The following is a 288,358-nucleotide window of genomic DNA, read 5'->3' on the forward strand; positions in this document are numbered from 1 at the left end:
TTTTGGCCTCTAGCTCAGCCGGCACCTAGGGAAACCTACCAAACCTGTGCATTTCTGAAAACTAGAGATCTAGGGGAATCTAAGGAGAGGTGACTTGCGGGGCTCGGACCAGGTTCTGTTACCCAGAATCCTTTGCAAACCTCAAAATTTTGCTAAAAAAACACATGTTCCTCACATTTCTGTGGCAGAAAGTTCTGGAATCTGAGAGGAGCCACAAATTTCCTTCCACCCAGCGTTCCCCGAAGTCTCCCGATAAAAATGATACCTCACTTGTGTGGGTACGCCTAGCGCCCGCGACAGGAAACACCCCAAAGCGCAACGTGGACATATCCAAATTTTTGGAAGAAAACAGAGGTGTTTTTTGCGAAGTGCCTACCTGTAGATTTTGGCCTCTAGCTCAGCCGGCACCTATGGAAACCTACCAAACCTGTGCATTTCTGAAAACTAGAGACCTAGTGGAATCTAAGGAGGGGTGACTTGTGGGGCTCGGACCAGGTTCTGTTACCCAGAATCCTTTGCAAACCTCAAAATTTGGCTAAAAAAACACATGTTCCTCACATTTCTGTGGCAGAAAGTTCTGGAATCTGAGAGGAGCCACAAATTTCCTTCCACCCAGCATTCCCCCAAGTCTCCCGATAAAATGATACCTCACTTGTGTGGGTACGCCTAGCGCCCGCGACAGGAAACACCCCAAAGTGCAACGTGGACATATCCAAATTTTTGGAAGAAAACAGAGGTGTTTTTTGCGAAGTGCCTACCTGTAGATTTTGGCCTCTAGCTCAGCCGGCACCTAGGGAAACCTACCAAACCTGTGCATTTCTGAAAACTAGAGACCTAGGGGAATCCAAGATGGGGTGACTTGCGGGGCTCGGACCAGGTTCTGTTACCCAGAATCCTTTGCAAACCTCAAAATTTGGCTAAAAAAAACACATGTTCCTCACATTTCTGTGGCAGAAAGTTCTGGAATCTGAGATGAGACACAAATTTCCTTCCACCCAGCGTTCCCCCCAAGTCTCCCGATAAAATGATACCTCACTTGTGTGGGTAGGCCTAGCGCCCCGCGACAGGAGATGCCCCAAAGCGCAACGTGGACACATCCAAATTTTTGGAAGAAAACAGAGGTGTTTTTTGCGAAGTGCCTACCTGTAGATTTTGGCCTCTAGCTCAGCCGGCACCTAGGGAAACCTACCAAACCTGTGCATTTCTGAAAACTAGAGACCTAGGGGAATCCAAGATGGGGTGACTTGCGGGGCTCTGACCAGGTTCTGTTACCCAGAATCCTTTGCAAACCTCAAAATTTGGCTAAAAAAACACATGTTCCTCACATTTCTGTGGCAGAAAGTTCTGGAATCTGAGAGGAGCCACAAATTTCCTTCCACCCAGCGTTCCCCCAAGTGTCCCGATAAAAATGATACCTCACTTGTGTGGGTAGGCCTAGCGCCCGCAACAGGAAATGCCCCAAAGCGCAATGTGGACACATCCAAATTTTTGGAAGAAAACAGAGGTGTTTTTTGCGAAGTGCCTACCTGTAGATTTTGGCCTCGAGCTCAGCCGGCACCTAGGGAAACCTACCAAACCTGTGCATTTCTGAATACTAGAGACCTAGGGGAATCTAAGGAGGGGTGACTTGCGGGGCTCGGACCAGGTTCTGTTACCCAGAATCCTTTGCAAACCTCAAAATTTGGCAAAAAAAAACACATATTCCTCACATTTCTGTGGCAGAAAGTTCTGGAATCTGAGATGAGCCACAAATTTCCTTCCACCCAGTGTTTCCCCAAGTGTCCTCATAAAAATGATACCTCACTTGTGTTGGTAGGCCTAGCGCCCGCGACAGGAGCGCCCCAAAGCGCAACGTGGACACATCCAAATTTTTGGAAGAAAACAGAGGTGTTTTTTGCGAAGTGCCTACCTGTAGATTTTGGCCTCTAGCTCAGCCGGCACCTAGGGAAACCTACCAAACCTGTGCATTTCTGAAAACTAGAGACCTAGGGGAATCTAAGAAGGGGTGACTTGCGGGTCTCGGACCAGGTTCTGTTACCCAGAATCCTTTGCAAACCTCAAAATTTGGCTAAAAAAACACATGTTCCTCACATTTCTGTGGCAGAAAGTTCTGGAATAAGAGAGGAGCCACAAATTTCCTTCCACCCAGCGTTCCCCGAAGTCTCCCGATAAAAATGATACCTCACTTGTGTGGGTACGCCTAGCGCCCACGACAAGAAGCGCCCCAAAGCGCAACGTGGACACATCCGAATTTTTGGAAGAAAACAGAGGTGTTTTTTGCGAAGTGCCTACCTGTAGATTTTGGCCTCTAGCTCAGCCGGCACCTAGGGAAACCTACCAAACCTGTGCATTTCTGAAAACTAGAGACCTAGGGGAATCCAAGATGGGGTGACTTGCGGGGCTCTGACCAGGTTCTGTTACCCAGAATCCTTTGCAAACCTCAAAATGTGGCTAAAAAAACACATGTTCCTCACATTTCTGTGGCAGAAAGTTCTGGAATCTGAGAGGAGCCACAAATTTCCTTCCACCCAGCGTTCCCCCAAGTGTCCCGATAAAAATGATACCTCACTTGTGTGGGTAGGCCTAGCGCCCGCAACAGGAAATGCCCCAAAGCGCAATGTGGACACATCCAAATTTTTGGAAGAAAACAGAGGTGTTTTTTGCGAAGTGCCTACCTGTAGATTTTGGCCTCGAGCTCAGCCGGCACCTAGGGAAACCTACCAAACCTGTGCATTTCTGAATACTAGAGACCTAGGGGAATCTAAGGAGGGGTGACTTGCGGGGCTCGGACCAGGTTCTGTTACCCAGAATCCTTTGCAAACCTCAAAATTTGGCAAAAAAAACACATATTCCTCACATTTCTGTGGCAGAAAGTTCTGGAATCTGAGATGAGCCACAAATTTCCTTCCACCCAGTGTTTCCCCAAGTGTCCTCATAAAAATGATACCTCACTTGTGTTGGTAGGCCTAGCGCCCGCGACAGGAGCGCCCCAAAGCGCAACGTGGACACATCCAAATTTTTGGAAGAAAACAGAGGTGTTTTTTGCGAAGTGCCTACCTGTAGATTTTGGCCTCTAGCTCAGCCGGCACCTAGGGAAACCTACCAAACCTGTGCATTTCTGAAAACTAGAGACCTAGGGGAATCTAAGAAGGGGTGACTTGCGGGTCTCGGACCAGGTTCTGTTACCCAGAATCCTTTGCAAACCTCAAAATTTGGCTAAAAAAACACATGTTCCTCACATTTCTGTGGCAGAAAGTTCTGGAATAAGAGAGGAGCCACAAATTTCCTTCCACCCAGCGTTCCCCGAAGTCTCCCGATAAAAATGATACCTCACTTGTGTGGGTACGCCTAGCGCCCACGACAAGAAGCGCCCCAAAGCGCAACGTGGAAACATCCAAATTTTTGGAAGAAAACAGAGGTGTTTTTTGCGAAGTGCCTACCTGTAGATTTTGGCCTCTAGCTCAGCCGGCACCTAGGGAAACCTACCAAACCTGTGCATTTCTGAAAACTAGAGATCTAGGGGAATCTAAGGAGAGGTGACTTGCGGGGCTCGGACCAGGTTCTGTTACCCAGAATCCTTTGCAAACCTCAAAATTTTGCTAAAAAAACACATGTTCCTCACATTTCTGTGGCAGAAAGTTCTGGAATCTGAGAGGAGCCACAAATTTCCTTCCACCCAGCGTTCCCCGAAGTCTCCCGATAAAAATGATACCTCACTTGTGTGGGTAGGCCTAGCTCCCGCGACAGAAAACACCCCAAAGCGCAACGTGGACACATCCACATTTTTGGAAGAAAACAGAGGTGTTTTTTGCGAAGTGCCTACCTGTAGATTTTGGCCTCTAACTCAGCCGGCACCTAGGGAAACCTACCAAACCTGTGTATTTCTGAAAACTAGAGACCTAGGGGAATCTAACGAGGGGTGAGTTGCGGGGCTCGGACCAGGTTCTGTTACCCAGAATCCTTTGCAAACCTCAAAATTTGGCTAAAAAAACACATGTTCCTCACATTTCTGTGGCAGAAAGTTCTGGAATCTGAGATGAGACACAAATTTCCTTCCACCCAGCGTTCCCCCAAGTCTCCCGATAAAAATGATACCTCACTTGTGTGGGTAGGCCTAGCGCCCGCGACAGGAGACGCCCCAAAGCGCAACGTGGACACATCCAAATTTTTGGAAGAAAACAGAGGTGTTTTTTGCGAAGTGCCTACCTGTAGATTTTGGCCTCTAGCTCAGCCGGCACCTAGGGAAACCAACCAAACCTGTGCATTTCTGAAAACTAGAGACCTAGGGGAATCGAAGGAGGGGTGACTTGTGGGGCTCGGACCAGGTTCTGTTACCCAGAATCCTTTGCAAACCTCAAAATTTGGCTAAAAAAACAGATGTTCCTCACATTTCTGTGGCAGACAGTTCTGGAATCTGAGAGGAGCCACAAATTTCCTTCCACCCAGCATTCCCCCAAGTCTCCCGATAAAAATGATACCTCACTTGTGTGGGTAGGCGTAGCGCCCGCGACAGGAAACACCCCAAAGCGCAACGTGAACATATCCACATTTTTGGAAGAAAACAGAGGTGTTTTTTGCGAAGTGCCTACCTGTAGATTTTGGCCTCTAGCTCAGCCGGCACCTAGGGAAACCTACCAAACCTGTGCATTTCTGAAAACTAGAGTCCTAGGGGAATCTAAGGCGGGGTGACTTGAGGGGCTCGGACCAGGTTCTGTTACCCAGAATCCTTTGCAAACCTCAAAATTTGGCTAAAAAAACACATGTTCCTCACATTTCTGTGGCAGAAAGTTCTGGAATCTGAGAGGAGCCACAAATTTCCTTCCACCCAGCATTCCCCCAAGTCTCCCGATAAAAATGATACCTCACTTGTGTGGGTACGCCTAGCGCCCACGACAGGAAGCACCCCAAAGCGCAACGTGGACACATCCAAATTTTTGGAAGAAAACAGAGGTGTTTTTTGCGAAGTGCCTACCTGTAGATTTTGGCCTCTAGCTCAGCCGGCACCTAGGGAAACCTACCAAACCTGTGCATTTCTGAAAACTAGAGACCTAGGGGAATCTAAGGAGGGGTGACTTGTGGGGCTCGGACCAGGTTCTGTTACCCAGAATCCTTTGCAAACCTCAAAATTTGGCTAAAAAAACACATGTTCCTCACATTTCTGTGGCAGACAGTTCTGGAATCTGAGAGGAGCCACAAATTTCCTTCCACCCAGCATTCCCCCAAGTCTCCCGATAAAAATGATACCTCACTTGTGTGGGTAGGCCTAGCGCCCGCGACAGAAAATACCCCAAAGCGCAACGTGGACACATCCAAATTTTTGGAAGAAAACAGAGGTGTTTTTTGCGAAGTGCCTACCTGTAGATTTTGGCCTCTAGCTCAGCCGGCACCTAGGGAAACCTACCAAACCTGTGCATTTCTGAAAACTAGAGACCTAGGGGAATCTAAGGAGGTGTGATTTGTGGGGCTCGGACCAGGTTCTGTTACCCAGAATCCTTTGCAAACCTCAAAATTTGGCTAAAAAAACACATGTTCCTCACATTTCTGTGGCAGACAGTTCTGGAATCTGAGAGGAGCCACAAATTTCCTTCCACCCAGCATTCCCCAAGTCTCCCGATAAAAATTATACCTCACTTGTGTGGGTAGGCCTAGCGCCCGCGACAGCAGACGCCCCAAAGCGCAACGTGGACACATCCAAATTTTTGGAAGAAAACAGAGGTGTTTTTTGCGAAGTGCCTACCTGTAGATTTTGGCCTCTAGCTCAGCCGGCACCTAGGGAAACCTACCAAACCTGTGCATTTCTGAAAACTAGAGACCTAGGGGAATCTAAGAAGGGGTGACTTGCGGGGCTCGGACCAGGTTCTGTTACCCAGAATCCTTTGCAAACCTCAAAATTTGGCTAAAAAAACACATGTTCCTCACATTTCTGTGGCAGAAAGTTCTGGAATCTGAGAGGCGCCACAAATTTCCTTCCACCCAGCGTTCCCCCAAGTCTCCTAATAAAAATGATACCTCACTTGTGTGGGTAGGCCTAGCGCCCGCGACAGGAAACGCCCCAAAGCGAAACGTGGACACATCCAAATTTTTGGAAGAAAACAGGTGTTTTTTGCTAAGTGTCTACCTGTAGATTTTGGCCTCTAGCTCAGCCGGCACCTAGGGAAACCTACCAAACCTGTGCATTTCTGAAAACTAGAGACCTAGGGGAATCTAAGGAGGGGTGACTTGTGGGGCTCGGACCAGGTTCTGTTACCCAGAATCCTTTGCAAACCTCAAAATTTGGCTAAAAAAACACATGGTCCTCACATTTCTGTGGCAGACAGTTCTGGAATCTGAGAGGAGCCACAAATTTCCTTCCACCCAGCATTCCCCCAAGTCTCCCGATAAAAATGATACCTCACTTGTGTGGGTAGGCCTAGCGCCCGCGACAGAAAATACCCCAAAGCGCAACGTGGACACATCCAAATTTTTGGAAGAAAACAGAGGTGTTTTTTGCGAAGTGCCTACCTGTAGATTTTGGCCTCTAGCTCAGCCGGCACCTAGGGAAACCTACCAAACCTGTGCATTTCTGAAAACTAGAGACCTAGGGGAATCTAAGGAGGGGTGATTTGTGGGGCTCGGACCAGGTTCTGTTACCCAGAATCCTTTGCAAACCTCAAAATTTGGCTAAAAAAACACATGTTCCTCACATTTCTGTGGCAGACAGTTCTGGAATCTGAGAGGAGCCACAAATTTCCTTCCACCCAGCATTCCCCAAGTCTCCCGATAAAAATTATACCTCACTTGTGTGGGTAGGCCTAGCGCCCGCGACAGCAGACGCCCCAAAGCGCAACGTGGACACATCCACATTTTTGGAAGAAAACAGAGGTGTTTTTTGCGAAGTGCCTACCTGTAGATTTTGGCCTCTAGCTCAGCCGGCACCTAGGGAAACCTACCAAACCTGTGCATTTCTGAAAACTAGAGATCTAGGGGAATCTAAGGAGAGGTGACTTGCGGGGCTCGGACCAGGTTCTGTTACCCAGAATCCTTTGCAAACCTCAAAATTTTGCTAAAAAAACACATGTTCCTCACATTTCTGTGGCAGAAAGTTCTGGAATCTGAGAGGAGCCACAAATTTCCTTCCACCCAGCGTTCCCCGAAGTCTCCCGATAAAAATGATACCTCACTTGTGTGGGTACGCCTAGCGCCCGCGACAGGAAACACCCCAAAGCGCAACGTGGACATATCCAAATTTTTGGAAGAAAACAGAGGTGTTTTTTGCGAAGTGCCTACCTGTAGATTTTGGCCTCTAGCTCAGCCGGCACCTATGGAAACCTACCAAACCTGTGCATTTCTGAAAACTAGAGACCTAGGGGAATCCAAGATGGGGTGACTTGCAGGGCTCTGACCAGGTTCTGTTACCCAGAATCCTTTGCAAACCTCAAAATTTGGCTAAAAAAACACATGTTCCTCACATTTCTGTGGCAGAAAGTTCTGGAATCTGAGAGGAGCCACAAATTTCCTTCCACCCAGCGTTCCCCCAAGTGTCCCGATAAAAATGATACCTCACTTGTGTGGGTAGGCCTAGCGCCCGCAACAGGAAATGCCCCAAAGCGCAATGTGGACACATCCAAATTTTTGGAAGAAAACAGAGGTGTTTTTTGCGAAGTGCCTACCTGTAGATTTTGGCCTCGAGCTCAGCCGGCACCTAGGGAAACCTACCAAACCTGTGCATTTCTGAATACTAGAGACCTAGGGGAATCTAAGGAGGGGTGACTTGCGGGGCTCGGACCAGGTTCTGTTACCCAGAATCCTTTGCAAACCTCAAAATTTGGCAAAAAAAACACATATTCCTCACATTTCTGTGGCAGAAAGTTCTTGAATCTGAGATGAGCCACAAATTTCCTTCCACCCAGTGTTTCCCCAAGTGTCCTCATAAAAATGATACCTCACTTGTGTTGGTAGGCCTAGCGCCCGCGACAGGAGCGCCCCAAAGCGCAACGTGGACACATCCAAATTTTTGGAAGAAAACAGAGGTGTTTTTTGCGAAGTGCCTACCTGTAGATTTTGGCCTCTAGCTCAGCCGGTACCTAGGGAAACCTACCAAACCTGTGCATTTCTGAAAACTAGAGACCTAGGGGAATCTAAGAAGGGGTGACTTGCGGGTCTCGGACCAGGTTCTGTTACCCAGAATCCTTTGCAAACCTCAAAATTTGGCTAAAAAAACACATGTTCCTCACATTTCTGTGGCAGAAAGTTCTGGAATAAGAGAGGAGCCACAAATTTCCTTCCACCCAGCGTTCCCCGAAGTCTCCCGATAAAAATGATACCTCACTTGTGTGGGTACGCCTAGCGCCCACGACAAGAAGCGCCCCAAAGCGCAACGTGGACACATCCAAATTTTTGGAAGAAAACAGAGGTGTTTTTTGCGAAGTGCCTACCTGTAGATTTTGGCCTCTAGCTCAGCCGGCACCTAGGGAAACCTACCAAACCTGTGCATTTCTGAAAACTAGAGATCTAGGGGAATCTAAGGAGAGGTGACTTGCGTGGCTCGGACCAGGTTCTGTTACCCAGAATCCTTTGCAAACCTCAAAATTTTGCTAAAAAAACACATGTTCCTCACATTTCTGTGGCAGAAAGTTCTGGAATCTGAGAGGAGCCACAAATTTCCTTCCACCCAGCGTTCCCCGAAGTCTCCCGATAAAAATGATACCTCACTTGTGTGGGTACGCCTAGCGCCCGCGACAGAAAACACCCCAAAGCGCAACGTGGACACATCCACATTTTTGGAAGAAAACAGAGGTGTTTTTTGCGAAGTGCCTACCTGTAGATTTTGGCCTCTAACTCAGCCGGCACCTAGGGAAACCTACCAAACCTGTGTATTTCTGAAAACTAGAGACCTAGGGGAATCTAACGAGGGGTGAGTTGCGGGGCTCGGACCAGGTTCTGTTACCCAGAATCCTTTGCAAACCTCAAAATTTGGCTAAAAAAACACATGTTCCTCACATTTCTGTGGCAGAAAGTTCTGGAATCTGAGATGAGACACAAATTTCCTTCCACCCAGCGTTCCCCCAAGTCTCCCGATAAAAATGATACCTCACTTGTGTGGGTAGGCCTAGCGCCCGCGACAGGAGACGCCCCAAAGCGCAACGTGGACACATCCAAATTTTTGGAAGAAAACAGAGGTGTTTTTTGCGAAGTGCCTACCTGTAGATTTTGGCCTCTAGCTCAGCCGGCACCTAGGGAAACCAACCAAACCTGTGCATTTCTGAAAACTAGAGACCTAGGGGAATCGAAGGAGGGGTGACTTGTGGGGCTCGGACCTGGTTCTGTTACCCAGAATCCTTTGCAAACCTCAAAATTTGGCTAAAAAAACAGATGTTCCTCACATTTCTGTGGCAGACAGTTCTGGAATCTGAGAGGAGCCACAAATTTCCTTCCACCCAGCATTCCCCCAAGTCTCCCGATAAAAATGATACCTCACTTGTGTGGGTAGGCCTAGCGCCCGCGACAGGAAACACCCCAAAGCGCAATGTGGACATATCCACATTTTTGGAAGAAAACAGAGGTGTTTTTTGCGAAGTGCCTACCTGTAGATTTTGGCCTCTAGCTCAGCCGGCACCTAGGGAAACCTACCAAACCTGTGCATTTCTGAAAACTAGAGACATAGGGGAATCTAAGGCGGGGTGACTTGAGGGGCTCGGACCAGGTTCTGTTACCCAGAATCCTTTGCAAACCTCAAAATTTGGCTAAAAAAACACATGTTCCTCACATTTCTGTGGCAGAAAGTTCTGGAATCTGAGAGGAGCCACAAATTTCCTTCCACCCAGCATTCCCCCAAGTCTCCCGATAAAAATGATACCTCACTTGTGTGGGTATGCCTAGCGCCCACGACAGGAAGCACCCCAAAGCGCAACGTGGACACATCCAAATTTTTGGAAGAAAACAGAGGTGTTTTTTGCGAAGTGCCTACCTGTAGATTTTGGCCTCTAGCTCAGCCGGCACCTAGGGAAACCTACCAAACCTGTGCATTTCTGAAAACTAGAGACCTAGGGGAATCTAAGGAGGGGTGACTTGTGGGGCTCGGACCAGGTTCTGTTACCCAGAATCCTTTGCAAACCTCAAAATTTGGCTAAAAAAACACATGTTCCTCACATTTCTGTGGCAGACAGTTCTGGAATCTGAGAGGAGCCACAAATTTCCTTCCACCCAGCATTCCCCCAAGTCTCCCGATAAAAATGATACCTCACTTGTGTGGGTAGGCCTAGCGCCCGCGACAGAAAATACCCCAAAGCGCAACGTGGACACATCCAAATTTTTGGAAGAAAACAGAGGTGTTTTTTGCGAAGTGCCTACCTGTAGATTTTGGCCTCTAGCTCAGCCGGCACCTAGGGAAACCTACCAAACCTGTGCATTTCTGAAAACTAGAGACCTAGGGGAATCTAAGGAGGTGTGATTTGTGGGGCTCGGACCAGGTTCTGTTACCCAGAATCCTTTGCAAACCTCAAAATTTGGCTAAAAAAACACATGTTCCTCACATTTCTGTGGCAGACAGTTCTGGAATCTGAGAGGAGACACAAATTTCCTTCCACCCAGCATTCCCCAAGTCTCCCGATAAAAATTATACCTCACTTGTGTGGGTAGGCCTAGCGCCCGCGACAGCAGACGCCCCAAAGCGCAACGTGGACACATCCAAATTATTGGAAGAAAACAGAGGTGTTTTTTGCGAAGTGCCTACCTGTAGATTTTGGCCTCTAGCTCAGCCGGCACCTAGGGAAACCTACCAAACCTGTGCATTTCTGAAAACTAGAGACCTAGGGGAATCTAAGGAGGTGTGATTTGTGGGGCTCGGACCAGGTTCTGTTACCCAGAATCCTTTGCAAACCTCAAAATTTGGCTAAAAAAACACATATTCCTCACATTTCTGTGGCAGAAAGTTCTTGAATCTGAGATGAGCCACAAATTTCCTTCCACCCAGTGTTTCCCCAAGTGTCCTCATAAAAATGATACCTCACTTGTGTTGGTAGGCCTAGCGCCCGCGACAGGAGTGCCCCAAAGCGCAACGTGGACACATCCAAATTTTTGGAAGAAAACAGAGGTGTTTTTTGCGAAGTGCCTACCTGTAGATTTTGGCTTCTAGCTCAGCCGGCACCTAGGGAAACCTACCAAACCTGTGCATTTCTGAAAACTAGAGACCTAGGGGAATCTAAGAAGGGGTGACTTGCGGGTCTCGGACCAGGTTCTGTTACCCAGAATCCTTTGCAAACCTCAAAATTTGGCTAAAAAAACACATGTTCCTCACATTTCTGTGGCAGAAAGTTCTGGAATAAGAGAGGAGCCACAAATTTCCTTCCACCCAGCGTTCCCCGAAGTCTCCCGATAAAAATGATACCTCACTTGTGTGGGTACGCCTAGCGCCCACGACAAGAAGCGCCCCAAAGCGCAACGTGGACACATCCAAATTTTTGGAAGAAAACAGAGGTGTTTTTTGCGAAGTGCCTACCTGTAGATTTTGGCCTCTAGCTCAGCCGGCACCTAGGGAAACCTACCAAACCTGTGCATTTCTGAAAACTAGAGATCTAGGGGAATCTAAGGAGAGGTGACTTGCGTGGCTCGGACCAGGTTCTGTTACCCAGAATCCTTTGCAAACCTCAAAATTTTGCTAAAAAAACACATGTTCCTCACATTTCTGTGGCAGAAAGTTCTGGAATCTGAGAGGAGCCACAAATTTCCTTCCACCCAGCGTTCCCCGAAGTCTCCCGATAAAAATGATACCTCACTTGTGTGGGTACGCCTAGCGCCCGCGACAGAAAACACCCCAAAGCGCAACGTGGACACATCCACATTTTTGGAAGAAAACAGAGGTGTTTTTTGCGAAGTGCCTACCTGTAGATTTTGGCCTCTAACTCAGCCGGCACCTAGGGAAACCTACCAAACCTGTGTATTTCTGAAAACTAGAGACCTAGGGGAATCTAACGAGGGGTGAGTTGCGGGGCTCGGACCAGGTTCTGTTACCCAGAATCCTTTGCAAACCTCAAAATTTGGCTAAAAAAACACATGTTCCTCACATTTCTGTGGCAGAAAGTTCTGGAATCTGAGATGAGACACAAATTTCCTTCCACCCAGCGTTCCCCCAAGTCTCCCGATAAAAATGATACCTCACTTGTGTGGGTAGGCCTAGCGCCCGCGACAGGAGACGCCCCAAAGCGCAACGTGGACACATCCAAATTTTTGGAAGAAAACAGAGGTGTTTTTTGCGAAGTGCCTACCTGTAGATTTTGGCCTCTAGCTCAGCCGGCACCTAGGGAAACCAACCAAACCTGTGCATTTCTGAAAACTAGAGACCTAGGGGAATCGAAGGAGGGGTGACTTGTGGGGCTCGGACCAGGTTCTGTTACCCAGAATCCTTTGCAAACCTCAAAATTTGGCTAAAAAAACAGATGTTCCTCACATTTCTGTGGCAGACAGTTCTGGAATCTGAGAGGAGCCACAAATTTCCTTCCACCCAGCATTCCCCCAAGTCTCCCGATAAAAATGATACCTCACTTGTGTGGGTAGGCCTAGCGCCCGCGACAGGAAACACCCCAAAGCGCAACGTGGACATATCCACATTTTTGGAAGAAAACAGAGGTGTTTTTTGCGAAGTGCCTACCTGTAGATTTTGGCCTCTAGCTCAGCCGGCACCTAGGGAAACCTACCAAACCTGTGCATTTCTGAAAACTAGAGACCTAGGGGAATCTAAGGCGGGGTGACTTGAGGGGCTCGGACCAGGTTCTGTTACCCAGAATCCTTTGCAAACCTCAAAATTTGGCTAAAAAAACACATGTTCCTCACATTTCTGTGGCAGAAAGTTCTGGAATCTGAGAGGAGCCACAAATTTCCTTCCACCCAGCATTCCCCCAAGTCTCCCGATAAAAATGATACCTCACTTGTGTGGGTACGCCTAGCGCCCACGACAGGAAGCACCCCAAAGCGCAACGTGGACACATCCAAATTTTTGGAAGAAAACAGAGGTGTTTTTTGCGAAGTGCCTACCTGTAGATTTTGGCCTCTAGCTCAGCCGGCACCTAGGGAAACCTACCAAACCTGTGCATTTCTGAAAACTAGAGACCTAGGGGAATCTAAGGAGGGGTGACTTGTGGGGCTCGGACCAGGTTCTGTTACCCAGAATCCTTTGCAAACCTCAAAATTTGGCTAAAAAAACACATGTTCCTCACATTTCTGTGGCAGACAGTTCTGGAATCTGAGAGGAGCCACAAATTTCCTTCCACCCAGCATTCCCCCAAGTCTCCCGATAAAAATGATACCTCACTTGTGTGGGTAGGCCTAGCGCCCGCGACAGAAAATACCCCAAAGCGCAACGTGGACACATCCAAATTTTTGGAAGAAAACAGAGGTGTTTTTTGCGAAGTGCCTACCTGTAGATTTTGGCCTCTAGCTCAGCCGGCACCTAGGGAAACCTACCAAACCTGTGCATTTCTGAAAACTAGAGACCTAGGGGAATCTAAGGAGGTGTGATTTGTGGGGCTCGGACCAGGTTCTGTTACCCAGAATCCTTTGCAAACCTCAAAATTTGGCTAAAAAAACACATGTTCCTCACATTTCTGTGGCAGACAGTTCTGGAATCTGAGAGGAGACACAAATTTCCTTCCACCCAGCATTCCCCAAGTCTCCCGATAAAAATTATACCTCACTTGTGTGGGTAGGCCTAGCGCCCGCGACAGCAGACGCCCCAAAGCGCAACGTGGACACATCCAAATTTTTGGAAGAAAACAGAGGTGTTTTTTGCGAAGTGCCTACCTGTAGATTTTGGCCTCTAGCTCAGCCGGCACCTAGGGAAACCTACCAAACCTGTGCATTTCTGAAAACTAGAGACCTAGGGGAATCTAAGAAGGGGTGACTTGCGGGGCTCGGACCAGGTTCTGTTACCCAGAATCCTTTGCAAACCTCAAAATTTGGCTAAAAAAACACATGTTCCTCACATTTCTGTGGCAGAAAGTTCTGGAATAAGAGAGGAGCCACAAATTTCCTTCCACCCAGCGTTCCCCGAAGTCTCCCGATAAAAATGATACCTCACTTGTGTGGGTACGCCTAGCGCCCGCGACAGGAAACGCCCCAAAGCGCAACGTGGACACATCCAAATTTTTGGAAGAAAACAGGTGTTTTTTGCTAAGTGCCTACCTGTAGATTTTGGCCTCTAGCTCAGCCGGCACCTAGGGAAACCTACCAAACCTGTGCATTTCTGAAAACTAGAGACCTAGGGGAATCTAAGGAGGGGTGACTTGTGGGGCTCGGACCAGGTTCTGTTACCCAGAATCCTTTGCAAACCTCAAAATTTGGCTAAAAAAACACATGTTCCTCACATTTCTGTGGCAGACAGTTCTGGAATCTGAGAGGAGCCACAAATTTCCTTCCACCCAGCATTCCCCCAAGTCTCCCGATAAAAATGATACCTCACTTGTGTGGGTAGGCCTAGCGCCCGCGACAGAAAATACCCCAAAGCGCAACGTGGACACATCCAAATTTTTGGAAGAAAACAGAGGTGTTTTTTGCGAAGTGCCTACCTGTAGATTTTGGCCTCTAGCTCAGCCGGCACCTAGGGAAAACTACCAAACCTGTGCATTTCTGAAAACTAGAGACCTAGGGGAATCTAAGGAAGGGTGATTTGTGGGGCTCGGACCAGGTTCTGTTACCCAGAATCCTTTGCAAACCTCAAAATTTGGCTAAAAAAACACATGTTCCTCACATTTCTGTGGCAGACAGTTCTGGAATCTGAGAGGAGCCACAAATTTCCTTCCACCCAGCATTCCCCAAGTCTCCCGATAAAAATAATACCTCACTTGTGTGGGTAGGCCTAGCGCCCGCGACAGCAGACGCCCCAAAGCGCAACGTGGACACATCCAAATTTTTGGAAGAAAACAGAGGTGTTTTTTGCGAAGTGCCTACCTGTAGATTTTGGCCTCTAGCTCAGCCGGCACCTAGGGAAACCTACCAAACCTGTGCATTTCTGAAAACTAGAGACCTAGGGGAATCTAAGGCGGGGTGACTTGAGGGGCTCGGACCAGGTTCTGTTACCCAGAATCCTTTGCAAACCTCAAAATTTGGCTAAAAAAACACATGTTCCTCACATTTCTGTGGCAGAAAGTTCTGGAATCTGAGAGGAGCCACAAATTTCCTTCCACCCAGCATTCCCCCAAGTCTCCCGATAAAAATGATACCTCACTTGTGTGGGTAGGCCTAGCGCCCGCGACAGGAAACGCCCCAAAGCGCAACGTGGACACATCCAAATTTTTGGAAGAAAACAGAGGTGTTTTTTGCGAAGTGCCTACCTGTAGATATTGGCCTCTAGCTCAGCCGGCACCTAGGGAAACCTACCAAACCTGTGCATTTCTGAAAACTAGAGACCTAGGGGAATCTAAGAAGGGGTGACTTGCGGGGCTCGGACCAGGTTCTGTTACCCAGAATCCTTTGCAAACCTCAAAATTTGGCTAAAAAAACACATGTTCCTCACATTTCTGTGGCAGAAAGTTCTGGAATAAGAGAGGAGCAACAAATTTCCTTCCACCCAGCGTTCCCCGAAGTCTCGCGATAAAAATGATACCTCACTTGTGTGGGTACGCCTAGCGCCCACGACAGGAAGCACCCCAAAGCGCAACGTGGACACATCCAAATTTTTGGAAGAAAACAGAGGTGGTTTTTGCTAAGTGCCTACCTGTAGATTTTGGCCTCTAGCTCAGCCGGCACCTAGGGAAACCTACCAAACCTGTGCATTTCTGAAAACTAGAGACCTAGGGGAATCCAAGATGGGGTGACTTGCGGGGCTCGGACCAGGTTCTGTTACCCAGAATCCTTTGCAAACCTCAAAATTTGGCTAAAAAAACACATGTTCCTCACATTTCTGTGGCAGAAAGTTCTGGAATCTGAGAGGCGCCACAAATTTCCTTCCACCCAGCGTTCCCCCAAGTCTCCTAATAAAAATGATACCTCACTTGTGTGGGTAGGCCTAGCGCCCGCGACAGGAAACGCCCCAAAGCGCAACGTGGACACATCCAAATTTTTGGAAGAAAACAGGTGTTTTTTGCTAAGTGCCTACCTTTAGATTTTGGCCTCTAGCTCAGCCGGCACCTAGGGAAACCTACCAAACCTGTGCATTTCTGAATACTAGAGACCTAGGGGAATCTAAGGAGGGGTGACTTGCGGGGCTCGGACCAGGTTCTGTTACCCAGAATCCTTTGCAAACCTCAAAATTTGGCAAAAAAAACACATATTCCTCACATTTCTGTGGCAGAAAGTTCTGGAATCTGAGATGAGCCACAAATTCCCTTCCACCCAGTGTTTCCCCAAGTGTCCTCATAAAAATGATACCTCACTTGTGTTGGTAGGCCTAGCGCCCGCGACAGGAGCGCCCCAAAGCGCAACGTGGACACATCCAAATTTTTGGAAGAAAACAGAGGTGTTTTTTGCGAAGTGCCTACCTGTAGATTTTGGCCTCTAGCTCAGCCGGCACCTAGGGAAACCTACCAAACCTGTGCATTTCTGAAAACTAGAGACCTAGGGGAATCTAAGAAGGGGTGACTTGCGGGTCTCGGACCAGGTTCTGTTACCCAGAATCCTTTGCAAACCTCAAAATTTGGCTAAAAAAACACATGTTCCTCACATTTCTGTGGCAGAAAGTTCTGGAATAAGAGAGGAGCCACAAATTTCCTTCCACCCAGCGTTCCCCGAAGTCTCCCGATAAAAATGATACCTCACTTGTGTGGGTACGCCTAGCGCCCACGACAAGAAGCGCCCCAAAGCGCAACGTGGACACATCCAAATTTTTGGAAGAAAACAGAGGTGTTTTTTGCGAAGTGCCTACCTGTAGATTTTGGCCTCTAGCTCAGCCGGCACCTAGGGAAACCTACCAAACCTGTGCATTTCTGAAAACTAGAGATCTAGGGGAATCTAAGGAGAGGTGACTTGCGTGGCTCGGACCAGGTTCTGTTACCCAGAATCCTTTGCAAACCTCAAAATTTTGCTAAAAAAACACATGTTCCTCACATTTCTGTGGCAGAAAGTTCTGGAATCTGAGAGGAGCCACAAATTTCCTTCCACCCAGCGTTCCCCGAAGTCTCCCAATAAAAATGATACCTCACTTGTGTGGGTACGCCTAGCGCCCGCGACAGAAAACACCCCAAAGCGCAACGTGGACACATCCACATTTTTGGAAGAAAACAGAGGTGTTTTTTGCGAAGTGCCTACCTGTAGATTTTGGCCTCTAACTCAGCCGGCACCTAGGGAAACCTACCAAACCTGTGTATTTCTGAAAACTAGAGACCTAGGGGAATCTAACGAGGGGTGAGTTGCGGGGCTCGGACCAGGTTCTGTTACCCAGAATCCTTTGCAAACCTCAAAATTTGGCTAAAAAAACACATGTTCCTCACATTTCTGTGGCAGAAAGTTCTGGAATCTGAGATGAGACACAAATTTCCTTCCACCCAGCGTTCCCCCAAGTCTCCCGATAAAAATGATACCTCACTTGTGTGGGTAGGCCTAGCGCCCGCGACAGGAGACGCCCCAAAGCGCAACGTGGACACATCCAAATTTTTGGAAGAAAACAGAGGTGTTTTTTGCGAAGTGCCTACCTGTAGATTTTGGCCTCTAGCTCAGCCGGCACCTAGGGAAACCAACCAAACCTGTGCATTTCTGAAAACTAGAGACCTAGGGGAATCGAAGGAGGGGTGACTTGTGGGGCTCGGACCAGGTTCTGTTACCCAGAATCCTTTGCAAACCTCAAAATTTGGCTAAAAAAACAGATGTTCCTCACATTTCTGTGGCAGACAGTTCTGGAATCTGAGAGGAGCCACAAATTTCCTTCCACCCAGCATTCCCCCAAGTCTCCCGATAAAAATGATACCTCACTTGTGTGGGTAGGCCTAGCGCCCGCGACAGGAAACACCCCAAAGCGCAACGTGGACATATCCACATTTTTGGAAGAAAACAGAGGTGTTTTTTGCGAAGTGCCTACCTGTAGATTTTGGCCTCTAGCTCAGCCGGCACCTAGGGAAACCTACCAAACCTGTGCATTTCTGAAAACTAGAGACCTAGGGGAATCTAAGGCGGGGTGACTTGAGGGGCTCGGACCAGGTTCTGTTACCCAGAATCCTTTGCAAACCTCAAAATTTGGCTAAAAAAACACATGTTCCTCACATTTCTGTGGCAGAAAGTTCTGGAATCTGAGAGGAGCCACAAATTTCCTTCCACCCAGCATTCCCCCAAGTCTCCCGATAAAAATGATACCTCACTTGTGTGGGTACGCCTAGCGCCCACGACAGGAAGCACCCCAAAGCGCAACGTGGACACATCCAAATTTTTGGAAGAAAACAGAGGTGTTTTTTGCGAAGTGCCTACCTGTAGATTTTGGCCTCTAGCTCAGCCGGCACCTAGGGAAACCTACCAAACCTGTGCATTTCTGAAAACTAGAGACCTAGGGGAATCTAAGGAGGGGTGACTTGTGGGGCTCGGACCAGGTTCTGTTACCCAGAATCCTTTGCAAACCTCAAAATTTGGCTAAAAAAACACATGTTCCTCACATTTCTGTGGCAGACAGTTCTGGAATCTGAGAGGAGCCACAAATTTCCTTCCACCCAGCATTCCCCCAAGTCTCCTGATAAAAATGATACCTCACTTGTGTGGGTAGGCCTAGCGCCCGCGACAGAAAATACCCCAAAGCGCAACGTGGACACATCCAAATTTTTGGAAGAAAACAGAGGTGTTTTTTGCGAAGTGCCTACCTGTAGATTTTGGCCTCTAGCTCAGCCGGCACCTAGGGAAACCTACCAAACCTGTGCATTTCTGAAAACTAGAGACCTAGGGGAATCTAAGGAGGTGTGATTTGTGGGGCTCGGACCAGGTTCTGTTACCCAGAATCCTTTGCAAACCTCAAAATTTGGCTAAAAAAACACATGTTCCTCACATTTCTGTGGCAGACAGTTCTGGAATCTGAGAGGAGACACAAATTTCCTTCCACCCAGCATTCCCCAAGTCTCCCGATAAAAATTATACCTCACTTGTGTGGGTAGGCCTAGCGCCCGCGACAGCAGACGCCCCAAAGCGCAACGTGGACACATCCAAATTTTTGGAAGAAAACAGAGGTGTTTTTTGCGAAGTGCCTACCTGTAGATTTTGGCCTCTAGCTCAGCCGGCACCTAGGGAAACCTACCAAACCTGTGCATTTCTGAAAACTAGAGACCTAGGGGAATCTAAGAAGGGGTGACTTGCGGGGCTCGGACCAGGTTCTGTTACCCAGAATCCTTTGCAAACCTCAAAATTTGGCTAAAAAAACACATGTTCCTCACATTTCTGTGGCAGAAAGTTCTGGAATAAGAGAGGAGCCACAAATTTCCTTCCACCCAGCGTTCCCCGAAGTCTCCCGATAAAAATGATACCTCACTTGTGTGGGTACGCCTAGCGCCCGCGACAGGAAACGCCCCAAAGCGCAACGTGGACACATCCAAATTTTTGGAAGAAAACAGGTGTTTTTTGCTAAGTGCCTACCTGTAGATTTTGGCCTCTAGCTCAGCCGGCACCTAGGGAAACCTACCAAACCTGTGCATTTCTGAAAACTAGAGACCTAGGGGAATCTAAGGAGGGGTGACTTGTGGGGCTCGGACCAGGTTCTGTTACCCAGAATCCTTTGCAAACCTCAAAATTTGGCTAAAAAAACACATGTTCCTCACATTTCTGTGGCAGACAGTTCTGGAATCTGAGAGGAGCCACAAATTTCCTTCCACCCAGCATTCCCCCAAGTCTCCCGATAAAAATGATACCTCACTTGTGTGGGTAGGCCTAGCGCCCGCGACAGAAAATACCCCAAAGCGCAACGTGGACACATCCAAATTTTTGGAAGAAAACAGAGGTGTTTTTTGCGAAGTGCCTACCTGTAGATTTTGGCCTCTAGCTCAGCCGGCACCTAGGGAAAACTACCAAACCTGTGCATTTCTGAAAACTAGAGACCTAGGGGAATCTAAGGAAGGGTGATTTGTGGGGCTCGGACCAGGTTCTGTTACCCAGAATCCTTTGCAAACCTCAAAATTTGGCTAAAAAAACACATGTTCCTCACATTTCTGTGGCAGACAGTTCTGGAATCTGAGAGGAGCCACAAATTTCCTTCCACCCAGCATTCCCCAAGTCTCCCGATAAAAATTATACCTCACTTGTGTGGGTAGGCCTAGCGCCCGCGACAGCAGACGCCCCAAAGCGCAACGTGGACACATCCAAATTTTTGGAAGAAAACAGAGGTGTTTTTTGCGAAGTGCCTACCTGTAGATTTTGGCCTCTAGCTCAGCCGACACCTAGGGAAACCTACCAAACCTGTGCATTTCTGAAAACTAGAGACCTAGGGGAATCTAAGGCGGGGTGACTTGAGGGGCTCGGACCAGGTTCTGTTACCCAGAATCCTTTGCAAACCTCAAAATTTGGCTAAAAAAACACATGTTCCTCACATTTCTGTGGCAGAAAGTTCTGGAATCTGAGAGGAGCCACAAATTTCCTTCCACCCAGCATTCCCCCAAGTCTCCCGATAAAAATGATACCTCACTTGTGTGGGTACCCCTATCGCCCACGACAGGAAGCACCCCAAAGCGCAACGTGGACACATCCAAATTTTTGGAAGAAAACAGAGGTGTTTTTTGCGAAGTGCCTACCTGTAGATTTTGGCCTCTAGCTCAGCCGGCACCTAGGGAAACCTACCAATCCTGTGCATTTCTGAAAACTAGAGACCTAGGGGAATCCAAGATGGGTTGACTTGCGGGGCTCGGACCAGGTTCTGTTACCCAGAATCCTTTGCACACCTCAAAATTTGGCTAAAAAACACATGTTCCTCACATTTCTGTGGCAGAAAGTTCTGGAATCTGAGAGGAGCCACAAATTTCCTTCCACCCATCGTTCCCCCAAGTCTCCTAATAAAAATGATACCTCACTTGTGTGGGTAGGCCTAGCGCCCGCGACAGGAAACGCCCCAAAGCGCAACGTGGATACATCCACATTTTTGGAAGAAAACAGAGGTGTTTTTTGCGAAGTGCCTACCTGTAGATTTTGGCCTCTAGCTCAGCCGGCACCTAGGGAAACCTACCAAACCTGTGCATTTCTGAAAACTAGAGACCTAGGGGAATCTAAGAAGGGGTGACTTGCGGGGCTCGGACCAGGTTCTGTTACCCAGAATCCTTTGCAAACCTCAAAATTTGGCTAAAAAAACACATGTTCCTCACATTTCTGTGGCAGAAAGTTCTGGAATAAGAGAGGAGCAACAAATTTCCTTCCACCCAGCGTTCCCCGAAGTCTCGCGATAAAAATGATACCTCACTTGTGTGGGTACGCCTAGCGCCCACGACAGGAAGCACCCCAAAGCGCAACGTGGACACATCCACATTTTTGGAAGAAAACAGAGGTGGTTTTTGCTAAGTGCCTACCTGTAGATTTTGGCCTCTAGCTCAGCCGGCACCTAGGGAAACCTATCAAACCTGTGCATTTCTGAAAACTAGAGACCTAGGGGAATCCAAGATGGGGTGACTTGCGGGGCTCGGACCAGGTTCTGTTACCCAGAATCCTTTGCAAACCTCAAAATTTGGCTAAAAAAACACATGTTCCTCACATTTCTGTGGCAGAAAGTTCTGGAATCTGAGAGGCGCCACAAATTTCCTTCCACCCAGCGTTCCCCCAAGTCTCCTAATAAAAATGATACCTCACTTGTGTGGGTAGGCCTAGCGCCCGCGACAGGAAACGCCCCAAAGCACAACGTGGACACATCCAAATTTTTGGAAGAAAACAGGTGTTTTTTGCTAAGTGCCTACCTTTAGATTTTGGCCTCTAGCTCAGCCGGCACCTAGGGAAACCTACCAAACCTGTGCATTTCTGAAAACTAGAGACCTAGGGGAATCTAAGGAGGGGTGATTTGTGGGGCTCGGACCAGGTTCTGTTACCCAGAATCCTTTGCAAACCTCAAAATTTGGCTAAAAAAACACATGTTCCTCACATTTCTGTGGCAGACAGTTCTGGAATCTGAGAGGAGCCACAAATTTCCTTCCACCCAGCATTCCCCAAGTCTCCCGATAAAAATTATACCTCACTTGTGTGGGTAGGCCTAGCGCCCGCGACAGCAGACACCCCAAAGCGCAACGTGGACACATCCTAATTTTTGGAAGAAAACTGAGGTGTTTTTTGCGAAGTGCCTACCTGTAGATTTTGGCCTCTAGCTCAGCCGGCACCTAGGGAAACCTACCAAACCTGTGCATTTCTGAAAACTAGAGACCTAGGGGAATCTAAGGCGGGGTGACTTGAGGGGCTCGGACCAGGTTCTGTTACCCAGAATCCTTTGCAAACCTCAAAATTTGGCTAAAAAAACACATGTTCCTCACATTTCTGTGGCAGAAAGTTCTGGAATCTGAGAGGAGCCACAAATTTCCTTCCACCCAGCATTCCCCCAAGTCTCCCGATAAAAATGATACCTCACTTGTGTGGGTACGCCTATCGCCCACGACAGGAAGCACCCCAAAGCGCAACGTGGACACATCCAAATTTTTGGAAGAAAACAGAGGTGTTTTTTGCGAAGTGCCTACCTGTAGATTTTGGCCTCTAGCTCAGCCGGCACCTAGGGAAACCTACCAATCCTGTGCATTTCTGAAAACTAGAGACCTAGGGGAATCCAAGATGGGTTGACTTGCGGGGCTCGGACCAGGTTCTGTTACCCAGAATCCTTTGCACACCTCAAAATTTGGCTAAAAAACACATGTTCCTCACATTTCTGTGGCAGAAAGTTCTGGAATCTGAGAGGCGCCACAAATTTCCTTCCACCCAGCGTTCCCCCAAGTCTCCCGATAAAAATGATACCTCACTTGTGTGGGTAGGCCTAGCGCCCGCGACAGAAAATACCCCAAAGCGCAACGTGGACACATCCAAATTTTTGGAAGAAAACAGAGGTGTTTTTTGCGAAGTGCCTACCTGTAGATTTTGGCCTCTAGCTCAGCCGGCACCTAGGGAAACCAACCAAACCTGTGCATTTCTGAAAACTAGAGACCTAGGGGAATCCAAGATGGGGTGACTTGCGGGGCTCGGACCAGGTTCTGTTACCCAGAATCCTTTGCAAACCTCAAAATTTGGCTAAAAAAACACATGTTCCTCACATTTCTGTGGCAGAAAGTTCTGGAATCTGAGAGGAGCCACAAATTTCCTTCCACCCAGCATTCCCCAAGTCTCCCGATAAAAATTATACCTCACTTGTGTGAGTAGGCCTAGCGCCCGCGACAGCAGACGCCCCAAAGCGCAACGTGGACACATCCAAATTTTTGGAAGAAAACAGAGGTGTTTTTTGCGAAGTGCCTACCTGTAGATTTTGGCCTCTAGCTCAGCCGGCACCTAGGGAAACCTACCAAACCTGTGCATTTCTGAAAACTAGAGACCTAGGGGAATCTAAGAAGGGGTGACTTGCGGGGCTCGGACCAGGTTCTGTTACCCAGAATCCTTTGCAAACCTCAAAATTTGGCTAAAAAAACACATGTTCCTCACATTTCTGTGGCAGAAAGTTCTGGAATAAGAGAGGAGCCACAAATTTCCTTCCACCCAGCGGTCCCCGAAGTCTCCCGATAAAAATGATACCTCACTTGTGTGGGTACGCCTAGCGCCCACGACAGGAAGCACCCCAAAGCGCAACGTGGACACATCCAAATTTTTGGAAGAAAACAGAGGTGTTTTTTGCGAAGTGCCTACCTGTAGATTTTGGCCTCTAGCTCAGCCGGCACCTAGGGAAACCTACCAAACCTGTGCATTTCTGAAAACTAGAGACCTAGGGGAATCCAAGATGGGGTGACTTGCGGGGCTCGGACCAGGTTCTGTTACCCAGAATCCTTTGCAAACCTCAAAATTTGGCTAAAAAAACACATGTTCCTCACATTTCTGTGGCAGAAAGTTCTGGAATCTGAGAGGCGCCACAAATTTCCTTCCACCCAGCGTTCCCCCAAGTCTCCTAATAAAAATGATACCTCACTTGTGTGGGTAGGCCTAGCGCCCGCGACAGGAAACGCCCCAAAGCGCAACGTGGACACATCCAAATTTTTGGAAGAAAACAGGTGTTTTTTGCTAAGTGCCTACCTGTAGATTTTGGCCTCTAGCTCAGCCGGCACCTAGGGAAACCTACCAAACCTGTGCATTTCTGAAAACTAGAGACCTAGGGGAATCTAAGGAGGGGTGACTTGTGGGGCTCGGACCAGGTTCTGTTACCCAGAATCCTTTGCAAACCTCAAAATTTGGCTAAAAAAACACATGTTCCTCACATTTCTGTGGCAGACAGTTCTGGAATCTGAGAGGAGCCACAAATTTCCTTCCACCCAGCATTCCCCCAAGTCTCCCGATAAAAATGATACCTCACTTGTGTGGGTAGGCCTAGCGCCCGCAACAGAAAATACCCCAAAGCGCAACGTGGACACATCCAAATTTTTGGAAGAAAACAGAGGTGTTTTTTGCGAAGTGCCTACCTGTAGATTTTGGCCTCTAGCTCAGCCGGCACCTAGGGAAACCTACCAAACCTGTGCATTTCTGAAAACTAGAGACCTAGGGGAATCTAAGGAGGGGTGATTTGTGGGGCTCGGACCAGGTTCTGTTACCCAGAATCCTTTGCAAACCTCAAAATTTGGCTAAAAAAACACATGTTCCTCACATTTCTGTGGCAGACAGTTCTGGAATCTGAGAGGAGCCACAAATTTCCTTCCACCCAGCATTCCCCAAGTCTCCCGATAAAAATGATACCTCACTTGTGTGGGTAGGCCTAGCGCCCGCGACAGCAGACGCCCCAAAGCGCAACGTGGACACATCCAAATTTTTGGAAGAAAACAGAGGTGTTTTTTGCGAAGTGCCTACCTGTAGATTTTGGCCTCTAGCTCAGCCGGCACCTAGGGAAACCTACCAAACCTGTGCATTTCTGAAAACTAGAGATCTAGGGGAATCTAAGGAGAGGTGACTTGCGGGGCTCGGACCAGGTTCTGTTACCCAGAATCCTTTGCAAACCTCAAAATTTTGCTAAAAAAACACATGTTCCTCACATTTCTGTGGCAGAAAGTTCTGGAATCTGAGAGGAGCCACAAATTTCCTTCCACCCAGCGTTCCCCGAAGTCTCCCGATAAAAATGATACCTCACTTGTGTGGGTACGCCTAGCGCCCGCGACAGGAAACACCCCAAAGCGCAACGTGGACATATCCAAATTTTTGGAAGAAAACAGAGGTGTTTTTTGCGAAGTGCCTACCTGTAGATTTTGGCCTCTAGCTCAGCCGGCACCTATGGAAACCTACCAAACCTGTGCATTTCTGAAAACTAGAGACCTAGTGGAATCTAAGGAGGGGTGACTTGTGGGGCTCGGACCTGGTTCTGTTACCCAGAATCCTTTGCAAACCTCAAAATTTGGCTAAAAAAACACATGTTCCTCACATTTCTGTGGCAGAAAGTTCTGGAATCTGAGAGGAGCCACAAATTTCCTTCCACCCAGCATTCCCCCAAGTCTCCCGATAAAAATGATACCTCACTTGTGTGGGTACGCCTAGCGCCCGCGACAGGAAACACCCCAAAGTGCAACGTGGACATATCCAAATTTTTGGAAGAAAACAGAGGTGTTTTTTGCGAAGTGCCTACCTGTAGATTTTGGCCTCTAGCTCAGCCGGCACCTAGGGAAACCTACCAAACCTGTGCATTTCTGAAAACTAGAGACCTAGGGGAATCCAAGATGGGGTGACTTGCGGGGCTCGGACCAGGTTCTGTTACCCAGAATCCTTTGCAAACCTCAAAATTTGGCTAAAAAAACAAATGTTCCTCACATTTCTGTGGCAGAAAGTTCTGGAATCTGAGAGGAGCCACAAATTTCCTTCCACCCAGCGTTCCCCCAAGTCTCCTAATAAAAATGATACCTCACTTGTGTGGGTAGGCCTAGCGCCCGCGACAGGAAACGCCCCAAAGCGCAACGTGGACACATCCAAATTTTTGGAAGAAAACAGAGGTGTTTTTTGCGAAGTGCCTACCTGTAGATTTTGGCCTCTAGCTCAGCCGGCACCTAGGGAAACCTACCAAACCTGTGCATTTCTGAAAACTAGAGACCTAGGGGAATCGAAGGAGGGGTGACTTGTGGGGCTCGGACCAGGTTCTGTTACCCAGAATCCTTTGCAAACCTCAAAATTTGGCTAAAAAAACAGATGTTCCTCACATTTCTGTGGTAGACAGTTCTGGAATCTGAGAGGAGCCACAAATTTCCTTCCACCCAGCATTCCCCCAAGTCTCCCGATAAAAATGATACCTCACTTGTGTGGGTAGGCCTAGCGCCCGCGACAGGAAACACCCCAAAGCGCAACGTGGACATATCCACATTTTTGGAAGAAAACAGAGGTGTTTTTTGCGAAGTGCCTACCTGTAGATTTTGGCCTCTAGCTCAGCCGGCACCTAGGGAAACCTACCAAACCTGTGCATTTCTGAAAACTAGAGACCTAGGGGAATCTAAGGCGGGGTGACTTGAGGGGCTCGGACCAGGTTCTGTTACCCAGAATCCTTTGCAAACCTCAAAATTTGGCTAAAAAAACACATGTTCCTCACATTTCTGTGGCAGAAAGTTCTGGAATCTGAGAGGAGCCACAAATTTCCTTCCACCCAGCATTCCCCCAAGTCTCCCGATAAAAATGATACCTCACTTGTGTGGGTACGCCTAGCGCCCACGACAGGAAGCACCCCAAAGCGCAACGTGGACACATCCAAATTTTTGGAAGAAAACAGAGGTGTTTTTTGCGAAGTGCCTACCTGTAGATTTTGGCCTCTAGCTCAGCCGGCACCTAGGGAAACCTACCAAACCTGTGCATTTCTGAAAACTAGAGACCTAGGGGAATCCAAGATGGGTTGACTTGCGGGGCTCGGACCAGGTTCTGTTACCCAGAATCCTTTGCACACCTCAAAATTTGGCTAAAAAACACATGTTCCTCACATTTCTGTGGCAGAAAGTTCTGGAATCTGAGAGGAGCCACAAATTTCCTTCCACCCAGCGTTCCCCCAAGTCTCCTAATAAAAATGATACCTCACTTGTGTGGGTAGGCCTAGCGCCCGCGACAGGAAACGCCCCAAAGCGCAACGTGGATACATCCAAATTTTTGGAAGAAAACAGAGGTGTTTTTTGCGAAGTGCCTACCTGTAGATTTTGGCCTCTAGCTCAGCCGGCACCTAGGGAAACCTACCAAACCTGTGCATTTCTGAAAACTAGAGACCTAGGGGAATCTAAGGAGGGGTGACTTGTGGGGCTCGGACCAGGTTCTGTTACCCAGAATCCTTTGCAAACCTCAAAATTTGGCTAAAAAAACACATGTTCCTCACATTTCTGTGGCAGAAAGTTCTGGAATCTGAGAGGAGCCACAAATTTCCTTCCACCCAGCATTCCCCCAAGTCTCCCGATAAAAATGATACCTCACTTGTGTGGGTAGGCCTAGCGCCCGCGACAGAAAACACCCCAAAGCGCAACGTGGACACATCCACATTTTTGGAAGAAAACAGAGGTGTTTTTTGCGAAGTGCCTACCTGTAGATTTTGGCCTCTAACTCAGCCGGCACCTAGGGAAACCTACCAAACCTGTGTATTTCTGAAAACTAGAGACCTAGGGGAATCTAACGAGGGGTGAGTTGCGGGGCTCGGACCAGGTTCTGTTACCCAGAATCCTTTGCAAACCTCAAAATTTGGCTAAAAAAACACATGTTCCTCACATTTCTGTGGCAGAAAGTTCTGGAATCTGAGATGAGACACAAATTTCCTTCCACCCAGCGTTCCCCCAAGTCTCCCGATAAAAATGATACCTCACTTGTGTGGGTACGCCTAGCGCCCACGACAGGAAGCACCCCAAAGCGCAACGTGGACACATCCAAATTTTTGGAAAAAAACAGAGGTGTTTTTTGCGAAGTGCCTACCTGTAGATTTTGGCCTCTAGCTCAGCCGGCACCTAGGGAAACCTACCAAACCTGTGCATTTCTGAAAACTAGAGACCTAGGGGAATCCAAGATGGGGTGACTTGCGGGGCTCGGACCAGGTTCTGTTACCCAGAATCCTTTGCAAACCTCAAAATTTGGCTAAAAAAACACATGTTCCTCACATTTCTGTGGCAGAAAGTTCTGGAATCTGAGAGGCGCCACAAATTTCCTTCCACCCAGCGTTCCCCCAAGTCTCCTAATAAAAATGATACCTCACTTGTGTGGGTAGGCCTAGCGCCCGCGACAGGAAACGCCCCATAGCGCAACGTGGACACATCCAAATTTTTGGAAGAAAACAGGTGTTTTTTGCTAAGTGCCTACCTGTAGATTTTGGCCTCTAGCTCAGCCGGCACCTAGGGAAACCTACCAAACCTGTGCATTTCTGAAAACTAGAGACCTAGGGGAATCTAAGGAGGGGTGACTTGTGGGGCTCGGACCAGGTTCTGTTACCCAGAATCCTTTGCAAACCTCAAAATTTGGCTAAAAAAACACATGTTCCTCACATTTCTGTGGCAGACAGTTCTGGAATCTGAGAGGAGCCACAAATTTCCTTCCACCCAGCATTCCCCCAAGTCTCCCGATAAAAATGATACCTCACTTGTGTGGGTAGGCCTAGCGCCCGCGACAGAAAATACCCCAAAGCGCAACGTGGACACATCCAAATTTTTGGAAGAAAACAGAGGTGTTTTTTGCGAAGTGCCTACCTGTAGATTTTGGCCTCTAGCTCAGCCGGCACCTAGGGAAACCTACCAAACCTGTGCATTTCTGAAAACTAGAGACCTAGGGGAATCTAAGGAGGGGTGATTTGTGGGGCTCGGACCAGGTTCTGTTACCCAGAATCCTTTGCAAACCTCAAAATTTGGCTAAAAAAACACATGTTCCTCACATTTCTGTGGCAGACAGTTCTGGAATCTGAGAGGAGCCACAAATTTCCTTCCACCCAGCATTCCCCAAGTCTCCCGATAAAAATTATACCTCACTTGTGTGGGTAGGCCTAGCGCCCGCGACAGCAGACGCCCCAAAGCGCAACGTGGACACATCCAAATTTTTGGAAGAAAACAGAGGTGTTTTTTGCGAAGTGCCTACCTGTAGATTTTGGCCTCTAGCTCAGCCGGCACCTAGGGAAACCTACCAAACCTGTGCATTTCTGAAAACTAGAGATCTAGGGGAATCTAAGGAGAGGTGACTTGCGGGGCTCGGACCAGGTTCTGTTACCCAGAATCCTTTGCAAACCTCAAAATTTTGCTAAAAAAACACATGTTCCTCACATTTCTGTGGCAGAAAGTTCTGGAATCTGAGAGGAGCCACAAATTTCCTTCCACCCAGCGTTCCCCGAAGTCTCCCGATAAAAATGATACCTCACTTGTGTGGGTACGCCTAGCGCCCGCGACAGGAAACACCCCAAAGCGCAACGTGGACATATCCAAATTTTTGGAAGAAAACAGAGGTGTTTTTTGCGAAGTGCCTACCTGTAGATTTTGGCCTCTAGCTCAGCCGGCACCTATGGAAACCTACCAAACCTGTGCATTTCTGAAAACTAGAGACCTAGTGGAATCTAAGGAGGGGTGACTTGTGGGGCTCGGACCTGGTTCTGTTACCCAGAATCCTTTGCAAACCTCAAAATTTGGCTAAAAAAACACATGTTCCTCACATTTCTGTGGCAGAAAGTTCTGGAATCTGAGAGGAGCCACAAATTTCCTTCCACCCAGCATTCCCCCAAGTCTCCCGATAAAAATGATACCTCACTTGTGTGGGTACGCCTAGCGCCCGCGACAGGAAACACCCCAAAGTGCAACGTGGACATATCCAAATTTTTGGAAGAAAACAGAGGTGTTTTTTGCGAAGTGCCTACCTGTAGATTTTGGCCTCTAGCTCAGCCGGCACCTAGGGAAACCTACCAAACCTGTGCATTTCTGAAAACTAGAGACCTAGGGGAATCCAAGATGGGGTGACTTGCGGGGCTCGGACCAGGTTCTGTTACCCAGAATCCTTTGCAAACCTCAAAATTTGGCTAAAAAAACAAATGTTCCTCACATTTCTGTGGCAGAAAGTTCTGGAATCTGAGAGGAGCCACAAATTTCCTTCCACCCAGCGTTCCCCGAAGTCTCCTAATAAAAATGATACCTCACTTGTGTGGGTAGGCCTAGCGCCCGCGACAGGAAACGCCCCAAAGCGCAACGTGGACACATCCAAATTTTTTGAAGAAAACAGAGGTGTTTTTTGCGAAGTGCCTACCTGTAGATTTTGGCCTCTAGCTCAGCCGGCACCTAGGGAAACCTACCAAACCTGTGCATTTCTGAAAACTAGAGACCTAGGGGAATCGAAGGAGGGGTGACTTGTGGGGCTCGGACCAGGTTCTGTTACCCAGAATCCTTTGCAAACCTCAAAATTTGGCTAAAAAAACAGATGTTCCTCACATTTCTGTGGTAGACAGTTCTGGAATCTGAGAGGAGCCACAAATTTCCTTCCACCCAGCATTCCCCCAAGTCTCCCGATAAAAATGATACCTCACTTGTGTGGGTAGGCCTAGCGCCCGCGACAGGAAACACCCCAAAGCGCAACGTGGACATATCCACATTTTTGGAAGAAAACAGAGGTGTTTTTTGCGAAGTGCCTACCTGTAGATTTTGGCCTCTAGCTCAGCCGGCACCTAGGGAAACCTACCAAACCTGTGCATTTCTGAAAACTAGAGACCTAGGGGAATCTAAGGCGGGGTGACTTGAGGGGCTCGGACCAGGTTCTGTTACCCAGAATCCTTTGCAAACCTCAAAATTTGGCTAAAAAAACACATGTTCCTCACATTTCTGTGGCAGAAAGTTCTGGAATCTGAGAGGAGCCACAAATTTCCTTCCACCCAGCATTCCCCCAAGTCTCCCGATAAAAATGATACCTCACTTGTGTGGGTACGCCTAGCGCCCACGACAGGAAGCACCCCAAAGCGCAACGTGGACACATCCAAATTTTTGGAAGAAAACAGAGGTGTTTTTTGCGAAGTGCCTACCTGTAGATTTTGGCCTCTAGCTCAGCCGGCACCTAGGGAAACCTACCAAACCTGTGCATTTCTGAAAACTAGAGACCTAGGGGAATCCAAGATGGGTTGACTTGCGGGGCTCGGACCAGGTTCTGTTACCCAGAATCCTTTGCACACCTCAAAATTTGGCTAAAAAACACATGTTCCTCACATTTCTGTGGCAGAAAGTTCTGGAATCTGAGAGGAGCCACAAATTTCCTTCCACCCAGCGTTCCCACAAGTCTCCTAATAAAAATGATACCTCACTTGTGTGGGTAGGCCTAGCGCCCGCGACAGGAAACGCCCCAAAGCGCAACGTGGATACATCCAAATTTTTGGAAGAAAACAGAGGTGTTTTTTGCGAAGTGCCTACCTGTAGATTTTGGCCTCTAGCTCAGCCGGCACCTAGGGAAACCTACCAAACCTGTGCATTTCTGAAAACTAGAGACCTAGGGGAATCTAAGGAGGGGTGACTTGTGGGGCTCGGACCAGGTTCTGTTACCCAGAATCCTTTGCAAACCTCAAAATTTGGCTAAAAAAACACATGTTCCTCACATTTCTGTGGCAGAAAGTTCTGGAATCTGAGAGGAGCCACAAATTTCCTTCCACCCAGCATTCCCCCAAGTCTCCCGATAAAAATGATACCTCACTTGTGTGGGTAGGCCTAGCGCCCGCGACAGAAAACACCCCAAAGCGCAACGTGGACACATCCACATTTTTGGAAGAAAACAGAGGTGTTTTTTGCGAAGTGCCTACCTGTAGATTTTGGCCTCTAACTCAGCCGGCACCTAGGGAAACCTACCAAACCTGTGTATTTCTGAAAACTAGAGACCTAGGGGAATCTAACGAGGGGTGAGTTGCGGGGCTCGGACCAGGTTCTGTTACCCAGAATCCTTTGCAAACCTCAAAATTTGGCAAAAAAAACACATGTTCCTCACATTTCTGTGGCAGAAAGTTCTGGAATCTGAGATGAGACACAAATTTCCTTCCACCCAGCGTTCCCCCAAGTCTCCCGATAAAAATGATACCTCACTTGTGTGGGTACGCCTAGCGCCCGCGACAGGAAACACCCCAAAGCGCAACGTGGACATATCCAAATTTTTGGAAGAAAACAGAGGTGTTTTTTGCGAAGTGCCTACCTGTAGATTTTGGCCTCTAGCTCAGCCGGCACCTATGGAAACCTACCAAACCTGTGCATTTCTGAAAACTAGAGACCTAGTGGAATCTAAGGAGGGGTGACTTGTGGGGCTCGGACCTGGTTCTGTTACCCAGAATCCTTTGCAAACCTCAAAATTTGGCTAAAAAAACACATGTTCCTCACATTTCTGTGGCAGAAAGTTCTGGAATCTGAGAGGAGCCACAAATTTCCTTCCACCCAGCATTCCCCCAAGTCTCCCGATAAAAATGATACCTCACTTGTGTGGGTACGCCTAGCGCCCGCGACAGGAAACACCCCAAAGTGCAACGTGGACATATCCAAATTTTTGGAAGAAAACAGAGGTGTTTTTTGCGAAGTGCCTACCTGTAGATTTTGGCCTCTAGCTCAGCCGGCACCTAGGGAAACCTACCAAACCTGTGCATTTCTGAAAACTAGAGACCTAGGGGAATCCAAGATGGGGTGACTTGCGGGGCTCGGACCAGGTTCTGTTACCCAGAATCCTTTGCAAACCTCAAAATTTGGCTAAAAAAACAAATGTTCCTCACATTTCTGTGGCAGAAAGTTCTGGAATCTGAGAGGAGCCACAAATTTCCTTCCACCCAGCGTTCCCCCAAGTCTCCTAATAAAAATGATACCTCACTTGTGTGGGTAGGCCTAGCGCCCGCGACAGGAAACGCCCCAAAGCGCAACGTGGACACATCCAAATTTTTGGAAGAAAACAGAGGTGTTTTTTGCGAAGTGCCTACCTGTAGATTTTGGCCTCTAGCTCAGCCGGCACCTAGGGAAACCTACCAAACCTGTGCATTTCTGAAAACTAGAGACCTAGGGGAATCGAAGGAGGGGTGACTTGTGGGGCTCGGACCAGGTTCTGTTACCCAGAATCCTTTGCAAACCTCAAAATTTGGCTAAAAAAACAGATGTTCCTCACATTTCTGTGGTAGACAGTTCTGGAATCTGAGAGGAGCCACAAATTTCCTTCCACCCAGCATTCCCCCAAGTCTCCCGATAAAAATGATACCTCACTTGTGTGGGTAGGCCTAGCGCCCGCGACAGGAAACACCCCAAAGCGCAACGTGGACATATCCACATTTTTGGAAGAAAACAGAGGTGTTTTTTGCGAAGTGCCTACCTGTAGATTTTGGCCTCTAGCTCAGCCGGCACCTAGGGAAACCAACCAAACCTGTGCATTTCTGAAAACTAGAGACCTAGGGGAATCTAAGGCGGGGTGACTTGAGGGGCTCGGACCAGGTTCTGTTACCCAGAATCCTTTGCAAACCTCAAAATTTGGCTAAAAAAACACATGTTCCTCACATTTCTGTGGCAGAAAGTTCTGGAATCTGAGAGGAGCCACAAATTTCCTTCCACCCAGCATTCCCCCAAGTCTCCCGATAAAAATGATACCTCACTTGTGTGGGTACGCCTAGCGCCCACGACAGGAAGCACCCCAAAGCGCAACGTGGACACATCCAAATTTTTGGAAGAAAACAGAGGTGTTTTTTGCGAAGTGCCTACCTGTAGATTTTGGCCTCTAGCTCAGCCGGCACCTAGGGAAACCTACCAAACCTGTGCATTTCTGAAAACTAGAGACCTAGGGGAATCGAAGGAGGGGTGACTTGTGGGGCTCGGACCAGGTTCTGTTACCCAGAATCCTTTGCAAACCTCAAAATTTGGCTAAAAAAACAGATGTTCCTCACATTTCTGTGGTAGACAGTTCTGGAATCTGAGAGGAGCCACAAATTTCCTTCCACCCAGCATTCCCCCAAGTCTCCCGATAAAAATGATACCTCACTTGTGTGGGTAGGCCTAGCGCCCGCGACAGGAAACACCCCAAAGCGCAACGTGGACATATCCACATTTTTGGAAGAAAACAGAGGTGTTTTTTGCGAAGTGCCTACCTGTAGATTTTGGCCTCTAGCTCAGCCGGCACCTAGGGAAACCTACCAAACCTGTGCATTTCTGAAAACTAGAGACCTAGGGGAATCCAAGATGGGTTGACTTGCGGGGCTCGGACCAGGTTCTGTTACCCAGAATCCTTTGCACACCTCAAAATTTGGCTAAAAAACACATGTTCCTCACATTTCTGTGGCAGAAAGTTCTGGAATCTGAGAGGAGCCACAAATTTCCTTCCACCCAGCGTTCCCCCAAGTCTCCTAATAAAAATGATACCTCACTTGTGTGGGTAGGCCTAGCGCCCGCGACAGGAAACGCCCCAAAGCGCAACGTGGATACATCCAAATTTTTGGAAGAAAACAGAGGTGTTTTTTGCGAAGTGCCTACCTGTAGATTTTGGCCTCTAGCTCAGCCGGCACCTAGGGAAACCTACCAAACCTGTGCATTTCTGAAAACTAGAGACCTAGGGGAATCTAAGGAGGGGTGACTTGTGGGGCTCGGACCAGGTTCTGTTACCCAGAATCCTTTGCAAACCTCAAAATTTGGCTAAAAAAACACATGTTCCTCACATTTCTGTGGCAGAAAGTTCTGGAATCTGAGAGGAGCCACAAATTTCCTTCCACCCAGCATTCCCCCAAGTCTCCCGATAAAAATGATACCTCACTTGTGTGGGTAGGCCTAGCGCCCGCGACAGAAAACACCCCAAAGCGCAACGTGGACACATCCACATTTTTGGAAGAAAACAGAGGTGTTTTTTGCGAAGTGCCTACCTGTAGATTTTGGCCTCTAACTCAGCCGGCACCTAGGGAAACCTACCAAACCTGTGTATTTCTGAAAACTAGAGACCTAGGGGAATCTAACGAGGGGTGAGTTGCGGGGCTCGGACCAGGTTCTGTTACCCAGAATCCTTTGCAAACCTCAAAATTTGGCTAAAAAAACACATGTTCCTCACATTTCTGTGGCAGAAAGTTCTGGAATCTGAGATGAGACACAAATTTCCTTCCACCCAGCGTTCCCCCAAGTCTCCCGATAAAAATGATACCTCACTTGTGTGGGTACGCCTAGCGCCCACGACAGGAAGCACCCCAAAGCGCAACGTGGACACATCCAAATTTTTGGAAGAAAACAGAGGTGTTTTTTGCGAAGTGCCTACCTGTAGATTTTGGCCTCTAGCTCAGCCGGCACCTAGGGAAACCTACCAAACCTGTGCATTTCTGAAAACTAGAGACCTAGGGGAATCCAAGATGGGGTGACTTGCGGGGCTCGGACCAGGTTCTGTTACCCAGAATCCTTTGCAAACCTCAAAATTTGGCTAAAAAAACACATGTTCCTCACATTTCTGTGGCAGAAAGTTCTGGAATCTGAGAGGCGCCACAAATTTCCTTCCACCCAGCGTTCCCCCAAGTCTCCTAATAAAAATGATACCTCACTTGTGTGGGTAGGCCTAGCGCCCGCGACAGGAAACGCCCCATAGCGCAACGTGGACACATCCAAATTTTTGGAAGAAAACAGGTGTTTTTTGCTAAGTGCCTACCTGTAGATTTTGGCCTCTAGCTCAGCCGGCACCTAGGGAAACCTACCAAACCTGTGCATTTCTGAAAACTAGAGACCTAGGGGAATCTAAGGAGGGGTGACTTGTGGGGCTCGGACCAGGTTCTGTTACCCAGAATCCTTTGCAAACCTCAAAATTTGGCTAAAAAAACACATGTTCCTCACATTTCTGTGGCAGACAGTTCTGGAATCTGAGAGGAGCCACAAATTTCCTTCCACCCAGCATTCCCCCAAGTCTCCCGATAAAAATGATACCTCACTTGTGTGGGTAGGCCTAGCGCCCGCGACAGAAAATACCCCAAAGCGCAACGTGGACACATCCAAATTTTTGGAAGAAAACAGAGGTGTTTTTTGCGAAGTGCCTACCTGTAGATTTTGGCCTCTAGCTCAGCCGGCACCTAGGGAAACCTACCAAACCTGTGCATTTCTGAAAACTAGAGACCTAGGGGAATCTAAGGAGGGGTGATTTGTGGGGCTCGGACCAGGTTCTGTTACCCAGAATCCTTTGCAAACCTCAAAATTTGGCTAAAAAAACACATGTTCCTCACATTTCTGTGGCAGACAGTTCTGGAATCTGAGAGGAGCCACAAATTTCCTTCCACCCAGCATTCCCCAAGTCTCCCGATAAAAATTATACCTCACTTGTGTGGGTAGGCCTAGCGCCCGCGACAGCAGACGCCCCAAAGCGCAACGTGGACACATCCAAATTTTTGGAAGAAAACAGAGGTGTTTTTTGCGAAGTGCCTACCTGTAGATTTTGGCCTCTAGCTCAGCCGGCACCTAGGGAAACCTACCAAACCTGTGCATTTCTGAAAACTAGAGATCTAGGGGAATCTAAGGAGAGGTGACTTGCGGGGCTCGGACCAGGTTCTGTTACCCAGAATCCTTTGCAAACCTCAAAATTTTGCTAAAAAAACACATGTTCCTCACATTTCTGTGGCAGAAAGTTCTGGAATCTGAGAGGAGCCACAAATTTCCTTCCACCCAGCGTTCCCCGAAGTCTCCCGATAAAAATGATACCTCACTTGTGTGGGTACGCCTAGCGCCCGCGACAGGAAACACCCCAAAGCGCAACGTGGACATATCCAAATTTTTGGAAGAAAACAGAGGTGTTTTTTGCGAAGTGCCTACCTGTAGATTTTGGCCTCTAGCTCAGCCGGCACCTATGGAAACCTACCAAACCTGTGCATTTCTGAAAACTAGAGACCTAGTGGAATCTAAGGAGGGGTGACTTGTGGGGCTCGGACCTGGTTCTGTTACCCAGAATCCTTTGCAAACCTCAAAATTTGGCTAAAAAAACACATGTTCCTCACATTTCTGTGGCAGAAAGTTCTGGAATCTGAGAGGAGCCACAAATTTCCTTCCACCCAGCATTCCCCCAAGTCTCCCGATAAAAATGATACCTCACTTGTGTGGGTACGCCTAGCGCCCGCGACAGGAAACACCCCAAAGTGCAACGTGGACATATCCAAATTTTTGGAAGAAAACAGAGGTGTTTTTTGCGAAGTGCCTACCTGTAGATTTTGGCCTCTAGCTCAGCCGGCACCTAGGGAAACCTACCAAACCTGTGCATTTCTGAAAACTAGAGACCTAGGGGAATCCAAGATGGGGTGACTTGCGGGGCTCGGACCAGGTTCTGTTACCCAGAATCCTTTGCAAACCTCAAAATTTGGCTAAAAAAACAAATGTTCCTCACATTTCTGTGGCAGAAAGTTCTGGAATCTGAGAGGAGCCACAAATTTCCTTCCACCCAGCGTTCCCCCAAGTCTCCTAATAAAAATGATACCTCACTTGTGTGGGTAGGCCTAGCGCCCGCGACAGGAAACGCCCCAAAGCGCAACGTGGACACATCCAAATTTTTGGAAGAAAACAGAGGTGTTTTTTGCGAAGTGCCTACCTGTAGATTTTGGCCTCTAGCTCAGCCGGCACCTAGGGAAACCTACCAAACCTGTGCATTTCTGAAAACTAGAGACCTAGGGGAATCCAAGATGGGGTGACTTGCGGGGCTCGGACCAGGTTCTGTTACCCAGAATCCTTTGCAAACCTCAAAATTTGGCTAAAAAAACAAATGTTCCTCACATTTCTGTGGCAGAAAGTTCTGGAATCTGAGAGGAGCCACAAATTTCCTTCCACCCAGCGTTCCCCGAAGTCTCCTAATAAAAATGATACCTCACTTGTGTGGGTAGGCCTAGCGCCCGCGACAGGAAACGCCCCAAAGCGCAACGTGGACACATCCAAATTTTTTGAAGAAAACAGAGGTGTTTTTTGCGAAGTGCCTACCTGTAGATTTTGGCCTCTAGCTCAGCCGGCACCTAGGGAAACCTACCAAACCTGTGCATTTCTGAAAACTAGAGACCTAGGGGAATCGAAGGAGGGGTGACTTGTGGGGCTCGGACCAGGTTCTGTTACCCAGAATCCTTTGCAAACCTCAAAATTTGGCTAAAAAAACAGATGTTCCTCACATTTCTGTGGTAGACAGTTCTGGAATCTGAGAGGAGCCACAAATTTCCTTCCACCCAGCATTCCCCCAAGTCTCCCGATAAAAATGATACCTCACTTGTGTGGGTAGGCCTAGCGCCCGCGACAGGAAACACCCCAAAGCGCAACGTGGACATATCCACATTTTTGGAAGAAAACAGAGGTGTTTTTTGCGAAGTGCCTACCTGTAGATTTTGGCCTCTAGCTCAGCCGGCACCTAGGGAAACCTACCAAACCTGTGCATTTCTGAAAACTAGAGACCTAGGGGAATCTAAGGCGGGGTGACTTGAGGGGCTCGGACCAGGTTCTGTTACCCAGAATCCTTTGCAAACCTCAAAATTTGGCTAAAAAAACACATGTTCCTCACATTTCTGTGGCAGAAAGTTCTGGAATCTGAGAGGAGCCACAAATTTCCTTCCACCCAGCATTCCCCCAAGTCTCCCGATAAAAATGATACCTCACTTGTGTGGGTACGCCTAGCGCCCACGACAGGAAGCACCCCAAAGCGCAACGTGGACACATCCAAATTTTTGGAAGAAAACAGAGGTGTTTTTTGCGAAGTGCCTACCTGTAGATTTTGGCCTCTAGCTCAGCCGGCACCTAGGGAAACCTACCAAACCTGTGCATTTCTGAAAACTAGAGACCTAGGGGAATCCAAGATGGGTTGACTTGCGGGGCTCGGACCAGGTTCTGTTACCCAGAATCCTTTGCACACCTCAAAATTTGGCTAAAAAACACATGTTCCTCACATTTCTGTGGCAGAAAGTTCTGGAATCTGAGAGGAGCCACAAATTTCCTTCCACCCAGCGTTCCCACAAGTCTCCTAATAAAAATGATACCTCACTTGTGTGGGTAGGCCTAGCGCCCGCGACAGGAAACGCCCCAAAGCGCAACGTGGATACATCCAAATTTTTGGAAGAAAACAGAGGTGTTTTTTGCGAAGTGCCTACCTGTAGATTTTGGCCTCTAGCTCAGCCGGCACCTAGGGAAACCTACCAAACCTGTGCATTTCTGAAAACTAGAGACCTAGGGGAATCTAAGGAGGGGTGACTTGTGGGGCTCGGACCAGGTTCTGTTACCCAGAATCCTTTGCAAACCTCAAAATTTGGCTAAAAAAACACATGTTCCTCACATTTCTGTGGCAGAAAGTTCTGGAATCTGAGAGGAGCCACAAATTTCCTTCCACCCAGCATTCCCCCAAGTCTCCCGATAAAAATGATACCTCACTTGTGTGGGTAGGCCTAGCGCCCGCGACAGAAAACACCCCAAAGCGCAACGTGGACACATCCACATTTTTGGAAGAAAACAGAGGTGTTTTTTGCGAAGTGCCTACCTGTAGATTTTGGCCTCTAACTCAGCCGGCACCTAGGGAAACCTACCAAACCTGTGTATTTCTGAAAACTAGAGACCTAGGGGAATCTAACGAGGGGTGAGTTGCGGGGCTCGGACCAGGTTCTGTTACCCAGAATCCTTTGCAAACCTCAAAATTTGGCAAAAAAACACATGTTCCTCACATTTCTGTGGCAGAAAGTTCTGGAATCTGAGATGAGACACAAATTTCCTTCCACCCAGCGTTCCCCCAAGTCTCCCGATAAAAATGATACCTCACTTGTGTGGGTAGGCCTAGCGCCCGCGACAGGAGACGCCCCAAAGCGCAACGTGGACACATCCAAATTTTTGGAAGAAAACAGAGGTGTTTTTTGCGAAGTGCCTACCTGTAGATTTTGGCCTCTAGCTCAGCCGGCACCTAGGGAAACCAACCAAACCTGTGCATTTCTGAAAACTAGAGACCTAGGGGAATCCAAGATGGGGTGACTTGCGGGGCTCGGACCAGGTTCTGTTACCCAGAATCCTTTGCAAACCTCAAAATTTGGCTAAAAAAACACATGTTCCTCACATTTCTGTGGCAGAAAGTTCTGGAATCTGAGAGGAGCCACAAATTTCCTTCCACCCAGCGTTCCCCCAAGTCTCCTAATAAAAATGATACCTCACTTGTGTGGGTAGGCCTAGCGCCCGCGACAGGAAACGCCCCAAAGCGCAACGTGGACACATCCAAATTTTTGGAAGAAAACAGAGGTGTTTTTTGCTAAGTGCCTACCTGTAGATTTTGGCCTCTAGCTCAGCCGGCACCTAGGGAAACCTACCAAACCTGTGCATTTCTGAAAACTAGAGACCTAGGGGAATCTAAGGAGGGGTGACTTGTGGGGCTCGGACCAGGTTCTGTTACCCAGAATCCTTTGCAAACCTCAAAATTTGGCTAAAAAAACACATGTTCCTCACATTTCTGTGGCAGACAGTTCTGGAATCTGAGAGGAGCCACAAATTTCCTTCCACCCAGCATTCCCCCAAGTCTCCCGATAAAAATGATACCTCACTTGTGTGGGTAGGCCTAGCGCCCGCGACAGAAAATACCCCAAAGCGCAACGTGGACACATCCAAATTTTTGGAAGAAAACAGAGGTGTTTTTTGCGAAGTGCCTACCTGTAGATTTTGGCCTCTAGCTCAGCCGGCACCTAGGGAAACCTACCAAACCTTTGCATTTCTGAAAACTAGAGACCTAGGGGAATCTAACGAGGGGTGACTTGCGGGGCTCGGACCAGGTTCTGTTACCCAGAATCCTTTGCAAACCTCAAAATTTGGCTAAAAAAACACATGTTCCTCACATTTCTGTGGCAGAAAGTTCTGGAATCTGAGATGAGACACAAATTTCCTTCCACCCAGCGTTCCCCCAAGTCTCCTAATAAAAATGATACCTCACTTGTGTGGGTAGGCCTAGCGCCCGCGACAGGAGATGCCCCAAAGCGCAACGTGGACACATCCAAATTTTTGGAAGAAAACAGAGGTGTTTTTTGCGAAGTGCCTACCTGTAGATTTTGGCCTCTAGCTCAGCCGGCACCTAGGGAAACCTACCAAACCTGTGCATTTCTGAAAACTAGAGACCTAGGGGAATCTAAGGAGGGGTGACTTGTGGGGCTCGGACCAGGTTCTGTTACCCAGAATCCTTTGCAAACCTCAAAATTTGGCTAAAAAAACACATGTTCCTCACATTTCTGTGGCAGAAAGTTCTGGAATCTGAGAGGAGCCACAAATTTCCTTCCACCCAGCATTCCCCCAAGTCTCCCGATAAAAATGATACCTCACTTGTGTGGGTAGGCCTAGCGCCCGCGACAGAAAACACCCCAAAGCGCAACGTGGACACATCCACATTTTTGGAAGAAAACAGAGGTGTTTTTTGCGAAGTGCCTACCTGTAGATTTTGGCCTCTAACTCAGCCGGCACCTAGGGAAACCTACCAAACCTGTGTATTTCTGAAAACTAGAGACCTAGGGGAATCTAACGAGGGGTGAGTTGCGGGGCTCGGACCAGGTTCTGTTACCCAGAATCCTTTGCAAACCTCAAAATTTTGCTAAAAAAACACATGTTCCTCACATTTCTGTGGCAGAAAGTTCTGGAATCTGAGAGGAGCCACAAATTTCCTTCCACCCAGCGTTCCCCGAAGTCTCCCGATAAAAATGATACCTCACTTGTGTGGGTACGCCTAGCGCCCGCGACAGGAAACACCCCAAAGCGCAACGTGGACATATCCAAATTTTTGGAAGAAAACAGAGGTGTTTTTTGCGAAGTGCCTACCTGTAGATTTTGGCCTCTAGCTCAGCCGGCACCTATGGAAACCTACCAAACCTGTGCATTTCTGAAAACTAGAGACCTAGTGGAATCTAAGGAGGGGTGACTTGTGGGGCTCGGACCTGGTTCTGTTACCCAGAATCCTTTGCAAACCTCAAAATTTGGCTAAAAAAACACATGTTCCTCACATTTCTGTGGCAGAAAGTTCTGGAATCTGAGAGGAGCCACAAATTTCCTTCCACCCAGCATTCCCCCAAGTCTCCCGATAAAAATGATACCTCACTTGTGTGGGTACGCCTAGCGCCCGCGACAGGAAACACCCCAAAGTGCAACGTGGACATATCCAAATTTTTGGAAGAAAACAGAGGTGTTTTTTGCGAAGTGCCTACCTGTAGATTTTGGCCTCTAGCTCAGCCGGCACCTAGGGAAACCTACCAAACCTGTGCATTTCTGAAAACTAGAGACCTAGGGGAATCCAAGATGGGGTGACTTGCGGGGCTCGGACCAGGTTCTGTTACCCAGAATCCTTTGCAAACCTCAAAATTTGGCTAAAAAAACAAATGTTCCTCACATTTCTGTGGCAGAAAGTTCTGGAATCTGAGAGGAGCCACAAATTTCCTTCCACCCAGCGTTCCCCCAAGTCTCCTAATAAAAATGATACCTCACTTGTGTGGGTAGGCCTAGCGCCCGCGACAGGAAACGCCCCAAAGCGCAACGTGGACACATCCAAATTTTTGGAAGAAAACAGAGGTGTTTTTTGCGAAGTGCCTACCTGTAGATTTTGGCCTCTAGCTCAGCCGGCACCTAGGGAAACCTACCAAACCTGTGCATTTCTGAAAACTAGAGACCTAGGGGAATCGAAGGAGGGGTGACTTGTGGGGCTCGGACCAGGTTCTGTTACCCAGAATCCTTTGCAAACCTCAAAATTTGGCTAAAAAAACAGATGTTCCTCACATTTCTGTGGTAGACAGTTCTGGAATCTGAGAGGAGCCACAAATTTCCTTCCACCCAGCATTCCCCCAAGTCTCCCGATAAAAATGATACCTCACTTGTGTGGGTAGGCCTAGCGCCCGCGACAGGAAACACCCCAAAGCGCAACGTGGACATATCCACATTTTTGGAAGAAAACAGAGGTGTTTTTTGCGAAGTGCCTACCTGTAGATTTTGGCCTCTAGCTCAGCCGGCACCTAGGGAAACCTACCAAACCTGTGCATTTCTGAAAACTAGAGACCTAGGGGAATCTAAGGCGGGGTGACTTGAGGGGCTCGGACCAGGTTCTGTTACCCAGAATCCTTTGCAAACCTCAAAATTTGGCTAAAAAAACACATGTTCCTCACATTTCTGTGGCAGAAAGTTCTGGAATCTGAGAGGAGCCACAAATTTCCTTCCACCCAGCATTCCCCCAAGTCTCCCGATAAAAATGATACCTCACTTGTGTGGGTACGCCTAGCGCCCACGACAGGAAGCACCCCAAAGCGCAACGTGGACACATCCAAATTTTTGGAAGAAAACAGAGGTGTTTTTTGCGAAGTGCCTACCTGTAGATTTTGGCCTCTAGCTCAGCCGGCACCTAGGGAAACCTACCAAACCTGTGCATTTCTGAAAACTAGAGACCTAGGGGAATCCAAGATGGGTTGACTTGCGGGGCTCGGACCAGGTTCTGTTACCCAGAATCCTTTGCACACCTCAAAATTTGGCTAAAAAACACATGTTCCTCACATTTCTGTGGCAGAAAGTTCTGGAATCTGAGAGGAGCCACAAATTTCCTTCCACCCAGCGTTCCCCCAAGTCTCCTAATAAAAATGATACCTCACTTGTGTGGGTAGGCCTAGCGCCCGCGACAGGAAACGCCCCAAAGCGCAACGTGGATACATCCAAATTTTTGGAAGAAAACAGAGGTGTTTTTTGCGAAGTGCCTACCTGTAGATTTTGGCCTCTAGCTCAGCCGGCACCTAGGGAAACCTACCAAACCTGTGCATTTCTGAAAACTAGAGACCTAGGGGAATCTAAGGAGGGGTGACTTGTGGGGCTCGGACCAGGTTCTGTTACCCAGAATCCTTTGCAAACCTCAAAATTTGGCTAAAAAAACACATGTTCCTCACATTTCTGTGGCAGAAAGTTCTGGAATCTGAGAGGAGCCACAAATTTCCTTCCACCCAGCATTCCCCCAAGTCTCCCGATAAAAATGATACCTCACTTGTGTGGGTAGGCCTAGCGCCCGCGACAGAAAACACCCCAAAGCGCAACGTGGACACATCCACATTTTTGGAAGAAAACAGAGGTGTTTTTTGCGAAGTGCCTACCTGTAGATTTTGGCCTCTAACTCAGCCGGCACCTAGGGAAACCTACCAAACCTGTGTATTTCTGAAAACTAGAGACCTAGGGGAATCTAACGAGGGGTGAGTTGCGGGGCTCGGACCAGGTTCTGTTACCCAGAATCCTTTGCAAACCTCAACATTTGGCTAAAAAACACATGTTCCTCACATTTCTGTGGCAGAAAGTTCTGGAATCTGAGATGAGACACAAATTTCCTTCCACCCAGCGTTCCCCCAAGTCTCCCGATAAAAATGATACCTCACTTGTGTGGGTACGCCTAGAGCCCACGACAGGAAGCACCCCAAAGCGCAACGTGGACACATCCAAATTTTTGGAAGAAAACAGAGGTGTTTTTTGCGAAGTGCCTACCTGTAGATTTTGGCCTCTAGCTCAGCCGGCACCTAGGGAAACCTACCAAACCTGTGCATTTCTGAAAACTAGAGACCTAGGGGAATCCAAGATGGGGTGACTTGAAGGGCTCGGACCAGGTTCTGTTACCCAGAATCCTTTGCAAACCTCAAAATTTGGCTAAAAAAAACACATGTTCCTCACATTTCTGTGGCAGAAAGTTCTGGAATCTGAGAGGCGCCACAAATTTCCTTCCACCCAGCGTTCCCCCAAGTCTCCTAATAAAAATGATACCTCACTTGTGTGGGTAGGCCTAGCGCCCGCGACAGGAAACGCCCCATAGCGCAACGTGGACACATCCAAATTTTTGGAAGAAAACAGGTGTTTTTTGCTAAGTGCCTACCTGTAGATTTTGGCCTCTAGCTCAGCCGGCACCTAGGGAAACCTACCAAACCTGTGCATTTCTGAAAACTAGAGACCTAGGGGAATCTAAGGAGGGGTGACTTGTGGGGCTCGGACCAGGTTCTGTTACCCAGAATCCTTTGCAAACCTCAAAATTTGGCTAAAAAAACACATGTTCCTCACATTTCTGTGGCAGACAGTTCTGGAATCTGAGAGGAGCCACAAATTTCCTTCCACCCAGCATTCCCCCAAGTCTGCCCGATAAAAATGATACCTCACTTGTGTGGGTAGGCCTAGCGCCCGCGACAGAAAATACCCCAAAGCGCAACGTGGACACATCCAAATTTTTGGAAGAAAACAGAGGTGTTTTTTGCGAAGTGCCTACCTGTAGATTTTGGCCTCTAGCTCAGCCGGCACCTAGGGAAACCTACCAAACCTGTGCATTTCTGAAAACTAGAGACCTAGGGGAATCTAAGGAGGGGTGATTTGTGGGGCTCGGACCAGGTTCTGTTACCCAGAATCCTTTGCAAACCTCAAAATTTGGCTAAAAAAACACATGTTCCTCACATTTCTGTGGCAGACAGTTCTGGAATCTGAGAGGAGCCACAAATTTCCTTCCACCCAGCATTCCCCAAGTCTCCCGATAAAAATTATACCTCACTTGTGTGGGTAGGCCTAGCGCCCGCGACAGCAGACGCCCCAAAGCGCAACGTGGACACATCCAAATTTTTGGAAGAAAACAGAGGTGTTTTTTGCGAAGTGCCTACCTGTAGATTTTGGCCTCTAGCTCAGCCGGCACCTAGGGAAACCTACCAAACCTGTGCATTTCTGAAAACTAGAGATCTAGGGGAATCTAAGGAGAGGTGACTTGCGGGGCTCGGACCAGGTTCTGTTACCCAGAATCCTTTGCAAACCTCAAAATTTTGCTAAAAAAACACATGTTCCTCACATTTCTGTGGCAGAAAGTTCTGGAATCTGAGAGGAGCCACAAATTTCCTTCCACCCAGCGTTCCCCGAAGTCTCCCGATAAAAATGATACCTCACTTGTGTGGGTACGCCTAGCGCCCGCGACAGGAAACACCCCAAAGCGCAACGTGGACATATCCAAATTTTTGGAAGAAAACAGAGGTGTTTTTTGCGAAGTGCCTACCTGTAGATTTTGGCCTCTAGCTCAGCCGGCACCTATGGAAACCTACCAAACCTGTGCATTTCTGAAAACTAGAGACCTAGTGGAATCTAAGGAGGGGTGACTTGTGGGGCTCGGACCTGGTTCTGTTACCCAGAATCCTTTGCAAACCTCAAAATTTGGCTAAAAAAACACATGTTCCTCACATTTCTGTGGCAGAAAGTTCTGGAATCTGAGAGGAGCCACAAATTTCCTTCCACCCAGCATTCCCCCAAGTCTCCCGATAAAAATGATACCTCACTTGTGTGGGTACGCCTAGCGCCCGCGACAGGAAACACCCCAAAGTGCAACGTGGACATATCCAAATTTTTGGAAGAAAACAGAGGTGTTTTTTGCGAAGTGCCTACCTGTAGATTTTGGCCTCTAGCTCAGCCGGCACCTAGGGAAACCTACCAAACCTGTGCATTTCTGAAAACTAGAGACCTAGGGGAATCCAAGATGGGGTGACTTGCGGGGCTCGGACCAGGTTCTGTTACCCAGAATCCTTTGCAAACCTCAAAATTTGGCTAAAAAAACAAATGTTCCTCACATTTCTGTGGCAGAAAGTTCTGGAATCTGAGAGGAGCCACAAATTTCCTTCCACCCAGCGTTCCCCGAAGTCTCCTAATAAAAATGATACCTCACTTGTGTGGGTAGGCCTAGCGCCCGCGACAGGAAACGCCCCAAAGCGCAACGTGGACACATCCAAATTTTTTGAAGAAAACAGAGGTGTTTTTTGCGAAGTGCCTACCTGTAGATTTTGGCCTCTAGCTCAGCCGGCACCTAGGGAAACCTACCAAACCTGTGCATTTCTGAAAACTAGAGACCTAGGGGAATCGAAGGAGGGGTGACTTGTGGGGCTCGGACCAGGTTCTGTTACCCAGAATCCTTTGCAAACCTCAAAATTTGGCTAAAAAAACAGATGTTCCTCACATTTCTGTGGTAGACAGTTCTGGAATCTGAGAGGAGCCACAAATTTCCTTCCACCCAGCATTCCCCCAAGTCTCCCGATAAAAATGATACCTCACTTGTGTGGGTAGGCCTAGCGCCCGCGACAGGAAACACCCCAAAGCGCAACGTGGACATATCCACATTTTTGGAAGAAAACAGAGGTGTTTTTTGCGAAGTGCCTACCTGTAGATTTTGGCCTCTAGCTCAGCCGGCACCTAGGGAAACCTACCAAACCTGTGCATTTCTGAAAACTAGAGACCTAGGGGAATCTAAGGCGGGGTGACTTGAGGGGCTCGGACCAGGTTCTGTTACCCAGAATCCTTTGCAAACCTCAAAATTTGGCTAAAAAAACACATGTTCCTCACATTTCTGTGGCAGAAAGTTCTGGAATCTGAGAGGAGCCACAAATTTCCTTCCACCCAGCATTCCCCCAAGTCTCCCGATAAAAATGATACCTCACTTGTGTGGGTACGCCTAGCGCCCACGACAGGAAGCACCCCAAAGCGCAACGTGGACACATCCAAATTTTTGGAAGAAAACAGAGGTGTTTTTTGCGAAGTGCCTACCTGTAGATTTTGGCCTCTAGCTCAGCCGGCACCTAGGGAAACCTACCAAACCTGTGCATTTCTGAAAACTAGAGACCTAGGGGAATCCAAGATGGGTTGACTTGCGGGGCTCGGACCAGGTTCTGTTACCCAGAATCCTTTGCACACCTCAAAATTTGGCTAAAAAACACATGTTCCTCACATTTCTGTGGCAGAAAGTTCTGGAATCTGAGAGGAGCCACAAATTTCCTTCCACCCAGCGTTCCCACAAGTCTCCTAATAAAAATGATACCTCACTTGTGTGGGTAGGCCTAGCGCCCGCGACAGGAAACGCCCCAAAGCGCAACGTGGATACATCCAAATTTTTGGAAGAAAACAGAGGTGTTTTTTGCGAAGTGCCTACCTGTAGATTTTGGCCTCTAGCTCAGCCGGCACCTAGGGAAACCTACCAAACCTGTGCATTTCTGAAAACTAGAGACCTAGGGGAATCTAAGGAGGGGTGACTTGTGGGGCTCGGACCAGGTTCTGTTACCCAGAATCCTTTGCAAACCTCAAAATTTGGCTAAAAAAACACATGTTCCTCACATTTCTGTGGCAGAAAGTTCTGGAATCTGAGAGGAGCCACAAATTTCCTTCCACCCAGCATTCCCCCAAGTCTCCCGATAAAAATGATACCTCACTTGTGTGGGTAGGCCTAGCGCCTGCGACAGAAAACACCCCAAAGCGCAACGTGGACACATCCACATTTTTGGAAGAAAACAGAGGTGTTTTTTGCGAAGTGCCTACCTGTAGATTTTGGCCTCTAACTCAGCCGGCACCTAGGGAAACCTACCAAACCTGTGTATTTCTGAAAACTAGAGACCTAGGGGAATCTAACGAGGGGTGAGTTGCGGGGCTCGGACCAGGTTCTGTTACCCAAAATCCTTTGCAAACCTCAAAATTTGGCAAAAAAACACATGTTCCTCACATTTCTGTGGCAGAAAGTTCTGGAATCTGAGATGAGACACAAATTTCCTTCCACCCAGCGTTCCCCCAAGTCTCCCGATAAAAATGATACCTCACTTGTGTGGGTAGGCCTAGCGCCCGCGACAGGAGACGCCCCAAAGCGCAACGTGGACACATCCAAATTTTTGGAAGAAAACAGAGGTGTTTTTTGCGAAGTGCCTACCTGTAGATTTTGGCCTCTAGCTCAGCCGGCACCTAGGGAAACCAACCAAACCTGTGCATTTCTGAAAACTAGAGACCTAGTGGAATCCAAGATGGGGTGACTTGCGGGGCTCGGACCAGGTTCTGTTACCCAGAATCCTTTGCAAACCTCAAAATTTGGCTAAAAAAACACATGTTCCTCACATTTCTGTGGCAGAAAGTTCTGGAATCTGAGAGGAGCCACAAATTTCCTTCCACCCAGCGTTCCCCCAAGTCTCCTAATAAAAATGATACCTCACTTGTGTGGGTAGGCCTAGCGCCCGCGACAGGAAACGCCCCAAAGCGCAACGTGGACACATCCAAATTTTTGGAAGAAAACAGAGGTGTTTTTTGCTAAGTGCCTACCTGTAGATTTTGGCCTCTAGCTCAGCCGGCACCTAGGGAAACCTACCAAACCTGTGCATTTCTGAAAACTAGAGACCTAGGGGAATCTAAGGAGGGGTGACTTGTGGGGCTCGGACCAGGTTCTGTTACCCAGAATCCTTTGCAAACCTCAAAATTTGGCTAAAAAAACACATGTTCCTCACATTTCTGTGGCAGACAGTTCTGGAATCTGAGAGGAGCCACAAATTTCCTTCCACCCAGCATTCCCCCAAGTCTCCCGATAAAAATGATACCTCACTTGTGTGGGTAGGCCTAGCGCCCGCGACAGAAAATACCCCAAAGCGCAACGTGGACACATCCAAATTTTTGGAAGAAAACAGAGGTGTTTTTTGCGAAGTGCCTACCTGTAGATTTTGGCCTCTAGCTCAGCCGGCACCTAGGGAAACCTACCAAACCTGTGCATTTCTGAAAACTAGAGACCTAGGGGAATCTAACGAGGGGTGACTTGCGGGGCTCGGACCAGGTTCTGTTACCCAGAATCCTTTGCAAACCTCAAAATTTGGCTAAAAAAACACATGTTCCTCACATTTCTGTGGCAGAAAGTTCTGGAATCTGAGATGAGACACAAATTTCCTTCCACCCAGCGTTCCCCCAAGTCTCCTAATAAAAATGATACCTCACTTGTGTGGGTAGGCCTAGCGCCCGCGACAGGAGATGCCCCAAAGCGCAACGTGGACACATCCAAATTTTTGGAAGAAAACAGAGGTGTTTTTTGCGAAGTGCCTACCTGTAGATTTTGGCCTCTAGCTCAGCCGGCACCTAGGGAAACCTACCAAACCTGTGCATTTCTGAAAACTAGAGACCTAGGGGAATCTAAGGAGGGGTGACTTGTGGGGCTCGGACCAGGTTCTGTTACCCAGAATCCTTTGCAAACCTCAAAATTTGGCTAAAAAAACACATGTTCCTCACATTTCTGTGGCAGAAAGTTCTGGAATCTGAGAGGAGCCACAAATTTCCTTCCACCCAGCATTCCCCCAAGTCTCCCGATAAAAATGATACCTCACTTGTGTGGGTAGGCCTAGCGCCCACGACAGAAAACACCCCAAAGCGCAACGTGGACACATCCACATTTTTGGAAGAAAACAGAGGTGTTTTTTGCGAAGTGCCTACCTGTAGATTTTGGCCTCTAACTCAGCCGGCACCTAGGGAAACCTACCAAACCTGTGTATTTCTGAAAACTAGAGACCTAGGGGAATCTAACGAGGGGTGAGTTGCGGGGCTCGGACCAGGTTCTGTTACCCAGAATCCTTTGCAAACCTCAAAATTTGGCAAAAAAACACATGTTCCTCACATTTCTGTGGCAGAAAGTTCTGGAATCTGAGATGAGACACAAATTTCCTTCCACCCAGCGTTCCCCCAAGTCTCCCGATAAAAATGATACCTCACTTGTGTGGGTAGGCCTAGCGCCCGCGACAGGAGACGCCCCAAAGCGCAACGTGGACACATCCAAATTTTTGGAAGAAAACAGAGGTGTTTTTTGCGAAGTGCCTACCTGTAGATTTTGGCCTCTAGCTCAGCCGGCACCTAGGGAAACCAACCAAACCTGTGCATTTCTGAAAACTAGAGACCTAGGGGAATCCAAGATGGGGTGACTTGCGGGGCTCGGACCAGGTTCTGTTACCCAGAATCCTTTGCAAACCTCAAAATTTGGCTAAAAAAACACATGTTCCTCACATTTCTGTGGCAGAAAGTTCTGGAATCTGAGAGGAGCCACAAATTTCCTTCCACCCAGCGTTCCCCCAAGTCTCCTAATAAAAATGATACCTCACTTGTGTGGGTAGGCCTAGCGCCCGCGACAGGAAACGCCCCAAAGCGCAACGTGGACACATCCAAATTTTTGGAAGAAAACAGAGGTGTTTTTTGCTAAGTGCCTACCTGTAGATTTTGGCCTCTAGCTCAGCCGGCACCTAGGGAAACCTACCAAACCTGTGCATTTCTGAAAACTAGAGACCTAGGGGAATCTAAGGAGGGGTGACTTGTGGGGCTCGGACCAGGTTCTGTTACCCAGAATCCTTTGCAAACCTCAAAATTTGGCTAAAAAAACACATGTTCCTCACATTTCTGTGGCAGACAGTTCTGGAATCTGAGAGGAGCCACAAATTTCCTTCCACCCAGCATTCCCCCAAGTCTCCCGATAAAAATGATACCTCACTTGTGTGGGTAGGCCTAGCGCCCGCGACAGAAAATACCCCAAAGCGCAACGTGGACACATCCAAATTTTTGGAAGAAAACAGAGGTGTTTTTTGCGAAGTGCCTACCTGTAGATTTTGGCCTCTAGCTCAGCCGGCACCTAGGGAAACCTACCAAACCTGTGCATTTCTGAAAACTAGAGACCTAGGGGAATCTAACGAGGGGTGACTTGCGGGGCTCGGACCAGGTTCTGTTACCCAGAATCCTTTGCAAACCTCAAAATTTGGCTAAAAAAACACATGTTCCTCACATTTCTGTGGCAGAAAGTTCTGGAATCTGAGATGAGACACAAATTTCCTTCCACCCAGCGTTCCCCCAAGTCTCCCGATAAAAATGATACCTCACTTGTGTGGGTAGGCCTAGCGCCCGCGACAGGAGATGCCCCAAAGCGCAACGTGGACACATCCAAATTTTTGGAAGAAAACAGAGGTGTTTTTTGCGAAGTGCCTACCTGTAGATTTTGGCCTCTAGCTCAGCCGGCACCTAGGGAAACCTACCAAACCTGTGCATTTCTGAAAACTAGAGACCTAGGGGAATCCAAGATGGGGTGACTTGCGGGGCTCTGACCAGGTTCTGTTACCCAGAATCCTTTGCAAACCTCAAAATTTGGCTAAAAAAACACATGTTCCTCACATTTCTGTGGCAGAAAGTTCTGGAATCTGAGAGGAGCCACAAATTTCCTTCCACCCAGCGTTCCCCCAAGTGTCCCGATAAAAATGATACCTCACTTGTGTGGGTAGGCCTAGCGCCCGCAACAGGAAATGCCCCAAAGCGCAATGTGGACACATCCAAATTTTTGGAAGAAAACAGAGGTGTTTTTTGCGAAGTGCCTACCTGTAGATTTTGGCCTCGAGCTCAGCCGGCACCTAGGGAAACCTACCAAACCTGTGCATTTCTGAATACTAGAGACCTAGGGGAATCTAAGGAGGGGTGACTTGCGGGGCTCGGACCAGGTTCTGTTACCCAGAATCCTTTGCAAACCTCAAAATTTGGCTAAAAAAACACATGTTCCTCACATTTCTGTGGCAGAAAGTTCTGGAATCTGAGATGAGACACAAATTTCCTTCCACCCAGCGTTCCCCCAAGTCTCCCGATAAAAATGATACCTCACTTGTGTGGGTAGGCCTAGCGCCCGCGACAGGAGATGCCCCAAAGCGCAACGTGGACACATCCAAATTTTTGGAAGAAAACAGAGGTGTTTTTTGCGAAGTGCCTACCTGTAGATTTTGGCCTCTAGCTCAGCCGGCACCTAGGGAAACCTACCAAACCTGTGCATTTCTGAAAACTAGAGACCTAGGGGAATCCAAGATGGGGTGACTTGCGGGGCTCTGACCAGGTTCTGTTACCCAGAATCCTTTGCAAACCTCAAAATTTGGCTAAAAAAACACATGTTCCTCAGATTTCTGTGGCAGAAAGTTCTGGAATCTAAGAGGAGCCACAAATTTCCTTCCACCCAGCGTTCCCCCAAGTGTCCCGATAAAAATGATACCTCACTTGTGTGGGTAGGCCTAGCGCCCGCAACAGGAAATGCCCCAAAGCGCAATGTGGACACATCCAAATTTTTGGAAGAAAACAGAGGTGTTTTTTGCGAAGTGCCTACCTGTAGATTTTGGCCTCGAGCTCAGCCGGCACCTAGGGAAACCTACCAAACCTGTGCATTTCTGAATACTAGAGACCTAGGGGAATCTAAGGAGGGGTGACTTGCGGGGCTCGGACCAGGTTCTGTTACCCAGAATCCTTTGCAAACCTCAAAATTTGGCAAAAAAAACACATATTCCTCACATTTCTGTGGCAGAAAGTTCTGGAATCTGAGATGAGCCTCAAATTTCCTTCCACCCAGTGTTTCCCCAAGTGTCCTCATAAAAATGATACCTCACTTGTGTTGGTAGGCCTAGCGCCCGCGACAGGAGCGCCCCAAAGCGCAACGTGGACACATCCACATTTTTGGAAGAAAACAGAGGTGTTTTTTGCGAAGTGCCTTCCTGTAGATTTTGGCCTCTAGCTCAGCCGGCACCTAGGGAAACCTACCAAACCTGTGCATTTCTGAAAACTAGAGACCTAGGGGAATCTAAGAAGGGGTGACTTGCGGGTCTCGGACCAGGTTCTGTTACCCAGAATCCTTTGCAAACCTCAAAATTTGGCTAAAAAAACACATGTTCCTCACATTTCTGTGGCAGAAAGTTCTGGAATAAGAGAGGAGCCACAAATTTCCTTCCACCCAGCGTTCCCCGAAGTCTCCCGATAAAAATGATACCTCACTTGTGTGGGTACGCCTAGCGCCCACGACAAGAAGCGCCCCAAAGCGCAACGTGGACACATCCAAATTTTTGGAAGAAAACAGAGGTGTTTTTTGCGAAGTGCCTACCTGTAGATTTTGGCCTCTAGCTTAGCCGGCACCTAGGGAAACCTACCAAACCTGTGCATTTCTGAAAACTAGAGACCTAGGGGAATCCAAGATGGGTTGACTTGCGGGGCTCGGACCAGGTTCTGTTACCCAGAATCCTTTGCACACCTCAAAATTTGGCTAAAAAAACACATGTTCCTCACATTTCTGTGGCAGAAAGTTCTGGAATCTGAGAGGAGCCACAAATTTCCTTCCACCCAGAGTTCCCCCAAGTCTCCTAATAAAAATGATACCTCACTTGTGTGGGTAGGCCTAGCGCCCGCGACAGGAAACACCCCAAAGCGCAACGTGGACACATCCAAATTTTTGGAAGAAAACAGAGGTGTTTTTTGCAAAGTGCCTACCTGTAGATTTTGGCCTCTAGCTCAGCCGGCACCTAGGGAAACCTACCAAACCTGTGCATTTCTGAATACTAGAGACCTAGGGGAATCTAAGGAGGGGTGACTTGCGGGGCTCGAACCAGGTTCTGTTACCCAGAATCCTTTGCAAACCTCAAAATTTGGCAAAAAAAACACATATTCCTCACATTTCTGTGGCAGAAAGTTCTGGAATCTGAGATGATCCACAAATTTCCTTCCACCCAGTGTTTCCCCAAGTGTCCTCATAAAAATGATACCTCACTTGTGTTGGTAGGCCTAGCGCCCGCGACAGGAGCGCCCCAAAGCGCAACGTGGACACATCCAAATTTTTGGAAGAAAACAGAGGTGTTTTTTGCGAAGTGCCTACCTGTAGATTTTGGCCTCTAGCTCAGCCGGCACCTAGGGAAACCTACCAAACCTGTGCATTTCTGAAAACTAGAGACCTAGGGGAATCTAAGAAGGGGTGACTTGCGGGTCTCGGACCAGGTTCTGTTACCCAGAATCCTTTGCAAACCTCAAAATTTGGCTAAAAAAACACATGTTCCTCACATTTCTGTGGCAGAAAGTTCTGGAATAAGAGAGGAGCCACAAATTTCCTTCCACCCAGCGTTCCCCGAAGTCTCCCGATAAAAATGATACCTCACTTGTGTGGGTACGCCTAGCGCCCACGACAAGAAGCGCCCCAAAGCGCAACGTGGACACATCCAAATTTTTGGAAGAAAACAGAGGTGTTTTTTGCGAAGTGCCTACCTGTAGATTTTGGCCTCTAGCTCAGCCGGCACCTAGGGAAACCTACCAAACCTGTGCATTTCTGAAAACTAGAGACCTAGGGGAATCCAAGATGGGTTGACTTGCGGGGCTCGGACCAGGTTCTGTTACCCAGAATCCTTTGCACACCTCAAAATTTGGCTAAAAAAACACATGTTCCTCACATTTCTGTGGCAGAAAGTTCTGGAATCTGAGAGGAGCCACAAATTTCCTTCCACCCAGAGTTCCCCCAAGTCTCCTAATAAAAATGATACCTCACTTGTGTGGGTAGGCCTAGCGCCCGCGACAGGAAACACCCCAAAGCGCAACGTGGACACATCCAAATTTTTGGAAGAAAACAGAGGTGTTTTTTGCAAAGTGCCTACCTGTAGATTTTGGCCTCTAGCTCAGCCGGCACCTAGGGAAACCTACCAAACCTGTGCATTTCTGAAAACTAGAGACCTAGGGGAATCTAAGGAGGGGTGACTTGTGGGGCTCGGACCAGGTTCTGTTACCCAGAATCCTTTGCAAACCTCAAAATTTGGCTAAAAAAACACATGTTCCTCACATTTCTGTGGCAGACAGTTCTGGAATCTGAGAGGAGCCACAAATTTCCTTCCACCCAGCATTCCCCCAAGTCTCCCGATAAAAATGATACCTCACTTGTGTGGGTAGGCCTAGCGCCCGCGACAGAAAATACCCCAAAGCGCAACGTGGACACATCCAAATTTTTGGAAGAAAACAGAGGTGTTTTTTGCGAAGTGCCTACCTGTAGATTTTGGCCTCTAGCTCAGCCGGCACCTAGGGAAACCTACCAAACCTGTGCATTTCTGAAAACTAGAGACCTAGGGGAACCTAACGAGGGGTGACTTGTGGGGCTCGGACCAGGTTCTGTTACCCAGTATCCTTTGCAAACCTCAAAATTTGGCTAAAAAAACACATGTTCCTCACATTTCTGTGGCAGAAAGTTCTGGAATCTGAGATGAGACACAAATTTCCTTCCACCCAGCGTTCCCCCAAGTCTCCCGATAAAAATGATACCTCACTTGTGTGGGTAGGCCTAGCGCCCGCGACAGGAGACGCCCCAAAGCGCAACGTGGACACATCCAAATTTTTGGAAGAAAACAGAGGTGTTTTTTGCGAAGTGCCTACCTGTAGATTTTGGCCTCTAGCTCAGCCGGCACCTAGGGAAACCTACCAAACCTGTGCATTTCTGAAAACTAGAGACCTAGGGGAATCTAAGGAGGGGTGACTTGCGGGGCTCGGACCAGGTTCTGTTACCCAGAATCCTTTGCAAACCTCAAAATTTGGCTAAAAAAACACATGTTCCTCACATTTCTGTGGCAGAAAGTTCTGGAATCTGAGAGGAGCCACAAATTTCCTTCCACCCAGCGTTCCCCGAAGTCTCCCGATAAAAATGATACCTCACTTGTGTGGGTACGCCTAGCGCCCGCGACAGGAAACACCCCAAAGCGCAACGTGGACATATCCAAATTTTTGGAAGAAAACAGAGGTGTTTTTTGCGAAGTGCCTACCTGTAGATTTTGGCCTCTAGCTCAGCCGGCACCTATGGAAACCTACCAAACCTGTGCATTTCTGAAAACTAGAGACCTAGGGGAATCTAAGAAGGGGTGACTTGCGGGTCTCGGACCAGGTTCTGTTACCCAGAATCCTTTGCAAACCTCAAAATTTGGCTAAAAAAACACATGTTCCTCACATTTCTGTGGCAGAAAGTTCTGGAATAAGAGAGGAGCCACAAATTTCCTTCCACCCAGCGTTCCCCGAAGTCTCCCGATAAAAATGATACCTCACTTGTGTGGGTACGCCTAGCGCCCACGACAAGAAGCGCCCCAAAGCGCAACGTGGACACATCCAAATTTTTGGAAGAAAACAGAGGTGTTTTTTGCGAAGTGCCTACCTGTAGATTTTGGCCTCTAGCTCAGCCGGCACCTAGGGAAACCTACCAAACCTGTGCATTTCTGAAAACTAGAGACCTAGGGGAATCCAAGATGGGTTGACTTGCGGGGCTCGGACCAGGTTCTGTTACCCAGAATCCTTTGCACACCTCAAAATTTGGCTAAAAAAACACATGTTCCTCACATTTCTGTGGCAGAAAGTTCTGGAATCTGAGAGGAGCCACAAATTTCCTTCCACCCAGCGTTCCCCGAAGTCTCCCGATAAAAATGATACCTCACTTGTGTGGGTACGCCTAGCGCCCGCGACAGGAAACGCCCCAAAGCGCAACGTGGACACATCCAAATTTTTGGAAGAAAACAGAGGTGTTTTTTGCGAAGTGCCTACCTGTAGATTTTGGCCTCTAGCTCAGCCGGCACCTAGGGAAACCTACCAAACCTGTGCATTTCTGAAAACTAGAGACCTAGGGGAATCTAAGGAGGGGTGACTTGCGGGGCTGGGACCAGGTTCTGTTACCCAGAATCCTTTGCAAACCTCAAAATTTGGCTAAAAAAACACATGTTCCTCACATTTCTGTGGCAGAAAGTTCTGGAATCTGAGAGGAGCCACAAATTTCCTTCCACCCAGCGTTCCCCGAAGTCTCCCGATAAAAATGATACCTCACTTGTGTGGGTACGCCTAGCGCCCGCGACAGGAAACACCCCAAAGCGCAACGTGGACATATCCAAATTTTTGGAAGAAAACAGAGGTGTTTTTTGCGAAGTGCCTACCTGTAGATTTTGGCCTCTAGCTCAGCCGGCACCTATGGAAACCTACCAAACCTGTGCATTTCTGAAAACTAGAGACCTAGTGGAATCTAAGGAGGGGTGACTTGTGGGGCTCGGACCTGGTTCTGTTACCCAGAATCCTTTGCAAACCTCAAAATTTGGCTAAAAAAACACATGTTCCTCACATTTCTGTGGCAGAAAGTTCTGGAATCTGAGAGGAGCCACAAATTTCCTTCCACCCAGCATTCCCCCAAGTCTCCCGATAAAAATGATACCTCACTTGTGTGGGTACACCTAGCGCCCGCGACAGGAAACACCCCAAAGCGCAACGTGGACATATCCAAATTTTTGGAAGAAAACAGAGGTGTTTTTTGCGAAGTGCCTACCTGTAGATTTTGGCCTCTAGCTCAGCCGGCACCTAGGGAAACCTACCAAACCTGTGCATTTCTGAAAACTAGAGACCTAGGGGAATCCAAGATGGGGTGACTTGCGGGGCTCGGACCAGGTTCTGTTACCCAGAATACTTTGCAAACCTCAAAATTTGGCTAAAAAAACAAATGTTCCTCACATTTCTGTGGCAGAAAGTTCTGGAATCTGAGAGGAGCCACAAATTTCCTTCCACCCAGCGTTCCCCCAAGTCATCCGATAAAAATGATACCTCACTTGTGTGGGTAGGCCTAGCGCCCGCGACAGGAAACGCCCCAAAGGGCAACGTGGACACATCCAAATTTTTGGAAGAAAACAGAGGTGTTTTTTGCGAAGTGCCTACCTGTAGATTTTGGCCTCTAGCTCAGCCGGCACCTAGGGGAACCTACCAAACCTGTGCATTTCTGAAAACTAGAGACCTAGGGGAATCCAAGATGGGGTGACTTGCGGGGCTCGGACCAGGTTCTGTTACCCAGAATCCTTTGCACACCTCAAAATTTGGCTAAAAAAACACATGTTCCTCACATTTCTGTGGCAGAAAGTTCTGGAATCTGAGAGGAGCCACAAATTTCCTTCCACCCAGCGTTCCCCCAAGTCTCCTAATAAAAATGATACCTCACTTGTGTGGGTAGGCCTAGCGCCCGCGACAGGAAACGCCCCAAAGCGCAACGTGGACACATCAACATTTTTGGAAGAAAACAGAGGTGTTTTTTGCGAAGTGCCTACCTGTAGATTTTGGCCTCTAGCTCAGCCGGCACGTAGGGAAACCTACCAAACCTGTGTATTTCTGAAAACTAGAGACCTAGGGGAATCTAACGAAGGGTGACTTGCGGGGCTCGGACCAGGTTCTGTTACCCAGAATCCTTTGCAAACCTCAAAATTTGGCTAAAAAAACACATGTTCCTCACATTTCTGTGGCAGAAAGTTCTGGAATCTGAGAAGAGACACAAATTTCCTTCCACCCAGCGTTCCCCCAAGTCTCCCGATAAAAATGATACCTCACTTGTGTGGGTAGGCCTAGCGCCCGCGACAGGAGACGCCCCAAAGCGCAACATGGACACATCCAAATTTTTGGAAGAAAACAGAGGTGTTTTTTGCAAAGTGCCTACCTGTAGATTTTGGCCTCTAGCTCAGCCGGCACCTAGGGAAACCTACCAAACCTGTGCATTTCTGAAAACTAGAGACCTTGGGGAATCTAAGGAGGGGTGACTTGCAGGGCTCGGACCAGGTTCTGTTACCCAGAATCCTTTGCAAACCTCAAAATTTGGCTAAAAAAACACATGTTCCTCACATTTCTGTGGCAGAAAGTTCTGGAATCTGAGAGGAGCCACAAATTTCCTTCCACCCAGCGTTCCCCGAAGTCTCCCGATAAAAATTATACCTCACTTGTCTGGGTAGGCCTAGCGCCCGCGACAGAAAGCGCCCCAAAGCGCAACGTGGACACATCCAAATTTTTAGAAGAAAACAGAGGTGTTTTTTGCGAAGTGCCTACCTGTAGATTTTGGCCTCTAGCTCAGCCGGCATCTAGGGAAACCTACCAAACCTGTGCATTTCTGAAAACTAGAGACCTAGGGGAATCCAAGATGGGGTGACTTGAGGGGCTCGGACCAGGTTCTGTTACCCAGAATCCTTTGCAAACCTCAAAATTTGGCTAAAATAACACATGTTCCTCACATTTCTGTGGCAGAAAGTTCTGGAATCTGAGAGGAGCCACAAATTTCCTTCCACCCAGCGTTCCCCCAAGTCTCCCGATAAAAATGATACCTCACTTGTGTGGGTAGGCCTAGCGCCCGCGACAGGAGACGCCCCAAAGCGCAACGTGGACACATCCAAATTTTTGGAAGAAAACAGAGGTGTTTTTTGCGAAGTGCCTACCTGTAGATTTTGGCCTCTAGCTCAGCCGGCACCTAGGGAAACCTACCAAACCTGTGCATTTCTGAAAACTAGAGACCTAGGGGAATCTAAGAAGGGGTGACTTGCGGGGCTCGGACCAGGTTCTGTTACCCAGAATCCTTTGCAAACCTCAAAATTTGGCTAAAAAACATGTTCCTCACATTTCTGTGGCAGAAAGTTCTGTAATATGAGAGGAGCCACAAATTTCCTTCCACCCAGCGTTCCCCGAAGTCTCCCGATAAAAATGATACCTCACTTGTGTGGGTACGCCTAGCGCCCACGACAGGAAGCGCCCCAAAGCGCAACGTGGACACATCCACATTTTTGGAAGAAAACAGAGGTGTTTTTTGCGAAGTGCCTACCTGTAGATTTTGGCCTCTAGCTCAGCCGGCACCTAGGGAAACCTACAAAACCTGTGCATTTCTGAAAACTAGAGACCTAGGGGAATCCAAGATGGGGTGACTTGCGGGGCTCGGACCAGGTTCTGTTACCCAGAATCCTTTGCACACCTCAAAATTTGGCTAAAAAAACACATGTTCCTCACATTTCTGTGGCAGAAAGTTCTGGAATCTGAGAGGAGCCACAAATTTCCTTCCACCCAGCGTTCCCCCAAGTCTCCTAATAAAAATGATACCTCACTTGTGTGGGTAGGCCTAGCGCCCGCGACAGAAAACACCCCAAAGCGCAACGTGGACACATCCAAATTTTTGGAAGAAAACAGAGGTGTTTTTTGCGAAGTGCCTACCTGTAGATTTTGGCCTCTAGCTCAGCCGGCACCTAGGGAAACCTACCAAACCGGTGTATTTCTGAAAACTAGAGACCTAGGGAAATCTAACGAGGGGTGAGTTGCGGGGCTCGGACCAGGTTCTGTTACCCAGAATCCTTTGCAAACCTCAAAATTTGGCTAAAAAACACATATTCCTCACATTTCTGTGGCAGAAAGTTCTGGAATCTGAGATGAGACACAAATTTCCTTCCACCCAGCGTTCCCCCAAGTCTCCCGATAAAAATGATACCTCACTTGTGTGGGTAGGCCTAGCGCCCGCGACAGGAGACGCCCCAAAGCGCAACGTGGACACATCCAAATTTTTGGAAGAAAACAGAGGTGTTTTTTGCAAAGTGCCTACCTGTAGATTTTGGCCTCTAGCTCAGCCGGCACCTAGGGAAACCTACCAAACCTGTGCATTTCTGAAAACTAGAGACCTAGGGGAATCCAAGATGGGGTGACTTGCGGGCTCGGACCAGGTTCTGTTACCCAGAATCCTTTGCAAACCTCAAAATTTGGCTAAAAAAACACATGTTCCTCACATTTCTGTGGCAGAAAGTTCTGGAATCTGAGAGGAGCCACAAATTTCCTTCCACCCAGCGTTCCCCCAAGTCTCCCAATAAAAATGATACCTCACTTGTGTGGGTAGGCCTAGCGCCCGCGACAGGAAACGCCCCAAAGCGCAACGTGGACATATCCAAATTTTTGGAAGAAAACAGAGGTGTTTTTTGCAAAGTGCCTACCTGTAGATTTTGGCCTCTAGCTCAGCCGGCACCTAGGGAAACCTACCAAACCTGTGCATTTCTGAAAACTAGAGACCTACGGGAATCCAAGATGGGGTGACTTGCGGGGCTCTGACCAGGTTCTGTTACCCAGAATCCTTTGCAAACCTCAAAATTTTGCTAAAAAAACACATGTTCCTCACATTTCTGTGGCAGAAAGTTCTGGAATCTGAGAGGAGCCACAAATTTCCTTCCACCCAGCGTTCCCCCAAGTGTCCTGATAAAAATGATACCTCACTTGTGTGGGTAGGCCTAGCGCCCGCGACAGGAAATGCCCCAAAGCGCAACGTGGACACATCCAAATTTTTGGAAGAAAACGGAGGTGTTTTTTGCGAAGTGCCTACCTGTAGATTTTGGCCTCAAGCTCAGCCGGCACCTAGGGAAACCTACCAAACCTGTGCATTTCTGAATACTAGAGACCTAGGGGAATCTAAGGAGGGGTGACTTTCGGGGCTCGGACCAGGTTCTGTTACCCAGAATCCTTTGCAAACCTCAAAATTTGGCTAAAAAAACATATATTCCTCACATTTCTGTGGCAAAAAGTTCTGGAATCTGAGATGAGACACAAATTTCCTTCCACCCAGCATTCCCCGAAGTGTACCGATAAAAATGATACCTCACTTGTGTGGGTAGGCCTAGCGCCCGCGACAGGAGCGCCCCAAAGCGCAACGTGGACACATCCAAATTTTTTGAAGAAAACAGAGGTGTTTTTTGCGAAGTGCCTACCTGTAGATTTTGGCCTCTAGCTCAGCCGGCACCTAGGGAAACCTACAAAACCTGTGCATTTCTGAAAACTAGAGACCTTGGGGAATCCAAGATGGGGTGACTTGCGGGGCTGTGACCAGGTTCTGTTACCCAGAATCCTTTGCAAACCTCAAAATTTTGCTAAAAAAACACATGTTCCTCACATTTCTGTGGCAGAAAGTTCTGGAATCTGAGATGAGACACAAATTTCCTTCCACCCAGCATTCCCCCAAGTGTCCCGATAAAAATTATACCTCACTTGTGTGGGTAGGCCTAGCGCCCGCGACAGAAAATACCCCAAAGCGCAACGTGGACACATCCAAATTTTTGGAAGAAAACAGAGGTGTTTTTTGCGAAGTGCCTACCTGTAGATTTTGGCCTCTAGCTCAGCCGGCACCTAGGGAAACCTACCAAACCTGTGCATTTCTGAAAACTAGAGACCTAGGGGAACCTAACGAGGGGTGACTTGTGGGGCTCGGACCAGGTTCTGTTACCCAGAATCCTTTGCAAACCTCAAAATTTGGCTAAAAAAACACATGTTCCTCACATTTCTGTGGCAGAAAGTTCTGGAATCTGAGATGAGACACAAATTTCCTTCCACCCAGCGTTCCCCCAAGTCTCCCGATAAAAATGATACCTCACTTGTGTGGGTAGGCCTAGCGCCCGCGACAGGAGACGCCCCAAAGCGCAACGTGGACACATCCAAATTTTTGGAAGAAAACAGAGGTGTTTTTTGCGAAGTGCCTACCTGTAGATTTTGGCCTCTAGCTCAGCCGGCACCTAGGGAAACCTACCAAACCTGTGCATTTCTGAAAACTAGAGACCTAGGGGAATCTAAGGAGGGGTGACTTGCGTGGCTGGGACCAGGTTCTGTTACCCAGAATCCTTTGCAAACCTCAAAATTTGGCTAAAAAAACACATGTTCCTCACATTTCTGTGGCAGAAAGTTCTGGAATCTGAGAGGAGCCACAAATTTCCTTCCACCCAGCGTTCCCCGAAGTCTCCTGATAAAAATGATACCTCACTTGTGTGGGTACGCCTAGCGCCCGCGACAGGAAACACCCCAAAGCGCAACGTGGACATATCCAAATTTTTGGAAGAAAACAGAGGTGTTTTTTGCGAAGTGCCTACCTGTAGATTTTGGCCTCTAGCTCAGCCGGCACCTAGGGAAACCTACCAAACCTGTGCATTTCTGAAAACTAGAGACCTAGGGGAATCCAAGATGGGGTGACTTGCGGGGCTCGGACCAGGTTCTGTTACCCAGAATCCTTTGCAAACCTCAAAATGTGGCTAAAAAAACAAATGTTCCTCACATTTCTGTTGCAGAAAGTTCTGGAATCTGAGAGGAGCCACAAATTTCCTTCCACCCAGCATTCCCCCAAGTCTCCCGATAAAAATGATACCTCACTTGTGTGGGTAGGCCTAGCGCCCGCGACAGGAAGCGCCCCAAAGCGCAACGTGGACACATCCAAATTTTGGGAAGAAAACAGAGGTGTTTTTTGCGAAGTGCCTACCTGTAGATTTTGGCCTCTAGCTCAGCCGGCACCTAGGGGAACCTACCAAACCTGTGCATTTCTGAAAACTAGAGACCTAGGGGAATCCAAGATGGGGTGACATGCGGGGCTCGGACCAGGTTCTGTTACCCAGAATCCTTTGCACACCTCAAAATTTGGCTAAAAAAACACATGCTCCTCACATTTCTGTGGCAGAAAGTTCTGGAATCTGAGAGGAGCCACAAATTTCCTTCCACCCAGCGTTCCCCCAAGTCTCCTAATAAAAATGATACCTCACTTGTGTGGGTAGGCCTAGCGCCCGCGACAGGAAACGCCCCAAAGCGCAACGTGGACACATCCACATTTTTGGAAGAAAACAGAGGTGTTTTTTGCGCAGTGCCTACCTGTAGATTTTGGCCTCTAGCTCAGCCGGCACGTAGGGAAACCTACCAAACCTGTGTATTTCTGAAAACTAGAGACCTAGGGGAATCTAACGAGGGGTGACTTGCGGGGCTCGGACCAGGTTCTGTTACCCAGAATCCTTTGCAAACCTCAAAATTTGGCTAAAAAAACACATGTTCCTCACATTTCTGTGGCAGAAAGTTCTGGAATCTGAGATGAGACACAAATTTCCTTCCACCCAGCGTTCCCCCAAGTCTCCCGATAAAAATGATACCTCACTTGTGTGGGTAGGCCTAGCGCCCGCGACAGGAGACGCCCCAAAGCGCAACATGGACACATCCAAATTTTTGGAAAAAAACAGAGGTGTTTTTTGCAAAGTGCCTACCTGTAGATTTTGGCCTCTAGCTCAGCCGGCACCTAGGGAAACCTACCAAACCTGTGCATTTCTGAAAACTAGAGACCTAGGGGAATCTAAGGAGGGGTGACTTGCAGGGCTCGGACCAGGTTCTGTTACCCAGAATCCTTTGCAAACCTCAAAATTTGGCTAAAAAAACACATGTTCCTCACATTTCTGTGGCAGAAAGTTCTGGAATCTGAGAGGAGCCACAAATTTCCTTCCACCCAGCGTTCCCCGAAGTCTCCCGATAAAAATGATACCTCACTTGTGTGGGTACGCCTAGTGCCCGCGACAGGAAACACCCCAAAGCGCAACGTGGACATATCCAAATTTTTGGAAGAAAACAGAGGTGTTTTTTGCGAAGTGCCTACCTGTAGATTTTGGCCTCTAGCTCAGCCGGCACCTAGGGAAACCTACCAAACCTGTGCATTTCTGAAAACTAGAGACCTACGGGAATCCAAGATGGGGTGACTTGCGGGGCTCTGACCAGGTTCTGTTACCCAGAATCCTTTGCAAACCTCAAAATTTTGCTAAAAAAACACATGTTCCTCACATTTCTGTGGCAGAAAGTTCTGGAATCTGAGAGGAGCCACAAATTTCCTTCCACCCAGCGTTCCCCCAAGTGTCCTGATAAAAATGATACCTCACTTGTGTGGGTAGGCCTAGCGCCCGCGACAGGAAATGCCCCAAAGCGCAACGTGGACACATCCAAATTTTTGGAAGAAAACGGAGGTGTTTTTTGCGAAGTGCCTACCTGTAGATTTTGGCCTCAAGCTCAGCCGGCACCTAGGGAAACCTACCAAACCTGTGCATTTCTGAATACTAGAGACCTAGGGGAATCTAAGGAGGGGTGACTTTCGGGGCTCGGACCAGGTTCTGTTACCCAGAATCCTTTGCAAACCTCAAAATTTGGCTAAAAAAACATATATTCCTCACATTTCTGTGGCAAAAAGTTCTGGAATCTGAGATGAGACACAAATTTCCTTCCACCCAGCATTCCCCGAAGTGTACCGATAAAAATGATACCTCACTTGTGTGGGTAGGCCTAGCGCCCGCGACAGGAGCGCCCCAAAGCGCAACGTGGACACATCCAAATTTTTTGAAGAAAACAGAGGTGTTTTTTGCGAAGTGCCTACCTGTAGATTTTGGCCTCTAGCTCAGCCGGCACCTAGGGAAACCTACAAAACCTGTGCATTTCTGAAAACTAGAGACCTTGGGGAATCCAAGATGGGGTGACTTGCGGGGCTGTGACCAGGTTCTGTTACCCAGAATACTTTGCAAACCTCAAAATTTTGCTAAAAAAACACATGTTCCTCACATTTCTGTGGCAGAAAGTTCTGGAATCTGAGATGAGACACAAATTTCCTTCCACCCAGCATTCCCCCAAGTCTCCCGATAAAAATTATACCTCACTTGTGTGGGTAGGCCTAGCGCCCGCGACAGAAAATACCCCAAAGCGCAACGTGGACACATCCAAATTTTTGGAAGAAAACAGAGGTGTTTTTTGCCAAGTGCCTACCTGTAGATTTTGGCCTCTAGCTCAGCCGGCACCTAGGGAAACCTACCAAACCTGTGCATTTCTGAAAACGAGAGACCTAGGGGAACCTAACGAGGGGTGACTTGTGGGGCTCGGACCAGGTTCTGTTACCCAGAATCCTTTGCAAACCTCAAAATTTGGCTAAAAAAACACATGTTCCTCACATTTCTGTGGCAGAAAGTTCTGGAATCTGAGATGAGACACAAATTTCCTTCCACCCAGCGTTCCCCCAAGTCTCCCGATAAAAATGATACCTCACTTGTGTTGGTAGGCCTAGCGCCCGCGACAGGAGACGCCCCAAAGCGCAACGTGGACACATCCAAATTTTTGGAAGAAAACAGAGGTGTTTTTTGCGAAGTGCCTACCTGTAGATTTTGGCCTCTAGCTCAGCCGGCACCTAGGGAAACCTACCAAACCTGTGCATTTCTGAAAACTAGAGACCTAGGGGAATCTAAGGAGGGGTGACTTGCGGGGCTGGGACCAGGTTCTGTTACCCAGAATCCTTTGCAAACCTCAAAATTTGGCTAAAAAAACACATGTTCCTCACATTTCTGTGGCAGAAAGTTCTGGAATCTGAGAGGAGCCACAAATTTCCTTCCACCCAGCGTTCCCCGAAGTCTCCTGATAAAAATGATACCTCACTTGTGTGGGTACGCCTAGCGCCCGCGACAGGAAACACCCCAAAGCGCAACGTGGACATATCCAAATTTTTGGAAGAAAACAGAGGTGTTTTTTGCGAAGTGCCTACCTGTAGATTTTGGCCTCTAGCTCAGCCGGCACCTAGGGAAACCTACCAAACCTGTGCATTTCTGAAAACTAGAGACCTAGGGGAATCCAAGATGGGGTGACTTGCTGGGCTCGGACCAGGTTCTGTTACCCAGAATCCTTTGCAAACCTCAAAATGTGGCTAAAAAAACAAATGTTCCTCACATTTCTGTTGCAGAAAGTTCTGGAATCTGAGAGGAGCCACAAATTTCCTTCCACCCAGCATTCCCCCAAGTCTCCCGATAAAAATGATACCTCACTTGTGTGGGTAGGCCTAGCGCCCGCGACAGGAAGCGCCCCAAAGCGCAACGTGGACACATCCAAATTTTGGGAAGAAAACAGAGGTGTTTTTTGCGAAGTGCCTACCTGTAGATTTTGGCCTCTAGCTCAGCCGGCACCTAGGGGAACCTACCAAACCTGTGCATTTCTGAAAACTAGAGACCTAGGGGAATCCAAGATGGGGTGACATGCGGGGCTCGGACCAGGTTCTGTTACCCAGAATCCTTTGCACACCTCAAAATTTGGCTAAAAAAACACATGCTCCTCACATTTCTGTGGCAGAAAGTTCTGGAATCTGAGAGGAGCCACAAATTTCCTTCCACCCAGCGTTCCCCCAAGTCTCCTAATAAAAATGATACCTCACTTGTGTGGGTAGGCCTAGCGCCCGCGACAGGAAACGCCCCAAAGCGCAACGTGGACACATCCACATTTTTGGAAGAAAACAGAGGTGTTTTTTGCGCAGTGCCTACCTGTAGATTTTGGCCTCTAGCTCAGCCGGCACGTAGGGAAACCTACCAAACCTGTGTATTTCTGAAAACTAGAGACCTAGGGGAATCTAACGAGGGGTGACTTGCGGGGCTCGGACCAGGTTCTGTTACCCAGAATCCTTTGCAAACCTCAAAATTTGGCTAAAAAAACACATGTTCCTCACATTTCTGTGGCAGAAAGTTCTGGAATCTGAGATGAGACACAAATTTCCTTCCAGCCAGCGTTCCCCCAAGTCTCCCGATAAAAATGATACCTCACTTGTGTGGGTAGGCCTAGCGCCCGCGACAGGAGACGCCCCAAAGCGCAACATGGACACATCCAAATTTTTGGAAGAAAACAGAGGTGTTTTTTGCAAAGTGCCTACCTGTAGATTTTGGCCTCTAGCTCAGCCGGCACCTAGGGAAACCTACCAAACCTGTGCATTTCTGAAAACTAGAGACCTAGGGGAATCTAAGGAGGGGTGACTTGCAGGGCTCGGACCAGGTTCTGTTACCCAGAATCCTTTGCAAACCTCAAAATTTGGCTAAAAAAACACATGTTCCTCAAATTTCTGTGGCAGAAAGTTCTGGAATCTGAGAGGAGCCACAAATTTCCTTCCACCCAGCGTTCCCCGAAGTCTCCCGATAAAAATGATACCTCACTTGTGTGGGTACGCCTAGCGCCCGCGACAGGAAACACCCCAAAGCGCAACGTGGACATATCCAAATTTTTGGAAGAAAACAGAGGTGTTTTTTGCGAAGTGCCTACCTGTAGATTTTGGCCTCTAGCTCAGCCGGCACCTATGGAAACCTACCAAACCTGTGCATTTCTGAAAACTAGAGACCTAGTGGAATCTAAGGAGGGGTGACTTGTGGGGCTCGGACCTGGTTCTGTTACCCAGAATCCTTTGCAAACCTCAAAATTTGGCTAAAAAAACACATGTTCCTCAAATTTCTGTGGCAGAAAGTTCTGGAATCTGAGAGGAGCCACAAATTTCCTTCCACCCAGCATTCCCCCAAGTCTCCTGATAAAAATGATACCTCACTTGTGTGGGTACACCTAGCGCCCGCGACAGGAAACACCCCAAAGCGCAACGTGGACATATCCAAATTTTTGGAAGAAAACAGAGGTGTTTTTTGCGAAGTGCCTACCTGTAGATTTTGGCCTCTAGCTCAGCCGGCACCTAGGGAAACCTACCAAACCTGTGCATTTCTGAAAACTAGAGACCTAGGGAAATCCAAGATGGGGTGACTTGCGGGGCTCGGACCAGGTTCTGTTACCCAGAATCCTTTGCAAACCTCAAAATGTGGCTAAAAAAACAAATGTTCCTCACATTTCTGTTGCAGAAAGTTCTGGAATCTGAGAGGAGCCACAAATTTCCTTCCACCCAGCATTCCCCCAAGTCTCCCGATAAAAATGATACCTCACTTGTGTGGGTAGGCCTAGCGCCCGCGACAGGAAGCGCCCCAAAGCGCAACGTGGACACATCCAAATTTAGGGAAGAAAACAGAGGTGTTTTTTGCGAAGTGCCTACCTGTAGATTTTGGCCTCTAGCTCAGCCGGCACCTAGGGGAACCTACCAAACCTGTGCATTTCTGAAAACTAGAGACCTAGGGGAATCCAAGATGGGGTGACTTGCGGGGCTCGGACCAGGTTCTGTTACCCAGAATCCTTTGCACACCTCAAAATTTGGCTAAAAAAACACATGCTCCTCACATTTCTGTGGCAGAAAGTTCTGGAATCTGAGAGGAGCCACAAATTTCCTTCCACCCAGCGTTCCCCCAAGTCTCCTAATAAAAATGATACCTCACTTGTGTGGGTAGGCCTAGCGCCTGCGACAGGAGACGCCCCAAAGCGCAACATGGACACATCCAAATTTTTGGAAGAAAACAGAGGTGTTTTTTGCAAAGTGCCTACCTGTAGATTTTGACCTCTAGCTCAGCCGGCACCTAGGGAAACCTACCAAACCTTTACATTTCTGAAAACTAGAGACCTAGGGGAATCTAAGGAGGGGTGACTTGCAGGGCTCGGACCAGGTTCTGTTACCCAGAATCCTTTGCAAACCTCAAAATTTGGCTAAAAAAACACATGTTCCTCACATTTCTGTGGCAGAAAGTTCTGGAATCTGAGAGGAGCCACAAATTTCCTTCCACCCAGCGTTCCCCGAAGTCTCCCGATAAAAATGATACCTCACTTGTCTGGGTAGGCCTAGCGCCCGCGACAGAAAGCGCCCCAAAGCGCAACGTGGACACATCCAAATTTTTAGAAGAAAACAGAGGTGTTTTTTGCGAAGTGCCTACCTGTAGATTTTGGCCTCTAGCTCAGCCGGCACCTAGGGAAACCTACCAAACCTGTGCATTTCTGAAAACTAGAGACCTAGGGGAATCCAAGATGGGGTGACTTGAGGAGCTCGGACCAGGTTCTGTTACCCAGAATCCTTTGCAAACCTCAAAATTTGGCTAAAAAAACACATGTTCCTCACATTTCTGTGGCAGAAGGTTCTGGAATCTGAGAGGAGCCACAAATTTCCTTCCACCCAGCGTTCCCCCAAGTCTCCCAATAAAAATGATACCTCACTTGTGTGGGTAGGCCTAGCGCCCGTGACAGGAAACGCCCCAAAGCGCAACGTGGACACATCCAAATTTTTGGAAGAAAACAGAGGTGTTTTTTGCGAAGTGCCTACCTGTAGATTTTGGCCTCTAGCTCAGGCGGCACCTAGTGAAACCTACCAAACGTGTGCATTTCTGAAAACTAGAGACCTTGGGGAATCCAAGATGGGGTGACTTGCTGGGCTGTGACCAGGTTCTGTTACCCAGAATCCTTTGCAAACCTCAAAATTTGGCTAAAAAAACACATGTTCCTCACATTTCTGTGGCAGAAAGTTCTGGAATCTGAGAGGAGCCACAAATTTCCTTCCACCCAGCGTTCCCCCAAGTGTCCCGATAAAAATGATACCTCACTTGTGTGGGTAGGTCTAGCGCCCGCGACAGGAAATGCCCCAAAGCGCAACGTGGACACATCCAAATTTTTCGAAGAAAACAGAGGTGTTTTTTGCGAAGTGCCTACCTGTAGATTTTGGCCTCGAGCTCAGCCGGCACCTAGGGAAACCTACCAAACCTGTGCATTTCTGAATACTAGAGACCTAGGGGAATCTAAGGAGGGGTGACTTGCGGGGCTCGGACCAGGTTCTGTTACCCAGAATCCTTTGCAAACCTCAAAATTTGGCTAAAAAACACATATTCCTCACATTTCTGTGGCAGAAAGTTCTGGAATCTGAGATGAGACACAAATTTCCTTCCACCGAGCGTTCCCCCAAGTCTCCCGATAAAAATGATACCTCACTTGTGTGGGTAGGCCTAGCGCCCGCGACAGGAGACGCCCCAAAGCGCAACGTGGACACATCCAAATTTTTGGAAGAAAACAGAGGTTTTTTTTGCGAAGTGCCTACCTGTAGATTTTGGCCTCTAGCTCAGCCGGCACCTAGGGAAACCTCCCAAACCTGTGCATTTCTAAATACTAGAGACCTAGGGGAATCTAAGAAGGGGTGACTTGCGGGGCTCGGACCAGGTTCTGTTACCCAGAATCCTTTGCAAACCTCAAAATTTGGCTAAAAAACATGTTCCTCACATTTCTGTGGCAGAAAGTTCTGTAATATGAGAGGAGCCACAAATTTCCTTCCACCCAGCGTTCCCCGAAGTCTCCCGATAAAAAAGATACCTCACTTGTGTGGGTACGCCTAGCGCCCACGACAGGAAGCGCCCCAAAGCGCAACGTGGACACATCCACATTTTTGGAAGAAAACAGAGGTGTTTTTTGCGAAGTGCCTACCTGTAGATTTTGGCCTCTAGCTCAGCCGGCACCTAGGGAAACCTACAAAACCTGTGCATTTCTGAAAACTAGAGACCTAGGGGAATCCAAGATGGGGTGACTTGCGGGGCTCGGACCAGGTTCTGTTACCCAGAATCCTTTGCACACCTCAAAATTTGGCTAAAAAAACACATGTTCCTCACATTTCTGTGGCAGAAAGTTCTGGAATCTGAGAGGAGCCACAAATTTCCTTCCACCCAGCGTTCCACCAAGTCTCCTAATAAAAATGATACCTCACTTGTGTGGGTAGGCCTAGCGCCCGCGACAGAAAACACCCCAAAGCGCAACGTGGACACATCCAAATTTTTGGAAGAAAACAGAGGTGTTTTTTGCGAAGTGCCTACCTGTAGATTTTGGCCTCTAGCTCAGCCGGCACCTAGGGAAACCTACCAAACCTGTGTATTTCTGAAAATTAGAGACCTAGGGGAATCTAACGAGGGGTGAGTTGCGGGGCTCGGACCAGGTTCTGTTACCCAGAATCCTTTGCAAACCTCAAAATTTGGCTAAAAAAACACATGTTCCTCACATTTCTGTGGCAGAAAGTTCTGGAATCTGAGAGGAGCCACAAATTTCCTTCCACCCAGCGTTCCCCCAAGTCTCCCAATAAAAATGATACCTCACTTGTGTGGGTAGGCCTAGCGCCCGCGACAGGAAACGCCCCAAAGCGCAACGTGGACACATCCACATTTTTGGAAGAAAACAGAGGTGTTTTTTGCGAAGTGCCTACCTGTAGATTTTGGCCTCTAGCTCAGCCGGCACCTAGGGAAACCTACCAAACCTGTGCATTTCTGAAAACTAGAGGCCTACGGGAATCCAAGATGGGGTGACTTGCGGGGCTCTGACCAGGTTCTGTTACCCAGAATTCTTTGCAAACCTCAAAATTTTGCTAAAAAAACACATGTTCCTCACATTTCTGTGGCAGAAAGTTCTGGAATCTGAGAGGAGCCACAAATTTCCTTCCACCCAGCGTTTCCCCAAGTGTCCCGATAAAAATGATACCTCACTTGTGTGGGTAGGCCTAGCGCCCGCGACAGGAAATGCCCCAAAGCGCAACGTGGAGACATCCAAATTTTTGGAAGAAAACGGAGGTGTTTTTTGCGAAGTGCCTACCTGTAGATTTTGGCCTCAAGCTCAGCCGGCACCTAGGGAAACCTACCAAACCTGTGCATTTCTGAATACTAGAGACCTAGGGGAATCTAAGGAGGGGTGACTTGCGGGGCTCGGACCAGGTTCTGTTACCCAGAATCCTTTGCAAACCTCAAAATTTGGCTAAAAAAACACATATTCCTCACATTTGTGTGGCAGAAAGTTCTGGAATCTGAGATGAGACACAAATTTCCTTCCACCCAGCGTTCCCCGAAGTGTACCGATAAAAATGATACCTCACTTGTGTGGGTAGGCCTAGCGCCCGCGACAGGAGCGCCCCAAAGCGCAACGTGGACACATCCAAATTTTTGGAAGAAAACAGAGGTGTTTTTTGCGAAGTGCCTACCTGTAGATTTTGGCCTCTAGCTCAGCCGGCACCTAGGGAAACCTACAAAACCTGTGCATTTCTGAAAACTAGAGACCTAGGGGAATCTAAGAAGGGGTGACTTGCGGTGCTCGGACCAGGTTCTGTTACCCAGAATCCTTTGCAAACCTCAAAATTTGGCTAAAAAAACACATGTTCCTCACATTTCTGTGGCAGAAAGTTCTGGAATAAGAGAGGAGCCACAAATTTCCTTCCACCCAGCGTTCCCCGAAGTCTCCCGATAAAAATGATACCTCACTTGTGTGGGTACGCCTAGCGCCCACGACAGGAAGCGCCCCAAAGCGCAACGTGGACACATCCAAATTTTTTGAAGAAAACAGAGGTGTTTTTTGCGAAGTGCCTACCTGTAGATTTTGGCCTCTAGCTCAGCCGGCACCTAGGGAAACCTACCAAACCTGTGCATTTCTGAAAACTAGAGACCTAGGGGAATCCAAGATGGGGTGACTTGCGGGGCTCGGACCAGGTTCTGTTACCCAGAATCCTTTGCACACCTCAAAATTTGGCTAAAAAAACACATGTTCCTCACATTTCTGTGGCAGAAAGTTCTGGAATCTGAGAGGAGCCACAAATTTCCTTCCACCCAGCGTTCCCCCAAGTCTCCTAATAAAAATGATACCTCACTTGTGTGGGTAGGCCTAGCGCCCGCGACAGGAAACGCCCCAAAGTGCAACGTGGACACATCCAAATTTTTGGAAGAAAACAGAGGTGTTTTTTGCGAAGTGCCTACCTGTAGATTTTGGCCTCTAGCTCAGCCGGCACCTAGGGAAACCTACCAAACCTGTGCATTTCTGAAAACTAGAGACCTAGGGGAATCTAAGGAGGGGTTACTTGTGGGGCTCGGACCAGGTTCTGTTACCCAGAATCCTTTGCAAACCTCAAAATTTGGCTAAAAAAACACATGTTCCTCACATTTCTGTGGCAGACAGTTCTGGAATCTGAGAGGAGCCACAAATTTCCTTCCACCCAGCATTCCCCCAAGTCTCCCGATAAAAATGATACCTCACTTGTGTAGGTAGGCCTAGCGCCCGCGACAGAAAATACCCCAAAGCGCAACGTGGACACATCCAAATTTTTGGAAGAAAACAGAGGTGTTTTTTGCGAAGTGCCTACCTGTAGATTTTGGCCACTAGCTCAGCCGGCACCTAGGGAAACCTACCAAACCTGTGCATTTATGAAAACTAGAGACCTAGGGGAATCTAACGAGGGGTGACTTGCGGGGCTCGGACCAGGTTCTGTTACCCAGAATCCTTTGCAAACCTCAAAATTTGGCTAATAAAACACATGTTCCTCACATTTCTTTGGCAGAAAGTTCTGGAATCTGAGATGAGACACAAATTTCCTTCCACCCAGCGTTCCCCCAAGTCTCCCGATAAAAATGATACCTCACTTGTGTGGGTAGGCCTAGCGCCCGCGACAGGAGACGCCCCAAAGCGCAACGTGGACACATCCAAATTTTTGGAAGAAAACAGAGGTGTTTTTTGCGAAGTGCCTACCTGTAGATTTTGGCCTCTAGCTCAGCCGGCACCTAGGGAAACCTACCAAACCTGTGCATTTCTGAAAACTAGAGACCTAGGGGAATCTAAGGAGGGGTGACTTGTGGGGCTCGGACCTGGTTCTGTTACCCAGAATCCTTTGCAAACCTCAAAATTTGGCTAAAAAAACACATGTTCCTCACATTTCTGTGGCAGAAAGTTCTGGAATCTGAGAGGAGCCACAAATTTCCTTCCACCCAGCATTCCCCCAAGTCTCCCGATAAAAATGATACCTCACTTGTGTGGGTAGGCCTAGCGTCCGCGACAGGAAACGCCCCAAAGCGCAACGTGGACACATCCAAATTTTGGGAAGAAAACAGCGGTGTTTTTTGGGAAGTGCCTACCTGTAGATTTTGGCCTCTAGCTCAGCCGTCACCTAGGGAAACATACCAAACCTGTGCATTTCTGAAAACTAAAGACCTATGGGAATCTAAGGAGGGGTGACTTGTGGGGCTCGGACCAGGTTCTGTTACCCAGAACCCTTTGCAAACCTCAAAATTTGGCTAAAAAAACACATGTTCCTCACATTTCTGTGGCAGAAAGTTCTGGAATCTGAGAGGAGCCACAAATTTCCTTCCACCCAGCGTTCCCCCAAGTCTCCCAATAAAAATGATACCTCACTTGTGTGGGTAGGCCTAGCGCCCGCGACAGGAAACGCCCCAAAGCGCAACGTGGACACATCCAAATTTTTGGAAGAAAACAGAGGTGTTTTTTGCGAAGTGCCTACCTGTAGATTTTGGCCTCTAGCTCAGCCGGCACCTAGGGAAACCTACCAAACCTGTGCATTTCTGAAAACTAGAGACCTACGGGAATCCAAGATGGGGTGACTTGCGGGGCTCTGACCAGGTTCTGTTACCCAGAATCCTTTGCACACCTCAAAATGTTGCTAAAAAAACACATGTTCCTCACATTTCTGTGGCAGAAAGTTCTGGAATCTGAGAGGAGCCACAAATTTCCTTCCACCCAGCGTTCCCCCAAGTGTCCCGATGAAAATGATACCTCACTTGTGTGGGTAGGCCTAGCGCCCGCGACAGGAAATGCCCCAAAGCGCAACGTGGAGACATCCAAATTTTTGGAAGAAAACGGAGGTGTTTTTTGCGAAGTGCTTACCTGTAGATTTTGGCCTCAAGCTCAGCCGGCACCTAGGGAAACCTACCAAACCTGTGCATTTCTGAATACTAGAGACCTAGGGGAATCTAAGGAGGGGTGACTTGCGGGGCTCGGACCAGGTTCTGTTACCCAGAATCCTTTGCAAACCTCAAAATTTGGCTAAAAAAACACATATTCCTCACATTTCTGTGGCAGAAAGTTCTGGAATCTGAGATGAGACACAAATTTCCTTCCACCCAGCGTTCCCCGAAGTGTACCGATAAAAATGATACCTCACTTGTGTGGGTAGGCCTAGCGCCCGCGACAGGAGCGCCCCAAAGCGCAACGTGGACACATCCAAATTTTTGGAAGAAAACAGAGGTGTTTTTTGCGAAGTGCCTACCTGTAGATTTTGGCCTCTAGCTCAGCCGGCACCTAGGGAAACCTACAAAACCTGTGCATTTCTGAAAACTAGAGACCTAGGGGAATCTAAGAAGGGGTGACTTGCGGGGCTCGGACCAGGTTCTGTTACCCAGAATCCTTTGCAAACCTCAAAATTTGGCTAAAATAAAAAAACACATGTTCCTCACATTTCTGTGGCAGAAAGTTCTGGAATAAGAGAGGAGCCACAAATTTCCTAACACCCAGCGTTCCCCGAAGTCTCGCGATAAAAATGATACCTCACTTGTGTGGGTACGCCTAGCGCCCACGACAGGAAGCGCCCCAAAGCGCAACGTGGACACATCCAAATTTTTTGAAGAAAACAGACGTGTTTTTTGCGAAGTGCCTACCTGTAGATTTTGGCCTCTAGCTCAGCCGGCACCTAGGGAAACCTACCAAACCTGTGCATTTCTGAAAACTAGAGACCTAGGGGAATCCAAGATGGGGTGACTTGCGGGGCTCGGACCAGGTTCTGTTACCCAGAATCCTTTGCACACCTCATAATTTGGCTAAAAAAACACATGTTCCTCACATTTCTGTGGCAGAAAGTTCTGGAATCTGAGAGGAGCCACAAATTTCCTTCCACCCAGCGTTCCCCCAAGTCTCCTAATAAAAATGATACCTCACTTGTGTGGGTAGCCCTAGCGCCCGCGACAGGAAACGCCGCAAAGTGCAACGTGGACACATCCAAATTTTTGGAAGAAAACAGAGGTGTTTTTTGCGAAGTGCCTACCTGTAGATTTTGGCCTCTAGCTCAGCCGGCACCTAGGGAAACCTACCAAACCTGTGCATTTCTGAAAACTAGAGACCTAGGGGAATCTAAGGAGGGGTTACTTGTGGGGCTCGGACCAGGTTCTGTTACCAAGAATCCTTTGCAAACCTCAAAATTTGGCTAAAAAAACACATGTTCCTCACATTTCTGTGGCAGACAGTTCTGGAATCTGAGAGGAGCCACAAATTTCCTTCCACCCAGCATTCCCCCAAGTCTCCCGATAAAAATGATACCTCACTTGTGTAGGTAGGCCTAGCGCCCGCGACAGAAAATACCCCAAAGCGCAACGTGGACACATCCAAATTTTTGGAAGAAAACAGAGGTGTTTTTTGCGAAGTGCCTACCTGTAGATTTTGGCCTCGAGCTCAGCCGGCACCTAGGGAAACCTACCAAACCTGTGCATTTATGAAAACTAGAGACCTAGGGGAATCTAACGAGGGGTGACTTGCGGGGCTCGGACCAGGTTCTGTTACCCAGAATCCTTTGCAAAACCTCAAAATTTGGCTAATAAAACACATGTTCCTCACATTTCTTTGGCAGAAAGTTCTGGAATCTGAGATGAGACACAAATTTCCTTCCACCCAGCGTTCCCCCAAGTCTCCCGATAAAAATGATACCTCACTTGTGTGGGTAGGCCTAGCGCCCGCGACAGGAGACGCCCCAAAGCGCAACGTGGACACATCCAAATTTTTGGAAGAAAACAGAGGTGTTTTTTGCGAAGTGCCTACCTGTAGATTTTGGCCTCTAGCTCAGCCGGCACCTAGGGAAACCTACCAAACCTGTGCATTTCTGAAAACTAGAGACCTAGGGGAATCTAAGGAGGGGTGACTTGCGGGGCTCGGACCAGGTTCTGTTACCCAGAATCCTTTGCAAACCTCAAAATTTGGCTAAAAAAACACATGTTCCTCACATTTCTGTGGCAGAAAGTTCTGGAATCTGAGAGGAGCCACAAATTTCCTTCAACCCAGCGTTCCCCGAAGTCTCCCGATAAAAATGATACCTCACTTGTGTGGGTACGCCTAGCGCCCGCGACAGGAAACACCCCAAAGCGCAACGTGGACATATTCAAATTTTTGGAAGAAAACAGAGGTGTTTTTTGCGAAGTGCCTACCTGTAGATTTTGGCCTCTAGCTCAGCCGGCACCTATGGAAACCTACCAAACCTGTGCATGTCTGAAAACTAGAGACCTAGGGGAATCTAAGGAGGGGTGACTTGCGGGGCTCGGACCAGGTTCTGTTACCCAGAATCCTTTGCAAAACCTCAAAATTTGGCTAATAAAACACATGTTCCTCACATTTCTTTGGCAGAAAGTTCTGGAATCTGAGATGAGACACAAATTTCCTTCCACCCAGCGTTCCCCCAAGTCTCCCGATAAAAATGATACCTCACTTGTGTGGGTAGGCCTAGCGCCCGCGACAGGAGACGCCCCTAAGCCCAACGTGGACACATCCAAATTTTTGGAAGAAAACAGAGGTGTTTTTTGCGAAGTGCCTACCTGTAGATTTTGGCCTCTAGCTCAGCCGGCACCTAGGGAAACCTACCAAACCTGTGCATTTCTGAAAACTAGAGACCTAGGGGAATCTAAGGAGGGGTGACTTGTGGGGCTCGGACCTGGTTCTGTTACCCAGAATCCTTTGCAAACCTCAAAATTTGGCTAAAAAAACACATGTTCCTCACATTTCTGTGGCAGACAGTTCTGGAATCTGAGAGGAGCCACAAATTTCCTTCCACCCAGCATTCCCCCAAGTCTCCCGATAAAAATGATACCTCACTTGTGTGGGTAGGCCTAGCGCCCGCGACAGAAAATACCCCAAAGCGCAACGTGGACACATCCAAATTTTTGGAAGAAAACAGAGGTGTTTTTTGCGAAGTGCCTACATGTAGATTTTGGCCTCTAGCTCAGCCGGCACCTAGGGAAACCTACCAAACCTGTGCATTTCTGAAAACTAGAGACCTAGGGGAATCTAAGGAGGGGTGACTTGCGGGGCTCGGACCAGGTTCTGTTACCCAGAATCCTTTGCAAACCTCAAAATTTGGCTAAAAAAACACATATTCCTCACATTTCTGTGGCAGAAAGTTCTGGAATCTGAGATGAGACACAAATTTCCTTCCACCCAGCGTTCCCCGAAGTGTACCGATAAAAATGATACCTCACTTGTGTGGGTAGGCCTAGCGCCCGCGACAGGAGCGCCCCAAAGCGCAACGTGGACACATCCAAATTTTTGGAAGAAAACAGAGGTGTTTTTTGCGAAGTGCCTACCTGTAGATTTTGGCCTCTAGCTCAGCCGGCACCTAGGGAAACCTACAAAACCTGTGCATTTCTGAAAACTAGAGACCTAGGGGAATCTAAGAAGGGGTGACTTGCGGGGCTCGGACCAGGTTCTGTTACCCAGAATCCTTTGCAAACCTCAAAATTTGGCTAAAATAAAAAAAACACATGTTCCTCACATTTCTGTGGCAGAAAGTTCTGGAATAAGAGAGGAGCCACAAATTTCCTTCCACCCAGCGTTCCCCGAAGTCTCACGATAAAAATGATACCTCACTTGTGTGGGTACGCCTAGCGCCCACGACAGGAAGCGCCCCAAAGCGCAACGTGGACACATCCAAATTTTTTGAAGAAAACAGACGTGTTTTTTGCGAAGTGCCTACCTGTAGATTTTGGCCTCTAGCTCAGCCGGCACCTAGGGAAACCTACCAAACCTGTGCATTTCTGAAAACTAGAGACCTAGGGGAATCCAAGATGGGGTGACTTGCGGGGCTCGGACCAGGTTCTGTTACCCAGAATCCTTTGCACACCTCATAATTTGGCTAAAAAAACACATGTTCCTCACATTTCTGTGGCAGAAAGTTCTGGAATCTGAGAGGAGCCACAAATTTCCTTCCACCCAGCGTTCCCCCAAGTCTCCTAATAAAAATGATACCTCACTTGTGTGGGTAGCCCTAGCGCCCGCGACAGGAAACGCCGCAAAGTGCAACGTGGACACATCCAAATTTTTGGAAGAAAACAGAGGTGTTTTTTGCGAAGTGCCTACCTGTAGATTTTGGCCTCTAGCTCAGCCGGCACCTAGGGAAACCTACCAAACCTGTGCATTTCTGAAAACTAGAGACCTAGGGGAATCTAAGGAGGGGTTACTTGTGGGGCTCGGACCAGGTTCTGTTACCAAGAATCCTTTGCAAACCTCAAAATTTGGCTAAAAAAACACATGTTCCTCACATTTCTGTGGCAGACAGTTCTGGAATCTGAGAGGAGCCACAAATTTCCTTCCACCCAGCATTCCCCCAAGTCTCCCGATAAAAATGATACCTCACTTGTGTAGGTAGGCCTAGCGCCCGCGACAGAAAATACCCCAAAGCGCAACGTGGACACATCCAAATTTTTGGAAGAAAACAGAGGTGTTTTTTGCGAAGTGCCTACCTGTAGATTTTGGCCTCGAGCTCAGCCGGCACCTAGGGAAACCTACCAAACCTGTGCATTTATGAAAACTAGAGACCTAGGGGAATCTAACGAGGGGTGACTTGCGGGGCTCGGACCAGGTTCTGTTACCCAGAATCCTTTGCAAAACCTCAAAATTTGGCTAATAAAACACATGTTCCTCACATTTCTTTGGCAGAAAGTTCTGGAATCTGAGATGAGACACAAATTTCCTTCCACCCAGCGTTCCCCCAAGTCTCCCGATAAAAATGATACCTCACTTGTGTGGGTAGGCCTAGCGCCCGCGACAGGAGACGCCCCAAAGCGCAACGTGGACACATCCAAATTTTTGGAAGAAAACAGAGGTGTTTTTTGCGAAGTGCCTACCTGTAGATTTTGGCCTCTAGCTCAGCCGGCACCTAGGGAAACCTACCAAACCTGTGCATTTCTGAAAACTAGAGACCTAGGGGAATCTAAGGAGGGGTGACTTGCGGGGCTCGGACCAGGTTCTGTTACCCAGAATCCTTTGCAAACCTCAAAATTTGGCTAAAAAAACACATGTTCCTCACATTTCTGTGGCAGAAAGTTCTGGAATCTGAGAGGAGCCACAAATTTCCTTCAACCCAGCGTTCCCCGAAGTCTCCCGATAAAAATGATACCTCACTTGTGTGGGTACGCCTAGCGCCCGCGACAGGAAACACCCCAAAGCGCAACGTGGACATATTCAAATTTTTGGAAGAAAACAGAGGTGTTTTTTGCGAAGTGCCTACCTGTAGATTTTGGCCTCTAGCTCAGCCGGCACCTATGGAAACCTACCAAACCTGTGCATGTCTGAAAACTAGAGACCTAGGGGAATCTAAGGAGGGGTGACTTGCGGGGCTCGGACCAGGTTCTGTTACCCAGAATCCTTTGCAAAACCTCAAAATTTGGCTAATAAAACACATGTTCCTCACATTTCTTTGGCAGAAAGTTCTGGAATCTGAGATGAGACACAAATTTCCTTCCACCCAGCGTTCCCCCAAGTCTCCCGATAAAAATGATACCTCACTTGTGTGGGTAGGCCTAGCGCCCGCGACAGGAGACGCCCCTAAGCCCAACGTGGACACATCCAAATTTTTGGAAGAAAACAGAGGTGTTTTTTGCGAAGTGCCTACCTGTAGATTTTGGCCTCTAGCTCAGCCGGCACCTAGGGAAACCTACCAAACCTGTGCATTTCTGAAAACTAGAGACCTAGGGGAATCTAAGGAGGGGTGACTTGTGGGGCTCGGACCTGGTTCTGTTACCCAGAATCCTTTGCAAACCTCAAAATTTGGCTAAAAAAACACATGTTCCTCACATTTCTGTGGCAGACAGTTCTGGAATCTGAGAGGAGCCACAAATTTCCTTCCACCCAGCATTCCCCCAAGTCTCCCGATAAAAATGATACCTCACTTGTGTGGGTAGGCCTAGCGCCCGCGACAGAAAATACCCCAAAGCGCAACGTGGACACATCCAAATTTTTGGAAGAAAACAGAGGTGTTTTTTGCGAAGTGCCTACATGTAGATTTTGGCCTCTAGCTCAGCCGGCACCTAGGGAAACCTACCAAACCTGTGCATTTCTGAAAACTAGAGACCTAGGGGAATCTAAGGAGGGGTGACTTGCGGGGCTCGGACCAGGTTCTGTTACCCAGAATCCTTTGCAAACCTCAAAATTTGGCTAAAAAAACACATGTTCCTCACATTTCTGTGGCAGAAAGTTCTGGAATCTGAGAGGAGCCACAAATTTCCTTCAACCCAGCGTTCCCCGAAGTCTCCCGATAAAAATGATACCTCACTTGTGTGGGTACGCCTAGCGCCCGCGACAGGAAACACCCCAAAGCGCAACGTGGACATATTCAAATTTTTGGAAGAAAACAGAGGTGTTTTTTGCGAAGTGCCTACCTGTAGATTTTGGCCTCTAGCTCAGCCGGCACCTATGGAAACCTACCAAACCTGTGCATGTCTGAAAACTAGAGACCTAGGGGAATCTAAGGAGGGGTGACTTGTGGGGCTCGGACCTGGTTCTGTTACCCAGAATCCTTTGCAAACCTCAAAATTTGGCTAAAAAAACACATGTTCCTCACATTTCTGTGGCAGAAAGTTCTGGAATCTGAGAGGAGCCACAAATTTCCTTCCACCCAGCATTCCCCCAAGTCTCCCGATAAAAATGATACCTCACTTGTGTGGGTAGGCCTAGCGCCCGCGACAGGAAACGCCCCAAAGCGCAACGTGGACACATCCAAATTTTGGGAATAAAACAGCGGTGTTTTTTGGGAAGTGCCTACCTGTAGATTTTGGCCTCTAGCTCAGCCGGCACATAGGGAAACATACCAAACCTGTGCATTTCTGAAAACTAGAGACCTATGGGAATCTAAGGAGGGGTGACTTGTGGGGCTCGGACCAGGTTCTGTTACCCAGAACCCTTTGCAAACCTCAAAATTTGGCTAAAAAAACACATGTTCCTCACATTTCTGTGGCAGAAAGTTCTGGAATCTGAGAGGAGCCACAAATTTCCTTCCACCCAGCATTCCCCCAAGTCTCCCGATAAAAATGATACCTCACTTGTGTGGGTAGGCCTAGCGCCCGCGACAGGAAACGCCCCAAAGCGCAACGTGGACACATCCAAATTTTGGGAATAAAACAGCGGTGTTTTTTGGGAAGTGCCTACCTGTAGATTTTGGCCTCTAGCTCAGCCGGCACATAGGGAAACATACCAAACCTGTGCATTTCTGAAAACTAGAGACCTATGGGAATCTAAGGAGGGGTGACTTGTGGGGCTCGGACCAGGTTCTGTTACCCAGAACCCTTTGCAAACCTCAAAATTTGGCTAAAAAAACACATGTTCCTCACATTTCTGTGGCAGAAAGTTCTGGAATCTGAGAGGAGCCACAAATTTCCTTCCACCCAGCATTCCCCCAAGTCTCCCGATAAAAATGATACCTCACTTGTGTGGGTAGGCCTAGCGCCCGCGACAGGAAACGCCCCAAAGCGCAACGTGGACACATCCAAATTTTGGGAATAAAACAGCGGTGTTTTTTGGGAAGTGCCTACCTGTAGATTTTGGCCTCTAGCTCAGCCGGCACATAGGGAAACATACCAAACCTGTGCATTTCTGAAAACTAGAGACCTATGGGAATCTAAGGAGGGGTGACTTGTGGGGCTCGGACCAGGTTCTGTTACCCAGAACCCTTTGCAAACCTCAAAATTTGGCTAAAAAAACACATGTTCCTCACATTTCTGTGGCAGAAAGTTCTGGAATCTGAGAGGAGCCACAAATTTCCTTCCACCCAGCGTTCCCCCAAGTCTCCTGATAAAAATGATACCTCACTTGTGTGGGTAGGCCTAGCGCCCGCGACAGGAAACGGCCCCAAAACACAACGTGGACACATCACATTTTTTCATAGAAAACAGTGCCTACCTGTGGATTTTGGCCTCTAGCTCAGCTGCCACCTATGGAAACCTACCAATCCTGTGCATTGTTGAAAACTGTAGAGATAGAGGGGATAGCACAGGGAGTTTATAAGGACATATTCTTTGATACATCATTAGACTGACTCTGCTTTGGGGAACCACATAAGTGAGGTGTCATTTTACTTGGGAGACTGAGGGGAACACTGGGGAGTAGGAATTTTGTGCTGGAGCGGTGATCGTACAAACAAAACTCAGGAAAATATGCTTTTTTACGCAAATTTTGCAGTTTTCAGAGGCGTCTGGGTAAGAAAATGTTGGGGGATCCACGCAAGCCACATCTCCCTGCAATGGAGATGTCTGGGTTTGGTAGGTTTCCCTAGATGAAGGCCGCACCCAGGACCAAAAACACAGGTGGCCCCTCCCCCCCAAACGCAGGTAGTTTTGTAATATATCAGTTTGATGTGTCCACATACGTCTGTGATGTGCCAAGCACTAAAATTGTGAAAAGAAACACACTTAGGTTATGTGAAAAAGACCCCTCACCCACCAACCAAGTTGGTGGCATGCTTCATCATCGGGGTCCCACCTGAGACACCTAGCGTGTCTCAAGTGTGCTGCGATGCCTGATTACAGCGGAGCAGGGTTTGTCATTTGTACCACACATACTGGTTGGATTTGGCACGAGGGTGAGTGATGGTTCAGTAGATCAAATTTTATTAACAAGAGATTTCACAAAAGTGAAATGCACTGGTAATAACTGAAAGGCCAAAAAACTAAACCAATGACTCACAGCTCATGAGCTGTAAAGCCACGACAAGGCACCAACCGCTTTACAGTCCATTCACACACCTTTCATACATGACATGCACTAGACCATTCACGCCGCCAGCCACGGGCCCAGCACATTACAAGACTCGCATCCACAGACAGCACTAGTCAAGGGCCCATCACTTTCATACGCCCACATGCCTGATACAGCAATCACACCAGCTGATGAGTGTGTGGACTGGCGTTTGGCTGGCACTGCCAGCCAAGCGCCACCCCACCCACACCACCAGCCAAGCGCCACCCCACCCACACCGCCAGCCCAGCGCCACCCCACCCACACCGCCAGCCAAGCACCACCCCACACACACCGCCAGCCAAGCGCCACCCTACCCACACCACCAGCCAAGCGCCACCCCACCCACACCGCCAGCCCAGCGCCACCCCACCCACACCGCCAGCCAAGCGCAACCCCACACACACCGCCAGCCAAGCGCCACCCCACACACACCGCCAGCCAAGCGCCACCCCACGCAGACCGCCAGCCAAGCACCACCCTACACATGCCATCCCCTTTTTTTTGTTTTTAAACAACAAAGAAACCACTAATCATAAATTAGTACAAAACTACAAACACAAAAGCTCTAACTGAATACATGACTAATGCCAACCGTGAAACCGAACATATAAAAATATAAAACACCAGTTTACGCTCACGGAATTTCCCAATAATTCTTCTGTGTGTGGTAGCTCCTGAAACAGCCACCCACACACAGCCCAGGCTTTGAAGGACAATCAGGGCAGTACATCCTAGTCTCCTTCCTGATACCTCTTCGAGCACAGACTCTACATCTCTTAGCAGGAAAGTTTTTTTTGGCAGTGGGAGGAATGTGCTCAGCAAAGTGACGATCTTTCAGTCTAGCCACATCCTCCACCACTGCTTCTCTAGGAACTCTTGCCTGTTCCAGCACAACAAGGCTAGCTATGATAGACTCCTGAAATTTCACAAATGTCATCCTTGACTCTGGAGAACTATCCTTAAACACAACAAAAGCATTAAAAGTTGCCAAGTGGAACAAGTGAACCACTAATTTCTTATACCACACATAAGACTTACGAGCAGCAGTGTAAGGTTCTAACCTCTGATCTACTCTATCAACACCACCCATGTGCTTATTATAGTCTAAGATGCACACAGGTTTTCGCACTTCGGCAACCTGACCCCAAACAGCCACAGGTGAAGTACTCTCATCATGGATGGTGCTTAGCATGTATACATCCCTCTTGTCTACAAATTTCAGAGCTAGCAGCTCATCATTCCGCAAGGCACTGCACTGTCCCTTCTCAAGTTTTTTACAGACAAGCTCTTTTGGATAGCCTTTCCGATTAGAGCGGATTGTGCCACAAGCAACAGTGTCCACTCTGAACAACTCCTTGAACAACCGAACTCCAGTGTAGAAGTTATCTACATATAAATGGTGACCTTTGTTAAACAGTCGTCTACCAAGTTCCCACACAATTTTCTCACTAACTCCAAAAGTGGGAGGACAACCAGGGGGGTCAATATTGGAATCCCTACCACTGTAGACTCGGAAATTATAAACATATCCTGTACTACTTTCTGACAGCATATACAATTTAATTCCATACCGTGCCCTCTTGCTAGGAATGTACTGCCTAAAAACCAAACAACCCTTGAACAGGACCAAAGACTCATCTACAGATATTTCTTTCCCTGGAACATAGATCTCTGAAAACCGATCTACCAAATGATCAAGGACAGGTCTAATCTTAAAAAGACGGTCAGAATCAGGATGATCTCGTGGCAAGGCTAAAGCATTATCTACAAAATGCAACATCCGAAGAAGAAGCTCATACCGGTTACGACTCATGATGGCAGGAAATATAGCAGTTGCCATCAAGGGACTAGTAGACCAATATGAAGACAGCGATGGCTTCCTTATCAGCCCCATCAAAAAAGTTAAACCCAAGAACTTTTTCAACTCTTCCAGATTTGTGGGAATCCACCAGCTAGCTCTAGAGTGTGGCCTAAGTCTGGCAGCGTTGTCCCTCAAAAACTGCTCTGCATACAAATTAGTCTGCTCAACGATCTCTTCCAAAAATATATCGTCCATAAACAACTCAAAAAAGTTGACAGGCAAAAAGTTTCCCGTATTAACTCGACACCCTGGAAAACCAGTAAACGCAGGCAACGCTGGGGCTGCTCCATGTTTGGTGCAACCCATGTGTCAGGTCTTCCTATGGGAAGCCTTTCAGCCGCTGGCTCCTGCACCATTGGCACATCACTGTCCTCCTCTAAAACAGGCCCTTCATCAGCACTGAGAGTGGCTTCATCATCAGATGATTAATCTCTGACAGAAAATTCACTTCCAGAATCTTGCACTTCCTCCTCTGCCTCAGATGCAGAGTCAGTCTCATATTCATGGTCAGAAGATGACTCAAAAAGCACACTAACAACCTGCTGAGCGGTCATCCTACGGCTAGCCATGATCCTTCCTACAAAAATTAACTAGACAAATACACCACCAACAACCAGCACTGTGTAAGATAAGTAACAAAGTGAAGGTTTATCACTAAGAGTTATAAACTCAAAAACTATACTGCTCACTTGCCTGAAAAAGCTTGACTCACCAGCAACTACTCTGCACAGCCACAGCAATCACCAACGATATCCCACTAAAAAGAGAAAAAAAAAGCAAATTAGACATAAGACAACACAATAATCATTGTGCATAAATCTAAGGACAATTTCACACACAATCCTGCATTCAGTACACTCCTACAAACATGTCATTCATGCATTGCAACAATACTCACTTGGAGTAAATTTATTTACTTACCTAAAACATGCAACTACGCAAACCGCAGGACAACTACTGCCAAAACTGCAACAAGCCACAGCAAAGTCAGCAAAAGCTTTGAACTAGAACAAAAAGGAGAAAAACTGTTATTATCATAAAAGCAAATACTTCGCCAGTTGACAAACACTCCGCCACTAACCATTTTTTAATTTTCCCTTGTGTCTAGTGTTCTCTGCTTGAAGGAAGATGGGCCTAAAAAAAAATAGGCCAATCTACCCCCAAGGGGAGGGGGCAGAAATCGCCCAGATTACATTGCACCCTTTGGGGGGGGACAACCCTTGCCCAAGGGGCCACACCCCCACACAAAGCACACACATACACACATATAGTATCCCTGGTGCTATGGGGATTCTGCCCCCCTTGGGGACAGAAAGGCCTAAAAAATAGGCATATCTGCCCCCAAGGGGGGCAGAACTGCCCAATAATACATATGGGCCCCTGGGGCCGACCCTTGCCCAAGGGGCCGCCCCCCAACACAAATAAAAAAAAACAACAATAAAATCCCTGGTGTCTAGTGGCTTTCTGCCCCCCTTTGGGACAGATTGGCCTAAAAATAAGGCCAATCTGCCCCCAAGGGGGGCAGAAACGACGATAAATACATTGCCCCCCCCAGGGGGAGCGACCCTTGCCCAAGGGGCCAACCCCCAACACAAAGCACACATACAAAACATAATATTTCTGGCGCTATTGGGATTCTGCCCAGAAAGGCCTAAAAAAAATAGGCCTATCTGTCCCCAAGGGGGGCAGAACTGCCCAAAAATACATGAGGGCCCCTGGGGGCGACCCTTGCCCAAGGGGCCGCCCCCCAACACAAAAAATAAAAATCAACAATAAAATCCCTGGTGTCTAGTGGCTTTCTGCCCCCCTTGTGGGCAGATCGGCCTAAAAATAGGGGGGGCAGAAACGACGCAAAATACATTTGCCCCCAAAGGGGAGCGACCCTTGCCCAAGGGGTCACTCCCCCACACACTAAAAAATCACACACACACACATACACAAATCCCTGGTGTCTAGTGGGCACTCCTGCTGCCCAATCGCATCGCGATCGGGCAGCAGGGATGCTCAAAGAGACATCAAGGGAAAGGAAAACCCTTTCCTTTCCCTCGATGCCTCTTTCAGAGCACCCCCCCGCACGAAGGTGAAAAACTCACCTTCTCCCTTAGATGCGCTGGAAGCAAATGGCTTCCAGCGCGTCTTTCCCCCTTTCCATGAAATCAGCGTGCAATCGCGCGCTGACGTCATGGGGGGTGGGTGGCGGGGGGGGGGTTGAAAGGAGAAGTGATTCCCCCTTCAGCCCCAGCCTGGGGGTTTGGGGGGCGGCCCTCGGGGGAAGCACTTGCGCTTCCCCCGAATGCCAGTCCCAGGACGTAATGGTTACGTCCATGGCGCCACACGGGCGCTGCCATGGACGTAACCATTACGTCCGTGGCGGGGAAGGGGTTAAGAGTACATGCACAATCAAAGCTATAAAAACATTTGGCAAGTATATTGCACAACAAACAGAAAGTAAAATTATGCTAAATCTCTTCCATGTCTAAAAAAGTGTATTTCCTAAACATGCGGGTGTGTTTCTCCTTAGTAAATCAGATTATATTTAGAGCTGGCATACTTTTCTCTACCATAATTACTATAAAATTACTCTTAATTATATGTAATTATGTGAGAATCATCATCCTGCATTCAATGTAATAGTCAATGGCTGCTCACGTGTAGGTTATTGATCCTGCCCTTCTGCTGTAGAAGTTTTGACCCAAATCACTATTAGTTACTCAAGCTGGCATAATCACAAAAATGTCAGTAATTTAGCTTCACAAGAGTAATGTATAATTATTGAAATTACTCTGACTACTTCATAGTTATTCTAATTTCATCCAGGCCTAATTATATCACTGCATGGATAGACATTTCTTAAAAGTGATAGTTTGTTGAACCATTTCTTAGCTTACCTTCCAACGGCACTGTCCATAGTGAACTAAGAGTCAAGTGAGTAACATTATAGTCTACTGAATCAAACATAGCAGGCACTAGCACATTGCACACATGAAATCAAGTATTTAAAAGTGCACCCATATGTGATAATAAAGAAAAAGAAGGCTCTGTGAAATGAAATATTTGTCTTGGATCACATAATTCAGACAAGCAGGGAAGCAGTTATTGATTGCAGGATATCTGCTTTTATGTTTTGAAATTCAGTAAACAGATGGGTATCTCCATCCCTCTCTAGCATTTACATCAAAGATCAAAGTTCTTACTTTGATTCTAAGCTCACAACAAGAAAATTCAGCACAGAAATAACAGATCCCACTCATGGCCTCCAGAATAAGTTACTGAGCAAAAATGTATTTAAGTGGGGGTGCTACAACCCAAACACCCCTCTGAGGATACACCCCTGAAGCCGTTGGGCACCACTTGTAACTACCAGCACAATTTAGGCATTGCTTGATTGGCAATTTCTACTTTGTGAATGTGGACTGAATGTACTGGTTGATCACAGAGAAGGCTCCAATCCTGGCATTTCCTCAATGCCAGTTATATGATTGAGAACATCAGTTTCTAACAGGGAACCAGGGCCGGACTAGGCCCTATATTGTGTGGGTAGAAAGTGAGCAAGCCGGCGATTACAAGGGAGATTAAAAGGGGTTTTCCCCCAAGAAAATTTGTAAAAAAATTTAGAAAAACTGTGCATTGTACAACACATTTTTCAATATACATTCAGTTGTATTAGTGTTTAAAGCATAGTAAATAATAACCTGAGAGTGCACTATAATACCCAAACCTACCCACACACAACTTATGGAAAATACAAAGAATAAGATGTCAAGGGTCAAACATGAATGTAAATATAACATAAGTGCACACATTCACTGTTAAGCCCAAACAAGAAGCTGAGAACACAATAAAAGGCCATTTTGAAGGATGTAAGCATCCTCCGCCCCAACAAGTGGTATAGCAGGGCCGGGTTTAGCTCTAGTGGTGCCCAGTGCAACAATATTTTTGGGTGCTTCCCCAATGACCTCTTCTGCCACAGATTTCCTCACTATCAGTTTCCAACAGTGTTCCTCATCTCTCCATAGTCTCTCTCTCACATGTATTTCATTTGTTTTAGAGCACCTTTCACATTATTTTGTAGCTCTTTACACTACACACCCACACACACTAACACACAGAGACAATGAATCAGGTGTGTAAATCACTGCATACAAAATAGTACAAAGGACAAAGGTGACTCTTAAGTGTAGGATTAAAATGTCATCGATACTAAAAATCATTTTTTTAAAGTGCCTGGTCTGGCGAAGCATAAACTCAGGATTCAAAACGTAACACAGCGGTAGGAGTTTTCTTCACTAATAGTAATTTATTTCAGTCTAAACAACCTCTTTTTAGCAACATGAAAATAATGAAAGACTGGGGAAAACATAACTATTTAAACCTGTATCATGCAGCTCTTTTATGGCAGTTTATAGCTAACTGTGCTATATTATGATTGTAACTTATGAAGTGCATGTGACAAAAGGATCTCTAGGGAAAAAAAACACTGATCTACCCACATAAAATACTGTTATGTTATCAATTTAGTACACATTCTTTACAGCAGGTATTTTAACCCTCTGTGCTACTTCAGATGAGTGAAAAAGTCTGCTGAACAAAACTTCAATCCACCTCCAGCAGGAACATTAATCGCCAGAGAGTTATCTTGACATTTTTATTGTTGCCTGAAGTAAGAGTACTCTGCAGCAGGTGATTTAATTCCATAGCAATACACAATACACAGTGCCCTCCAGCTTAGCAAACAAATTGCCCCCAGTGACAAAACCGCCCCCCAGGAACAAACCGGCTCCCACCATTCCAGCCTCCAGGGGAAAAGTCCTATACCCAGTATGACCAGTCTAGCCTTGCAGGGAACCATCATTGCATTTACAGAATATTGGTTGGAATGGCAAAGGAAATCTTACTGCATTAAAATGCACACAGCATTATTTTGAAATATTGGAATACCATCAAACTCTGCAGCAGATTAAAGCATTCTTCAGAGCCCAAAATAAAGATTGAGTCAGAAGCATTATAAGGGCAGCTGCTTGTAAGCTACATTTGACTTCAGCTTAAAAATATTGGCCTAGATTTATGAAAAGTGGTGCTGCACCTAGTGCAATGCCACTTTTCTTGCACCCCTTAGTGCCCCCCTAACGCTACCATGGCAGTAGTCAGGGGGAGTAGCGTCATCATTTTTTAGGCTAGTCTGGGGTTTTGTAGCACTAGTGTCAAGAATTTTAACGCTAATCCTTCAAAGCACCCAGAGGCCCATTGAAGACAATGGGGGCCTCTTTATAATGCCTGCACTTAGATGGTGTTAAAAAATGCAGATAAAGATGGTGCAAAGGCTTTCTTTGTGGCATTTTTACGGACCCCCTAGCGCCAGAATGCCTCCCCTGCATACATTATGCAGGGCGCATGCATAATGTGTTGCAAGGAGTTGCAAGCATTGCGTCACTTTGTAAATATAGTGCAGCGTTTTTCCCTTCCCAACGCCACATTAGCATAACAAAATTGGAATGGCGCTATGCCACCATAAATCTGGGCCTTACTGTTCAAATATCAGACTATCGGAATTCATTTATGAATTATTAGGGTAATCTTTGCACATTAACATAATACAAACCAAAGGCTTCTTCTTGCCTTAACTCACAATCACAATCATTAACTATATTATCTGCATCAGTGTTCATCATAACACCTAATGTTTATTGCTTAACGGGCATTACTCCTGCTTCATTTTAAATCAGTGCACAAGATTGCAGAGATCCTCAGCACACATTAAGGCTTGATAGTGAAAGAAAGTGGAACAGAGTGACAATCGTGTTTGAGTGACCACTTAATGTGAGGCATTTAGTGAGAGATTCAGACATGAGAGGAAATTAGTGTAATGCAATAATGTGCACTTATTAATGTGTTGAATAAGATAAAGATAAGAAGACTTTGCTACATCAGAGGACAAGCGGAGGGTGGGAGATGTAGTATAAACTGTCTTCTGTGTTTGTTTTACAACCATGGACAATAATGTCTTTGAGAAAACGTGTTGTTGAATTGACTGGGGTGTGAACTCTGGTCACGCAACAGCCACAATCTCTTGCAGGGTGAAGCACAAAAAGTTATAAAATGTATGTGTGCTTAACCTTGACTAGCTTGGCACAAAAACCAGTCAGGTTAACTTATAATGAATATGTAAAGTATATGTGCAGCATACAAACAGTAATAAAGTGAAAACACACACAACAAAAATCTGACACTAATTAAAAAAATACAGTAAATTAAAAAATATATATTTGACACCATAGAAACAGAAATTGAATCATTAGAACAGAGATTTGAATTTTTAGAGTTTTTAGTGGAAACTAGCAGCTAATAGATCAAGGCGACAATCGCGGACATCTATCACAAGAGACCTGGTCAAAGTAAAATAAATATGGCTGACTTGAGAAGGTAAAGTTCAGCGGAGCAAGGCTGCTGACAGTGTCCAAGGAGGAAGAATTGTTATCGAGAGCCTTGGGTGGAAGCCGCAATGAAGATTTCTACATTCAGACATAGCCTCTTTTCTGGAAGTTAAAAATCTCTTGTGGAATGAGGCAGAAGGCTGTAGCTGAAGACAGTTTCAAGGGCTCGGACACCACTCTGTGAAGGACAGCTGAGCAAGAGATGTTGCTGCAAAGTAGGTCACAGAGGGAGCAGTCCCAAAGTCAGGAAAACCTGACATGCTGAAATGCTTCTTGAGTGGCTGCATGAGTAGGTTGATCCCAACAACCCCTCAGTTCTCAGAGTAGGTTTAGTCAAAGTGTTCAGTGTTGGATTTTGCTAATCTGGGAACCTTTAGCACCACATTCAAGGTTCCAGGATTAGTAGGGCATCACTTGGCAGATCAGGACTGTAGGAAAGGTCACCTTTTTGCCCTGGCCATCCCCAAACGTTTTGGACAGATACCGGTGGTTACAGCCTCTTGGCAGTGCTCTGTGTAAAATGGATATGTAAATTAGGCTAATTATAATTGGCAGTATCAACCTGGTGTATGGTAGGGCATGTAGGTTTAGGGAAACCAGCATTGGCAAAGCACCCATAGGTGCAGTGCTGAGGTGCCCAGTATAAGTTTAAAAACAGGCCTGCCTTGTCGACTGCTTTTAAACTAAAAGCATATATGCAAAGTTGACTTTGGAATTAAAAGCGCTTCAGAAGTCTATCTTAGTTTTACATATAATTCACCCCTAAAGTGTGACCTATGTGCCACTAGGGTTGGGTGCCGTGTACCTATAAGCAGGGACCGTAAAAAAAGTGTTTCATAAGCCCTGGTGTTGTAAAATAGCTAAATTTGTTTTCCCTCACTGTAGTGAATGGCCTCCATAGGCTAAAATGGGGAGACTTTATTTTAATTAACAAAGTCCCCTCAAGTGCCAGATACCTCAACTTTGGTATCAAATTAATTGTTATAACAAATTCCACAACTTACAATTGTTGGATTTAATATAATTCAGGTAAAGCGTCTTAAAACTCTACCTGAAAGTTGCGAACTTCAGCTCTGCAGTGCCCTTCTCTAATTGGCCAGCCTCTAGCACCCTAGCCAGGCTGCCTTGATGAGGTATGAATTGGCTTGGGTTTAACACAAAGATGTGCCTAGGGGAGGAGATCTGCCTCAGGGAGATGGGGAAGCAGGAAGGGAGGAGGGCTGCCAAACTGGTCTTCAAAGCCAGGAAATGGCATTTGGAGCAGCCCAGCACTCCCCTCTCATCATGCAACCCCATTCAATTAGTTTCCCTCTTGGTTAGATTAGGAGAGGGCAGGAGAGGGGTGTGTTTAGGATTTATAGCTACACCAGTGGGTGGGCTCAGCCAGATCTAACCTCCAAAAATCACTTTCAGTCATGTTGTATTTTTAAGGAATATTGCTCCCTGGGATTGTTTTTTGCCACACTTCCCAGGAAGTGGTCATCAAAGGGGGAAGTAGTCTGTCTCTTATTGGATACCCAGGACCCCCCTGTTTTTCACCCGGTAGCAAGGATAAATATGTCAGAGCTGTACCCACACCTCAGATCCCTATAAGGAAGAACATCTGAAGAAGAAGGACTGCCCTGCTTGACACCTGACCTGCACCTGGACACTGAACTCTGAAGGACTGCACCAGTTGCACACTTGGGCTTCACCACAAGAAGAACTTTGCTTGGCTTCAACTACTTCAAGAAGGGACTCCCTGTTGGCTACAGGTGAAAAATAGCTAACTAAAATCCCCTACATCAAATCCTGAAGAAACTGACCAACTGGCCAATGTGCATTGGCCATTTTGAAGTTTGAGCCAGGCGCATTCTGGGAGTTGTAGTCCGCACCCTCAAAGAGCAACCCAGGGCTTCTGGAACCTTGGGGTGAGCTGCAGACTCTTAAAGGACATTCAAAGACCTTCTGGAAGAAGATCCAGAAGTAGTTTGAAAAAGAATGGTGAACTTTTTGGAAAAAGCTCCATAGAGGGACCGACACATCGTGGTGAGTCTAGCCGACTTGTCTCAACCACAAACCGGCCTGACTTGCAGGTTCATCCTGGGGAAGAAGAACTCCAAAAAAGTGACTAAGCCTGAAGGTAAAAAGTTGAACAGGACCTCCCGCGCAGTGTATCCAAAGAGGGCTTCAGGGACATCAGATCAAGATTCAGGTTTGGCCCGGTTGAAGGATTTTCATTTAGAAATATTGTCTGAATATAGAAATCTTCTCTGCGGTCTACTGCGATGCGTATCCGTGGAAGGGCTCTAGATATGTCAGATTGGACTGGCATCTTTGTCCAGGTGAAAAAAATCTTCAAGAAAATTACTATGTTGGTTTTGGACTTTTAAACTGTTTCCTGTTTTTTATTTAATTACTGTTTTGTGATACTTGAATTCTTTACACACTTTGACCCTCATTATAACAATGGTGGTAAAAAATGCCTACTGCCGCAGTGACGGCCGCCAACATACCGTCATCGCTACTACCATCCGTCTACCATATTATGGTCACTACCGGCCTTCCATCATAAAGAAGGGTAGAAATCCGGCAGTGATCATACTGGTGGATGGTGGTAAGCTGGAGCTGCTACCACCAACACCACTACGCCACTAGAACGCTGCCAGCCGTATCATGTGATAAGGCCTGGCAGTGTTCTGTTGCCAGGTCGCTGCTGGCGGTAGCAGCGCCCCTTCCTGTTCCATGCTGGAAGACCTCCTTGCAAAGGTAAGTTGGGCTTCCGACAGGGGAGGGGCGTTGTGTGTGTGTGTGTGTCTATTTGTGTGCATGAATGTGTGAGTGTGTGTGTAAATCTGTAAATGCATCTGTTTGTGTTGTGTTGTTTGCCTGGTTGTATGCATGAATGCATGTAAGAATGGTGAAGTGAGTGCGCATCTGCATGTCAGTATGATTGTGTGTAAGACTGTGTGCGAGCATGTTTGGAAGTATGCATGAATGAATACGTGTATGCCAGTGTGAGCGATTGGGTATATGCATGGTGCGTGTCTTGGTGTCTGTCCGTGTATCGGGTGTTGAGGCAGTGCAAGGATCAGAGAGGGTGGAGGGAGTTTGGATGGAGGGGGCATCTACTGAGTGTTGGAGGGTTGGGGTAGCCACCTACCGGTGACATGGAAGGAATTCCCTCTCACTGGCAAGGCCTACTGCTATGGTTTTCCTGGTATTGCTAATGCCACAAAAACCATGGTGGTTAGCAGGCTCATAATGCCCCCGGCAGTATTATGCCGACCACTGGGCTGGAGATTGACATTTCCAGCCCGGCGGTTGATACCGGCATGGCAGTATGAGTAGAGAAGGGGCAAGTTGGATGCAGCCAACCTCCCATTCTCATAATCTGGCAGTATGTACCGCCAGCCTGTTGGCAGTATAACAACACATTTCCACTCACCACCGGGGGTCGTAATGACCCCCTGTGTCTCCTAAGTTTAGCCTTGACGCTCGTTGGCAACCAACCAAGGGTTGAGCTGGGGTTAATTTACTGAGACCTAACTGAACCTAGTGGGTGTTGGTGGCCTATTGCAAAGTGTAGGTACTTACATGCCCTTACCAATAATCCACTTTCCAACAAGGACTCACTGGGTCCAGTTTGGGTTCAAAATGGTGAGAGTAAATTATGTCCTTGTGTCTTGTAACAGGATGCCAGCCAACTAGCCCTATAAGTCACTCTGGTAGTCCTGGGTTCAGGTGAAGATGCAGGGCTCAAAACGTTGGCCCTGCCTCAGGGAGGTCAAGGCAATTCCAGGCAGCAAAGCTGTCTTTACAGGTACAACAAAGCAGTCTTGCAGGGTGCACAGCAGGTTACAGCATCAGACAGTTCTCTTCTAGTCCTGCTGCAGGTCCAGGAAATGAACTGAGGCTTGGGTCTGAGGGTCCCATTTTTATACCTGGTGCACTTCCCCTGGAAGGTGGGAGAAACCTCTAGAATGTCTCTTTGAAGTATGTGGAATGACCTGACTACCCTGTCCAACCTGAAAATGTGGAGGAGATAAGTCCTTTGTGTGAAAGTGGAGCATAGCCTACTTAGTTGTAAGTTAGCCTGTGCTCAGATCTGTCTCCTCCTTCCTGCCAGCAGACTGCCAATTCAGACATACCTAATCCCTCTATTGTATGACTCTCTTAGACAATTCACAAAGTCTGTCATTTACACCCAGTCATGTGACAGGCAGGAAAATGGTAACTTTATAAAAGTGTCATTTTTAAAATTGTAATTACAAATCAAATGTTACCATTAAAGATGATTTTTCATTACAGTGTCATGGATACCAAACATATGATGGTCATCTGATCCCAATCCAAGGTTAGCACTTATTAAATGTAATTAGGTATCCTATGGGACAGGTATGCCTCAAGGAGTGAAAAATAAGTTTAGGAGTTCTCCCTATCAGGACATATAAAACTTAAAAGTGCATAGCCAACCTTTTAATTACAATGCACCCTGCCCTTTGGCTACCTATAGCCTACCTTAGTGGTGACCCATGTACAATAAAAGGGGAGTTTGAGGCTTGGCAAGAGGATTATATTGTCTAGTCAAATTAGCAGATTAAAACTGAATTTGGGCTGCACTAGCAGGCCTGGGACCTGTTTTAAGGTGCTACTTAGCTTGGTGGCACAATAAGTACTGAAGGCCCACAAGTAGCATTCAAATTACATGCCCTGGGTAACAAGTACATAAATTATGCCTGTCAACTGTAAGTCAACCAACCCATCTTTTGGGAGTGAACATAAGCATTTTAGCATTGTTTAGCGGTGGTGAAGTGGAGAGAGTCCTAAGGCCAATAAAAACAAATTTAGCAAAAAGTGAAAGAAAAAATGCAAATAGTTAGGGGGTAGACTTATAGAGAGTGCCAGGTCCAAGAGTGTTGAGATGTAAAGCATACTGTGCTGCTTTGTTGACCATGTCCGTGTCTGAAGTATTTTCTGATCTAAAGGAGAAATGTGTGGTTTTACAATTTCAGTTTAATGATTTATGTACTCCCTTATTAGTAGCAGATTGGGAACTGATCTTTTAAAATATGCAATTAGGAATATTTTTAAAATGTTTATGAAGGGTAATTTGATTTTTTTGACAAAAGTGTGAGTTTTCTAACTACACTCATTTACTGAACCACTCATCTCATTACTGTGTTGCACACACAGGCCCTCATTACAAGTACGGCGGACCATGGTCCTTGGTGGTCCAACCTCCACAGTACGATGCTGGTAGTCCGACCACAAGCACACTGCCACCACCACCAGGATCAGAGATCCCGACGGGGTGGCTGCAGTGCAAGTCCTGGTCATCCATAGTAGTGCTGAGATCAGCACCGCCATGCTGATTATGACTCGCCTTTTTGCCGGTATTTTCATGGCAGGGGCCCCACCATGGAAAAGCTGCTGGAATGGCAGGGATGGAGCCACAGGCGGGACTATGCACTGCCCATGCCATGGGCAGTGTAGGGGCCCTCCTGTCATAACCCTTGGAATGAGCACTGTCTGCCATGGGAAACAGTGTGGTTTCTGAGAGTGCTAGGGGCACCATCTGTGCGATGGCATAGGCCTCTGCTCCCTGAGAGGTGAGGCCAATGCTGCCACACTGTTTCTGCCAGCTAGCCTGTTGGAAACATCATAATATTGCGCTGGGGAGGCAGACAGCTAGGTGGCTGCCTCCTTACCACCATATTGGAGTTCTGCCAGTCGGACCCCCAGACTCCTAAATGGTCCACAGTGTAGAAAAGTGGGTTGCAAGCACACTGAAGCACATAAGCAGAGAATACAAACATTTGTCACAATATATGTTTTGTCATCACTCCTTCACGTCAGCCACTATTTGGTCCAAATATTGTGTATATTTATCTATTTAGTTATACAACTCATGCATGGATGCACTGGCAAAGTACAAATCAAATCTAGAGCATGTGTCAGAAATGCACACAATAATGTTCAATGCTGTCAAACACGATGGTTCTGATTTCATATGCTGAAGTTTCATAACCTTATAAAGGAATTCATTTTTCGGCCCGTTCCTCTGTATGGTTACTTAATTCCTCTGTAACTTGCAATATCCATATCATGTGAAGCAGGAGGAACTTTGGTCCGAATTTAATGGGTGACTTGTGACACACCCAATTGTCTAGTATAAAGAAATTACATCAGAGTTTATCTGTAACATCAGTTGTATTCTGACATCACAATACTTGCTGCCAGAGCCAGCAGCATTGAGGAAAGGGCAGTCATATCACAGAGCATAATTAAATCATCTCTTTAAGGTATAAAGTGCAACCTTCCTTTTCTTTTGTCTGCTTTGTTTTTCTAGGTGAATAGTGGCAAGCTGAAAGGAAATATTTATGGCAACATATTTTTATTCTGGCCTCCTTGGGTAATTATAGAAAAGTTAGAAGCACTGCACCTTACTTAGAAAAAAAACATTAAACTGATTCTAACACATTTTTTGATGCATTTAATTTTGCACTAGATATTTTATTTGTCTTCTTTATGTTTAAAACTTGTTGTCTCTTTCATGTGAAGGAGCTGTGTACCAAGGATTTAGGTGTCTTTTGGAAAAGGTGATCGCGTGACAGGGTAAAGCGTAATGTACACCCAAACATACATTATGAGGAAACTGCAAATCACCTCATTCTTCTTCATGGTCATGAAACTCATTGGTGACCTGCAATATCCTCATAATGTACAACAGGGTACGTTATAGGATACATAGGAGAGTATTTTGTAAATGGATTGATGGGTGAAAGGATGATTGAAAGAAAAGGGGGATACTGAATGGATGGATAATAGATTGAAAATTTTTGTGAAGACTAAATAAGAGAAAGTAAAGATTAAATCCTGGTGACTATGGGTGCATATAGTAGGAAGAATAAAATGTTGGTTGAATAATTGCTTGGATGATCAAGGGAGTTCTTCTGGAGGGGGTATGTTTCTCACCTACTTTGCTTACTTTTTTTAATGGTTATCAAAGCTATACTTCAAAGTGGGGGGTATTTTAATTTTTGTTCTAATCCTTTGACGCATTGTATTTGTTAAGCGAGGGAGACATGTATCCCATCCATCATTATTCATCAACCCTATGCCTGCCCATTGCATTTAACCACCAATGACTGAAATGCACTATGATTCAATTTGTGACTGAAGTGTTGGCTGTGCAATGTGTGTCTGCTTCAGTTAAAGCAACATTTACAAAGTTTTCAATGCAGCGCTTACTGAACAGACAAGGTGTGTTTCCCTTTGCCCACTCAGTCAATTCTTAGTAACTTACTCCTTTATTCTTTCCTACGTTTTCCTGTCCCAGCCTACCAAAAAATTGAAAAATCCATTCTTGGCATGTGCCACATTTTTATATGCAATGTGAAGTGATTCCAAAATATATTTCATGGGTTCCCATAACAGATTCATTTTAAGCCTATTCAGATTTTTGCCTCTAGATTTTCATCTATTACAGTGACTGAATAAGCCAAAACTTAGGCACAGGACGAATCGCTGATCAGTGACACCCCTCTATCATATAGCAAACGCTCTGCCTACCCACCAAATCCCTCCACCTTACCCTGCAGAAGAGTAAATCAAGTTTCCTTTCCTTGCTGCCCAGTGAATGTATTTCTGCTCGTGGTCAAGGTCAATGAGTGGAGTGGGGCAAAGTGCCTGTTTGATTTCACGTTTGGCATAACTGATACTCTGTGAGGAACATGCCAAATACAATCTATATAGCTTTTGGGAGGAACCCCATAAACTAGAAAAGACTCACTCCATTGCGCTGAAACGCATATATTGGTCCTATGTATGCAATGATTATATTACCCACAGAACTTATGGCACTTTAACAAATCGCTTCATAGATTTTAAGTGGTATCCACTATTTGAACCATACTTAGACAATATTCCTGACATCCTCGGCAAAAGCTTATATGCTAGATTCCGTTTCGGGTCGCTGCCGTTGAAGTCACTGATGTGCAGATGGGGTACAAAAACAGATACAAGTGCATGCCCAGTCTGTGGTGCAAAATTGGAAACGGTTGAACATTTTATGTTTTTCTGCCCTGCTTACTCCCTTCCCAGGTCCAAGTGGATCTGTCATATTTGCCGCAAAATGGGGATAAGAGATTGTGCCTCTGCTTAGAGGATTCTAAAAAGTCACCATTCTACGGTTTTAATACTTGCTGTCAGTAAATATTTATTAGTAGCATGGCGAATACGTAATTCCATTACAAAGACTGTGTTTTAATCTAGAGCCTTACTTTTATTCTCTTACTCTTACAAGAACTGTAGGAAGGGGGTTGAAACCGTATTATGTGTATTATGTGTATTATGTGTACTGAGAATTTTTAATTGGACTATGCTTTTAGGAATTCATGTTCCATAACAATTTCTACCTATGTTTTATATTATTATTATCATTATTGGTTATCTATATTCTTATTATTATTGTATATTCGCTTTGATGATTGACTGATCGAATAAAGCATGTGTTTATGAATTTATATAGCCCGTTCTTGTCAATACAGTGCAGTACATTGTTTTCCCCACTATCTACTTACAGCAGACAGGATAATAATATCCACATTTTATATGTGACGTGTGTAACATAGTATCTTATTTATTAATTATCTTTCTCTTTGAAATCAGGGTGAAAAGCATATGGAGAAGAGCAGGGCCATTGGAATTAAAGATAGATAATTGTCAACTACAGCTGCCCGAACTGCAAACAGTAGCAAAGTACCCAAAGCGCTGGCTAGCATGCATCCATTAATTTAGCACAACAACTTGTACTCCATAGTGCATAGTTCATTACTTATAAATGTGGGTAATGTAGTTTTATTTTTCTGCTGAAAGTGTCTGGTTAGTTAGTAGAAAACTCTTTAAAAGAAAACAAATCAAATTACAGTTTTTTACTCTAGTGTTATTCTGCCTCAATTCTTTTCTGCCAGACAGTCAGTGTTTTTCATGTGAGGCATATGTGACTAAAAAATAACATGGGTCCGTGACTCTCCTAATCATAATCACATCAAACTCCAATGACCCTAGGGGAACAGCAATGTACTGCTACGGTGCCACCCAGTACCTAATTTTAAACAAGTGTTTGCACAAAGCATTGCTTTCAAGTTGCCTTTTTACTTTTTGTTTTTCTCAATATAGCTACTTCTGCTGGTCCACCAGGTAGGGGATAGCAGCCCATCTGCAGCTAGAGACCTGGAGGGTGAAGAGGCAGAAATAGCTGTCTCTGACCCAGGCCCCAGTTCAGCACGCCAGCCCCAGCCTCCAGCCTACCAGCCATTACATCCCTGCCACTGCCACCAACTGTCACGGGACCAGACTAGAACTGCTGTCACCCCCTCCCACTTTGTCACTCAGAGGACATGCCTGTGGCCCATCCTGCAGCAGCTGGACCGCATGGACGGGTGAGTGGAGAGCTGGTTGGACTGGATAGAGCAGAGTCTGGACCATCTCTGGACCAAAATCAACAATGCCCTTTTTAGCCTTTTTTAAGGGACTTGTGGGTGGAGAGTGTTAGAAGGGAGTTGGGCCCAGGTTTGTTTGCACTTTGGACTTTTTCCTTGGGTTTTCATTTTGGACTTTTGTTTCTTTTGTTGTGGGTTTTTGTTAGACTTTTGGGAGTTGGCCATTTTTGGGGAGAGGGATGAGCCTGTTTTGGATGGAAATGGTGGGTTTTCTATTTGTAAAAAATACACGGGGATTATTTATTTTACTTTGTTTATACCTCAAATGTTTATTTTGGTGTTTTAAGCTGCACTGCTGTCTTTTAGTGTAGCCTGTATTTTTAAATCTGCTAAAAAAGGCATATGCTCTACTGCCCTCTGTAAATATAATGACCAATAGGGGATGATTGTCATTGCCTATTTTGCCTACAAAATCCTAGATACACACGGACAGCATCTTTTCAGTAGAATTTAATTGCTAACTAGACAAGTTCCCTTCAATCCATAGTTCTTCTCTTACCTGAATAGATAAAGTGAGGGCTGATTCCTCAGTTGTCTTACTGCAGGTTTTTTTCTAAGGTATCATCTTATCTTAAGGGGGTGGTAGTAGTAGCAGCACCCAAGCGTGCTAAGAGGGAACACATACGGTGCCACTGTCAACTATGCAAACTCCAAATACAGGATTAATAAAAGGGTTATCCATTACTGTCAACTAGATTGAAAGAAAACAGAGAGTTAGTGGGTCACATATTATAACTTTAGGAAGACTAGGAAGACTGAGGCCCTCATTATGACCATATGCTGCCATCCCGCATTTTGGGTTTCCTGCTGTGGATGACTTTCCACCTGCCAGCCCAGCGAGAAACAAACCACAACATTTACACTGGCTTGTAATAGAACTGGCTGCAATGTTGCAGTGCATCGGGTGCATCAGCACATGTCGCACTTTTCACTTTTAAATTGGGCATTGAAAAGCACAGCGGGGCTGTCCATGGGGACCCCTGAACTGCCCATGCCAAGTGCATGGACAATGCAGGGGCTCCTATGGGGACCCCAGCACACCCTTTCCGCCAGCCTTTGCATGGAGGTGGGACTGCCATGGTCCTTGTCACTGTAATAATTTAACCAGATAACTGAACGCAAGTTCAGCAGGCCCACTGACTACAGGACAAGCCATATACTTTATTGCCAGTCTGCTGGTCTGTGGCCATTGGTAAAATACACCAATGGCTTTTCACACGCATACTTTTCTTTTGGGTCATCCAAATACTCATGAACATCCTCTGAAGTGTCATTGGTGCTGCCACTTGCTCAACTTCTTTTGTCTTTGCCTATGCACTAAAGTGTAGACCTGCAACTTGAACCCAAGCCAAATGCAGAGGTTGGGTCCAATTCTTCTGATGGTGTTGTTGCCAGTATTCTTTTTGCTGGTGTTGGCTGCTCTAAGACAAGTCTGCCCTCTCTGGTGTTTGAAGGTGGGACCCCAGAGCTGAGGAGTAGGACTCTAAGTTTCAGCCGTTCTGCTTCCAGTTCTCTGGCTTGCTCAACAATCCAGTTATATTTTGATACATCCCCATCGGAAAAAAGAATGAAGGTGGGAAGAATTGTTTGTAGTCTGGTTCAGTAGGGTGACATTGATGAACTATTTGAATGAGATGATTTAATTTTGCAGCCTTGCATTCCAAGTCAAACAATAACTTAGGCTCTCAACGATGGCACACGCTTCTGGGTTTTCATTCACACCTTCCAGTGCAAACCTTTTAGACACCTTCTTTAGCTGCTTCTGTAGCATATGCAACAATGGGACAGCTTGGCCCATGGTACTGTCCTCCTTGCTAACTACCCACGTGAAAACCTCAGAAGGGAGCAGCATCTGTGTCAGGCACACGATAAGGTCCCATTTGCCAACATCCATGTTTACAGCTTTCCCAATTGCTTCCCCTCCTTTTGAATGACATAGTCATTGATCTGTTTGTACTGCTGAAACAGATGTTATATTAGGTTGAGTTCCAACATGTCGGCACCGCCTGAATCAGGTTTTTCACTCGTTCTCTGTTAGCATGCTGAATAATCTACAACTACTTTGGGCTTTAAAAGAATGGCTCAAATGAGTCCAGATTTGTCTGCAGGGGGTCAGTACGTTGCTTGCTATTTCTTCTTTTTTGAGAAAGTCTTGTACAACCAGGTTAATGCAGTGTGCTAAACACAGGACCCTGAAATAGCCATTGTCTGCCATGGCCTTGACAATGTTACTGCCATTGTCTGTGGCAACAAATCCAGTTCGGAGACCACTGGGTTGCAGCCATTCAGACACCCTGCTATTAAATTTGTCCAAAATGTTTGCAGCTGGAGGTGATTTCTCCATGTTGAACATGACTGCTATTGCAGGATACTGTATGCTCTTCAATCATCAGGGTCAAGACCTCGAGATAGATTTTGCTTTGCCTTTGCAAAAGAGACCTAGTGTACAGTGATTCACATGTAATCAGAAGCCTGCCAACTGGTCTGTTGTCAGGTGGATCATGTGGACAACACTTTGCTGCCAAGCTTGTCCAACCAATTGCAGCACATCGTGGGACAGCACTGGAACAGCAACTCTGGTAAAATAGGTTTGACTTGGAACTTTACATTTTGGGCAGATGACTACAACTCCTTCCACAAAGTAAAAAGGAAGGTGGTCTAGCACTGACATTTTTGCCAGTTTCCCATTGTACAAACGTGCCATTGGTTGGCTGTGGGCACAGGGCCTCTCGTGCCTAAACATGCCCGTAATAGTAGCCTAGATTTTCTTTTTGTGCTGAGGCAACTGACGCAGGTGACTTTCAAGAAGTAGGTGGTGGTAGACTCAATATGCACTGTGGTGCATTCACTGTATGCTGTAATATCTATATTTGACTCTGAGTCTTCCTGTGCCATTGTGAGGTTGCTGAGGTAGGTCATTCTGGCACACTGATGGGTACAGGGCTGCTTTGCATGAGGAGGTCATCCTCTTCTTCCTCAGCCCCCACCATGATTTGACCAGTTGTAGCTAATGTGTCCCGGCTATCCACACCATTACTCCTCCCACTGGATTGCCTGATGTTTTTTCAGATAAGTAATCTGTCCTCCAGTACTGTAATATGAACCAGGCTTACCTCTGCGAACACTTGTGTGGTAACTGGAGCATACTGCAATGTTCTCAGCCTGTTTGCTAATCGTTAAAAAGTCTTAAACTGGGGAGAAATACTTTCTTACTGGGCCACTGGCAGTGCCTGAAGAAATGGAGGTAGGTGGGTATGTCAATTGCCTCTCTGCATTGCATACTTCTGGTGAGTAGGGGTTAGTGCAGGTCTCTGCTGGGACCTTACAAATTTGGGAGGAGGTTGAATAGTAATGTTTAAAATGTCTATGCCAGCTTCCACAATGAGTGACTCATCATAATCATCCTTCTCATCCTCATCCCCTTACATTCTGGAACTTTTTTTCCCCTTGCCTCTCCTGTCATCTCCCTGGCTCTGTTGGGGGTCTACATCCCTATCATCATCAACAGAAGTAGTGATTGGAGAAGATGGTGGCGTAGTACGTTTCCTTTTTCCTGCTGGGGAGCTGGGAGCCATTGATTCTAAAATATGAGGTTTTTGCTTGGGAGGAAGCTCAGCCTCCAGTTTTGCTCCAACTTCAGAGAGATCTGCTATTGCTGGCTGTAGCTGTTGTCCACTTTACTTTGTTTTCTCAAATGATTGGGTAGTACTTTGTGGAAGGGACAAATCAAATTCAGCATCACTGCTCATTTGTGTTGCCATGACACTGACAGGCATGGTCTTCTGCTTAGGATGAGATGGTGCTGTAGATGCAGTAGTGCTGCTCATAGGGACCTCCCCACAGGCTGGTCACACTTCTCCCAAAAACATTTGTTGTTGACACGCCACTGGTGGAAGCTGCTTCTATTCACTGACCACTGTTTTAGGGCCACCTTAAGGCTTTCAGTTGGCAGTGGCAGAGATTGGATGATTGAAATAACTGTACGGGCCTTCTCTTTGCCAGTAATGCACATCTCTTCTCTTGTGCATCTAAAAGCATCCAACCAAGAAAAACATGTGGTTAGTGAAAGTGTCATTGTTGCAGGGTAAAATAGTACAGACAAATGAAATATTAGTGCAGTTGGTTACTTATGTAATAAACACCAATTGAATCAACCATTGTAAAGTCAAACCATACCACCACCCTAGAAAATGTCATTTTAACTCAGGCAACACAACATGCAGCTATAACTCTTTGCTTTATCTCCATCTGTTTTAAAGGAGACACCTGTGGTAGTCAGAGAGAGATGCATGAGTAAATGGAATAATCCTTTAAAATCCTATGGTGATGAGCCACTAAAGAAGAAACATTCATATACACACAGTATGTTTTCAAGTGTATGAGAGCACAGATTATCTCAATTTCATAGTTTCTTCCACCTTTTGAAAATGAGCATAAATGTTCATTTTTCAATGTTTGCCAGGGTCTGTAATTTCTACCATCCACAACTTTCTTGTCAGGCTTACCCCATGTCAAGCGTCTCCACTGTCTGCTGATAAGTGAGAGGAGGCCTAACTGCTTAGTTCCTTCAGAGCTATCAGGTGTCCTTGTAGGGACATGGCTTGTCCTTCTGCTCCTATTTGCTTTTATTGCCAAACAGACTACAGAAATGCATCAATAAAACCTGTGGGTTTACGTGTGTTCTCCAAATGGGGCGGGTTTATCAGGGTTCAATTGTTGTAAACATGTGCTTTACATTGGGCATGGTGAGATGTTTGTTTAATTTTACTTGGATTTTTACACACACACACACACACGCACACACACTCACACACATACTCACACACATATTTCTGTTTCAAAGGTCTTAAAAATAGTTACTTTACAAAACATTAAGTTATAAGTACCTCTCCCAATCTGCACTCTTTTCCCTTTCTGCTGATCCTTAAGGCTCCCCTCCTGCGCTCCTTCTATAATGCATTATAACCAGCGTGATTTCTGTAAAATCTGTCATACACCACCAATCTTACTGACCAAACTACGCCCCTGGGCGTTATAGCTCAACTTTCCGAGCTAGACTGCCTCTAGTGGGGCAGAAACAATTCTGATTTTGCTTCCATACTATGTGAAATGAAAATATACAACTATACAAAATGAGTGAACTAATCCTTTGGTATCTTTCTTCTTTGTTATAGCAAATTACTCTTTTGGAACACAAACCTATGTGAGAGTAGACGTAGCAAAGTATTTTAGGTTTGGTTTAGGGTCTCTCGACTTACTTTACGTCACAAGAATTACACTACAAACTAGGCTGTTCTTGAGGTGCAGTCCATACAATTGAAATGCAAGAAGGTGAAAAGGATTTTTATGGTTATTTTTGATATTATATTATTAAACAAATGCAAGCACAAGGTTCTGCATGTCCTGCTCATACATGTATAACTAGAGCAGGGACAGACAGTATTCACTTGCATAACTTGCCTCAGTCAAGATTTAAATTCTTGTTGAGCATCTCATCACTCACTCACTTACTTAAATGATGACAATTGGCTTCCACAGTCAGTGACTGAGCATGCAATGCTACTAAATCAAAAACTGATTTCAGTTTAAATATATTTACTGGCGCAATAAGAAAAATGATCCATTTCAGCAAAATGTGTAATAATCCTTTATTTTTTTTAGTGTTTCAGATGAAGTAATACGACCATGGTCTGTGGCAATCAATCTTCCGTCAATGAATTCATCCTGATTGGATTTTTTTCTACGAAACACAATGATTGTATTCCTCATTTTTGCCTACTTTGCAGCTTTGGTAGGTAACCTGATTATCATATTACTGGTATCTGTGGACAACAACCTCCAGTCACCAATGTACTTTTTTCTAAGAAATCTATCCTTCTTAGAAGTCTTTTTCATCTCCTCTACAGTCCCCAAATCTATAATTGACTTCCACCTTAGACAATCTATTATTTCATTTGAGGGCTGTGCCGTGCAGATGTTTGTGTTTGTTTCTATGGGTGTCACAGAGTGCCTTTTCCTTGGGGTGATGGCATATGATAGGCACGTTGCCATTTGCAACCCTTTACGATACAGTGTGATAATTACCCCAAGAATCATCTGTGCTATCCTGATGACTGTTTCATGGATGTGGGGAGTGCTTGTTTCTGTTGGACAGACCAGCTTCATCTTCAGTTTGCCATATTGTGGGTCTAAGATCATCAACCACTTCTTCTGTGACATGCCAGCAGTTCTCAGTCAAGCTTCTGTTGACACTTTCAAAAATGGGGTTACAGTGTTTGTTGCTGCTATGGTTGGAGGCATTTGCCCCTTTTTTCTGATATTGTTCTCCTACGTGAACATCCTTTGCACTATCCTCAGGATGAGCAGTGCAGAAGGGAGACATAGAGCTTTCTCTACATGCGGCTCTCACCTCTTTTCTGTTACTCTATTCTATGGCTCCACAATGTGTATGTATCTGCGAATCAAGCCGAGTGATTCTCAGGAGCGAGACAAGCTTCTCTCTCTTCTGTACAGTGTGGTGACCCCCATGCTGAATCCAGTGATCTACAGTCTCAGAAACCAGGATGTCAAAGGCGGTTTAAAGAGACTAATAAAAAGGAATGCTTTAGCCCATAATAATATGCAGTCAATATGCAGACAATATGGTGGGATGGTCTGAAACTGCCGATACCTACGATATCAAAAGCAAAGGTTTGCAATGGCCTGTCACATTTGGCTAATTTCAAACACCTATTCAAAAGTTAGTATAGGCTATTGCACTGTAAAGGCCCAGCGGTCTTTCGCAACAAATACGAAAGTAACAACATTGTTTGACTAAAATTCCAAAAAGAGCCATCAAATTACTCCAACAGATGCTTTTAGTTTTCCCAGGATAATTGTAATTGCTTTTCAGAACCTATAACAACATGCAGATATATAGTCAATAGCACAAATCCCCTCTGCCATTTGCTGCAGTAAGCGTCATTCGTCATTCTTATTTTTGATCACAGCTCATCAAAGGCATTGGATGTTGAAAATGTAATCCATAACATATTCAGGCCCAGATTCACGAGAAAATAACAGAGGGTGATGTGGGACCATGTGGGACCGGACAACCCCCAAACAAAGAAGAACGGGATTGTGCAAGGCTGCATAACTTTAAGCAAAGCGGATCTACTCGGCACATCGGGAGAGCTGCTTTTTATGTATGCATATGCCCCATAAGGCCTTGCAAGGCCCTTAATTTTTCTGAGCTCTATGCTCACCTTGTGGTGGCCCTAGGAAGATGGGGTCACCACCAACCAAGCACCCATTCCCGGGGGAGCTGCAGGAACAGTGCAGCAATCTCCCATCGCAATGTTTGTGTCCCCACCCTAGGGTGGGACGGACAAAGGAAATATAACCCCCAAGGGTTCTAATATTATATAAAGCACCAGCCTTGGATCTTTTATTCTTTGTGTGTGGGACTGTGCCAGATTAATCAAGGGCAACGAAGAAGTAATCTAAAAATAATACAAAAATAAGCTGCACTTTTAAATTATTTAAACATGTCTCTATATGTTCCTTCTTGATGCTGATTTGAGTAATGAGACTGATAGCCACCTCCTCTCAAAGTGGATGTGCTTATTTACCAGATTTAGGTGCTCTCACTCTAAATTACAATCAAATGTTTAATTGGGATACCAGTAATTGTTTTGCCATGTGGGTTGCTGGATTATATTTCCGCTTGGGGAGACATAAGAGATTGCACAATGTTATTCAATATGTGTATATTTGTAATTTTTGTAATAGTATTGAGTAGTGTGTGTAATAAATGTACGTTTACTTTATCAAAAGAAAAATCACAGACTGGACAATATTTTATTGAGTGTCATGCTTTTGTGCTCCTGAATGGGGATTACTAGCCCACACCACCTCCCTTGAGTAAGCCTTGGACTGCTCTGCAATGCTACCCTATGAGAGTCAAGTGCTAAAATGGGGTGTTTGGTTCCCAGTGGTGGTCGTGTGTGGACCCATTACTTGGTCAGGCCACACAACTAATGACCCACCTTCCAACAAAAACCATTTGTGAAATGTGCACCTAAGGAATGATTTACTTATTCAAAGATGTTTGTGTGAGTGAATTTACTTACATGGTCGGGAATTGAGCAGGAAGTTGTGTGACTATATGCCTCATCCTCGACCTGTACAGTGACCAATCGCCTTCATAAATAAATGCAGTGAAATTTTCATGCTTGCAAGAGATGAATCACAGCAACACTAGCATCCCAGATCCTTTCAAGGTTGATTGAGTTCCAGTATGTTTTGTACTAGAAAAAGAATTCTATGAGAACATGCAGGTGCATTGCAACATGCACAGTCAAATGTGTCCATGACATCTGTAAAATGTCATAAAGTGCATGAAATATGACCACAAGCTTCCTTCAAGAGGAATAGCCAATGTTGCTGCTGTTCCCAATTCTCAGCAAGAAACAACTTGAATGACCTACTGATCTTCCCCTTCAGTTTTAGTCTCACCTGAAAGCATTCATGATGCTAGTTACAAGATTGACAAAACCATACAATTACAAATAGTAATGCTGCTCTCTATTCTACTACCCCAGCTGAATCTCCATTTTGAAATTAGTCTTCCTTAGTCTCCCTCTACCAGAAAATACAGCACTGATAACCTAATCACTGCTCACCTTCCAATATACCAATATGCCATGCAGAGGTATTTCTCCCCTCATAGTTCCATCAACCCACCAATGCATCCTTAATTGGTGTCCAAAGGAAAGGATGTATACAAGTAATGGTTTCTCCTGCTTTGTATGTGTATATATATATATATATATATATATATATATATACATATATGGTAATCCAAGCACAGCTCTCACTCGCTGGAGCCAGAGTGTTTGCTCTGACTAGGCGAGAGTGGTCAAAGCCTCCGCCAAGTCAGAGAAAACAGCTATGTCCTGGGGATGGGCATCTTGTGACATAGCAGAAATGGGTCCTGGGGGATGGCAGTCCCTAGGGCCATTATTGGCTTCATGATTGGGGACAGACATCCCCCTACAATGTTTAAACAACCTCAAGGCGGAGGTTGTTCCTGGATATGGGGGTATGCAATGGACCCCCTTCATTAGTTTAGTCCAGTCCCAGTGAGGTGCAGTCTCTGGGGATGCGGGGGGCCATACAGCCTCCTGTATATAATTGAATGTTAGCCCCAGGGATGTGATGGTCCTCAGGGTGCATGGGTCCGTCTGCCCTCCACATACTAATAAATATAAGCCCCAGGGAGGTGGTGGTCCTGGAGGGAGGCCCTTGCACCCCCTCCTTTATATCTTATATGCGCCTGGGACCTGGCCCATTTGGGGACATTAGAAAAACAAGCACAGGAGACTGCCCATGGTTTTTAAAAAAATGTTTGCTTTCTATTTGTGTTCCTGTCACTACTTCACAGCAAAAATGTAAAAGAAAAAGTCCTCATGTTCAAAATGGCACTACACGGTTCGCCTGGGTGCCACAAACTTGTTTTTATACTCTGTTCATGATGTTGGGCATGTTTTTGAATCCCTCCTCAATCTATTCAATCCTCCGCCCTCCTAATTAATCTACCCCTCATCTTTATTATTGTATTAGAGTGTGTGTTTGTGCCTGTGTATTTTATGTTTTTTTCATGTGTTTTCGTGACTTTTTTGTATTTTTGTTTATTATTTCCTTTACCCCCTTATTTCTTCCTTCCTGCCTTCCTTTCTTCCTTTCTTCCTTCCTTCTTTCCTTCCTTCCTTACTTCCTTCCTTCCTTCCTTCCTGCTTTTCTTCTTTCTTTCCTTGTCTTTTTTCTTTTCTTTACACCACCCAGTATCTTGGCAGAGCAGGGTGTCTAGGTGAGCGGCAGTGACAGTTCCCCCGAACAGCCAGCAGCAGAAGCTGCATACCCTGCCTACCTTGCGGACAGTGGCTCCACCAAGGGGTGCACCCCTTGACAATCTTTTGTGAGGTGGAGGTGGCAGCACTGATTTTTATCTTGCAGCATTGCATCCCCTCCATGATGGCAGCATCCCTGGCAGCGGATACCCCCTGTGGGAGTGTTAGCTGTGTTGGGCGAAGGGTACGCAGGTATTTGCGGTGCACTAGCCAAGTCCAACATATCACCCAGCAGCTGACGCAGTGCTGAGTGGATATCTTAGGCGGGAGCTGGACTTGCTCTACCTGCTAGGGATTGAGATGCCAGGGCAAGGTTAGTATTAATTAATTGTTGTATGTGTGTTCTACAATGCTAACTTTTTTTCTGAATAGCATGCTGCTCACACTGAAAGGTATGCTATGTTTTATTTATGTTAGGAATATTATTATGTGATCCAGTTTGAACTAGGCAAATGCTTGGTGCTACCTAATCGTACTCGTCTGCGCTCGCTTTGGCTGATTATGACATACTCCTGTCACCATAGCGAATTAGTAACATCAGTATGTATGTATTCTCTGTGACTTTCTTTATGTAGGTCGTACAGTCCCAAGCAATTTCACAATGATGTGTAGTACTAGTATGCATGTATGCACTGCAAAAGAGGGAGACTGAGTTGGTCCATCAAGGAGGTTGAGAAATAAAAATAGAATCAAAGATCATTCATTGCAATGCAAAAGTTACAAATGTAGTTTTTGTTAAGGAACTTTGGAATGGGGATTTTAGGCTTAGTATGGCAAACTCGATGATAGTTGATACTAGTACCATAGGTGATCTGTATAATATTACTGTTTTTGCCTGTTATAATAATTTTCTGGAGATCAATTAAACCACTAATGTACTTTTTTATCTTCATTATTTCTTACACCAGCAACCAAGGGCAAGAACAGGGGCAGCACAAAGGAGGGTCTAGGAAGAGCAGGGGAGGAAGTGCTGACCACCAGCCACACAGCTGAGGGCTCTGCTCACCTCATTCCTGATATTTTATATCATTATTTCCCTAATTTTTACTTCTGCCCACTATCATACTACTTTTATTTTTGCCTTGTTTATTTTTTCCTTATTTCATGTGTTTTTTTGGGTAGCTGGCTCTTTCTGGTATGTACTAATCATTAGATTTATTTTGCTTTGTTACTAATCTTTCCCTCTGCCATAGCCTGTAGTACTGTAAGACTAGGATAGGTTTTTGGTTCTCTACTGTCTACTGTGAAGATTGCAGGCCCAAGTAAACTAATAATATGAATAATAATATTCACCATGTGTGTTTGTTGAGAAGGCTTTCTTTTTCTTGTTCATGCTCAATTGTTAATGAGAGAGTAGCCACGGCCATGGTCATGGACCACCTCCCCAGCCCCCAATGTTGTGTTCTGTAATTCATTGATACAGTATACCTGCAGTTCCCAAGATAGTGCAGCATGGCTGGAAAGTGTGAGGTTCCATTGCATTTGCCAATGAACACCATATGTCTTTCGTTGACCATTATTATTCCACCCCTTTGTTGTACTTCAATGATTCAGAGTCATCATAGCCTATAGCTCTAGCCCTCTATTATGAAAAGTTGGTGGTTGGCTTGACTTCTTGGCTCTTCTAACATTGTGAACCCAAAAAATACCCAGTTATATTTTTGATAGAAGATGCTGCATTGCTAGCCGAACTGTAGCGATGTATTGCGGTTGTAATTTTTTGATTAAAAAAATTAAGGAGCAGGGTAGCTGGCGTCTACAAATTGCATAAGATTTTTTCCAACTATACCAGGCACCACTGCCATCGGCTCAAGTGCCCCTGGAGGCGAAGTAAAGTAAGTTGGAGGAGGAGAAGTAGCCGAAGGGATGGGTGATGATAAGTCACATTGCTTGTTTATTGACAAATACTACTATATTCACTAGCTAGAAGGGCATCTTCGAGCCCCCAGCTTAAGCTACAGTAGTGGCTGAGTTATGGCCTTTTTTATCTGCAACTCACCAAAAGCTCACATAATGTACTGTAAAAATGATGGCTTGATGGAAACGGGAATAACGGAAGGCTAAAAGAAAGGACAGGTAAAATGAGTGAAGGGAAAGGATACATGGGTGGGTGAAAGGATACATAGGAGTGTATTATGCAAATGGATTGATGGGTGAAAGGATGATTTAAAGAAACAGCAGATAGTGAATGGATGGATAATAGATTGAAAATTTTAGTGATTACTGTGAGAAAGTAGCCTTTTTCTAGCCTTGTTACCCCCACTTTTGGCCTGTTTGTGAGTATATGCCAGGGTGTTTTCACTGTCTCACTGGGATCCTGCTAGCCAGGGCCCCATTGGTGTTGCCATGACACTGACAGACATGGTCTTCAGCTTAGGATGGCATGGTGCTGTCGATGCAGTAGTGCTTCTCCCAGGGTCCTCCCCACCGGCTGATTTGGCAGTCACATTTCTCCCAAAATCCTATGGTGATGAGCCACTAAAGAAGAAACATTCATATACACACACAGTATGTTTTCAAGTGTATGAGTACAGATAATCTCAGTTTCATAGTTTCTTTGACTTTGTTTTTTTGAAAATTAGCAGAAATGTTGATTTCTCAATGTTTGCCAGGGTCTGTAATTTCTACCATCCACAACATTCTTGTCAGGGTTACCCCATGTCAAGCGTCTTCACTGTCTGCTGATAACTGAGAGGAGGCCTGACTGCTTAGTTCCTTCAGAGATATCAGCTGTCCTTAAAGGTGCTTGGCTTGAACTTCTGCACCTATTTGCTTTTATTGCCAAACAGACTACAAGAATGCATCAATAAAACGTGTGCGTTTACGTGTGTTCTCCAAATGGGGCAGGTTTATCAGGGTTCAATTGTTGTGTACATGTGCTTTACATTGGGCATGATGAGGTGTTTGTTGAATTTTACTTGGATTATTACACACACACACACACTTACACATACATACATACAGTTCTGTTTCAAAGGTCTTAAACTTAAAGATGTTACTTTACAAAACATTAAGTTATAAGTACCTCTCCCAATCCGCACCCTTTTGCCTTCCTGCTGCTCCTTAAGGCCCCCCTTCTGCGCTCCTTCTTTAATAATGCATTTTAACCAGCGTGATTTCTGTGAAATCTGAAGTTCATCTCCCCCTCACCCCTACCATTCTTACTGACCAAACTAAGCCCCTGGGCATTATAGCTCAAATTTCTGAGCTAGACTGCCTCTTGTGGGGCAAAAATTATTCTGCTTTTGTTTCCATACTATGTAAAAAGCCACAATACAAAAACAAGTCGACTAATCCTTTGGTATCTTTCTTCTTTATTATAACAAATTACTCTTTTGTAACACCAACCTATGTGGGAATAGATGCAGCAAAGGTTTTTAGGTTTGGGTTAGGGTCTCTCGATTTACTTTACAACACAAGTAATACACTACAAACTCAGCTGTTCTTGAGGTATAGCCAATACAATTGAAATGCAATAAGGTGAAAATTATTTTTATGTTTTTTTAAAATATTATATTACTAAGCAAATGCAATCACAAGGTTCTTCATGTCCTGCTCATAAGTGTATAGCTCGAGCAGGGACAGACACTATTCACTTGCATAACCTGCCTCAGACAAGATTTAAATTCTCATTGAGCATCTCATCACTCTCTCCCTTATTTAAATGATGACAAATGGCTTCCACAGTCAGTGACTGAGCATGCAATGCTACTAAATCAAAACTGATTTCAGTTGAAATATATTTACTGGCGCTATAAGAAAAATGTTCCATTTCAGTGAAATGTATAACAATGCTGTAATTTTTCAGTGTTTCAGATGAAGTAATACGACCATGGTCTGTGGCAATCAATCTTACGTCAATTAATTCTTCCGGATGGGATTTTCAGAGTTGAATTATTTTCTACGAAACACAATGATTGTATTCCTTATTTCTGCCTACTTTGCAGCTTTGATAGGTAACCTGAATATCATATTACTGGAAATCTGTGGACAACAACCTCCAGTCACCAATGTACTTTTTTCTAAGAAATCTATCCTTAGAAGTCTTTTTCATCTCCTCTACAGTCCCCAAATCTATAATTGACTTCACCTTAGACAATCAATTATTTCATTTGAGGGCTGTGCCATGCCGATGTTTGTGTTTGTTTCCATGGGTGTCACAGAGTGCCTTTTCCATGGGGTGATGGCATATGATAGGCATGTCGCCATTTGTAACCCTTTACAATACAGTGTGATAATTATCCCAAGAATCTGTGCTATCCTGATGACTGTTTCATGGATGTGGGGAGACCAGCTTCTTCTTCAGTTTGCCATATCGTGGGTCAAAGATCATCAACCACTTCTACTTTGACATGCCAGTAGTTCTCTGTCAAGCTTCTGTTGACACTTTCAAGAATGGGGTTACCGTGTTTGTTGCCGCCTAGGGCGGAGGCATTTGCGACTCTCACCTCTTTTCTGTTACTCTATTCAATGGCTTCACAATGTGTATGTATCTGCGAATCAAGCTGAGTGATTCTCAGGAGCAAGACAATCTGCTACCTCTTCTGAACAGTGTGGTGACCCCCATGCTGAATCCAGTGATCTACAGTCTCATAAACCAGGATGTCAAAGGTGGTTTAAAGAGACTAATAAAAAAGAATGCTTTAGCACCATAATAAAATCCAGTCAATATGCAGACAATATGGTGGGATGTTCTGAAGCTGCCGATACCTACGATCTCAAAAGCAAAGGTTTGCCATCGCTTGTCACATTTTGCTAATTTCAAACACCTATTAGAAATTTAGTATAGGCTCTTGCACTGTAAAGGCCCAGCGGTCTTTCCCAACAAATATGAAAGGAACAACATTGTTCTACCACAATTCCAAAACAAGCATTTGCAATGCAATAGGTCTCGCATTTGTGAGCATTAGAGCTATTGGTGTTGTTGATGTTATTGTATTAGAATACAAATAGTATTGTGAGCATTTAATATTACATTTTCTGCAACATTTAAGTGTAATCTCAGAAAATGGGATACTTTTTATTGACATTTTAATTCAAGTTTTGTATCTACAGATATATTTTTTAACTCTTTATGGTTTTTTTATTTGAGTAGCAGTAACAACAATGGTATAAATATAAAGCATGTTCATTTATTTGTTTATATTGAGAACATTTCTTGAAGAATGTCTTTGATGACTCCATTGTTGTAAATTATTTCACATGTTACTGGTAAATGTGTTATTAGTTCATCTGCCAAGTTTCCTATTTGTGGACTGATAATAAACCCATCAATTAATGTTTCATTTTTAATATCCATTGATTGTAAGTTTTCATTCCCTTGAACTTGTGTTGTTAGCGTTGTTATTTCTTGAGTTGTTTTTTTCAATTCCATATATGTGAATTGTTATTTTTTCTGGTGGTGCTTCTGTAGTCTGTGAATAAAACACATGAAAATATTAGTATTACATACATATATAATTACTGATTTTTTTTTTAAAGTTCTTAATGTATATTTGTATTTTTTTTTGTTCAAGTATTTCAAATTAATAGAAGGGTATTAGCAAACATTTTTGGCATTTTGGTATGGTTAGTGTGTTTAATTTTGTATGATACTGTGTCTTTTGAACTTAGTTGAAGTTTGCTGTGCCTTGTTGTATTTAATATGCTTTCATCATTGAACTCATGGACCATTACATGTGTAATTTGTATGTATTCTCCAATTTTTATTGGGAATTCTGTTGCCTCCCTCCATAAAGTTATTTTGATGTAGTCGGTTGAGTCTTTAATTGTAATTGATTTTAGTTCTGTATCTTGTCCTCCAATGAAAACTTTTTTTATAGGTTCCCCCTGTAAAAAAATAAATTGAAACAGTGTTAGCTTATATTCATGAACTATAACCATTTCGAGCAATAGCTGTATATTGTAGGTTTTAAAAGTGTTAATGTTTTTAGCTTATTGGTTGTAAATTAGATTGTGATTAAAAGCATTGTGAATGAATGTAGGAGAGGGAATAAGAAATAAGAGATTTTTGGATGAATGTTGAGAATATTGAATGATTGAATTAAGATAAATAAATGCCTAAAGAAAGGCTATAAAAAAGAGACAATGAAAGGAATTAATTTTTGAATTTGGGAATGTTTGTGAAAAATGTTAAACATATAGAAGTTACTAAGGACTGATTGCTTTTAACCCCTTCGCTGCCAGGCCTTTTCCCCCTCCTGTGCCGAGCCTTTTTTTGGGTATTTGGGGCAGTTCGCGCTTAGGCCCTCATAACTTTTTGTCCACATAAGCTAGCCAAGCCAAATTTGCGTCCTTTTTTCCAACATCCTAGGGATTCTAGAGGTACCCAGACTTTGTGGGTTCCCCAGAAGGAAGCCAAGAAATTAGCCATGATACAGTGAAAATTTCGTTTTTTTCCAAAAAATTGGAAAAAGGCGCTGCAGAAGAAGGCTTGTGGTTTTTTCCCTGAAAAGGGCATCAACAAATGGTTTGCGGTGCTAAAATCACCAGCTTCCCAGCTTTCAGGAACAGGCAGACTTGAATCAGGAAACCCAATTTTTCAACACAATTTTGGCATTTTACTGGGACATACACCATTTTAACGATTTTTTGTGCTTTCAGCCTCCTTCCAGTCAGTGACAGAAATGGGCATGAAACCAACGCTGGATCCCAGAAACCAAAAGTAGACAAAATTCTGGAATCTGAGAGGAGCCACAAATTTCCTTCCAGCTAGCGTTCCCCCAAGTCTCCCGATAAAAATGATACCTCACTTGTGTGGGTAGGCCTAACGCCCGCGACAGGAAATGGCCCAAAACACAACGTGGAGACATCACATTTTTTCATAGAAAACAGTGCCTACCTGTGGATTTTGGCCTCTAGCTCAGCCGGCCCCAGGGGGGGCAGAAATGGCCTAAAATAAATTTGTCTCCCCTTGCGTGATGGCGCAAAAAAAAGATCCCTGGTGCCTAGTGGTTTCTGCCCCCCTTGTAGGCAGATTGACCTACAATTGGCCAATCTGCCCCCAAGGGGGGCAGAAATGGTCTAAATACAATTTTCCCCCCAGGGGAGCGACCCTTGCCTATCGGGTCGCTCCCCATCTCTAAAAAAACAAACAAACAAAAATAAAACCACAAAAAAACTATTTGCCCTGGCGCCTAGAGGTTTCTGCCCCCCCGGGGCAGATCTTCCTAATACCAATAGGCTGATCTGCCCCCGGGGGGGGCAGAAATGACCTAAAATAAATTTACCCCCCGGGGAGCGACCCTTGCCTACAAGGTCTCTCCCCTTGCGTGACGGTGCAAAAAAAAGATCCCTGGTGCCTAGTGGTTTCTGCCCCCTTTGGGGGCAGATTGACCTACAATCGGCCAATCTGCCCCCAAGGGGGCAGAAATGGTCTAAATACAATTTGCCCCCCAGGGGAGCGACCCTTGCCTAATGGGTCGCTCCCCATCTCTAAAAACACAAACAAACAAAATAAAAAACACAAAAAAACTATTTGCCCTGGCGCCTAGAGGTTTCTGTCCCCCTGGGGGCAGATCGGCCTAATACCAATAGGCCGATCTGCCTCCGGGGGGGGTAGAAATGGCATAAAATAAATTTGCCCCTCCCCCCCGGGGAGCGACCCTTGCCTACAAGGTCGCTCCCCTTGCGTGACAGCGCAAAAAAAAAGATCCCTGGTGCCTAGTGGTTTCTGCCCCCTTGGGGGCAGATTGACCTACAATCGGCCAATCTGCCCCCAAGGGGGGCAGAAATGGTCTAAATACAATTTGCCCCCCCAGGGGAGTGACCCTTGCCTAATGGGTCACTCCCCATCTCTAAAAAAACAAACGAACAAAAAAAAACACAAAAAAACTATTTGCCCTGGCGCCTAGAGGTTTCTGCCCCCCCTGGGGGCTGATCGGCCTAATACCAATAGGCCGATCTGCCCCCAGGGGGGGCAGAAATGGCCTAAAATAAATTTGCCCCCCCCACCCACACCCGGGAACGACCCTTGCCTACAAGGTCGCTCCCCTTGCGTGACGGCACAAAAAAAAGAGCCCTGGTGCCTAGTGGTTTCGGCCCCCCTTGGGGGCAGATTGACCTAAAATCGGCCGATCTGCCCCCAAAGCGGGCAGTAATGGCTTAAATACAATTTGCCCCTCCAGGGGAGCGACCCTTGCCTAAGGGGACGCTCCCCATCTGTAAAACACTACAACAAAATAAATCCCTGGTGCCTAGTGGTTTCTGTCCCCCGTGGGGGCAGATCAGCCTAATAAAAATAGGCTGATCTGCCCCCATGGGGGGCAGAAATGGCCTAAAAAAAAATTTCCCCCCAGGGGAACGACCCTTGCCTAAGGGGTCGCTCCCTTTATGTGAAAAACAAACAAACAAAAAAAACTCCCTGTTGTCTTGGGGGCAGATTGGCCTCATAAAAATAGGCAAATCTGCTCCCAAGGGGGGCAGAAATGGCCTAAATATAATTTGCCCCCTAGGGGAGCGACCCTTGCCTAAGGGGTCTCTCCCCTCCTTAAAAAACAACAACAAAAACTGAAAAAAAGAAAAAAAAGAAAAATGTATCCCTGGTGCATATAGGCCTAATAATAGGGGGGGGGGGGGAATAACTTTCCTTCCCTTTGAAGCCTCTCTGCCTCCTCCCCGTGATCGGAAGAGAAATGCTTTGCTTTGCTTTTCTCTTCCGATCATCGCGCTGGAAGCTGAGCTTCCAGCGCCATGGGAGGAGGCCCTGTGACAAACAGCGCGCACTCGCGCGCTGACTTCACAGGGGGGGTGGGGGGGTTGGGGGTGGAAGGGGAAGGGCTTCCCCTTCCATCTCTGACTTTGGGGGGTGGGGGGGGAACCCCACAGAGGGAGCGCTAGCACTCCCTGTGGGCTGGGTGCCCAGGACGTAATGGTTACGTCCTGGGCACAGCAGCACTGTGCCGCAGGACGTAACCATTACGTCCTCGGCACAGAAGGGGTTAAATGTGACTGATTTATTTTGTAATGTTAAATGAATTCCAAAATGTCTGTGATTGTGACGTTACAACAAGTATATATAGCCAGTTTAGGTACAGTAACTAAATGTTTTTTGACAACAATGATTTGTTTTATAAGGATATAATAGGTTTTACATTTTTAATTCTTGTGGATTTAATTAGTGTTGTTTAGATGGAAGGAAAAATAAATTGTGAAAGGTAAAAATGTAATATAGTGTTTAACATGATTTTTGTACATTAAATATTACATTTTTTTTAAAATAAGGAGAGTGATAAAGAATGTATTGTAAGACATTTGTGATCGATAATATGAAATTGTGTATTGATGAAGATGCAGTAGTTATTAATTTTGGATAGTAAATTCTACTAAAACTTAAGCCTACTAAACTATGTGAATGAAAACACTACAAAGAAAGAAAGAAAGACAAATATAAAGAGTATTACTTTTAGATATTTGAACTTACATTATAGTAAAGAATGCAAAATGTTGTTAAAATATGAATTTATTTATGAAATAAATATTTGTTAAAAGAGATGCAAATATATACAAATACTGAGAATGTTAAGTAAAATAATGTTAGAAATAAAAAAGTTGTTTTTAGAAAATGTGTTGTTTTTTCTCATTTAAATACTGATAAATAAAGTTGAAGGTAGGTTGTTGTACTATTTTTACCTTTGTGATTGTTCCACAAACTGTCATCATTGTTTTAAGTTTTGCTTCTCTTATTGCTTTTATTGGTGATGCTGGTGGAGCTGGCGGTTGCGATAAAAATGTAGCTTCTTGTACAACATCTTGCGGAATTTGAAATGGAGGTATTCTTGTTATTATTGTTTGTTTTGATATTAAAATTGAATTGTTTCTTACCATAAAATTACGTATTAAAATGCTATTATTTTCTTTTGTTAATGGTAGATAATCTTCATTGTAGCAAGTAGCTTTCATGTACCCATTTGTGTCTGCTAAAGCCATAAGATAAAGAACTTTAATTTCTTGTTTTGCTGTTTTATAGTATGTTTTTCCTGTACATTTGACAATAATTGCTTTCAAACCTTGTTGATAAGGTTTGTTTTCGTCAGTTGTTTTTCCATTAATGTCTTGAATTGAAATCATCTGAAATGAGAAAAAAACTGTTAAATAAGTTGTGCATTATTTATTAAAGTGCTATCCATAGAGCTTTGTTGTCAGAATAATATGATTCTAAAGTTCCATAGTTGTTTATATGTTCATTAGTGTATATGTGATCTAATATTGTTTGGTAATTAGTAGTGTAAGTCTTAATAATTTGATTGCATTCAAATTTTGTGTGCATAAATTCTAGTAGTAAGGAACTTTGTTGGTTTTTTAATGTTAAATCTATGTTAAAATCACCCATGATGATATATGTTAGATTTGGATAGAAGTTAACAATGTTTGTTATTCATTGTAGCAATGTCTGTATTGGTACCTGTGGTGGTTTGTACAATATGATAATTAAGTACATTTTTCCATTTATATGTAGCGTAAAATATATAATGTCAATTCCTTTCTGAACTTCATATATTGGTAGTATGAAGTGTGTTTTTCTGTAGTATATTGCAATGCCATGTTTTGTTTGTTGATTGTGGTATTTATCAAAGATCATATGATGATACTGTGGTATTGAATATGCTTCATTTGGTGCATTTCTAGTAGTGTTTATTTCTGTTAGAATAATAATATCTGAATTCATGATATTCATATCGGATATTATTGACTTGAAATGCATTTGAAGTGATCGCATATTTTGTGCTATAATATTTAAGTTGTTTCTATATGTGGCTAATTGTGGTATAGATATATGTAATGGCATTTCTGTTCGTAATCGATGCATTTCTTCTTTTACTCTGTAATGTACAATTATTTTTTTTCATCAAAGTTTTGAATATATATATTTGAGATTGATTTTGCTCTGCTTAAAGCTACATAGTGCAAGTGATGTATTTTGCTATTGTTAAAGTGTATATAAAGTGGCTCAATAGTTTCTCCTTGTGTCCTATGTATTGTTCGTGCTGATGCTTGCCGCAATGGAAATTGTTTTTGTATAATAATTATAAATTGTTGGTGTATTGAAATTGCCTTGTTATTGGATATATTGGTGTCCAATTAGATGATATTTGAGTGTGATATAAGTGTTTGTTTTCTTCCCTTGTTTTTTTGCCAATTGTTTTATTATCAAATGCTATCCAAACTACATATGGTTTATTATTGATAGTTTCTACAAATTCTACAATTCCAGTTGCTCCATTAGTTAACCCATCATTAATAGCAACATTCAAGTTAGATCATAACGTAATTTTAAAGCAATGTGTAAGGTGTGTGCAAGTCCCATAGTTTTTGTTGGATCTGTTGGTAATATTTTTAATATTGTTTGTTTTACTGCTTCATTTAAATCCGAACTAACTGTATCATTTGCTATTATTGCAAATACTGGATATCTTAGTATATGGTCTTGCAAAACTTTATTATTAATGTTATTTACTTCTTTGTTTGTTGACATGATATATGGTATATTTTTAATAATACTTTTATCTGGCAGTTTTTCTCGTTGTTTGATGTGTAAAATATCTGTTTCTGTATGATTTCCTTCTCTTAATCGGTTTAGCAATTCTGCAAATGGCAAATCATTTAGTTGTCTCATTATTTTTGTAAGTTCAAATAGTTTAAAATGTGTTACCCATAAATTAGTACTTAATGGGCCATAATGTTTTGCATTTTCAAAAATATATGTGTCAAAAACTGGTTTTAATTGGTAAAAGTCTCCAATAGCTATAATAGAGATACCCCAAATGGCTGATTTGATGCTTTAATTTCTTGAAATCTATTATGTATAAAATTGAACATATTTGTCCCAACCATTGATATTTCATCAATTATTAGTACTTTGAGATTTATTAATTGGCTTCGAAGAATAGTCCTCTTTTCATGAGTTAAGGGCTTATATGTATACGTTTGTGCCATAGGTATTTTAAATGTGCTATGTAGGGTTTTTCCATTGATATTATGTGCTGCTTTTCCAGTTGGTGCTGTAACCAATATATGAATGTCTTCTGGATTTTCACCAGCTTTAATAATGTAATAACGCAATAATTTTTGATAAAGTGCTGTAATAAGATAGCTTTTCCCAACTCCTGCTCCACCAGTACAGAACTTATAGCATGGTGTTTCGTTATTTTTGATCCAATGTAGATGATGATAAACAAAGATCAGTTGTTCATCTGTTAAATTATGCATGATATTATAGTATTCGTTATTTGATAAGAGAGAATTAGAGAGTGTATCTTCATCAGTAGTGTCTCAACTACCCAAATCTAATGATAAGTCATATATATTCTGATGTTCAGGATATTGGTGATCAGTAGATATTGCATCAGATGGTATTATGTTATTAGTGGTATTAGTTGTTGGTGGTAATAGAGGTGTTAATGCTGTTTCATTGGGTATGGTAAAATTTGAGTGAGTTATTAGTTCATTGTATTTGTTATACTTGTCATGATGTTTATTTACAATGTCTTTAACTTGAAGATATCCTTCAAAGTATGTTTTGTTATTCATAATTATTTATTTCTCTTCTCTCCATGAATAGTATAGCATTAATAGCTCTCTATAATAATTTTCTGAGTCATTGTTCTTGTTAAATCTGCAGTATCGTATAATTTTCTTAGATTTGCGTCTTGTTAATGTATTGGTTATTTCCATATTCACATTATCTTTTGTGTGATTTAAGTTGTTTATTTCAATTTCCTCTTCATCTGAGCTGTAAAGGTTTGTTTCTGTGAGTAAATGTTCATTGTCATTTTGTGTTTTTGTTTGCTTGCTTGTGCTTTTATGATTATACAATGAAGCAGAGTCTGCTAATGTACACATTTCTAATGCTTTGGGTTGCTTGCTATATTTTGCAATAATATTGTCATATTGTACGTTAGTTGATGTATCTGGTAAAGAATTTATAGTATCTATGTCTTGCAATAAATATGTTATTTTTTCTGGAGTGTTAGTATTTATAAATATAAATGACCGAGAACTTTTACACAATGGAATTTGTAGAATAAGGTAAGCAGCTTCTTGAGCAATTATTTCTGTACAGTTTAGAAATTTGTTGCCTATGTGCTTTAATTGTTCTTTTATATTGGTATTATAATATACTTCTTTGGCTGCTTGTGCTATTATTTTGCACATTCCTCTTTGTGATTTATTAATATATGAAATTATGAAGACAGCACAAGCATAAGCATCTAATATAAACTGTAAGTCTAAGTTTGCTTTCCAAGATTGTAAAAGAATTGAATTATAATTATTTATATAGCATTCTGCTGGTGTTCGCTTTAATTTTATTTTATTTTTTTCTAACATCGATCTTATAGCTATAATGTATTGCTCTATATTCAAATGTATTTGTTTTAAAAATAATTCAAAACTTAAAGTTTGGAAATCTGGTGTATTCATAATTTCGTGAATGTTTTTAATTTTTTGTTGCAAATTTTTATCTGTTTGGTCAAGTGATAAAGGTTCAAGGATCATAGTTTCTGGCATTGGATATTTAGGATATTGATATTTGCATGTTCTTTGTTTTTTCGTCGGCAATGTTTGGTGTGTGCATGTTTGTGTAGTGGTAGTAAATGTTGAAGTTGGGGATCTTGTGATTTCCCACATGTGATATATTTATCAATAAATTGAATTACTTCTTTTAGGTTTGTTTCTCCATACTGTGGAGCATTTTCTATCCATAATAAAGCATGGACATGTGGTGAACCTCGTTGTTGAAATTCTACCCTGTAAAAGTAGTCCTTTATTTTACCAATAGGGTTACTTTCATGCAATAAAATGCAATTAAATAACTTTCGAACTTGAAAGTCAAAATGTCTTGCACATGTAATTGGATCTTGTTGTATTAATGTACACTTTGTTTCCCAAGGCATGTTTTGAAACTCTTCTTCTGTGTCTTCATTTCCTTTTTGAACTCTTAGTAATATATTTATTAAATGGTGCCATTTTGTTTCTGCTGCAGATAAAGTGAGGAAAAATGTTGGTATTCCTAGTTGTCGTATCATAGCAAAAATATGTTTTTTGCAATGTTCCCAATATGGGGGAGAACTGCGAATAGTTTTTAGTATTTTATATCCTTCATTGTATTGTAATATATTTCCTAAATTATATTTTATGTCTTTTGCAGTTATACATTTTCCATTGTTAAAATGTTTTTTCAGTGATATGTTAATTTTACCTTGAGTTTGTTTTATATGTAATTTTTTGATTTGAAAGAAAATATTAGTAATTGATTTCACCACTCTCCTATCACAGCTTCTTAATTCCCATTGACATATTGTACTGTAATGTACAGGTACAAGTCTATTTTTATTATTGTGTCTTCGTTCTCCACAAAATATTGTTGGAAAAGCTAAAAATTCAGAATCTTTGTCTTCATATAAACCTCTAGGTGTGTTATGTTCTGCAGGTGCTAAACTTAATACATTAATACAATCAGTTGTAATAGTTTCGTTTGTTAACATAGTATCTAGATTTCCACCTGCTACATTATCTGAAGTATCTGATGAATCATTTGTTTCTGATGTTTCACTATAATCAGTTATTTCTTGTGGTATATACTTCCAGTTTGGATTAACAGTGATTCCATATTCTTTGAACATGTTGCTATGTATTGCTAACCATAATGCTGCTTGTTTTACTCTATTTGGTCTGACATTTTCAAAATGTGTATACGATTTATAAGCTAATTTTCTCTTTAATTTTATAGGAATTGTCATGTCATCATAAATTTGCCTAGGTAATATTGTAACTGTGGTCATAACATCTGCTGGTACATTAACCACAGCACCTGATAATGATTTCTGAAAGCCACAAGGCAAAGTTCTTATTTGGAGGAAGGGAATTTTTGGTGAAACTAATCTTTCTTCTAATTTATGCAAATGTAATTGTATTGGAATATTTGGAAACTTCATCCCATTTACAAATGAACAGGGTGGTATTTTATTGCTGGTAATATATGCATAACAAGTGCTGCATATATTGTTTGTTTGATTTGGTGTTATATTACATTGTATGGATGTGGGATTTGTAATAATGTTGTTTATTATTTTTAATGATTGTTTATGCCATAATTGATTACAAATAGTACTAATGTATTCTGGACCATATAACATTTCCTTATGGAAATTGCTAATTATACTTTTTGTTCTTTCAATGTTTTTTTCAATGTCTAACTCACTATTTGTTACGTTCCCCATGTTGTTTTTGTCCATATGTATTTTTTTAGAGGGATTTCATTTATCCAATGGCAAAATGTTACGTTTCCTTTCAAATGACTGTGCAAATGTGTTTTTATTTAAATTATTAAATGGAATTGTATGTAGATTTGTTTGTAATATAGAGCTTGGTGTAGTTGCTATATTTAAGTCTGTACACTTATTCAAGCCAATATCAGTATACAAAGCATTTCCTGACTTATATGTATGTGTCTGATGTACAAATAAATTTTGGGTAGTAATATTTTCTCTGCTTTTTTGTATCTTCTGTGTGCATCTTGAAGTGTTTTTTTTTTATTGTATTTATACTTATGGGTGTTAGTTCAAAAGCAACATAATTCTCATTTGGAACTTTAATACTGTTTGCAAGTTCATAAATATTTTGAATTAAACCTTCAAGCTCATTATTTCAACAGTAATACATGTTCCATTTGGATGAGGCATTCCTTTGCTATCTCGGCTATGTGAATCAAAAATAAAATAAGTATGGGCACTTGTAAAAATTGAAATTGTATATGCGTTCATGCACAGTATTATTCCGGAATGCAGATTTATTGTTATATTTATTGCAGTTTTTAAATAAGGATATAAAGAATCAATACAATGCAGTATGTCACCATAATAAGGTATTCCTAGTTTAAGTGAATATATTGTATTATTATGTAGTATATATTTTGGTAAATCATCTGGATGCATATGCATTTCATGATTAATTGAATGCATTTGACTGTATAAATCATCTCCTAAATCCATAATATAGTGTAAATCATTTTGATCCCAGTTTTGTGCAGGTTTATAGTAGTTATGTAATATGGCAAAAGTACTATTTGGTAGGCATTGGTTTCCCCTTGAACTGATATCAAATTTTTCATGGCCTTGATGGTAACTAGCTTTTAGAATTTTATTTTCACATTAACTATTTGTAAAAATAAATGTCTTAAATATATAAATAGTATTGTTTTGTGTGTATGTGTTAATTATAAAAACATACTGGTTTTGTAATATATTTGAGATATACTGGATTTTATTGTGTTGGTTGTAGAATGGTTGAAAAGGAGCAGTTGTATGTATTGTAAATAATGATTGAGTTAGTATGCTATATGTTTTTGTTAAATTGTTTTAAGTTAGTTACTCCACTGTTATTATCCTGTAAACTGTTGCAGCTGTTAAAATTTTAAAAAATTGTGATACATTTGTTACTTATTTTGTTGACTTTTTTCCTGTAAAACATAAAAAGAATTATAAATATATATTTATGCTAAAATAAATAGATTTCAAGATATTGTTTTGTATTGTAGTTGGATGTCTTAGGGTGTGGTTTGTATTTTAGTTGTTATGTGTGAACTGGAATGGAACTATGAATTAGTTTGGAGTTCTGTGATTTGTAGTGTGCAGGATTGTAGTAGATTGTATTCAAATGGGATAGATTTAAGTGGGATGAGTTAAATAGTATTGTGTTGTAATGTGGTGCAATAAATTTGGATAGAATTTATTTGAATGTAATGTATTGGATTACAGTAGGTTAGGTTTGTGTGGAGTGGTTTTAAATGATTTGATTGGAAGTGAGATAATTTAAGTGGAGTGGGTTGTAATGGAGTGGGCTGGGGTGTGTTTCATTAGAGTAGGGTGGCTTAGACTGCAGTCTTTGGGATTAGATTGTAATGCAATAGAGTGCAGTATTATGTACTGGTATATGGTAGATTGTAGTGAGATGTATTTGTTTGGAATGGAGTACATTAGTTTATGAGGTATTGGGATGGATTAATCTAGATTGTATTGTATGTAATTTCATATTTTGTATTGATATTGTGTGTATTGTTATAGAATGGAAAGTGTTGTAGTGTATTAGAATGAGTGTGTTAAATTTTTGGGTGATGTGGATTGTACTGAATGTTATATATTGGATTGAAGGGTTTAAAGTAAGCTCAGTATGTAGTGGTTTGTAATGAAATTGCTTGAATTGTTATAGTGTGTATTAGAGTGGAGTACATTGTGCTGGATTGGCCTGGAGTGTGTTGTATTGTATTGGAGTGTGTTTAAATTGATTTGAATTGGCTGTTTTTATTCTAGTGAAGGAAAGTAAATATAGCTTGTTTGTAGTTTTGCAGCTTTAGAAAATAATGAAACGTTACATGTTATAAAACATAAAACATTGCTGAACACACACAACTTCCCCTCAGTGATATTTAGGCATGTTTCTAAAATTAGTAACTATAGTTCTACCAACACAAATAAAAGGCAACATACACACTAATAGAAATAGGCATGTTAATGAAATTAGTAATCAAAGCTCTGCAAATAGGAGCTAAAATGCAATGCATTAAAACATGCAGAATAATGTAAATAGCTAAACTGCACAAATAAATTAATATAATTATGACTTGTAGTAGTAACTAATTAGGTAAAAAAAGACAGATATAAATGACTTACCTAAGTTTGTAAGTAACACCCAATGTAGTAGCCTTAATAGTTAGATTTGTAGGACTGTAAAAAAAAAAAAACAGACTGGTTTGTTTTTGCTATATACAATTTTTAAACATTATGAAGAATAATGAGAGTTATGAAAAGCTATGATAAAGTAATAAATGTGAAAGAGCGTGTATGTATCTGTTTTAAAAGAGAGAGAATAAAGAGAATGAGATAGTATCTGTGTGAGAAAAAGAGTGCTGTGTATAAAGGATGGAGGGTAAAACAAAGAAAAAAATACAGAGTAATATGAAGATAAGAGAGATGGATGAGACGCAGACAATAGTAAAAAAACAGACTATGTATGTGTTACAGAGAAATAGAAAAAACAAATGTGTTGTGATGTCTCTATGACTTATGTGAGTAATGCCAAATACGTTGTTAAAAGAGAGCACTTTTGAGTTTTATATAAAATGTGTATATGTCCATGAGAGCATGTAAATGTGAGAGAGCATGTGTGTATTATAAAAACAAATGTACTAGTATTGAAACTTTGCTTAATATAGATGCTAGATAATTAGTAGTCAAAATAGTGAAAACTGGCAATGAAAGCAAATGTATTTCCTGCTACATTTAAGCAAATAATAAAATTTACCAATGGAAGCAACAGTGCAAACATGAGATTAAAAAAAACACGCCCTGTCATAATTAAGCATGTGAATAAATAAAATTAAACCATCGTACAGCCTGCTATATGTAAACACGTAAGAAAATATTTCTAAAATAACTGTGCAACCAGGAGATAAAGCAAAGTGCACGCCGTGGGGTTGTAAAAAAGTCTCCAGACTTCCCCACTTTTAAATTTGTGAATCGCTGTTAGCTAATGTATATTATTCGAGTGCACGTGTCTAAGCCTGAGCGCTTCAGTGTGGTAAACAGGCTGTGTGTATGTGTGCAAGAGGTTGAAGGGTTAAAAAGAGTGTCTGTGCGTAAAACAGAGAGAGCGTATGTGGCAATTTTTCTTAAGTAAAGCTGTGCATACCTTACATCCTGGTCAAATCGCTGGTGCAAACACAAAGCCTAATTTCTAAAGTAAAATCTATGAATGTGCAAACACAAAGAGAATTCCACGCTCACAGTGCTCTATTCAGGAAAGGGTCTGAAATTACTACCCGAAAGTGAGCCAAAAGTCTGAAGTGGTGCGAATGTGTGAAAAAACAAAGCTGTACCCATATAAGATACCACTCCTCTTCGAAGCAAAGATAATTAGCATACTTGTAATGTCAACATCCTGACCCACACATGCTGGTTACATTCCTGATATTGATCTTTATAGCTATGCTAAATATCTGCATTTGGAAAGTAGGTGAACTCTTCTGCAACACATAAACAAACTACAGACCTCTGTCTGCCCACTAAAGAAGATTTGTTTGTGGCAAAATATATTTTGTGCCTTGCAACAAAGTTGCGAAAGATGCCTTTAAGAATGCAAAACAAAATTGTCAGTGAACTACGCTAACACTATAGATAATTGTCAAATAACAGAACAAAACTTCAGCATGAAATGGCAGCGAGGTAAATAGTAACAGAAACAGTAAAAATTCTACTTAAAATTCAAAGCAGGCGCAGCATTATGAAGGTAACGAATCCAACCTATGAATAAAATCGTTATGATTGTCTGTGTGAGTAATGTTGGTGACACAGAATATGTGTGTGTAACTTATGTGTGTGTAACTTACAAGAGTGTGTATTTGAAAAACGATGTATGTATGTGCGTAAAAAATTGTGTAGGTAAAATAGCGAATGTGTGTGTGAAATACAGAGGGAAGATAAAGTGAGAGAGGGAGACAGTCTATGGGGGTCATTACGACCTTGGCGGGCGGCATTAGCCGCAGGCCAAGATCTGACCGCCATGCAGCAGCCAATGCGGCCGCACCCCCGCCGCGGCCACTTGGAGATCCCCGCTGGGCCGGCGGGCGGAAACCTGGTTTCCCCCCGCTGGTCCAGCGAGGATCACGGGCACAACATAGGAGCCGGCTCCAAATGGAGCCGGCGGTGTTGCGGCCGTGCGACGGGTGCAGTTGCACCCGTTGCGCTTTTCACTGTCTGCACAGCAGACAGTGAAAAGCCGCATGGGGCCCCCAGGGGCCCCACGACTCCCCGTACCGCCAGCCTTTTCCTGGCGGTTCAGACCCCCAGAAAAAGGCTGGCGGTCGGGGACTCGTAATCCCCTGGGCAGCGCTACTTGCGGATTACATCCGTCAGGGTCATTGTGGCAGTAAACCGCCAGCCCCGGCGGTGCAACCGCGGCGCTACCGCCACGGTCAAAATACTCCGGGAGGCACCGCCAGCCTGTTGGCGGTGCTCCCGTCGTTTTGGCCCTGCGGTTATAATACCGCCAGGGTCATAATGACCACCTATATGTGAAAATGTCTGTGCTGTGTGTGAATTAAGGAAAGAGAGAGAAAAAGAGAGAGAGCGCTATGTGAAAAAAAGGAAAAATATATCTTTAATGAACTGTTTGTGTGTGAGAGAAAGATAAAAAGTGTTTGTGAAAAAAATGTAGTGTGTGTATGTTTGTGAGACCATGTATATGTGAGAGAGCATGTGTGTGTTATGAAGCGAACGTACCGGCACGGAAAAGTATTTAAAATGAATCTGCGAGGTAAAACATGCTTAACACAGCGGAAACCCAATAACTAAAGGCCTCACTGCTAAATGTAAGTGCATTTTAAGACTTAGTAACAAAAGTAGCACTAAAATCCCAAAATGACAGTTAATGCGCCAAGTCTTAGATTTAAGTACGCTGTATAAATAGTAAAAATTGTTAAATAAAAAGACTGAAAACATGACATGAGAAGCACAGCACACACTGCGATGCTAAGGTGACAGTGTAACTTCAGAATGAAGTATGTGAAGGTTTGTGTGACTAATGTTGGTGAGACCCAGTACGTGTGTGTAAAATAAAGCAAGTGTGTATCATAGAAAGAATGTATGTATGTGCGTGAATTCTAATATGTGTGCAACAGTGCGTGTGTATCTTTTCAAGAATGACAAAGGAAATAAATAAATAAAAAGACAGTTAAGTGTGAAAAAACCCAGTGCTGTTTGTAAATAAGGGATGCCAAAAGAGGGATAAAAAGAGAGAGTGCTATGTAAATAAGAGAGCTAGATGAGAGAGAACAAGCGGAAATTCCAAAATGTTTTATGTGTTGGTGATCGATTGTGTGTATTTCTGTGAGACCATGTATGTTTAGTAGAGCACGTGTGTATTATTAATAGCAAGCTAACAGTATAAACGCATGCTAAATATCTATGCACAGTAATTATGCATTAGAAATGTAAAATCCCAAAATGTAAACCATCGTACAGTCTGCTATATGTAAACACGTATGAAAATATTTCTAAAATAAACGTGCAACCAGGCGATAAATCAAAGCGCCCGCTGCAGGATTGTAGTAACATACTACAAACTTCCCCAATTTAATGTTTGTAAATCTATCATTGTGCATACACAAAGAGAATTCCACGCTCACAGTGCTCTATTCACGAAAAAGTCTGAAATTACTAACCGAAAGTGAGCCAAAAGTCTGAAGTGAAAATATTAAGAAGGCACAACTAAACCTGTACTGGCCAGGTTGTAAAATGTGTCAGTATATAATTAAAACTACGTTAACACTGTAATAATTTGTCAATTTTAAGAACGAAAAATGGCTTCGAAGTAAGTACTAACACAACCGGTACATATTCAACGTAAAGACAAGCAAGCGCATCAGTATGAAGGTAATAAACTTGAATAAAGTCAATGTAACTGAATGTTAACTGTGATTAATATACCGGCGAAATATTAAAGTTAAACGCAATAAATCAAGTGAACATTCGTCTATATTTAATAGCGTTTCTAATTTTAGTAACAAAATAAATTAACAAAAACACCACATGCAAGCTAATATGCGCCCTGCTCTATTGAAGTACGTTTTTCACTGTAGCAAACAAATGAACAAAATCCTCAAAATATGCACCCAAAACCACACTGTGATGTTGCAAACTACATTCGTTCTCAATTTGTCTGTGAGTGCTGTGCTACCACAGAGTACGTGTGGGTAAAAGAGAGGACTTCTATGTGTAGTGTATTTGTCTAACAAAATGTATGTGACCCAAAGCATGAATATGTTATGGTGTGAAATAAAAATGCACTTACATTTTGCTTAATGTCGCCGCAAAGTTATTATGCACGTAAACTTTGCTTAATGTTGCGCTGCAAAGTAATTATGCACGTAAACTTTGCTTAATGTCGCAGCAATGGGATGAAATATGTAAACTGTGCAAACAGTACCTAACAATTAGGCACGTTTAAAAATAACCAAAAGAATCAAACACCAGCACTGCTATCTTTAAACACGTTAAATTAACCACGTTTAAAAATAACCAAAAGAATCAAACACCCGCACTGCTATCTTTAAACACGTTAAATTAAGCACGTTTAAAAATAACCACAAGAATCAAACACCCGCACTGCTATCTTTACACATATTAAAAAAACAACGCAAGCACTGCTTAAACAGACTAATCGCTACAATGCCAGGACAAAAAGTAAGAAAAAAAAGTTCCACACACATATAACAAACGGACCGGTGTAAGAAGATTGTACTTGGTCGCTGCGCTTTGGGAAGGATAAACCAAAAGAAGGCATGCCAAATGCATGCCAGAAACCAATAGCGACAACAGAATTCTATTACAAAAAGCACACAGCCAATAAAAAGCCAGTAGGTGGGCATTGAGCCCACACAGCAATTACAACAGTCCGAAAGACAGCGCATGCGCGCTGCCTAGGCTCGACCTAAAGAGTCATCAAATTACTCCAACAGATGCTTTTAGTTTTCCCAGGATAATTGTTTTTCAGAACCTATAACAACACACAGATACATAGTCAGTAGCACAAATCTCCTCTGCCATTTGCTGCAGTAAGTATCATTAGTCATTCTTATTTTTGATCACAGCTAATTACAGGCATTGGAAGCTGAAAATGTAACCCCTAACATATTCAGACCAAGATTCATGAGAAAATAACGGAGGGCGATGTTGGACCGTGTGGGACCTGACAACCCCCAAACAAAGAAGAACGAGATTGCGCAAGGCCGCATAACTTTAATCAAAGAGGATCTACCCGGCACATAGCGAGAGCTGCTTATTATGTATGCATATGCATATGCCCCAAAAGGCCTTGTGAGGCCCATCATTTTTCTGAGCTCTATGCTCAGCTCGTGGTGGCCCTAGGAAGATGGGGTCACCACCAACCAAGTGCCCATTGCCAGGGGGAGCTGCAGGAACAGTGCAGCATCCCTCTACCGCAGCGTTTGTGTCCCCACCATAGGTTGGGATGGACAAAGGAAATATAACCCCCCAAGGGTTCCAACATTATGTAAAGCACCAGCCTTGGATGTTTTGTTCTTTGAGTGTGGGATTGTACCAGATTAATAAAGGATAATGAAGAAGTAATTTAAAAATATTTAAAACATAATCTTCGCTTTTAAAGTATTTAAACATGTCTCTATATGTTCCTTCTTGATGCTGATTTGAGTAATGACACTGATAGCCACCTCCTCTCAAAGTGGATCTGCTTATTTGCCAGATTGAGGTGTTCTCACTCTAAATCACAGTCAAATGTTTAAATGGGATACCAGGAATTGTTTTGCCATGTGGGTTGCTGGATTATATTTCCCCTCAGGGAGACATAAGAGATTACACAATGTTATCCAATATGGTCATATTTGTAAATTGTTGCATAGTATTGAGTAGTGTGTGTAATAAATGTAAGTTTACTTTATCAAAAGAAAAGCACAGACTGGACAATAATTTATTGAGTGTCATGCTTGTGTGCTAGTGAATGTTGATTACTAGCCCATACCACCTCCCTTGAGTAAGCCTTGGACTGCTCTGCAATGCTTACCTATGAGAGTCAAGTGCTACAATGTGGTGTTTGGTTCCCAGTGGTGGTCCTGTGCGGACCCATTACTTGTGCAGGCCACACAACTAATGACCCAACTTCCAACAAAAACCATTTGTGAAATGTACCCAAGGAATGATTTACTTATTCAAAGACGTTTGTGTGAGTACATTTACTTAGATGGTTGGAAATTGAGGCAGGAAGTTGTGTGCCTATATGCCTCATCCTCGATCTGTACAGTGACCAATTGCCTCCGTAAATAAATGCACTGAAATGTTCATGCTTGCAAGAGATGAATCACAGCAACACTAGCATCCCAGATCCTTTCAAGGTTGATTGAGTTCCAGTATTTTTTGTAATAGAAAATGACCTCTACGAGAACCATTAGGTGCATTGTAACATGCACAGTCAAATTTGTCCATGAAATTTGTAAAATGTCATATAGCATATGAAATATGGACACAAGCTTCCTCAAAGATAATTAGCAAATGTTGCTGTATTTCCCAATTCTCAGCAAGAAACAACTTGAATTACCTACTGATCTTCCCCTTCAGTTTTAGTCTCACCTGAAAGCATTCTTGATGCTGGTCACAAGATCATCAAAACCATCCAATTACAAATATTATTACTTCTCTCTATTCTACTACCCCACCTGAATCTCAATTTTGAAATTAGTCTCCTTAAAAATGTTGGGAAATGGGTTGTTGCTAAGGGCAGGTAAGTACCTACACTTAGCAATAGGCCACTAACCTCCACTTAGGTCCAGTTAGGTCTCAGTAAATTAAACCCAGCTCAACCCTTGGTAGCTTGGCAATGAGCTACAAGGCTTAACTTAGGAGACAGTGTAAAGCATTCAAATATCACAAAACAGTAATTAAATAAAACACAGGAAACGGTTTAAAAATCCAAAAACAATTTATAAAAATATATTATTTTCTTATCTTTAAAATGACACAAAAACGAATAAAATCAGATAAGGGGAACTGGAGATATGAATTTTTAAGGAATTATTGTTTTCTAGCGCCTAGAAACAAAAAGCGCCAATCTGGTCATCTTGTCGCACCTCGACCGGGGCAAAGTCAAAGTTTAAGGCTGACCGAGATGGAGCCTGGCTCGGCTACAGCCCGCGAGAGGCCTCGGTCAAAAGATTACCTTTGGACTTTTTTTTGAAGATTTTCTTCAGCGGGACGAACCTGCCAGTCCAATCCGACCTCCTGGAACCCTTCTTCTGATACGCATCGCGGGAGCCCTTGGTGGAGCTTTTTACCTTCGGACTTAGTCATTTTTTCGAGGTGAAAATCCTTTGACCAGGGCAAACCTGGATCTTGATCCGACGTCCTTGGAGCCCTCCTCGGCTACACTGGCTGGGACGTCTTGGTAAACTTCCTATGTTCGGACTTAGTCTCTTTTTTGGAGATTTTCTTCACCGGGATGAACCTGCAAGTCAGGCCGGGTCGCAATTGAGGCAAGCCGGCTAGAGTTGCCGCGGCGGGTCGGTCACTCTATGGAGCTTTTTTTCAAAAGTTCTCCAAACTTCTCCAAACTTCTGGATCTTCTTCCAGATGTTCCATTAAGGTTCTTGTGGGGTCCACAGCTCACCCCAAGGTTCCAGAAGCTCTGAGATGATCCTTGGGAGTGTGGACTACAACTCCCAGAATGCACCTGGCGCAAACTCCTTTTTGGCCACTGTACAGTGGTCAGCTGGTTGGTTTCTTCAGGACTTGGTGGAGGGGACTCTGGTTAGCAATTTTTCACCTGTAGCAAACAGGGAGTCCCTCCTTGAACCAGTTGAAGCCAGGCAAAGTCCTTCTTGTGGTGAAGCCCAAGTGTGCAGCTGGTGCAGTCCTTCAAAGTGCAGGGTCCAGGTGCAGGCCAGGGGTCCAGCGGGGAAGTCCGTCTTCTCCTGTAATTCTTCCTTGTTGGAATCTGATGGGGATCTGAGGTGTGGGTGCAGGTCTGCCAGTTTTATCCCTGCTCCTGGGTGAAAAACAGGGGGTCCTGGTTCTCCAATCAGGGGCAGGGTCCTTCCCCCTGTGATGACCACTTCCTGGGAAGTGTGGCAAAAATCAATCCCAGGGAGCAACATTCCTCAAAAATCCATCATGGCTGAAAGTGATGTTTGGAGGTTACATCTGGCTGAGCCCACCCACTGGTGTGGCTAAAAATCCTAAACACACCCTTCTCCTGCCCTCTCCTAATCTAATCAAGGGGGCAACTAATGGTCTGGGTTTGCAGGAGGTGGGGTGTTGCTGGGTGGCTCCAAATGTCTTTCTCTGCCTTTAACAACCAGTTTGGGAGCCCTCCCCCTTCCTGCCTCACCATCTGCTGAGGGGAGATCTCCTCCCACAGACACATCTATTTGTGTGAAGCCAAGCCACTTCACACCTCATCAAGGCAGCCTGGCCATGCTGTCAGAGGCTGCCAATTGGAGCACAGCAGCAAAAACACTGCAGGGCTGAAGTTGGCAACTTTTCAGGTAAAGTTTAAAACTCTTTACCTGAACAAGTTATATTAATTCCAACAACTGGAAGTTGTGGGATTTCTTATAACAATTAATTTGATACCAAACTCTTGTTATGTGTTACTTAAGAGAACTTTTAAAATTAAAATAAAGTCTCCCCATTCTAGCCTATGGAGGCCATTCACTACAATGAGGGAAAAACGAATTTGGCTGTTTTACCTCACCAGGGCTTATAAAACTATTTTTATAAGGTCCCTGCTTATAGTTACATGGCGCCCAGCCCTAGGGGCAAATAGGGCACACCTTAGGGGTGTATTATATGTAAAAGTAAGGTAGTTTAAGACTTTGGAACTATTTTTAATTCCAAAGTCGAATTTGCATGTAACTTTCATTTAAAAGCAGCCAGCAAGTCAGGCCTGCCTTTAAAATGACACTGGGCACCTCAGCAGTGCACCTATGGGGGCATTACCTATGCTGGGGTCCCTAAACCTCCATGCCCTACCATATACTAGGGACTTATAGATAGGTTAACTTTGCCGATTATAATTAGCATAATTTGCATATCCACTTTACACAGAGCACTGGCCCTGGGACTGCTAAGCAGTACCCGGGGCACAGCCAAGGGTCAGTAACCACCAGTACCTGTCCAAAAAGTGTGGAGGTGACCATGGCAAAAAGGAGGACGTTCCTACACTGCCCCCCCACCAGATGAAACCACCTTAACAGTTTTGGGTTCTCCCCCCTTATTTGCATCAACCATCTGAGAGGTCTGTGGTCAGTTTGTACACGGAAGTGAGTGCCAAACAAGTATGGCCTCAACTTCTTCAGGGACCAGACCACAGCAAAGGCCTCCCTCTCAATGGCACTCCATCTTTTCTCCCTGGGGAGTAGTCGCCTGCTAATGAAGGCAACTGGTTGATCTTGGCCCTCTTCATTAATTTGTGCTAACACTGCCCCAATCCCTTCCTCTGAAGCATCTGTTTGCACTATAAACTCCTTGCTGTAGTCAGGGGCCAGTTACACTGGTGTTGAACACATAGCCTGTTTTAGGGTGTCAAAAGTGATCTGACACTCTGGGGTCCAAATGACCTTCTTGGGCTGTTTCTTGGAGGTAAGCTCAGTCAGAGGGGCCACTATGACCCCTCAATTCTGAACAAACCTTCTGTAGTACCCAGTCAGACAAAGAAAGGCCCTGACCTGAGTCTTGGTTTTAGGAGCCTCCCAATCCAGGATAGTCTGGATTTTGGGCTGGAGAGGTTGTACATGGCCTCCACCAACAAGGTGGCCCAGGTACACAACTGAGCTTTGCCCTATCTGGCACTTGCTTGCCTTGATAGTCAGGCCTGCTTATAGCAGGGCCTGAAGCACTTACTTCAGGTGGACCAGGTGGTCCTCCCAGGTGGAACTGAATAAAGCTATATCGTCCAGATAAGCTGCACTGAAAGATTCCAACCCAGACAGGACTCTATTCACCAACCATTGGAAGGTGGCAGGAGCATTTTTCAGGCCAAAGGGCATCACCTTGAACTGAAAGTGGCCCTCTGGTGTGGAAAATGCTGACCTCTCCTTAGCTCCTTGACTTAAGGCAATCTGCCAGTATCTTGAGGTCAGATCAAATGTGCTCAGGAATTTGGCAGCCCCCAACCTATCAATGAGCTCATCAGCTCTAGATATGGGGTGAGCATCAGTCCTAGTGACTGCATTTAGACCTCTGTAGTCCACACAGAATCTCAAATCCGTCTTCCCAACTTGGGGATTAGGTTTGGGCACCAGTACCACTGGACTGGACCAAGGACTGTCAGAGGCCACAATTTCCTTGAGCTCCAACATCTTAGCCACTTCAGCTTTGATGTTGGCCTTGACCTGGTCAGACAGCCTTTACAGCTTGTTTTTGACTGGTAAGGTGTCACCAGTTTCAACGTCATGGACACGCCAATTGGTGAGTCCAGGGGTCACGGAGAACAGACTGGCAAACTGCTCCAAAACTTTTCTGCAGTCTCTTTGTTGCCGGTCTGTCAACTTGGGAGAGAGTACCACTCCCTCCACTGTCCCATCTTGTTCATTTGAGGACAGGAGGTCTGGCAGAGGTTCACTCTCCTCCTTCCCTTCATCAGTGACCATCAGCATGGTCATGTCTGCCCTGCCCTGGTGGAGTTTCAATCTGTTGACATGCAGGATCCTATGAGTATTCCTGGGGGCGCCAAGATCCACCAAGTAGGTGACCTCACCCTTTTTCTCCACAATTGGATAGGGCCCAGTCCATTTGGCCTGAAGTTCCCTAGGAGCCATGTGCTCCAAAACCCAACCAGCTGTCCTGGGTGATACTCAGGCATGGTAGCCTTCTGGTCATGCCAGAGCTTCATGAGCTCTTGGCTGGCCTCCAGGTTTCTGCTTGCCTTCTTCATGTACTCAGCCAAGCGTGACCGCAGGCCCAGCACATAATCCAAGACATTCTCCTTGGACTCTTTTAGAAGCTTCTCCCAAGACTCTCTCACCAAGCACAATGGTCCCCTTACAAGGTGCCCAAACAGTAATTCAAAGGGGCTGAATCCAATCCCCTTCTGTGGCACCTCTCTATAGGCAAACAGCAGGCATGGGAGGAGAACATCCCATCTCCTCCTGAGTTTGTCAGACAAACCCATGATCATGCCCTTCAGGGTCTTATTAAATCTTTACACCAGCCCATTGGTCGGTAGATGATAGGGGGTGGAGAACTTATAAGTAACATCACACTTATCCCACATGGATTTCAGATAGGCAGACATACAATTTGTGCCCCTATCTGAGACCACCTTCTTTGAGAACCCCACTCTGGTGAACACAACAAGTATGGCCCTAGCCACTGTGGGAGCAGTGACTGTCCAGAGGGGTATTGCCCCAGGGTACCTAGTGGCATGGTCCACAACCACCAAATGTACCTGTTGCCTGAGGCAGTTGGGGGATCTAGGGGACCAACAATATCAATCCCCGCCCTCTCAAAGGGAGTCCCAACCACTTACAGTGGTATCAAGTGAGCCTTTGACTTGCCCCCTACCTTGCCACTGGGCTGGCAGGTAACACAGGAGCTGCAAAACTCCCTGATGTTTTCTGACATTTGGGACCAATATAAATGGTTGACCAGCCTGTTCCAGGTCTTGGTCTGTCCCAATTGTCCAGCTAAAGAAATATCATGCCTTAAAGTGAAGAGGAATTCTCTATACTTCTGGGGGACCACTACTCTCCTGTTTGCCCCTGGTTTGGGGTCCCTTGTCTCGGTGTAGAGAACTCCATCCTCCCATTAAACCTTGTGGGTCCCACTGGTATCCCTTTGTTCTTGCCTGGCAGCAGTCTGCCTTAGGCCCTCAAGAACAGGGCACTCTCTTTGTCCCTGGCACAACTCTTCTCTGGTGGGGCCACCTGCCCCTTGCAGTTCTGCCAACTCAGTCAGAGCTTGCAGGGGAAGTGGCCCTCCCTCAGAGGTCAGATCCTCCCCCTCAGCTTTGGATTCCTCCTGATCCTCTTTATTTGTGGGGGCTGGCAAGCCAGACCCAGTGCCCTTTCTCTTCTTCTTGGAGGCTTGGCCCATTGTTCTAGGGTCCCAGTGTCCAGCACTTCCCTGTTGTGCTGCCTGTGACCTGGTCAGAGTACACACCCATTCAGGGAGGTCCAGCATCTGTGCATGGACCCTTCTCTCCACCTCTGACCATTCAGATGCTTCAATATCATTTCCCAGCAGACACTCTACTGGGAGGGCAGGAGCTTCAGCTACCTTCTGAGGGCCAGTCACACCTCCCCATTCCAGGCTCACCATGGCCATGGGATGGAGTTGGGTTCTGCTATCTGCATAAGTCACTTGGTGGAAGACACCCGGTAAGACCTGTTCTGCAGAAACCAGCTTCTCTGTGACCATTGTCATGCTGGCTGCTGTATCTCTCAGAGCTTCCACCTCAGTCCCATTGACATTAGGCATCTGCCTATACCTCTCCATGCTGGGAGGTAAGGTGGCCATAGTTGCAATGTCCACCCCACCCACGGATACTAAGGTGACCTCTATGTATCCTGATCTCAGCCCTGGGCCAGCTTCCACCTCCACTCCTACACTAGCAATCCCCTGAGATTGCCCACCAGTGGGGGGCTTCTTGGAGCAGATAGCATCTCCTCTTTTGTGTTGAGGTTGCTGACACTCAAAGCACTTGCCGGCCTTAGCAAACTCCTGAAACTTTCCTGCTTTAACAGGATCATAATGCTTTCCCTGATACCCTTTCTCCTTAGAAGTGGAATGGCTCGGGCTCCCCCACCCTGAGAAGCTTTTAGGGACTCTTGTGAGGACTCCTTGGGCTTTTTATCATCTTTCCCTTGGTTCTTCCCCTGAGAAGAACCATGTCCTCCCTTTTTCTGATCACCCCATGGGGGTTTCTGGTTAACCCTAGTTCTTAAGCAGTCATCTGCTGCCTCTCCCAGCTCTCTGGGGTTGGTCAACTTGGAATCAAATAGATACTGGTGGAGCTTCCCTTGGACACAATTGGTTAGAAGGTGCTCCCTCATAATCAAATTGTACAGCCCCTCAAAGATACTTACCTTGTTGCCCTGTATCCAGCCCTCCAGTGCTTTAACTGAGATGTCCACAAAGTCCACCCAGGACTGGGTGCTTGTCTTTTGGGTGTTCCTAAACTTGAGCCTATACTGCTCTGGGGTCAGACCAAACTTCTTAGTCAAGCACCTCTTCATACTGGGGTATGAATCTGCCTCCTCCCCCCTCAAGGTTAGGAGCCTATCCCTCCAAGAGTTGGGGACCAACTCCCAAAGAAGTGAACCCCAGTACTGAGGCTTAACTCTCCTCATCTGGAGGGCCTTCTCAAAGGCCCCCAGCCACTTATCTATGTCATCCCCCTCTACAAAGGCAGGAACCACCCCCTTGGGTAATCTGGGGCAAAAGAAACCCACCCATGGACACCTCAGCTTCTCTATCGCTGCCACCATCTATTTTCTCTTCCCTTGCCCACTTTTTCTTTTCTAGGGCCAGCTTTTCTGCCTCCAAAGCTATAAATGCTAGCTGGGCCTCCAGCTCTCTTTCCCTGAGGGACAGGTTCTCTCCACCTGAAGGGACCACCTTCCCCCAACTAGCTTTGGGTAAGACCCTAGTGACTGTGTGTAGTGAGTACTGGTCTTCCTCCTCCTCACTTAGGCTCAGATGCCCTCCCTCCCCTGAGTGGTTGGAGCTAGCATCCTCCCCTGCTTGTTCCTCCTCTGGAGCTTCCTCTGAGTCTACCTCTTGGGCCTCAGCCCATGCTGTCAGGGATTTAATCAGGACGTGCTTCCTGAGGTCAGTGGTTGCAGGCAACCCTCTTATAGTGCACAGCCCCCTAAGCTGGACTACTGTCAGTGTGGGTAGGCTAGCCAGATCAAGCTCCATGGTTCCCAAGTTTTGTGTCAACAAAAACCTTTTGCAAAAATTGGAAACAAGAATTTAGAAAAATCACAAAAATTCAATAATTGAAATCTATCCAAATTAAAAATTAAAAAATGTTTTGCACTAGGAAAATGTAAAGGATTTTTAATTTGTTTTACTTAAAACTAATACTGAACACAAGTACAGGATCCCACCATTGCGCACCAAAAATGTTGGAAAATGGGTTACTGGTAAGGACAGGTAAGCACCTACACTTAGCAATAGGCCACTGACCTCCACTTAGGTCCAGTTAGGTCTCAGTAAATTAAACCCAGCTCAACCCTTGGTAGCTTGGCAACGAGCATTCAAATATCACAAAACAGTAATTAAATAAAACACAGGAAACAGTTTAAAAATCCAAAACCAGTTTATAAAAATAGACTATATTTTTATCTTTGAAATGACACAAAAACAAATAAAATCGGATAAGGGAACCGGAGATATGAATTTTAAAGAATTATTGTTTACTAGCACCTAGAAACAAAAAGAGCCAATCTGGTCATCTGGCCGCACCTCGATCAGGGCAAAGTCAAAGTTTAAGGCCGACTGTTAGAAATGGGGTCTTTGGTTGACAGTCAGGTTACCCCCTGTTCAAGCAAGGACCCTCACTCTAGTTAGGATAAAAGAGAATCACCCTCAGCTAACCCCTGCTTACCCCCTTGGTAGCTTGGCAGAGCAGTAGGCTTAACCTCAGAGTGCTGGGCGTAAAGTATTTGTACCAACACACACAGTAACTTAATGAAAACACTACAAAATGACACAACACCAGTTTAGAAAAATAGGAAATATTTATCTAGACAAAACAAGACCAAAACGACAAAAATCCAACATACATAAGTCAAGTTATGATTTTTTAAAGGTTTAAAATAAAAAGAGTCTTTAGGTAGTTGTAACACCACACTAGCGCTGCTAGCGTGAAAATGTACCTGGTTTGCGTCAAAAATAACCCCGCACGGGCGGTGTGCGTCGAAAGTAACCCTGCACGGCTGTGTGCGTCGAAAACAACTCGGCACGGCGGTGCGCGTTGAAAAAGCCAGCCACACGACGATCCGAAAGTCCCGCGGCGCAGGGTGCGATCTCTCAGCCTCCGTCAGCGATGCTGCGCGTCGTTTCTCCTGCTCCGGGCGTCGGTTTTTCGGTCGCGTTTCCTGCGGCGTCGTTTCTCAGCTGCGGAACCGGCGTCGCGTCGTTTTCTCAGCCGCGATCGGATTCGCGTCGATCTTTTCTCCGCACGGTGCTCGGTGCGTGTATTTTTGTCCTTAGGCTGCCAGCCTCTCCTTTCAGGGTCCCAGGAACTGGAAGGGCACCACAGAGCAGAGTAGGGGTCTCTCCAGAGACTCCAGGTGCTGGCAGGAAGAAGTCTTTGCTATCCCTGAGACTTCAACAACAGGAGGCAAGCTCTACATCAAGCCCTTGGAGATTTCTTCTTCAAGATGGAAGGCACACAAAGTCCAGTCTTTGCCCTCTTACTCAGGCAGAAGCAGCACTGCAGGAAAGCTCCACAAAGCACAGTCACAGGCAGGGCAGCACTTGTTCCTCAGCGATCAGCTCTTCTCCAGGCAGAGGTTCCTCTTGATTCCAGAAGTGTTTCTGAAGTTTGTAAGTTTGGGTGCCCTTCTTATACCCATTTTAGTCTTTGAAGTCACCTTCCTTCAAAGGGGACTCACACCTTCTTGTGAAATCCTGCCTTGCCCAGGCAAGGCCTCAGACACACACCAGGGGGTTGGAGACAGCATTGTCAGAGGCCGGCACAGTCCTTTCAGATGAGAGTGACCACTCCACCCCTCCCTCCTAGCAGAGATGGCTAATCAGGAAATGCAGATTACACCCCAGCTCCCTTTGTGTCACTGTCTGGTGTGAGGTGAAAAACAACCCAACTGTCAAACTGACCCAGACAGGGAATCCACAAACAAGGCAGAGTCACAGAATGGTTTAAGCAAGAAAATGCTCACTTTCTAAAAGTGGCATTTCCAAACTCACAATCTTAAAATCAACTTTACTAAAAGATGTATTTTTAAATTGTGAGTTCAGGGATCCCAAACTCCACATGTCCATCTACTCTCTAGGGGAATCTACACTTTAATCATATTTAAAGGTAGCCCCCATATTATCCTATGAGAGAGACAGACCTTGCAACAGTGAAAACGAAATTGACAGTATTTCACTGTTAGGACATATAAACCACATTACTATATGTCCTACCTTATCCATACACTGCACCCTGCCCTTGGGGCTACCTAGGGCCTACCTTAGGGGTGCCTTACATGTAAGGAAAGGGAAGGTTTAGACCTGGCAAGTGGGTACACTTGCCAAGTCGAATTTACAGTGTAAAATTACACATACAGACACTGCAGTGGCAGGTCTGAGACATGATTACAGAGCTACTTATGTGGGTGGCACAACCAGTGCTGCAGGCCCACTAGTAGCATTTGATTTACAGGCCCTGGCACCTCTAGTGCACCTTACTAGGGACTTACTAGTAAATCAAATATGCCAATCATGGATAAACCACTTACATACAATTTAAACAGGAGAGCATATGCACTTTAGCACTGGTTAGCAGTGGTAAAGTGCTCAGAGTTGAAAAGCCAACAGCAACAGGTCCGAAAAAATTAGGAGGCAGGAGGCAAAAAGACTGGGGATGACCCTGCATAAGCAAAAGTCCAACACGACCCCCTACCAGCCTAAAGCCAGGAGAGAACAATCAATACCTTGATGTACTTCCCTGATTGGGGCGATAGAACAAGGACCCAGGCCCACAACAGCAGGGGCATGTTCCAGTTCTACGCCTTCCTGACTCCAGTTGGATCCCTCTGTCCATAATCTCAGGGCCCACTAAGCTAACCCATGGGGAACCCTTCTCCACATCTACAGACACCATCTGTGCAGCACCTAACTTTACTTTGCTCACAGATGAATTGCAATGGGCAGATAGTACCACCAGGGCCAACACAGTGGTGTTGCCCACTCCACCCCCGGGGTGTGACTCTCGTCCTCCCCCCCCCCAGGGGCAACTCTGTCCACCAGGACAGCAAGCCACAGTGGCCCCAGACAACTGTCAGGGATGAGAGCCCGACCTCAGGCCTCTCTAACCACTGTGACTGTGGAGAGTGGGGGGTGGTAGCCCCAGGTGCCTGGCACCCTTTGACCACTCTCTCTTCCACCAGGTCAGGGATGACAACCTGACCCTGGTCCTCCCCTCTGGGGCTCTGTACCCTCCCTGCAGAAGCGGCACCCCCAGAGTCAAAAACTGTCAGGGTGCTTGTAGAAGCAGTCCTGCACAATTCTTCCATCAGTGCAGGGATGTTAACCTGCAACTGATCCTCCAACCTGGGGTCTGTACCTTCAGGTTGGACCAGGGCCAGGGGTGAGGCTTCCCTCCCCCTGCCCTCTCTTCTGGGGTCCTGAACCACCCAACTAGGAGTGGCCCCCCCAGAAGACAACATGGTAGGGGCACTGTTAGCAGTAGCCCCTTCCTCCAGGTCAGGGGGGACACCCTTAACCTGGCCTCCCAATCCAGGGTCTGTACCCACAGACTGGATCACTGCCTGGCAAACCAGGGCTTCCTGGGGGGCATACCTACCCCCCACCAGGTCAGAGTTTACCCTCTGAACCTGGTCATCCAACCTAGGGTCACCACCCTGCGGTTGAACCATTGCCTGGCACACCAGGACTTCCTTGGGAGCACACTTACCCCCCATCAGGTCAGAGTTTACCCCCTGAACCTGATTATTCAACCCAGAGTCACCACCCTGCGGTTGAACCATTGCCTGGCACACCAGGACTTCCAGGGGGGCACACTTACCCCCCTCAAGGGACACACTGTCTCGAAGGGCCACACAAGAGTCTGGCTGGCGCAGGTCTCCTGACCTCTGCCCATCTGACAGAGTCTGGATTCCCCCCAACCCAGAAATGGTCTTACCAAGGTCATTCATGGGGGGCTCTGCTCTCAGAGCTGACCCCTGACCCTCCAGGTTCTCCACTGGGGTCCGCAACCCCCTCTCAACCCTCTGTCTGGACTTCTGCACCCCCTCACTAGGAGTGGTACTGCCAGACACCAGAACTGGTGGGACGCTGGCTACAGCCGCCCCCCCAAGTTCTCCTGACACTGTGGGGTCTCCCTCAACAGATGGCCCTATGGTACAGGCTAGGCTCCCCTCCTGGTGTTCCCGCAGGGAACCCTCCAGGACCTGGGACCGGATCTCGGGCACCTTGGGCCTCAACCCATCCCCATTCCCTCTCCTCTGAGACTGGACATGGGGTCCCTCACCCATCCCACTACACTGGGACCTACCTGGGACACTACAATCCTTCCCTTCCTCACCTGGTTGGGAACTACCTAGACCACTCCTCTCAGGAGCACCCCCAAATGCCTCTTCAGACTCTCTGGTACTCACCCAGAAGTCTGCCTCCATTGTAAGCTCCCTGGGGTCAGAGAACTCACACTCCACCTGGTGTTGGCATAGCTCTGGAAAATAAGGACTAGACATATGCTCTCCAGCAATTACATCACTCAGCCCCTCACATGAATTAACCAAAGTACCCTTCACCCAACCATCCAGTGACTCTGCCTTGAAAAAGCACCCCACATCACCCTCCTGAGGCTGGTGAGACAGTACCTGACTGTCCCTGACACTCAACCCACACTCTTCTGGGATGTTTTCACACTCCATAACCAAGACTTCTACCTGGGGGGAACCCCTCTCCCTGTCACTCTCACCTAGAGTCAGTAGAGTGTCCCTCCCATCAGTAGGAATATGACTCCCCATGCCAGTTCCCCAATCCACCTCAGGGACCCTGTGCATCACTGGAGCTACCTCATACCCCTGAACCTCCTGGCGTGTGTTAACTCCCTCCTTCAAGTAGGGCACCACCTCTCTGGGCATGTGCACTTCTGCAGCATCACTGGATATACAATTGTTGCTGCCACCATTCCAGCTGGACTCAGCCCTCATGACTTCCAGCTCTTTCAATTTAAGCTCGTAAGCATAAATAATTTTTTTAATCTCTAAGTTCCTCCTCCTTTCTTCCAACTCCCAATCGAGCTTTTTCAGCTCCCATTGGTACTCCCTCTCTGCCTGTCTGTCCTGTAACTCTTCAGGAGTCAGACCCTTGGGTGACACCCTGCCACCCCTCCTGGGGACCCTCCCCCCAGGCGTAACAGGTTCCTCCACTACACCACTGTGTATCCTCTGCACTTCCCCACCCATATTCTCCTCCTCTGTGTGCCCTCCAGCCTTCTTGATTGTCACCCAAGCCCTCTGTGCCTGTTGCAGCTCCCCCTCCCTGGTGGAGCTCTCAGTGGGACAGTCAAGATCTTTAAGGAACTGTTTCAATTGAGCAACTGAGTACTCCTTCAGTTTCTCCATTTCAAACACAGCTCCAGCTGTTGCATCTCCAGATTGAGACATGATGGTCACAAGTGCAAAGTTCCAAAAGGCAGAAAAAAATAATTTCCCAATGAAGTAAAAAGAATCAGTCAAGGGATCAGCAAAATCATGGAAGTAGAATAAAAAGAGTCCTTAAGAGAAAAATCAAAAGATCACCAAACAAGTAGTATGTGGTCACGTAGTGGTCTGAGATCAAAACAGTAGTGTACACTCAATTACTGTATGTCAAGTACAAATACAAGTCCAATCCCGACCGCTGGTCACCAATGTTAGAAATGGGGTCTTTGGTTGACAGTCAGGTTACCCCCTGTTCAAGCAAGGACCCTCACTCTAGTTAGGATAAAAGAGAATCACCCTCAGCTAACCCCTGCTTACCCCCTTGGTAGCTTGGCAGAGCAGTAGGCTTAACCTCAGAGTGCTGGGCGTAAAGTATTTGTACCAACACACACAGTAACTTAATGAAAACACTACAAAATGACACAACACCAGTTTAGAAAAATAGGAAATATTTATCTAGACAAAACAAGACCAAAACGACAAAAATCCAACATACATAAGTCAAGTTATGATTTTTTAAAGGTTTAAAATAAAAAGAGTCTTTAGGTAGTTGTAACACCACACTAGCGCTGCTAGCGTGAAAATGTACCTGGTTTGCGTCAAAAATAACCCCGCACGGGCGGTGTGCGTCGAAAGTAACCCTGCACGGCTGTGTGCGTCGAAAACAACTCGGCACGGCGGTGCGCGTTGAAAAAGCCAGCCACACGACGATCCGAAAGTCCCGCGGCGCAGGGTGCGATCTCTCAGCCTCCGTCAGCGATGCTGCGCGTCGTTTCTTCTGCTCCGGGCGTCGGTTTTTCGGTCGCGTTTCCTGCGGCGTCGTTTCTCAGCTGCGGAACCGGCGTCGCGTCGTTTTCTCAGCCGCGATCGGATTCGCGTCGATCTTTTCTCCGCACGGTGCTCGGTGCGTGTATTTTTGTCCTTAGGCTGCCAGCCTCTCCTTTCAGGGTCCCAGGAACTGGAAGGGCACCACAGAGCAGAGTAGGGGTCTCTCCAGAGACTCCAGGTGCTGGCAGGAAGAAGTCTTTGCTATCCCTGAGACTTCAACAACAGGAGGCAAGCTCTACATCAAGCCCTTGGAGATTTCTTCTTCAAGATGGAAGGCACACAAAGTCCAGTCTTTGCCCTCTTACTCAGGCAGAAGCAGCACTGCAGGAAAGCTCCACAAAGCACAGTCACAGGCAGGGCAGCACTTGTTCCTCAGCGATCAGCTCTTCTCCAGGCAGAGGTTCCTCTTGATTCCAGAAGTGTTTCTGAAGTTTGTAAGTTTGGGTGCCCTTCTTATACCCATTTTAGTCTTTGAAGTCACCTTCCTTCAAAGGGGACTCACACCTTCTTGTGAAATCCTGCCTTGCCCAGGCAAGGCCTCAGACACACACCAGGGGGTTGGAGACAGCATTGTCAGAGGCCGGCACAGTCCTTTCAGATGAGAGTGACCACTCCACCCCTCCCTCCTAGCAGAGATGGCTAATCAGGAAATGCAGATTACACCCCAGCTCCCTTTGTGTCACTGTCTGGTGTGAGGTGAAAAACAACCCAACTGTCAAACTGACCCAGACAGGGAATCCACAAACAAGGCAGAGTCACAGAATGGTTTAAGCAAGAAAATGCTCACTTTCTAAAAGTGGCATTTCCAAACTCACAATCTTAAAATCAACTTTACTAAAAGATGTATTTTTAAATTGTGAGTTCAGGGATCCCAAACTCCACATGTCCATCTACTCTCTAGGGGAATCTACACTTTAATCATATTTAAAGGTAGCCCCCATATTATCCTATGAGAGAGACAGACCTTGCAACAGTGAAAACGAAATTGACAGTATTTCACTGTTAGGACATATAAACCACATTACTATATGTCCTACCTTATCCATACACTGCACCCTGCCCTTGGGGCTACCTAGGGCCTACCTTAGGGGTGCCTTACATGTAAGGAAAGGGAAGGTTTAGACCTAGCAAGTGGGTACACTTGCCAAGTCGAATTTACAGTGTAAAATTACACATACAGACACTGCAGTGGCAGGTCTGAGACATGATTACAGAGCTACTTATGTGGGTGGCACAACCAGTGCTGCAGGCCCACTAGTAGCATTTGATTTACAGGCCCTGGCACCTCTAGTGCACCTTACTAGGGACTTACTAGTAAATCAAATATGCCAATCATGGATAAACCACTTACATACAATTTAAACAGGAGAGCATATGCACTTTAGCACTGGTTAGCAGTGGTAAAGTGCTCAGAGTTGAAAAGCCAACAGCAACAGGTCCGAAAAAATTAGGAGGCAGGAGGCAAAAAGACTGGGGATGACCCTGCATAAGCAAAAGTCCAACACTGACCACGATGGAGCCCGGCTCAGCTACAGCCCGCAGAAGGCCGCGGTTAAAAGTTTACCTTCAGACTTAGTCATTTTTCTGAAGATTTTCTTCAGCGGGACGAACCTGCCAGTCCAATCCGATCTGCAGGAACCCTTCTTCGGATGCGCATCGCGGAGCCCTCGTGGAGATTTTTACCTTCGGACTTAGTTGGTTTTTCGAGGTGAAAATCCTTCGACCAGGGCAAACCTGGATCTTGATCTGACGTCCTTGGAGCCCTCCTCGGATACGCTGTCTGGGAGGTCCCGTTCAACTTCCTATGTTCGGACTTAGGCGGTCATTCTGACTTTGGCGGGCGGCCTCCCCAGTCAGAATACCGCTGCGCGGTCAAAAGACCGCTGCGGTAAATCTGAGTTTCCCGCTGGGCTGGCGGGCGACCGGCAGAAGGCTGCCCGCCAGCCCAGCGGGAAACCCCCTTCCATGAGGATGCCGGCTCCGAATGGAGCCGGCGGAGTGGAAGGGGTGCGACGGGTGCAGTTGCACCCGTCGCGATTTTCAGTGTCTGCTTGGCAGACACTGAAAATCTTGGTGGGCCCTGTTAGGGGGCCCCTGCAGTGCCCATGCCATTGGCATGGGCACTGCAGGGGCCCCCAGGGGCCCCACGACACCCGTTACCGCCATCCTGGCGAAAACCGCCAGGAACAGGATGGCGGTAAGGGGGTCGGAATCCCCATGGCGGCGCTGCAAGCAGCGCCGCCGTGGAGGATTCCCCAGGGCAGCGGGAAACCGGCGGGACACCGCGGGTTTCCCGTTTCTGACCGCGGCTGTACCGCCGCGGTCAGAATGCCCATAGATGCACCGCCAGCCTGTTGGCGGTGCATCCGCGGTCCCCGGCCCTGGCGGTAGTCAACCGCCAGGGTCAGAATGACCGCCTTAGTCTCTTTTTTGGAGATTTTCTTTACTGGGACGAACCTGCAAGTCAGGCCGGGTTGCAGTTGAGGCAAGCCGGCTAGAGTTGCCGCAGCGGGTCGGTCCCTCTATGAAGCTTTTTTTCAAAAGTTCTCCAAACTTCTAATTTTTTCATTTCATTTACTTTATTTCGGTAAGTAAAAACATACCATAAAAGTACATTACACATCAAGAATAAAAAAAAAAAACAAGAGAGCACTAAAAATAAAAACACAGTAAAGAAGTTAAAAAGAATAAGGAAAATTAAAAAACCTAACAAAGTGAGCAACAAGGTGAGCACCTCTTAATAATGAAAAAGACCACTCAACAAAAAACAGGTTCCATAGACCAATAAATAATCAATAATATAGTGAACCAGTATCTTTGTCCTACAAGGTAGAGGCTAAAATCATGCATCCAAATTCAATAAATATACATACAGGAGTCAAAGAATTAGCCACCCAGTCTTGTTCCTTAAAATTGCTAACCTCAACCGCCATATTAATTCGAAAGATTATGCCACTAGTAAAACTATCTGGACGGATGAATCACATTTTAAAGTTCTCTCAGCATGAAAACAAAAGACAGGTTCCATAGATCAATAAATAGTCAATAATATAGTGAACCAATGTCTATATCCTACAAGGTAATGACTAAAATCATGCATTCAAATTCAATAAATATACATAAATAAGACTAAGAATTGGCTACCCAGTCTTGTTCCTTAAAATTGCTAATCTAAACTGCCAGATTGATTCGAGAAATTTTGCCACTGGTAAAACTATCTGGACGGATGAATCACATTTTAAAATTCTCTCAGCATGAAAACAAGATTTGACCCCTATTTGTTTACAAAGCGGGATGAGCCAGAGAGCTCTTTGTTTATAATATGCACGACAATGAAAAAAGACGTGTGAAACAGACTCTTCACTTTTACAACCCATCGGGCAGAATTTAGATCTATTGATGGAGCTGGTCCATTTATACATAAAGGAGCACAAAGGGAGAGACCCAATTCTGAACCTAATAAAAAGGGCACGAGCAAACGGAGATAGCGCAGCGTCCATGAAAGGCTCGAATTCGTAATGGCATTTGACAAATAAAAAATTATCAGACATAGACAGCGGAACAGAACTGGCAAATTGGCCAATCTGAACATAATGCCAAAAAGCATCCTTTAACAGCTGCACAGCATTTTTGGGAATGGAGGTGGGATCCTGCCAATAAGACCCTAAACCGAGCTGGGTAAAAGATCGTTCAACAAAAACACACCATTTAATTTTGATAGTAGAATCACGGCCCACCAAATTAAGAAGCCCACAACGAAAAGGAATTAGGGCATCTGTTGTCCATAGCCGAACCCAGTACAGCAGAGGCCTTAAAGCAGCAATCTGCGAAATTGAGAAAAAGTTAAGGTCCATTCGGATGGGCAGGGATGGAGAACTAGAGGGGACCTTTAGCAGCATTTTTAAAAACTGATTTTCTGCCCTTGCCAAATTAGCCAAGTTGCAGTGGCCCCAAAGTTCAGCGCTGTATAGGTCACCCCCCAGCTTGAGATTTGTATATTTCGAGGGCAGGGGACATTGCAAATTTGGGAGATCTAGAAGCAAATCTTGCAATGCCGCCCGCCCTTTGCTTCAGGAATAATAAAGATTTTTGGCGATGAGCATGCCAGAGATGTGAATCTTCCACTTTAATGCCTAAATAATCAAAGGTGCCACTCTTTCCAAGGGGACACCTTCTAAATATACAGGCCTCTTCATTTTGTGCCTGGCGTCCCCAAAGACCATATATTTAGTTTTTGCTGAATTGATTGACAACCCATGATCGATACAAAACTCCATAAATCTGGTGAGCAGTCTAGTAAGGCCCGTAGCAGTACATGAAAGTAGCAGAGTATCATCCGCAAACAAAAGACAAGGGAGCTTCTGCCCACCCAAGCTAGGGGCATCACTTTGGCAATCTGAGAGGTATGGCAAACAGGCATTAATAAACAAAAGGAACAGGGTAGGCGCCAGAACACACCCCTGCCTCACACCACGTGCTGTTGAAAAAGCTGGAGTCAGATTGCCAGTCACCCCCCAACGGACTTTGGCACAGTTGTCAGAATAAAGATCCTTGATGATATTAATCATAGAACCCGGAACACCAGTAGTGCTGAGGACCTCCCAGAGCTTGGTGCGTGGGACAAGCTCAAATGCAGATTTCAAATCCACAAAGGCCACAAATAAGATGCCTTGATCTGCGGCTACGATCTTCCACTTAATGGTAGTAAATCGGAAGATCTGGTCGATAGTACTGACCTTGTCCCTAAATCCCGCCTGGAGATGACTTAAGACCTGGTTTTTCGTTATCCAGTGTTTTAATCTTAATAACAACTGGAACAAAAATATTTTCTGCAAATTATCTAATAGACTAATAGGTCTATAGTTCCCTGGGGAGCTCTTGTCTCCTTTTTTATGAATGGGGACAATAATTGCCATCTTCCACGAGACCGGGTAGGATCGAGTTGCCATAGCAGTATTCGATACCCTATTGATGTACCGGGTCCATACAGATAGATCTGATTTGTACAGATCCGAGGGAATACCATCTGGGCCAGGGGCCCTACCAGATCTTTGGGCACAAATTGCCATCTCTGTTTCTTTTAGAGGCGGCGCATCAGGCTGGCACAATGCAAAATCTATAGAGATATTATCAGAATTCAACGAGAGCCGTACAGTTCCCCAAAATGGGAGAGCCACATTTCTGGATCAATATGACATTCAGGATTAGATGACAGGGCAGGATCTCTATGCGAAACCAAGGTCCAAAAGAGTTTGGCATCGCGAGCACTGGCCGCCTCTGCCAGACACTCCCATAAATTTTCCTCATATTTGAGTTTCGATAACTTGCGAGTAGACACGTAGTTTCTTCTCGCATGTATAATGGCATCCCGGTTCTTTAACTTTAAAGCTTTGGACAGAAGATTGTTGGCCACCCGGCACTTTTTATCAAACCATTTGCCCTTAGGTGCAGAGGATTTCAATTGGGTTTTAGAAGATTTAGTAAAAAGCTCCTTGAGTTCTGCAAAAAAAGCTACATGGGAAGACATAATTTCTGAGGAAGATAGTACAGTGGAGTCCTCAAATAGCTGGTGACGGGAAACCATGGCACGGACCTAATTGTTAAGCGAATTAGATTTAACAAACGAGGGCCACTTTACCACACGCCTATTAGTGGACAATTCCAGTAAATCATTGTGATCAACTGAAACAGTGGGTAGATCGTGCTCTAAAACTAGAGCTGGATTATATGCAACTTGTAAAGGGGCATGGTCGCTAGTACGGGGAAGACCCACCTCTACGTTAGTTATAAGATGCCAAATTCGTAGATCTAAAATAACGTATTCCAGAAAGCTGCTATAGCGTCCTCTAAAGAAGGTAGGCCTAGCAGGTTTGTCATTTGGAAAACGGCCATTTCCAAAATGAAGGCCGTATGTAAGTGCAAGGTCTATTATCTGTGATGCCCTAGGGGAGGAAATAGATGGCATAGATTGGATTGAAAGCGGGGGGATATTCCACACTTCATCTTCAGCCTGAGTGGACTCAACAAAGGCTGAGTCAAGTTCAATTTGGACGTTAAGGTCGCCTGCTATGATGACATGATATTTAGAATGAAGTTCAGATAGAAGATTATGCAACAAATGGATGGTGTCAGACTGTTGGTTACAAGGGACTGGTCTATTATAGATATTAATGCATAACACAGGAATACCAGAATTTGGCCGTATTGCTATGGCTAAAATGCCACGAGAGTCAACAGCAATTTCCTTTACCCTGCCCATCTCAGACAGCTTGACCCAAGTACATGGGCCCCCGGTCGCCCTTCCCCTAGGAGATTGAATTGCCTTTTTAGTAAACGAACAATAGCCTTGTCTATGCACACAATCCGTTGCCCAGGTTTCCTGAAATATACAGATGGAATAGAATTCAACATAAGCCCCCCACTCAGTGTCAAACAGTTTACTCTTAAAGCCAGCCACGTTCCAGGACAATAAGTTCCCTGAAGCAGGTCGAGTGCTACAAGTGGGTGTACCAGAATCAACATCCAGAGCTGGATTAAAAATTGCTTTAGGAATGCAGGATGAAGCACTTGAAGTGGGACCGCCCAAGCCGATTAAAGGTCTTTGAGGTGACACGACCTGCAAGTGTGGAACGCTAAGTTTACAGGAATTAAGAGGGCGTAGTCAATCCACATCAGATGTGTCCCCTAAGAAAGCGGGGTCTCGGGTATCCGCACCTTTAGGGTTGCAGACCAAGGCAGCCCCATCAGCAGGGAAAGACAACAAACCAGGAAAGGCAGCAGAAACTGGAACATTACAAGGATTTTTCTTAGCCCTAAGAGAATGAACGGGCAGAATCTTATGGCCCGTAACGGGCAGACATTCTCTGAAATATATATACCAGATCCGTTCTTGGCATATTGCGGGCTTCTATCTGCAAAAGCCCCATGACTAGCGCAGAATTTTGATAGTGTCCCGCCAACCGCGACAGCCATACACACGGGAAGCAGAAACAATATTGGAATGTGTGGCGAATCCAATATGACACCTTGTTGATAAGAGAGGAAGTATCTTCCCTGATGTGGGATGTGAGAGGTGGAACATTACACAAGTAAATACAGTTTAGATTAGACACGTGAGTAGGATGGGCCACAAGTTGGTCAGAATCGGGAAAGAAAGATTTCAAATGTGCTGGCAATGGGGCCAAGTATTTCTCATGAAGTGGCTTATTGGAGGGGCCCTTGTTAAGATCCCCAAGCGACGAAGAAGTAACTGGCAATACAGCAGGAACCAGTGAACAGGAATATTGGGCTGGCGCTGGGATCAAAGTGCACTGAGAGGATGAATCTGATTTTTGGAGAAGTTTCAGGACCTCAAACAGTAGGCCCTTCAGCTCCCCAACTTTTCGTTTTAAACTGGAGACTATTGTTAAAACATCTTCTCCTGGAGGATCACAGTAAGGGCCTGATTCTAACTTTGGAGGACGGTGTTAAACCGTCCCAAAAGTGGCGGATATACCACCTACCGTATTACAAGTCCATTATATCCTATGGAACTCGTAATACGGTAGGTGGTATATCCGCCACTTTTGGGACGGTTTAACACCGTCCTCCAAAGTTAGAATCAGGCCCTAAGTGTTGAGAGGCGGAGGAATCAAAGATTGTTTGTCACCCGTCAAGTCAGAGTGGTCCAAGATGGAAAACCGATTTGCACAAGGAATCCCACTAAGGATGGGATCAAGAAAAATAGCATCCGAATTGTCAACTAAGCCAGGTGGAGGTGAGGAATTAAGCAGACACGACGGCCTAGGAGAGGCAGGAACTTGCACAGAAATTTTCGGAGGCTGAGCGTCGGTAGAGATATTAGGACATGTTGTTAAGAACGGAAGTAGAGTTCCAGGTTTCAGTCTCTTGCAAGCATTACCTTCCTTTTCCTTAAGAATAGATTCCACTTCCTCAATTAAGTTGTCAATTTCTCTAGAGACGCAATTTGAGTGGATTTGCGTTACTCTATTAAGTTTTGAGGTTTTAGACTTGACTGCAGCAGGATCAGGACTGGTACGCGCCTTACGCTTCCCCGTGCTGAGAAGAAAAAAACAAGAAGATTGAAAGTTTACTCCACACCCCTGAGAAACACAGCAAAAAAAAAAAAAATACTAAGGGATGTGGCCCAGCCCAGCCTCTTCCGGGCACTGACGGGCAAAGAATGGGCCCGTCCTTGGCCCGGGCGCGCTTTGTGAGTTTAAAGGGGGACTTGGCCCCGCCCCCAAGTGCCGGTTCAGCAGTCCTTCCTTCCTGTTTGCAAAAGCGCGACCCCATACATATCAAGCGATGTCCTGGAAGGTGTGTACAATCAAACTTGGAAAAAGGTGACGCTGAAGCCAGATATGCCCCAGAACAGTGGTACTCACCAGGTCCACTAATGTCACGACATAACCAGGTCCATTCTGCAGGTAACAGGACAAGGATCTTTCACAGAAATATAAGCAGGACAACTGTCTTCCAAAGACGTACACGCTTTATGGTGTCAAGCTCCTCCAGGTAAACAAAGCAGGCAGCAAATGTCCACGTTGATCTCAGATTAGGAAGTATCCTGTTAGTCCAAGCCCGATGCCAATAACTTGTTTGTACGTTTTCAAGTACACATTACATAATTTTCAACTGACCGCCTCGGGACTCTCGAAAGACAGATGCGGAGAGGGGAGTCCGAATCGGGACCGGCCGAACCGGCCCTCTCTCCACTCCAACCCGACCTCACACCCGGCAGCGTCTCCCGGCGGTGGCTTTAATCTCCCGCAGCCAAACTTCTCCAAACTTCTGGATCTTCTTCCAGATGTTCCTTTAAGGTTCTTTTGGGGTCCACAGCTCACCCCAGGGTTCCAAGAGGTCTGAGATGATCCTTTAGGGTGTGGACTACAACTCCCAGAATGCACCTGGTGCAATCTCCTTTTTAGCCACTGGACAGTGGTCAGCTGGTTGGTTTCTTCAGGAGCTGGTGCAAGGAACTCTGGCTAGCAATTTTTCATCTGTAGCAAACATGGAGTCACTCCTTGAACCAGATGAAGCCAGGCAAAGTCCTTCTTGTGGTGAAGCCCAAGTGTGCAGCTGGTGCAGTCCTTCAGAGTGCAGGGTCCAGGTGCAGGCTAGAGTCCAGCAGGGCAGTCCTTCTTCTCCTTTAGTTCTTCCTTGTTGGAATCTGATGGGGATCTGAGGTGTGGGTGCAGGTCTGCCAGTTTTATCCCTGCTCCTGGGTGAAAAACAGGGGAGTCCTGGTTCTCCAATCAGGGGCAGGGTCCTTCCCCCTGTGATGACCACTTCCTGGTGTTGTGTAGTCATTTTAGTTATAGCTCGATGCACGTTAGTTTAATACACTAGGCCGCTGTGCACCTTGACCTAGATATATTTTATTCAGCTTCGCATTGTTATTTTCACAATAACCAGTTTTACGGTCTTATTTCAATTTCTTCTATCTAACTGTTTTGCTTACTTCAGCACTGTTTTCTCAAACAATACATTCTTGATCACTCTGTGCTTCAGTCAGTTTTTAGTCAAGGCTACAGTCTGGTACATTGCCGGTGAACATGGTAGAAAAATACACATCCTTACGTAGGGACATTTTCTTAGAACATCAGCTGTGTTAATTATAAAAAACACTTCCTAGTCCCTTTTACACTTCAAGAGGGAGATTCCAGCCAGGGAACCACAACTGTACGCTGAATGCTTTGCTGCAGATGCCAACGCAGACTACAGGCCTTTGCTCAGGTATGAGGGTTGATGTCGTCCCGGAGAACCTGAAAGGCAGGATTAGAGCTTAACATGCCGTGCTCGAAATATGATTTAGATAGAAAATAGTCCATCGCTTCTAGTGGCAATATGATAGCATTATTCTTATGCTTCACTCTCATCGTCACCATTTTAATATTGTTGTGTTGTGTTGTTCTGGTTATTGCAGCTCACGCTTTGCTATATAAAATGCAGTTGTTTTATTAAATCAGTCTTTAAAACTTATACTGCTTTTATTGTCATTTATATATGAGACCGAATTGTGAATGAGAGAACCGGATGCGACCTGAGTGACCACGACTTCCCTGAGAAGTATGATATGTCATTTGCTCGGCTGCCCAATTATCTCAACCTTTCAGGAGAGATTAGGCACTGCTAGTTAGCCGGAGCAAAACGCAGATTCAGAGCGTCAGGTGTTACCCACCGTGGGTCAGACTCAGTCTCCCACACTGTGGCCGATCTTGCTGCTCAAAATCCAGTAGTCTCATTAGAATAATTCCTCAAAAATCCATCATGGCTGAAAGTGATTTTTGGAGGTTACATCTGCCTGAGCCCACCCACTGGTGTGGTTAAAAATCCTAAACGCACCCTTCTCCTGCCCTCTCCCAATCTAATCAAGGGGGCACCTAATTGTCTGGGTTTGCAGGATGTAGGGGTGTTGCTGGGTTGCTCCAAATAATCTTCTCTGCCTTTGAAGACCAGTTTGGCAGCCCTACCCCTTCCTGCCTCACCATCTGCTGAGGGGAGATCTCCTCCCACAGGGACATCTCTTTGTGTGAAGCCAGGCCACTTAACACCTCATCAAGCAGCCTTGCCAGGCTGCCAGAGGCTGGCCAATCAGAGCACAGCAGCAAAAACACTGCAGGCCTGAAGTTGGCACCTTTTCAGGTAAAGTTTAAACCTCTTTACCTGAACAAGTTATATTAAATCCAACAACTGGAAGTTGTGGGATTTATTATAACAATTAATTTGATACCAGACTGTTGGTATCTGTTACTTAAGGGGACTTTTAACATTAAACTAAAGTCTCCCCATTCTAGCCTATGGAGGCCATTCACTACAATGAGGGAAAAATGAATGTGGCTGTTTTACCTCACCAGGGCTCATAAATCTATTTGTATAAGGTCCCTGCTTATAGTTACGTGGCACCCAGTCCTAGGGGCACATAGGGCACACCTTAGGGGTGACTTATATGTAAAAATAAGGTAGTTTAAGACTTTGTAACTACTTTTAATTACAAAGTCGAATTTGTAGGTAACTTTAATTTAAAAGCAGCCAGCAAGGCAGGCATGCCTTTAAAATGACACTAAGCACCTCGGCAGTGCACCTATGGGGGCACTACCTATACTGGGGTCCCTAAACCTCCATGCCCTACCATATACTAGGGACTTATAGGTAGGTTAACTTTGAAAATTATAATTAGCATAATTTGCATATCCACTTTACACAGAGCACCGGCCCTGGGACTGGTAAGCAGTACCCAGGGCACAGATAAGAGTCAGTAACCACCAGTACCTGTCCAAAAAAATGTGGGGGTGACCAGAGCAAAAAGGAGGACTTTCCTACAGTCTCCCTCTACCAAATAATACAGCACTGATCATCTAATCACTGCTCACCTTCCAATATACCAATATGCCATGCAGAGCAATTTCTCCCCTCATAGTTCCATCAACCCACCAATGCATCCTTAATTGTTGGCCAAAGGAAAGGATATATAAAGTTATGGCTTCTCCTGTTTTATATATATATATATATATATATATATATATATATATATATATATATATATATATATATAAATATATATATATATATATATATATATTATAATCCAAGCACCACAGGGTGTGGCCTTCAGCCTGCTGCCAACGCCCTATAATATAGATAGATAGATAGATAGCTACCTTTGTTTTTTCCAGGTAATTTAAATATATATATATATATATATATATATATATATATATATATATATATATATATATCTTTGTTTTTCCCAGGTAATTTTTTTATATATATAAATATATATATAAATTACCTGGAAAAAACAAAGGTATCTATCTATCTATCTATCTATCTATCTATCTATCTATCTATCTATCTATATTATAGGGCGTTGGAGCAGGCTGAAGGCCATGCACTGTGGTCCTTGGTTTAACGTATATTAATGAAATGTCCTTTATGTTTTCAAAAACATAGAAATTCACAGAAAAAAACTAAGGTTACAGGGATGTTATAGTTAAGAAATAGAATTTAAAAAACATTAGAAATTCAATTAAAAAAACAAAGGTTACAGGGACATTATAGTTAGGTTCTGAATTCACTCTCAGAAAACCAGAGAAATTCAGCAACTTGTTAAAGTTATTTCATGTATCTATAACTTATCAATTAAGGTAGCTATAACTTGGGCGAAGTGGGGGTTGACCGCAAGGTCTGTCTTTGTATTTGTGAAACTAGGTGTGAGAGGGTGTCCCTGGGTGTGAAAGTGGTTGTGAGAGTGTCTGTCTGGGTATGAGAGTGGAGGTGAGAGGATCTAGGTGGGTGTGAGGGCGGGCGTGAGAGTGTCTGATTACGCTCCACTAAATGAACGATGCTTGAAGGATTTCAGACTGGTTTTCATTATAAAATCTTGGAGTAAATGCATTTGCTTTGCCTTCACCAAGCCAAGGAGTTAGGATCATTTCCCTTTTCCTGAAGTGGAGCTTCAACTGGGGTACTTGCTACGTTTATATTTGGAAGTGCTTGCTGTGAAGGTTTAATTTCTGTGAAATGAGCATCATGGCCAGAAGGGAGCTCACCTGCTTGTTTATCCAACAAGAGTCCAAACTTTGCACAAAATGTCTATGCAACTGATGCACTTTCTACTGGTTAGTTAGTAAGAGCTACTTCGTTGAGTTAATGACCCGGCCAATTTCGCCCCCAGGGACCCTATCCCCCGGGACCTGGCCTTATAAAATAATTTTTGTTTTGGGGAGGGGGCCATACTGCCCCCTCTCCGGACTGATATTGGCCCCTAGCACTCCATCCCTCGAGGCCCAGCAATTTGTCCTCTGTGCCCCGCAGGGCACCCAGTGTGCAATGGGATCACGGTGTGAGCATAAAGGCACCTGTGGTCCCAGCCAGCTCCCCACCTCCTGTGGGAGCCAGCATTGCTGGCACAGACAGAGAACTGCTAAACTTGCAACTTGCTGTCTGTGAGAGCAATCGTTTCCTCTGTATCCCTGCCCGCATCTCTGAGAGCAAGGACACAGAGGAAACCGCCGCTTTCAGCAAGCGAGAGCTGTTTGACAGCTCTCACTTGCTGGAGCCGGAGTGTTTGCTCTAACTAGACAGGAGTGGTCGAAGCCCCCGCCAGGCCAGAGAAAACAGCTATGTTCTATGCGTGGGTACCCCGGGACATAGCAGGAGCGGGCCCTGAGGGATGGCAGACCACAGGATCATTAATGGCTTCATGATTGGGCCGGAAATCCCCCTACAATGTTTAAACAACCTCAAGGAGGAGGTTGTTCCTGGGTATGGGGGTATGTAATGGAGCCCCTTCATTATTTTAGTCCAGCCCCCGTGAGGTGCGGACCCTGTGGCTGGGGGGTGCCACACAGCCTCCTGCATATAATGGAATGTTTGCCCCAGGGATGTGATGGTCCCCAGGGTGTATGGGGGCTTGTGCCCCCCACTTACTAATAAATATAAGCCCCAGGGATGTGGTTGTCTTGAGGCATAAATAAGTCCTGGAGGTGGGCCCGTGCACCCCCTCCTTTATATCTTATATGCCCCCGGGACCTGGCCCATTTGGGGACTTTAGAAAAACAAGAACAGGAGACCGTGCTTGGTTTTTAAAACATTTTTGCTGTCTATTTGTGTTCCTGTCACAAATTCACTGCAAAAACTTAAAAGAAAAAGTGTTTTTTGCCCTGGGTGGTCCCTCTGGGACCCTAGCACCAGAGCTATGAAGTCAGGATGTCCGTACCCTTCATCTTCTCTTATTTTCTATATTTTTTCTGGGACTCGGCTTATTGGCTGCTGATACTTCCTGAGTGAAGTGTTGGCAGCCAAGCCAATCAGATCTTAGCACAAGATCGGTATGGTTTGCAGAACCTTTGCGTCCCTATATAGATTCACATTTTAATTACTTTTAATATCTCACAAACTACTGAACAGTTTTACACCAATTAACACAAATGGCTCCTTATAGACCAAGAGCTACCTTTCTGCCAAATTCGGTGTAATTATATCCAGCGGTTCATGCTATAGTATTGTTCAAAATCCCTAGAAAAAAATGCATGAGGAAAATGCATTTTGGGACCCCACTTGTTCTCAGTACCCGCTTGATGGATCACCACTAAACTTTCCAGACAGCAAATAAAGTGAGCGTCATATTCTTTTGGAAAATTTTGTGAAGATTCATCAACAAGAGGCAAAGATGAACACAAGTCAAAGAATGCTTTTCTATAGAAATTAGCTAGTGCTAAGCTCCAAACGAGCCCGCTACCGTAGGCAGGTTGAGCATCAATCAGTGAACCACATCGGTAAATAATATCAACAAACATCCAATGAAGAAGCTACCAGGGATTTACTCAAAACATGATGCCTTTTAACTGACTTCTTTGTTTGATGAGATTATATATATATATATATATATATATATATATATATATATATATATATATAAACAACATTCTCTAATAAAAGAGATGCACTGTTTCGCTAAATTTGCAGCATTAAGAGGCACTTTATTCATCAATTTCCAACATGAAAATCAAGCATTCTCTCCTTTCCTGACGCGTTTCGGCTTCTATATAAGCCTTAATCATAGGTGCTCAATTGGTCAGATTTCAAAAACAACCACGTGATAAACTGGGCCACCCTTATATCCTGTGGCCTTAAAGTCACAAGATCTTTTTAGCATTTTCTGAAACACGCATACATTGAATGTACTCATTTCATATTAATCCGTGCAGAAATGTGTTCTTTTATTTCTTAAATTTCGACATTCACTGTATGTTTTTATATCCATTTGTTATTATTGCTGAGTTAATAAGAAGGCTGATTAATTCAGCTCTATGGAGCTTTAAGGCTTTTGGGAAAAATGAGGCAAATAAAGGATCGTCAGTGTTCTTTTGAAATGAATTAAAAGATGAATACTCAACAATTAAACCATAGCCGCTAAATGGCATCCCCTTCATAAGTACATCACCTATGCAATTGTAGACTTTCATGCATAGGGGGTGTTGGCAGTGTTTCATCACATTACCTGTAAAAACTCAGGATCAAAATATTGCACATTTTATACAGTCCCCAAAATGCATCAATCTTGTAAATGCATCCATTTTGTATAAACCACAAAGGTACAATTACAGCCTTTCACCCCAGCAGTGTTTCTCCATTAGAAAAAACAAATGGCCCCTTTTCAAGCCACAATGCTCTAGCCATACACCTTTACCTTACAGAGTACCACAAAAAAACTCCAGCCTGGAGAATGCTTAAAATAATACCAGCAACACAGCAAAGGCTCCAGCCTGGGGAATGCTTAAAATAATACCAAAACCCTTGAGGTGCTATCATTCAGTAGTCCCCGGAAACTGAGGGTGGGAACATTTCAATTACTTTTGGGGCTGAGGCTGCGCTCTGCCTGCAGCCCCCCACACTTTATTATCCTGAAATGCATACTTGCTGGCTGACTTTCTTGCTCCCCCAGGTGCAGGGGAGTGGGCAAGGCTGGTCAGGTGGGGGAGTACAGTGGCACTCTGTCTTTGTTCTGGATATTGGGGGCCTTGGATGGGGTACTGGGACCACCTCACCTTCACTTTGGAAGCATGACAGTGCTCCCTATGTATTTTTCAGGGCCCAGGGACGTGGTCCTGAGCCCCTTTCTCAAAGTGAGATGGGATACAATGGCGCACCCTCCTCCATATTGGCTTCACAGGGCCCAGAGATGGAGTCCTGGGACCCCTTGCCCTCCTCGCAGTGACAGCATGATGATGTATCATTTTAGGCTTTCTCCTTCTTGGCCACCTCCAGGGGCCTCACCCCCCCCCTTGCCAGAGGCACACAATCGGTCGGCAGAGGAGCTCCATTTCCTTAAGCTGCCCTGTTGGGTGGTAAAAGGTCTTCAACACTTCCAACTGCCATAATTCGGTCCACGTGGTGGTGAATTTAATGGTGTCATTTTGCTCCTGTTGGTGAGCCCTTTCCACCTGGGAAACTTTATTCAGGCCTTCTGGCCTCAAAGTGTCCAAACTGTTTGGGCACAGGTTTCTCTGGCTCCCTGCGCCAGACATTCACTTTTTTATCCTCTGGGCTTCTCCTCTTTGTGCAAGGCCCAGTCGTCCTTCCCAACTGGCCCTGGGCCAATTAGAAGCACAGTCCTTGATCCAGTGGACAGTCAGGGGTTCTTCCATCCAGTTGTCAATGGCGCCAACCTCCAGTCTCAGTGGCCAGAAGAAAAGCACATTAAAAAAAGAGAGCTCTTTTTCCTGTGCAGGACATTTAAGTGGGGACGAGGAGTTTCCAACAGGGCATGTCTCTGGCCTATCCTTATCTGTGACATCACTGTTCTTCTGGGATATCTCAAAATTACATCACCCAGGAGTCAGTAGACACATGTGCTCTGGGAGCCTCAGCTCTACCCCTACTGCCAGGGCCTTCCCCCAACAAATCTTCAAAGGACCCCATGCCTGGCTTGGCTCCTAAGGTGTAGACTCCCTTCTTTATTCCGTGGCCTGTGGCAGGCACTTTTCTGGCACAGGAAGACAGCAAGCTGATTGATGTAAAGCAATTCACCCAAGTCCTGCCTCTGTTAGAGCTGACATAAGCACTGTTAATTTCTTTCTTTGATTGGTGTGGCATTTGTTCCTGCCACAAGAGAGAAAAGTAGTTAACCCATCCCAGCAGGGTAGCAAAAGGCCTGTGCTCTGATCCTGAGCTGAGTTAGAGAAATATGACATTCCTGGATGACCCACAAGCTGTACAGATATGCTTTTGTACTCCACAGCACTGTTCTTTGTATACAGGTTAAAGTGTATGTTCATGTAACTCTGGAGTCTGTGGTCCCTAGGAACTGGAGTTGCACCCTAGGGCAGCCTTTCCCAATATTATGAAATGTCACTACTGTCAAGACTTTAAAGCACACTGACTCTCTCTACATTATAAAGCCTCTTCTGGGTCACCACCCACTCTGTATAGTCTGTTGTGTATTAGACTACGTGTATGCAGGTCCTAGCCTGTGCACAACAGGAGTCTCCCCCAGGCAGCCCTCACATGTGTGCACATTTGTGTTTACCCATGTTCACATGTAACCAGCCATGTGCCTCTATGTGCCTCTTACACTTGCTGCTTTGAAATGGCCTTGTCTTAAAAAGTAGGCACTGGTGGTAAACATGCGCAGTGCATTTTACCATGAGTGTACTTTAAATCACTGATTAAGAGGCTCCCTCACAGTAAAAGGTCAAAAACCAGGTGATCTGGGCAGATCAGATGGTCAGAACTGTCTTCTCACAATCAATGATGAATTCACCTCCATGAGGATTTCAGAATGTTTCTCAACATGGAATCCTTGAAAAAACACACTGAATGGGTTGAGGGGCCACACGGACCCTGTCACTTGGCCGATCTCAGCCCCAGGAACCCCATCCCCCAGTGCCTTTGCCCATGTCTCCTGGGTGACCTTTGGCACCCAGTTTGCAGCATCAGGACTGTCGGGGAAGCCCTAAGGACTCTGTTATGCAAGTTGGCTTCCCGCCTCCTGCAGGAGCCAGCATTGTTATTGCACACAGGGAGTTGCTAGAAATGCCTGCAAGAGCAATAGTTTCATCTCTTTTACTGCCTGCATCTCTGTGGGCAGGGAAAGAGATGAAACCTCCACTTCCAGTGGATGGGAGCACTTTGAAAGCTCCTGCTTGCTGAAACCAGAGTGTTTGCTTTTTGTGAGAAAACAGGGCTGATTGCAGATGCACCCTGACCTTTTGCACTAATTTTTCACTTTTTGATGGTATTTGCCTGACTCTGATGATGCTCACAGTAATGTTAACCAGTCCTGTGACTAGTATAAAATGAGTATGCAAATTAGGCTAATTATAATTGTCTATGTCAACATACCTATATGTCCCTAGTATATGGTAGAGCATGTAGGTTTAGGGACCACAGCATAGGTAGTGCCCCCATAGGTGCACTGCTGAGGTTCCCAGTGTCACTTTAAAGGCAGGCCTGCTTTGCTGGCTGCTTTTAAACTAAAGTTATTTGTAAATGCAACTTTGCAATTGAAAGCACTTTCAAAGTCTTAAACTACCTCATTTTCACATATGAATGATCCCTAAGGGGTGCCCTATTTGCCCATAGGGTTGGGTGTCATGCAACTATAAGCAAGGACCTTATAAAACATGTTTTATAAGCCCTGGTGAGGTAAAATAGCCGAATTTGTTTTCCCCCCACGGTAGTCAATGGCCTCCATAGGCTAAAATGTGGAGACTTTATTTTAAACAACAAAGTCCCCATAAGTGACAGATACCTTGGATTTGGTATCAAATTAATTGTTATAATACATCCCACAACTTGTCACTGTTGGATTTAATATAACTAGTTCACGTAACAAGTTTTAAAACTCTATCTGAAAGTTGCCAATTTCAGCTCTATTGTGCCCTTTACTGATTGGACAGCCTCTGGCAGCCTGCCATGGCTGCCTTGATGAGGAATGAAGAAGCCTGGGCTGAACACAAACGATGTTCCTGAGGGAGGAGATCAGCCTCACCAGATTGTGAAACAGGATGGGGAGAGCAGCCAAACATGTCATCAAAGGTTGGGAAGGACATTTGGAGCAGCTCAGGACCTGGCAGGAGATGGTTGCGTTTAGGATTTTTAGCCACAAAAGTGGGCGGACTCAGCGAGATCAAATCTCCAAAGATCACTTTGAGCTATGATAAATATTTGAAGAATGTTGCTCTCTGCGATTATTTTTTCCACAGTTCCCAGGAAGTGTCATCTAGGGGGGAAGGAACATGTCTGTGATTGGACAACCATGACTCCCCTGCTTTCCAGCCCAGGAGCAAGGATAAATATGGCAGAGCTTCAACCACACCTCAGATCCTTACAAATAATAAGACAAAGAGGAAGAAGGACTGCCTTGCTGGACCCTTGAACTGCACCTGGACACTGCACTTTGAAGGACTGCACCAGTTACACACTTGGGGTTCACAACTAAAAGGACTTTGCCTGTCTTAGACTGTTTCAAGAAGGGACTCCATGTTTGGTACAGTAGAAAGGAGCTGCCCAGAGTCCCCTGCATGAAGTCCTGCAAGCAGAGCCCAGCTGACCAGAGTCCAGTGGCCATTTGAGGCTTATGACAAGGTGCATTCTGGAAATTGTAGTCCCAACTCCCAATGAGCAACTCAAAGCTTCTGGAACCTTGGACCATGTTATGGAAACTTCCTGGGTCCAAAAGTGACCTCTGGAAGAAGATCCAGAAGTTTGGAGATGTCAGGAGCAACTCCAAAGGTTGAAGAGGTGCATTATGGGAGTTGTAGTCCCGGACTCCAAGAGGCAAACCAGAGTCTCTGATCCCTTGGCTGGTGCTGTGGACCACTTTCCTGAATCAAGACACACTTCCAAAAGTAAGTGTAACATTGTTACCTCGTGGGTTGCCTGAACTCTGTACTTTGTCCCTATCCAGTGTGAACATTTTATCCCTTTGAGCAGTAGTCGCTTCTATGCGCTAGAAAACATGAATTCTTTACAAATTCATATCTCCGGTTCTCCTTATCTGATTTGAATAGTTTTGATGTCATTTTAAAGATAAACTTATAATCTACTTTTATAAATTGGTGTTGCATTTTTATTGTGTTTTATGTTTTACTTATTTTCTGTTTTGTGTTTTTTAAATGCTTTACACACTTGTCTCCTAAGTTAAGCCTTGTTGCTTGTTGCCAAGCTACCAATGGTTGAGCTGGGTTTAATTGATTGAGACCTAACTGGAATTAAGTGGGGGTCAGTCGCCTATTGCTAGGTGTAGGTACTTACCTGCCCTTACCAATAATCCACTCTCCAACACTTTAGCTTGGTGGGAGCTGTCAAAGCTTCTGTCAAGCAAAAGCAAACAGCTATGTCCGGGGATGAGCATCCCAAGACATAGAAGGAGCTGGGCCTAGGGGTGGTGGTCTCCAGGGCCATGAAGGAATCCAGGAGAGGGGCCATCTGGCTCCCCTCCTTCTATTTTCATGGGCAGACATGGGAAGGTGGTGGCCCAAGAGGAGGCCACACACCCCCACCATTTAAAAAAAAAAAAAGAAATCCCTGTGGAGGTGATGGTCCTTCAGGCATTGGAGTCCACCTGGCCCCCTAAAGCATTTTATTTCCAGCCTGGGGAGAGGGGGGATGCCACGTGGGCACCCCACATTTTCTTACTGTAACTCTCCCCTGGGACGTAGTGGTCCCCGGAGCACAGGGGTGTTGCACTGATACCCCTCTTAAATAATAACCAGGTGAGGTTGTAGTCCTTAGGGCTGCGAGAGGGCTGTGGGTCCCCTGCATTTTTTTTTACATGCTAAACCTTAGGAAGGGTGCCCCATGTGTCTATATATATATTTTTTTTTGGGACATATGCATATACAGACACACATGGCAGAGGCAATGACTACATGTGTGAGTAAGTGCATGAGTATCTCAATGTGTCTCTCAGAGTCTCACACAGACACTAACAGACACACTCACATACTCAATCAGATAGTGACACATCCACTGAGAGCCACATTGAGACACATATGCACCCACTCACACATGTAGTGAAAGAGTATTCCTCCCACTGATAAAGCCAGTCAGAACCCCAGGCACCGACTCACAGTCACTCATAGGCTCATGATGCCATTCACAGACCCATGCAGACAATCACACACCCACTGACAGATTTACTCAGATACTGGTTTCCTCTCTGAAAGACATATTAAGGCACTTATGCGCCCACTTTCACATGTACTCAAAGACCATTCCACTCACTCATGGCCAATGAGAATCTCATCCACCATATCACAGAAGCACTCATAGACTAATGAACCCACTTTGAGACCCCCTCAAGAACTCACACAGTTACCTACAAAGCCATTACAAGACTAAGGCCCAGATTATGACATTGGTGGTAAGTCCTGTTTACCGCCATGCCAACTGCCGCCAACATACCGCAATGGTATACCGCTACCCATACTATGACCCACACATAGCAATCTGTCAATATACAGAAACACACTCACAAGTCCGCAAGCCCAATGGACAGTGATAAACTGGCGGTACCAAAACCCACACAGTTACGCCAACAGAACTACACCGACAACATTATGACCCACAAATCACTATGGTGGACATTTAACCGTGGTAAACCATTGGCGGTACATACCGCTGCGCTCAAAATACACATACACTAACAAAACAACACTACATTGGTCAATTCAAACTATACACACCAGACACACATACACACACTACACCCATACCACTATAAAACACACATCCATGTTACCCACATCCCTTTACGACTAACAAAAATTGCCACTAGAGAGAGATACAGCAAGAGCACCCATACAACTAGAGCCACCGAACACCATCACCCATACACCATCCACGCACCTCACAGCACACACCCCAACACATCACTCCACACACCCTCACGCACACCACTCACACTATACCCATGGCACCACAAAGACATCCCAGGTTCTCAGAGGAGGAGCTAAGGGTCATGGTGGAGTAAATCATCCGGGTAGAGCCACAACTACTCAGATTAGAGGTGCAGCAGACATCCATCGCTAGGAAGATGAAGCTATGGCAGAGAATTGTGGACAGGGTCAACACCGTGGGACAGCACCCAAGAACAAGGGATGACATCAGTAAGTGGTGGAACGACTTATGGGGGAAGGTGCATTTCATGGTAGCAAGACACCAGATAGAAGTACAGAGGACTGGCGTTGGACCACCACCTCCTCCCCCACAACTAACAACTTGGGAGGAGCAAGTCTTGGCAATACTGCATCCTGAGGGGCTGGCAGGAGTAGCAGGAGGACTGGACTCTGGTAAGTCAAATATTACTATCACCCCCCTGTCTGCATTCCATTCCATACCCCCACCCCTACCCTCATCCCATAACCCCACCACCTCACATACACCCCACCATCACAACCCACCCATCCCAGTACCCAGCACTGCATGGAACAACAATACATGGACACCACTCCCCGCCCTGCATGGACACCAATCACCAAAGCATGCAGACTAGAGAAAATCACCTAGCCCACACTAAAAACTACTCACACAAGGCAAAGCTGACACAGCATTCACAACCATAGAGGCCAAAACAACCATGCACAAGATGTCACACGCAGAAACAATAACACTGCATTTACATCCCCACAGGTCCCACACCCAACGTCACCGGAGAGGAGGTGCCAGCAACATCCAGTCCCTCCCAGAAGAGGCCCACAGTGATGACAGCAGCTCTGCTCGCCTGGATCAGGATGACCAACCTGGCCCATCAGGGACCTCTGGACAGTTGGTTACCCAGGGACCGTCCCATACCACCACACCCCCCTCAGGAAACACCACCACAGCTCCCACATAGCGGGCCAATACCTCTGCCCCAGGACACGTCAATCCCAGTGTGTCTCCCACTACAGGGACCCCAGGCCACCCCACAAACACAGGATGATCAGGGACCTGGGGTCAGTGGCAGTGGGCACACAGTTCAGGGGACAGAGGCACAGGACAACAGGGAAACTGGGAGGACTGCTGTGCGACAGGGGGAGGACAGGCCCAGGGAACCAACTCTCCACAAGGCACTCACCAAAATCCTGGGAGCATACCATCATTCCCAGGAGACGATGGGCCAGATACTGGCCAAGTTGCAGGAGATCCAGCGGCTGCAGGAGGGACAATACCTGGGATTAGGGAGGACCTGAGGGACATCCACATTACCCTGGTCACCATTGCAGGGGTGCTGGCAAACATGGCCAACACCATGAGGGAGGCAGTAGCACCCCAACGGACACCTGACACAGGCCACCAGCATCCTACCCCCTGCAGAAGGAGAACCACCACACAAACAGTCCCTGCAATCCAGGCAGAAGCCAGAGAAGATTGCCAAGACCCCACCAGGAAATAAGACTCTCCTAATTGTCCCACTTGTGTCCCACTCTGTCACCCTGTCCAACTTGAACTGCCATTGCTCCACTTCCTCTGCCCCTTGGACAAATCACATGTGATACAAATAGACTGGACTCTATCCTGGACTCTCCTCCACCACCACCCCAGCCTATAGCAATACCCCATCCACTTATTAGCACATGAATAAACATAATTGTAAAAAATACAAGTATTGAGTCTGTCAAGTGATTGAACTATGTATTTGTTTCACAATCTGTAGACATTGCAATTCAACTGTACAGTCATGTATACTTAGGTATGACCTGTAGTAAGCTGCAGTCAATACACCAGGAGCCAGAGTGGGGCACAGATATCTGTGATTAGACATGTCAAAGGGTACAGTAAGTGACCATAGTAGTGGGAACATCAGCCTGCTAGTGAACATTACAACACAAAACTGCAATGGTAGGTGCGTTACAGTGTCTTACCTGTGTGTCACTGGAAGTACTGTCGAATGATTGCTGTTCTGTTGTCCACATCCTCATCCTCTGCCTTATCTTCCTCAATGTCCAGAGGCTCTACCTCTGCCACACGCCCATCTCCAGCCTCATCCTCCTGCAGAAAAGGCACCTGGTGATGTAAGGCAAGGTTGTGCAACATGCAACGTGCCACGATGATCTGGCACACCTTCTTGGGTGAGTATCACAGGGAACCACCTGTCAGATGTAGGCACTGAAACCTAGCCTTCAGGAGGCCAAAGATCTGGTCTAAAATTCTTCTTGTTCGCCCATGTGCCTCATTGTAACGTTCCTCTGCCCTTGTCCTGGGATTCCTCACTGGGGGCAGTAGCCATGAGAGGTTGGGATAACCAGAATCACCTGCAAATACCGAGGGATACCAGTTAGCCAGACACTAACTCTTAGGGCCAGCCCCACACAAATATACCAACATCCACTGGGTGGGGACCATGGGCTCACCTATTAGCCACACCCGGGGCCTCCGGAGTTGAGCCATCACATATGGGATGCTGCTATTCCTCAGGATAAAGGCATCATGCACAGACTCAGGATACTTTGCATTCACATGGGAGATGTACTGGTCCGCCAGGCACACTATCTGCACATTCATATAGTGAAAGCTCTTTCGTTTTCTGAACACCTGTTCATTTCTCCGGGTGGGGTGGGGGGGAAGGCAATATGTGTACCATCTATTGCCCCAATAATGTTGGGGATATGTCCCATTGCATAGAAATCAGCTTTCACTGTGGCCAAATCCTCCACCTGGGGGAAAATAATGTAGCTGTGCATGTGTTTCATCAGGGCAGAGAACACTCTGGTCAGCATGTTTAAGAACATTGGTTGTGACATTCCTGCTGCCAAGCCCACTGTCACTTGGAAGGAGCCAGTTGCCAAGAAATGGAGCACAGATAGGACTTGCACAAGAAGGGGTATCCCAGTGGGGTGACCGATAGCTGAGATCAGATCTGGCTCCAATTGGGCACACAGCTCTGTGATTGTGGCCCTGTCAAGTCTGTAGGTGAGGATAATGTGCCTGTCCACCAGGGGCCTGTACACGGGGTGATGTCTCAATCTCCTATTCATCTGCAGCGGTTGTAATTTAGGGGGCAAAACGATGAGCATCTGGTCAGTTTACAACATTTCCTAAATGTACAGAAACAGTATGTTGATGTTTAGCCCCACAATGTGCCTATGTGTGCTGTGACCCAGTTAGGTGCCATGGCCTGCCCCCCTCCAAAATGGCGGCCACCTGTCCTGTGTGGATTGACAGGCGGAAATGAGATAATGCTGCTGACATTGTGCACTGTTGTGGAAGGTGGTTGAGTACCACCGTGCAACTCCTCATTGGTTAACAGTAGCCAATGGTGATGTACGCCGGCGGTGACGGTACACACCGCCGCGGACGTGGCCGCCATTTTCTATCTGTTCTCTCACTTACTACCTGACCTTCAACAGGAGAGGACCTACACTGCAAGTGCTGCTGTGACCTGTGTCTGGACCCGACCATGGCTTGTGTCACTGGGGAAAGGGCCCCTTCCTTCACCGCTGCTGAGTTGGAGAGACTAGTGGGTGGGGTCCTACATCAGTACCGAAAGCTGTATGGGCCTCCAGACCAACAGGTGAGTACACTGTGAGCACGATGCATGGGGCATGAATGCATGGAGTGCTGTATGCGAGGGCCTCGTGAAGGGGGGGTTGAGGGGTCCTGGGCAGCGTGCTTCATGTATGGTGGGCAATGTATGTGCATAAGGGGATGGGAGGGATATGGTGGGCCATGAGTGTAACAGGCGGGACGATATGACTGATACAGTGTTCTATGTTTAATTGTCTGCATGTCTGTGCTCATAAGAAAAAGGGTATATGGCGTGCCATCGCCAAGGACGTGGGGCCCTGGGGGTCAACAGCAGGCGGAGTACCCACTGTCGCAAATGGTGGGAGGAGTTGAGAGGTTGCGCAAGGAAAATGGTGGAGGCCCAGCTGGGGATGGCCTTCCCACGAGGAAGGGGTGCCTGTCGAACTCTGACCCCCCCTGATGTTCCACATGGTGGCGGTGGCCTATCCGGAGCTGGATGTGGACTTAAGGGCATCACAGCAGCCACAAAGGGGTGAGTACAGTTCCCAACATGCTACTTGCATGTGTGGTGGAGTGGTCTCTGGGTGGGGGATGTGCGCCTGTTGGTGCTGCTAGGCAAGGCCAGACATTGCATGGCAGGTTACATGTTGGGCAGGGGCTGATGGACTTCACCTCCAAACAAGTTAGTGGGCATTCAAAACTGGGCAGGGCTCTGTGGGTCTCAGGTAAGCTGCAACTGTTGTTAGGAAGTACTGCCAAAAAACCAAAAGTACACAGTTCCAGCCAATAGACTAGTACAAATGTAAACAGTAAGTAATAGAGTCTATGAGTCTGCTCTTATTAGAACAAGAGCTCTCACTCACCAAATGGTGACATGCTTCATCATCGGGCTTTTGCTCCTCGTCAGGCCAGCACTGCAATGCCTGACGGGCCCCTCGTGGGGGCTCTTTGCCGGAGATCTTTTGAGTGTAAAGAATGCCGGTAGCTGAGTGCTAGTATGTGGGATTGGTACATGGGTATGTGAAAATAAAAATGGCTAGAGGTCTGGAAATAACGTATTTAATCAACCCAGACCACTGTCATGATTAAAAACAAAGTGTGGGTAAGGATTAGAAGTAATGTCTAGTCCACCCTCAGGACTAAAAAACGTACCTAATCCACATGTTATAACTCAATACGGGATTTCTTCGTACCACAAAAACACTCCTTGTATTAAAGGATGGGCCCCATCGGGATAGCGATAAGCATCAGTGGTCCAGGCTTGTATAGTCAACCCGCTCGTGTGGCCACCGGGTGGATAACCTACATCTGGCAGGTACGTTTTTTAGTCCTGACGAATCGCACTGATCTTAACAGACATTTTTTGCGAGAAACATGTTGACCCTGATGATAGAAGTATAGTTAGTTCTGTACTCTAACTCTCCACATTCCCCTAATTCAGGGACTGACAGTTTTTTTGTTTCTGAGGGTGGACTAGACATTACTTCTAATCCTTACCCACACTTTGTTTTTAATCATGACAGTGGTCTGGGTTGATTAAATACGTTATTTCCAGACCTCTAGCCATTTTTATTTTCACATACCCATGTACCAATCCCACATACTAGCACTCAGCTACCGGCATTCTTTACACTCAAAAGATCTCCGGCAAAGAGCCCCCACGAGGGGCCCGTCAGGCATTGCAGTGCTGGCCTGACGAGGAGCAAAAGCCCGATGATGAAGCATGTCACCATTTGGTGAGTGAGAGCTCTTGTTCTAATAAGAGCAGACTCATAGACTCTATTACTTACTGTTTACATTTGTACTAGTCTATTGGCTGGAACTGTGTACTTTTGGTTTTTTGGCAGTAATTCCTAACAACAGTTGCAGCTTACCTGAGACCCACAGAGCCCTGCCCAGTTTTGAATGCCCACTAGCTTGTTTGGAGGTGAAGTCCATCAGCCCCTGCCCAACATGTAACCTGCCATGCAATGTCTGGCCTTGCCTAGCAGCACCAACAGGCGCACATCCCCCACCCAGAGACCACTCCACCACACATGCAAGTAGCATGTTGGGAACTGTACTCACCCCTTTGTGGCTGCTGTGATGCCCTTAAGTCCACATCCAGCTCCGGATAGGCCACCACCACCATGTGGAACATCAGGGGGGGTCAGGGTTCGACAGGCACCCCTTCCTCGTGGGAAGGCCATCCCCAGCTGGGCCTCCACCATTTTCCTTGCGCAACCTCTCAGCTCCTCCCACCATTTGCGACAGTGGGTGCTCCACCTGCTGTTGACCCCCAGGGCCCCACGTCCTTGGCAATGGCACGCCATATACCCTTTTTCTTATGAGCACAGACATGCAGACAATTAAACATAGAAAACTGTATCAGTCATATCGTCCTGCCTGTTACACTCATGGCCCACCATATCCCTCCCATCCCCTTATGCACATACATTGCCCACCATACATGAAGCACGCTGCCCAGGACCCCTCAACCCCCCCTTCACGAGGCCCTCGCATACAGCACTCCATGCATTCATGCCCCATGCATCGTGCTCACAGTGTACTCACCTGTTGGTCTGGAGGCCCATACAGCTTTCGGTACTGATGTAGGACCCCACCCACTAGTCTCTCCAACTCAGCAGCGGTGAAGGAAGGGGCCCTTTCCCCAGTGACACAAGCCATGGTCGGTTCCAGACACAGGTCACAGCAGCACTTGCAGTGTAGGTCCTCTCCTGTTGAAGGTCAGGTAGTAAGTGAGAGAACAGATAGAAAATGGCGGCCACGTCCGCGGCGGTGTGTACCGTCACCGCCGGCGTACATCACCATTGGCTACTGTTAACCAATGAGGAGTTGCACGGTGGTACTCAACCACCTTCCACAACAGCGCACAATGTCAGCAGCATTATCTCATTTCCACCTGTCCATCCACACAGGACAGGTGGCCGCCATTTTGGAGGGGGGCATGCCATGGCACCTAACTGGGTCACAGCACACATAGGCACATTGTGGGGCTAAACATCAACATACTGTTTCTGTACATTTAGGAAATGTTGTAAACTGACCAGATGCTCATCGTTTTGCCCCCTAAATTACAACCGCTGCAGATGAATAGGAGATGGAGACATCACCCCGTGTACAGGCCCCTGGTGGACAGGCACATTATCCTCATCTACAGACTTGACAGGGCCACAATCACAGAGCTGTGTGCCCAATTGGAGCCAGATCTGATCTCAGCTATCGGTCACCCCACTGGGATACCCCTTCTTGTGCAAGTCCTATCTGTGCTCCATTTCTTGGCAACTGGCTCCTTCCAAGTGACAGTGGGCTTGGCAGCAGGAATGTCACAGCCAATGTTCTTAAACATGCTGACCAGAGTGTTCTCTGCCCTGATGAAACACATGCACAGCTACATTATTTTCCCCCAGGTGGAGGATTTGGCCACAGTGAAAGCTGATTTCTATGCAATGGGACATATCCCCAACATTATTGGGGCAATAGATGGTACACATATTGCCTTCCCCCCACCCCACCCGGAGAAATGAACAGGTGTTCAGAAAACGAAAGAGCTTTCACTATATGAATGTGCAGATAGTGTGCCTGGCGGACCAGTACATCTCCCATGTGAATGCAAAGTATCATGAGTCTGTGCATGATGCCTTTATCCTGAGGAATAGCAGCATCCCATATGCAGCATTTCTTTTGCCACCCATAGGGAGCTCAGACAATTTTTACACAGGACTGCCACAGCAGCCTGAGTGAAATAACGTCCACGTTATTTCACAGCCATTTTACATTGCACTTATGTAACTTATAAGTCACCTATATGTCTAACCCTCACTTAGTGAAGGTTAGGTGCAAAGTTACTAAGTGTGAGGGCACCCTGGTACTAGCCAAGGTGCCTCCACATTGTTCAGGGCAACTTCCAAGGACTTTGTGAGTGCGGGATCATCATTACGCGCATGCACTACATATAGGTCAATAACTATATGTAGCGTCACAATGGTAACTCCGAACATGGCCATGTAACATGTCTAGGATCATGGAAATGTCACCCCAATACCATTCTGGTATTGGGGAGACAATTCCATACATCCACGGGGCACTAGCATAGAGCCTGGGTACTGCCAAACTAGCTCTCTGGGGTTTTCTCTGCAGCTACCTCTACTGCCAACCCTCAGAGAGGTTTCTGCCCCCCGGGGCCTGGGCAGCCCAGTACCAGGAAGTCAGAACAAAGGATTTCCTCTGAGAAAGCATGTTACACCCTCTCCCTTTGGAAATAGGTGTTAAGGGCCGGAGAGGAGTAGCCTCTTCTGGCCTCCAGAAATGCTTTGAAGGGCACAGATGGTGCCCTCCTTGCATAAGCCAGTCTACACCGGTTCAGGGATCCCCCAGCCCTGCTTTGGCGCAAAACTGGACAAAGGAAAGGGGAGTGACCACTCCCCTGACCAGCACCTCCCAAGGGGAGGTGCCCAGAGCTCCTCCAGTGTGTCCCAGACCTCTGCCATCTTGGATGCAGAGATGTGAGGGCACAATGGACACCTCCGAGTGGCCAGTGCCAGCAGGTGATGTCAGAGACCCCTCCCGATAGGTGCTTACCTCTCTCTGTAGCCAATCCTCCTCTGAGGGCTATTTAGGGTCTATTCTGTGGGTTTCTCATCAGATAACGAATGCAAGAGCTCACCAGAGTTCCTCTGCACTTCTCTCTTCGACGTCTAACAAGGATCGACTGCTGACTGCTCCAGGATCCTGCCAAACCACAACAAAGTAGCAAGAAGACTACCAGCAACATAGTAGGGCCACATCTTGCCAGCTTTCTTGACTGTTTCCTGGTGGTGCATGCTCTGAGGGTTGTTTGCCTTCACCCTGCACTAGAAGCCAAGAAGGAATCTCCCATGGGTCGACGGAATCTTCCCCCTGCCAATGCAGGCACCAAACCTCTGCATCACCGGTCTTCTGGGTCCCCTCTCATCCTGACGAGCGTGGTCCCTGGAACACAGGAGCTGGGCCAAAATGTCCCCAACAGTCCAGTGGCCCTTCTGTCCAAATTTGGTGGAGGTAAGTCCTTGCCTCCCTACGCCAGATAGCCTAGCCTAGGTCCCCAGCACTCCGTCCTGCATTGCTCAACTCACTGAGTTGGACTCCGACTTCGTGGGACCCTCTTTTGTTGTGCTGAGATGACTGTCGTGCTCAGATCTTCTGAACGCCTGTTCAGGTGCTTCTGAGGGTGCTGCCTGCTTCTCCGTGGACTCTCTCTATTGCTGAGTGTCCCCTCTGTCTCCTCCCCCAAGGGGCGACCTCCTGGTCCTTCCTGGGCCCTGGCAGCACCGAAAACCTTCAACTGTGACTCTTGCAGCTAGCAAGGCTTGTTTGCAATCTTTACGCGTGGAAACAACTCTGCATCCTCCAGCACGCTGTGGGTCATCTTCTGACCAAAGGAGAAGTTCCTGGTACCTTCCGTTGTTGCAGAATCTTCACCTTCTTCTACCCAGAGGCAGCCCTTTTGCACCTTCTTCCGGGATTTAGTGGGCTCCTGCCCCCCTGGACACTTGCGTGACTCTTGGACTTGGTTCCCTTCCTTTACAGGTCCTCAGGTCCAGGAATCCATCTTCAGTGCTTTGCAGTCAGTTGTTGTCTTTGAAGAATCCCCCATCTTTCCTGTCTTTCTGGGGTTGTAGGGTAACTTTACTCCTACTTTTCTGGGTCTTGTGGTAGGGTATCTTGGACACCCTTAGTGTTTTCTTACACTCCCAGTGACTCTCTACAAATTACAGTAGGCCTGGGGTCCATTTGTGGTTCACATTACACCTTTGGAGTATATGGTTTGTGTTGCCCCTAAGCCTTTTGTCTCCTATTGCATCATGTTGTGTTCTACAGTGGTTGCACTACTTGTCTAACTGTTTACTTACCTAATTTTGGTTTGTGTGTATTACTTATCTCCTAAGGGAGTATATCTTCTGAGATACTTTTGGAATTTTGTCACTAAAATAAAGTACCTTTATTTTTAGTAAATCTGAGTATTGTGTTTTCTTATGATATGTGCTAAGTGATATAAGTGGTATAGTAGGAGCTTTGCATGTCTCCTAGTTCAGCCTAAGCTGCTCTGCTATAGCTACCTCTATCAGCCTAAGCTGCTACAACACTTCTAATCTACTAATAAGGCACAACTGGCCTGGCACAAGGTGTATGTAATACTAGGTACCCACTATAAACCAGGCCAGCCTCCTACACTGTGACAGAATCTGAGCCCCCAACACCAACCATGGTGCTTCATCTGTTCAAGGCTGCAGGGGAAGGGCTGGAGCCTCCACCCAACACTGCCAGCACTGCCACCTGCACTGCCATCAGCACCGCCACCTACACCACCACAGCACCACTGCCAGCAGCAGCATCCCCACCGGGTAGCCGTCTGAGGCTGCAGGGGAAGGGCTGGAGCCTCCACCAATCACTGCCAGCTCTGCCACGGCACCGCCATCAGCACCACCACCAGCAGCACTGCCAGTTGCAGCAGCCCCAATGGGCAGCCATCCGAGGCTCCCCCACCACTGGCAGCTCCGACACCAGCACAGGCACTGCCACCACTGTGCAGGTGTCGCCGCCGGCGGATGGTCTGTAGTCCTGCCTCCATGGAGTGTAATGCATCCTGCCCACTGCAACTCTTGTGGGTATGACACTCAGGTGAGAGACTGTGACCTTGCACTCCCAAAGATCTGGATCACCGGGCACAAGTCCCCCTCCAGAACCAGTGTAAGAAGGCATCCACTCACCGCATCCTTGCCAGGATGAAGCACACTGGGCACAAGGGCCCCTCCAGAACCAGTGGAAGATGGCATCCACTCACCCCCTCCTTGCCAGGATGAAGCACACTGGGCACAAGGCCCCCTCCAGAACCAGTAGAAGAAGGCATCCACTCACCGCATCCTTGCCAGGATAAAGCACACTAGGCACAAGGCCCCCTCCAGAACCAATGGAAGATGGCATACACTCACCCATTCCTTGACAGGATGAAGAACACTGGGCACAAGGCCCCTTCCAGAACCAGTGGAAGAAGGCATCCACTCTCCGCATCCTTGCCAGGATGAAGCACACTGGGCACAAGGCCTCCTCAAGAACTAGTGGTAAAACCACCCACTTGAGAAACTGTGGCCTTGCACTCCCCAGGACCGAGCAGTGGGCAAACCACCCACTAGAGAGACTGTGGCCTTGAACTGCCCAGGACCAAGCAGTGGGCATGTTGCCCCCTCCAGGACAAGTGGTGTTGTACCATCTTCCGGCTGAGGTGCCCTTTCATTCTTCATCCCCCTGAGGTGCCTGTGTATTTTCAACCTGATGCCCCAGCAGTGTTCTCTCTGTGTGGATGCAGGAGTAAGATGGGGCTTTGGCCTATGTGATGTGGCCCAATGGCCCATGGACATTATGGACTGGGCAGTGTCCCTCCATTTGTATATCTGTAAATACTGTTTTGAATTTTGAGGACGTTTTTCTGGATTTTTATCTTATTACACTCACTTCAATCACTTTCTTTTGTCCATGCATTATTTCTGAGGGGTAGGAGGTGGATGTGTAATGTAGTTGCATCTGTTTGTGTGTATGTTGTTGGGGAGGGGGGCGTTGCGTGTTGCGTGTATGTGTGTTATTCTCTTTTTCCTCCCCCCTCCCCTGTGTGCTAGGCAGCAGTACTCATCATGGTTGTCGTCACGGTGTTGGCATTCCTGGTATAGGAGGAGGTAGACCAGCATGGGGAAGATCTGCAGTTCAGGCTCCATGGCATCGTGGTTGTTCCTTGAGTCTCCAGAGGTGAGTCCTTTGACTTCTGAGATCTGTTTCTTCTGTGCTTTTGTTGTAATTGGCACCTCCCCGGAAAAGGTGGCAGATAGGCCTCTTGTAATACAGTGGACAGAACCTTGTCTTCCGCCTGGCTGTTGGCATTTACCGCTGCTGTGCTTGTTGCTACCGCCATGGCGGTCAGTGTGTTAAAGTGGCTGTCTGTGTTGCTGGTTTCCGCCGTGGTCATAAGTCACTTTTTTTACCGCCGGCTTGTTGGCGGTATTACCACCGCTTTATCACCGACCGCCAGGGTTGTAATGAGGGCCTAATTGACTCATTCAAAGATCCTCTGACAGACTAATGCAGCCAGCCAGAGACTAAATGAATCCCTCACGCATTCACTCACAGAGCCATTCAGAGACAGTTACAGCCAGTCACATATCCACTCACAATATCATGCAGATGCTCACATGCCCATTGAGATAGTTATGTAGACACTCATAGACCCATTTGGACACTGATAGAGCTGCTAAGAAATGCACTTATAGAGTGACATACCCACTCACGGACCCTGTGAGAGACTGACACTTATTGACTCTCCGAATGGTGATGCACTCAGTGACAAACCCACTGAGGGTCTGTCAGTGAGCCTCAGCCACTTGGATTGAAACTCTGACACTGATGCATGCAGTCATACATACTTGTGCGTTAGTGTACTGACAGACTGATTCAGAAAGTGATGCTGGTAGTGACAAACCCGGGAGAGTGATGCACCCAATGACAGAGCCCCTCAGAATCTCTGGCACCCATTTAGAAAACCAATCAGCACATAAGTGACCTATTCACAAACCAACTTAAATACTCTGATAGTCATTCACAGACATACAGAAAGACATACACTCAATCATAGGCATTCATAGATAGTTGTGCACCCACTCAAATACCTATTTAGAATCTATTTTCCTCAGTGACAAACTGATTGAGAACCTCATGTACCCTCTCACAGATCCACTGAGAACCTCAGGCACCCACCAACACAGTCACTCAGTGACCTATTGCTAAGTACCGACACTTAGCAATAGGCCACCAACCTCTACTAGGTCTAGTGGGGTCTCAATACTCTAACCCCAGCACAACCCTTGGTTTCTTGGCAACAAGCAACAAGGTTTAACTTGGGAGACAAAGTGTGTAAAGATTTCAAATATAACAAAACAGTAATAAAATAAAAATCCAAAACAATATATAAAAATAGGAAATATTTTTATCTTTAATTTGACACAAAAATGAATAAAATTGGATAACAGAAACTGGAGATAAGATTTTTTAAAGAAGAAATGTTTTTTTAGCACTCAGAAACTCAAAACGCCACTTGGGATATATATGGTTGCACCTCGACCAGGGCAAAGTCAAATTTGAGACCGACCGCGATGAAGCCCTGCTCGGCTACAGCAAGCGTGAAGCCTCGGTCAGAAGGTTGCCTTTGCACTTAGTCTTTTTTTCAGGACCAGTGATTTGATCTGAACTCCCTAGAGCCATCTTCGGATAAGCATCACAGGAGACCTTGGATGGGAATCTTTGTCCGGGGCAAATTTGAAATTGGACCCAACGTCCCTGGTGCCTTCTCCAGATAAACTGTGTGGGATGTCCCGTTCAACTTTTTACATTTAGACCATGTCACTTTTTTGGAGCTTATTCTCTCTGACAGCAGATGACCCTCCACAGCAAGCTCTTTTCCAATCAATATCTTCGGATTGTATTTCCACGTAAGCCGGCTTGACTCACAATACTGGGTTGGTCCCTTTGTACTTTTATGGAGATTTTTTCCAAACGTTCTCCAATCTTCTCCAAACTTCTGTATCTACTTCCAAAAGGTATTTGAAGGTCCTTCAGGAGTCCACAGCTCACCCCAAGGTTCCAGAAGCTCTGAGTTGCTCCTTGAGGGTAAGGACTCTCAGAATGCACCTGGCTCAAATCGAAAAATGACCACTGGACAGTGGTCAGCTGGTCAATATCTTCAGGTTTTGATGCAAGGGACTCTAGTTAGATATTTTCTAGCTGTAGCAAACATGGAGTCCTTTCTTGAACCAGTTGAAGCCAAAGAAAAGTCCTTTTTGTGTTGAAGTCCAAGTATGCAGCTGGTGCAGTCTTTCAGTGTGCAGTCTTTCAGTGTGCAGTGTCCAGAGGCAGGTCTGGGGTCCAGCAATGCAGTTTTTCTTCTTCTTGTTTTTTGTCCTGGTAGGGATCTGAGGAGTGAGTGCAGCTCTGCCATATTTATCCTTGCTCTTTGAGTGGAAGGAAGGTGGGGGGCTTTTGACCAATCAAGTGCAGGCCACCACTATCTTTCATGACCACTTCCTGGGAAGAGGGACAAAAATCCATCCTAGTGAGCAACATTCCTCAAAATCAAAACTGGTAGCAATTCAATTTAGGAGGTTAGGTTTGGCTGAGCCCACTTACTGGTGTGGCTAAATTACCTTAACACACCCCTTTCCAGCCCTCTCCTAATCTAATCAGGGTGGCACCTGGCTGTCAGTGTTTGCAGGAAATGGGAATAGAAATGTACAGAGCTGCCCCAAATGAAGACCAGTTTGGCTGCTCTCCTCACCATCTTGTTTCACCATTGTCTGAGGCAGATCTCCTCCCCCCGACACCTCCTTTGTCCTCAGCCCAGGCCACTTCACACCTCATCAAGGCAGACTGACCAGGCTTCCAGAGGCTGGACAATCAGAGAAGGGCACTGCTGGGCTGAAGTTGGCATCTTTCAGGTAGAGTTCTAAACCTCTTTTCCTGATTTTTTTATATTACATTTAACAGTGGCAAGTTGTTTGATTTATTAGAACAATCGGTTTGATACCAAACGTGAAATATTTAGCTCCTTATGGGACTTTATTAATTAAATAAATGGCCTCATTATGACTTTGGCGGTCTTATGACCGACATGTTGGCGTATGTGGTCGTACCACCAACAGACTGGTGTAGAAGACCACCACTGTTGATGGTAGCCACCTGCAGGCCGGAGGAGATCATGTTTCCGCCGGACAGATTATGAGGTTGCATACTGCCAAGGTTTCTACTGCAGTCGCACCACCATGGAAGGAGACACTCAACTTCAGGAAGCCATCTCATCTGGATCCACCATGGAACCAGAACTAGACGTCATCCCGCTGCTCCTGCTCACCCAACGACTCTGGAATCTTCAACGACAATGACAAAATTAACCATGAGTACACACACTCACCAGTTATTGTTGTATATTGTCATTTTAGGTACACTCACACAACATACAATTGGGAAGGGGGTACGAGGGTAACACTCACACCTGACAGCACACTGACATGGATACTCACATATAGCTACACACACAACTGCACATACACACTACCACGTTACGACCACCACACACAAACACATCACAGACACACACACATGTATGCACAAAACACTGCAAAGGCCCACTCTCACACAGTACCACACAAAACCACACCACCGCACAACTACAACACAACCGCACGGTCCCAAATCTATAGGCAGGAACACACAGTTGACAGTACCCAGGGACACATCACATACACGGTGTACAACCAACAGGGAACGAACACACACAATCACACAACCATACTAATTACCGATTGACATACACAGAACATATCCATTATACCATGTAAAAAACAAGCACAGTCAAAGTACACAAAGCCACACAACACAGCAACAAACACATGTCAACACAAACACCACTCAATACCATCACAACGAAATGTGTTGAACATACACATGTCCCCACACAACACACACCCTAGCACTGAGACAAAAGCACTGCACACAACCTCACATGCTGACTAAACAACACTAGTAGCACAAGCACCACATACACACACACACAAATACAAACACACAACTAATGTCAGCCAGGAACAACCCCATACTATGGAAAGAAATGCATGACAAAGATGTAACCGCCAAACCAACAACAGGTTGGTTGAAATATATTTAATATTAGTGGAAATGTGCAAGTCAATGGCCATAGGCCAGTCCATATAAAAACAGTCTGTATGCACACAGTGTACAAATGTGTCCCAAACTTGACTCCTGACTGCCATGTAACCTCCACAGGAAGAGGCATTAGAGGGCCAGGCAGGCACCTCAGAAATTATCTATGGGGTGTGGAGGGGGGGTTTTGTGCTTAGTTTTCGGAGTGGGTCATCTGGGATATGGTTTGGGAGGGGGTTTAGACTTAGGCTTAGGGGAGGGTTGACATTGTTTTTGGAGGGGTAGACTTTTTGGCAGGGAGAGGGGCATGGGTACTTGCGGGCAGGGGAGGGCTTGGAGGTGGAAGGGAATGACTTGGGGTGGGAAACAGAACATTTAGGGGTCTCACAGAGAGAGGAGTAAGGAAAAGAGAAACTCTGAAAGGAAGGCTTTTTATGACACACAGGGACAGCCATAGCAAAAGGGTTTGGGTGTGGAGGGAAGGGGAGTGGTTGTAAGAGATGTTGGTGTGGATGTCTTGGGTGCATGTTTGTGTGAGGTATGCCTATGTGTGCTGGGTGTCTATTGAGTGGGTGAGTGAGGGCATTTATGTGTTTTGGGATGAGGGGTTGGAGGTGCTGGGGATGCTGTGGTAGATGGGTGACTGTCTGTTGGGGTGGTGACTGCAGGTACGGTAGATGTGCTGCATGTAGCAGTGTGAGTGGTTATCTGTGGGTGTGGTGACAGGGTGGCTGTCTGAGGGTCAACTGTAGTATTCCTGTGGGTAGGATAAGTGTACTGGCTGGATCTGTGAATGTTGGTGTGGTCTGAAAGTATGTCTGGTGTGCTGTCAGTGATGCTGGGGGTGGGGGTGTCTGGGCAGATTGTGACTGTTGCTGTGTCTGCAGGTGTATGTTTCTTGTGTGCATGCCTGTGGTGTGTCTTGTGGTGCTTAAGTTTGTCTGAGCTACCCTTAGATGTTGAGGTGGATGCGTGCCTATCTGTTTAGTGCTTTGGCTGGGTTTGGGAAGAGGGGTTAGGGATTGGGAAGAGGAAGAGGAAGACGAAGAGGGGGCAACAGACAAAGGGTGACTGGCTGCCATTGGTGTAAAGGCCAGAGCCTGAAATGATCTCTGTAGGCTAGCCAGTGCACCTTGAATGCTCTCCAGGAATGCATTACTATGTTGTATCTGAGTTGCCAGTCCCTGGATGGCATTTACAATGGTCGACTGGCCCACAGAGATGGATCTTAGGAAGTCAATAGCCTTCTCACTGAAGGCAGATTGACTAACAGGGGCTGGGGCAGAGATGCCTGCGGCAAAGAAGATGCCCATACTCTTGGGTGAGTGGGCATGGCCATCTTGGTTGGGAGCTACAGGGAGGATGGTGGTAGTAAGGGGGTTGATGGACAGAGATGGTGCTGGGGTGGTCCCAGATGGGTCCTCCACCACCAGGGTATGCCCACTGGAGGAAGATTCCGAAGATGAAGACGTGGATCCTGTCTCCCCGTGACACTTCCCTTGCCCTCTTCGCCACAGGGTTCCTTGCTGTTAGTGGTATCATGATGTTGGGTCCCGTGGTCAGCAACTTCCCCACTCAGCTGTGCCCCATCTCCTTTGCCTTCCGATGCTGATAAACAGAGGGATAGGTAGGGTCATCACATTCTTTCTATACACTTACATCACAATATAGAGAACATTAACATCACATATATGTGTGATACACCCCAAGGTAGAAACAAAAATTGAGCCAACATCATGTCACAGCAACATACATTCCACAACCCTCTATGACAACAATGTCACCTACTACATAAGCCACCTATCTGAAAACAACATGACCATCCCATCAGTGCAGCTATGACAAACACAATTCCTGCACAAGATGAATTGACAACATGGAAATGGGTCCAAATACACATCATCACTATCACACAACAAACCAGCAATGGGAATGATTGTTAACATTGACTTCCACATTGCACATACTCCAAATCAACACATGCCAGTGCATTACCAGATGTCATGTTCCATGAAAGTTAGCTCATCAAATGCTGATAACAAGACTGCATGTTGCTTAGAAATCACATACATCACATGTCACTGTGTTGATAACCTTCACAATGGAAAATAGCCCAGGTGCACCTACTTCATTTGACATATCCAAATTTGGAGCATAATTGACTCCAAACCCATTTTGGTAACACATGTGTCAATTGTGTTATTGCGAAGGTTGATACAGACTTTGTTGACCTACTCATCTTAGTCATTCTCACATAGATAACAAAGTTATGTATACTAGTAGGACCTCCGTAGCCACAGGCAACCCCAGGCAGCATACCAACACCCTAAATACAATGAACACCTGTCATGTGCATGAAGATAACTTACAAACCAACTTATCATGATGAGTAGCAACATCAAAATAACAACATTCCAACATCACTATCCATACTTCAGACATGAGTAACCTTCCATCTTTAGAGTAAATTTACACTGACACAAACCACTTCTAAGGCAATCATGAATGAGACATACACCCAGAGCCAAGCTAATTGACTGACAACATATACCATTGCATCAACATGTGTTGGTGCAATGTCAACTACAACAACTACAACACCTGCAACACCATTACGTCAAATTTAGGTTTGCCATACTAACAATCTTTAAAACAGAATCAGAATACCAAATGTAAGTATGGCAAATTTGAATCAAAAAGCTGAAAACTGGCAGGAATTACCAATGTACACGTGAGGTTGGCTAACAACTGTGTATATTGTACTTATATGGAGGATGTCCTGCTCCATGTAGCATGCCCATAAAACATTGGCTAAGGGAACAGCATGGTAGCCTCTCACTTTCACAATAACATGTACATGGTACAAATAGTCTGAACTCCCATGTCAGTGATATGTCTTGCACTAGGAATGTAGTAGTACCACCATGAATTTCAACATGTAGGAGGCCCACTTGATTAAACATCACAGGTGCCAGTATACAGTTCACGCTTAACAATGGGGATACCTCCTCACATGTCAGAGTAAGTGTAGCAAGTTTGCCATGTGAAATCTCATATAGAGGTCACACCCTAACATAACCTAACATTTATTTCACAACTCAGGAATAGTTGGACTGGTACTCATCTGTCAGACCCTATGTTGTACATAGAGCTAGATCCAGGGGCATTGGAATGTACAGAGGCCAAAGACCTGGACAACTTACCAACAGGACATTTGGATTGTGGATCAATAGGAGGAGAGGATGAACCAGTAGGGTGTATATATAGAGTTATATAGGGTTACACATATGACTCAGTCACATGTGCATCACCATATGCTTTTATACAATAGAGTTATCATAGGTGAGTACTATGTCACTATGCGCAATAGAATGTCAACACCTGTGTATCAATGTTATGTACTGGACAACTAGGTGTTCCTAGGAGACCCTTTAGCACTTAATACATTGACATAGCTTAAATACTTACACATCATACACTGAACTGGCAGAGGGATGTACATGTGTCTAGTCAGTACTTACCCCCTTGTGGCTGCTCTGCTGCCTTCAAACATCCATCTAACTCAGGATAGGCCACTGCCAAAATGTGGGCTATTAGGGAGGTCAAGGTCCAACCGGCACCCCTACCTCCTTTGGAGGACATCCCCAGCTGGTCTTCCGGGCCCAGCCTCTCATGTCTTCCCACTGATTCCTACAGTGTGCACCCAACCAGCTGTAGACCCCTAGGGTCTGCACTTGCTTGGTGATGGCATGCCAGATTAACTTTTTATGATGGGAGTTGACCTGCATGGATGCCACAGACAAGAGGAGAAAGTTATGTCCACATGCACCATCCCAACACAAGTGGTGAAAAAACATCTGTGATAGCAAAAAAGCAAAATATTCTTCCTCACAGTTCAAACTCCTCACCAAATTACCATCAGCAGCCAGGCCATGTGTGAAGTGGAGTCAGCTATACAACATGCATGAGATATGATCAGTACCAGGTTTTGATTAGCAACATATGACCAGATCACAAGATTGTCCATAACATGGTATGGCTCTACTGTTATTTCTCACAACATTATTGATGTACATGCTGCAATATATGTTGTGGATCAAGGAAGATAGATCACACTACCTACCATGTATCAGTACTGTATATCTCTCTATGAACATGTACACATGTCCACACGCCCACACAAGATATCTCAATCCTTCAGTCCTGAACATTTCATGTACAACATCATACACCTTTTAAACATTGGTATATCTTTGGATTCACCGGCTACTCTGGTGCACCATATAGCTGTTGATACAGGGGGCAGGACCTCATCTACAAACTTGTTCAGCTCTTCTGGAGTGAAGGCAGGGGCCATATCACCTGCAGGATGTGGCATGATTGCTCCCAGAGGCAGTACCCAGCAGCTCAGGAGACGGGGGTCTTGCTTGCTGCAGCGTCAGGAGTCAAGTGAGGACTAATGCAGAAGATGGCGGTCACGTCCGCCATGTACAGGACCATCACCACCAGCGGACTTTGCCATTGGCCAAACTTCGCCAAAGGCAGCAATATGTTCCAATGTCCACCGCAGTTGAAACTGCCTACCGCCTTGACTACATCTGCCTGCGGAGTTATGTCACTTCCTCATGTCCAGTACAGTAGGTCAGACAGCTGCCATTTTGAGGGATATATATGTGTGTGTGTGTATCTATATATATATATATATATATATATATATATATATATATATATATATATATATATATATACATATACATATAATATACATATACACATATATAAGGAAAAGTAGTGGAAGGTGCATCATTTACTTTTAACTAGTCTCTACGAACACTCTTTAAGTGCTGCCTTTATGTTTACTAGTCTCAATGTGCATGTGAGTTGTAAAGGCTGTTTGAAAGAGGTATAGCTGGTTATGGACCTGAAATATATTATCACCATCATACTTTCAAAGTAAATGGAGTATAGGTGCTACAAATATGTTTCATGTGTAAACTAGCTAGATCTGTCAATTACTGCCTGTCACATACTTATGCATGTAAAGTACATCTGAGGGTTTGGGAGATCAGAATCAAAGAAACAGTCATAAAATGCATAGCTATGTGCTGTAAATCAAATTTCATATGTTTCATCTGACATCATAATGAGATATGTATGACCTAAATATAAACATATCATGATGTATAGATTGAAACATTCACCTTGAATCTGTTTTTGTCCAACATAGTCAGCCTAGCATGAGGTGAGGAAGGCAACCTCCAGTGTACCACCCACTAGTAAACCTGCACACCATGGAGAAAAGACATATAATACAAATTTATCGTCTTAGTAGGCATGCAATCATGGATCTATGTTGTTAGTTGGAGCCAGAACTGATGCCTACCATTCACAATCCTAATAGTGTACCTACCATTGTTCAAGTTATTTCAGTGCTACACTTCCTGGCCACTGGACCCTTTCAGAATACAGTGGCCCTGACTGCAGGGATGTATAAGCCCATGTTCAGCCTGGTCTAGAAGGCTGTACTGTCTACATTGTTGAAACACCTGGACAGCTATATCAGATTTCCCCAACATGACGATTTGGCCAAAGTCAAGGCTTTGGGACACATTTCACATGTGGTTGGAGCCATAGATGGCACCAATGTAGCCTTGGCCCGCACCCCAGTCCCATGAACAGGTATATCGGAACAGAAAAAAACTACCACACAATCAATGTCCAAGTGGTCTGTTTGGCTGGCCTGTACATTTCACAAGTATGTGCAAAGTATCCTGGATCAGTCTATGATACCTTCATCATGTGGAACAGCAATATCCCACTGCTAATGACACAACTGTACACAGAGGGGGTCTGTAAAGTTTTTCTCCTGCTATTACAATGTGCATGTCCAAGATATATGTTGATGTTGTTGTACCTACTCTTTACAGGTAATTCTGGCTATCCAAACGGTCCTTGGTTTTTGACACCAGTGAGGTACCCAGCCATGCCAGGGAAAGTCTGCTTCAATGAGGCCCACAGAACAACATGGTGTGTCATGGAGTAGACCTTTGGGCTCCTGGAGGCAAGATTTTGCAGCCCTGATAAATCTGGAGAAACCTTCCTCTACTCACCAAACAAGGTATTCAAATTATTGTTGCCTGTTGCATGCTTCTCAACTTTGCCCTGAAACGTCAGATACCATTCATACTAGATAAGGGTGAGCCAGCAGATCCTGTGGGTGGAAATGCAGATTTGTCAAGTAAGGATAAACATGATAAAGATGAAGCTGGAGACATTAGAGAAGATCTCATCAATCAGTACTTCAACTGGCTAAAGTTATGTGATGGTGTTTTACAAATGGAAGTCCATGGTGTATTGTATAATTTATACCTGGCATGCCATCTCCTATTTAGCACCATCTGTGATGTCTTGGGTTGCTTCAATGCCAATGACTCAGATATGCATGCAGATTGTTACTCAGTAATGTGTACAGAACAGTTAGGTATTCAGTTTCATGATTTGTAAATGCACCAGCAAAGTCGCACTTTTACTGTTAAAGTGATGCATGTGTACAAATCCTTTCTATCCCTAATCTTTGTCAATCACTGAGCTTCTGTATGGCTCAACCTCAGGTGTGAATTTCAGACAGTGTCACAGGCAGATCACATTTTCAGACAGACATGAGAAATGGACATGGGTGAAACTAGGTACTGTTTATCATGAGTTCCTGGAGTGTGACTTATATTGCCAGACTGTCAGAACAGTGGGATGGCAGTGTGCTTTTCCACTAAGACCTACTAAGACCTATATTGTACTGGAGGTGGACAAATGGTGCCATGTGTATGTCCACTTGTGTCTGACACATGTCATAATGTGGAATCCAGAGCCTCTACCATCACATATGTTTCTGTTGTATGTGACCTACCTTGTACATAGCTGTGTGACTACTTTGCGGATCAATGTGCATGTCTCTGAAGTCTGACCTAGGTGAGTGGCAAGCCTACGATACTTGACCATGGTAAGTGAAAGGTTCAAGGACTGGGGACATCAGTACTGATCTCTGTCTGTATTATGGGGTATGGTTATTTGGTAGCAAGGGTATGGGTATGTGATAAAGCTTTACCTGGTGATACATAGAACCAATCTGTTTGCCTCCTGGTTTGTAGAAGGACTAACGTGTCCCTAACTTCAGTATCTTGTAGGTTAGTAGTGTATGACACTTGAGCTGACATTCTGAATTCACCAGCGGTGCTCCTCTATCTGGTGATTAAAAATCTACAAATAAATATGTGGAGATATACAACACAGTAGTCATTTGTCAGGTCTATGTAACAATCCCAATGCTAAATGTATCGTGGTTATACAGTGCATGAGTGATGACCCTAACAAAGGTTTTACATTAGAGAGGGACATTTTGGTACAAGAGTTGTCATACATGACAATTGTATATAGTTGATACATCACACTTACACAGGACACATGTTCAAGTGGTATTTAATGGAGACTGCAAAACTATATGAGTGATTGGGAAAAAAAAAAACATAGGCCCTCATTATGACATTGGTGGTAAATCCCACTTACCACCACACTGACTGCCTCCAACATACCGCCACCGCTGCGGATATCCGTTCACCATACTATGAAAACACACATAAATCCATCAATATTCAGCCACAGACACAAGTCCGCCACACCAAACGTCAGTGATAAACTGGTGGTATCAAAACCCACACCGTTACACCAACAGAACAACACCCACCACATTATGATCCACGAATCACCACAGCGGACATTCAGTGGCGGTAAACCATTGGCGGTACATACCGCTGCACTCAAAATACACACACACAAACAAAACAACACCTCATTGAACAATTCAAACAACACACACCTGACACCCAAACACACCCCACCCACACAACTACACCACTATAAAACACACACCCACATTACCCAAACCCCTTATGACTTCAAACCACTGGCACAAGACAGATACCACAACTATAGACAAGACCAGAGCCACACACCACCTACACACACCACCCACGCACCCCACATCACACACCCCAAAACATCGCCCTACACACCCTCACCGATACAACGCACACAACACCCATGGCACCACAAAGACACCCCAGATTCTCAGAGGAGGAGTTAAGGGTCATGGTGGAGGAAATCATTCGGGCAGAGCCACATCTATTTGGAGCACAGGTGCAGCAGATACCCATTGCAAGGAAGATGGAGCTATGGCGGAGGATCGTGAACAGGGTCAATGCTGTGGGACAGTACCTCAGAAGAAGGGACGACATCAGGAAAAGGTGGAATGACCTACGGGGGAAGGTGCGTTCCATTGTAGCAAGACACGCTGTGTTGCTGGTGGTGCCGCAGGAAGCTGCAATCGGGCAGGAGCCCTTTAAAAACTCCAAAGCGCTCCCGCTTCGCGGGACGCGCTGTGTTGCTGGTGGTGCCGCAGGAAGCTGCAATCGGGCAGGAGCCCTTTAAAAACTCCAAAGCGCTCCCGCTTCGCGGGACGCGCTGTGTTGCTGGTGGTGCCGCAGGAAGCTGCAATCGGGCAGGAGCCCTTTAAAAACTCCAAAGCGCTCCCGCTTCGCGGGACGCGCCCGTCCGTGCCCGTCTGAGGCCGAAGGAGGCCGGGCTGGGCCACCTCTCTTGGTCCTAAGGCACGGCAATTGTCCCTCCTGCATAGGGAAGTACTCCAACCTCTCCTCTACTTTGTGACATAGTACCATTCGCCAATGGGGAAGCGTAAGGCCAAAGACAGCCCGACTTTAGGCTCTGGCAAATCCAAAATACTTAAAATCAATAAGACCATGCTACCCCACACTAGCCATGTCGCCAAGGAAATAGATGATTTAATAGAAGAGGTAGAACAGATTCTAAACAACAAGGAGAAGCCTAGTCGTAAGGGCTCAAAATCTGGCACGCTTATTCCATTTCTAACATCTAGTTCACATACTGCTGTTAACTCTCATTCTGTCGCCTCATCTCACCAACCACTCCAACAGTTGTTGCCTTGCCAAGACCCTATTGCCCTCCCTACACCCTATTCCGATGTAGATGCTCTTAGAGCTTGCACACCTCACCCTTCAATTTTATGCTCTAATCGTTTTTCTCCGCTGGCATCCATTGACTCGGACAATCAGCAACCAGCCGTCTTAGCTCTGCCATGTATAGCGAGTCCTCCTCTACAAAATGATTTGTTCACATTGGTGTGCAGCCTTAAGACTGAAGTTAGCGAGTTGAGAGCATTATTGCTTGAGACCATCACCCTTCTTAAAAGCAAATATCCTTCCCCCACTAGTGAGCCTAACTCAAACCTTTTGCCTACTAAGCATCCACCTGCAAAAGGCGTTTTTCCAAATGGGCCTCTTCTGCCACTAGCTTGTGCTGCAGGTCCCATAGACGATCAGTGTCCTGCAAAACAGCTTACGTCCTCTTTTGGAAGAACTACCCCGCTCCTTCCTAATGTTCCCTTCAAATGGGATACTACCAAAGCTTTATACCACAATCATAAATTAATTAGCAACAACTACATATACATGTGCAATGTTCCACCTTTGCCCCCAAACGTGAGAGAAGACAAAGCCTCACTAACAAACAAGGTCTTGCACTGGGTGAGACACACCAGGGGTTGTGGCTCAATTATCCATGATGACATTGTTTCTGTCAAGCGATCTAATGGTTCCCCTGGTCTCTCTGGTCCTAGTGACTTTATAACACTTAGTCTTAAAAGCCCACATTTGGCAGTAGGCCTTATGGAAATGGAAGCACGGTCTACACGCAGGAAGTCCTCAGCAATTACTCTTTCAGCTAGCTGTCCTATTGCTAGCTATATGCGTGCGAATCCTTCCACTAGATCAGCCAATTTGGCCCCGAACCATTTTACAACTACTCAAGACATAAGACCAACAGGCCATCAGGTCCAGAGAGATCCACTCCCTGATTTGGCCCCTAAGTTCTGTTTTGGCCCTGCTTCAAGGGCCCAACTAATCCACGATCCTGGGGCTACCTCGGATATTGACTGACTATGTCTCACCAATCTTCGCACAGCCACAGCAGCCATGAACTTTCCATCTAATTCACCCTGCCCAGCCTCTCTTCTTTTATCGGACTCACAACCTGGAAACATTAATAACACCACAAGTTTATTCAAGGCGAATCCCGTTGCCAGTTACGTCCAAGTTGATACTACTACGAACTCAAACATTTCTTGTGTCCAGCACACAGCAAAACTTTTATCCTGGAATGTGGCTGGCATTAACAGCAAACTTGTTGACACTGAGTGGGGAGCACTCGTTGGAAATTTTAACGTCTGCATGTTCCAGGAAACATGGGCAACGCATTGTACATACAAACAAGGGTATAGTTCCTTTTTCAAGCCTGCTAAGCCATCTTTAGCTGGCAGGGCGGCAGGGGGCTTAATCACATGGGTAAAATCTATAGAGGGGAGTGGTACAAAGGAGATATATGTGGATTCTCATGATATTTTGGCCGTTGCTATCTACCCAGCCTCAGGCACTCCTGTCCTTTGTCTAAATATTTATAGCAGACCGGGACCCTCAAATCACCGATCTCCCATTGTCGAGCTACTGAATATCTTAATCCCAGACCTTCGCCTCAAATATCATATCATAATAGCTGGTGACTTTAACGTTCTACTTGAACTTAATGCAGATCACATAGAGGTCATGCAGTCTGAAGATAGTGTATGGAATATCCCTCCTCCTGTGACTTTTCATTCTACCCAGCAAAATTCATATAAACCAAGCGCTAGGGCCTCACAGATAGTGGACCTCATGATATCCCATGGCCTTCGTTTGGGTAATGGCCGCTTTCCAGCGGACACTCCGGCCAGACCAACCTTCTTCAGGGGCTCATATAGCAACAAATTGGATTATATCCTTTTTGATTTAAGACTATGGCACCATATTCTAGACTTAGAGGTGGGTCTTCCCCATACTAGTGATCATGCTCCCCTCCAGATCACATACAAGAGTTCTCTCCTAGTAGGGGTCGCACTTCCCCCTGTCTCCTCTACTGCTATGGAGCTGACGAGTAATAAGCGTACAGTAAGGTGGGACTCCTTTGTGCAATCAAATAAGCTTCAAGGAAAATTGCGTGCCCTAACCTCTTCTCACCAGTTATTTGATACCAACCTTATCCTGGCTCCATTAGAAATATTGCCTCTTCATTTGGACCTTTTTTCAACTCTGAAAGAGTTGTTTACTAAACGTCCAAGGCCACTGACTATTTCCTGTATTCGACCACATACTAAATGGTTCAACAAGAGGTGCAGGGAGGCCAAAAATACTTTGGCCATCGCGCTAAAGACCAAAGACAGATCAGGCATCATCACTGCTAGACGTCACTATGCTTCCATTTGCAACAAAAGTAAATTCGAGTACGAAGAGGGGCTATGGAGCAATTTACTCGAGGCAGCTACCGTCCATGATTCAAAACGGTTCTGGCTCCTAGTTTCTTGTGGTGATCAGAACCGCGCATCTCACCTGGAGTCTTATATTTCTCCTGACATCTGGCTCTCCTATTTTAAGGAATTGTATGGACCATTGTCGGCAAGTCATACTTCTGACATAATTTCGGAGGAGCCAACAACTTTTGACGAGCCTTTGGCTTTCTTGCCCCCTTTTACACTGAACGAAACTGTGTCGGCCATTGCAGCCCAGAAAGCAGCAAAAGCCCCTGGGATGGACGGGATCCCCTCTGATATGTTTAAAGTGGACCAGAACACCTGGGGCCCATATATTAACAGACTTTCTAATGCCATCTTGACTAGCAGAATTTATCCTGACTCATGGAAAGAGGCGATTATAGTGCCCATCCATAAGAAAGGAGAGAGGAACAACCCGGGTAATTATAGACCCATCAGCCTCCTCGACAACCTTCAAAAAATTTTCTGTTATCAGTTGTTGAGCAGGCTGAACAAGTGGCTAGTTGAAAATCAAATCTTAAATCATCTACAAGCGGGCTTCAGAGAAAAAACTAGCACATTAGATCAGATATTTCGTTTTACTTCTATTAAATGGAAAGTTGTCGATGTTGACTTAGGCCATCTATATGTAGCATTTGTAGATCTAAAATCGGCCTTTGATCTAGTACCCCGCCATAAACTGTGGGAAGTTCTGTCTAAAATAGGAGTCCCGTGTTCTATTTTAAATATTATCAGGGATCTTTACACTGGCAACTATGGCAGAATTAGATGGGGCCCACAAGGTGAATTAACAGAAAAATTCCTTACTGCCCGAGGTGTAAGACAAGGTTGTGTTCTTGCCCCTACCTTATTCCTTCTCTTCATAAACGCATGCATCCCTTATCTTATGGAGTGCTCTAACGACTCGCCTAAAATAGGAGGGCAGAAGATCCCCTGCCTTCTTTTTGCCGATGACACCCTGCTGGTTTCTCAAACAGCCACAGGCCTATCAACCCTGCTTTCAAGATTCATTGACTATTGCAATGATTATGGGCTCGAAATCAACCGATTAAAAACCAAGTGCATGGTGTTTGGCGATAGGAAAGGCAGAATGAGACGACCTATCTATTTAGAGGGTGCCGCGCTGGAAAGAGTCAGCGATTTTGATTATTTAGGCCTGAAACTAGAAGACTCGCACAAGTGGCAGCGCCACATCCAGAAGGCAACTTTACGATTGCAACAGCGAGCGAGTGGCATTGCAAGATTTGCAGCTAGATCTCCTAGCTTTGCCATGACGCCCGCAGTAGAAATTTACAAACTACAAGCAAGAGGGGGAGCAATCTATGGAGCTGAACTGTGGGGCCACTGTTGCCTGGATGATTTGATAAAAGTGGAGAACTCTTTTTTAAGGTCATTGCTAAGAGTTCCTTCCAGTACCCCAATGCTCCCAATACGCATGGACCTAAATCTCCCTTCTATCAGCCAGATTGTTGCACTCAAGCCCCTGTTGTACTGGATTCGCCTATGGTCATCAGATTCTCTTGTCCATTATAGATGTGCGCTAGCTAACTTGTTGGCCAACAACACTAGCTCCAAAATCAAGTGGTGTGCATATGTAGAAAGGACCCTCTCGCTTCTTGGTTTGGGGTCCTATTGGAAGGAACCATTATCTATCCCTAAGAACGCAACCCAGACTCTAAAGGATGCTTTCTGGCTCCATGTTCAATTTTCCCAACTGTCCGCTGTCTCGTCATCATCCATGACGGGAAACTTTTTATATTTTAAATGTCATTATGAATTTGCACAATATATGGATATAGTATCTTCCCCGTTTGCTCGTTCATTATACATTAGATTCAGGGTGGGCTCTCTTCCTTTGCGTTCCCTCACTTATAAATGGCCTAATTTTAGTTGTTCTTCTAAGATGTGTCCGATGGGCTGTGCTAGAGAAGAATCAGTAACTCATATTCTCTTCCAATGCCCCGCATACTCCAAACAAAGAGCCCGTTGGATCATTCCTCTGTGCAGAAGTAAGGGTTTTAAAAACTGCTTGCTAGCTTTGAGAATTTTTAAATCTGATTCATCGGTTTTAGTGGTTTGTTGTTTGTCAAAATATTTAGACTCAATCTGGCGTATCAGATTGAACACGCTTAAAAAAGCAGAGGGAAATTTAACAATGAATGTGGTAAACAACAACTGATGGATTTATCATTGCATGCACATATAACTTTTATTGCTTCAGATGCATCCCCTACCTGCTGTTTTTATTTTTCTTAGATATTTTTTAAATCGAAATGTCCCTTTTATCTGATATGGTTTGCCAGGCTTGTATTTTATTCTTTTACCTATAATGCGTTTTTACATAACTATAAGGTGCGATTTTCCATGAGGGAACTGCTTATGTGTAAATATTTCTCTTTTCTTTTTTTCTCCTTTTCAATCTTTTATGACTTAAATTGTTTATCATGTAGCTTGCCGTTCCTTTTTTGTGTGATGCGCTTTTATGGTATTTATATTTACCGAAATAAAGCTAATGAATGAATGAAGACACAAACTTGCTGTACAGAGGACTGGCGGTGGACTCCAACCTGCTCCCCCTCAACTAATAACATGGGAGCGGCAAGACTTTGCAATCATGCATCCTGAGGGCCTGGCCGGAGTAGCAGGAGGACTGGACTCTGTTATGTCAACCCTCTACTACTATCACCCCCCTACCTGCATGCCATCACATACCTCCACCTACACCTTCGCTCCCATCACTCCACCACCTCCCACACACCTCACCATCACATCTCACTCATCCCAAAGCCAAGCACAGCATGCCATACCAATTAATGGACACCATTCACAGACCTGCATGGATACCTATCACTAACACATGCACACTAGAGAGAATCAGCTAGCCCACCACATACCAACATACAAAAGTGAAAACTGCCAGAGTAAATACAACCAAACAGGGCAACCCACCAATGCACAATATGTCACAAACAGATACCATAACATTTCCTTTACATCCCAACAGGTATCCCAGCCAATGTCAGCGGCGAAGAGGTGCCAGCACTATCCAGTCCCCCCACAGAAGAGGCCCAGAGTGATGACAGCAACTCCAGTCACCTGGATCTGGAAGACCAACCTGGCCCATCGGGGACCTCTGGACAGTCGGTTACCCAGGCACAGTCACACACCACCACAGAGCCTCCCCCATCAGGAAACACCACAAAAGCACCCACCCATCCTACCCATACCTCTGCCCCCAGGACACATCAATCAGCAGTGTGTCCACCACTACAGGGACTCCAGGGCACACCTAGCTCCTAAGACAAACAGGGACTTGGGGTCAGTGGCTGTGGGCACACGGTTCAGGGGACATAGGCACAGGACAACAGGGAAACTGAGAGGAGTTCTGTGCACCAGGGGAGGACAGGCCCAGGGAACCGACTCTGCAGGAGGCACTCACTGAGGTCCTGGGAGCATACCAACATTCCTAGGATACGCTGGGCCATATCCTGGCCAACGTGCCAGAGAACAGGTGGCTACAGGAGGGACAGTACCAGGGGATCAGGGAGGACTTGCAGGCCATTAACACCACCTTGGTCTCCATTGCAGGGGTGCTGGCAGACATGGAAAACATCATGAGGGAGGCAGTCTTACAACAGCGGGCCCCTGTCACTAGCCAGACAACTGAACTGCCTTCCACCTCCGCTGCCGCTAGTGGACAGGAGGCTCCACAACAGGACCAACAGGCCACTAGCACACCTCCCCCTGCAGAAGGAAGACCACCCCGCAAATATTCCCTGCAATCCAGGCAGAAGCCAGAGACTATTGCAAATACCTCTGCCAAGAAATTGGACTCTCCTGATTGTCACCCTTGTGTCCCACTGTGTCACCCTGTCCTCCTTGAAATACCATTGCTCCCATTCCTTTGTCCCCGTGGACAATGCATCTTTGCTACCAATAGACTGGAACAATACCCTGGACTTTCCTCCATCATCATCCCAGCCCATTGCACGTGCCCCTCTACTTCTCAGCACTTAAATAAACACACTTTAAAAAAATACAAGTATGGATTATGTTAACACTTATTTTAGTATGTATTGGTTTAACCAGGTTCAAACATTGCAATTCAACTGTACAGTAAAGTTCAAATAGGAAAGACCTGTAGTTGGCTCCAGTGATCACACCAGGAGTGATAGTGGGGCACCAACATCTGCAAAATGAGTTGCCAAAGGGTACAGTGAGTGGGCATAGAAGCGGGAAATAACAGTATGCCAGTGACAAGGATTAACCATAAAATAGAAATGTAATATGAAGTAACACTGTCTTACCTGTGTGTCATTGGAAGTATTGTTGAATCACTGCTGTTCTGTTGTCCTCATCCTCATCCTCTGCCTCCTCATCTTCAATGTCCACAGGGTCCACTGCTGCCACACGGCCATCTCCAGCCTCCTTCACCTGCAGAAAAGGCACATGGCGTCTGAGGACCAGGTTGTGCAACATGCAGCATGCCAAGATTATCTGGTAGACCTTCTTGGGCGAGTAGCACAGGGATCCACCTGTTAGATGGAGATGACAAAACCTGGCCTTCAGGAGGCCAAAGGTATGTTTGATAATCCTTCTTGTTCGCCCATGTGCTTCATTATAACATTCTTCTGCCCTTGTCCTGGGATTCCTCACAGGGAGCAGCAGCCATGATAGATTTGGGTAACCAGAGTCACCTGCAAATATTGAGGGACAACGTTTCACCACACACTATCCCTTATGGCCCACACCATACCCATACCCCAACATCTACTGGGTGGAAACCAGGGCTCATCTATTAGCCACACCCTGTGCCTCTGTAGTTGGGCCATCACATTTGGGATGCTGCTATTCCTCAGGATATACGCATCATGCACAGACCCTGGATAATTAGCATTGAAATGGGAAATGTACTGGTCTGCCAAGCACACCATCTGGTCATTCATTGAGTGAAAACTCTTTCGATTTCTGAACACCTGTTCATTTTGACAGGGAAGACAAATGCAATATGTGTACCATCAATTGCCCAAATGAAGTTGGGGATATGTCCCATTGCATAGGAGTCACCTTTCAGTGTGATCAAATCGTCCACCGGGGGGAAAACAATGCAGCTGCACATGTGTTTAATCAGGGCAGACAACATTATTGTCAACACTATTGAGAACATTGGCTGTGACATTCCTGCTGCAAGCCGACTGTCACTTGGAAAGAACCAGTTGCGAAGAAATGGAACACAGATAGGACTTGCACAAGAGGGGGGATCCCAGTGGGGTGACGGATAGCAGATATCAGGTCAGGCTCCAGTTGGGCACACAGCTCTGTGATTGTGGCCCTGTCAAGTCTATAAGTGACGATAATGTGCCTGCCCTCCATTGTTGCTAAGTCCACCAGGGGTCTGTACACGGGAGTATGTCTCCATCTCCTAATCATCCGCAGTGGTAGCAATCTATGGGGCAAAAGAGTGAGGAGCCTGTCACAAACTGTACATCGTAACCACAAAGGTACAATGCATGATGTTAAATTTCAATGTATAAGTGGCATTTGTGCTGTATGTCCAATTTTGAACTGTGACACATTTATTATCCAGGGCCTGCCTCACCCCCTGAAATGGCATCTGCCTGTCCTGTGTGGAGGGACAGGTGGAAGTGATGTAATTCCTTTGACGTTGTGTGCCATTGCGGGAGGCGGTCCGGAACTGCCGTGCCACTCCTCATTGGTTAACATTGGGCCCTATGGGGTACAGTGGCCAATGGTGATGTACACCGGCGGTGTCAGTATGTACGGCCTGTAGGAAGGTAGCCTCTTTCTAGCCCTGTTACCCCCACTTTTGGCCTGTTTGTGAGTATGTGTCAGGGTGTTTTTACTGTCTCACTGGGATCCTGCTAGCCAGAGCCCCAGTGCTCATAGTGGAAACCCTATTTGTCAGTGTGTTTGATATGTGTCACTGGGATCCTGCTAGCCAGTACCCCAGTGCTCATAAGTTTGTGGCCTATATGTGTTCCCTATGTGGTAGCTAACTATATCACTGAGGCTCTGCTAACCAGAACCTCAGTTTTTATGCTCTCTGCTTTTAAAATTCTCACTGCAGGCTAGTGACTAATTTTACCAATTCTGATTGGCACACTGGAACACCCTTATAATTCCCTAGTACATGGTACCTAGGTACCCAGGTTATTGGGGTTCCAGGAGATCCCTATGGGCTGCAGCATTTCTTTTGCCACCCATAGGGAGCTCAGACAATTCTTACACAGGACTTCCACTGCAGCCTGAGTGAAATAACGTCCACATTATTTCACAGCCATTTTACACTGCACTTAAGTAACTTATAAGTCACCTATATATCTAACCCTCACTTAGTGAAGGTTAGGTGCAAAGTTTCTAAGTGTGAAGGCACCCTGGCGCTAGCCAAGGTGACCCCACATTGTTCAGGGCAATTTCCCCGGACTTTGTGAGTGAGGGGACAACATTACACGCGTGAACTACATATAGGTCAATACCTATGTGTAGCTTCACAATGGTAACTCCGAACATGGCCATGAAACATGTCTAAGATCATGGAATTGTTCCCCCAAGCCAAATCTGGTATTGGGGTGCCAATTCCATGCATCCCCTGGGCTCCAGCATGGTCCCCAGGTACTGCCAAATTAGCTCTCTGAGGTTTTCTCTGTAGCTACCACTGCTGCCAACCCTCAGACAGGTTTCTGCCCTCCTGGGGTCTGGGGTCTGGGCAGCCCAGTCCCAGGAAGGCAGAACAAAGGATTTCCTCTGAGAGAGGGTGTTACACCCTCTCCCTTTGGAAATAGGTTAAGGGCTGGGAAGGAGGAGCCTCCCCCAGCCTCTGGAAATGCTTTGAAGGGCACATATGGTGCCTTCCTTGCATAAGCCAGTCTACACCGGTTCAGGGATCGCCCAGCCCCTCCTCTGGCGCGAAACTGGACAAAGGAAAGGGGAGTAACAACTCCCCTGTCCATCACCACCCCAGGGGTGGTGAACAGAGCTCCTCCAGATTGTCCGACCTCTGCCATATTGAATGCAGAGGTTTGAGGGCACAATGGAGACCTCTGAGTGGCCAGTGCCAGCAGGTGACGTCAGAGACCCCTTCTGATAGGCTATTACCTGGTTAGGTAACAAATCCTCCTCTAAGGGCTATTTAGGGTCTCTCCTGTGGGTTTCTCTTCAGATAATGAATGCAAGACCTCACCAGAGTTCCTCTGCACTTCTCTTCAACTGCCAAGGATCGACTGCTGACTGCTCCAGGACACCTGCAAAACTACAACAAAGTAGCAAGAAGACTACCAGCAACATTGTAGCGCCTAATCCTGCCGGCATTCTCGACTGTTTCCTGGAGGTGCATGCTCTGAGGGCTGTCTGCCTTCACCCTGCACTGGAAGTCAAGAAGAAATCTCCCGTGGGTCAACAGAATCTTCCGGTCATCTGCATCCCCTCTCATCTTGACAAGCGTGGTCCCCGGATCACAGGAGCTGGATCCAAGTAACCCCGACAGTCCAGTGGTCCTTTTGTCCAAATTTGGTGGAGGTAAGTCCTTGCCTGTCCTTGCCTGTCCTTGCCTCCCCATGCCAAACAGTAATCCTGTGTACTGCATCATCTGCAGCTGCTAGGGCTTCTGTGCACTTTTGCAAGACTTCCATTATGCACAGCACAGCCCAGGTCACCAGCACTCCATCCTGCATTGCCCAACTAGCTGAGTTGACCTCTGACTTTGTGGAACCCTCTTTTGTGGTGCTGAGACGACTGCTGTGCTTAGATTTCTAGAATGCCTGTTCAGGTACTTCTGCGGATGCTGCCTGCTTCTGCATAGGCCCTCTCTGTTGCTGAGCACCCCCTCTGTCTCCTCCTCCAAGGGGTGACCTCCTGGTCCTTCCTGGGCCCTGGCAGCACCCAAAACCTTCAACCATGACTCTTGCAGCTAGCAAGGCTTGTTTGTGGTCTTTCTGCGTGGAAACAACTCTGCATCCTCCAGCACGCCGTGGGACATTTTTTGACCAAAGGAGAAATTCCTGGCACCTTTCGTTGTTGCAGAATCTTTGGCTTCTTCCACCCGGAGGCAGCCCTCTTGCACCTTCATTCGGGTTTAGTGGGCTCCTGCCCACCATGGACACTTGCGTGACTCTTGGACTTGGTCCCATTCCTTTGCAGGTCCTCAGGTTCAGAAATCTGTCTTCAGTGCTTTGCAGTCAGTAGTTGTCTTTGCAGAATCCCCTATCTCGACTTTACTGTCTTTCTGGGGTAGTAGGGTAAATTTACTCCTACTTTTCAGGGTGGTCTTGGGGTGTGGTATCTTGGGCACCCTTAGTGGTTTCTTACACTCCCAGTGACCCTCTACACACTACACTAGGCCTGGGGCCCATTCGTGGTTTGCATCCCACTTTTGGAGTATATGGTTTGTGTTGCCCATAGACCTATTGTCTCTTATTGCATTCTATTGTGTTATACAGTGTTTGTACTACTTTTCTAAGTGTTTACTTACCTGATTTTTGTTTGTGTGTACATTTTGTGTATTTTACTTACCTCCTAAGGGAGTATATCCTCTGAGATACTTTTGGCATATTGTCACTAAAATAAAGTACCTTTATTTTTGGTAACTCTGAGTATTGTGTAGGGGGGTGGATAGGTGTCCCCTGGGCGGTGTGCAGCTTGTGTGCCCGGCCATGTGTGTACAAATGATGATGTGAAGAGGTATGGTGGGCCATAAGTGTGACTTTGCAGAGTGGCTCCCATGTTGAGCAGGGTTCTGAAGTGATAATCCTGCTACCTAGCTTTTAGGTATCCACTACTGGTCAGGGCTGTGTGGGTCTCAGGTGTGCTGCGGTTAGAGATATGTGCCCCTCCCCATGCCCTGGTGGCTAGCATTATTACTGGTAGTGCATTGCTTTGTGCGTAGGGCTGTTCCCTGTGTGTGACGGTGGTGTGTACACCAACGGTGGGGTTGGAGCAGCCATTGACCAAGTGCATCCTTTGTCTCTCCCCCCCTTTTTGTTTTGTCACCCTCTTTTTGTGCATTGGCATAATCTGGCGGAGGAGCAGAGGCACAGGCAACAGAGGGAGCTGCATCCCACAGGAGCCCGGAGGCCAAGTCCACTGATGGTGAGGGCACCAGTGGGACAGAGCGAGAGGGGAGCATCTCTGCAGAGACAGGAGGCGACCGTTCGGACACAGATACCTTTGCCCTAGGCACCTTAGGCCTGACCCAGTTAGCCCTGTTGCCCTGAGTGAGGAGGCTACTGAACTCCTGCGATCAATCTATGTAGGGCAGTCAACCATTGTGAATACCATCCAGGGGCAGGAATCCCGAATGCAATACAGTAATGCATTTCTGGAGGGCATTCACACTGGCTTGGCAGCCCAACAGATATCAATCCAGGCTCTGGTCTCCTCTCTGATGGCAGCCATCGTCCCCATTTCCACCCTCCCCCCTCCAACTTCCTCTTCCCAAACCCATTCCTCTCAGCCCCAACCATTCCCAAGCACACAGGCAGATGAGCATACACACAAGACAACACACAAGAGTGGCTACAGGCAAACATAAGCACCACACTTCATCCCACAGGCGCTCACCCAAACACCATCCAGATGCAGACATACCAACATCCACTGCCTCCACTGTGTGTCCCTCCTCCTTCACCTCCCTCCCAGTTCCATCTACACTCACACCTGCATGCATTACACCATCATCCACTACCAGCATCACCACCACACCTAGCAGAACACACAACTCACTTGCAGACACCACTACAACAGCCATGTACATGTCCCCTGTGTCCTCTCCCACTGTGTCTGTCCCCCCTCCCAAACTCTACAAACTCAAGCACTCAGACACCCAACAGCCATCCACCTCACATCCAGCCCATGCACCTTCACCTAAATACAGCAGACAGCTACCACCTACGGCCACTCACTTTTCCTCCACTCCCAAACCTTCTCTCTCTCTTCCCCCCCAGTGTCCCTAAGAAGCTTTTCTTCTCCACCATTGACCTCTTCCCTACCCCACCGCCCTGGGTCCTTCACGTCTGGCCAGGGTGCCAAAAACCCAGGCAAGCACCTCAGCCACCCAGTCCACGAGACCAGTAGTCTCCACACCCACTCATGGTGAGAAAGGATCCAGGCACCAGCCAGCCTCAAAGAAAGTGTGCCTGCCCCAGCTGCTGCCCAGAAGGGCAAGGAGCCTGCCCCAAAGTGCTGCTCGAAAGGGCAAGGAGTCTGCCCCAAGTGCTGCGAGGAAGGGAAAGGAGCCATCCCCAGCTGTTGTCAGGAAGGGCAAGAAGCCTGCCACAAGTGCTGCTAGGACGGGCAAGGAGCCTGCCCCAAGGGCTGCCAGGAAGGGCAAGGGGCCTGCACCAGCAGGCGGGAAGGACAATGGGTCTGGTGCAGGGACTCAGTCGGAGCCCCCACCACCAACCATGGTTGTGTAGCCATCCGAGGCTGCAGGGGATGGGCTAAAGTTTCCACCCACCACCACCAGCAGCAGCAGTATGCCCACCAACAGCAGCAGCACTGCCACCACCAGCAGTGGGCAGCCGTCCAAGGCTGCAGGGGATGGGCTGGAGCTTCCCCCATCACCACCAGCAGCAGCACCGCCACCACCAGCAGCAGCACCGCCACCACAAGCAGTGGTCAGCCATCCGATGCTGCAGGGGATGGGCTGGAGCTTCCCTCCACCACCACCACCACCAGCAGCAGCACCGCCACCACCAGCAGTGAATAGCCGTCTGATGCTGCAGGGGATGGTGTGGAGCTTCCTTCCACCACCACCACCAGCAGCACCACCACCAGCAGTGGATAGCCATCCAAGGCTGCAGGGGATGGGCTGAAGCTTCCACCCACCACCACCACCACCAGCAGCACCACCACCACCAGTGTGCAGCCATCCGAGGCTGCAGGGGATGGGCTGGAACCTCCCCCCCAGTAGCTGCACAGCACCATTACCACCACTGAGCAGCCGTCACCACCGGCGGATGGCCTGTAGTCCTGCCTCCATGGGCTGCTGTATGGCCTGATGCCTGCAAATCCTGTGGGAATGACACCCAGCTGAGAGACTGTGACCTTGCACTCCCCAGGATAAGAAGCGCAGGGCAAAATGCCCCCTCCAGAACCAGTGGGTAAGTCATCCACTCACCCCATCCTCCCCAGATCGGAAGCACACAGCACGATGCCCCCTCCAGAACCAGTGGGTAAGCCACCCACTCACTCCATCTTCACCAGGATCAGAAGCAAAGGGCACAATGCCCCCTCCAGAACCATTGGGTAAGCCACCCACTCGAGAGACTGTGGCCTTGCACTCCCCAGGACCAAGCACAGGGCATGTTTCCCCCTCCAGGACCAGGGGTGTTGTTCCATCTACCGGCTGAGGTGCCCCCGAGTTCCCCATCCCCCTGAGATGTCTGCCTATTTTTCAACTGATGCTCCTGCAGTGTTCTCTCCATGTTGGTGCAGGTGACAAGTGGGGCCTTGGACTATGGCCTGTGGCCCAGTGGCCCACGCACAATATGGACTGGGCAGTGTCCTTTGAACTGTACATATGTATGTACCATTAGATAGATTTTTCGTATTTCTACTGTATTTATATTATAACACTGACTTTTCATCAATTCCTGTAGTCTTTGCATTATTCCTGAGGTGTACGGGGCAAATATGTTTTATTACTGCAGCTGATTGTGTGTATGGTGTTGGCGGTGGGGGGGGAGTTTTGTGTATGTGTGTCACTCTCTTTTTCCTCCCCTGTGTGCTAGGCAGCTTTGCAGTTGTTGGTGTTCGTGGTGGAGCAGCACGTAGAATAGCATGGGGAAGATCTGAAGTTCAGGCTCCATGTGTTCCCAAAGTGAGTCCTTTCCCTTCTGAGCTAAGTTTCCCCCAGGCTTTTGATGTTATTGGTACTGCCCCGGAAAAGGTGGCGGAATGATGTGTCATAATATGGTGGGCGGAACATTGACTTTCACCTGGCTGTAGGCGGCTATCACTGTGGTGTCTGTTGTATCTGCCCTGGCGGTCGTGTGGTAAAGTTTCTGTCTCACTGCCATGGTCCGCCAGCCTGTTGGCAGTATTATTGCCACTTCATCACTGACCGCCAGGGTTGTAATGAGGGCCATAATGTCATAAACAGTGAAGGGGTCAGTGCTGGTGGATGAAATCATCTGGGTAGCTTCTACACCTTTTGGAGACACAAGTCCAGCGTCCTTGAACTATTGGAAAATGGAGTTAGGTTTTAGAACAGTCAAGAGGGTGTATCTGTTGCACATAAGGGGAACACATCAGAAGAGGTTAACTTCCTGGCAGTGGGTTTAGTCTTGGCATCTGCTCTTCCTGGATGTGTGGGTGGATGGCCATGTTTGTGGGGGTTGGGTTCATCAGCTACAGAGGGTGGGGTGTCTGAGGCATGTCCATCCTGTGGCAGTACCTCCATTCCACTAGCAGCCACAGATGTTGAAGGGCCTGAAGAATCATTAGTAGTGGAAGAGGCCTGATGTTGGGTGCCAAACCTACTCAGGGCAGTGTTGATGTCCCTCAGTACCCCAGCAATGGAAATCAGGATGGCATTTTGGGCCTGCCACTGCTGCATGGCTTCCTGGTGGTTGTCCCTCCGCAGCTGTTGGATTTCTCCCATCATGATGAGTCCCAGGACCATCATGCCTTGGGAATTGTAGGCTCCCAAAACTTGGGAGATGGTGTCCTGTTCAGTAGTGTCCCTTTGAGTCCCCATCTTCCCAAAAGACCGCCAAACTCGTAATGACCCCCAGGGTTCTCGATGTTAGCCTATGGAGCCTATTCACTACCATGAGGGAAAGCAAATTTGGCTATTGTTCCCTCACCAGGGCTTTTAGTTACACTGCACCCAACCCTGGGGTCACCTAGGGTACACCTTAGGGGTGGCTTCATATGTAAAAATAAGGTTGTTTAGGACTTCAGAAGTACTTTTGATTCCAAAGTCCAATTTGAAGGTAATTTTAATTTAAAAGCAGCCAGCAAGGCACGCTTGACTTTAAAATGACACTGGGTACCTCAGCAGTGCACCTATGGATGCATTATCTATGCTGGAGTCCCGAAGGCCACAAGAAAATTTCCCTTTGGGAATTATTTAAAACCAATATTTTTGATATGTATTGCTGGTACAAAATTATGGTCCAATAAGGTTAGCAACTCATTACAAGCAATGTTTGTTAAACCCTATTAAAATGAAAATTAAATGCCCTGGTTAGACCACAACATGAAATCAATGCTTATTTTATTACTGTCGATAAAAACACCTCTGAAATATAAATTAAAATCAACTCCTATAAAAAAAAGAATCATCGGTTATTACATTAAAAACATGTCAACATTTAAAAACTACCTTCCACATGTTCACTCTAAAGTGCTATTTCACTTTCTCGTGTATACTCTAAAAAACTGTCAACGCTGCATTTCAGTGGCTTTAGGTAGGTTCACCCGACCTTTTTCAGGACATGTTCATTAAAATACAGATTCTCTCTTTCACATAATTAACTGCAAAGATCTAAAAATACATTTTTACAATTTCGTAGTGTCTAACATTGGGGGTTCAGCAACGGCTATACTTTATCACTTCTGATATCTTTTTCTTGTGTTCTACCATTTCTCATTTTTTCTAACCAGTGTCAAAGTAAGTTTCATATTACAACATCTCTTTGGAATAATATTCTAACTGTTTATTTTTTTTAAAAACATTGCTACATATATTGACAAACTCTATTGTGCACCAGCCTCACAACTTTTTAAAATACATTAATTATGACATTTATTCATTCTTTGCCAGTTGTGGTCTCATGGTGCCATTCCTCAATAAGGAACCAATATTATTTTGAATCTATAATATATCCCCCATATTTTAATCAGCAGATATCCATTGGTGATTATTTGTAGTCTGCAAATTATTTTGAATATTTTTCCTACTATCTAATATTTTCAAACTTTTAAAAACACTCTCTAAGATATGGTCACCTATTCGGTTTCTCTTCAAATAAAATAAATCCAGTCTCCTTTTTCTTTCTTTCTTTAACGCCTCCATATTTCAACTGGATGTGTAATGCATGATCAATCTTGTGGGAGCTTCACTTTACCCCGACTATAAGGAAATAAAGGTCCCCTTTTAGACTCAAGATATCATGTTTTATTAAATATCTAAATTCCCACACGTTGATACCATGCTCACCTGATGGTTTCCCTTCTGTATCATGAGTGCAATCCAGCTTCTGAATTATTGCGACTCCATTTTTTTAAAATATATTGTGCATAGTCATTCACCTATGGACCCTGCTTTTTGACTATTGTGGCTCCGTTCTTTATTTGGTATATATTGTGCATATAGTCAATCACATATGGATCTCACTTCTCCCCAGGTCTGCAAAGATTAAAGTTAAAACCCCTTTTTAAAATAGGGCTTTCAAATCATATTTCTAAATTCCCCATGTGTTACTTGCCAAGCTCACCTGTTCAAGGGTGTCTCTCAGCTCTAGTCTCTCCACGAAAACACCGTCTTGAATTCTCTATTTATAGACAACGTGATCTCATCCGACGTCTGTTTTCATTACAACCTACGGTACAGCCATCTTAGAATACTCTGACCACTTTATGCCAGTACAGTGTTTTACACTTTCAACCTACAACTCTAATGACCTTTTCTTTATGGGAAAAGCTTATATCTATTCATGTCTTACCAAAATTTATAAGAATATGTGGGCATCACGTTACCAATACTATCTTATTACTTTTCCCCCTCAGTCACTGCCATCTTAAAATGGGCTGGCCTAGCTCTATATCAATACACTGTTATGCCTATGGTACAAGTCTATTGCCTTTTCTGGATCAGACGCCACCATCTTGGAATGGCTTGACCTAGCGATATGCTGGTATGTTATTTCACAGATTATTACTACTCTAAAAACCTTATCTTCCATAGACAAGCCTGTATATATTTATGTCTTCCCTGATTTTTCAGCACCAATTCCTGATCAAATTTAAATTCTCTTGTTTAGACTAACATAACTACCATGTTGTCCATTCTCCATTTCTACTATCCCTCCACTCTATTTCAATCAAATTATACAAAACCTCTATGAGTATAATTCATCCAAAGATCTTACTCAGTGATTCTCGTTTTACAAAGAATTCCCATTCCTCTCTATTATTCAAACTTTCCTTAAATGTTCTAAATTTGCACATATAAAACTGTCCTCTTCGTTTCCTTTTCTTATTGATATCACCCTCATTTTGTTACCTTCATCTTCTCTAGTATACATCATTTCAAATCATCTTCATTATGCTTCTACTCCATAAAGAGTTCAATGAGAGGGGCATTTTTCTTCTTCATTCTTATTGTTGATCTCTGTTCATTCGACCTAAATCTAATCTCTCTGCCTGCCTCGCCTATATATCCTTTTTCAGATGTCCATATAATCAGATATATGACATACTTTGTCCTACAGTTTACCATACCTGGTGGCTTATTTCATTTAGTTCCACTACTTCTCCCCTCCCTATAGAATTACAGTTACAACAGGTACTACATGGGGAAACCAGGAGGACATTCCTACTCTCAGATATTCATACATGCACTCACAGACCATCTGAGGTTGCAACGTATCTACTGACTAAGCCACTGAGAAAACAATGGATCCATACACAGATGTACTGGGAGACTATTTTACCCACTCACAAACCCACTGAGAACCTATTTCATCCAGACACAGGACAAGAGGCACCCACTCAGAGACTTACACAGGCACTAACACACACACTCACAGACCTACTCAGTTAGTCACATAGGTGCTGAGGTGCACCCACTGAGAGACCTTCTCAAATAGTGACATACCCACTGACAGACCCACTCATAGACTCATTCACCCACTCACAACATACATATAGAGTTTTTCATTCACTGAGAAACCACTACGAATGTTCTCCTTTGAATAATATTAGGCCATTTTAATTCCTGTGATTTATTGCAAAATGTATGTTAGATATAGACAATAAATACAAATATATGATAAATATGTTGGGTGCTGTGCATCGAATTGTGCTTTTGGTTTGAGGATCTGCGACGGAATTGCAAATCTAAGTTTTTGTTAAAAAAATAAATGAGACTTTCTTTTAAATGTAAAAAAAAATTGGGATGTAGTGTGGCTCTAAGAAAAGCCTTGGTGTTTCTTGGCTGCATATGCTTAGTGCATATATGAGCAAATGCACACGTTTAAGTTACTTAGAAATACTCTGTTGCACGCATCTGTGAAGTGTACTCCATCTCTTCTGTATATGCCATACATGTCAAAGTGGAGGTTATTATTGTAGACAGAGCCGATTTTATGGTCTTTATGAAATGGTGAAACAGTTTTATAAACATGTTTCCAGGTTTTGTCTAATTGTGACCAGAACTGAGTTGACCACTTCCATTTTTGCCTCTGGCCAATATTGGAGAACACAAAGACAGTGGGATGGAAAAGGTGCATTAGTTGAACAAAGGCATCCTTTATTACAATTTCCAGTCCCACTCCAGCCAGTATGCCCAGGTCAATACCACCACAGTGCACAATGATGAGGTGAGGAGGAGGTACCCCTAAAGCTTTCAACCAATGGAAGCAATTTGCGCCACCTTAATCCTCTCTGGCCATCCCAATTTATACCCACACTAGGCAAAACCAAGTCCTTGTTAATGCTACTTTTTCTTGCATACTCACTTGCCTAAAAAAACACAGCTGTGACCTACAATCCAATTTTTGAACAATTTCAAGGAAATAATCTGTTGCACACAGGAGAAGGCTGCTGCTGAATGAATGAGGTTTGAGGATGTGAGGTGGTTAAAATAGAGGGACATGCAGATTTGAAAAAAGTGCATATAATTGATTGGATGTTGTAAAAAATGTTGTGACTTACAAATAGAAGGTGGTGAAGTTGTGATTCGTTCCTATTTTTTAACGCCAGTAACTTCGTTTTTGACATGGTTAGTGGTTGTAAACCACACCTAATGCAGAATACAGTAAAGCTAGACTACTGCTAGCACTAAGGCTCATATTTATACTTTTCTAGTGCAGCATTTGCGTAATGTTTGTATGCAAAAGCGGCACAAACTAACAAAATTTGATTACATTTTATATAATTTTGCGCCGCTTTTGCATAAAAAAATGTTGCAAACGCAGCGCTAAAAAAGTATAAATATGGGCCTAAATGTAGTGAACATTTGAACTCCTGGTATAGTACAGTGGTCTAGAGGAGGTTGCTAAGGCACCTGTGAAAATTCAGTGTGTGTAGAGGAGATGCTCTTAGAAGAGACAAAGGTTTATCACTAAAACAGAGATTGTGGGGTGTGCTATGTAACTAATATGTGTAGTTTTATAATGTAGTAAAAGATATTGAAAACAAATATTGAGAAATATGTTTTTTTATTTCCCACTGGATTTGTGACTCCATCACAAGGTTACATGGGGGTCCACACACAGGGACACAACGGAGTCACATATCCTGCAGCACACAGTAGGAATTCGGGGCTCTGACTAGGAGCACAAAATTTGATTAACAAATAGTAACCATTGATAAGTATGCTAATATAAAGACAAGATGAAACTGAGCTTGTGATTTGATAATTATGACAATATCATAGAGAGCAAAGGTGAATAGGTTGCAATTACTGGTTCCTTTGAGTGAGAGTGGTCTACCATTGTCTGTATTGTGCTAAAAAAAAGTAAAGTGAGATTGTGAATGTGATTTATGTATCATCAAAAGACATGTAGAGGTATGTGAATTACACTATTGTTTTTGGAGGGAGTTGTGTCCTTTATTAAATGTAAAATAATACCTGTACATTATATGTAAATAAAACTATTGTAAGTAAGGTGTACTGACAGAGATTTTTAATAGTTAATAAATATATTTATAATAAGGTAGTAGACTTCTTGTGAGAATGTTTGAAATTGTAAATGGTCTTTTTAAGTGTAAAGCCTTGTGAAGCATTATAGGTTTGTTTTTTTATTATATAGGTTATGTTTGAAGTAGGAGATTTGCTAAGTATAAGAGTCAAATTGAGGGGACTGGAATATGTTGCACAATGCAGTAAGATTGTGTTGGTATTGTTAGACCTAACTAGAACAGCCAAATATAGCAATATACCTAAAAAAAAAATAATTATGGAAAGGGCCTTAGAGGGGGTGGCAGAGCCTGTGGTGTATTTTTTTTATTTTTGAACTTTGGATCTAGAAAGACAAAGGGTCTCATTACAACCCTGGCGGTCAAAGACCACCAGGGCTGTTTTGGAGGTTGCACTGCCAACAGGCTGGCGGTGCAAACTCAGGGATAATGACTGCAGCGGAAGCGCCACAGTCGCACTGCCGGGACCAGCGGTTTTCTGCCACGTTGGTTGCCACGTAGGAACCGCCATGGAAAGCCTGGTGGGAAGGGGAGTTACGGGCCCCCTGGCACAGCCCCACACAGCTTTTCACTGTCTGCACAGCAGACAGTGAAAAGCGTGACGGATGCAACTGCACCCGCCACACGCCCGCAATACCGCCGGCTCCATTTGGAGCTGGCTCCCATGTTGCGGCCGACATCCCCGCCGGCCCAGCAGGGATGTCATAATGGCCACCGCAGGAGTACAGTCGCATTGGCGGCCGCACGGCGGTTACAACTTGGCAGACGGCGGTTGCCGCCTGCCAAATTTGTAATGAGGGCCAATATGTTATTTTAGTAAAAATCTGCTGATTATATGGCAGATGATGGAATATGTTGCAAGTGTGGCTAATGTGTTAACAATAGATTGGCACAACCTTACATTTGTGTATTTTTACCTGCCAGTCCATAGTATGTAATTATAGTAAAATATATACAGGTGCAGATTTTTAGGTGCAAAACTGTAAAGTAGTATAGGTGCATGTGTGTCTTGTTGTTCAACTTTATCTTAACATATTAAAAAGTTTAGAGTATTTGTGAAATCATAATTAATTTAGATTGTTTGCTGTTGAGAATGGAATGCAGAGAATCTTTCAACATGCTGCAAGGGTTATTGAGTTGTGCAAAACAATATATTTTTTTAATTGACACAATGAGAGTATTTTATAATGAAGGAATTCTAATAAAAATTATTTGCACAGATATATTAGTGGAGTGGAAGGGAAGTGAAAAATGTCGAAGAAAATACAATAGAAAAAGAAAGTGTGCAAGTTATATTATCTACTTGCAAGTCATGAAAAACAGAATTCAGGCCAGGGCCACAGGCAGCGAAAGCTGCCCGGCCTGTTGTGTAGTTGTCGGACAATGTGTACTACACATGGGGCAGGCCGGTGCATAAGAGGCCTGAAATGGCAGCTTTCACTGCCTATGGCCCTAACTTGAATTCAGACCAGAGCCGTAGGTGGTGAAACCTGCCTTTTCAGTCCTAGTTTCTGCATCAGTGTGCACAATGACCTAGAGGAGAGTAGAGCAGAGGACTTACCTGGGTCTTGCCGGGGGGTCCACTTCTTCAGTGGCTGCCTCCCTCCTCTGCTCTGGTGCGTGCTGCAGCCCAGGTATTTGCTGCACAGAGCAAGAGCAGACTCTCTATGCTTGTGCTGTGCAGCCCGACTGGGCTGCAGCGTGCACCCAGTGAGCTCCTCTCTGCTGAAAGGGCTAACAGAGTTTTTTGGACAACTCAGCGAGGAGGAGCAGAGCACACTGTAAACCTCTAAAAAACACTCATAAGTGAATTGCTGTGAGTGCAATGCATAGTATCACTTATTTGTCGTGATCTACCTTGCAGCTTTGGGGTATTGTTTCACAATCCATTAATTGTTTTTTCCCCACTGTTCGAAGATAATGCTCTATACAAATCATTATTTACAGTGAAGAAGTACAAAAATAGAGAACAGTAAAAAAGTGATTTTTTAAAAATTTAACCAATGACTGTTCCTATGTTTGTGTAACACTGAAGATTAAATACTAACATATGATTATCTTCTTTTACTTTTTCAATAGTAGCTGCAGTTGAACGACACTACATGTCTCTAAACACTTTTTGAACCACAGGCAAAGTGCTCAGAGATATCTTTGGAGAGAGTTTCTAAACATAAATTGCTCTTGCTTACCTTTCCATTAGTTTCTACTGACAGTTTCCTACTTAAATGTTCAGTGTAATACAACCGATTTTCAGATAGTCACACAACTTACTCAATCTTTCAAGCACTTGTTCAAGCAGACACTCACACAACCATGCAGACTGCCAGAGAAACAGTCACTCAATGATAGAGCCTCTCACTTACCTACTCTTTCACTCATACTGTACATTACACCCACATTCATTCAATCAAAGAGTCACTCACACACCCCTTTCACTTATACATAATTAACTCACACACCCTCTCAATCGCTGATACACCCCCTGAGACCGCCACTCACTAATGTATACACTCACTGTCACACCTACTAATGCTCCCAAACCTTTAATCACACACCTTCTAATTAACCTATACAATTACTTACATAGTCACTGACTCACCCATACAGCCACTCAGACTAGCGCTCACTCATCCTCATAGTTACTCACACAAGTACTGGCTCACCCATAGACTTACTCACACAGGTACTCACTCCCCCATACATGCACTACCATAAACATTCTCTCACCCATACAGCCACTCACATAACCATTCACTCACTCATACAGCCACTCACACAACACATCACTATCTATTGAGCTACTCACAAAGCCACTCAATCAACCAAACAGCTACTTACACAGCCACTAACTCACCCACTTAGCCACTCATGACCCCTTTCACTCAGTCATACAAGCTCTCACACACTCACTCACACAGCCATTCACACACCCACTCACCCATACAGCTACTCATACAACCTGTTAATCTGCCATACAGCCCCCATCCACCCTCTGACTCACTCATGCAAACACTAACACATTCACTCATTAAGTCACTCATACAACTATTCACACACACAGACAGCCAATCATACTAGCTCTCACTTACCCTTACAGCTAGTCATACTAACACTCACTCACCCTTACTGTCACTCACACTAGCACTCACTCACCCATAGAGCCAGTCACACAGGCACTCACTTGCCCATACAGATATTGACACAACCACTCACTCACCCATACAGCCACTCACAGAACCATTTACTCACCCATAGCGGTATTCACACAATTACTCACTCTCCAATACAGCCACTCTGACAGAAATTCACACAACCAAACAACCACTCACAAAGGTACTAACTCAGCCATACAGCTGCTCATGCACCCTCTCACTCACTCACACATGCACTTGCACAGTCACTCACTCACTCAGACAGCAATTCACATACCCACCAACTCACTCACACAGCTACTCATACAACCAATCACTCAGTCATACAGCCACTCATGCTCCCTCTCACTCGTACAAACACTCACACAGTCAAGAACCCATTCATACAGCCACTCACAAACCCACTCACTCATGCATACACCTTCTTACACAGCCACTAACTGAAACATAGAGCTCCTCATGGTATCACTCACTCACCCATACAGCCACTCACTCACTCATAAAGCCAGTCACAAAGGCACTCTCTCCCAAATTCAGTCACTCATACAACCATTCACTCAGCCATACATCACCCACACAGCCACTCACACAACTACTTACTTTCCTATACAGCCACTCATATATTCACTCACTCAACCAAATAGCCACCCCCACAGGCACAAACTCACTGATACAGCCACTCATGCACCCTCTCACACACACACACATACAAACACTCACACTCACTCACTCATATCGTCATCTATATACTTACTCATTCACAAATCAAACTCTCACACTCACCCCCACAGCTACTCACACTAGCACTCACTCACCCATAGAGAGAGTCACACATGCACTCACTCTCTCCTACAGGCACTCCCACAACCATTCACTTACCCATACAGAACTCAAACAACCATTTACTAACTCATACAACTGTTCTCACAACCACTCACTGTCCCATACAGCCACTCACACAGGCACCAACTCACCTATACAGCCACTCATGCATCCTCTAACTCATTGACACTCACACTCACACATTCATTCACTCACCCCTACAGCCATTCACACAACTACTCACTCAACCATACAACCACTAACACAGCCATAAACTCACCCATACAACCACTCCAGCAAGTGGTCACTCACCCATAGAACCAGTCACACAGGTACTCAGTCTCCCATACAAGCATTCACACAACCATACAACCACTTACACAACCGCTCACTCTCCCATTCAGCCACTCACATAGCCATTCACTAAAGCAAGCAGGCAGTCACTCTGGCACTCACTTTTATATACAAGTGCTCTCACAAATCTTCACTTTACCCATAATGCCACTGACATAACCACTAACTCTCCCATACAGCCATTCATGCACCCACTCACTCATCCATACAGCCTCTCATGCACCATACCACTCACTCATACAATCACTCACACACTCACTCTCTCACTATGCTGTTACTGACACACCCCTTCAACCACCCATGCAACCACTTACACAGGTACTAGCTCACCTATACGGCTGCCCACACACCACTCTCCCACTCATACTACACTAATGTACCTTCCCATTCACTGAAATAGCAACTCACACACAGTCACTCACCCATACAGCCCCAACACACCCACTCACTCACACATGGAGCCAAGTGTACACCCACTCACTCAGCCATACAGTCACTGACACACCCACTCACTCACCCATAAAACTACTGACACACACACTCACTCACTGAATGATCCACTAGCACATCCACTTAGTCACCCACGCAACTACTCACATACACACTCACTCACCCATACTCCACTCATGCACCCTCTCACACACTGTTACACCCACTCACACACTCACTCACTCATTCAATCACACATACATTCACTTACACACCACAAATTCATACATACAGCCACTGACACACTCACTCACTAACCCACATAACTACTCAGACACAGATTCACACACTTATACTGACACTCACACATTCATTATCTCACTCATGCAGCAGGACATTCAGCTGCTTCTTCACTCACAAAACCACTCATACACTCACTCACTCATATACTCACTCAGACATTAATACAGGCACTCATTCATACAGAGTCTCTCATCTATATAGACACTTCCACTTCCAGTCAGTCAGTCACTGAGCCACTAACATGATATATATATATATATATATATATATATATATATAGAGAGAGAGAGATAGCCAGGCATACAGTTTATCTTTTTTATAACCATAAAAGGTGGTTCTGACAAGAATCTTTTTTTCACTTTTTCTAGAACTTTAAAAAACAAATGTTTTAATAACTTTTAATTTTTTTACATTTATATAAAAAAAAAATGACGAAGCGGAGGGAAAACAATTCTCACTAGAAATACAAAAACAGTCCAAAAAGTGGGATAAATTATAAAAACAATTAGCAAGTTGCCTTGCTGCCTCCACGATAGCATCAATAGACTGCTCACCGGCTGTCATCGTAGTGCTGCAGTCAAAGCAATATGTACCAATATATTGTAATTCAAGAACAAATTGTGGCCACCGTCTGTCCTCTTCAGATGGCACTCACGCCCCATGAACAGGTGCTGCAGTTCTTGATGTGGACTGCTGCTCTCCATTTCTCTCCCTCTCTGCCTCCTTTAAGTTATTCATTAGGTAGATTTTCAAGTGTTACAGCATACTAATTGTTCCACAGGAATATTTCATGGCTGTTCCCCTTATGAGGGTCTAGTTACAGAGGATGCATTTCACAAACTTTGCAACCATTTTTGATTCCCTGGATGGGATTGTAAAAATGTCCCAGGCAGTACTTTGCTTCTTAGCAAGTGGTCCCTCATACTTAGGGTCTTCCTGATGTTCTTCTGGCATCTGTTCCTCTTGCTGTTGTTGCATCTCCTGCTGCTCACTGTTTCTGGTTGCCATTTTGGTTCCTACAAAATGACCAAAAAAGCCCTAAACAGAGTTCTGCACTAGGAGCACAGGACAGTTCCAAAGAATGGTCCAGATATTATTGTGTTGCCTGTCATTATACTAATGAGAGTGCTGGATTGGAGTGGCAGCACCACCAGGTTGTGGAGAACTGAGTCCAATTCCACACAGTGTGACAACTGTCAGCATTACACTTCCGAGCAGCTATCAGTACCTCACCATCACCTGGAGGTGGCAGACATTTGTGGCAGCTGTGCGCATGACATTCTGCTTCCTCAGGGAAATCGTGGTGAACAGATCTCAGCCATTTTGCCAAGTTACATTCGTCTCACACATGCAAAGACAAACAGAAGAAGAAATAGTTTCAATGTGTTTTATTAAAAAAGCTGTGTTCTAGATGAAATAGTATGTACTGCAATGATTAGGATGATAAAACATAATAATAGCCATGAACATAAAATATAAAAAATGTCCCACCATGATGTCAGAATGCTAAGGATTGGAATTCCTACCTACACCACTAAGGTACTGCTAGAGCACAGCCGTGCTAGCCCTGATCCGTCCTTCAGGATTGTTAGGAAGACACCATTCCCCATACCTGAATATGGTAGTAGTGAAGAGGGCTGTTGGTCTACTGAGAGTCCTCTCCTGTGTAGGCAGAAAAGATTTTAACACCTCAGCAGACAGATGCAGTGAAGCAACAGCACACAGTGACGATTTTCTATCTGGAACTCTCCCTCTAACAAAAAGGGGACAGGGGGATGTTTTATGATAAAACATATTGGCCCTTATTATGACATTGGCGGTAAATCCCACTTACCACCATGCTGACTGCCACCAACATACCGCCGCCACCGCAGAAATCCGTTCACCATATTATCACACACACACACCAATCTGTCACTAAACAGCCACAAAAAAAACTCCACCACACCAAAGGTCAGTGATAAACTGGTGGTACCAAAACCCACACCGTTAAGCCAACAGAATTACGCCCACAAAATTATGACCCACGAATCACCACAGCGGACATTCAACCATTGGCGGTAAATACCGCCGTGCTTAAAATACATGCACAAACAAAACAACACCATATTGGACAATTCAAACAACACACACCTGACACCCATACACGTACCACATCCACACACCCACACCACTATAAAACACACACACACTACCCACAACCCTTTACGAATACAAACCATTGGCACGAGACAGACACCATGACAACAGACAAGACCACAGGCACACACCACCATCAACTATACACCACCCTTGCACTTTACATCACACACCCCAACACATCGCCCTACACATCCTCACCCACACCACTCACACTACAACATTGGCACCACAAAGACACCCCAGATTCTCTGAGGAAGAGCTATGGGTCATGGTGGAGGAAATCATCCAGATAGAGGCATGGCTATTTGGATCACAGGTGCAGCAGATATCCATTGCTAGGAAGATGGAGCTATGGTGGAGGATCGTGGATTGGGTTAACGCCGTGGGACAGCACCCCAGAACAAGGGATGACATCAGGAAGAGGTGGAACGACCTACGGGGAAAGGTGCTTTCCATTTCAGCAAGACACCAACTAGCTGTACAGAGGACTGGCGGTGGCCCCCCACCTCCTCCTCGACAACTAACAACATGGGAGGAGCATGTCTTGGCAATACTGTATCCCGAGAGCCTGGCAGAAGTAGGAGGAGGACTGGACTCTGGTAAGTCAACTCTCTATTACTATCACCCACTTACCTGCATGCCAACACATACCCCCACCCCACCCTCACTCCCATCACTCCACCACCTCCCACACACACCACCATCACAGCCCACTCATCCCAATGCCAAGCCCTGCATGCACCACCACTGCCTGGACACCATTCACAGCCAGCAACATCCAGTCTCCCCACAGAAGAAGCCCACAGTGATGAAAGCGACTCTGGCCGCCTGGGTCTGGAGGACCAACCTGGCCCATCAGGGACCTCCAGACAGACGATTACCCAGCCACAGTCACACACCACCACAGAGCCTCCCCCCTCAGGAAACAGCACCACAGCACCCACCCAGCAGGCCCATACCTCTGTCCCCAGGACATGTCAATCAGCAGTGTGTCCACCAATACAGGGACAATAAACACTCTATGAAAAAATAGTATGGAGTATGTCAAATGATTTAAGTATGTATTTGTTTAACAAGCCTTAAACATTGCAACACAAATGTAAAGTAATGTATACATAGGAAAGACCTGTAGTTGGCTGCAGTGAACACACCAGGAGTGATAGTGGGGCACCAACATCTGCAAAAAGAGTTTCCAAAGAGTATAGTGAGTGGGTATAGAAGTGAGAAATCACAGCCTGCCAGTGACAATGTCAAACACAAAACTGTCAATGAAATGTGTAGTTACACTGTCTTACCTGTGTGTCATTGGAAGTATTGACGTATCACTGCAGTTCTGTTCTCCTCATCCTCACCCTCTGCCTCCTCATCATCACTCTCCACAGGGTCCACTGCTGCCACACAGCCATCTCTAGCCTCCTCCTCCTCCTGCAGAAAAGTCACATGGCGTCTCAAGGCAAGATTATGCAACATGTAGCATGCCACGATTATCTGGCAGACCTTCTTGGGTGAGCAGCACAGGGATCCACCTGTTAGATGGAGGCACTGAAACCTGGCCTTCAGGAGGCCGAACGTACATTTTATTATCCTTCTTGTTCGACTATGTGCCTCATTGTAATGTTTCTCTGCCCTTGTCCTGGGATTCCTCACAGGAGTCAGTAGCCATGAGAGGTTGTGGTAACCAGAGTCACCTGCAAATATTGTGTTTCCACACACTATGCCACATGGCCCACACCATACCCATACACCAACATATGCTAGGTGGGAACCAGGTCTCACCTGTTAGCCACACCCTGTGCCTCTGGAGTCGGGCCATCACATTTGTGATGCTGCTATTCCTCAGGATAAAAGCATCATGCACCGAGCCTGGAAACTTAGCATTGACATGGGAGATGTACTGGTCCATCAAACACACCCTCTGCACATTCATCGAGTGAAAACTTTTACAATTTTTGAAGACCTGTTTATTCCGGTGGGGGGACAAATTCAATATGTGTTCTATCAATCGCCCCAGTTATGTTGGGGATATGTCCCATTGCATAGAAGTCAGCCTTTACTGTGGCCAAATCCTCCACTTGGGGGAAAGTAATGTAGCTGCACATGTGTTTAATCAGGGCAAACAACACTCTGGTCAGCACTATTGAGAACATTGGCTGTGACATTCCTTCTGCCAAGCCTACTGTCACTTGGAAATAACCAGAATAATGTGCCTGTCCTCCATTGTTGCCAAGTCCACCAGGGGTCTGTACACGGGGTGATGTCTCCATCTCCTATTCATCCGTAGGGGTTGAAATCTATTGGGAAAAAGAGTGAGGAGTTGATCATAATCTGTACATTGTAGCCACTACAATTCAATGCATGAAGTGATTTATTAATGTATTAGTGGCATATGTCTTAAATATACAATTTTGATCTGTGACGCAGTTAGGGTCCATGGTCAACCCCCCCCCTTGAAAAGGAGTCCGCCTGTCCTGTATGGAGGGACAGGTGGAAGTGAGGTAATTCTGCTGATGTTGTGTGCTGTTGCGGGAGGCGGTCGGGAACCGCCCTGCAACTCCTCATTGGTTTTTATTATTTTATTATTTTATTTATTTTAGTGGCCCTTATGGGGTACAGTGGTCAATGGTGACGGAATGCACTGTTGTGGATGTGACCACCATTTTCTATGTGTTCACTCACTTGCTACCTGACCTTCAACAGGAGAGGACCTACATTGAATGTGCTGCTGTGACCTGTGTCTGGAACCTACCATCGCCCGTGTAACTGGAGAAAGGGCCCCTGCCTCAGTGGAGTTGGAGTGACTGGTGGATGGGGCTCTACCCCAGTACGGACTGCTGTATGTGCCTCCAGACCAACAGGTGAGTATACTGTGAGCACGATGCATGGGGCATGAATGCATGGAGTGCTGTGTGTGAGGGCCATTGTAGGGGGGGTTGTTGGATGGGCACTGGGCTCCGTGCAGCATGTATGCTGGGCCATGTCTGTGTGTAAGGGAATGGGAGGGCTATGGTGGGCCATGAGTGTAACAGGCAGGACGGACTCACTAATACCTTTCCCTGTGTATATTTCCTCTGCTGGTCAGTGCCCATCAAAAGAAGGGTATATGGTGTGGCATCACCAAGGAAGTGTGGACCCTGGGGTCTACGGCAGGCAGAGCACCCACTGTCGGAAACAGTGGGAGGTCCTTAGATGCTAGGAATGGAAGACGGCAAAGGCCCAGCTGGGGATGGCCTCCCAACGAGGAAGGGGTGCCCATTGAACCTTGACCCCCCTGATCAATCAATCAATCAATCACTGCATTTGTAAAGCGCACTACATACCCGTGAGGGTCTCAAGGTGCTGGGGAGGGGGGAGAGCTACTGGTCGAAGAGCCAGGTCTTGAGGAGTCTTCTGAAGGCCAGCAGGTCCTGGGTCTGTCGTAGAATGGTGGGGAGAGTGTTCCAGGTCTAGGCAGCGAGGTAGGAGAAGGATCTGCCGCCGGCGATGGTTTTTCGGATGCGGGGGACTGTGGCGAGGGCGAGGTTGGCTGAGCGGAGGCTTCGGGTGGGGGTGTGGAAGCTGAGTCGGTTGTTGAGGTAGGTGGGTCCGGTGTTGTGCAGTGCTTTGTGTGCGTGGATCAGGAGCTTGAAGTTGATCCTTTTGTTGACGGGGAGCCAGTGCAGGCCTCTCAGGTGGAGTGTGATGTGATGCAGTGGGGGACATCGAGGATGAGTCGGGCCGAGGCGTTCTGGATGCGTTGGAGTCGTCTCAGGAGCTTGTTTGTAATTCCTGAGTAGAGGGCGTTCCCGTAGTCGAGTCTGTTGGTGATGAGGGCCTGGGTAACGGTTTTTCTCATGTAGAGGGGGATCCATTTGAAGATCCTGCGGAGCATACAGAGGGTGTTGAAGCAGGATGTGGAGGTTGCGTTGACTTGCCTGGTCATGGAGAGAGTGGAGTCGAGGATGACCCCCAGGTTGCGTGCATGGTCCGTGGGTTCCGGGGCTGTGCCTAGTGACGTGGGCCACCAAGAGTCGTCCCAGGCTGATGGGGTGGGTCCGAGAAGGAGGACCTCCATCTTGTCTGAGTTCAACTTCAGTCTGCTGTCCTTCATCCAGTCGGCTACGGCCTTCATTCCTCGGTGGAGGTTAGCTTTGGCGGTGTGGGGATCTTCAGTGAGGGATATGATCAGCTGGGTGTCGTCGGCGTAGGAGATGATGTCGAGGTTGTGTTGTCGTGCGACGTGGGTGAGGGGGGCCATGTAGATATTGAACAGTGTCGGGCTGAGGGAGGATCCCTGTGGGATGCCGCAGATGATCTCAGTGGTTTTGGAGCGGAAGGGTGGGAGGCGGACGCTCTGGGTTCTGCCGGAGAGGAAGGATGTGGTCCAGGCCAGGGCCTTCTCTTAGATACCGGCGTCATGGAGGCGTGCTGATAGGGTGCGGTGGCAGACCGTGTCAAAGGCTGCTGATAGGTCCAGGAGGATGAGGGCGGCTGTTTCTCCTTTGTCCATCAGGGTCCGGATGTAATCAGTGGTGGCGATGAGGGCGGTCTCGGTGCTGTGGTTGCTGCGAAAACCGGATTGGGAAGGGTCCAGGATGTTGTTGACTTCGAGGTAGCGGGTCAGCTGTTTGTTGACAATCTTCTCAGTCACTTTTGCCGGGAAAGGGAGCAGGGAGATGGGCTGAAAGTTCTTGAGGTCCTTGGGGTCCGCCTTGGGCTACTTCAGAAAGGCGTTGATCTCGGCGTGCTTCCAGCTTTCTGGGAAGGTTGCTGTCTCAAAGGAACAGTTGATTGTTTACCGAAGGTGGGGCGCGATGGCTGCGCTGGCTTTGTTGAAGACGTGGTGAGGGCAGGGGTCCGATGGCGATCCGGAGTGGATGCAGTTCATGGTTTTGATGGTGTCTTCGTCGCTGACGCTGGACCAGACGGTCAGGCGACTGGTGCGAGTGGTAGTCGCAGGGGTGGTGGACTCGGTGGTGGGTGCGGGGGGGTCGGGGTTGAAGCTGTCGTGGATGTCGGTGATCTTGCAGTGGAAGAAGGTGGCCAGGGAGTCGCACCGGTCTTGAGATGGCGGGATGTCGTTGGTGATGGAGCTGGGGTTGGAGAGTTCTTTCACGATGCTGAAGAGCATCTCTTGGTGTTGTGTGCGTTGTTGTCTAGGCGGCCCTTGAAGGTGGTTTTCTTGGCGGTCCTGATGAGTTGGTGATGTCTGCGGGTGGCGCTCTTGAGGGCTGTGTGGTTGTCTGGTGTTCGGTCGTGGAGCCATTTCTTCTCCAGCTTCCGACAGGTGTGCTTGGAGATCCGGAGGTGAACCAGGCGGCTTTCTTGTTGGTGTGGTTGGTTGTAAAGGTCTTGAGAGGGGCGAGGGTGTTGGCGCAGTCGTTGATCCACTGTGTGAGGTTGGTCGCGGCGGTGTCTGGGTCGGTGGGTGGTCTCAGGGCGAGGACGGTAGTCAGTTGGTCCTCTGTGACCCAGCAGCGGCGTGGTAGCTGTTGGGTGCGGTGGTGTGTTTTCTGAAGGTAAAGTGGACGCATCTGTGGTCGGTCCAGTGTGGTTCGGTGGTGTGGTTGAAGGAGACGTGGGGGCTTGCGGAGAAGATGGGGTCGAGCGTGTGTCCAGCGGCGTGAGTGGGTGTCGTTACGAGCTGTTTGAGTCTGAGGTTGGCGAGGTTGTCGATCAGGGCGGTGGAGTTGGCGTCGTTGTTGTTCTCGAGGTGGAAGTTCAGGTCCCCGAGGAGGATGTAGTCCGTGGAAGCGAGGGCGTGGGTGCTGATGAGGTCGGCGATGGTGTCACTGAACTGTGGGCGGGGTCCGGGAGGTCTGTAGATGAGAGTTCCTCTGAGGGTGGTGTTGGGGTCGGTGTGGATCTGGAAGTGCATGTGCTCGGACCATTTCTGGAGGGCATTCACTCTGGCTTGGCGGCCCAACAGAGATCAATCCAGGCTCTGGCCTCCTCTCTGATGTCAGCCATTTCCCCAGTTTCAACCATCCCTCCTCCAACTTCCTCTACCCAATCCCATTCCCCTGAACCCCAACCTATCCCAAGCAGACAGGCAGAAGAGCATGCACACAGGACAACACACACAAGTGGACATGGAAAACACAAGCACCACACATCATCCTACAGGCACTCACAAAAACTCCATCCAGATGCAGACATACCAATATCCACTGCCTCCACTGTGTCCCCCTCCTCCTCCTCCACCGCCTCCCTCCCAGTTGCGTCTACACTCACACCTGCGTGCACTACATCCTCATCCACTACCTCTATCACCAGCACACCTATCAGAACACATACCTCACTGGCAGTCACCACCCCAACATCCATGCACACGTCTCCCACTGTGTCTGTCACCCCCCTCAGACACCCAACAGCCATCCACCGCGCAACAGCATCAAGCCCATGCACCTGCACCCAAACACAGAGGATAAACACCTCCACTCCCAGACCTTCTCCCTCTTCCTGCCCCAATGTCCCTAAGCAGATTTTCCTCTCCACCATTGACCTCTTCCCGACCCCTCCCTCCCATTCTTCACGTCTGGCCAGGGTGTGTAAAACCCAGGCAAGTACCTCAGTCACCCAGTCCACGGGCCCAGTAGTGTCCCCAGCAACTTGTGGTGGGAAGGGATCCTGGGCACCAGGCAGCCACACAGAAGGAGTGCCTGCCCCAAGTGCTGCCAGGAATGTCAAGGTGCCACCCCCAGCTGCTACAGTGGAGGTAAAGGTGCCATCCCCAGCTGTTGCCAAGAGGAGCAAGGAGCCATCCCCAGGCCATCCCCAGCTGCTGCCAAGAGGATCAAGGAGCCATACCCAGCTGCTGCCAAAAGGAGCAAGGAGCCATCCCCTGCTGCCAAGAGGAGCAAGGAGCCATCCCCAGCTGCTGCCAGGAAGGGCAAGGGGCCTGCACCCACAGGCAGAAAGGACAAGGGGCCTGGTGCTGGGACTCAGTCGGAGACCCCACCACCAACAATGGTGGTGCAGCTGTCCGAGGCTGCAGGGGATGGTCCGGAGCTTCCCCCCACAACTACCAGCAGCAGCACCACTGGGTAGCCATCTGAGGCTGCAGGGGATGGGCAGGATCTTCCCCCGCAACCACCAGCAGCAGTGTAGGAAAATACCATCTTGCCTGGCATGTTACCCCCATTTTTACTTGTGTATCAGTTTGTTTTTGCCTGTGTCACTGGGATCCTCCTAGCCAGGACCCCAGTGCTCATAGTTTATGGCCTATATGTGTTCCCTGTGTGGTGCCTAACTGTATCACTGAGGCTCTGCTAACCAGAACATCAATGTTTATGCTCTCTCTGCTTTTAGGATTGTCACTGCAGGATAGTGACCATTTTCACCAATTCTAATTGGCACACTGGAACACCCTTATAATTCCCTAGGATATGGTACTTAGGTACCCAGGGTATTGGGGTTCCAGGAGATCCATATGGGCTGCAGCATTTCTTTTGCCACCCATAGGGAGCTCAGACAATTCTTACACAGGACTGCCATTGCAGCCTGAGTGAAATAACGTCCACGTTATTTCACAGCCATTTTACACTGCACTTAGGTAACTTTTTCTTTTTTGTGTGTTTGAATTGTGTTATTGAGAATATAGGGTGATACATAATATATAGAAATATACTTTCAAAGCATTTTTTACAGAAAGTGGTACCACAACAGATATATAAACTTATACAATCTAACAGATGTCCTGGCTAATTGGTTGTAGGATTGTGAATACACTTTTAAGAAAGAGCATGTGAAAGAGAGAGTAGAACAAAGAGAAAGGTTAATCATGGGGTGAGAAAAAGATAGAGATGTCTTAGAAACTAAGAGAGAAGAAAAGAAGGTTGGGGAGGGAATTGATAAATGAATAAATAAATAAGGGGACCAAGGGCCCTGGAGCCAGACTGACAAGACTAGAGCGTGAGTTGTTTGATTATTCCCCATCTAATGTGAATTGTCGCATGGAAGTGGACGGTGTAGCACATGTGCCTAAGTTGTTATGATATGAGGCAAAGTAAAGGTAGGGGTTCCAACACCTGAGAAAAGATAGCACCAGGAAAGGGGCAAACAAAAGATTGTCCATGGGGGCATGCAAGTTGAAATGGGTATGTTTAAAGAATGGGTTCTTCTTATATGTGTTAAGTTATCAGACACTGGTCGGGTGAAAGGACAAGGAGGGGTGTCTGATTGCTCAGTCCGAAGTCCAAGGCGTTTGTCAAGGTGGGAGATCTAGGGAGTAGAAGAAAAAAAAGAGGGAAAGGGGGAGAGAAGATAAATGGGAAGAGGGGGTGAGCGGGGGGAAGGAAAATGAAGAGTTCTGAGAGGGCGATTGACGCTCATCGACCGTCCGCTAGCTACTTCATGGTCTTGTCAAGAAGGGACTCCAGACTTCCGCGAATAGCGCTGCTTGATCCTGCAGGTTATAAATTACTCACTTGTGGGTGGCAGTTTGGAACATGGCTGTCATCCATTCTGTCGGTGTAGGAGCTATACTGGACCTCCAGTGCCAGAGTATACATATCTTGGCTGTGGCAATTGCTGTATGTAGTAACCTTTTATGGGCTTGTGATAGGGAAGGATACGGGCACGTATTGTGTAAGAGAATGAGTGATGGCGGAGTCGGGCTTGGTATCTGTATAAAGTCTATCAGGGCGAGGCGTACTGCATTCCATAAGGGCTGTAGTGTCGGGCAATGACATAGGATATGAAGTAAATCACAATGGGGTTCTATGCATCTCCAACATTTCGCGTGCAGCATCAAGCCTGCCCTGAGAAGTTTAACGGGGGTCCAGTACCATTCTTGAAGAACTTTAAATAGACAAAATTTCAGGCGGGCTTCGCGTACTCCCCTGTCAAGGGCTTCTATTATGTCCGACCATTCTTCTTCTTGATAGGCAATCTCAAGTCTGTCCTGCCATTTTAAGCGCAGCCGTTCAAGAAGAGGCTGCAAATAGAGATGGTTTGTTAGCTCTGCATAAAGACCAGCCATAACGCCTCTGTGTCGGCCCCATTTCTGGAGATAGGTAACAATGGGTGAGGTTTTAAGCATCCACGGGGGTGTTTCTAGGGCTCTACGCATACAATGCCTAAGCTACATATATCGCCACTGTGGATGCCAAACCCTGAGAGAGGCAAAGGTTCAAAAGCTATTTCCATCTATGATATGAGATATATTATGGATACCTGACTCGAACCATTGGGGCCATCTGAGAAGGTTTCCCCCTATTTTTATGCTTTTATCTCCTGCTATAGGAGCTTGGGCATGCAGGAAAAGGGTGTACACCAAGTAAGCGGTAGGCTCTGCGCCATGCTGTATTTGTAGCCGTGAGGATGGGGTTAGATAAGTGGGGTTGATCAGCGTATGTCCCTCCCATCTCTGTATACTGTCCTCTTAGGAGTTTCTCTGTGGCTACCCATTGTAGAGGGTCTGGTGTATCTGGGAGTGTGTACGCTAGCTGTGACAGTTGTAAGGCTAATGAGTATTGTTCTACTGAGGGTAGGCGTACGCCTCCATAGGATCGTTGTGCCAAAATTGTTGCAGGTTTCAGCCTTGGGCGTAAGGAGCCCCAGACGAAGGTCCTTATGGATGTGTCAATCGAGCGGAGCAAGGAGAGGGGTACCAGTAAGGGGAGCATGCCTAATACATATATGTAACCTTTCTGACCGCCTGTGTCCTGCCCCACATGGATAGGCCTAATAGTGACCACTTGGCAAAGTCCTGCTTCATTCTGGATATAAGGGGGTCTAGGTTGTCCCTGACCATGTGTTCCAGGCCTTGATTAATAAACGTTCCTAGGTATTTAAGACAGGTCGGGATCCATTTAAATGGGAGACCATGTATTGTGGCTCTCGTCGTTACACGGGATAGTGGTAGTGCTTCGCTTTTCTCCCAGTTTACCCGATATCCGGATAAGGATATCTAGGTTGGACAGGGTTAAAAGAATGTCATCTGCATAGAGATCAATTTTGGATTAGCACCCAGTTATATGTATACCTTTTATCTCTTGAGAGTTCCGTATGGTAGCTGCCAGGGGTTCCTTGGCCAATAGGAAGAGGAGCGGTGACAGGGGGCAGCCCTGGCGAGTGCCTCTTCCGATAGGGAATGGGTCTGATAAAAAGCCCCCACAGTTAACCTGTGCCGTCAGATTGTCATACAATAGACGTACTTTGGAAATAAATTGTTCTCTGAGGCCAAAGTGCTTCATGGTGGTGAACAAATAGGACCATTCGATGCGGTCAAATGCTTTCTCCGCATCTAGAGATAGGGCTAGGGCTTCTTCTGGTAATTGTAGAGATTCCAGTAGAGGATGGCAGAGCGTACGCATATGGTTTCTGGAGGTGCGTCCTGGTTCGAACCCCCCCTGGGTATTGTGGATCAAAGACGGTATCACCTTACGAAGGCGTGCTGCTAGGACACTGGCTAGGAATTTAACGTCTCCGTTCAGATGGGAGATAGGATGATAGCTGCCACAGAGAAGGGGATCCCTCCCTGGCTTGGGTAGGACAACAATCGTGGCCTTGTTGGACAAAGCGCCCAAGGATCCTTCCTGACATGCTCCCGTAAGTGCTTCGTGCACTGCAGTGATTGCCTCTTCCCCGGCCCATCTATAAAATTCCATAGGGAATCCGTCCTCTCCCGGAGATTTATGGTAGGGGAGGTTTGGTTTGACTTGCGTTATTTCTTCCCTGCTTATATCGCCTTTCTAGGAGGGCTCTACCTGCCTCCGACAGACAAGGTAGGTTAGCAGCGTTAAGGAATGCCTCTGTCTGTGTATGATCAGTTGCTATTTCAGGGGTATAGAGATGTCGGTAGTACACGGAAAATTTGTTCACAATGTCTTGCGGACGGGTCAGTACTGCTCCCGAGGAGGACGTTATGGCCGGGATGGCAGAGGCAGCCTCTCTTTGTCAGAGCTGAGCCACTAGGAGACGTCCTGCCTTCTCGCCTTGTTCATAGTGGCGGCCGCGTAATTTTTGCAGTGCATATTCCGCCTGAGATGTACAGAGTTCATTGTGTGCCATTCGGGCCTGTTCTAAGGAGCAGTGCAACCTAGGAGACGGTTGGGCAGTATACTGTTTAGTGAGGTTCTGAATTGTGGTTTCTAAGGTAGTTTGGCGGGATATTCTGTCCCTATTGGCTAATGCTGCATCTCGCATCATATTCCCTATCAGGGTCGCCTTTGCCGCTGCCCATAGAACCCTTTTGGAGGTCGCAGTACCTGTTTTCTCGGTCATGTATGTGGACATGTGAGCCCTAAGTTGCTCCTTCCCTTGGGGGGAGCGGTATCTCTGTACAGCGAGGCGCTATGGTTTTCGCCAGGGGATAAACCTGTCTTGACCAGAAATAGTACTGGGGAGTGGTCTGAGAGACCGCTTTCTATGATACAGGTGTCTAGCATTTGAGGGATTACAGTGTGTGATACCAAGAAATAGTCCAGGTGCGATTAGGTGCCATGGATAGATGATAGAAAAGTATATTACTTATCTTTCGGGTGTTGTATTCTCCAGCAGTCAACTAGACCGACATCCATAGTTAGGTCCGTCAGAAGTGCCCTGTCATGATTGTTGCCTATATAAATGGGGCCTGTCCTGTCCATTATGGCATCTTGGGCGAGATTCCAGTCTCCCCCAATTATATAACGGGTGGTTCCGATTTCTGTCAGGAGGCAATTTAGTTGTAGGAACAATGGACACTTTGAGCCGGTTGGTGCGTAAACAGAAGCCACGCATAGGAAGGTATTCCCTAGTTTTAGTTTGGCAAATATATATCTTCCTTCAGCATCGTTCCATGTTTTAATGACTGTGATCGGAAGGGATTTACGGGTTAGTACCGCCACTCCGCATTTGTGGGGCGCGATGTTTCCAGGCTCTTGGTTCACTGGGCAGCAGCTAAAAGCAACCTTTCCTACCCAGTCCCATTTAAGTTTACTGAATTCCAGAATGTCGAGGTGGGTTTCCTGGATCAGGGCGATATCTGCTCTTTTGGATTGACGATAGGACAATATCTTTTTCCGTTTAACATAGCTTGTCATGCCATGTACATTCCAGGAGAGAATCCGTAATGGTTGTGTCGCTTGGGAAACGTTCCCTGACATTCTGGGTGGTTGTGTAGAGTAGCACCAGTTCCGGGGATGGACTAGTAAGGAAGAGGTAAGGTCCCACTTGAATAGGCAAAATTTTAAAATGTCAGAATGACAATAGTTCGCTGATTTTGCAAGAATGGGATTACACTGAGAACTTTGGTTGCTCCACTTTGAATTTTATTGCAGTAGACAAATAATTCCCAGTTGGGGTACAGCAAAAAAGGATCCCACAGAGACGCAGAAGCTCAGCCAACACGTGTTTCGCCCTTCCGGCACGTACTCCAGGGCTTTCTCAAGGCTGAAAAAAAGGAAACAACAAACGACAAAAAAAAAAAGACTAAAGAAATAGTTAGGTTATATTATGATGAAGAGAAAGGAAGCAGCACCGAAAAGTGGAGACCCAAAATCCAAGTTCCGGGGATGGCACTGGCGAGGAGGGGGGCTACTTTGGCTATTAGAGTAGGGGTTGTGTTTGCTATGGAGCAATGGCTTGTGGTGGGGGGGCTGCTGGCGGGGGACGGGAGTGCTCTCTAGAAAGAGAGGAGAGAGGGAGGTGGGAGCAGAAGAAAAGAAAACAGAGTAGATAGAGGGAGAGCCGGGGGGGATGTAGAGAAAAGGAGGGAAAAGAAAAGAGAAGAAAAGAAAAGCAAAGAGAAGGAAGGGGAGTGTAAAGATCGATATATATAGCAAGGTTAATAAAATAAGGAGAAAGGGTGCTGAAAGAGGAGATAGGAAAGAGAGGGATGGGGAAGCTAGGGGTCCAGCCTCCTTAGTTAGATCTGTAAACGGCCGGTCCGGTTCCTCTCGGAACTCTCGTGCCGTCGGTGTGGTCCTTGCCGGAGAGGCAAGGGGGGAGCAACAGGCAGCCGGCTGTCGATATGATGATGACAAGGAGAGAGGGAGGGTTCATGGTTGTGTATAGAGACGGGTCTATTCGGTGGCGAGTGATGACCAGTGTGGAGTTTATGTGACTGAAGTGTTTACCGGTTTGAGATAGAGGGTAGTTGCCGCGCCTGGGTAATGCTATCATGAGGTATTATAGATCGTGCGGGAGAGTTGATAAGAGAGAAGGGGAAAGAAGTTAATGAAGGGGGTTGAGAATATGTTGTGGGATTGTAAGGTAATATTGTAAGGTAAGGTAAGGACAGGGTAAATGGAAAGAAGAAGATAGATAGGTGGGGGAAGGTTGAAGCAGGGGAGGAAGGGGGTGGACGGGGCGATATAGTTCTAGTTCAGGCAAAGATACATAGAGGCGTAGGTATAATACATCCTGAATACTTCTTTTCATCTATAGCGTTGCTTTATCACATACTACAACATTTCTGTAACCTATTAATTCTAATAACATAATATATCATAATGACTTATCACACTGTTATATTATTAAGGGGGTCATTCTGACCTCAGCGGTAAAAGGCCCTTACCGCCGGTCAGAAGTCCGCCATTCTACCGCCGCGGCCGCGGTAAACCGCCACGGTCATTCTGACCACCAACTGTGAAACCGCCAACAATCCAACATCCAAGGAAGGCCGCCTCATCAGCGGGCCGTGGAAAACTGGAAATGACCAAACCTCCACTGTCACGCCAACACAAACACACCCATGCCATTCTGACCCACGAATCCACGCGGCGGTCTTTCAACCGCGGTATTCCATTGGCGGTACACACCGCCGCGCTCAAAATACACACACAGCTCCAAAACACAGCCACATTGGACAATTTGAAATACACACACCTGACACACATACAAACAACACTCCCACACATCCAATCAACTATAAAACACACACCCACATCACCCACAAACCCCCACTAGTTGGAAATCGGAGAGAAGGCGAGAGAGATAGAGAGAGCGAGCACAGCACTAGAAAACCCCAACACACACAGGAACCCAACTTCATCCCCCACACCACATCTACGCACACATCACCACATATCACCACGCACATCACCACAAACACCACCCCACACCTCATCCACACCACCCCATGGCACCCCAAAGACACCCCAGGTTCTCGGACCAAGAACTCAGGGTCATGGTGGAGGAAATCATAAGGGTTGAGCCCCAGCTCTTCGGCACACAGGTGCAGCACACCACTATAGCAAGGAAGGCTGAGCTATGGCAAAGGATCGTAGACAGGGTCAACGCTGTGGGACAGCATCCCAGAAATCGGGAAGATATCAGAAAGCGATGGAACGACCTACGGGGGAAGGTGCGCTCGATGGTGTCGCGACACAACATCGCTGTGCAGAAGACTGGCGGCGGACCCCCACCCACTCCACCCCAATTCACAGCATGGGAGCAAGAGGTGGTAAACATCCTGCATCCTGATGGCCTCGCTGGAGTACACGGAGGAATGGACTCTGATAAGTCGAATCTCAACTACTTCACCCCCCCCAACCACCAGCATGCCAACCCCCCCTCACCCCCAATCTCAACCCCCCAGCACACAACCTCCCTGCCAATGTCTCACCAGCACAACCCACCCTAAACAACACCAACCCCTGAATGCCAACACAAACCATAGACAGCCACCACCAAAGCATGACCATTGCACATACCCATACACCCCCCCCCACCACCCTCACAACACCTCCCACAAGGGAATGCCAGCACTGGGGGCCAAGGGCACTCAAAATGCACACCATGGCACACACCAAAACAATAACCATACTCCTCTACCCCTGCAGGGCCCGAACGCCAACACACCGCCACGGAGGGTCCAGATTTGTCCATCCCACCCCCAGAACAGGCCCCCAGCGAGGACAGCAGCTCTGTCGACCTAGAACCTGATGACCAGCCCGGACCATCGGGGACCTCTGGACAGTCGGTTCCCCACACACAGACACAGGCCACAGCAGACCCAACCCCCTCTGGGAACACAAGCACAGCTCCCACCCAGCGGGCCCATGCCTCTGTCTCGCGGACGCATCAATCAGCGGTGTGTCCGCCACTACAGGGCACCCAGGCTGACCCAACACCCCAACAACAACAGGGACCTGGGGGCAGTGGTAGTGGGCACACCGTCCAGGGGACAGAGGCCCGGGGAAACAGGGCAACTGGGAGGGCTGCTGTGCGACAGGGGGGGGAGGACAGGCCCAGGGAACCGACTCTCCAAGAGGCCCTCACCACCATCATGGGAGGATTCCATCACTCCCAGGAGACGATGGCGACGGTACTGGCCAGGTTCACCGAGATCCAGGCACAGCAGGAGGAACGGTACATGGGGTTCAGCAATGAACTCAGGAACATCGCTACCGCTATGGGGACCATAGTCCAGGCCCTCAACCGTATAGAAACCACATTGCGGGACCATGTGGCACCACAAAGGTCCCCTGTCACTGGCCAGGAACAGCCTACCACCTCCACCGGCGCTAGTGGTCAGGAGGCCCCCACAGAACGACGGCCCACCAGAACCCCACCTCCTGCTGAAGAACAACCACCCCGCAAGAGGAACCTGAGATCTCAAAGGAAGACAGAGTAGGATGCCAAGACCCCCGCCAGCCTAATATCCCCCCGGATGTCATTCCACTGTCCCACAGTGTCACCCTGTCCAACCTTGAACTGCCCCTGCTCCATCCTTCCACAGGCATATGGACAATGCACCTGTGCGACCGAGAACTGGACTCTGCCATGGACATAACTCCACCCTCACCCATCACCGTTTTAATATCATGTACCAATATCTAGCACTAAAAATAAATCACTCATTGCACTGAAATCATTCTGGAGTCAGCCTGTATTATTTACAAATGTATAACACATTACTGATCAATAATGTTCTGTTATTTATGTGATGATAACATACCGATGTCAATAAGCATTAGTCCATGGGCTAACCAAGCAGAAGTCACGCAGTGGGTCATACAGCACTGAAAAGGGAAGGGAAAATCAAACATCAGTTTAAAAGAACTGGGGGGAAATACACAAAGTAAAGATGCAGGGGGCTTTCATTAAATGTTAAATGGCGTGGGTGATTCCTACCTGTGTGCTACTGAAAATACTGTTGGATAACTCTGTCCCTGTTGTCTGGGTCGTCCTCTTCGTCTTCCTCATCTTCACTCTCCGCAGGCTCCACAGCTGCTTCAACACCACCATCTGGACCATCCTCCTGCAGGAAAGGCACCTGACGTCGCAATGCCAGATTGTGAAGCATACAGCAGGCCACGATGATCTGGCACACCTTCTTTGGTGAGTACATCAGGGATCCCCCTGTCATATGCAGGCACCTAAACCTGCCTTCAGGAGGCCAAAGGTTCTTTCAATGATCCTCCTAGTTCGCCCATGGGCCTCATTGTACCGTTCCTCTGCCCTGGTCCGGGGATTCCTCACTTTGGTCAGTAGCCACGGCAGGTTGGGGTAACCAGAGTCACCAATTAGCCACACACGTTGTCTCTGTAGCTGTTCCATCACATAAGGGATGCTGCTATTTCGCATCACATACGCGTCATGCACTGACCCAGGGAACTTGGCATTCACATGGGAGATGTACTGGTCAGCCAAACAGACCACCTGGACGTTCATAGAATGGTAACTTTTCCTGTTTCTGTACACTTGCTCATCGTCTTTTGGGGGTACTAAAGCCACATGGGTCCCATCAATGGCACCAATTATGTTGGGGATATGTCCAAGGGCATAAAAATCACCCTTCACAGTGGCCAAATCAACCTCCTCAGGGAATACAATGTAGCGCTGCATGTGTTTCGTCAGGGCAGACAACACTCTAGACAAGATTTTTGAAAACATAGGCTGAGACATTCCAGATGACATGGCCACTGTTGTCTGGAATGAGCCACTTGCCAAAAAATGGAGGACTGACAGAACCTGCACTAGAGGGGGAATTCCTGTGGGTTGGCGGATGGGGGACATCAGGGCCGGCTCCAGCTGGGCACACAGTTCATGTATAGTGGCTCGGTCAAGTCGGTATCGTAGTATGATATGGCGTTCTTCCATTGTCGACAGGTCCACCAGCGGTCGGTACACACGAGGATTCATCCTTCCCCTCGCAAGTCCCAGCGGACGGTGCCTAGGAAGGACAACATGGAGCACAGAGTCAAGCAAATCACAGGTACGTTCACCACTGCATGCATAGCACACGATTATCTATGTATTGAAAGGCGTGTATGTGTGGCAATGCAAGGCCTAGGCCTGTGTGACGCAGTACAAATTATGCCATGTGGGCCCTTGAAATGGCGGCTGCCTGACCTGTGAAGTGGGACAATGGGATGTGAGGTCAATGCGCTGGCGTGGCACACCGTGGCGGTAGGCGGTCGAAGACCGCTATACGAAGCCGCATTGGCTAACATTGAAGCCTATGGGTTTCAGGAGCCAATGACGAGGTGCGCCGGCGGTCGAGGTACGCACCGCCGCGGTACGCACCGCCGCAGGCGTGACCGCCATTTTCTATCTACTTAATCACTCGAGACCTGATCATCCACAGGAGAGGACCTATACTGCAAGTGCTGCTGTGACCTCGGTCTGGAAGTGACAATGGCTGCTGCGACTGGGGAAAGGGCCCCTGCCTTCACGTCTGAGGAGTTGGAGAAACTTGTGGATGGGGTCCTCCCCCAGTATGCGTTACTCTACGGTCCTCCAGACCAACAGGTAAGTACACTGGGTGCACATTGAATGGGCTATGCCTGTTTGGAGTGGGGTGGATGTAAGTTGGTAGGGTGGGGGGCGAATGAGGAGTGCAAAGCACGACAGATGAGAGCATGTGCCATATGGCAAGGTTGGGGATGGGGGGCCAATCGCATCTGACATGCAGATAATTGATGATTTTTCCTTCCCACCCTGTACATGTCAAATAGGTCAGCGCCCATCAGAAAGTGGACATTTGGCGTGCCATCGCCAAGGAAGTCCGGGCCCTGGGGGTCCACGTCAGACGGGGCACCCACTGCCACAAGAGGTGGGAGGACATCCGCCGCGGGACCAGGAAGACCGCCGAGTCACTGCTGGGGATGGCCTCCCAACCTAGGAGGGGTGCCAGTCGTACCCAGACCCCCCTGATGTCCCGGATCCTGATTTGGATGGGCGCTTGAGGACATCACAGCAGACACAAGGGGGTGAGTATCAGCACATTCTGCTATCTCTCTGTGCAGTGGAGGCGTCTGGGTGGGGGAGGAGGGTTGTGGGTGACATTAGGCCAGGGCGCTTTCTGTAGTGTAGTCCTCTCCTTTAGGCATGGCCCTGTGCTCCCGGCCCCCACCTCTGTAGGGTGACAAGTACAGCTATCGATGGTCCAGCATCACACATGTGCGCCTTTGTCGTCTCTAGACCTGTTGTCCTAGTCAGAAGTACCGAGTAGTGTACCCCGAATGCGCGGCTTAGTGCATGAGGCTCCTGTGTCTGTCCTCTCCGCCAACGGTGTTGACATTGCATGCACTCAACCTGGTCTTCGTTTTTCTCCCCCCACCCTTCTTCTTCATCTTCTTGTGCATGTGTGCATTAGCATCATCAGGCGGAGGAGAATTGGCATCGGAGCACGAGGGAGCTGCAAGTCACAAGGCCCCGGTGGGACCAGGAACAGACACCGAGGGCACCAGTGATCCGGAGGGCGAGGGGAGCACCACAACGGGGACCGGTGGTGACACCAGCGACAGCGACACGTCCTCGGATGGGAGCTCCCTAGCGGTGGCGGCAACATCCGGGCCCCCCGCCTCTACAGGTACAGCCGCCACCCAGCGCACCAGCCCCGCCCTCCCAGCAGCCCCTCAGCCTACGCTCCGTGCCCGCTCGCCCCGGAAGGCGGGCGTCTCCTTCGCCCCAGGCACCTCAGCCCCTGCCCCTGTTACCCCTGCTGCCCTCAGTGAGGAGGTCATTGACCTCCTGAGGACCATCATTGTTGGGCAGAGTACCCTTTTGAATGCCATCCAGGGGGTAGAAAGGGAGGTGCATCGGAGCAATGCCTACCTGGAGGGCATTCATTCGGGTCAGGCTGCCCATCAACGATCGTTCAATGCTCTGGCCTCAGCACTGACGGCAGCCATTGTCCCTGTTTCCAGCCTCCCTCTTCTGACTGCCTCCAGCCTGTCTCTGTCTCCTGTTCCTCAGCCTATCCCATCCACACCATCAGACCAGCCTGCACACACCTCAACACCCAAGGGCATCTCATCCAGACACAAGCACCACAGAACCCACAAGCATTCACGCAAGCAACACCCAGATGCAGACATTCCAACAGTCACTACCACCTCTGTGTCCCCCTCCTCCTCGTCTCCCTCCTCCCTCCCTGTGACGTCTACACTCACACCTGCATGCACACCACCATCAGCCAGTGCTTCCATCACCAGCACACCCTCCAGTCCAGTCCGCACACGTGCAGTCACCACCCCCACTACCATTTACACGTCCCCTGTGTCCTCTCCCACTGGTTCTGTCACCCCCTCTTCCAAGACACACAAACGCAGGCAGACACCCACCCAACAGCCATCCACCTCACGACAGCCTCCAGCACAAGCACCTGCACCCAAAGACAGCACACCTGACTCTCCTACAACCACATCCTCTTCCTCCACTCCCATCTCCACTTCTCCTACCTTTTACCTTGGTCCTAAGAAAGTTTTCCTCGCTAATCTTGACCTCTTTCCCTCCACTGACCCACCCCCTCCATCTGCAAAGAGTCCCAAGAGCACCTCAGCCACCACCAGCCCAGCTTCGAGTGTCACTGTGGTGCATGGGTTCTGGAGTCCACCCTTTGCCAGCAGTGACACTTCAATCAGCAGCAAGGGGACAGCCAGTCCCCCCCAGGCAAGAGGACCCGGAAACTAAAGGGCCGCCATGAGAGGACTGACACGGCTGCCCCCAAGGAGCCAAGTTCGCCCACTTCACCAGCCACAACAGCTAGGGGAAGGCAAGGGCCCGAGAGCCCCATCTAAGGAGCGAAAGGGCAGCAGGGCGGAGAAGTCAGCCAGCAGGAGCGCAGAGCAGGAGGGGCCCACAAGCCCCATCCTGGGTGTTAGGGAGAACACCAAAGGGCCCAGGACTCCGTCACCGAAGGGTCCAGCAACAGCACGGTCGGAGGGCGACTGAGCAGGGTGTCCAGGCCAGGTCTGGCTCCCTTGACTTACTGGACGAGCACCGCTGAAGAAGGGCCCCGCCGTGCAGAAGAGCACCGCTGAAGAGGGCCCCGCCGTGCAGAAGAGCACCGCTGAACAGGGCCCCGCCGTGCAGAAGAGCACCGCTGAACAGGGCCCCGCCGTGCAGAAGAGCACCGCTGAACAGGGCCCCGCCGTGCAGAAGAGCACCGCTGAAGAGGGCCCCGCCGTGCAGAAGAGCACCGCTGAAGAGGGCCCCGCCGTGCAGAAGAGCACCGCTGAACAGGGCCCCGCCGTGCAGAAGAGCACCGCTGAACAGGGCCCCGCCGTGCAGAAGAGCACCGCTGAACAGGGCCCCGCCGTGCAGAAGAGCACCGCTGAACAGGGCCCCGCCGTGCAGAAGAGCACCGCTGAAGAGGGCCCCGCCGTGCAGAAGAGCACCGCTGAAGAGGGCCCCGCCGTGCAGAAGAGCACCGCTGAAGAGGGCCCCGCCGTGCAGAAGAGCACCGCTGAACAGGGCCCCGCCGTGCAGAAGAGCACCGCTCCGCTGGGCCCTTCCTGTCAAGCACCGCTCCGCTGGGCCCTTTCTGTCAAGCACCGCTCCGCTGGGCCCTTCCTGTCAAGCACCGCTACGCTGGGCCCCGCCGTCTCAAGCACCGCTCCGCTGGGCCCTTCCTGTCAATCACCGCTCCGCTGGGCCCTTCCTGTCAAGCACCGCTCCGCTGGGCCCTTCCTGTCAAGCACCGCTCCGCTGGGCCCCGCCATCTCAAGCACCGCTCCGCTGGGCCCTTCCTGTCAAGCACCGCTCCGCTGGGCCCTTCCTGTCAAGCACCGCTCCGCTGGGCCCCGCCGTCTCAAGCACTGCTCCGCTGGGCCCTTCCTGACAAGCACCGCTCCGCTGGGCCCTTCCTGTCAAGCACCGCTCCGCTGGGCCCCGCCATCTCAAGCACCGCTCCGCTGGGCCCTTCCTGTCAAGCACCGCTCCGCTGGGCCCCGCCGTCTCAAGCACCGCTCCGCTGGGCCCTTCCTGTCAAGCACCGCTCCGCTGGGCCCTTCCTGTCAAGCATCGCTCCGCTGGGCCCTTCCTGTCAAGCACCGCTCCGCTGGGCCCTTCCTGTCAAGCACCGCTCCGCTGGCCCCGCCATCTCAAGCACCGCTCCGCTGGGCCCTTCCTGTCAAGCACCGCTCCGCTGGGCCCCGCCGTCTCAAGCACCGCTCCGCTGGGCCCTTCCTGTCAAGCACCGCTCCGCTGGGCCCCGCCGTCTCAAGCACCGCTCCGCTGGGCCCCGCCGTCTCAAGCACCGCTCCGCTGGGCCCTTCCTGTCAAGCACCGCTCCGCTGGGCCCTTCCTGTCAAGCACCGCTCCGCTGTGCCCTTCCTGTCAAGCACCGCTCCGCTGGGCCCTTCCTGTCAAGCACCGCTCCGCTGGGCCCCGCCGTCTCAAGCACCGCTCCGCTGGGCCCTTCCTGCATGCACTGTTAACGGTTCACTGTGCCCACCATGCCTCCTCCTTGACCAGTGGAGACTGTAATCCACTTGAGAGACTGTGGCTTTGCACTCCCCAGGATGGCACAGTGGGCAACCCACCCACTTGTGAGACTTGAGAGACTGTGGCTTTGCACTCCCCAGGATGGCACAGTGGGCAACCCACCCACTTGTGAGACTTGGGAGACTGTGGCTTTGCACTCCCCAGGATGGAACAGTGGGCAACCCACCCACTTGTGAGACTTGAGAGACTGTGGCTTTGCACTCCCCAGGATGGAACAGTGGGCAACCCACCTACTGTAGAGACTTGAGAGACTGTGGCTTTGCACTCCCCAGGATGGCACAGTAGGCATGGTGGCCCCTTTGTGGTTCTGGCGTCGTGGACTCATGTGGCTGTGGTGCCCCCCCCTTCCCTTCCCCCTGAGGTGCCTGTAGTTTTTTCATCAGATGCCCCTGCAGTGTTCTCTCCAGAGGACTCAGGTCTCCTGTGTGGGCTTTGCCCTTGTGTTGTTACACTTTGGCCCACGGACACTTCGATTTTCTTTTGATGTGCAGGACTAATTGCCTCGGTTATCCATTGCACTGTATATAGACTTATTTTGATATTGATTTTTTGGCTAGTTGACCATAACTTTTCAGAGCCTATTTTGTACATACATTTTTATTCACAATTTATTTATGTCTTTGCATTTATCAGGGGGGTTTGGGTGATGTCACTGTGACTTGTTGCTCTGCATTGGTGTGTACATAGTTTGGGGGGGTGGGGGTCGCATATGTGTGTGCCCGTAAGCTTTCCTCCTCCCCCCTCCCGTGTGTCGTAGGTGCAGTACTCACCGTTGTCGTCTGCGCCGGCGTTCGTACTCGTGGTAGATGAGCAGGTAGACGAGAGCAGGTAGTATGTTTAATTCGGGTTCCATGCTGTCCTCCTTCCTCGTGGAGTGCGTAGAGGTGAGCGTTTTCCCGTTCGTAGTCTGTTTCCGCCGTGTTTTTATCGGCGGGGCTCCCGCCCCGGAAGAGGTGGCGGATTTGTGAGTTATGATACTGTGGACGGTACATTGTCTGCCGCCTGCCTGTTGGCGGTGACCGCCGCGCTGTTTGTCTGTACCGCCGCGGCGGGCGGAGTGTTAACGTGGCGGGGTGTGCTGGCGGTTCCCGCCAGGGTCAGAATTCCATTTTTTGGACCGCCAGCCTGTTGGCGGGTTGGCCGCCGCTTTATCACCGACCGCCAGGGTTAGAATCACCCCCTAAATGTTGAACAAGGTGTCAGGCTATTTATCGCATAGTAGGTAATGAGGGCTGCCGAGCCCTAGACTATGCATGGGCAATGTGTATCTCACTTCATTGTAAATACCTTGTTTTGTATTATTACATCATAATACTATAAGGTGGAATGTATTCAGATATTGTCAATGTACTAGTTTAACATGCAATACCATCATGATCGTCCTATCCTGTATGGGGGTTGCGGGTGTCGGCAATAATTAGTCTGGGGACGAGTGTGTGTGCTTGGTAGGGGTTATTAACAATTTATGTTATGACATCGTAGTATGTTACATTTTATTATATTATTTTATATTAGAGGGGGTACTAATGTACATTGGGTTGTGTTGTGTATCCCAGAGTTTGGGTTAGTTTATCTTTGTTTGACCTGATCTCGGCCCGTGGGGTAGCTATGGAGGTTAATTAGCCCTGGTATCGATGTTGATCTTATGTATTGCATGTTGGGGCAGGTTTAGGTTGTACTGTATTGCTTGCTGCTATGGGGTATTCTGTAGTACGGTAGGAGCGTGTCGGTTTCTATAATAGTTATTTGATAACCCTTGTGCAAAATTGTAAAGACAGGTCTTGACTCTTATGTAGCCTATGGGAGTCGATGAAATCTAGTCCAGACACCGGTGTGTGTACTCTGTTTTACACTAGAGACAAATTACAGTTTACTTGATAGTATCACATTATAAGACCTTATATTATATTATGGAGAACATGGGCTTATTAATCGCCTAACTTTAACAACAACATCAACGACCTTAGACAGTTATGGGAAAAATACACATATATGATCTGAATAGGTACTCATCCGTCCTCGGGGTCGACAGCGGTTGTATTTCGACATTCAAGCAATTGTCTCACGTATACACAACATCGCGTCGCCTTCTCAAGAAGATGCAATTGTTGGTTTTAAAGGGGAGCGGGATTTGTCTCTTTCCGATAGCTGGGTGTGGGCTGCCACGGCATGTAAGACCTGACCCCTGTCATCATGCGATCTGCTTAGTCTCTCCTTGTCCCTGCCTCTTTGACTGGCATCAGTGTCATATAGTGCCGTATTTGCTTTCTCCATTCCTGAGGGGAACGTTCCGTTACCTTCATGATCCACTTCGATATTGTGCTGGCGGTTTAAGCTAGATGGGTACATTGGTTGAGGTTGGAAAGAGTCAAGGAAGAGTCTCAAGTCTTCTGGATTGTAAAAGTCCTTGGATACTCCGTTTTTGGTAACCCACATTCTTGCAGGGTCGAAGAGGCCATATTTCATCTTCAGTTGGCGAAGCCGGGGTCGTAGAGCTAGAAAGGCCTTTCTGCGTTCATTGGTCTTTTTGGAATAGTCGGTGGTTATTCGGATGTCATGCTGATGTACTCGGAAAGGACCATGGCTACACGTCGCTTGGAGTATTTGACGGGTTTGGTTATGCCGTAGTAGGCATGTGATGATTGGTCGGGCCCTTGAGGATTTGTCGGAGCGTTTTGGGCCTGCGCTATGTGCCCGTTGGAATTCTAGCGGTGGGTAGAAGTCCAATGAGGTCAGTTTTGAGAGGGTGGAGCTCAAAAAGGCCTGCACATCTGTGCCTTCATCTTTTTTCGGGATCCCGAGTAGGCGAATGTTATCTCTCCGACTTCTGTCCTCCATGTCCGTTAGTTTACTCCTAAGGTAGAGGAGGTCTTGGTCCTGGGACGCGGTAGCCTGCGCTTCCAGTGATCCCATGCGTTGTTCCATTTTCGTCACCCTAGATTGGAAGCCTGCAATGTCAGATCGCATGGATTTGGTCTCCAGTGTTAATGAAGTTATAGAGGCATCCATTACTTCTATGCGGCGACTGACAGTGGTGATCTCCTGTAGTATCCGTTCCATAGTTGTGGAGTGGTCTTTGTCAGACATCATGGTGGGCTCGGTTGGGGGTGGCGATACGTGAGGGCCTGTCGTTGTAGGGATTAGGCGTTTGTGATGGAGCGCTTCAGAAAATAATAGCTGTTGTGCGATTTGCTGGCGGGTTTATGATTCGGTTTGCTACCGGGCATTGCCTTAGTGGTCTACAGAGGCTGCCCAATTAAAGCCTGGGTTTTCCTTCCTCTAGGTCCGATGGGGGCATACGTTTTCTGTGTCAGCTAGTTCCCTTTTCTGTTCTGTCGCTCCTTTTTTTCCCTTTTTTATCTGTTCCCGTCTGTTTATTGTACCCTCTTTCCTTTTCCCCATTTATTTGTAACCACCTAGTGTCTGTTGCGGGTTGTGGCAGTCTGTTGTTGTCATCAGGCAGGGGGAGAGATTATGGCAATGAAGGCTCCGCTGTAGTAGGGTCGGTGCAGGGCCTGTTGTAACCCAGAGTATTAATGAGGCTATGTCTTCTATTCGCCTTGTATGACTCTCCTGCAATTAGGGTGGATTGCGGGGAGCGTTAGGGGGAGGGGTGGGCACGCCTTTCTTCAAGTCTTTTGCCAGTTGTCCAACCTGGTTGGGGGTATGTATGACTGTGCACCCCTTCTGTTGTCGCCGATATCCCCCTGGCGGGTGTGACTTGCGGTGAAGGCGTTAGCTCCTGCTTCTGTGCCTGTGTGACCTGGGCGGAAGGAGAGAGGCAAATGATGATGAGGCCCACCTCGACATGCTAACTTGGATCATCTGCTCCTTGCGTATTTTTCTTTTCCGTGTCTTTTTGCTTCGTCTTTCTTTTGTTGTTAAAACTTTGGGCATTTTTGTTGCTCTCCCGTTGTCCTCTGGTCCCCCTTTTTTTCCTCTTTTCCTCCTGTTCTTTCTTTTCTCTTTTTTCCCCCTTCTTTTATTTCTGGTTTATTGTTTCATTATCTTGCCCCTTCTTTCCGCGTCTCCCTCCGATATGGCCTGTGGGGAGAGGGGTATAGGGTGTTTGCCCCTCTCCGGATGTGGTAAATTTACTTGTCCTTCTTCTTCTCTTCCTCGCCCTCCTGTCCCTTCGCTCCTCCAGCATCTTCTGATCACCTCTCTCCTCCTGCTCCCTTCACCACCTTTGCTCCTCCTCTCTCTCTGTTTCCTTTTCTCTTCTTCTTTCTTCCCCTCCATCCCTCCCCTCGTTTGTCCTCCCCTGTTCTTCCCCTCTCTCCTTCTTCTTTGTAAGTATTGTCTGCTTTGTGGAAGGGGAGGAGGGGAGGTTGAACGTAATATCCCAGTGGAGGGTAATCAGCAAGGTGGTAAATCGTCTCCCATCGTTGGGAGGGAGGGAGGGGCGGGCCGTACCTCAGCTGCCGGCAGTTTTCTCGCTGGAGAGGCTTCTCCGCCTTGGGCTTAGAAGCGTGCTCTGCCTCTCCAATGGAGCCCCTTCCCTCACTTCGTTTGTCGGGGGCCCCTGACGTTCCGATGGGTCTCCCTGCCGGGGCTCCAAAGATGGAAAAGGGCCTCCGCGGTTCTCGCGTCTCTCCAGGCCACCCTGCTGCCGCCGTAGAGGCGCCGGCCGCAGCTTCCAGATCGCGTGATTTCGCCCCCCCAAGACATGCCTTCACTGCCGGGGACGAGTCGCGGGTTACAGGAATTCAGACTCGTGTTTACAGGCTCTCCTGGCATGGATCAGGAGCACAGCAGCTGCAGAAGGGGTTAGCGCCGGATACAGTGGTTTCTCCAGCTGTCTCCGCACCCCCGCCGTCTCCCCGGAATCACTGCGGCACGGAGCTCACACTCTAGGCGGCCACGCCCCACTTAAGTAACTTATAAGTCACCTATATTTCTATCCCTCACTTAGTGAAGGTTAGGTGCAAAGTTACTAAGTGTGGGGGCACCTACATTGTTCAGGGCAATTTCCCCAGACTTTGTCAGTGCAGGGACACCATTATACATGTGCACTACATATAGGTCAATACCTATATGTAGCTTCACAATGGTAACTCCCAATATGACCATGTAACATGTCTAAGGTCATGGAATTGGCCCCCTATGCCAAATCTGGTATTGGGGTGCCAATCCAATGCATCCCCGGGGCTCCAGCATGGACACCGGGTACTGCCAAACTAGCTCTCTGGTGTTTTCTCTGCAGCTACCGCTACTGCCAACCCTCAGACAGGTATTCTTCCCTCCTGGGGTCTGGGCAGCCCAGTCCCAGGAAGGCAGAACAAAGGATTTCCTCTGAGAGAGGGTCCTTTGGAAATAGGTGTTAAGGGCTGGGGAGGTGTAGCTTCCCTTAGGCCCTGGAAATGCTTTGAAGGGCACAGATGGTGCCCTCCTTGCATAAGCCAGTCTACACCGGTTCAGGGATCCCCCAGCCCCTGCTCTGGCGTGAAACTGGACAAAGGAAAGGGGAGTGACCACTCCCCTGTCCATCACCACCCCAGGGGTGGTGCCCAGAGCTCCTCCAGTGTGTCCCAGACCTCTGCCATTTTTAATGCAGAGGTGTGAGGGCACAATGCAGGCCTCTGAGTTGCCAGTGCCAACAGGTGTTTCAGAGACCCCTCCTGATAAGTGCTAACTTGGTTAGGTGGTCAATCCTCCTCTGAGGGCTATTTAGGGTCTCTCCTGTGGGTTTCTCTTCCAATAACGAATGCAAGAGCTCACCAGAGGTCCTCTGCATCTCTCTCTTCAACTTCTGCCAAGGGTCGACCGCTGACTGCTCCAGGACGCCTGTAAAACCACAACAAAGTAGCAAGGCGACTACCAACAACATTGTAGCTCCTAATCCTGCCGGCTTTCACGACTGTTTCCTGGTGGTGCATGCTCTGAGGGCTGTCTGCCTTCACCCTGCACTGGAAGCCAAGAAGAAATCTCCCGTGGGACGACATTATCTTCCCCCTGCTAACAGAGGCACCAAACTTCTGCTTTACTGGTCCTCTGGGTCCCCTCTCATCTTGACGAGCATGGTCCCCGGCACACAGGAGCTGGATCCAAGTGACCCCGACAGTCCAGTGGTCCATCTGTCCAAATTTGGTGGAGGTAAGTCCTTGCCTCCCCACGCCAGACAGTAATCCTGTGTTCTACGTGAACTGCAGCTGCTAGGGATTCTGTGCACTTTTGCAAGGAATCCTTTGTGCACAGCACAGCCCAGGTCCCCAGCACTCCGTCCTGCATTGCTCAACTCGCTGAGTTGACCACCAGCTTCGTGGGTCCCGCCTTTGTAGTGTTGAGATGACCACTGTGCTCAGTTTTCTTGAACCCATGTACAAGTTCTTCTGCAGGTGCTGCCTCCTTCTGCATGGGCTCTCTCTGTTGCTGAGCGCTTCCTCTGTCTCCTCCTCCAAGGTGCAACCTCCTGGTCCTTCCTGGGCCCGGGCAGCACCCATTTTCTTCAACTGCGACCTTTGCACCTAGCAAGGCTTGTTTGCAGTCTTTCTGCGTGGAAACAACTGTGCATCCTCCAGCACGCAATGGGACATCTTCTGTGCAAAGGACACTTTCGTGACTCTTGGACTTGGTCCCCTTTTTTTGCAGGTCCTCAGGGCCAGGAATCTGTCTTCAGTGCATTGCAGTCTGTTGTGGTCTTTGCAGAATATCCTATCACAACTTTATTGTGTTTCTGGGGATGCAGGGTAACTTTACTCCTACTTTTCAGGGTCTTGGGGTAGGGTATCTTGGACACCCCTAGTGTTTTCTCACACTCACAGTGACCCTCTACACACTACACTAGGCCTGGAGCCCCTTAGTGATTCGCATTCCACTTTCTTAGTGTATGGTTTGTGTTGCCCCTAGACCTTAGCTGCTCTGCTATAGCTACCTCTATCAGCCTAAGCTGCTATAACACTACTAATCTACTAATAAGGGATAACTGGACCTGGCACAAGGTGTAAGTACCATTAGGTACCCACTATAAGCCAGGCCAGCCTCCTACATTGGTGGCAGCGGTGGGCAGTCGCCCAAGGCTGCAGGGGATGGGCAGGAGCTTCCCCCTGCAACCACCACCACAAGCATCAGCACCACCACCAGCAGTGGGCAGCCGTCTGAGGCTGCAGGGGATGGGCAGGAGCTTCCCGCCACAACCTCCATCACCAGCAGCAGACCACCCCCAGCAGGATCAGCAGCAGTGGACATCCGTCCAAGGCTGCAGGGGATGGGCAGGAGCTTCACCCCACCACCAGCGGCAACATCACCATCACCACCACTGAGCAGCCATCACCACTGGTGGACAGTCTTTAGTCCTGCCTCAATGGGATGTTGTTCGGGCTGCCCCTGCAAATTCTGTGGGATTGACAACCAGCTGAGGGACTGTGACCTTACACTCCCCAAGACCTGCATCACAGGGCACAATACGCTCTCCAGAACCAGTGGAGAAGCCATCCACTCACCGCATCCTCCCCAGGATGAAGATTACAGGGCATGATGCCCCCTCCAGAACCAGTGGAGAACCCATCCACTCACCCCATCCTCCCCAGGATGAAGAGCACAGGGCATGATGCCCCCTCCAGAGCATGTGGGCACGTCACCCACTTGACAGACTGTGGCCTTGCACTCCCCAGGACAAAGCAGTAGGCAAGTCACCCACTTGAGAGACTGTGGCCTTGCACTCCCCCGGACAAAGCAGTGGGCAAGTCACCCACTTGATAGACTGTGGCCTGGCACTTCCCAGGACAAAGCAGTGGGCAAGTCTCCTACTAGAGAGACTGTGGCCTTGCACTCCCCAGGACAAAGCAGTGGGCAAATAACCCACTTGAGAGACTGTGGACTTGCACTCCCCAGAAAGGCGCACAGGGCATGTTTCCCCCTCCAGGACCAGTGGTGTTGTTCCATCTTCTGGCTGAGGTGCCCACCCCCGTTCCCCAGCCCCCTGGGGTGCCTGCCTATTTTCAAACTGATGCCCCTGCAGTGTTCTCTCCGTGTTCTTGCAGGAGTAAAGTGTTGTGGCCCTGTGGCCCACAAACATTGAGGACTGGGCAGTGTTTCTTGATTTGTGCACATATACTTTTGGATTGGATGCATGTATTACTACTTTATTTATATTATTACACTCACTGTGGATACATTTATGTTGTCCTTGCATTTTCCAGAGGGCTATGGGGTGTATATGTTATGTTTGTTCATCTGCTTGTGTGTATAGTGTTGGGGGTGGGGGTGTTGCGTTTTGCGTGTGTGTGTGTGTCACTCTCTTTTTCCTCCTCCCCCTCCCCTGTGTGATAGGTGGCTGTACTCACTGTGGTCGTCTTCGCCATCGTAGATTTCCGTGGTGGAGCAGGATGTAGAACCACATTGGGAAGATATGCAGCTCTGGCTCCATGGCGAAGTGATTCTTCCCTGAGTCTCTGTAGGTGAGTTATTTCTCTTCTGAGCTCAGTTTCCACCAGGCTTTTGATGTTGGTACCGCCCCAGAAACAGTGGCAGTTTCCTGTCTCGTAATACTGTGGGCAGAACATTGACTTCCACCTGGCTGTAGGCAGCTACCGCCGTGTTGCCTGTTGATACCGCTCTGGTGATCGGTGTGTTAAAGTGGCTGTATGTCTGAGCTCTTTCCGCCATGGTCATAATTTGGCGGTATACACCACCAGCCTATTGGCCGTATTACAGCCACTTTATCACTGACCACCAGGGTTGCGATGAGGGCCATAGTGTTCTGAGAAAACTGTCCTAACGTAGGAACACGTATGTTTTCTGTGAAGTTGCAAGGATTGTGGTGTTCCTACCCTGTACAGCCTTGAGCAGGGTACAGAAGGAGAACAGTTCCTAGGCTACAAGTATGTCAGATTAAAAAATATATATATATCACCGCAGAATGAAGCTTCTGCTCTGAAATTAAAATGAATAAAATAAATTGCTATTAAGCTAACGGGCATAAGTGGCAGGCCTAAAATAGTTCATTAAAATACCATCACAACACTATGAATTGGAAGATTCAAGAAGAGAGAAATAGATGGAAATTCCCAACTGTCTCCTCCAATCATCTCTTTGTTTCCTGTTCATATGATCTTCACACATACTGACACCATTGTGACTATCAGCAGTGTCTAGAAAACGGGAAACACAATTTAAAAATGGATATCATTGAAAATGATTACAGAAAGACAAGTTTAGATACTATGTTAGTTAACCACTATTGTCAAACATTGTTTAAAATGTTTGTATACATGTGTGTCACACTTTTTGAAAAGCGTGCGGTCTTAGACACTATTCTGCAAAATCAGAACATATGCAACAAATACATGACAATTAAAACATTTAAAAAAAGAAAAATAGTTAGAAATAGTTAGAAATTCACAGAAACAAATGAAAAGGAGTGACACAGAGAAATACAAAAATGGATTGCCTTTTATGCAGCTCTATATCATAATGTGCAGTAGACACTTCGACAATGACAGATTAGTAACAAATTTCCTAGGACAAAATAACACAGATGAATACACATTCTCCAGAAAATTGTAGACTCTCCTTAAAAAATTAAGGGGCATATTTAGGAGCCCCTAAAGCCTCCTTGCGCCACATTAGTGTCATTCTTTTTACACCAATATGGCCCAACGAGGCCAAAATAACTGTGCCATATTTACACAGTGGTGCAATGCATGCATTGCACCACTTTGTAACCCTTTGTGTTACATTATGCCTGCACCATCTGCGTCATTTTTTTGGCACTTTTACACCTGCTCAGAGCAGGCAATAAAAGAAGGCACACCATTGATTACAATGGGCCTGAATGGGCTTTGCAGGACTAGCGTCAACTTATTTGTTGCTAATCCTGCAAAGCTCCAGTCTACCGTTGCAAATTCTGATGCTAGTCCCCTAACTACCATCATGGTGCACCGTATTTTAAATTCAGAGCACACACTGTGGCGTTTAGGGGGCGCTAAGGGGTGCAAGAAAGGTGGTACTGCACTATGTGCACACCACTTTTCTTAAATATGCTGCTAAGCTTTTAATCAGATTTTCATGTTCATTTTAGAAACTTTAACCCTCAACAAGAAACATTTACAAATATAAACATAGCACGAGCCCCAGGTAAATCTCCAGTTGAGAAAAATGTAAACAATTCTATCTTCTTATGCTCTGCGAATATAAAGCAAAAAAGTGCTTTCTAAAAATCCATATTAAAAATGATCTCAAATCCATAACAAAAGTGAATACATTGAAAATACATTGTAGTAAAATCTGAAGCCTAGTGAGTGTGACAAGTAAATTATTCAATGACACCAGAGAGCATAGTTCCGTCCTTTAAATACACTAAGGCCCTCATCATGACATTGGCGGTAAATCCTGCGTACAGCCACAGTGACGGTTGCCAACATACTGCTGCAGTAGCGGATATATGTTCGCCATATTATGACACACATACCAACCCAACAAAATACTGCCACTTTTACAAATTCACCAATCCAAAGGTCAGTGTTCAAGTGTCAATACCAACACCCATACCGTCACGCCAAAAATAGAACAACCACCACATTATGACCCACGATTCACCACGGCGGACATTCAATGGTGCTAAACCATTGGGGGTAAACACAGGCATGCTCAGAATGGACACCCAAATATAAAACAACACTACATTGGCCAGAACGAAACACACTATCAACACGAGGGGGACTGGGAGATTCTACTGGTCCAGTGTACTTTCTCCCTGTGCATGAACCTATAATAGAAATGAGTACACTGTTCCAAAAAAAGGAGTATTGTCAATAAGGACGAAAAGAAGACTGAAAGAAGGTGTTGTAGGAGTGCCCTCAAGCATCACAATAGGATGCTAGGCATCATCATCGGGCTGACTCCTCGCCAGACCGGCACTGCAACGTCTGACGGGCCACCACACGAGAAGTGGTGGCTCTTCAACCGGAAAACGGTTCTACAGATCAAAATTAGGTCCGCAGAACGTGCTGACAGAAAAGGAGAGTGAGGTGTATATAAAATTGGCTCTGAGCACCTAATGACTCAATTTAATGTGTATAGTGAGGGTCAAGCCGAGATTAAAAACAAATGAAGGAGTATCAAGGGAAATAATGTCTCCTTTACTCCTAAAAAAAGGGAAGGAGGAGAGAGTATTCACTCCTAACACTTGGTCGACATGTTTCGCGCCTACACGGTCAGAAATTGATCCACTGGCACTTCATCAGGACCGTTTAGTTGTAACTTCTCCTTACTTAACTAAAAACAAAAACTGTAAATGCTGGGAGGTCACTTACAGTCTGTGGACCAGTCGTCACAGTCAGTCTAGTTGTAGGTCGCCCTGCGTGAGACACAAAAACATATATAAGAAAAGGTACGACAGGAAGACACTCATTAGTGTCTTACTAGAGAGTAGTGTGTGTGATAGGCATCAAGTCCCAAGGAAAAAATAAAGTGCAAAAGATATAACATAATAAAAGGCTTACCATCCCATTTAAAGACAGGGCATCATAGGGACGCGTTAAACCTCATAACCAAGGTGAGTTCACTAAATATGAGAAATTGTGGTAGAATATATAATCATATACAACTGAAACATCAACATCTGATTAGGATAATGTTTGCACAAAGTCATCACATCTGAATTAATGGATGTAAAAAAATTCCATGTATGAAAAAACTAATAATAATACCTCAATAATTGTTTGTCCACAAGCTCTAATAGTAAACATAAGACAGAGTATGAAATCTTCCCAGAGTCTATGGGTCCGTAAAAGGGTAACCAACATACATGAGAGTAACCACCCAACTCTTGGTCGTGTGAGATTGTGGCCCATAATTTAATCTGGGAGAAAGTGCTGAATAAAGGGATATTGCTGAAGTACAGCATTGTCAAAATGTTGCTGGGTACTATACGCTGGTTCAGAGTAACTGATCACGCGGTTACCAATCGTGCAATGACAGTCTTTCATTTATATAAAATAAAAAAAGTCAATCAAACTGTAAAAATGAGCCCGACGCCTAGTCTCAATACGCTAACTTACTTCAACTCCATTGGTGGTCTGCTATGTACCTACCCGAGGTTGCGTGCCTGACAACAAAGGCAACGCGCGCTCGGGAGGTGTTTTAAAGGGAAGTCTAATCAGGCAATTAGCTCTGAACGCGTCACGCCGGTGTCAATGGAGTAGAAACCGACGAGGGACTAAAAAGGGAGCTTCGATAGCGGCGGCCATCTTGGAACGGGGACCAGATAATCAAAAAGAAATCTAAATCCAGTCCCCTATGGTCTACGGGTATATAATCAGCATAATAATAAAAGTCTCTGTCCTATTATTAGTCCTCCTGTGATATAATAAAGACAAAAAAGGGGAGACTAATACTGAAAAAGCTTACTATAAAATTCAGTGAAGAGCAAAAAATAATAAAATGTCAGTGTGGAGTCAAGTATTACACCTCCATATTGGGACATAAATGTAATATCAGGGCCAATTTACTACTGGACGAGTCAGTCAAGGAAACTAGGGAGACAAGGTCCACCAAGGAATGTCATCATTGAGGCCCTCGCTAGCTGTTTTAAGTCGAAAAATCCAGCGCTGTTCAGTCCTGAACAGATATTTAGGGTCATTTTCATTGTGTCTAGGTACTTGTAAAACAGTCCACCACATATCATTGGGGCCATGTCTGGCTTCTTAAATGTGTGAACTTAATTTGGTCGTGATCCGAGCACATCTAATGTTACTACGGTGTTCATTGATTCTTAGCTTGACGGGTCTCGTTGTCATCCCTACATATTGTAAATCACAGGGGCATGTGATCAAATATATACAGTTACGAGTGTTACAATTAGTGTGTTTCGTCAAGCGCCAGACTCCAAAGTGTTTCAACTGCAGACTGTCCACCCGTTTAGTCAGAGGGCAAACGTTACATGAGCCACACAGGTTGTGTCCGGAGACCGGGGGAAGATTCCATAATGTGGGCTGGTCTGCGGAAACGTCCTGTCTGCGTGGTCGTGTATGAATAACTAGGTCCCTGATGTTAGGAGATCTCTTAAATGCAAACAGGGGTTTGGAGATTTGTGATCCCCCACTCAGTAGAATATGCCACCTTTTATTAATGAGTTTTTTAACGGTAGTGGGTAGGGGAGTATATGTAGAAACACAAGTCAGTCGTGCTTGTTCCTCCCGCATGGTGGGTTGTAATAGAGCCTCTCTGTGATTGTTCCTGGCTCTTTTGTAGGCTGGATTAATGGTCTTTATGGGATAACTTCGATGTTGGAGTTTCTTTTTCAGTTCACATGCCTGAGCTTCAAATAATTGAACGGAGGAACAATTCAGACGTAGTCTTAAAAATTGGCCAAAAGAAAGGTTATCGCGTAGAGCCTTCAGATGATGGCTGTCATATCGGAGTAGACTGTTCCGGTCGGTGGTTTTATGATAGGTCTCAGTCACTAGTTTGCCATTCACGTTGTGAATCAGAAGATCCAAAAAAGGTACTTGTGTGGTGGAAACATGTGCTGTAAATTTCAAGAAGGGATCCAATGTGTTGATCCAGCTGGTAAACAAATCAATTGTTGGAAGGGCTCCTTGCCATATAATGAGGATATCATCTATGTAACAGCGCCATAATTTGATGTTATTAAAGAAGGGATTCGTTACTGGTAAGATGAAATTTTTTTCAAACTTGTACATGTATAAACATGCCAGGCTCGGGGCAAAAGTGCTACCCATCGAAGTCCCTCGAATTTGATGGTACAGTACATCTTCGAATTGAAAGTAATTCTGTGTCATTGCCAGGGATGCACAATGCATTATGAAGTGTACCGTAGTTAATGAAGTCCATGGTTGCTGATGGAGGGCAGACTCTACGACTTCTAAGGTGGTGGCCTGTGGAATATTAGTGTATAGAGATTCTACATCTAACGTGATCAGTACCTCAACCTGGATAGTGGAATTGATCGTCTCAATAAGATTCAGGACATCTTTGGTGTCTTTCAGATAGGTGCTGGAGCTCTTTACTAATGGTTGAAGGAAAGAATCACAAAAAGTTGATAATGGTTCCAAGACCGAGCCTAAACCAGAAACTATAGAACGGACAGGGGGTGGACGAGAGCCTTTGTGGATTTTAGGGAGGCAGTAAAAATATGGAATACGGGGATGGGTACTCTCCAAAAATTCTGCCTCTCTTGAAGTGATCCAAGAGTTTCCTTTGGCCTCGTTGACCATACTCCTAATCTGTAGTTGTAATGAGTTTGTAGGATCTCGATTAAGGGGTGTATAGTAGGTCCTGTCACTTAGAAGGCGGAGTCATTCCTGTCTATAGTCAGATGAATCCATAATGACTATCGCTCCTCCTTTGTCTGCTGGTTTTATGACTATAGAAGGGTCCTGAGATAGAATCTTGAGTGCTTCGCGCTCAGAGGCGGGTAGATTAACAAAAGGTCGTTTGGGAATAATCTGTTCAAGATCTAACAGGACAGCTTTTTCAAAAGCTAAGACTTCACAAGGAAGGGAGTTAGCCGGAGGCATGAAGGTAGAAGGTTTCTTTAAGCCTGTATCATGGATAACGGGGGGTTCTGGTCGGTCGTTAAAGAAAAAATGTAACCAAACCTTTCTGAAAAATTGAGATAACTCACAATGGAGGCGGAAGGGATCTTCAGAGGGAGTCGGGACAAAGCCTAGACCTCTATTGAGGACTTTTGATTCGTCCGTAGACAAAAGTCTTTGGGACAGATTGACCACTAGGTCCTCTGTGGAGGAATCTTGTTCTGGCTCCTTGTTATCATCTGAGGTTCCTCTCGACCCCAGTGTACTCTTCTGCCTCTTCCTCTCCTTCTGCCTCTTCCTCTGCCCGGGCCGCGGACTAAAAAAGGCTCAAAAGGTGGAATAGGGCGTGGCTGAAAGAAGGGGTAAGGAGGTTGCCAGAAGAGTGGTTGGTTATGAGTGTACTGGGGGAAGTTATAGTAAGATTGAGGTGTACTCTCATCAGTACTCCATCCGTCAGAGGAGGAGCTACTGCTATAAACCCGAGTTTTTCTATTGACTGTAGAGGACTCGTCTGATGACCGTGATTGTGTGTCGATCTCGAATTCCTCCTTGATATATGGATAAACTTTCTCTCTTTCGAATTTGCTGATATCTTTTTGTAATTTGGAAATTTTTTGTTGTGTAAGGAACTCTTTGGTTTCTTTGAGTTCCGTGTTAATTTCCAAAAGGCGACTCTTAAATGCTGCTATAGTCACTGTGGTTTTAATGGAGCTCTCCACACAGTTAATCTGAATGACAATCGACTCGGCTAGCCGTTTCGAAGTGTTAATAATCAACACTAACCAGTCACGGGTGCATTTCCATGCAATCTGTGCCCAGTCCTTCCTGAAGGCTAGGTCTTGCAGGAAAATTCTGGGCACATTGGAAACCAATAAACCGTTTGGAGCAATGTTGGCTCTCAAATATTCGGTCATGATTGTCCCATGCATGACTGTCTTGATCAGTTCTCGTTTAAGGGAGGATAGTTTGTCCCACTCTTCTTTGAGGCTCCCTGAAGGAGCTGAGCCATCACTCGAAAGAATAGACGGTGTCTGTAAAATAGCTGAGACGACGTCGTCTTCAAAGATCAGACCCTGGAAATTATCCATGGTCAAGAATAAAATAATTGGTCCCGCAGCAAAACAGCTGCTCAATATACTATCAACACGAGGGGGACTGGGAGATTCTACTGGTCCAGTGTACTTTCTCCCTGTGCATGAACCTATAATAGAAATGAGTACACTGTTCCAAAAAAAGGAGTATTGTCAATAAGGACGAAAAGAAGACTGAAAGAAGGTGTTGTAGGAGTGCCCTCAAGCATCACAATAGGATGCTAGGCATCATCATCGGGCTGACTCCTCGCCAGACCGGCACTGCAACGTTTGACGGGCCACCACACGAGAAGTGGTGGCTCTTCAACCGGAAAACGGTTCTACAGATCAAAATTAGGTCCGCAGAACGTACTGACAGAAAAGGAGAGTGAGGTGTATATAAAATTGGCTCTGAGCACCTAATGACTCAATTTAATGTGTATAGTGAGGGTCAGGCCAAGATTAAAAACAAATGAAGGAGTATCAAGGGAAATAATGTCTCCTATACTCCTAAAAAAGGGAAGGAGGAGAGAGTATTCACGCCTAACACTTGGTCGACATGTTTCACGCCTACACGGTCAGAAATTGATCCACTGGCGCTTCATCAGGACCGTTTAGTTGTAACTTCTCCTTACTAAACTAAAAACAAAAACCGTAAATGCTGGGAGGTCACTTACAGTCTTCACTGAATTTCATAGAAAGCTTTTTCAGTATTAGTCCCCCCTTTTTTGTCTTTATTATATCACAGGAGGACTAATAATAGGACAGAGACTTTTATTATTATGCTGATTATATACCCGTAGACCATAGGGCACTGGATTTAGATTTCTTTTTGATTATCTGGTCCCCGTTCCAAGATGGCCGCCGCTATCGAAGCTCCCTTTTTAGTCCCTCGTCGGTTTCTACTCCATTGACACCGGCGTGACGCGTTCAGAGCTAATTGCCTGATTAGACTTCCCTTTAAAACACCTCCCGAGCGCGCGTTGCCTTTGTTGTCAGGCACGTGACCTCGGGTAGGCACATAGCAGACCACCGATGGAGTTGAAGTAAGTTAGCGTATTGAGACTAAGCGTCGGGCTCATTTTTACAGTTTGATTGACTTTTTTTATTTTATATAAATGAAAGACTGTCATTGCACGATTGGTAACCGCGTGTTCAGTTACTCTGAACCAGCGTATAGTACCCGGCATCATTTTGACAATGCTGTACTTCAGCAATATCCCTTTATTCAGCACTTTCTGACAGATTAAATTATGGGTCACAATCTCACACGACCAAGAGTTGGGTGGTTACTCTCATGTATGTTGGTTACCCTTTTACGGACCCATAGATTCTGGGCAGATTTCATACTCTGTCTTATGTTTACTATTAGAGCTTGTGGACAAACAATTATAGAGGTATTATTATTAGTTTTTTAATACATGGAATTTTTTTACATCCATTAATTCAGATGTGATGACTTTGTGCAAACATTGTCCTAATCAGATGTTGATGTTTCAGTTGTATATGATTATATATTCTACCACAATTTCTCATATTTAGTGAACTCACCTTGGTTATGAGGTTTAACGCGTCCCTATGATGCCCTGTCTTTACATGGGATGGTAAGCCTTTTATTATGTTATATCTTTTGCACTTTATTTTTTCCTTGGGACTTGATGCCTATCACACACACTACTCTCTAGTAAGACACTAATGAGTGTCTTCCTGTCGTACTTTTTCTTATATATGTTTTTGTCTCTCACGCAGGGCGACCTACAACTAGACTGACTGTGACGACTGGTCCACAGACTGTAAGTGACCTCCCAGCATTTACAGTTTTTGTTTTTAGTTTAGTAAGGAGAAGTTACAACTAAACAGTCCTGATGAAGCGCCAGTGGATCAATTTCTGACCGTGTAGGCGCGAAAAATGTCGACCAAGTGTTAGGAGTGAATACTCTCTCCTCCTTCCCTTTTTTTAGGAGTATAGGAGACATTATTTCCCTTGATACTCCTTCATTTGTTTTTAATCTTGGCCTGACCCTCACTATACACATTAAATTGAGTCATTAGGTGCTCAGAGCCAATTTTATATACACCTCACTCTCCTTTTCTGTCAGCACATTCTGCGGACCTAATTTTGATCTGTAGAACCGTTTTCCGTTGAAGAGCCACCACTTCTCGTGTAGTGGCCCGTCAGACGTTGCAGTGCCGGTCTGGCGAGGAGTCAGCCCGATGATGATGCCTAGCATCCTATTGTGATGCTTGAAGGCACTCCTACAACACCTTCTTTCAGTCTTCTTTTCGTCCTTATTGACAATACTCCATTTTTTAGAACAGTGTACTCATTTCTATTACAGAACAAAAAACACACCTGACACTGATACACACACCACACCCACCCACCCACAGAACTATAAAGCACACACACACATTACCACAACCCTTTACAAACACCAATTATTGCCACTAGACTGAAACCAAGACTACAGAGACAACTACACACACACCACAAACACCCATACATCCGTCACGCACCCCACATCCCACACCCCACCACATTACTCAACACCCTCTCACCAACACACACCACACAACACACATATCACCACTAAGGCACCCCCATTTCACTGATGAGATGTTGCGGGTCATGGTCGAGGAAATGGTTAGGGTAGAACCAAATCTGTTTGAGCACAGGTACAGCAATATCCATTGCCTGGAAGATGGAGCTATGACGGCGAATCATGGACCGGGTGAACGCCGTGGGACAGCATCCAAGAACAAGGGATGACATCAGGAAGAGGTCGATCGACCTACAGGGGAAGACAAGTTCCGTGGAAGCAAGGTACCAGCTTGCCATCCAGAAGTACTGGAGGTGGACCCCCACCTCCTCCCCCACAGCTCATAGCATGGGAGGAACAAGTCCTGCATCCTGAGGGACTCACTTGAGTTGCCGGAGGACTGGACACTGGTGAATCAATATTTAGTACTTATTGTAGGAGGCTGGCCTGGCTTATAGTGGGTACCTTGTGGTACTTACACCCTGTGCCAGGTCCAGTTATCCCATATTAGTAGAATAGAGGTGTTTCTAGCAGCTTAGGCTGATTGAAGGCAGCTATGGAAAGCAGCTTAGGCTGAACTAGGAGACATGCAAAGCTCCTACTATACCACTTATATCATATAGCACAATATCATAAGAAAACACAATACTCAGAGTTACTAAAAATAAAGGTACTTTATTTTAGGGACAATATGAAAAAGTATCTCAGAGAATACCCTCACTTAGGAGGTAAATAATATACACAAGTTATATGTACATAGACCCAAAACAGGTAAGTAACAGTAAAAAAAGTAGTGCAAACAATGTAGAATCACAATAGGATGCAATAGGTAGACATAGGTCTAGGGGCAACACAAACCATATACTCCAAAAGTTGAATGAGAATCATGAATGGACCCCAGACCTATGGGAGATTGTAGCGGGTCACTGGGACTGTAAGAAAACAGTAAGGGTGTCCAAGATACCTCACCCCAAGACCCTGAAAAGTAGGAGTAAAGTTACCCTACTACCCCAGAAAGACACAATAGTCATGATAGGGGATTCTGCAAGATCCACAAGCACCAGCAAAACACTGAAGATGGATTCCTGGACCAGAGGACCTGTAAAGGAAGAGGACCAAGTCCAAGAGTCACGAAAGTGTCCAAGGGGGGCAGGTGCCTACTAAACTCCGGAAGAAGGTGCAAAAGGGCTGCCTCAGGATGGAAGAAGCCAAAGATTCTGCAACAACGAAAAGGACTAGGAACTTCTCCTTTGGATGGAAGATGTCCACGCGTGCTGGATGTTGCAGAAGTGTTTCCAGGTAGAAATACCACAAACAAGCCTTGCTAGCTGCAAGAGTTGAGGTTGAGGTTTTTGGGTGGTGCTGGGGACCAGGAAGGACCAGGATGTTGCCCCTTGGAGGAGGAGACAGGAGGGGCGCTCAGCAACTAAGGGAGCCCCTACAGAAGCAGGCAGCACCCGCAGAAGTACTGAAACAGGTACTTAGAAGATCTGTGAACTCAGAGTCACAAAAGGAGGGTCCCACGACATCGGATTCCAACTCAGCGAGTTGGGCAATGCAGGACGGAGTGCTGGGGACCCAGGCTAGGCTGTGCACAAAGGAATCCTTGGAGAAGTGCACAGAAGCCGGAGCAGCTGCAAATCACGCAGTACACAGGTTTGCTGTCTGGCGTGGGGTGGCAAGGACTTACCTCCACCAAATTTGGACAGAAGGGCCACTGGACTGTGGGAGACACTTGGACCCAGCTCCTGTGTTCCAGGGACCAGGCTCGTCAGGATGAGAGGGGACCCAGAGGACTGGTGGTGCAGAAGTTTGGCGCCTGCGTTGGCAGGGGGAAGATTCCGTCGACCCACGGGAGATTTCTTCTTGGCTTCCAGTGCAGGGTGAAGGCAGGCAGCCCTCAGAGCATGCACCACCAGGAAACAGTCGAGAAAGCCAGCAAGATGAGGCGCTATAATGTTTCTGGTAGTCATCTTGCTACTTTGTTGCGGTTTTGCAGGCGTCCTGGAGCAGTCAGCGGTCGATCCTTGGCAGAAGTTGAAGAGGGAAGTGCAGAGCAACCCGGGTGAGCTCTTGCATTCATTATCTGAGGAATAGCCCAGAGGAGAGACCCTTAATAGCCAGAAAAGGAGGTTTGGCTACTAAGAAAGGAGGCTTGGCTACTGAAAGAGGTAAGCACCTATCAGGAGGGGGCTCCGACGTCACCTGCTGGCACTGGCCACTCAGAGCAGTCCATTGTTCCCCAACACCTCTGAATCCAAGATTGCAGAGATCTGGGACTCACTGGAGGAGCTCTGGGCACCTCCCCTGGGAGGTACTGGTCAGGGGAGTGGTAACTCCCCTTTCCTTTGTCCAGTTTCGCACCAGAGCAGGGCTGGGGGATCCCTGAACCAGTGTAGACTGGCTTATGCAGAGATGGGCACCATATGTGCCCATTAAAGCATTTCCAGAGGCGGGGGAGGCTACTCCTCCCCAGCCCTTCATGCCTATTTCCAAAGGGAGAGGGTGTTACTCCCTCTCTCAGAGGAAATCCTTTGTTCTGCTTCCTGGGACTGGGCTGTCCAGACCCTAGGGGGGCAGAAACCTGTCTGAAGGGTTGGTAGCAGCTGCAGTGGAAACCCCGGAAAGGCAGTTTGGCAGTACCCGGGTTCTGTGCTAGAGACCCGGGGGATCATGGAATTGTCCCCCCAATACCAGAATGGTATTGGGGGGACAATTCCATGATCTTAGACATCTTACATGGCCATGTTCGGAGTTACCATTATGATCCTCCACATAGGTAGTGACCTATGTGTAGTGCACAAGTGTAATGGTGTCCCCGCACTCACAAAGTTCGGGGAATTTGCCCTGAACAATGTGGGGGCACCTTGGCTAGTGCCAGGGTGCCCACACACTAAGTAACTTGGCACCTAACCTTCATCAAGTGAGGGTTAGACATATAGGTGACTTATAAGTTACTTATGTACAGTGAAAAATGGCTGTGAAATAACATGGACGTTATTTCACTCAGGCTGCAGTGGCAGTCCTGTGTAAGAATTGTCTGAGCTCCCTATGGTTGGCAAAAGAAATGCTGCAGCCCATAGGAATCTCCTGGAACCCCAATACCCTGGGTACTTAGGTACCACATACAAGGGAATTATATAGGTGTTCCAGTGTGCCAATTAGAATTGGTAAAATTAGTCACTAGCCTGAGGTAACAATTTTAGAAAACAGAGAGAGCATAAACACTAAGGTTCTGGTTAGCAGAGCCTCAGTGATACAGTAAGGCACCACACATGGAACACATACAGGGCATACATTATGAGCACTGGGGCCCTGCTTAGCAGGATCACAGTGACACATGGGCAAAAACAAACATACATACAGTGAAAATGAGGGTAACATGCCAGGCAAGATGGTACTTTCCTACACAACCCCCCCCCCAAACAAAGGACAATAAGGCTAACCTTGCCCAGATGAGTCTTTATTGTCTAAGTGGAAATCTCTGGAGAGTCCATCTGCATTGGAGTGGGTACTCCCAGGTCTATGTTCCACTATATAGTCCATTCCCTGTAGGGATATGGACCACCTCAACAATTTAGGGTTTTCACCTTTCATTTGTTTTAGCCAAAGTAGAGGTTTGTGGTCTGTCTCAACAATAAAGTGAGTACCAAACAGGTATGGTCTCACCTTTTCAGTGCCCAGACCACAGCAAAGGCCTCCCTCTCTATGGCGGACCAACGCTTTTCTCTAGGGGTCAACCTTCTGCTGATAAAAGCAACTGGTTGATCTAGGCCCTCAGAATTCAGTTGTGATAGTACTGCCCCAACCCCTAATTCAGATGCATCAGTCTGTTCAATGAATTTCTTGGAGTAACAAGGGCTTTTTAGGACAGGTGCAGAGCACATGGCCTGTTTGAGCTCCTCTAAAGCTTTCTGACAGCTGGCTGTCCATAATACCTTTATATGCATTTTCTTGCTAGTGAGATCATTAAGAGGGGCTGCTATGGAGCCATAATTCTTTCTGAATCTCCTATAGTACCCAGTGAGGCCTAAAAAGGCTCTTACCTGGGTTTGAGTTGTAGGGGGAACCCAAACCATGATAGTTTGGATTTTCCCCTGTAGTGGTGCAATATGTTCTCCACCAACCAGGTGGCCCAGATAAACCACTTTCCCCTACCCTTTCTGGCACCTTGAGGCCTTGATAGTGAGGCCTGCCTTTTCCAGAGCCTCCAAAACGTTCCATAGGTGGACCAGGTGATCATTCCAGGTTGAGCCAATGTCAGCAATACCATCTAGATATACTGCACTGAAAGCTTCCAACTCTTGCAGGACTGTTTACCAACCTTTGAAAAGTGGCAGGTGCATTTTTCATACCAAAGGGCATTACTGTGAATTGGTAGTGTCCTCCAATGGTAGAAAATGCAGCCTTGGGTTTAGCATCTTCTGATAACCTAATCTGCCAATACCCTACAGTTAGATCAAAAGTGCTTAGACACTTGGCAGAAGCCAGTGTATCTATAAACTCATCTGCCCTGGGTATAGGTTGAGCATCTGTCTTGGTTACTTGATTGAGCCCTCTATAATCTACACAAAACCTCATCTCTCTCTTTCCATCCTTGGTGTGAGGTTTTGGTACAAGCAGAACTGGGCTAGCCCAGGGGCTTTCAGATGGCTCAATAACCCCCAAGTCCAACATTTTCTGCACCTCTTGTTTAATGCAGTCCCTGACATGGTCAGGCTACCTATTAATCTTACTTTTGACAGACAGGCTGTCTCCAGTATCAATTGTATGTTCACACCAGGAAGTTGTACCTGGTACAAGTGAAAAGAGGTCTGAAAACTGACTTAAGAGATTGACACAGTTGTCTTTCTGTTCTGCAGTAAGACAATCTGCTAAGGCTACTCCTTCCACTAAGCGATCAGCTTCAGTGGTGGAGAAGACATCAGGGAGAGGGTCACTCTCTTCTTCCTGTCCCTCATCTGTTGCCCTGAGCAGGGTGAGATCAGCCCTGTCATAGTAGTGTTTAAGGCGGTTGACATGAATCACCCTAAGGGGACTCCTGGCAGTGCCCAGGTCTCCCAAATAGGTAACCTCACCCTTCTTTTCAACAATTAGATGATGTCCACCCCATTTGTCCTGGAGTGCTCTTGGGGCCACAGGCTCCAATACCCACTCCTTCTGTCCTGGGTGGTACTGAGTCAGGACAGCCTTCTGGACATGCCATTGCTTTTGCAGCTCCTGGCTGGCCTGAAGGTTTTTACTGGCCTTTTTCATATACTCAGCCATTCTGGATCTTAGGCCAAGTACATAGTTTACTATGTCCTGTTTAGGAGCTTTGTTCCCAATCCTCCTTTACAAGAGCAAGTGGACCTCTTACAGGGTGCCGAAAGAGGAGTTCAAAGGGGCTGAAGCCCACTCACTTTTGGGGTACCTCCCTGTAAGCAAAAAGGAGGCAAGGTAACAGGACTTCCCATCTCCTTCTGAGTTTTGCAGGGAGTCCCTTTATCATACCTTTGAGAGTTTTATTAAACCTCTCAACCAGACCATTTGTTTGTGGATGGTAAGGGGTGGTGAACTTGTAGATTCCACCACATTCCTTCCACATTGCTTTTAGGTATGCAGACATGAAGTAAAACTGTACTTTGCACTTGTGTAGCGCACTACTCACCCGTTAGGGTCTCAAGGCGCTGTACGCATAACACTGTGGAACCCCTCCTGGTTTTTCCCTGTGAGGCACCCACTCCTGGACAGCCCAAGGGGGAAGCCAAGCATCTAAGCACCATTGTGGAGATTAAGCAAGCTATTGCCCAGAGTTTCAGAGAGGGACTCATTAATTAGAATAGGCACAGAGGCGATAATTATCTGGCCCAAGGGAATGTCCTGTCCTGGCAAGGTGGGAATTGAACCCTGGCTCTGGGCCAGATGTCTGCATCAGAGGTCTGCTGCTCTAACCATTGTGCCACACTTCTCCACAGTTGCTACCTCTCTCTGACACCACTTCTTTAGGAAAGCCCACCCTGGAAAAGATTCCCAGGAGGGCCTTTGCCACTGCAGGAGCTGTAGTGGTCCTTAAGGGGATGGCTTCAGGGTATCTTGTGGCATTGTCCACACCACCAATATAACTCTATTGCCTGAAGCTGTTGGAGGGTCAAGGGGGCCAACTGTGTCACCCCCTACCCTTTCATAGGGCACCCCAACCACTGGAAGTGGACTTAGAGGGGCCTTTGGAGTGCCACCAGTCTTGCCACTGGCTTGGCAGGTCACACAAGAGCGACACAACTCTTTTGTGTCCTCTGACATATGAGGCCAGTGAAACAAGGGGACAAGTCTTTCCCAAGGTTTCATCTGGCCCAAATGCCCAGCCAAAGGAATCTCATGAGCCAGGGTGAGAAGAAACTATCTGTACTGCAAGGGAATGACCAATCTCCTGGCAGCTCCAGGTTTAGGGTCCCTTGACTCTGTGTACACGAAGTTGTCTTCTCAGTACACCCTATGGCTATCACTGATTTCCCCATTCTGCTGTTTGACAGCTTGCTGTCTTAAACCCTCTAATGTGGGACAGGTTTGCTGTGCCACACTCAGCTCTTCTCTGGCAGGCCCCCCTGCACCCAAAAGCTCAGCAGTGTCTGCTGCCAGCTCCTCTGGTGTAGGTTCTGCACAGGGAGAGGATTCCTCTTCCTCAAGGGAATCTGCTGTAGAGGGAAGGATAGGTGGCAGGGATTTACCATTTCTACCCCTAGCTTTTGGGATCACTTGGTCCATTGTTCCAGGATCCAAGTTTCCCTGTCCTTTTTGCTTCTTGCCCTGAGCCCTTGTCAAAGCAAAAATATGCCCAGGAATGCCCAGCATTGCTGCATGAGCCTCCAACTCCACTTCTGCCCAAGCTGATGTTTCCAAATCATTGCCCAGTAAGCAATCCACAGGTAATTTATTGGCTACCACAACTTTCTTTGGACCAGTAACCCCCCCAGTTGAGATTCACAACAGGCTTGGGGTGGCTAAGAGTGTTGTTATGAGCATCAGCCACCTGGTACTGCTTATCAAGTAGGTGTTGATCAGGGTGGGCCAGTTTTTTTATCACCATAATTACACTTGCTCCTGTGTCCATGTTGGCCTCAACCTCAACACCATTGATTACGGGTAGTTGCTTGTACTTACCCATATTAAGGGGACAAGCAACCAAGGTGACAAAGTCAATGCCACCATCAGAGACAAAAACAGCCTCTGTGGTCTCCCTAACAAGACCAACCACAACTACATTGCCAATAGTGAGCCCAGCTACATCCTTGGATTAGCTATTAATAGTAGACTTCCCACCACCACTGCTATTCCTAGAGGCACTAGAGGTTGCAGTAGGGGTTGTGGTGGTGGGAGGTTTGGTGTTTTTCTTTGGACAAGTGGAATCACTTGCCCAATGGCCTTTGACTTTACACAAATAACACCAAGGCTTTTTCTGATTGTTTGAAGAGGATTTTGACCTACCAGCCCCAGAGGATTTTTGTGGGCTTGATGAAGTCTCAGAATGTTTACTTTTGTCCCCACCCTTGTCAGAAGACTTACCATCCTTCTTCTTGCCATCCTTGTCACCCCCTGTATGAACTTTTTTGTTCACCCTTGTTCTGACCCATTTGTCTGCCTTCTTTCCCAATTCTTGGGGAGAGGTTAGATCAGAGTCTACTAGGTATTGGTGCAACAATTCAGACACACAATTGTTAAGAATATGCTCTATCAGAATAAGATTATACAGGCTTTCATAGTCAGAAACTCTACTGCCATGCAACCAACCTCCCAAGGACTTCACTGAACAGCCCACAAAATCTGTCCAGTCTTCAGAGGACTCTTTTCTGGTGTCTCTTAACTTAATCCTGTATTGTTCAGTGGTTAAGCCAAATCCATCCAAGAGTGCATCCTTCAAAACTTTGTAATTATTGGCATCACTTTCTCTGACAGCAAGGAGTCTATCCCTACCCTTTCCAGTGAAAGATAGCCACAAGATAGCAGCCCACTGCCTTTGAGGGACCAACTGTACCATACAGGCCCCCTCAAGTGCAGCAAACCACTTATTAATGTCATCCTCCTCCTTGTAAGGGGGGACTATCTTATGCAGATTCCTGGAATCTTGCTCTCTAACATGATTGCTATCAGAAATGCTGCTGCTGCCACCATGAGGAACTAACCCCAATCTCTGTCTTTCCCTCTCTATGTCTAGGGATTCCCTGTCTAAGGTCAGCTGCTGCTGTTTAAGCTTCACTCTGGTCTCTTCCATCCTCAGCTTTCTGAGTTCCTTTTCCATTAAGTTATCCTCAGGGTGGGAGTCTTGGGAATGTTTAGACACAGAGGAGATTTGGGAATATGCAGAGAGAGACCTGTCCCTAACTGTCTGGACCCTAGTAACCTGGGGCCAGATCTCAGAAGCGTTTTAGTTTGCGCCATGCAAAACGTGCATCGCAATGCACAATCCCATTTTGCGAGTCGTTTCCGACTCGCAAAATGGGAATGCGACTCGCAAATAGGAAGGGGTGTTCCCTTCCTACATGTGACCCGCACCGCGATGCAGAATTGCTTTGTGACCACGAAACCCGTCGCAAAGCAATTCACAGTTAGCACCCACATGAAGTGGGTGCTAACTCATTGGCAAAAGGGAAGGGGTCCTTATGGGACCCCTTCCCCTTTGTGAATGTCGCAAAAAATGTTTTTTCAGAGCAGGCAGTGGTCCAATGGACCACTGGCTACTCTGAAAATATTAAAACCAAATGGTTTCATTTTTTATTTTGTATTGCAACTCATTTTCCTTTAAGGAAAACGGGCTGCAATACAAAAAAAAAAACTGCTTTATTGAAAAAGCAGTCACAGACATGGAGGTCTGCTGTCTCCAGCAGGCCACCATCCCTGTGAGTGCAGAGAATCTCAAGAGGGTCGCAAATTGCGACCCACCTCATTAATATTAATGAGGTGGGTCTTTGCGACAACCTTGCGATTCTCAGAAGGTGTCTGAGACACCATTCTGCATATGATTTTGCGAATCGGAAATTGCGAGTTGCACCGACTCGCAATTTCCGATTCGCAAACTCCTTTCCTGCTACATCTGGCCCCAGGCCTCTAGGAGTGAAAGATGCCCTACTAATGTGTGACCCTCTAACACTACCAGTGTCACTAGGTGGCCTGCTAGAGGGCAAGACTTTGTAAGAACCTTCCCCAGCATCTTCAGGGATCTCCTCTGAGTCTGACTGGGAAGCCTCCCCTTTTTCTACCGTCTCCTGAGATGGGCCAGACTGGTTCTGGTCATCTTCAATGAGCAGATTAAAGAGAAACTCTATTTTTGGATTCTTACCTATTCTTAAACCTCCATCCAGGCAGAGACCCCTCAAACTTTTATAGTTTAAACACTCATATGTTGCAGTACCAGTTTTGGGAGTGGGCTCTCCTGAAGACATGATAGAAAAGATTTAAGGACAGTGATAGAAAAAGTTTTAGAACTTTTGAAAGCACAGAGAAAAAAATGGTTGTACGACGGAACACCGACTTCCAAAACAACTAGTGCCTTAACAACGAGGTCGGAACACCGACCTCGTTCTTACTACTAATGATTTTACCACGAATGCCTTAACAACGATATTTCGTTGTAAAGGCATTCCTGATAAAAGCATTACTAATAGGCACCATTCACCCTACATCCCTCACCCCACCCCACCCCCCAACCCCACCACAAACCTAAAACCCCCTGACCCCCCACCCCCCTCCCCAAAACCAAAAACGCCCCACCCCTCCAACCCCACCCCAAAACCTAAAACCCCCTGACCCCCCACCCCCTCCCCAAAACCAAAAACGCCCCACCCCCCAACCCCACCCCAAAACCTAAAACCCCCCTGACCCCCCACCCCCTCCCCAAAACCAAAAACGCCCTACCCCCCAACCCCACCCCAAAACCTAAAACCCCCTGACCCCCCACCCCCTCCCCAAAACCTAAAACCCCCCACTTACCTTAGTCGACCCCTTGTCACCTGCGTCGTCCTCCTTTGCCAACTCCCTTCTTTGTATCTTAACCACGCATGTTCGTTGTTCAGAACATACGTAGTTAAGGCACAAAATAACAGAGTTGTGGTTAAAAAAAGCGTTGTTGCGCTTTCGTTAACCATGACTTCGTTAATAAAACGTCGTAATAAAGGATGTTTCCCAAAAAAACTTTTTCAAACTTTGGGAAAACTTTTAGAAGTTTTCAAAACTTTTCAGAAACTTTGTTTAAAGTTTTAGAGTAGAAAAGTAAACTGTTTTGGTTAAGTGTACATATACTGAACTATTTGGTATATGATTTTCTTATGAAAAGCACCAAATGACAAAGTGGTAAACCAGTTACAAGTACTTATCCCGTCGCTGCACCACCAATGTAGGAGGCTGGCCTGGCTTATAGTGGGTACCTTGTGGTACTTACACCCTGTGCCAGGTCCAGTTATCCCTTATTAGTAGAATAGAGGTGTTTCTAGCAGCCTAGGCTGATAGAAGTTAGCTATGGCAAAGCAGCTTACGCTGAACTAGGAGACATGCAAAGCTCCTACTATACCACTTATATCATATAGCACAATATCATAAGAGAACACAATACTCAGAGTTACTAAAAATAAAGGTACTTTATTTTAGTGACAATATGCCAAAAGTATCTCAGAGAATACCCTCACTTAGGAGGTAAGTAATACACACATGTTATATGTACACAGACCCAAAACAGGTAAGTAAAAGTAAGAAAAGTAGTGCAAACAATGTAGAATCACAATAGGATGCAATAGGTAGACATAGGTCTAGGGGCAACACAAACCATATACTCCAAAAGTGGAATGCAAATCCTGAATGGATCCCAGACCTATGGGAGATTGTAGAGGGTTGTTGGGACTGTAAGAAAACAGTAAGGGTGTCCAAGATACCTGTAGCCGGTTGTCGGTGAACCCGGCTCATGATGCCTCCGAATGGCGTCTGTCGCGCGGCCTCCGCGGCGAGGAAGACGGCTTGCCCTGTTACCTGGGCAACGGAGACGCCGAAACTTCCCCCGGGGACCCGGATATCCGGGTTCCCTACAGAACTAAAAGGGAGGACGGACTACACGAGGGGGAGAACACGGACGACGAAGAGGATGCGGAGGCAACAGGATGAGAGGAGAAAAAAGAACACACCGAGGACGAAGAAAGGAAGGCGAACGACGACGAGAGTAGGAACGGGAACCGCCTGGTTCCCACGGAAGCAGCCGACCAGCGGGGAACCGAAGAGAACGGTGTTACACGAGCAGACCGCCACGCCCCAGGAGGGACATGGCTAACAAAGGTATGGTCCTTTTTAAAGGACAGTATTCTTAAGGAACGGGAGAGTTACGGCAGGAGGGGAGAGGGGAGGGATGGTACGGGAGGAGGCAAGGGAGAGGCTTGGAGGGAACAGGGGGGAGACGAGGGGGAATAAAAGAAAGGACATATAAACTATAAGACGTCCTTCAAGAAAAGTACTCTAAAGAGCACGTGAGACAAAAGATATTCACGGGGTGAAGCACAAGGAGGTGCCTTTGCAAACTCTCACTTATATAATACCACTTAAGCACCCGGGAGCTATCTCTCTCTCTCTCTCTCTCTCTCTCTCTCTCTCCCGTCTTTTCTCTCACTCTCCCCCTCCTATCTACTCCGGCTATGAACTGTTAACCTATATAACCCTAGCTTACCTTCATTTTCGTTCGTTCCTCTTTCCGGTACGGCTGGGAGTACTGCAGAACATCTTCGCCGGTCAAGAGGGGACCTGGGAAAAAGAGAGAGAAGAGTCACTCTATGGGAAGAAGCACACCATCCCTACCCTATTGGCAAACCAAAAGACTACAAAGAAGTATAAATAAATTCACGGTTTCACACCCACTCAAGCATTCGAGTCCTTATTATCACCTGACCCACTGCTACAATACCCCACCCCAAGACCATGAAAAGTAGGAGTAAAGTTACCCTACTACCCCAGAAAGACACAATAGATGTGATAGGGGATTCTGCAAGAACCACAAGCACAAGCAAAACACTGAAGACAGATTCCTGGACCTGAGGACCTGTAAAGGAAGGGGACCAAGTCCAAGAGTCACAAAAGTGTCTGAGGGGGCAGGTGCCCACTAAACCCCAGATGAAGGTGCAACAATGAAAAGGGCTAGGAACTTCTCCTTTGGATGGAAGATGTCCCATGGTGTGCTGGATGTTGCAGAAATATTTCCAGGCAGAAATACCGCAAACAAGACTTGCTAGCTGCAAGAGTTGAGGTTGAGGATTTTGGGTGCTGCTGGAGACCAGGAAGGACCAGGATGTCACCCCTTGGAGGAGGAGACAGGGGGGGCGCTCAGCAACTCAGAGAGCCCCCGCAGAAGCAGGCAGCACCCGCAGAAGTACCGGAACAGGCACTTAGAAGATCTGTGAACTCAGAGTCACAAAAGGAGGGTCCCACGACGTTGGAGTCCAACTCAGCGAGTTGGGCAATGCAAGATGCAGTGCTGGGGACCCAGGCTAGGCTGTGCACAAAGGAATCCTTGGAGAAGTGCACAGAAGCCGGAGCAGCTGCAAATCACGCAGTACACAGGTTTGCTGTCTGGCGTGGGGTGGCAAGGACTTACCTCCACCAAATTTGGACAGAAGGGCCACTGGACTCTGGGAGACAATTGGACCCAGCTACTGTGTTCCAGGTACCAGGCTCGTCAGGATGAGAGGGGACCCAGAGGACCAGAAATGCAGAAGTTTTGTGCCTGCTTTGCTAAGGGGAAGATTCCATCAACCCACGGGAGATTTCTTCTTGGATTCCAGTGCAGGGTGAAGGCAGACAGCACTCAGAGAATGCACCACCAGGAAACAGTCGAGAAAGCTGGCAGGATAAGCTGCTACAATGTTGCTGGTAGTCGTCTTGCTACTGTGTTGCGGTTTTTCAGGCGTCCTGAAGCAGTCAGCGGTCGATCCTTGGAAGAAGTCGAAGAGGGAAGTGCAGAGGAACTCTGGTAAGCTCTTGTATTTGTTATCTGAGTAATAGCCCAGAGGAGAGACCCTAAATAGCCAGAAAAGGAGGTTTGGCTACTAAGAAAGGAGGCTTGGGTACTGAAAGAGGTAAGCACCTATCAGGAGGGGTCTCCGACGTCACCTGCTGGCACTGGCCACTCAGAGCAGTCCATTGTTCCCCAACACCTCTGAATCCAAGATGGCAGAGATCTGGGACTCACTGGAGGAGCTCTGGGCACCTCCCCTGGGAGGTACTGGTCAGGGGAGTGGTAACTCCCCTTTCCTTTGTCCAGTTTCGCACCAGAGCAGGGCTGGGGGATCGCTGAACCAGTGTAGACTGGCTTATGCAGAGATGGGCACCATATGTGCCCATTAAAGCATTTCCAGAGGCGGGGGAGGCTACTCCTCCCCAGCCCTTCATGCCTATTTCCAAAGGGAGAGGGTGTTACTCCCTCTCTCAGAGGAAATCCTTTGTTCTGCTTCCTGGGACTGGGCTGTCCAGACCCTAGGGGGGCAGAAACCTGTCTGAAGGGTTGGTAGCAGCTGCAGTGGAAACCCCGGAAAGGCAGTTTGGCAGTACCCGGGTTCTGTGCTAGAGACCCGGGGGATCATGGAATTGTCCCCCCAATACCAGAATGGTATTGGGGGGACAATTCCATGATCTTAGACATCTTACATGGCCATGTTCGGAGTTACCATTATGATCCTCCACATAGGTAGTGACCTATGTGTAGTGCACAAGTGTAATGGTGTCCCCGCACTCACAAAGTTCGGGGAATTTGCCCTGAACAATGTGGGGGCACCTTGGCTAGTGCCAGGGTGCCCACACACTAAGTAACTTGGCACCTAACCTTCATCAAGTGAGGGTTAGACATATAGGTGACTTATAAGTTACTTATGTACAGTGAAAAATGGCTGTGAAATAACATGGACGTTATTTCACTCAGGCTGCAGTGGCAGTCCTGTGTAAGAATTGTCTGAGCTCCCTATGGTTGGCAAAAGAAATGCTGCAGCCCATAGGAATCTCCTGGAACCCCAATACCCTGGGTACTTAGGTACCACATACAAGGGAATTATATAGGTGTTCCAGTGTGCCAATTAGAATTGGTAAAATTAGTCACTAGCCTGAGGTAACAATTTTAGAAAACAGAGAGAGCTTAAACACTAAGGTTCTGGTTAGCAGAGCCTCAGTGATACAGTAAGGCACCACACATGGAACACATACAGGGCATACATTATGAGCACTGGGGCCCTGCTTAGCAGGATCACAGTGACACATGGGCAAAAACAAACATACATACAGTGAAAATGAGGGTAACATGCCAGGCAAGATGGTACTTTCCTACACAACCCCCCCCCCCCAAACAAAGGACAATAAGGCTAACCTTGCCCAGATGAGTCTTCATTGTCTAAGTGGAAATCTCTGGAGAGTCCATCTGCATTGGAGTGGGAACTCCCAGGTCTATGTTCCACTATATAGTCCATTCCCTGTAGGGATATGGACCACCTCAACAATTTAGGGTTTTCACCTTTCATTTGTTTTAGCCAAAGTAGAGGTTTGTGGTCTGTCTCAACAATAAAGTGAGTACCAAACAGGTATGGTCTCACCTTTTCAGTGCCCAGACCACAGCAAAGGCCTCCCTCTCTATGGCGGACCAACGCTTTTCTCTAGGGGTCAACCTTCTGCTGATAAAAGCAACTGGTTGATCTAGGCCCTCAGAATTCAGTTGTGATAGTACTGCCCCAAGCCCTAATTCAGATGCATCAGTCTGTACAATGAATTTCTTGGAGTAACAAGGGCTTTTTAGGACAGGTGCAGAGCACATGGCCTGTTTGAGCTCCTCTAAAGCTTTCTGACAGCTGGCTGTCCATAATACCTTTATATGCATTTTCTTGCTAGTAAGATCATTAAGAGGGGCTGCTATGGAGCCATAATTCTTTCTGAATCTCCTATAGTACCCAGTGAGGCCTAAAAAGGCTCTTACCTGGGTTTGAGTTGTAGGGGAAACCCAAACCATGATAGTTTGGATTTTCCCCTGTAGTGGTGCAATATGTTCTCCACCAACCAGGTGGCCCAGATAAACCACTTTCCCCTACCCTTTCTGGCACCTTGAGGCCTTGATAGTGAGGCCTGCCTTTTCCAGAGCCTCCAAAACGTTCCATAGGTGGACCAGGTGATCATTCCAGGTTGAGCTAATGTCAGCAATACCATCTAGATATACTGCACTGAAAGCTTCCAACTCTTGCAGGACTGTTTACCAACCTTTGAAAAGTGGCAGGTGCATTTTTCATACCAAAGGGCATTACTGTGAATTGGTAGTGTCCTCCAATGGTAGAAAATGCAGCCTTGGGTTTAGCATCTTCTGATAACCTAATCTGCCAATACCCTACAGTTAGATCAAAAGTGCTTAGACACTTGGCAGAAGCCAGTGTATCTATAAACTCATCTGCCCTGGGTATAGGTTGAGCATCTGTCTTGGTTACTTGATTGAGCCCTCTATAATCTACACAAAACCTCATCTCTCTCTTTCCATCCTTGGTGTGAGGTTTTGGTACAAGCAGAACTGGGCTAGCCCAGGGGCTTTCAGATGGCTCAATAACCCCCAAGTCCAACATTTTCTGCACCTCTTGTTTAATGCAGTCCCTGACATGGTCAGGCTACCTATTAATCTTACTTTTGACAGACAGGCTGTCTCCAGTATCAATTGTATGTTCACACCAGGAAGTTGTACCTGGTACAAGTGAAAAGAGGTCTGAAAACTGACTTAAGAGATTGACACAGTTGTCTTTCTGTTCTGCAGTAAGACAATCTGCTAAGGCTACTCCTTCCACTAAGCGATCAGCTTCAGTGGTGGAGAAGACATCAGGGAGAGGGTCACTCTCTTCTTCCTGTCCCTCATCTGTTGCCCTGAGCAGGGTGAGATCAGCCCTGTCATAGTAGTGTTTAAGGCGGTTGACATGAATCACCCTAAGGGGACTCCTGGCAGTGCCCAGGTCTCCCAAATAGGTAACCTCACCCTTCTTTTCAACAATTAGATGATGTCCACCCCATTTGTCCTGGAGTGCTCTTGGGGCCACAGGCTCCAATACCCACTCCTTCTGTCCTGGGTGGTACTGAGTCAGGACAGCCTTCTGGACATGCCATTGCTTTTGCAGCTCCTGGCTGGCCTGAAGGTTTTTACTGGCCTTTTTCATATACTCAGCCATTCTGGATCTTAGGCCAAGTACATAGTTTACTATGTCCTGTTTAGGAGCTTTGTTCCCAATCCTCCTTTACAAGAGCAAGTGGACCTCTTACAGGGTGCCGAAAGAGGAGTTCAAAGGGGCTGAAGCCCACTCACTTTTGGGGTACCTCCCTGTAAGCAAAAAGGAGGCAAGGTAACAGGACTTCCCATCTCCTGCTGAGTTTTGCAGGGAGTCCCTTTATCATACCTTTGAGAGTTTTATTAAACCTCTCAACCAGACCATTTGTTTGTGGATGGTAAGGGGTGGTGAACTTGTAGATTCCACCACATTCCTTCCACATTGCTTTTAGGTATGCAGACATGAAGTAAAACTGTACTTTGCACTTGTGTAGCGCACTACTCACCCGTTAGGGTCTCAAGGCACTGTACGCATAACACTGTGGAACCCCTCCTGGTTTTTCCCTGTGAGGCACCCACTCCTGGACAGCCCAAGGGGGAAGCCAAGCATCTAAGCACTATTGTGGAGATTAAGCAAGCTATTGCCCAGAGTTTCAGAGAGGGACTCATTAATTAGAATAGGCACAGAGGTGATAATTATCTGGTCCAAGGGAATGTCCTGTCCTGGCAAGACCTGTCAAGGTGGGAATTGAACCCTGGCTCTGGGCCAGATGTCTGCATCAGAGGTCTGCTGCTCTAACCATTGTGCCACACTTCTCCACAGTTGCTACCTCTGTCTGACACCACTTCTTTAGGAAAGCCCACCCTGGAAAAGATTCCCAGGAGGGCCTTTGGCACTGCAGGAGCTGTAGTGGTCCTTAAGGGGATGGCTTCAGGGTATCTTGTGGCATTGTCCACACCACCAATATAACTCTATTGCCTGAAGCTGTTGGAGGGTCAAGGGGGCCAACTATGTCACCCCCTACCCTTTCATAGGGCACCCCAACCACTGGAAGTGGACTTAGAGGGGCCTTTGGAGTGCCACCAGTCTTGCCACTGGCTTGGCAGGTCACACAAGAGCGACACAACTCTTTTGTGTCCTCTGACATATGAGGCCAGTGAAACAAGGGGACAAGTCTTTCCCAAGGTTTCATCTGGCCCAAATGCCCAGCCAAAGGAATCTCATGAGCCAGGGTGAGAAGAAACTATCTGTACTGCAAGGGAATGACCAATCTCCTGACAGCTCCAGGTTTAGGGTCCCTTGACTCTGTGTACACGAGGTTGTCTTCTCAGTACACCCTATGGCTATCACTGATTTCCCCATTCTGCTGTTTGACAGCTTGCTGTCTTAAACCCTCTAATGTGGGAGAGGTTTGCTGTGCCACACTCAGCTCTTCTCTGGCAGGCCCCCCTGCACCCAAAAGCTCAGCAGTGTCTGCTGCCAGCTCCTCTGGTGTAGGTTCTGCACAGGGAGAGGATTCCTCTTCCTCAAGGGAATCTGCTGTAGAGGGAAGGATAGTGGGCAGGGATTTACCATTTCTACCCCTAGCTTTTGGGATCACTTGGTCCATTGTTCCAGGATCCAAGTTTCCCTGTCCTTTTTGCTTCTTGCCCTGAGCCCTTGTCAAAGCAAAAATATGCCCAGGAATGCCCAGCATTGCTGCATGAGCCTCCAACTCCACTTCTGCCCAAGCTGATGTTTCCAAATCATTGCCCAGTAAGCAATCCACAGGTAATTTATTGGCTACCACAACTTTCTTTGGACCAGTAACCCCCCAGTTGAGATTCACAACAGGCTTGGGGTGGCTAAGAGTGTTGTTATGAGCATCAGCCACCTGGTACTGCTTATCAAGTAGGTGTTGATCAGGGTGGGCCAGTTTTTCTATCACCATAATTACACTGGCTCCTGTGTCCATGTTGGCCTCAACCTCAACACCATTGATTACGGGTAGTTGCTTGTACTTACCCATATTAAGGGGACAAGCAACCAAGGTGGCAAAGTCAATGCCACCATCAGAGACTAAAACAACCTCTGTGGTCTCCCTAACAAGACCAACCACAACTACATTGCCAATAGTGAGCCCAGCTACATCCTTGGATTAGCTATTAATAGTAGACTTCCCACCACCACTGCTATTCCTAGAGGCACTAGAGGTTGCAGTAGGGGTTGTGGTGGTGGGAGGTTTGGTGTTTTTCTTTGGACAAGTGGAATCACTTGCCCAATGGCCTTTGACTTTACACAAATAACACCAAGGCTTTTTCTGATTGTTTGAAGAGGATTTGGACCTACCAGCCCCAGAGGATTTTTGTGGGCTTGATGAAGACTCAGAATGTTTACTTTTGTCCCCACCCTTGTCAGAAGACTTACCATCCTTCTTCTTGCCATCCTTGTCACCCCCTGTATGAACTTTTTTGTTCACCCTTGTTCTGACCCATTTGTCTGCCTTCTTTCCCAATTCTTGGGGAGAGGTTAGATCAGAGTCTACTAGGTATTGGTGCAACAATTCAGACACACAATTGTTAAGAATATGCTCTATCAGAATAAGATTATACAGGCTTTCATAGTCAGAAACTCTACTGCCATGCAACCAACCTCCCAAGGACTTCACTGAACAGCCCACAAAATCTGTCCAGTCTTCAGAGGACTCTTTTCTGGTGTCTCTTAACTTAATCCTGTATTGTTCAGTGGTTAATCCAAATCCATCCAAGAGTGCATCCTTCAAAACTTTGTAATTATTGGCATCACTTTCTCTGACAGCAAGGAGTCTATCCCTTCCCTTTCCAGTGAAAGATAGCCACAAGATAGCAGCCCACTGCCTTTGAGGGACCAACTGTACCATACAGGCCCCCTCAAGTGCAGCAAACCACTTATTAATGTCATCCTCCTCCTTGTAAGGGGGGACTATCTTATGCAGATTCCTGGAATCTTGCTCTCTAACATGATTGCTATCAGAAATGCTGCTGCTGCCACCATGAGGAACTAACCCCAATCTCTGTCTTTCCCTCTCTATGTCTAGGGATTCCCTGTCTAAGGTCAGCTGCTGCTGTTTAAGCTTCACTCTGGTCTCTTCCATCCTCAGCTTTCTGAGTTCCTTTTCCATTAAGTTATCCTCAGGGTGGGAGTCTTGGGAATGTTTAGACACAGAGGAGATTTGGGAATATGCAGAGAGAGACCTGTCCCTAACTGTCTGGGCCCTAGTAACCTGGGGCCAGATCTCAGAAGCGTTTTAGTTTGCGCCATGCAAAACGTGCATCGCAATGCACAATCCCATTTTGCGAGTCGTTTCCGACTCGCAAAATGGGAATGCGACTCGCAAATAGGAAGGGGTGTTCCCTTCCTACATGTGACCCGCACCGCGATGCAGAATTGCTTTGTGACCACGAAACCCGTCGCAAAGCAATTCACAGTTAGCACCCACATGAAGTGGGTGCTAACTCATTGGCAAAAGGGAAGGGGTCCTTATGGGACCCCTTCCCCTTTGTGAATGTCGCAAAAAATGTTTTTTCAGAGCAGGCAGTGGTCCAATGGACCACTGGCTACTCTGAAAATATTAAAACCAAATGGTTTCATTTTTTATTTTGTATTGCAACTCATTTTCCTTTAAGGAAAACGGGCTGCAATACAAAAAAAAAAAACTGCTTTATTGAAAAAGCAGTCACAGACATGGAGGTCTGCTGTCTCCAGCAGGCCACCATCCCTGTGAGTGCAGAGAATCGCAAGAGGGTCGCAAATTGCGACCCACCTCATTAATATTAATGAGGTGGGTCTTTGCGACAACCTTGCGATTCTCAGAAGGTGTCTGAGACACCATTCTGCATATGATTTTGCGAATCGGAAATTGCGAGTTGCACCGACTCGCAATTTCCGATTCGCAAACTCCTTTCCTGCTACATCTGGCCCCAGGCCTCTAGGAGTGAAAGATGCCCTACTAATGTGTGACCCTCTAACACTACCAGTGTCACTAGGTGGCCTGCTAGAGGGCAAGACTTTGTAAGAACCTTCCCCAGCATCTTCAGGGATCTCCTCTGAGTCTGACTGGGAAGCCTCCCCTTTTTCTACCGTCTCCTGAGATGGGCCAGACTGGTTCTGGTCATCTTCAATGAGCAGATTAAAGAGAAACTCTTTTTTTGGATTCTTACCTATTCTTAAACCTCCATCCAGGCAGAGACCCCTCAAACTTTTATAGTTTAAACTCTCATATGTTGCAGTACCAGTTTTGGGAGTGGGCTCTACTGAAGACATGATAGAAAAGATTTAAGGACAGTGATAGAAAAAGTTTTAGAACTTTTGAAAGCACAGAGAAAAAACTGGTTGTACGACGGAACACCGACTTCCAAAACAACTAGTGCCTTAACAACGAGGTCGGAACACCGACCTCGTTCTTACTACTAATGATTTTACCACGAATGCCTTAACAACGATATTTTGTTGTAAAGGCATTCCTGATAAAAGCATTACTAATAGGCACCATTCACCCTACATCCCTCACCCCACCCCCCAACCCCACCCAAAACCTAAAACCCCCTGACCCCCCACCCCCCTCCCCAAAACCAAAAACGCCCCACCCCTCCAACCCCACCCCAAAACCTAAAACCCCCTGACCCCCCACCCCCTCCCCAAAACCAAAAACGCCCCACCCCCCAACCCCACCCCAAAACCTAAAACCCCCCGGACCCCCCACCCCCTCCCCAAAACCAAAAACGCCCTACCCCCCCAACCCCACCCCAAAACCTAAAACCCCCTGACCCCCCACCCCCTCCCCAAAACCTAAAACCCCCCACTTACCTTAATCGACCCCTTGTCACCTGCGTCGTCCTCCTTTGCCAACTCCCTTCTTTGTATCTTAACCACGCATGTTCGTTGTTCAGAACATATGTAGTTAAGGCACAAAATAACAGAGTTGTGGTTAAAAAAAGCGTTGTTGCGCTTTCGTTAACCATGACTTCGTTAATAAAACGTCGTAATAAAGGATGTTTCCCGAAAAAACTTTTTCAAACTTTGGGAAAACTTTTAGAAGTTTTCAAAACTTTTCAGAAACTTTGTTTAAAGTTTTAGAGTAGAAAAGTAAACTGTTTTGGTTAAGTGTACATATACTGAACTATTTGGTATATGATTTTCTTATGAAAAGCACCAAATGACAAAGTGGTAAACCAGTTACAAGTACTTATCCCGTCGCTGCACCACCAATGTAGGAGGCTGGCCTGGCTTATAGTGGGTACCTTGTGGTACTTAAACCCTGTGCCAGGTCCAGTTATCCCTTATTAGTAGAATAGAGGTGTTTCTAGCAGCCTAGGCTGATAGAAGTTAGCTATGGCAAAGCAGCTTACGCTGAACTAGGAGACATGCAAAGCTCCTACTATGCCACTTATATCATATAGCACAATATCATAAGAGAACACAATACTCAGAGTTACTAAAAATAAAGGTACTTTATTTTAGTGACAATATGCCAAAAGTATCTCAGAGAATACCCTCACTTAGGAGGTAAGTAATACACACATGTTATATGTACACAGACCCAAAACAGGTAAGTAAAAGTAAGAAAAGTAGTGCAAACAATGTAGAATCACAATAGGATGCAATAGGTAGACATAGGTCTAGGGGCAACACAAACCATATACTCCAAAAGTGGAATGCAAATCCCGAATGGATCCCAGACCTATGGGAGATTGTAGAGGGTTGTTGGGACTGTAAGAAAACAGTAAGGGTGTCCAAGATACCTGTAGCCGGTTGTCGGTGAACCCGGCTCATGACGCCTCCGAATGGCGTCTGTCGCGCGGCGTCCGCGGCGAGGAAGACGGCTTGCCCTGTTACCTGGGCAACGGAGACGCCGAAACTTCCCCCGGGGACCCGGATATCCGGGTTCCCTACAGAACTAAAAGGGAGGACGGACTACACGAGGGGGAGAACACGGACGACGAAGAGGATGCGGAGGCAACAGGATGAGAGGAGAAAAAAGAACACACCGAGGACGAAGAAAGGAAGGCGAACGACGACGAGAGTAGGAACGGGAACCGCCTGGTTCCCACGGAAGCAGCCGACCAGCGGGGAACCGAAGAGAACGGTGTTACACGAGCAGACCGCCACGCCCCAGGAGGGACATGGCTAACAAAGGTATGGTCCTTTTTAAAGGACAGTATTCTTAAGGAAGGGGAGAGTTACGGCAGGAGGGGAGAGGGGAGGGATGGTACGGGAGGAGGCAAGGGAGAGGCTTGGAGGGAACAGGGGGGAGACGAGGGGGAATAAAAGAAAGGACATATAAACTATAAGACGTCCTTCAAGAAAAGTACTCTAAAGAGCACGTGAGACAAAAGATATTCACGGGGTGAAGCACAAGGAGGTGCCTTTGCAAACTCTCACTTATATAATACCACTTAAGCACCCGGGAGCTATCTCTCTCTCTCTCTCTCTCTCTCTCTCTCTCTCTCTCTCCCGTCTTTTCTCTCACTCTCCCCCTCCTATCTACTCCGGCTATGAACTGTTAACCTATATAACCCTAGCTTACCTTCATTTTCGTTCGTTCCTCTTTCCGGTACGGCTGGGAGTACTGCAGAACATCTTCGCCGGTCAAGAGGGGACCTGGGAAAAAGAGAGAGAAGAGTCACTCTATGGGAAGAAGCACACCATCCCTACCCTATTGGCAAACCAAAAGACTACAAAGAAGTATAAATAAATTCACGGTTTCACACCCACTCAAGCATTCGAGTCCTTATTATCACCTGACCCACTGCTACAATACCCCACCCCAAGACCATGAAAAGTAGGAGTAAAGTTACCCTACTACCCCAGAAAGACACAATAGATGTGATAGGGGATTCTGCAAGAACCACAAGCACAAGCAAAACACTGAAGACAGATTCCTGGACCTGAGGACCTGTAAAGGAAGGGGACCAAGTCCAAGAGTCACAAAAGTGTCTGAGGGGGCAGGTGCCCACTAAACCCCAGATGAAGGTGCAACAATGAAAAGGGCTAGGAACTTCTCCTTTGGATGGAAGATGTCCCATGGTGTGCTGGATGTTGCAGAAATATTTCCAGGCAGAAATACCGCAAACAAGACTTGCTAGCTGCAGGAGTCACAGTTGAGGATTTTGGGTGCTGCTGGAGACCAGGAAGGACCAGGATGTCACCCCTTGGAGGAGGAGACAGGGGGGGGCGCTCAGCAACTCAGAGAGCCCCCGCAGAAGCAGGCAGAACCCGCAGAAGTACCGGAACAGGCACTTAGAAGATCTGTGAACTCAGAGTCACAAAAGGAGGGTCCCACGACGTTGGAGTCCAACTCAGCGAGTTGGGCAATGCAAGATGCAGTGCTGGGGACCCAGGCTAGGCTGTGCACAAAGGAATCCTTGGAGAAGTGCACAGAAGCCGGAGCAGCTGCAAATCACGCAGTACACAGGTTTGCTGTCTGGCGTGGGGTGGCAAGGACTTACCTCCACCAAATTTGGACAGAAGGGCCACTAGACTCTGGGAGACAATTGGACCCAGCTACTGTGTTCCAGGTACCAGGCTCGTCAGGATGAGAGGGGACCCAGAGGACCAGAAATGCAGAAGTTTTGTGCCTGCTTTGCTAAGGGGAAGATTCCATCAACCCACGGGAGATTTCTTCTTGGATTCCAGTGCAGGGTGAAGGCAGACAGCACTCAGAGAATGCACCACCAGGAAACAGTCGAGAAAGCTGGCAGGATAAGCTGCTACAATGTTGCTGGTAGTCGTCTTGCTACTGTGTTGCGGTTTTTCAGGCGTCCTGAAGCAGTCAGCGGTCGATCCTTGGAAGAAGTCGAAGAGGGAAGTGCAGAGGAACTCTGGTAAGCTCTTGTATTTGTTATCTGAGTAATAGCCCGGAGGAGAGACCCTAAATAGCCAGAAAAGGAGGTTTGGCTACTAAGAAAGGAGGCTTGGGTACTGAAAGAGGTAAGCACCTATCAGGAGGGGTCTCCGACGTCACCTGCTGGCACTGGCCACTCAGAGCAGTCCATTGTTCCCCAACACCTCTGAATCCAAGATGGCAGAGATCTGGGACTCACTGGAGGAGCTCTGGGCACCTCCCCTGGGAGGTACTGGTCAGGGGAGTGGTAACTCCCCTTTCCTTTGTCCAGATTCGCACCAGAGCAGGGCTGGGTGATCCCTGAACTGGTGTAGACTGGCTTATGCAGAGATGAGCACCATATGTGCCCTTTAAAGCATTTCCAGAGGCGGGGGAGGCTACTCCTCCCCAGCCCTTCATGCCTATTTCCAAAGGGAGAGGGTGTAACTCCCTCTCTCAGAGGAAATCCTTTGTTCTGCTTCCTGGGACTGGGCTGTCCAGACCCTAGGGGGGCAGAAACCTGTCTGAAGGGTTGGTAGCAGCTGCAGTGGAAACCCCGGAAAGGCAGTTTGGCAGTACCCGGGTTCTGTGCTAGAGACCCGGGATATCATGGAATTGTCCCCCCAATACCAGAATGGTATTGGGGTGACAATTCCATGATCTTAGACATGTTACATGGTCATGTTCGGAGTTACCATTGTGATCCTACACATAGGTAGTGACCTATGTGTAGTGCACAAGTGTAATGGTGTCCCCGCACTCACAAAGTTCGAGGAATTTGCCCTGAACAATGTGGGGGCACCTTGGCTAGTGCCAGGGTGCCCACACACTAAGTAACTTGGCACCTAACCTTCACCAAGTGAGGGTTAGGCACATAGGTGACTATAAGTTACTTATGAGCAGTGAAAAATGGCTGTGAAATAACATGGACGTTATTTCACTCAGGCTGCAGTGGCAGTCCTGTGTAAGAATTGTCTGAGCTCCCTATGGGTGGTAAAAGAAATGCCGCAGCCCATAGGAATCTTCTGGAACCCCAATACCCTGGGTACCTAGGTACCATATCCAAGGGAATTATATGGGTGTTCCAGTGTGCAAATGAGAATTGGTAAAATTAGTCACTAGCCTGCAGTGACAATTTTAGAAAGCAGAGAGAGCATAAACACTGAGGTTCAGGTTAGCAGAGTCTCAGTGATACAGTTAGGCACCACACAGGGAACACATACAGGGCATACATTATGAGCACTGGGGTGCTGCTTAGCAGGACCCCAGTCACACATGGGCAAAAACAAACATACATACAGTGAAAATGGGGGTAGCATGCCAGGCAAGATGGTACTTTCCTACACTTATCACCCCCATACGTGCAATCCATCACACCCCCTCACTAATGCCCTCCCAGCACTGCATGTATACCCATCACAAAAGCATGCACAGCATGTAGAACTAACAATCCAACAATACATCACAATACACAAAACAAAGGTGGCAGGGGAACAGCAACAATAGAGTGGACGCCAGGAATGTCCAATTTGTCATAGACATGAGGCATAATGCATCACTTACATCCCCACAGGTGGCCCAGCCAATGTCAACAGAGAGGAGGTGCCACGTCTAACCAGTCCCTGAACACAACTTGACTGATAGTGATTAATGTGATGGAAATGTGCTTTTATGGAAACAGTCACATCATGTGCAAATGATCTGAAAATTGTGGTAGCATACAATTAATGACCTGTAGCTGTCTGCAGTCATCACATCAGTACACTGTTGTAATTTCATCAACATCTGCAAAATGAG

The sequence above is a fragment of the Pleurodeles waltl genome, chromosome 6 (genome assembly GCF_031143425.1).
Source record: "Pleurodeles waltl isolate 20211129_DDA chromosome 6, aPleWal1.hap1.20221129, whole genome shotgun sequence".
NCBI classification, from domain to species: domain Eukaryota; kingdom Metazoa; phylum Chordata; class Amphibia; order Caudata; family Salamandridae; genus Pleurodeles; species Pleurodeles waltl.